The sequence below is a fragment of the Lithobates pipiens genome, unplaced genomic scaffold (genome assembly GCF_037356315.1).
Source record: "Lithobates pipiens isolate NorthernLeopardFrog02 unplaced genomic scaffold, aLitPip1_a1.2 Scaffold_8, whole genome shotgun sequence".
In the NCBI taxonomy this organism is placed as follows: domain Eukaryota; kingdom Metazoa; phylum Chordata; class Amphibia; order Anura; family Ranidae; genus Lithobates; species Lithobates pipiens.
Genome location: NW_027507903.1, coordinates 114,961,471 through 115,249,828, shown reverse-complemented (window position 1 = coordinate 115,249,828; position 288,358 = coordinate 114,961,471). Strand labels below are relative to the sequence as shown.

Sequence of the window (288,358 nt, the reverse complement as noted above, 5' to 3'; positions counted from 1 at the left end):
AATTTTGTTTTAGAGCCTCAAAAATTTACTAATGGGAACGGATCTGAGCCAGGCTCGATGGTGGCAGCTGTCAATACTCATAAATCCGTTCCGGTCAGTCTCCTCAGTAAGTCTCAGTAAGTAGAGGTAATCGATTCCTCCACCATCCTTATTCTCAGGTCAAGGGAAATGAACCTCAACACCACTGGACTCATGTTGGAGCCTGATATCTCTATCATTGTTGTTAAGATCCATCATAAATCCATCAAGGAAAGACTGGTCCCCTTCCTATATGAGGAGGACATCATCTATATACATTTTCCACAGAACCAACACCAGTCTAGGTCTACTATAGATGATGTCCTTCTCCCATTTAGCCATAATAAGGTTGGCCATGCTGGGCGCAAACAAGGACCCCATGACCACACCTCTATTCTACAGGTAATAGGAGCCCCCAAACCAGAAGAAATTATGGCTCATGGCATAATTAAACAATGCCAGAATAAACTCAAGCTGAACAGCAGTGAGATCAACTAAATTCAAAAATGCTCAACCGCTTCCCAACCATGCTGGTGTGAGATGATAGTGTATAAGGATAACACATCTGCAGTGGCGAAAATGTAGCCATCTTTCGACTCAACATTTTTTAGCAGGTTAATAACTTGGATGGAATTGCGCAGGAAGGAAGGTGTTTTAGCCACTAATGATTGCAGAAAATGATCAATGTACTTACCCACCCTGGAAGTAACCAAATCGATGCCACTAATAATCAGTCTCCCATGGGGGTGAACCGGATCCTTGTGCACTTTTGGAAGATCTTATATAACCGGTACCCTTGGAGCTACCGGAACCAAAAAGAGCTTCTCTTTTTTGGATAAAATCTTCCTCTGGAAACCATCTTCAAAAAGAGATACGAGTTCCTTTTTAAACTTTATGGAGGGGTTTTTGAGAGAGAGGGACTTAGGTGTCCCTATCTGAAAGAAGACAAATCATTTCTCCCTTGTAAGCCTCTACATCCCATATCACCCCCCCCCCCTTTGTCCGCTGGGTGTACCACTATTTTTACAGGATTTCAAGGTTTAAAGCCCTTTCCTAAACATAAAGCCATCTCTATTCCTCCTAAGTTGTAATTGCACAAGGTCTTTGGTAAACAAATCCTTGAATACAGAAACAGTTGGAGCCAAATGGCCAGGAGGATTAAAAACAGAGGCATTAGCCAAAAGAAGTGTTTTTAATCCCAGTGGGACCCTCTCTTCCCCAACAAAAAGGATTGGTAATTAAGTATCTTTTGATATGCATTTTACTGGCAAATTTCTGGATGTCAATAAAGCTCTCAAACTTGTTCAACGATCGAGGAGGAACAAACTTGAGACCATGGTTAAGAATGTATTTCTCTTCATCAGAAATCACTGCTGTGCTCAAATTAAACAAACCAGAATCCCTTAAACTTGCCTTCTTTTTTCAGCGGACCCACCTTCCCCCTCTGGAGCCTCTTTTGGGTCTATCACCCTTTTTATATTTTGTGGCCCCCTGGGGAAAAATGATTGCTGTTGGGATAGCCATAATTCTAACCTCCCCTACCAGGATTTCTGTGTCCTGGAGGGTATCATTGTTGTGGCCACTGCGTGTCTCCATTGTAATAACCAGGAGAATAGTCTCTACCTCATTCCCATTCCTGATGCCAGTCAGAGAGATGCTCGGTAATATATCTGTCACCTACACTCTGCTCATTGCCCAATCAAACCTATTGTCAGTTCTAATAGGAATCACATTGGGGTGGGATGGATGTCCAGTCCGTGTTCAATTTCCACCCTGATCTTGATGTCCCGCCTATATAATGCATCTCTATGTATGCCAAGCCACGCCCCTGATGACTTCGGCGTATGATGAAACGCATAGGGAGGAGCTTGTGACGCAACATGACAAGTGTATGCCGGGTCACGGCGGGCATCTTGCAGGTGGTTTAAGCTATTATTCAGCGCCTGTTTTTCACCTAGAGCATGTGAGTGCAATATAGTGTTTTTTTTATAAATAATATATTTTATAAAGCTTAATGCACTATGAGGCGCATTTACTTCTATTACATGGGCCAAACTATGTACATGGATTCAACGTTATGAAAATGGGGATCAAGTGTGGAAATTGTTATCCATCCTGCTTTGAGTCTGCTATATCTGCTGGTGTCTGGTCGTTTATGGCTGATTGAGGTTTTCCTCTTCTATGCAATGCTTATGTGACCCCTTTAACAGGGGTCCAAAGAGGAGGGTAAGAGGCAGCGTGTCTGGGTGCTAGTGGTGGTGATCCTCTCTTATACGCTATTCTGCTATACCCTATGGACTATACCATTATCATTTACTATTGATGATCAGAGGGGTTTATGGACATTTCTTAGCGCTGCACCTATTCTATATATTTTACATTATTGTTGTTTACCAATATTGTGCTGGCTGCTTGTCCTTTTATTATTTTTTTCAGTTTTAGTGTTATTTAGCGCAGCAGACACCTAATTCTACAGTGACTGAGTAATTGTCATTCAAAATGGGAGAGCACTAAAAGCTGAAAATTGGTCTCGTTAGGAAGGGGGTTTAAGTGCCCAGTGGGTAAGTGGTTAAACAGCGAGAGACAGAATAGAAAACAAAAACAGAAAAACGCATTTAAAAAAAGTTATAAATTGGTTTGACTGAAATACGTATTTGACCCCTTTGCAAAGCATGACTTAGTACTTGGTGGAAAAACCCTTTTTGGTAATCACAGAGGTCAGACATTTCTTGTAGTTGGCCACCAGGTTTGCACACATCTCATGAGGGATTTTGTCCCACTCCTCTTTGCAGATCGTCTTGAAGTCATTAAGGTTTCAAGACTGATGTTTAGTAACTCAAACCTTCCACACATTTTCTATGGGATTGAGGTCTGGAGACTGGCTAGGCCACTCCAGGACGTTAATATGCTTCTTCTTGAGCCACTCCTTTGTTGCCTTGGCCATGTGTATTGGGTCATTGTCATGCTGGAATACTCATCCACGACCCATTTTCTTTTTTTTTTTTTATTTATAACCGGAACAGGACCCAATCGGGTCTACAGAACACAAAAATACACACAGTACATGAGACAGAGAATAAACACCTTATGCAGAAAATACAGAGACCAACAGGTTACGTTGTGATGTCACCGGATACAACCGTAACAAGTGACAGGATTGGAGGGGCCAAGATATGGCAGATTCGGGTTATCGTCTACTCCCTTATGATCTTAGCTAATGCAGTTTGGTTCCGTTGGTTCAGGTGTCACTGATTGATCAGAGCCGGTTCAGGGCCCTCTGTCTCTTTCAAGGGCAATTGTGTGTAGTAATAATTAGGTGGGAGTTGTCGAAGTTACGAGTCCAGCTCCTTCGTTTTTTGTTCTTTACAGTAGAAGGGGATAAGTAGCTCCCCTTATAAGGAGAGGGGGGGGTAGCTATAAAGGGTGTCAAAGAGAAGGCAAGAGATAGGTACAGTAAGAGGGAGGGGGTGGGGGGGGCGGCAGGAGGCCGTTTGGAGGGAGGGTGGGTGCGTGAAAGATGTGGTTACGTCACTGTGGTGATTAGAGAGGACATAGCTGCAGGGAGTTTTTATCTTACCCCCTGTAGATAAGGGTAGCTATATTAATGATACTCAGGATGGGGTTACGGTTGGAGGGGGAACACATGAAGGGGGGAGTGCGACCCCCTCATATGATGCGGTTCCCTTCAGCATCTGGCCTTCGGCCGAGTAGATAAAGGTAATCCACATCTGCCAGGTTCCCGAGAACGTTTCCTGTCTATGTTGCGCGGTGAGGATTAAATCCTCCATCCATCTTATGTCTTCCACTCTAGCTATCCATGAGGCTATCGTCGGGGGCCGTGTGGACTTCCACTGTAGCGGTATACAGGCTTTAGCGGCGTCCAGTAGGTGTCTAATCAGAGATTTTTTGTATGTTTTTTCCGGGGTGTCAGAGGCGTGTAGTAAGAAAAACGCGGGGTCTTCCGGTATCCTACGTTCAGTAAATTTCTGGGTGACCTCCCGGACTACTGTCCCCACGACCCATTTTCAATGCCCTCGCTGAGTGAAGGAGGTTCTCACCCAAGATTTGATGGTACATGGCCCTGTTCATTGTACCTTTGATGAGGTAAAGTTTTCCTGCCCCCTTAGCAGCAAAACACCCCTAAAGCATAATGTTTCCACCTTCATGTTTGACGGTGGGGATGGTGTTATTGGGGTCATAGGCAGCATTCCCCCTCCTCCAAACACAATGAGTTGAATTGATGCCAAAGAGCTAAATGTTGGTCTCATCTGACCACAACACTTTCACCCAATTCTCCTCTGAATCATTCAGATGTTCATTAGCAAACTTCAGACGGGCCTGTACAAGTGCTTTCTTGAGCAGGGGGACCTTGTGGGTGCTACAGGATTTCAGTCCTTCGTGGCGTAGTGTGTTACCAATTGTTTTCTTGGTGACTATGGTCCCAGATGCCTTGAGGTCATTGACAAGATTCTCCCGTGTAGTTCTGGGCTGATTCCTCACCATTCTCATGATCATTTAAACTCCATGTGGTGAGATCTTGCATGGAGTCCCAGACCAAGAGAGATTGACAGTTATTTTGTGTTACTTCCATTTGTGAATAATCAGACCAACTGTTGTCACCCTCTCACATGGCTGCTTGACGATGGTCTTGTGGCCTATTCCATCCTTGTGTAGGTCTACAATCTTGTCCCTGACATCCTTGGACAGCTCTTTGGTCTTGGCCATGGTGGAGAGATTGGAATCTGATTGCCTCTGTGGACAGGTGTCCTTTATACAGGTAACAAGCTGAGATTAGGAGCACTTCCTTTAATAGAGTGCTCCTAATCTCAGCTCGTTACCTCTATAGAAGACACCTGGGAGCTAGAAATCTTGCTGATCAATAGGGGATCAAATACTTATTTTACTCATTAAAATGCAAATCAATTTATAACTTTTTTGAAATGCGTTTTTCTGGATATTTATGTTGTTATTCTGTCTCTCACTGTTAAAATAAACATACCATTAGGCTCGGTTCACACAGGGGGCGACGCGAGGCGACACGACTTGCCGTGCAGCGACCTGACAAGTCGCCCCCGTTCTGTACTACGGAACCGTTCTAAGAGGAGCGACTCGAGTCGCTCCGACTTAGAAAAAAGGTTCCTGTACTACTTTTGGGCGACCTCGGGCGACTTGCAATGACTTCTATACTGAAGTCATTTGCAAGTCGCCGCTGAGGTCGCGGCAGGTCGCGGCGCGGCAAGTCGTGTCGCCTCGCATCGCCCCCTGTGTGAACCGAGCCTTAACATTATAGTCTGATTATTTCTTTGTCAGTGCGCAAACGTACAAAATCAGCAGGGGATCAAATACTTTTTTCCCTCACTGTATTTTACAGATTTGCAAGAATGTCTCCTGGTCTTCTCTTAACACATTCTGTTTTACCAGGTGGCTGTTCAGGCCTCATCTGATGCCAGCTTACAATGTAAAATCCTTCAGGCAGCTCTTTGAACTACAGGTTGCCCTCAATTCAGTTTTTTTAAGTGCAACATACCCATTATATAATTTTCTTGTGTTTTTGGTCCTAATTGGAGCCCTATACAGTATATCAACATACCTCAGCTTTTCATTTGCAAGTGTAGATTACTTGATATTTTACAGAGTTAGTAAACTAAAACAGGGACAGAACTTGATCTGAGTGTAAAGACCAGTTTGTGCTATTTCTTGGATACTAAAAACAGAAACAAAAAAAGTCTTATCTGAGCACGCTTCCTTGTTGGATAGTAATTACTTAAAAGCCCTTATCACGTTTTATAGAATTCCAGCTTGATTAATTGAAGTGGTACTGACATGGAGCAGGCTTTTTAGTAATGCTGCTTGTGGTGTGAAGAAGAGTGTTATAGTTTAATCAGAGACTTTGGTTCAGTGTGGAAAAACAGCCATGGAACTATAATTTTACTAAACTGTGCTTTGGTGTGAGACCAGTAGAAATTTTTCTAAACGGCAAAAAAAACATCAAAAAAGCAATGCACATCCTTTCCATTAAGATAGTATAGTTTTATGAGGACATTGGATAATTTGCACTCAATCCGCTATTTTTATAGAAATATTTCTAAAACTATTATTATTTATAATCGGCCATTATTATATTATGATACTTTACAACCTCCATTCAGTGCTGTTACCTCATGCTTTGAAGGGCAAGGATATAGTGATTTTATATACAAATCTATTTATTTATTATGGCCAGGCCTAAGAAATTAAATAAAAAATAGTATTTTTTAACTTATCAGCAAAATTTATTTCTTGGGGTACAGTACGGGACAGGATTTGTAGTCATTACCATTGGGTTACATGCAAGCTACCTTCAGGTGATTGGACACTGACAAAGAGAGAAGGCTGCAGAGACATCTTACATAATGCCTCTCACTCTAAGGCCGCGTACACACGCGGGGACTGTTCGCCCAACTTTGTCCGTCAAACAGTTTCAGCGGACAGTCCGCTCAAAATTAGCATGGACGGACTTGCCCACACACGACGAACGAACAGTCCGCTGAAACCGTGCGCGATGACGTGAACGGCACGTACGACGGGACTAGAAAACGACGTCCTATACACTGCAATGCAAACTTCGGCGTGTAAATCCTTTCTGAGCATGCGCGGAACTTAGTTTGACGAACAAGCCTACACACGAGGGGACTGTTCGCTGAAACAAAGTTTCAGCGGACAGTTTTTCGGAATTTCCGAAAAACTTTGTTCAGCAGACTGTCCGCTGAAACTGTCCGCTGAAAGCCCACACACGAGCGGACTGTCCGCCGAAACACTGTTCAGTGGACAAAGTTGAGCGAACAGTCCCCGCGTGTGTACGCGGCCTTAGCCTTGGTTTTGTAGCAGACAATAGGAAGATCAAAAGAACAGAGGTAAGGGACTTGTGTTCTACAAGAAATAGGTTTTGCTCAAGTTAAAAATACTATTTTCTTAGCTGTACAGTACAGATCACAAGATCTGTAGTTCTTACCATTGAGATGTCCAAAAGCAGTCCAACTGAAGGGTGGGCAACACAGCAACAAATGGCAACAATCCCACATAACAAACGAGTGAAGAAAGTTTGACATATTCATATCAGCTTATAGCACCTTATACCCTCATCTGACATCAGAGGAGGCCTGAACATGCGCCTGGTAAAACTTTACAAGTGTGTGAACAGAAGGCCAGATGACAGCCTTGAAAAGCCCATGAAGCACTAACAAATCTGGTAGAGTATGTCTTAACAGGAAAGGGAGAAACCATATCCACCATTAACCCGAATAATATCTTGCAATGAGGAAGCAGTATTGTCACCACAGTGGAGAGAAATTTCCTTTGGCTGCTTCAGAGCAGGATATAAGGAATGAAAATGTATTGGTTGAGGTGGAAGGAGTCCACCTTCGGGATTAAGGATGCTTTAGGCCTCAAGACAACCTTGTGCAAACACTAAGAAGGGCTCCTTACAGGATAAGGCTGCCAAAAGAACCTCTGTGAGGTGGTGATAGCAACAAAAAATAGAAGCAAGTAAGGTCAGACAAAGAAATATCCCCAATGTTCAAAAGCTGCTTATGAAGAGATGAGAGAACCAGATTAAGGTTCCAAGGAGACACAGAAAGGCATACAGGGGGAGAGATGTGTTGCTAAAGGCCTTAACTAGGTCATGAGAGGCCAAGGGCCCCTGGAGGAGAAGGGTCAAGGCTGAGATTTGCCCTTTGATGGTACTTAAATGTTGGACACTGATCCAGGCCAGACTGGACAGAATCCTTCCCATGGAGTACCTTCTATTGTGAAAGTTAAACTCACAGAAGCAAAATAGGCCTTCCAGGTGCCGTAGTAGAAGCCAGATTCCTAACCTTTAAGAGGGTGGGGATGACTGAGTTCAATATTGTCTCTCAGGACCATGACTGTAACATGCTAAAGCTAGTGACCAAGAGGCAGGAAGGAACACTGGTCCTTAAAGTTATTGTAAGGGCAGAAGGTTTTTTATCTTAATGCATATATGCATTAAGATAAAAAGATTTCTGTGTGCATTAGCACCCCTCAGCCCCCCCCAATACTTACCTGAGGTCCATCTAAATCCATCTATGTTGTAGGAGTGTCTTGGCTGCCCGGGACTCCCCTCCTGATTGGCTGAAACAGACAATCAGGAGAGAAGGGACGGGCAGGGCAGAGGCTCCGTGTCTGAATGGCTCAGCTCGGGTACCACCATAGCAAACTGCTTGCTGTGGGGACACTCGACAGGAAGAAGGGAGCAGGAGAGCCAAAGAGCGACCCAAGAAGAAAAGGATCTGGGCTGCTCTGTGCAAAACCACTGCATGGGGCAGCTTAGTATACAATGTTTGTTATATTAACTTAAAAAATAATAAGACTTTACAATCACTTTAAGACGGAAGATCCAACCGAACCAGAAGGGCCTACACAAAGTGTGCCAGGAGTTTGAGTATATCTGAGTACTACAATCTCCTGAGCTAATTTGGTGCAGTGAGAATTACCAGATTGCCCTGCATCTCAATCCTACAAAAAGTTTTCTCTTTTCTTTTTCTTCCTTTCTTCTTAATTTTTTATGCTTCAATTTTTTACTTTTATTTATTTTTTGTATGTTTTCTGTTTTTTGGCTTTTCTTTGTTTTTTTGTTTTCATCGCTTATTTTTGTTACTTTTTTTTGTCTTTTTTTTCAACCTCCATCTTCATTCTAAATTCCTGTCCTCTTTTTATTTTGGAGCCTAATCAACTTGTCTCCATTTATTACCCTGTTTACCTCCAGCACTAGTTTTCACTTGAAATGTTACTGTGTTCTGTAATAACCTGCAGTGCTCAGATGTACCAAAAGGCTGCCCAGCGGCTGTCACTATTTAACATATGCTGGTATCAACTGGGTTTCTACGATAGTGGCAGCCAGCCAGCTCTGGAGTGGATGATGCAGGGACTTTAGTGTGCATGCACACATCATACAGCGCCATTGGAGCCTTGCACTCACACCTCCATGGGCGCCTAGCAACCTGCCTATAAAGTGCAGGACTGTGTTTACTCTCTTATAATGTGCAATCAGAAGCGCTCTTACATGTTTAGCTACACAATAACATGCTCTAAGTTTATCTATATTATATTATTAAGCTTTTGGGCAATCTTGATGTTTATAATGATGAGAATATCTGTAATGATCCTAAACAGTTATGTAATTTGTAAAACATGTTTATGGCGGACTCATGATGTCAATAGGACGTCAAGAAGATATAGCCCATTTTCTGATTGGTGAATGATTCTTTAAATATTATGTTTCATGCTGCACTTGTCCTATACCTGATTGCTGAATAAAGCTTTGGACTCATTCAGGAGATCATTGGTGTGCTGGTGATGTACTTTTTGCCAACTGTGGCAAAGAGCTTGAAATACCTACACCTGGACAGCCCATTCCCCCAATCCAGTAGGCGGTGATTGAGAAAGTCCACCTGCCGTACATTTATTATATTGCAACTTACCAATTCTTATGCCGCGTACACACGGGCGGACTGTATGGCCTACTTAGTCCGCCGAAACACATTTCAGCGGACAGTCCGCTCGTGTGTGGGCTTCAGCGGACTTTTTCAGCGTGCAGTCTGGCGTACTAAGTATTTCGGATTTTTGGAAATTCTGTCCGTCGTACTTTGGTTTCAGCGGACAATCCGCTCGTCAGTAGGCTAGTTCGACGGACTAAGAATGGCGCATGCTCAGAAAGGATTTACACGGCGGAAAGGTGCTTTGCTGTGTATTGGACTTCCTATTTCTAGTCCCGTCGTACGTGCTGTACACGTCATCGCGCAAGCTTTCGACGGACTGTTTGTGCATCCGTGTGTGGTCAAGTCCGTTCAGTCGAAAGTATGACGGACTATCCGTCGGATTGTATGACGGACTAAGTACGCCATACAATCCGCCCGTGTGTACGCGGCATTAGACGTTATCGCTGAATTTGTTTCCCTTTTTAGGCTTGCTTTCTTCTATTCTCAGCTGGTGACCCAGGCAGCAAGTCTGTTGTTTTTTTCAAGCACTCCAGCAGAATGTATCTATTTATATGAATGAGACAAATCACTTCATGCTGGCAGGGATAATTAAAATGATCAGCTTTTATTTATGTAAAACCTTTATTCCAAAAGGAAAAAATAAATCCTGAAACTGCTTATAAAGTGTGAGCTGGAGTTCAACTTCAATTTCATAATGCATCTAAATCTGCTAATACATGTAACACTACCCCCCTCCCCCACCTCCACCATATTGACAGTGCTGCTGTTTGTTGTGCCCCCTATGCTCATTCATTCAGAGTTATGTCTCACTAATACAGAAGGTGTGTTACTGACCCAAGTGGCAAATGGTCTGGAGTAAAATTGGTTATAATGCACAGCCCTGAAGAATGTAACCATTAGACCCAAGACCCTTCTGCAGGCATGAAATTAAGGCTTTCCCTGGGCCAGAAGAGCATGGCTTAATTAGGCAGGACTGACAAGCAGGGTATAGCAACAGCTGGGTACCTGTGGAGAGATAGGAGCTGTCAATTAGCCAGCTCAAAGAAGAAAGGGCTGAGCCTAGCCCTGACAGTACCCCCTCAATGACCCCTCCTCCTTGGAGGATCACCAGGCTTGAGGGCAAATCCTCTATGGAAATCACGGAGGAGGACAGGGGCATGTACGTCCAAGGATGAGACCCAAGAGCGTTCCTCAGGGCCATACCCCTTCCAATGCACCAAGTACTATATGTGCCCACAGAACCTACGAAAGTCAACAATTGACTGTACTTCATACTTCTCCTAGTTCTCAACCTGTACAGGGTGAGGACGTGGCACCAAGGAGGTAAAGCGGTTGCAGACCAAAGGTTTTAATAAGGAGACATGAAATACATTTGAAATACGCATTTTAGAAGGAAGGTCTAATGTGCAAGTCACTGGGTTAATCCTGCGAAAAATACGGAAAGGCCCAATAAACTGAGGTGCGAACTTCAGTGAGGGAACACAAAGTCAGAGGTTGCGAGATGACAGCCAGACCCTGTCCCTAACCTGGTAGGAAGGCTTGGGCAGGCGTTCGTGGTCAGCATGAAGTCTGTACCTATCATTAACATGTCGCAAAGTTTCCTGGACTTGTGCCCAAGTGGAATGAAGACCACGGAGATGCTCCTCTAATGCAACAATACTCTGCGGAAGAAATTAGTCAGGCAGCAAGGAAGACTGGAAACCATTGTTCGACATAAACGGGGACAATCGGGAAGCAGAATTCAAGGCACTATTGTGAGCAAACTTTGCCCACGGAAATAGGTCTGACCAGTTGTTATGATGGTCAGAAATATAGAAATGTAGGAATTACTCCAAAGACTGACTGGCTCAGTCTGCAGCCCCATTAGACTGTGGGTGATACGCAGAGGAAAAAGCAATCTGAGTTCCCAATTATGCACAAAAGGCTCGCCAGAACTGGGACACAAACTGACTACCCCTGTCTGAGACAATCACCTTGGGTAGCACACGTAAGCGAAAGATCTCCTGAGCATAAATGGAAGGCAGTTCATTAGAAGTAGGCAACTTCTTAAGTGGAATACAATGAGACATTTTTGAGAACTGGTCAACCACCATAACGATAATTGTGTTACCCTGGGAGTTGGATAACTCCACAATTAATTCCATAGACAGGTGGGTCCAGAGTCTCTCTCTATTGGGTATGGGTTGTATGAGGCCCACTGCAAGATGTCATGGAGTCTTACTCTGAGCACACACGGAACAGGCAGCTACGAAGGCGGTTACAGCAGCACGTAGACTAGGCTACCAGAATTGTTGGGAAGTGGCTCAAAAGAGTTGATTCTTCCCTGGGTGGCCAGCAGCCTTGGGAGAATGGTAAGTCTGGAGCACGGCAGTACGGAGACTCTCTGGGACAAATCAGTGGTTACAAGGTTTCTCAGGAGACATTCTTGTCTGAGGCCTGTTTAGCCTCAGACAAGAATTTGAGATTCTTATGGTCAGTAATAATGAGAACTGGCACAGGGGTACCTTTGATGAGATGTCTCTCATCTTTCAGGGCTAAAATGATCGCCAACAGCTCTCTGTCACCAATCTCGTAATTGTACTCCCAGGTGACAATTTAGCCACAAGGATGCAAAGCGCTCTCAGAGGTAGGACGTTGAGACAGAAGAGCGCCAACTCCATTCTCAGAAGCATCAACCTCAAGGGTAAAAGGTAATGTAGGATCAGGATGTACCAACACAGGAGCAGAAACACTCTGAGACTCTCAAAGGCCTTAACGGACTCTGGATACCAACTCTCTGGATTACCGTCCTTTCTGGTCATATCAGTCAGGGGCTTGACCAGAAATGAGAAGTTACGAATAAACTTCCAATAATAGTTGGCAAAGCCCAGGAAACGCTGCAGAGGACATAAACCCACGGGTCAGGGCCACTGTGGGACTGCAGAAAGTTTCTCTGGGTCCATCGAAAAACCAGCAGTGGAAATGACATGCCCAGGAATTTAAACTGTTCATGATGGAATTCGCACTTCTCCAATTTACAGTAGAGATTGTTCTCTCTTCGTTTCTGAAGCATCCAACAGGCATCTGTGTGGTGGCTCTCCAGGGACTTGGAAAATATAAGGATATCATTGAGATAAACCACCACACAACTGCAACAAATCTCGGAGGACATTGTTAATGAATTCCTGGAAAACTGCCAGGGCGTTACAAAGGCCAAAAGGCATTACGTGGTACTCATAATGGCCTGTTCTTTTATTAAATGCAGTTTTCCACTTGTCGCCCTCCTTAATCCTCACAAGATTATATTCCCCTCTCAAATCAAGCTTTGTGAAAACCGTTGCTCCCTTGAGGCGGTCAAATAACTCTGTAATCAACAGAATCGGATAGGCATTCTTAAACGTGAAATTATTGAGACCCTATAATCAATACAGGGTCTCAGTTCACCACTCTTCTTCAAAAACAAGAAACCAGCACCAGCTGGGGACAAGGACTCATGGATGAAACCTCAAGAAAGTGCGTCTGCAACATACTCCTCCATGGCCTTATCCTCCAAGGCAGACAAAGGGTAAACCCAGCCACGAGGGGGTATGGCACCAGGTTGAAGGTCAATTGCGCAATCATACGACTGATGTGGAGGCAAACTACTGGTTTGACTTTTGTCAAAGACATTGATAAAATCATGGTACTCCTTCGGCAGGGAGGAGAGTGAAGAGCTGCACAGGACCTTGGCTACCTTCTGGAAGCATGTCTTACTGCATTGTGGCAACCAGCAGAGAACCTCAGCGTGGAGACAATCAGAAGAGGGGTTGTGCCTCTGTAACCAAGGGTAACCAATAACCAATGGAAACTTAGGTGAGGAAATAACTTTTAATTTAATTATCTCATGATGAAGAGCCCCTACGGCCATGGACAACGGATTAGTCTCATGAGTCACATGGGCAGGCTGTAGGGGGTCTCCCATCAAGAGCCTCAATGGCAAGTGGAGTGTCACGCAGCTGCATGGAATCGAGTGCTTCGATACAAAGGCAGCATCAATGAACAGGCCTACAGCCTCAGAGTCGATTAGTGCCTGTATGTCGACGGACGACTCAGCCCAAGAAAGGGTGACCGAAACCAGGGGCTTATCCTTCTGGATAACTGGGAACAAAACAACGCCACCTAAGGTCTGTCCATGACAGGACCTCAAGGCTCAGGCGTTCTCTGGACAGGTAGGACAAGACTTCAAAAAGTGGCCTGCCTGGCCACAATAAAGGCACAATCTCTCCCTCCTCCTAAAGGTTCTCTCATCCACAGAGAAACACATGAAGCCCAAGTGTATGGGTTCATCTTCACTGACCGACTCAGCACCAGGAGCCATGGGAGGTGAGGGAGGCATGGGAGGCACAGGTGGGACTGCAAAGCTCGGAGGCAAACGTACAGTAGGCTTCTGCAAGCACTCCTTAAAAGAGTCTTTCTTGAGTCTGGAGTCAATGAGGATGGCAAATTTGATCGACTTCTTCTGCTCAGCGGGTATATCTTGGGCTGCTATCTCATTCTCAATGGAATCCGAGAGACCATGGGTCAAAGCAGTCCCGAGGGCCTCATTGTTCCAAGCAACCTCTGCTGCCAGAGTACGGAATTCAATGGCATAGTCAGCAACAGTTCTCGTACTCTGATGGACATGAGGCAATGGCAGCAGAAGTGGAGCATGTGGGTGTGTCAAATACCCTTTTAAAGGAGGCCACAAACTCAGGGTAACTCAAGACTGGATGGACTTGTGTCTTTTTTCAACCTGACTAACTATTTAACTAAGACAACAGGTTTTTGTGTCTCCCATAGAGGGTTTGCCTAGGCCAAAGCTCTCTCAGAAAGCTATAAGATATCACAAAACCTACTTTGCTTCTGTCTGTGGGAAATGCCTGGGGCAGCATCTCAAAGTATATCTCAACCTGGTTGAGAAACCCTCTGCATTGAACTGGATCGCCCCAAATCTCTGGGGAAGCGGAGTAGAACCAGACATACCTCTTAGGCCCCCCAGCACAAGAATTGGCTACTACGATCTCAAGAGTCAGTCGGGGGGGTGTGACAGCGTCATGACGTAGGGGGCGTGGCCTCGGAGCTCGATCCTCCGCATCCTCCCTGCTCTCCCTCGCCTCCCCTCCGCCTCCCGCCATACTGAGCGCGGCGCACTGCTTGGACGCACGAGCCCCACGGACCGGCCAGCTGACTCGGACGCCAGAGGGGGTACTGTATCGATGGAGAAGCTGAGCGGACCGGACAGCTGACTCAGGCGCCGGGGACATACCGGGATGAAGTGTGATATCGCCGCTCTCCGCCTGCCACACACCCGGTACATGCTGGCTGATTGATCCACATCCCCGCAGACCCTCGTTTTCCTGCTCGTACTTCCCAAGCAGCGCAGAGATTAAAGACAGGAGCCTCTGGAAGAACAATGCTGACGGCGGAACGCCGGGACAGACTCTGCATGACTGAACCAGGGAGGTGGTAAGCTTGACAGCCTGTGAGGGCTCAACTCAGCTATACAGCATATCTGCTTGTTGTTACCTGTGAGGGGAGTGTGGTGGCAGTGACAGGGGGAGGAAGACCTGGGACTGGAGAGTGTCCCAGGAAATGTAAGGACCCGACAGTAACCCCCCATAGGTATACCGGAAGAGGGGTACCTGTATCCTATACGGAAATTATATTGAAGAACTATTTAAGAGCCAAGGTATTACTGTATTGCTGAAGTTCCTGTATTGCTGAAGTTCCCACACTGCATATGTGTTTTTGAGCCTTCTTAAAGTAAACAGCGGAAAAAAAAAAAAAAGGAACTGTCCCATAGACTAATGTGGGAGAAATAACCAAAGTACCTACAGTGAACATCGTTTTATGCTTGCCCTGAGATGAAATAATAGAGGTTTGAAGGAGAACAATGGTGACTGGTATTGCCTGATGTGAATCTGCTTAATTGGTGGACTGGTAATATTGGAGACTATCTATGACGTGGTATCCTGAAAGTAAAATCTCCTACGGTGTTTAGTAAAAATTAGTTAAATGGACTTTTTTGCCGGAGCAGGTGGAAGGAAGAAGCTCATTTATGTACTTTATCCGGACTTCTGCTTGATATTATTCTGGGTTATACGGTGCCTTAGTAATTAATGTAGTGTGAAGCAAGGTGGGGACAGACTAAAGACGTAGATAGTGGGCTGGGATATGAAATAAATCCCTGGGGGATTTAGAGAAAACGTAGGGGGTAAGGGTGCTGGAGGGCCTATTAGTCAGCTGAATATACTAGTGCCGTTTTGTTGGCTGTGGGGAATTCCCCCCGCCTTTGTGCATCATGAAGGGGAAATCGAGTAAAACTAAATCGATTACCCCAGCTTCAAGCCCGGTAGGGATCCAAAGGTATATGGCGGCAAATTCCACTATAAGAGAAGAGGAGATTGGGAGCCCTAGGGTGGAGAAACCTGTGCGGGTGGGATCTAGCAGGCAGAGGGGGGGGGGAAGCAGAATAGAGAGGAGTATCCCCGCAAAGCTATCTGAGACCCAGAAGAACGGAGTGGCCACACAGGGGGATGGGGGAAGACAGGAGGAGGTGCAGGAGGGGGGGGCGAGATGTGGAGGAAGGAGGGATACCCCCGGGAGGTTATGGACGGCCTTCACCCTTAGAACAAACCTCACACCTAAAAGAGATGCTCGGGGAGATGTTTGCAAAAATGGAAACCTCCCTCCAGGTAGAAATTGCCACAATAAGGGTAGATATCGGGCAAGTATTGGGGAGAGTAGAGGAGATAGAAAATAGAGTAGAGACCCACGAGCAGAAAATAGAAGAAATACTAGAGCAGGTTACAGCACTACGGAAGGGAAATAGGGCATTAATGCACAAGTTAGAAGACCAGGAAAATCGCAGTAGGAAAAAGAACTTACGGATAAAAGGTCTTCCTGAGTCTCATAATAACTTAACACTTAAAGAAGTAGCTCAACAAATATTCAATCCACTGTTAGATAGGGAAATCTCAGAACCACTAAGAATAGATAGAATACATAGGATAACACGATCCTCAGGAATGAGGTCAGAATCCCCGCGAGATGTAATAGTGAGGTTTCACTATGTTGAGGAAAAGATTCAGGTGATGGGAAGGATTAGAACAAATCCAGGGCTGTCTTAAGGGGGCGCAGAACTGCAGATCTATTCGGACTTAGCAGTAGAGACCTTAAGGAGAAGGAGGCAGCTTAAACCGCTTACGGAAATGATGGTGGCAGCAAACATCCCATATCAATGGGGATTCCCGTCATGCTTAATTGGGAAGAAAGAGGGACGGTCTGCGGTCCTCCGTTTTCCGGAGGAGTTACAAGATTTCTGTGAGCGGTTAGGTATAAATCCCCCTCCGCAGTTAGAATGGGAAAAGGATGAGGATGTAGGGGAGACAGGGAAAACCTTAAAAAATAGGGGGACTCAGGAGCCTTGGACCGTGCAGAGAGAAAGAGGGATTACTAGCGGTGTGCGGGCCTAGCGGGGGACGGGGGGGCGGAATGGGGAGGCGAGTGAGGCGGGGTCTCCTATGGTTGTGGGTTTGAGCGAGCCCTAGGGATACTATGGAGGTGGGACGACCAGGCTTGGAGGTCACCCAGAACCATAGAAATAACGGGAAAAGGGTTGTCTTACCCAATCTTTTGAGACGTTCCGTTATAAGACAGGGGGGGGAGGGGGGATGTGGGGGGGGAGGGGATTGCTTTTTGGGGCTCTCACTCGATCCTTCCATAGAGTCAGTAGGAGTAGATTTAGCTGGGTACACTGGACGCGTCAGAAAGAGAGGAAATAAATCAATATTTGGAAACAAAACATGGAAGTAATGAATGTTGTTACTTACAATGTTAGGCGTCTAAATACAAAAAGGAAAAGATATAGGATTAATGATGAATTAAGATATATGGAAGCAAATATAGTATGCCTCCAGGAAACACATATAACACATATTTCAGGTATTAAGTTAAACACAGTGGACTTCCCAGTGTGGATATATGGGCATTCTCCTTCCCCTTATTCCAGAGGAGTGGCGATTGGCTTTGGTAAAGCAATGAGATTTGAATTAGAAAAGCGTCTAGTGGACCCAGAGGGGAGATATTTGTGTATAAAAGGGACTTTACTAAATATGAAATGTACAATTGTAAATGTATATGCTCCGAATAAGAATGCTGATAAATTTTTAAGGAAGGTGTTAAAAAAGATAGAAGATTTCAAGGAAGGGAATCTGATTTTAGCAGGAGACCTCAATTGGAATATGGACGCGAAGAAGGAGAACGCCGGGGAAGGAGGAAGTAGACCATCTAATGATAAACAGAGAAAGTTGCTAAAAGCTTTAGCGAGTTTTCAATTACAAGACGCTTGGCGGGCACTACATCCAAGGGACAAGGACTATACCTGCTTCTCCCCGGTACACGGCTCTTTTTCCAGAATCGATTACATTTTTTTTAGAGTACCAGCTTTTATCAGCATTGAGGAAAGCTGAAATAAAATCAATAACGGTCTCAGACCATGCGCCAGTAAAAATTCAGTTAGAGATGAGGGGAGTGCGTGAGCTGGGGACAAGTTGGAGGCTTAATGAACTACTGTTACAAGATAAGGAATCAATAAATAAGATTGAACAGGAAATGAATTTTTTTTTAGATTGAATGATACCCCTGGAGTCTCCATCCCAATGGGAGTCACATAAAGTTGTAATGAGAGGTATATTAATTGGGATTGGAGCTGGGAAGAAGAAAGAGAGGGAAAGAAGGAAGCGGCTATTATATGAGGAAATACAGAGAGGGGAACAGAGTAGGAGGATGGAGGGAAGCCCGGAGAGTCAGGAGTTGATAAGGATGAAGAGTGAGTTGGAAGAGTGTTTAGAGCAAGAGAGGAAGGCTGCTTATCATATGCTAGATAAGGAAAGATATCTTTGGGGAAATAAATCAGGAAAATGGTTGGCCAGGAAGGTGAAGGAAAAAAAAAAATAGAACTTTTATCCCAAAGGTGAGAGATAAAAAGGGAGAAGTACAAATTATCCCGGAAAAGATAGTGGACACGTTTCATGCATATTATAGTGCCCTCTATAATATTGGACACAGGAGGAAGGAGCGCCGACCCGAGAGGAAATAGGCGATTATCTGAGGGGGTTAGACTTACATAAACTTACGCAAGAGGAAATGGTTTCATTAGAATCCCCAATTTCGATTGAGGAAGTGGAAAGAGCAATTAAAAATACAGCAGTGGGAGGATGTCCTGGCCCTGATGGGTTTCCGACCTTATATTACAAGAAATTTCAAAAACAACTTGCGCCAAAATTGTGTGAGTACTTCAATGAGGTTGGGGAGGGGGGGGTAAGTTTATAAACGAAACAATGTTGGCACATATAGCACTAATCCTGAAGGAGGCAAAAGATCCTATGGCAGTTGAAAGCTATAGGCCAATATCTCTTTTGAATTCAGATATTAAACTGTTTTCAAAAATTATCGCGGAGCGATTGAGGCCCTATGTGCCGGATTGGATTCAGAAAGACCAGGTGGGCTTTGTTCAAGGGAGAGAAGGGAGAGATAATGTTTTGAAAACCATTATGTTAATGCAGGAAGCAATCAGACAGGGAGCCCCCACTGTACTCGTGTCGATTGATGCTGAAAAAGCATTCGACAGGGTCAGTTGGGGGTTCCTGTTTGAAGCACTAAGACATTATGGAATAGGTGAAAGGATGAGAAGATGGATAGAAGCTCTGTATGACCATCCCAAAGCCAGAATAAGAATTAATGGGTCCCTGTCCCGCCCCCTTGAGTTGTTCAATGGGACGCGTCAGGGTTGCCCCCTCTCCCCGCTTCTTTTTATAATGGTACTAGAACCCCTTTTGGCAGCCATTAGGAAAAATCAAGACATCCAGGGAATAAAGGTAATGGACAAGGAGTATAAGACGGCAGGTTTTGCTGACGACCTCTTACTTTACATGGCTAACCCGAGGATTTCTATCCCGGGAGTTATGAAAGAACTTCTGAAATTCGGGAAGGTCTCGAATTTTAAAGTGAACATGTCGAAGTCTGAGATATTAAACTTGAATCTGTCGACAGCTGAATAGAATGCGTTGCAGGTGAAGCTGCCGTTCAGATGGTGCCCGGAAGAATTAGGGTACCTTGGAATCAATTTGACAGCAAAAATGGGAGGTTTCTTTGAGGCTAACTATATCCCTCTCCTTAACAAAATTAAGCAGCAATTGAGCAAGATCCAATATAGAGCCCTTTCGTGGATGGGAAGAATAAACGTAATAAAGATGTTCATCTTACCGATATTTACGTACACTTGCCAAATGATTCCTATTTTATTACCCCCAGCGTATCTAAATAAACTTAAAACTATGATCAGAAGATTTATATGGAGGGGTAAGGTAGCGAGGGTAGCATTTCATATCCTGACTAGACGTAAAGAGAGAGGGGGGTTGGCTCTACCCGATTTTAAAAAGTATTATGAGGCTATTATGATATCACGTGTTACGGATTGGATCTATAATGAAAAAGGCAAGGACTGGGCAGAACTAGAAATTAATTTAAGCACAAAGAATGTAGGAGAATTAATATGGATACCAGCAAAATATAGAGAGTTAGCAGTAAATACAAGTACACTGACGAAAAACGCACTGCGGGGTTTGGGACACAATAAATAAGAGACACGGTTGGGTACATAATTCACCATTAATTGCGCTGTTGGATAATATGTTTTTTAGACCAGGGCATGAGGAGTATATATACTTTAGTAGGTGGGCTAGGAAAAACAGTATTAGATTACACGAGGTTATGGTAGGTGATAGATTATGCACATATGAAGAAATTATTGGGAAATGGGGACATAAGCCTTTAGATAAATGAAAAAAGGATAGCAAAAATATATAAAATTCTGATAGAAGAAGCAGAATATAAATATCCTGAGTATTTGGGGAAATGGGAAAGAGAAATAGGCTCTCTAAGTAGTGATGAACAGAGAAATAAGATATTGAGACGTACGTATTTGGTAGCGATAGACTCACAAACAAGGGAGATGTCTTATAAACTCCTGACTAGGTGGTATATAACCCCACAGCAAGGAAATAAGATCAGTAAGGAAAACCCCTTTAAGTGTTGGAGAGGATGTTCGGCGGTGGGATCCTTTGCTCACTTATGGTGGGAGTGTCCTAAAATACAAGCATATTGGGGGAAAATAATAGAAGCAAGCTTTAGTATAACAGGTGAAAGGATTAGGAGCGATCCATGGGTGTGTTTATTTCATAGTACAGAAGACAGAGAGGAAGAGTATGGACAGTCCTTGATCCCTTGTTTGTTGAACTCTGCTAAAGCCTTGATCCCACGGAGATGGAAAATTCAGGATCCCCCCACAATGAAGGAATGGGTAGAGCGACTGGAAAAGATAAGAAATATCAAAGCCACGATCTCTAAATCAGAAAATGCAGAGGAGAGTTACCTGAATAAGTGGAGGCATTGGTTACAATTTAGAAAATCTGACAATTATCGGAAGTTACTTGAATGTTAGTGAATCCCAATAATGGAAGGATCAAGTGAGAGAGGGAGGGAGGGAGAGGGGCAAATAAAAAAGGATTTTCATTGGAGATAATGTTAAATTGATGGAATTTTGTAAAAAAAATCGAGATTGTTGGATAAATTTGAAAAATAAAGAATTAAAAAAAAATAAAAATACCTCTTAGGCCCCTTTTGCACTGTCGGACCGTTCAGGTCCGCCTGTCAGTTTTGTCGGTGGATCTGAATGGGCACTCCATGTTAGTCTATGGAGCGAAGGATACTTAAATAAATAAATAAAGTCGCGCTACGGTCTGCTCACCCTGTGAGTGGCTAAAGTGAACTAATGAACTAAATAAAAGTGAATAGAGAAAAAAATTATTTAAATAAATAAGTGGGTTAGAGCTGCCTTTACTTAAACCTTCTCACCCTGAATTGGGGGGGGGGGGGGGGGTATTGGATTTAAAAGCTATGAATGGTAAGTTATGGCTCTAAACCCAAACTTTGTGTCTGGCGTATCTGTGGGAAAATATATAGTGTCACACTGATTAATGGTCTGTGTGCAAAACATTTGAAAATTGTGACTCAGTGTTGGAATGTTATTTGAATATTATAGAATTAATGAAATATTAATGTGTGTGAAATGTGTGCTAACACTGCTATATTAAATTCATATAATTTCATATGACAATGCCCAAAATTAATTAAAAAATTTGTACAAAATTATGTCAACATCATTGCACGTGGGAAAACTTTCAAAGACGCGTCCTAGGATCACTAAGAATGTCCCATGTAGTAATGTCTTGGATAGCAGTGACATAAAATAAAGTGACTGGTACAGAAAGTGCCCATCTTCAATATAGAGAAAACAATCTTCCCCGGTGCGCCACTCAGTGCTGTAGTAATGTGAATGCTTTTACCAGAACTTATACCCCTATGGGGTTGGGTGCGCTTTCACAGTATGAGCCACTGTGCTGCTATCTGGCCTCTGCTGCTGGTGCGCTGGGGGGATGTTCACTCTTCAGTTTATACTGTCTCCATTGGTATATGCATTAGAGGGAGAAACACATCCATGGTGTAGTACGTTCAAACCAATATTTTATTTAAATGTCAAAAAACTACTCACATTCGTAGGTTTAAAAGTTCGCTCTATATATAAACAACGTCCGCCGGCCGCTTCTGGCTATAGGAAAGGTGCACGCAACATAGCCACGCCCTAGGCGTTTCGTCAGAGTGACGTCTTCTGGAGGCTCTGGCTGATCGGATGAGATCTGATGAAAACGCACATGCTGTCAGTTTTTGTCCAATTGCTCCACAAGCCCCTCCCCACTCAGTGAGCAGAAAGGGACCTGTCATCCGCCAGCTCAGCGGAGATCAACAGAGAGATCTCCCGCTGAGCTGGCGGACACCATGGCAGCGGATCCCCCTGGTATGAATGAGACCTTATAGAGGTAATACTCAAGCAGGCACGTAGACTGGCGCAGCAGCAGGGGTGGAACGGCCTGCAACTCAGGTTGAACTGGAGCAGCCACAGTGGGAGATTCCAGGTGAGCCATGCAACTCAGGAGCGTTTGTAACGCCATGGTAAACTGATCCATGTGGTGATCTTGCTCATCCAAACTGGAAAAAATATTACCAACAAGTGGATTGACCGTATTTTCTGAATTCATGGCCTTCCCCTAATGTCAGAAACCATGAAATCAGACCGAGACAGAAATACAGTTAAATCACACTTGTTTAATAATAAAAGTAAATGGAACAAACGTAGTCAAAACATAGCCAGAGCTCAGGAACTAGAACGGATAGTCAGACAAGCCAAACATCAGGGAGCCGGAGATGAGTGTGGTAAAACAGCAAGCAGGATCTGGAGCCAGAAGGGATGTCAGCCAAGCAAGTCTTTTAATGGGAATGTAGGAGAGCGATCTCTGTGATGTTGAAGGCGAAGGCAGCAATCCTCAGGATTGGACGGCTTAAGTAGGCAGGATTGACGAGCAGGATATATCAACAGTTTGGTACCTGTGGATAGATAGGAGCTGGCAATTAGCCAACAACTGAGCAGTTCAGAGAAGGAAGGGCTGAGCCCCCTTTCACACTGTGCTGCCCATAGTGGCGGGGGTAAAATGCTGCTATTTTTAGCGGCGTTTTATTGTCGGATTTGCGGTGTATTTCGGCCGCTAGTGGGTGCACTTTTAACCCTGCAATGGCCGAGAAAGGGTTAAAAACCGCCCACAGTGCACCGCAATAGCGCGTTTTGCCGGCGGTATAGCTGCGCTGCCACATTGATTTCAATGGGGAGCAGCGGTGGAGGAGCGCTAAACACACCACTCCGAAGAAGCTGCTGGCAGGACTTTTCCTGACGTCCTGCCAGCGCACCGCTCCAGTGTGAAAGCCCTCGGGCTTTCACACTGGAGCAGCTGTGTGAGGGTAGATTGCAGGTGCTATTTTTAACGCTATAGTGCCTGCAAAACGCCCTCAGTGTGAAAGGGGTCTGAGCTATTAAATTCATCTGACCATTTTCCCTTGTGCTCTGTAATGCTTGTAAAATATATTGTTCCCATGACCTCCACTGCTGTGAAGAGGGAGGGGAAGGCCTTGGTGCCAAACACCTGTAGTCTGCTGTGAACCCAGGTAGTGCAGGGAAACCACTGTGCCAGTTGAGGAGAAGCATGAACTGTAGTTGGTTGTAAGGCCACTTTCACACTGAGGCACTTCTAAACTGCCAGTAAAAACACTGAGCGCTTTTGAAGAGCTTTTCAGGCGCTTTTGAAGAGCTTTCCATTAATTTCAATGCAGAGGGGAGTTTTTCACAGCCCTGCCAGCACACTGCCCCAGTGTGAAAGCGTTCATTGATTTTATTGGAAATACGTTTTTGTGAGATTTTTAGGTGCTGTTTTTAGCGTGAAAGTGCCTGAAAAGCACCTCAGTGTGAAAGTGGTCTTAGATACAACCAGAATAGGCAGAAGGCAGGGCACGCAGTCACAGCAAAGCAATTCAAAATGAGGCAGCACCGGCTTCAGGGACAGGTCTGTGCCACTGGGAGTCCATGGCACTGAACCTGTAAAGCATCCTGTGGCTAATTCCATGCATTGCATTGCATTCTAAGGGGGATACCTAAAGCAGGATCTAATCTGACAGCAACATTACTGGCCCCACTTCTTCAATCCTCCAGGGCCTGGGCACAGTCTCCCAAGGCTCTGCCAAGGGGTCAACGGATCCAAAGGCTGCAGTAGAAGCGGTAATGGCTATGGTGCAGCAGGAACCTTGATAGGAGATTTATCTTGGTAGAAGAATCATCTGCAGAGAGAGAAAAAGAACCTCCAGACCTCAGTACAGAAAACAGGTCCATCATGTAAGGATACTATCATCAAACAAAAGCAGCCCATAGATGACTCCTTCCACCATGAGTGGAAGGAAAGAAAATTTCTTGATTCCCCCATCAACAGCAAGGAGTCTTCCCAGCTGGCAGAACACAATTACTTCTAGCCACTACAGCCGCCAGCAGTAATCGAATGTAAAAAATCTGACAGGCTGGTTGTACCCAAGTCTATTTATGGATCGGCTAGAGCAGTCGTTCTCAACCCTGTCCTCAAGTACCCCCAACAGGCCATGATTTGGGATTTTCTCTTAGATAAAATAGCTGTCCAAAATACCAAGCCACTGACCTTGATTTAAAGCACCTGTGCAAGATAAAGGAAAACCTGCAAACATGGCCTGTTGGGGGGTACTTGAGGACAGGGTTGAGAACCACTGGATTAGAGTACAGTCAGCATGCCCATACATGGATCGAGTCTCGGACAGTCCCTGCTGAACCTGTCCCCTGTAGTATGGAGCGTCCATCTTCTTCCAGGTGTCGCTACTTCGGCCACTCACAGCACCGGAGCAGCAATGACGTCACTCCCGTACATGCACACGGGAGCCGCCACTAACGGCATATCGCCGTTAGCAGCTGCATGCTGCTAACGGCGATAGTGCGCCTGCCTTTTAGTAAATATCTCCTAAACCGTATAGGTTTAGGAGATGTTTTCTTAGACCTACAGGTAAGCCTTAATCTAGGCTTACCTGTAGGTCAAAGTGGTTTGTAAGGGTTTACTCTAGGTCTCCTCCACCTACAAAATAAAAAATCCATGAAAACTTATCAAAAACATATTGAAAATGCATGATTATGCAGCAGCCCTAGTGTGAAACTAAGCTTAAAGCTTACGGCAATCATATTTTGTTTCAGTTATGATTTTTCAGGTAACAATATGTACAGTGCAAGGGCCTACTAAAACAATTCAATGAAATGATGTCTGTCCAGGCAGAGCCTCAATATACTCAAATTTGTGGCATGTTTTTTTTTTTTGCTCTGACAGATGACATTAGAAATAACAAATTGTCTGAATATCTTTTATACATATTTATATAGATTAAATTGTATTTTTGTACATTTTGGGCTAGCAAATATTAGGAAAAGTTTTGATAATGTTTTTTGGCTCAGTAGTTTTATCAGAAGAAATGCTGTTCTTACAGGAATTCTTAAATCAACTCCCTGAACCCTCCACAGTAACATGTACAAGGCCATTTAGAATGGCTGCCTTTGTGCTGAACATAGATCTGAACCCAAATTGGATGATATTCAGTTTGCTAAAGTGATTCTTTACCCTGTTTGAGAAAAATAAAAGTCAGCAGCTACAAATACTGTACTTTTAATAAAAGGACATTTCCTGACAGACTCCATGGCAGCCTGCGTAAGGGTTAATCCCGCCTCTCATACCTCATAGGACCCCACTCCCATAAATCTTTGCTCCTAATCAGAGACCGTCTTCCTTTTTTGTCCTCCTCCTTAAGGACCAAAGGGGTAGTTCTTACCTGAAGGAGTCGTAAATCCGGTTCTGGTTCCTGTTCGCAGTTTGCACACATGATGAAATTTTTCTGGTGTCTGGAGTCCAGTATCCCAGCTACTAGCAGGGAGGACATGGGGATGTATGCCATGAAGAGCTTACTATCCAGCCACTTGCTGGCAAGCGGCAATATGGCCATTCGTCCTAGCTACTAGCGGGAGGCCTTTCCCTTTACATGATCCCCAAGATCGTGCCTATGGATGGGAGGCAGGTCGGGTGGTCGCTGCGCTGGAATGGTATCGTATGGCAGCCTGTGTATGTGTATGTTTGTATTTTCTCTGTGTCCTGTGCCGATCGTTTTGGTGGGGGATGGCGGCTGGAGCGCATATGCATTCTAGTTCGCCGCTCTGTTCTTGTATTGCGCAATTGCAGGCCTCGGTGGAGTTTGAGGCTTGGTTTGCTCTTGCGCAGTACAGTCGATGTAGCGGGGACTGCACATGCGCGAGAGCGCCGTGGAGACAACGCTATCGGCGTCATGACATCATCCGGCGGCAGTTTTAAAAACCTGTCAGATTCAGACAGGTTTTCTGCTGCTCTTTTATCAACAAAAAAAAAGGGAAATTTCCCTGCTTGCTCTGTGGAATTAGGGGGTAAGAGTTTTTATGCTCAATCCTGGCTGAATTTACTCTTTATTGTCTAACTGATTTTTGAACACTAAATGGTATTGTGTCATTCATTAATTTATATTTTGCTATTGACTTAGTTGCAGCTTGTCTGAATCTATTTCTATGGATGTCTCTTCGCCCCCTTGTGGACAGCCCTTGCGCCGCAGGTAGGATGGAATTTTATTGTTCCTTTCTGCCTGTTTGTTGGGTTGGTTTGGGGGTAGTAAGGGTTATCTATTTTAGCCCTTCAGTACCAGATCTTCATTCATCAGCACGCGAAGATAATACTCAGTCTGGGTCACGTCGTGGCCATTCAAGATCAAATTCGGGACGTCATCAGTCCTCTTCCAGACACCGCTTTGAAAAATCAAGGTCCGGGTCTCGGCACTATTCCCACCACCATTCTGGTCGCTCGGAAGGAAAATCCTATTGGGGTTGCAGAGCTAAAATTCCGGAAGACAAATCGCTATGTGATTTTTTTTTTCTCGAGCCGCAAAAGAAAGAGATACTAAAGACCAGCAAGTAGAGGCTTTGGTCAGAAAGGTGGTTCAAGAATCTCTGAGTAGATCAGATTCCATGCATGCGGCCGTTCCTCCCTATGTGCCAACTTCAGTCGTTGAGATGGAAGACCTTGAGGTGCCGGGTCCCTCCCGTGACAGTTGTTCCTTCAGTGGTTCCTCTGACGGTGAGGCTGAAGTGGATGATGCTATTGCAGGGTTTGATTTCTCCCTGGTTCCTCATCTGGTCAGAGCAGTCAAAAACGCACTAAGATGGGAAGAGCCGGTGGAAGCACCCGCTAAACAGAGGAAGTACTTTAAGCATCTTAAAATAGAAATCAAATTTTCCCTTTTTGAGGGAACTAGGTGAAATCATCTCAGATGAATGGAGTAAAGTCGAGAGGAAGAATTCTTTGATCTCCAAAGTGGCAAGAATGTACCCATTTAAGGGTGAGGAGGTGAAGCATTTGGAGTCTGCTCCTCTTATTGATGCAGCTTTGATGAGACTGGTAAGACATGTCACGCTCCCTCTGGAAGACACCGTCTCTTTTAAGGATGGTCTTGAAAGGAAAATCAATATAGATTTGAAGCGTATCTATATTATGGCTGGGATGGCCTGTAAACCAGCATTGGCATTGGCAGCATTATCTAAAGCTATGGAGTGCTGGACTGATGATATGGGTGCGATTTTGAGAAGCATTTCCGAGGATGCATTTAAGAATTCTTCAATATATGAGATGAAGATGGCATCAGCGTTTCTGGGTGAGGCATCTCTAGACATTATTCGCCTAGTAGCATGTGTCATGCTGTCTTCTGTTACAGCTAAACGGGCCTTATGGTTACGCCCTTGGGTGGCGGATCCGGCCGCTAAACAGGCCTGGTGCAAAAATCCCTTTGAGGGTGCCTCCCTCTTTGGGAATAAGCTGGATTCAGCCATCACACGTGCTACCGTGGGGAAGTCTGGGTTCTTACCCCAGAATCGCCAGCTTTTAGGTCAGAAGAGGGCCCAAGCAAGACAAAATCTGGAACGTGCTAGGGATGCACGCCGTTACAGGCCAGGTCGTGAGTTTAGGAAGAACTGGAGGAGAAATCAGCCTTCTGGTCAGAAGTCTTCGAAAACAACTTCTTCCGGGAATCGAGAAGCTGTTAAGTCTTTTTGATATAGAAACTATGCGCAATGGTGAGCTGCGCTGAATAAATGAAAAAGTTTGTCTATATCTGAAAAACTTGAAAAAGCCAAAGGACAAATAGCCTGACTATATAGTGAATATATTATACCCCCCATCCACAAGGGTTCATATGAATAGAAATATGAATAATCAGTGACTGAAAATGATAAATTAAGTGCATGAATAAATAAAGTACAGTGCATAATTAAATTCATTAATTAAATAAATAAATTGATTATATAAATAAATAATTTGAATCTGATTCAAATGTGAAAAAAACAAAAGAAACTAAAACACTAGTGGCAAATAATGTGAGCTGACCTCACCAGGTGTACCCCATCAAAAATTCAGGAATAGATGAGTAAAAAATATTGGATAAAAATAAAAAAAAGTAATAATGAATTACCTTAAAATTTACACATATACAAAGATGGTTTCAACAAAATTAAATTTCATTCAGTATGTAAACAAAAAGGAAATAATAGTCCAAACAAGTCCCATAAATAGTAACAAGCCAAGATAGTGAGAAGTCGTCCAAGGTGAGATGAAAAACTAACACCCACGTAACTTTGTGTGGAAAGGAATCCAATACAGCACCTCCACCAATGAGTAATTAGAGCCGCTTACCAGAGCGTAAGATCTCAGTGTTAAATGAGATCAAAGAATCATGTATATGAATAGTCTGAATGAACCGTCACAGGGAACCACACCGAACTCTCCTCAGCAATAATTACAAGCGATTAAACGATAGTGCCCCAATCTGTCTCCATGTGTTCATCTTTAGAGGTGATCTCTTTTTTGATCTCACTTAACACTGAGATCTTACGCTCTGGTAAGCGGCTCTAATTACTCATTGGTGGAGGTGCTGTATCGGATTCCTTTCCACACGAAGTTACGTGGGTGTTCGCTTTTCATCTCACCTTGGACGACTTATCACTATTTTGGCTTGTTACTATTTATGGGACTTGTTTGGACTATTTCCTTTTTGTTTACATACTGAATTAAATTTTATTTTGTTGAAACCATCTTTGTATATGTGTAAATTTTAAGGTAATTCAATATTCCTTTTTTTAATTTTTATGCAATATTTTTTACTCATCTATTCCTGAATTTTTGATGGGGTACACCTGGTGAGGTCAGCTCACATTATTTGCCACTAGTGTTTTCGTTTCTTTAGTTTTTTTCACATTTGAATCAGATTCAAATTATTTATTTATATAAATAATCAATTTATTTAATTAATGAATTTAATTATGCACTGTACTTAATTTATTTATTTATTCATGCACTTAATTTATTTATAATTTTCAGTCACTGATTATTCATATATTCATATTTCTGTTCATATGAACCCTTGTGGATGGGGGTATAATATATTCACTATATAGTCAGGCTATTTGTCCTTTGGCTTTTTCAAGTTTTTCAGACATAGAAAAACTTTTTCATTTATTTAGCGCAGCTCACCATTGCACGTAGTTTTTAGTATCGGAGTGTAACGATTTGAGCTGCTGCTTATAGGGCGGTGTATTTGAATAGCGCAGTTTACTTTCTTTACCTTTTTGATATAGAGCCTGTCCAGGCGGAGCAGGTGGGGGCCCGTCTACTCCATTTCTGCCATGTCTAGGCAGCCTCGATACAGGACTTTTGGGTCATCAAAACAGTTTCCCAAGGGCATGCTTGGGCTTTCAGCAGTCCACCCATACATCGCTTTGTTCCCACGAGTCTTCCTCAGTTAGAAGAAAAGAAAGAAGTTCTTCTAGCTTACACGGATTCCTTTATCCCTCAAGGTGAGGTCATTTTGGTCCCAACAGGGGAACAATTTCAAGGGATTTATTCCCCTTTTTTTATGGTCCTCAAAAAGAGCGGATCTTGGAGACCAGTCATCGACGTGACTTACCTAAATTCCTTTATAAAAAAGGAAAAATTCAAGATGGAAACTTTACTGACTATACGACAGACAATACAACCAGGCGATTGGTTAGTCTCGATAGATCTGAAAGATGCATACTTTCACATCTCAATCGCGAAGGACTTCCAAAAATATCTCAGATTCTCAGTGAACCAAAGACATCTCCAGTTTATATGTCTCCCGTTCGGGCTTTACAACATCGCCGCGGGTGTTTTCAAAGCTCTTACTGGTGGTGGTAGCCTTGATTAGAGTCAAGGGTATCAGGTTACATCACTATCTGGACGACCTACCCTGTCACAGGACAGGGAGCAGTTGCTGTCACACTGAGATCAAGTCATCTCTACCCTGATAGGGTTCGGTTGGCTATTAAACAGGGAGAAGAGTCACCTGGAGCCAACACAGTCTCTAGTGTTTCTCGGGGCACAATTTGACACGGCGAAGAGATCTGTGGAGCTCTGGAAAAGATCTCAGTAGTCTGGGACAGAATTCATCTGGCAATCTCAGGGCTTCTCAGTGCCTCAGGATAATAGGCATCATGGTGGCCACAGCCCCTATGGTGAAGTTGGCGCAATGGAGGATGCAACCTTTTCAGAAAGGTTCCCTGCACCAGTGGAATCTGGAGTTGCAAGATCACCTGATTCAAAGAACTCCTTCTATGCGGGAAAGTATCCCCTGGTGGTTGCAGCGGAAGAATCTTCTCAACTGCCATTCGATAGCTCCAGTGTCTTGGATAACGGTAACGACAGATGCCAGCAACAGGGGCTGGGCCGCTCTCTGTCGGTCGGAGGTAGCCCAGGGCAGGTGGTATTTTCCACCTCACTGGGTGGTTTGGAATGTATTGGAGCTTCGAGCTGCCTTCCAGGCCCTTTCGGGCTTTCCTCCATCTGACATCAGGGGCCTCAGTCCTTATGAGGTTGGACAATACGACAGCGGTATCATATATCAAAAGACAGGGGGGCACTCGCAGTCTCTCCCTTCTGAAGGAGGTGAGTCCAATCATGTCCTGCGCCCAGGCGAACTTGACGGATCTGACAGCAGTGTATCTTCCTGGAGTTCAAAATGTTCAGGCGGATTTCCTTTCAAGAACCGCCTTAGACAATGAGTGGTCTCTCCACACAGAAGTTTTCAACTGGATCCTGTCGTTGGGAATGACTCCGGAGGTGGATTTGTTCGCATCCCCCTGCAATGCCAAAATGAAGAGGTATTATACGAGGGGTCGTTGTCCTCAAGCCATCAGAGTAGACGCTCTCATGGATCAGTGGAGATTCCACAAGGCGTATGCCTTTCCTCTAGTCCTGGTCATTCTTCAGTTTCTTTCAAGGCTCAGACAGGAAGTAGCCAAAATAGTGGCAATTATCCCATATTGGCCCAACAGGCCATGGTTTCCTCTCCTGTTACAACTGAGTTACCGGGACCCAGTTCCAGGCCGGATCTTCTTCTACAAGGAACATCCCTTCATCCATGCCCATCTCATCTCCATCTGATGGTTGAGAGGAAGAGGCTGAAGGCATTAGGATGCCCAAGTTCAGCATTGGCTACCTTGTTAAATGCCAGAAGACAGGGTACGAATAAGGTTTACCAGAGAATCTGGTCTAAATTTATGGACTATGTCTCATCTTCTGGTGGTTCTTGTAACAACCCAAAAATTAAGGATGTTTTAGGTTTTCTCCAATCGGGTTTGGATCTGCCATTGTCTGTAAGTTCTCTACGGGTCCAAGTGTCCACAATCTCTGCCTTTACTGGTATCTCTTGGGCAAGACATCCTCTTACCAGGCAATTCTTTAGAGGAGCATCAAGACTTAGGCCTCAGAGAAAGCCAAAGTTCTCCAAATGGGATCTTCCCCTTGTTTTGGATTTCCTCTTAGAAGAATAATTTCAACAAATGGATCAGCTGTCTATGAAGGACATTTCTCTTAAAACAGCATTTTTAGTGGCTATAGCATCAGCTAAGAGAGTTTCGGAGATCAGTGCCTTGGGTTCTAAGGAGCCCTTCCTTACCTTCTTCCCGGATCGAGTGGTTCTGATCCCAATGTTAGGATCAAATCCTAAAGTGACATCGGTTTTCCACGAGAATCAAGAGATTGTTCTTCCAACCTTTCAGTCAGTTGATTCTTCAATTACCCATCCTCTGGATGTTGGGGAAGTTTTGAAGTGCTATCTGGAAGCTACAGCATCTTTCAGGAAGTCAGATCAATTGTTTGTCTATTTTTACGGGAAAAACAGAGGATTGCGTGCTTCCTCTAGAACCATTGCGGGCTGGATCGTACAGACCATCCAAAGGGCGTATAAGGCTAAGGGGCTGGCTCCGCTGGAGGCCGTGACTGCTCATTCCACCAGAGGTGTATCGACGTCGTGGGCAGCTTCCCGACACGTGTCAGCAGAAGTAATCTGCAAGGCAGCTTCATGGTCATTGATAAATAATTTCATGAAGCACGGTTTAAATGTTCTATCTGTTTGAACGGTGCTAATTAAACCTTCCTTTTTATTGAACAAGCAATTTGTGCCCACCCGGGTGTGTATGGCTAGTTATTTCCCATACGTAGGCTGCCATGGACTCTGTCAGGAAAACTGAAAATTTATATCAAATACTTACCATAATTTTCCTTTCCTGATGGACTCCATGGCAGCAGGAGTTCCCTCCCATTTGCTGGAGTAGGCTAAGTTACGGAACACAGTCTCTGATTAGGAGCAAAGATTTATGGGAGTGGGGTCCTATGAGGTATGAGAGGCTGGATTAACCCATACGTAGGCTGCCATGGAGTCCATCAGGAAAGGAACATTACGGTAAGTATTTGATATAAATTTTCAGTTTTACCTGTCCAGCGTTGTGCTCACCTGAACCGTTCTTCTCCAGTCTTTGGGTCCCCAAAATGTTTATGCTGTTGACAGTAAACAAACTGGGTCCCCAGTGAGGTTTTCGCCAAGTAAATAGATAGTCAATATGTCAAACCTTAAAATTGCATGTGTCTGTGAAATGGCAACAAACTTCAGTACCCTGTATGTTCCATAAGCTATGCTTTAAAAGCCCCTGCAGGTCATCGGTTTAGAGCTCTGGCGCTCAAATTATTGCTCTCGCTCTGGTGTGTGTGGTGATGTGTATCACAATAAACATTTTAGTGCTTTTATGTTCATGGGGGAGCCTCAAAAATGGTGTTTGGGGTGGGGGGGCTGATATAGGATTCTAACTGCTCAAGTCCTGGGGCCTCTTTGTTGTTTGTTTTTTAAGACACACCAAATATTTTCAATTGGTGAAAGGTGTGGACTGCAGGCAGGCCAGTTAAGCATCGGGACTCTTCTACTACAAAGCCATATCGTTGTCATAGATGCAATTTAGTGCTGTCCAACTGAAATATGCCAGCCCTTTTCTGAAAATGACGTTTTCTGGATGGGAGCATATGTTGCTCTAAAACCTAAATATATCTTTGAACATTGAAGGTGCCTTTCCAGATGTGCAAGCTGCCCATTACAGTTGATTGATAGTAAATGGCTTCAGCCAAACACTAACCATGAGTGAAAGAAAAGTTTTTGTTATATATCATTCATATTCTCTGAAAAATGGTCAAGAAATCATAAATTCTGCCAGGGTATATAAACTTATGAGCACAACTGTATATATACGCACATACAGTGCAGTCAGTGTAGAATATGTACAGTGCAGTGTCGTATATATCTATCTATATATACACACACACACACACACACACAGTGCAGTCAGTGTACAGTATATAATACAGGGTATTGAATTGGTTAAGGGGAACCCTATGACAGAATTACCAGGCCATACCAGGCCCTTTAAGTCTGGCATAGATTTTAAGGGGAACTGCACGCCATATTTAAAAAGAAAAAATTGGTGTGGAGTCCCCCCAAAATCCGTACCAGACCCTTATCCGAGCAAGCAACCTGGCAGGCCAGGAGAGGGGGGGTCGATTGAGTGCCCACCCCCCTCCTGAACCATACCAGGCCGCTTCCACCCAACATGGGGAGGTGGCTTTGGAGTCTCCCCCAAAGAAACTTGTTCCCATGTTGATGGGGACAAGGGCCTCGTCCTTACAACCCGTGGCCCAGTGGTTGTGGGGGGTCTGTGGGTGGGGGCCTTATCAGAATCTGGATGCCTCCTTTTACGTTCGACTCTAACATCAGGTTCATCCCTACTACCCATTCCATACACATAATGCACCCTCATACCATCAGAGATGAAGACTTTTGAACCATTACATTTAAACAATGATAAGCTTTAAGGTCCCTCTCCTTTCGTTTGGAAGATGTTGCGCCATGGTTGCCAAAAAGAATGCAAAATATTGATTATCTGAACACAGAACAGTTTTCTACTTTGCAACAGATCTTTGATGAGCTTTGGCCCAGAGAATTCAGCAGCATTTCTAAATTTTATGTTTAGATATGTCTTCTTCTTTCCATGATAGAACTTTAACTTTTTATTTTACTTTTCTTTTTCATTTATGAATGGCACAGCGAACTGTGTTCCCAGATGGAGATTTTTGGAAGTACTCCTGAGCCCATGCAGTGTTGTCCATCATTGAATATACCTGTTTTTAATGCAATGACATCACGGAAATCGAATGCTGCATTTGCCTTGCCCCTTGCGCATAGAGATTTTGCCAGATTCTCTGCATCCTTTAATAATATGTAATGCATGTTAGCTTTATGGTCTTTGCAATTTAACAATGAGAACATTATTCTGAAATTGTTCGACAATTTTTAGATGCAGCTTTTCACAGAGGGGTAAATCTCTCCCCATTAAGGGAGATGGAACAGCGCCTAAACAATGGTTTAAAAATTGCTGTGTTAAATGTTTGCAGTTCTGTTATCCTGTTGGGATAATCCCCAACCACAAAAATTATATCTACAGTGAAACACTATTATTTGTTATCCCCTATAAAGTGTTATATTGTAAAACATATGTGAATAAATACTTAAAAAATCCTCACATCTCATAAACCTTAAAACTGTTCTAAGTGTTAAATGTGCAAAATTATGTTAAATCACTCCAAAACCACTATATAATAACAAAGAGAGAAAAATTGGAAGGCGGACTTTTAAGGCTGCCACTGTAATCGGGAAGTACTCAAGGGTATAGATAAAATATCAAAATGTATTAAAGCGTTTGGTAACACCCCCCAAAAAAAATGGATCCTGTTCCCTTAAAGCATATTATACAGCACAGTACTTGTGCTGTGTAATTTGGCCCCCTGTAACACCTGGCTGATCCTGCCAGTTTCTACCCTCCCCTCTGTATGCTGACCACAATATATCATGGCTGCTGAGCCCTGATGCCATGGTCAGCATACATGCCTCTGGCATCCACAGCTCTTTTGTGTCTCCTTCTGTCATCCTCCCCTTCCCCTCCCTGCCTGTCAGCTCTCACTAGCACTGCTCTGATCCTCTCCCTTCTGGTTTAAAACTATCTGACCTTTATATCATCCCCTGTCAGATTAAAAGCTGTATCCTAGTGCCTGTGCTTTATAAAAAAAAAAAAAGATTTCTACCTGTTCTACAAGCATCTTCCAGCGATCACACGGCTCCAGGCTTTCTCCTCCTTTCAGACATCAGCAGGGGAATCTCGGCCCAGCCCACTGGAGCTATCAGACAGGGAGAGCAGAGAACCTGGAGTCACGTGATCGCTGGGAGATGCTGGTAGAACAGGTAGAAATCGTGTGTTTTTTTGTGCTGCAAAAACAGGTAGAAATTCCCTTTTTAAAAATAAAGCACAGACACTAGGATACAGCTTTTTATCTGACAGAGGGTATATAAAGATTAGATAGTAGCTTAACAACCACTTAAAATCTCATCATAAAAACATGTTACAAGGATAAGTGCATGGATATGCTGTAGTCAGGGCCATCTTTAATATTGATTGGACCCTGGGCAAATATTTTCTTGCTTTCTAGAGGTTACTACACATCCTTACCACTCACTGATTGGTTGCTAGAGGTTACTGCACTAACAGGCATTGTTATAAACCAGGATTTCAGGCGTGCACTACATACAGACTGCAGGGTTTTAGAGTGCCCTACATAGAATACAGGGTTGAAGAGTGCACTATGTACAGAGTGCATGGTTGAGGAGTAAGCTACATAGAGTGTTGGGTTGAGCTATGTACAGAGTGCATAGATGAGGGGTGCACTACATACAAAGTGCACGATTGAGGGGTGAGCTACATATAGAGTGTCGGGTTGAGCTACATACAGAGCACAGGGTTGAGGGGTGAACTACGTACAGAGTGCAGGGTTGAGTGGGGAACTACGTACAGAGTGCAGGATTGAGGGGTGAGCTATGTGCAGAGTTGAGGGGTAAGCTACGAACAGAGTGCAGGGTTGAGTGGGGAACTACGTACAGAGTGTAGGGTTGAGGGGTGCACTACATACAGAGCGCAGGGTTGAGGGTAGAACTACATACAGAGCACAGGGTTTAGGGGAAAGCTACGTACAGAGCGCAGGGTTGAGGGGTAAGCTACGTACAGAGCGCAGGGTTGAGCTACTTACAGAGCGCAGGGTTGAGGGGTGAGCTACTTACAGAGCACAGGGTTGAGGGGTGAGCTACATACAGAGCTCAGGGTTGAGGGGTGAGCTACATACAGAGTGCAGGGTTGAGGGTGAACCACGTACAGAGTGCAGGGTTGAGTGGGGAGCTATGTACAGAGTGTAGGGTTGAGTGGGGAGCTATGTACAGAGTGCAGGCTACAGAGTGCAGGGTTGTGGTGTGAGCTATGTACAGAGTGCAGGGTCGAGGAGTGAGCTACGTACAGAGTGCAGGGTTGAGGAGTGAGCCAGGTACAGAGTGCAGGTTTGAGGAGTGGGCTACGACAGAATGCAGGGTTGAGCTACGTACAGAGTGCAGGCTTGCACTACGTAAGGAATGCAGGGTTGAGGGATCTGCTATGTAAGGAATGCAGGGTTGAAGGGTGAGCTTTGTATGGAGTGCAGGGTTGAGGGGAGAGCTCTAGAAACCCTCAGAGTGCAGCTACAGAAGAGCAGCTAAACTTACAGAATGTCTGTGCAGGCTGTTGGCTTCATGAGGAGATTGTGCCTGTGTATATTCCCCGCCCCCTCCCTCCTCTGCTCTCATATAGGGATGTGTAGAGCAGAGAGGAATCTGTACAGCTGCAGCTAGAAGAGCGCTGCCGCTTGTAGCAGCACTTCTGTATTTACAACTGACAGGAGTGAGAAGCTAACAAGTGGCAGAACTCTGGCGGGCAGCAGTGTGGGCTTAATTGGCAGCTGCTTTGGACCCCCACAAAAATGACTGGGCCCTGGGCAGTTGCCCTATTTTCCCTGCGTTAAAGAGGGCCCTGGTCGTAGTATGTACATTCTCTCATACAAGACAAATATGGCTGGACAGGGAAACGTGTACGTGTGGCCTCTGGAATAGTAAATATGCTATCATAACAGGAATCTTCTATCTGAAGGCAAGCCGACGAGAAGACAATGCCAGAACCACCACTCATTGGTGCTGGCATTGTGATCCTGTTGGCTGGCCTTCAGATAGAAGATTTCTGTCATTACAGCATATTCACTATTCCAAAGGCCACCCGTACAGGTTTCCCTGTCCAGCCATATTTGTGTTAAATGGGAGAATGTACATACTAGGGCATATCCATGCACTTATCCTTGTGACATTTTTTATGTTGATATTTAAAGTTGAGTTCCACCCAAAAAAAATGTCATTAACCACCTCAATACAGTGCAGTTACACCCCCTTCCTGACCAGACCAATTTTCAGCTTTCAGCGCTCTCACAGTTTGAATGACAATTACTCAGTCATCCAACACTGTATCCATATGAAACTTGCGTCCTTTTTTCCACACAAATAGAGCTTTCTTTTAGTGGTATTTAATCACTAGTGGTTTTTTTATTTTTTGTGCTATAAATAAAATAAAACGTAAATTTTGTGAAAAAAATGCCTTTTTCTTTGTTTCTGTCATAAATTTTTGCTAATTAGTAATTTTTCTTCATAAATTTTGGCAAAATTTATACTGCTACATATCTTTGGTAAAAATAACCCACATTAGTATATATTATTTGGTCTTTGTGAAAGTTATAGAGTCTATAAACTATGGTGCCAATCACTGAAAATTGATCACATCTGATCAGGCCTTCAGTACATCAGGTGTATCTTATTTCTTGAGACACTAACAAGTCAGGAAAGTACAAATACCCCCCAAATGACCCATTTTTACAAAGTAGACATTCCAAGGTAGTAAGTAAGTAGCATGGTGAGTTTTTTTAAGTTGTCATTTTTTCCCACAATTCTTTGCAAAATGAAGATTTTTTTATTATTTTTTTTTACAAAATTGTCACATTATCAGGTTATTTCTTACACACAGCATATGCATACAACAAATTACACCCCAAAATACATTCTGCTACTCTTCCCGAGTACGGCGATACCACATGTGTGAGACTTTTACGCAGCCGGGCCACATACAGAGCACCAACATTGATGTAGTACCTTCAGACGTTCTACGAGCAAAAATGACGCATCTCATTTCTCAACCACCTATTACATTTTTGAAGGCCCTGGAGTACCAGGACAATGGAATTTCCCATAAAATTCCCCTATTTTGGAAAGCAAACACCCCAACGTATAATCTGTGAGGCATAATGGGTCTTTTGAATGGTTAATTTTTTTCCAGAAGTTTTTGGAATATGTGGAAAAAATTAAAACGCATTTTTTTTTACACAAAATTGTCAATTTATAAGATATTTCTAACACATAGCATGTATATAGCAAAAATTACACCCCAAAATACATTCTGCTACTCTTCCCGAGTATGGCAATACCACATGTGTAGGACTTTTACACAGCCTGGCCACATAAAGAGGCCGAACATTGAAGTAGTACGTTCAGGCGTTCTAGGAGCATAAATGACACATCTCATTTCATTCCTACCCATCAGACTTTTGAAGGTCCTGGACCACCAGGACAGTGCAATTACCCACAAAATGACCCCATTTTGGAAAGCAAACACCCCAACGTATATTCTATGAGACATGGGCTGCAAATAGGTACTCGGGTACTCTGATGGGCTGGAGATTGGTACTCGGGTACTCTGATGGCCTGGTGACAGGTATTTGGGTACTCTGATGGCCTGGTGACAGGTACTCGGGTACTCTGATGGCCTGGTGACAGGTACTCTGATGGCTTGGTGAGTGGTATTTGGGTACTCTGAAGGGCGGTGACAGGTACTCATATGGACTGTGACAGGTACTCGGGTACTGAGATGAACTGTGACAGGTACTCAGATGAACTTTGACAGGTACTCGGGTACTCAGATGGACTGGGACAGGTGCTCGGGTACTCAGATGGACTGGAACAGGTTCTCGGGTACTCAGATGGACTGGAACAGGTTCTCGGGTACTCAGATGGGCTGTGACAGGTACTCGGGTACTCAGATGGGCTGTGACAGGTACTCGGATGAACCGTGACAGGTACTCAGATGGACCGCGACAGGTACTCGGTAACCCTGATGGACTGCGACAGGTACTCGGGTACCCTGATGGACCGTGACAGGTACTCGGGTATTCTGATGGGCCGTGACAGGTACTCGGATGAACCTTGACAGGTATTCAGGTACTCTGATGGACTGTGACAGGTACCCTGATGGACCGTGACAGGTACTCGGGTATTCTGATGGGCCGTGACAGGTACTCGGGTACTCTGATGGGCCGTGACAGGTACTCGGGTACTCTGATGTGCCGTGACAGGTACTCGGGTACTCCGGTGCCACAGTTGCCACTTTTCAGGGGGGAAGGGTGTGCAGATACCTGTCTAAGACAGGTATTTGCACCCACTTCCGAGCATAGACTCCCACGGGAGTCTATGCTTCTTCCTGTTCAGCCATGCTGTCTGCTGGGACACACACGGGTCCCAGAGACAGCTTGGACCATTCCCATTGCGCTGCATGACTAACGCATTTGCAGTAGGGAACCGGGAAGCAAAGCCGCAATGCTTCACTTCCTGATTCCCTCACCGAGAATGGCGGCGGCAGCAGCCGAGCACTCGATCGGCCTCGGCTGCCGACATCGCTGGACCCTGGGACAAGTGAGTGTTCATTTATTAAAAGTCAGCAGCTGTAGTATTTATAGCTGCTGGCTTTTAATAATTTTTTTTCGGGTGGACTCCCGCTTTAACATCATTAAATGTACGACAATAAATATGTTGAACAATGCACTACCTGACTCAAGCTGGGCTCCTCCACATGTTGCTGCCTGGAAGGCCCAGGTTGGACATCGGAAGTATCAGCTGGGGGAGGAAGGAAGCCTTGAAGGAAGACTGTAGAATGCTGGCCTGGGTTCCCTCTGGTCTGACAGAAAATGCAGCCTGTCATAGTACAACATCCTGCCATGGGGACCATCGTGTGATCAATGAATATGGCAAGAAAATGTGAGTCCTTGAAGGAATCCATATTCTTTGCAAGACACAACACAGACAAACCCTAATGTCAGGCTAAACTCTTCTAATCTTGTCCCAATATAAGCTTCAATCTAGAAGCAGTATAGGCCAGCGATGTACCAAGTTAAAAATGTACCTTCGTTCGAACAATCGGCGCTTCTGCTACTCCTTCCTCCGCTTGCAGATCGTACGTACCACGCACACGTGTTACGTTTTATTTACAGTGCGCATGCGCAAAACTCCGCCCGCCCCGATGCTCTTTCTGGTCTATTCCCCGCCCCTTCTCTTTCTGCGCAGTGGGGAGAGCACATGGCGGAGACACAGCAGGTGTGTGCTAATTATTCCAGCAACGAGGAGGACAAGGAAAGCCGGAGCCAGAAATGTCCCGATCCCGGAGGAGATTTAAGGCCTCAAATATGTCTTTTGTAGAGATGTTGGACATATTGAAGAGGAATGACTATGATGGGATGTATGGACCTTACCTAAACCCAAATATCAGAAAGGCCAAGATCATGACTAAAGTTGTGAAGAGTCTGCAGAAGAATTTTGGGGTACATTGATTCGGTTTTTGAAAGCTGCGGTTAACTACATTTGTTCATGCCTATTTCTAGTCAAAGGAAGTTTGTTGTCTAGAGGGGTTTGTAACTAGAAGGAAATGCAAACTTGATTCAGTGTAAAAGAGAGGACACTCAGTAGCTGTTTACACATCTGGACTCAGGAGCACTAGTGTGGGACACCAGCACACCCTTTTTATTAGGGTGTCCCACACACGTGGATACTATAGGGGTGTCTCCATCTATCAAACTTGCACAAAACAGGTAAGTATTCTAGCTTTAGAAAGTCTCTAAAATAATGTTTTCAGCTTTGAACTCTGCCAAAAAATACAATTGTATGACACTTCCAAGCAATGTTTTATATTTCTATTTCTGCCCTCAAATATCTGTGTGCTAAAAGTATTATTTTTTACATTCTCATAGGGGAGAGAAGACTCAGGACGTCTGAGGACACCAGGGACCAAACACCTCACAAAGAAGGGGAAATCCAAAAACCAGAAGCAGAGGAGGAAGGAGAGGCTGTTGAAATTGGCACAGGTGTCTGAGACCACAGCTTCAGGTAATGGATGTATGCCTGCATTTTTATAATACATGGTGTGTTTTTTGGTTTATTTTTAGGTGATGTGGATGTTGTGGAAGAAGAATCACATTCTACCAGTGAAAGTGCCCAGATCCTCATCAGGGAGATAATGGGGTGCAATCACGATTTAGAAAATCTCAAGAAAAACATCAATGATGTTCAACAAAAAATGAAAAACATCATTGATGTTTTAGGGAGAATCTGAAACACCCATTTTGACAAAAGCCAAATTTGGAAGATGCGCACAGTGTGTCAACATGTGCTATCTCCCATCATGGGGGATCAATGTACGCGTTTTGTGGGTGCAACCCCTTCCTTGCTACTAAAGTGGCTGAGATGAAGGGGTTGTACCCCCCAAAACACGTACATTGATCCCCCATGATGGGAGATAGCACATGTTGACATGGGATCAGAAGGAAAATGCCCAGTTTGAATCACAATTTGTGTTCATCTTCCAAATTTGGCTTTTACAGGGGTGACACCCCATGTGATGAAGGCAATATCAATACAGTTTGGACATACTCATGTCTGATATTGTCTTCACTTTTCAAAGTTGAACTTTGTAAGTTCCTCATTTCTGTATGTTATGCTTTGATACATGCCTGTTTCCTCAAAAACGGCAAGTTATATTAATGTTACCAAAAATAATGTTATATACACCAAATATGTTTGTTTGTTGTAAAACCCTTTTATAAATGCACATTTGAATGTGCTTTGAGTAAAAAGTTTAATTATCAACAATGCGTGGCTTCCTTTTTCAATGCGCAAAAGCAGTATTTGTAGTAAAGTTGTTGTTTTCTGTGACAATGGGTGTTATTTACTAAAGGCAACTCCACTTTGCACTCCAAGTGCAATTTCAGGTGCACATGGACGCCGCTTCGGAGCTAGGCCGAAGCCATGGCCTTTCTTAAGGCTGAGACCGCAGAGCGCGGCATGTGCCGATCCGAGCAGGTGACCCGTTCGGATCACGGTTCGGTGATGATCCGTTGCACCCCCTACTACCTATGCTCCTTTCCAGCCATGTACAAAATTCCCTAGCTTAGTAGATCTCCAGCCCAGCCTTAATAGTATAGAAGTCTTTCCTTCCATGTCACTGGAAAGAGATAACCAATGCCAGTCTTTCAGGCTGGGGAGGACTGTTCTAGACCTTCACGTTTCAGGGAACATGGTTCTCGGAATCCACTCTCCCCATTTATATCCTAGAAGATGGCTCTGCAAAACTGGACCCCCTCTTCTGCAAGGACACCCAGTCAGACATAGTCTCTCCTGGATGTCCACATTACCTCAGCTGTCACCACCTGGACCAAGGGAAATGGGTTCTTTACCCTGCCATCTTCAATCCCATATGTCAGGCCGCGTACACACGGGCGGATTGTCTGCCCAACTAAGTTCGTCAGACAACCCGACAGACAGTCCGTCCAACATTTGAATGAACGGACTTGACCACACACGATGAACAGACAGTCCGCTGAAAGCTTGCGCAATGACGTGTACAGCACGTACGACGGGACTAGAAAAACGACGTCCAATACACTGCAATGCAACCTTCGGCCGTGTAAATCCTTTCTGAGCATGCGCCATACTTAGTCCGTCCAACTTGCCTACACACGAGCGGACTGTCCGCTGAAACCAAGTTTGGACGGACAAAACCAAGTTTGGACGGACAAAATTACAGAAATTCCGAAAGACTTAGCCCGCCAGACTGTCCGCTGAAAAAGTCAGCTGAAGCCCACACACGAGCGGATTGTAACTAAGTTGGACAGACAATCCGCCCGTGTGTACGCGGCCTCAGAGATGGGGGACTCCAGAAAGGGATATCCTGATCTCCAGACTCAAGTTACCTCTGTTTGTGACCAAGGAGTTACAAGTCATCTGATGCATGTGCTAAACTATGCCTTCTACCTCTCCTGCTCCACAAAATAGAGCAAAGGAAGAAACTGGGGATTGTTACTTTTAAAATGGAGGCTCAGATGTTAGGCTGCCTGCTAGCTCTATTTGTTACATATAACATTTTCTATTCCCTTAGCTCTTTATTACAAGTACAAAATAGCCACTTACCATCAATCCACTGCTTAGGGGTCACTAAAAGTGATACATTGTAACATCTGATGTCCTTGTGATATCTCTCAACCCTCAGAATCCCCCTTGGTGGGGTCACTCTCCCAGGGGCCAATGAGGCCAGATTTACATGAGTTCTCCTTACTGCAATGCTAAATTATGTTCGATGATTTGAACAGCTGGATTGTACAAGTGCAAATTTACACCTTATTGAAAGAGCTTATTGATCTTCTTATGCATATGTAAGAAACAGGAGGTCATGAGGAAGCGGTAATCCCATGAAACGCGTCAACCTTACTTCTTGCCTGTTTCAAGCACACCACCATAGTCCACATCCATTTGGTGGATGACAATTGAGGATAGTAATGTACAAATATATTCAGGAAACATATTTTACTATAAATGTTTTTTTTTGGATAAGATAGATATTTCCATATTTTTTTTTAACACGAGTTATGGAATTTGTGCTTACTAGAGGGGTATCTAAAATGCTATTACAGCTGTACTATTTATTGACTTTTGCATGAGACCTTCTACTAGCACGTATCTAGCAAAAAACCTTACCCACCCACACATTTTGCTATACTTTTAAAAACGATATACCATTATAAATCCTTCTTTGCCTGGTGTGAGTACAGGTACTTCAATCCCAGAGACTAACCTGTACCTTGCATTCTGGCCTTTCCACAATCAAAATTTGACCTTGGCTTTAAGTAATCTGAAAGGAAGACCCCTTTCACACTGGGGCATTCTTTTTCAAAAGCATCTGGTCTTGCTGTCCTTTGTCAAAACCATTATTCAAGGTTCATCTCAGATTTGGTCTGGTAAAAGAGATAAGAACCAGCTCAGCATATGTACTATACCAGTTGCCTAATAAAACCAGATATGGAAGCTATATATCCATTTGTCATAGGGACGTTTTAAAAACCTTGCACCATCGCCGAATGATGGCTACAGAGCGCTACTTCATTGCCAGGAGGCCCCTTTGCATGCTCCCTCGCAGGCACGCATGAGGGTAAATTTGTGATGCCTGTGTCCCTTGGACAAAGCCAATCACAGATTGCAGTAAATAGCCAATCACAGCTGCCATTCACCATGTGATCGGCGTGTCCAATGAGAGATGATCTCAAATGTAAACATTTGAGATCACCTCTCATTGAAAGCTCTCTCACCTCACACGGAGGCTGTGTGTGAGGAGATAGAGGATCTGTGCTGTAGCGTGTTATTTATTCTATATACACCATCATATACAGTGCCAAAACCAGTGCCCATCAGGGTCACAGTGCCATCGTGCCACAGTGTCACCGTATCATCAGTGCACATCTGTGTCATCAGTGTTGCCTCATCAGTGCACATCTGTGCCACCCCATCAGTGCAGGATCATCACCACTAATGTCTAAAAAATCCTTTTCCGCTGAGGAGGCGATCCAAATTCTTAGTGCGGCCGACGAGAGCAAAGGGGAGCGCTCTACTTCAGATTCCTCTTCAAATTCAGATTCTTTTTTTTTTTTTTTTTTTCTTTTTCTTTTTTTTTTATATTTCTTTATTTTTGATATTTTCCAAAATATACAAACAACTATAATTCATATAAAACCCATTTCATAAAGTAAAAAAAATACATCATCATTTCTTATAAAGGTTGTCTTACTTTTCCCTCCCCTCCCCCCCCCCTGCCCACCCCTCTCTCACTCGGTCCTACTCCATGGGATTCCTTTTAACTAACATTCCACCATCTTCGAATAGTTTTCAGTTTTACCAAATAGTAGCCAAAGACGCCATTTGTTCTGGTACCTTTCCTCCATATTATCCAATTTGTACATTGACTCTTCAATAATTCGTATCCTTTCTAATCTTTCTACCCACTCCCTCATCGAGGGAGGCTCAGACCTTTTCCATTTTAGCGGTATCAATGATTTAGCAGCATTTAATAAACAGGGGATTAAAGAATACCCATACTCCCTCTCTCCTTTTTCTATATCATGGAATAGGCATACCCATGGATCCCTCCTAATCCTTTCCCCTGTTACTTCACAGATAGTTTCTATTACTTTATCCCAAAATGTCTGTATCTTAGGACAAAGCCACCATATATGGGCAAATGACCCCGTCCCCAAACAGCCTCTCCAGCATAACCGGGGGGTCGCGCTACATATTTTATTTCCTTGTTGTGGAGTTATGTACCATCTTGTCAAAAGTTTATATGACATCTCTCGTGTTTGTGAGTCTATGGCAACCGAATAAGTTCGTCTAATTATCCTATTTCTATGATAATCATTACTTAAAGGCCCAATTTCCCTTTCCCACTTTTCAAGATAGGGGGGGTAGTTTTGCTCTATTCTTTCTATTAAAATTTTATAAAGTTTTGAAATCCTTTTTTCAAGGCACTGACGATTCGCTAATAACTTCTCCAATGGTCTAAATTGTTCCTTACACCGTAATGGCTGTGGTAGAGACTGAGTAAAATAATATAATTTATAATATCTCCATTTGTCTAATGGTTTGTGACCTCATTTCCCTATAATTTCCTCATATGTGCACATCCTATTACCTTCCATCACCTCCAATAACTTAATGTTATCTTTCTTAACCCATCTACTATAATATAAATATTCCTCATGACCTGGGATAAAAAATGTAGTGTCCAATAGTGGCATTAATGGTGAGTTGTGATCCCAGTTATGTCTCTTATTTATTGTGTCCCATATCTGAAGTGAATTTTTTGTCAATGTGTTTGTGTTAGGGCCTAATTCCCTATATTTTGCAGGTATCCATACTATTTCCCCTAATTCCCTTCTACTTAACTTAATTTCTAGTTCAACCCAATCCTTCCCCTTTTTATTGTGTATCCAATCCGGTATTCGTGAGATTACTATAGCCTCATAATACTTTTGGAGATCCGGCATTGCCAGCCCTCCCCTCTCTTTACTTCTTATCAGGGTATTCCGTGCCACCCTCGCCACTTTTTTTTCCATATAAATCTATTAATCAAAACTTTGAGTTTATTTAAATAAACCTGTGGTAACACTATTGGGATCATTTGGCATGTATAGGTGAAAATTGGTAAAATAAACATTTTAACTACGTTTATTCTACCTGTCCATGATAGAGCTTTATGTTGACACCTTTCCAAATGTTGTTTAATTTTATTTAGTATGGGTATATAGTTGGCATCAAACAGATCCCTCATCTCCGATGTCAACCTTATTCCCAAATAGGCCAATTCCCTCTCGCACCATCTAAAGGGGAATTTAGATTGAAGGATGCTCTGCTCTGTTATTGGGGTTTGATAATTCTTCCATTATTACTGGTATGGAAGATCCAGGGTTGGAAATATAGAGCAAGAGGTCGTCCGCAAATGCTGCGACCTTAAACTCCCTCTCGGCGGCCCATATCCCATGAATGTTTTGGTTCATCCTAATGGCCATCAGCAGGGGTTCAAACGACAATATAAATAATAATGGGGATAACGGGCAGCCCTGTCTTGTCCCGTTAAACAACTCAAGGGGGCAAGACAGGGCCCCATTTATTCTTATTTTAGCTTTAGGATGGGTGTACAGGGCTTCTATCCAGCCCCTCATCCGCTCCCCCAATCCATACCTTACCAGCACTTCAAACAGGAATCCCCACCCCACTCTGTCAAATGCCTTTTCCGCATCTATTGACATGAGTACCGTGGGGGCACCGCATCTTACAGCTTCTTGGCATAACATGATAGTCTTTAGTGTGTTATCCCGCCCTTCTCTCCCTTCAATAAATCCAACCTGATCCTGCAGTATCCACTCTGGCACATGTGGTCTCAATCTTTCAGCCATAATTTTTGCAAACAATTTAATATCTGAATTTAGCAAGGAAATTGGCCTATAGCTTTCTACTGCAGTTGGATCCTTGCCCTCTTTCAAGATCAGGACCACATGTGTCAAGAGTGTCTCCTCACGAAATTTTTCGCCCTCCCCCACTGCATTAAAATAATCACATAATTTTGGGACTAGCTGTTTTTGGAATTGCTTGTAATATGAGATCGGGAAACCATCGGGTCCCGGGCAACCTCCCTTAGCTGTATTTTTAATCGCCATCTCCACCTCCCCCCTTGTTATTGGTGCTTCTAGTACTTCCATCTCTAATTGCTTGCCCCTGGGGATATCTATCCGATTTAAATAATCCTTTATTTCCTCCCCTACTCGATTCTCTACCTTATCCTGTTGCCCGATATTATAGAGGCCCCGGTAATATGTAAAAAATGTATTCACAATATCGTCTGGCATATTTTGTAAATCCCCCGCAGCATTTCTTACTTTTGGGATGAAAGTTCTATTTTTCTTTTCCTTCACCCTCCTAGCCAACCATTTACCTGATTTATTCCCCCATTGGTACCTTTCTCTTCCCAGAATATGGTAGGCCATTCTCCTATCCTGCTCCAAATACTCTTCCAACTCTCGTTTTTTTATTATCAAATCCTGGGTGTCCCGCAGCCCCCATGGTCTCCTCGTCTGTTCTAATCTCTGAATTTCCTCATATAGTAGGGTTTTCTTCCTCACCCTCTCTCTCTTTTTCCCTGCACCAATCCCCATTAATACCCCTCTTATAACTGCCTTGTGTGCTTCCCATAATACAGGGCTGGAGGTTTCCGGTATGTCATTCAAACTAAAAAATTGTGCAATCTCCTGCTCAATCCTTTCTACTGTATCTTTATCCTGTAATAGAGATTCATTCAGTCTCCAATTCATCCTCGGTCCGTGGTCCCCCCCAATCTCCAGCTGGATCCACACAGGTGCATGATCTGAGACTGTTCTTGTCTTTATTTCCGCCTTCTTAAGTGACCTTAAAAATGAGTGTTCCAGAAAAATATAATCTATTCGGGAGAAAGAACCATGGACCGAGGAGAAACATGTATAATCCCTATCTTTTGGATGCAGTGTTCTCCAAGTATCGTATAGTTGATATGAAGTTAATGCCCTTAGCAACATTCTCTGTTTATGTTCCGATATCCTAGGGCCCGCCCCTGTGGTATCTATTTTAGGGTTCATACTCCAATTGAAATCTCCTGCCAGGATTAATTTCCCTTCTTTAAAGTCTTCAATTTTATTCAATACTTTCTTCAGGAATCTCCCCGTATTCTTGTTTGGGGCATAGATATTAACAATTGTACATTTAAAATTGAACAGCCTACCTTTTAGGCACAGGTAACGACCCTCCGGATCCACCAGTCGCTCAACTAAGTTAAATGTAGTTGTTCTACTAAACCCTATCGCAACCCCTCTCGAGTAGGGGGATGGGGAGTCCCCATAGAACCACACCGGAAAATTGGCCGAATTCAATCTAATCCCAGAAGTACATGTTATATGCGTCTCTTGAAGACATACTATATTTGCATCCAAGTATTGCAATTCGTCATTTATCCTATATCTTTTCCTTTTTGAATTTAAACCCCTTACATTATAAGTGGTAACATTAAGAACCACCATACCTCTCAAACCGGGGTAATTCCCCCTCTTTCTTTTTTTTTTCCCTTTTTTTTTTCCTTTCCTTTTCCTTCCCTTAAGCGTCTGGTGGGTCCGATGTTACCTGTCCCCCCCAACCCCATGGGAGGACCGAGTGAGAGCCCCAAAAACCAACCAAAAACCGCCCCCCTCCCTCTCCCTCCCTCCCCCCCTCCCCCCTCGTCCTATAACGGCACGTCTAGTAAGACTGGGTAGGACATCCCCCTTCCCGTTAAACCTATGGCATTGGTGGGCCGATATTTGTGTTCGCCTCACCCCCATAGTGTCCCTGGGGCTCATACCCTTATCTGCCCGAGGCTCCCCTCGCCCTCCCCCCCTCCCCCCGTCTCCCCTCCCCTCACACTCCTCCGCTCTCAGCGTGGCCTATTAATCCAACTCACTTCAAATAATCTACTTTCGACTCCAACTGTTCGGTCGACCATGCCCTTTCCTCCCCTGGGTGCTGTTCCCCTCCCCCCCTAATACATCTTTACCCCCCTATTCTATCTGCGGGGCGGGGTATATGCCTAACTGCTCACAAAATTCTGGGAGGTCTTCAGGGTAGCGCAGAACTGCAGATCGTCCATCTTTCTTCCCTATGAGGCATGCTGGAAATCCCCATTGGTATGGGATGTCCGCCGCTCTCAGTAATTCAGTGAGTGGTTTTAAGCATCTCCTCCTTCCCAATGTCTCACCCGCTAAATCAGGGTAAATCTGCAGTTCCGTGCCCTCGTGGACCACCCCAGGCTAGATTCTCCCTCTTCTCATTACCTGCATTTTTTCTGCTACATTATGGAATCTCACTATGACGTCTCGAGGTGCTTCTGTTCTAATCCCCCGGGGTCGAGTCATTCTATGTATTCTATCAATTTTCAATGGGGCTGTGACTTCCTTATCCAATAAGGGATTAAAAATCTGTTGAGCTATCTCTCCCAGGACGGACCCACCATATGTCTCGGGGAGACCTTTTATCCGTATGTTCTTCCTCCTACTTCTATTTTCTTGGTCCTCCAGCTTATATCTAATTGTTCTATTTGATCTCCGGAGGGCTGTTATCTGCTCTAGGATTTCATCCATCTTACGCTCTTGAATCTCGACTCTGTTTTCTATCTCCTCAACTCTCCCCAATACCAAACCTATATCGCTTCTTATTGTTGCGATATCTGCCCTTAGAGAGATCTCCATCTCAGAGAGCATCTCCCTAATTTGTGGGGGTTGGGGGGTTTCTTTATGGCTATCCGAAACCATTTCTTCTGCCTCTCTGTTAACCATCTCCCCCTCTCCCCGGGGGTTATTCTGGTCTACTTCTACATTCTGTGGGTTTACTCCGCTTTTTTTTTTAAGCTCACTTGACTTTATGGCCGGATTTTTTACCCCCCTTCCCTCTTCCCCCTTCTGTCTACTTGGGCCCGAGCGGGTAGGTTTTTCTGTTCTGGGGCTATCGGTCCCTTCGTCCTCTCTTATACTAGAATTTGCAGCCAGATATTTTTGAATCCCGACCGGACTTGTAACCGGGGTGACTGTCTTGTTGACTTTACTTATCTTTCCCCTCATTTTGGCAGGACTAACAACCCTCCTCCCTTTATATAACACTCACCAGGTGTTCCTTTTTACTATCAACCCCCTCTCTTTTCCTTCCTTCCCCCTCTTCCCCCCTATCTCCACCCTAATCTAATGTACCTCCCTCCGAACCACCGAAGATCTCCCAGAGGCCTAGAACCACCCACAATGAGGTACAATTAAATCAGGGGTAATAACAGCAACGACTAGCTTACTCTCAAAAAAAAAAATAAAAAGAAAAAAAAAAAGGGGGATGGGACCTAGTTCAGCTGCTTTCCACGCCGCAGATAAATCCTCTGTCAGAGTCCATACCGTCTAACTCAACGGTATACCTATAGTGTAATAGGCTAAGCAGCGAAAAGTTATTGATATTAATATTATTACAGCTGTTATACTGAGTTCGTCTTACATTGATGACAAATTTTCCCACCCTACAATCAAAAAGGCAAAAAAACAATATCAACTATATCCAGTCCTTTAACTGTTGAATGGAGGCAATCAAAACAGTCACACAGCCAGAAAAGGTTTTAGATGAGTTTTCCCTGCAAAAGAAACTCTTGCGTCAGATATCAAAACATCGAGATGCATCCAGCCTCAATTGTTCACAACAGCGCAAACTTCATCCTTTGGTTATATACATACTCGTTCAGTTATAATTTTGTGTTCAAACAAAAGAGGGTTTGGCAGATAAAGCGAGTTCCAGCAGCAAGCAGATTATTATTCTTCCTCTTATTCTAGCTTCCCCTTCTCCTCTCCACGTACACTTATAATCTAGCAGCGGCAGGTTTGGGGTATGCAAAGAAACACTGTCCTTCGAGGGTAGACCTTCAAAGACATTCAATAGCAGCCTTCTTATGCCATTAAAGGGAGGGGGGGGGGGTACTCACAGGTGAGCCCAATCTATAACCAGGGGGAAAGGACCCTTCCTATCAGGTATACTGTCTTTAACCACTTCCAGCTTTGGGCTGCCCCCCTCCCCTTCTGACCACTTGTCTTACCGCTGTCCTGTCATCATATACCGACCGCCAGACACCGACAAGCACAAACACCACTCCTTGAGTACACCGCTCCTCTCCTGACACCAGGTTTCGGATACAGCTGTTTGCTAGTCAGGGGGTCTTCATCACTGAGGGGTAGGCATCCGCCAGATCTTCTGCCGATTCGCCGAGCAAAGGGTGGCTGTCAGCGTTTGCACAGTCCGCGCATATGCCAGGATCACGGGAGCCACCGCAGCTTGGTTCGAGTCAGCGCGGCGTTGCTGGAGCTCTCCGTGGGCTAACAGAGTTGCGCACAGCCCAGCATCGAGAGCGTGACGAGGGGGAGACAGAGTGAGGATCTCGGGAGATCCGGCGTGCGGCCGCTCCTACGTCATGGCGCTCCGCCCCTCCGCAGGAAACCGTCCGCCCCTCCGCCCCATTTACCTAATCTAACCTCTCAAATTCAGATTCTGATGTAAATTATGAGCCAGTCCTAAGCAGTGGAACACTGACAGACTCAGAGGAGAAAGATATTCTGCCTGCCAAACAAAGGCATTCTGGTAAGGAGGCAGTGGCATCCACCAGCACTGCAGTGCCATCCACCTGCCACGCAGTACCTTGGCAAGAAAGGCCAAGTACTAGTGGGGTGTCACCTCAGCCCCAAAGGGTTAGGACCCATGCCAGCCTTACCTATTCCCTTCAGAACCCCTTGGGGCTTCCTAACGCCAGAGAAGCGAACATTCCCCCTTTCGCTGCCCAGTCAGGAGTCCAGGTGGACACAGAGAATTTTTATCCAATCGATTTCTTTCATTTAATTTTTACAGAGGACCTGCTAGCATCAACTGTGGCCCAGTGGGACCTGTATGCACAACAATTTTTTTTTTTTCGAGTAACCCAATGTCCTATTATTTCTGTCCCTAGTGGAGAGACCTAACAGTGCAGAGTTTAAGATTTTTTTTGGGCCTCACTTTCTGTATGGGACTCAAACAAAATGTATTACGTTCATATTGGTCAACCCACCCCATCCACCACATGCCAAAATTTTCCACGGTAATGCCCAGAACCATATATGTTATGATAATGAGGTTCCTACATTATGACAATACCCAGTGCCCTCCCCAAATTAACCGTTATGACAAGCTTTATAAATTCGGCCACTTCTAAATAATTTTTCTGAACATTTCCCCCGGACCAACACATATACATGGATTAGTCACTTGTCAAGTTTAGCGGCAGGCTGGGAATCAAGCAATTGATCCCCAGCAAAGGTCTACTATGGGGTGAAAGTGTATAAATGATGTGACCGAGCCACAGGGTAAACATATGCCTTCATAGTGTACAAAGGGAAGGACACCCAGCTTCATCCTCCTAATTGCCCAGACTACTTAGGATCAAGCGGGAAGTTGTTTGAGACCTCATATACCCACTACTGGAGAAAGGCTATAGCCTCGTACACATGGTACGATTGTTGGCCAACCGGACGTCTGACTTTCGTAAAAAGGGCATGTGCCAGGATCTTGTCTTCCATACTAATGTTAAACAACTGTCATGCCACAAACACAAACATAGTGACGTACTACAAGGAATTTCAGCTCTTGAGTGCCACCCTTTGTGCCCCTCCTGCTAATTTTGTGTTTGGTAAGCATGGATTCCGAGCATGCATGCTTGTACTTTCGACTTGTGTGACCGATTTGTGTACTCACAATGCGAAAATCATCCAACATTTGTTGGCCGAAAGTTGGACAATTGTCAAAAGGAGCCTAAGTACATGGTAAGATTTTAGGATAAAAGTCTGTCAACAGACAATCCCCTGCCAACAATCGTACTTGTATGTAGATAACTTCTACACAAAGCTGCCCCTGTTCCGCAACCTTCACCGGAGCATGTGGCACTGTGAGAAAGAACAGGAAGGTCTTTCCTCAAAGACTCGTTGATATAAAGTTAAGAAGAGGGGAGACGGCGAGTTTGCGAAACAAAGAAATTCTGGCAGTGAAGCGGAGGGACAGAGGGGGTATCTACATGCTGTCTTCGATCCACAATAACACCTACGTGGAAATCCCCAGAAGGAATGGCCCTATCCAAAAGCCAACACGTGTCCACGAATACAAATTGTTCATGGGGGAGTTGACTTTAACGACCAAATGCTCAAACCTTACTTTGCCCCAAGACGAACATACCATTGGTATACAAAAGTAAAACATTTTTTTTAATTTGGCCGTATACAACTCCGTTATAATCCACTGCAACTCCACCGAAAGCCCTCAACCTTTCCTTGGCTACCAGGAGGAAATGATCACTTCCCTTATATTCCCAAACAGCCCACCAGAAACACATTGTATCCAATGTTATTATGAGGCTCGCCGACTGCCTTTTTCCAGATAAAATCCCTTCCAGACCAAAGACATCAGAAAAAATGTAAGGTGTGTACCAGTGGAAGAGTTAGAAGAGACACCTTATTGTCCCCAGCGTCCTTCCCAACCAGGCTTCTGCATAGGTGACTGTTTCTACCGTTACCATACTTCAGTAAATTATTAGTGAAGTATGGTAAAGGTAATCCTCAGTTCCTGCTATTTACCTTCACACCCCTTATGCCACTACTACGGAACTGACCCTGGCCTGTTATTCCACCACGCTTCTGCCTACCGCTTCTGTACATACCTCTGTCTGAACTGGAACTGACCTTGGGCCGTTTGACCATGTTTTTTTCCTGCCTCTTGGACTTATCTTGTACCCTGCTACTGGAGTAGTGGGATTAATAACACAGGGGTCTCACATATGTGAGGGGCTCCAGAATTGTTTTTCTGGATGAAGAAAAATATTTTTTTGTTTTCTCATTCCCAGATTAGGGTCTGGAGACCGGAGGCTTCAAAGAGATTTGGGTGGGTGAAGCCTTTACCCATTCTGTCCTGAACGAGGCTCTACTTCTGCCTGTCGCATGAACTGACCACACCTCTGCCCGCTACTTGTACTATGGACCATGTTCCTGTGTACTACCAGGACCAATATTTTGGCACTGCTGACAATATCTCTGCCTGCACTGACCCTGGGCTGCATATGGACGGTATCCCTGCCTGCTGACTGTAATGACTATGGACAGTATTCCTGTCTGTTGCCTGTACTGACTATGGACAGTATTCCTGCCCGTTGCCTGGACAATTGCATTTGCTGTTACTGACCCCTGTTGCCTGGTCCAGTGCTATCCTCCTGTTGACAACTGCAGTACTAAAACCAAAGGTAATCTTTTGTTTACCCTTTGCTCAGCAGAATGTATTTTGGGGTGTAATTCTTAGTATGTGCATGCTATGTGTCCCTGATGGTGTTCCTTGCATGTTGGGTCTCTCAATGTGGCCAGGCTGTGTAAAAGTCTCACACATGGTATCGCCACGTTGGGGTGTTTCCTTTCCAAAATGGGGTAATTTTGTGGGCATTTCCATTGTCCTGGTGCTCCAGGGCCTTCAAAAGTGCAGTAGGTGGTTGAGAAATGAGATGTGTAATTTATGCTCCTAGAATGCCTGAAGGTGCTGCTTTAATGTTTGGCCTCTGTATAGTGTGAACCCAGCCTTATAGTCTCACACATGTGGTATCGCCAAACTCATGAGTAGCAGAATGTACACTACCGTTCAAAAGTTTGGGGTCACCCAAACAATTTTGTGTTTTCCATGAAAAGTCACACTTATTCACCACCATACGTTGTGAAATGAATAGAAAATAGAGTCAAGACATTGACAAGGTTAAAAATAATGATTTGTATTTGAAATAACATTGTTTTTACATCAAACTTTGCTTTCGTCAAAGAATCCTCCTTTTGCAGCAATTACAGCATTGCACACCTTTGGCATTCTAGCTGTTAATTTATTGAGGTAAGCTGGAGAAATTGCACCCCACGCTTCTAGAAGCAGCTCCCACAAGTGTGATTGGTTGGATGGGCACTTCTGGCGTACCATACGGTCAAGCTGCTCCCACAACAGCTCAATGGGGTTCAGATCTGGTGACTGTGCTGGCCACTCCATTACCGATAGAATACCAGCTGCCTGCTTCTGCTGTAAATAGTTCTTGCACAATTTGGAGGTGTTTAGGGTCATTGTCCTGTTGTAGAATGAAATTGGCTCCAATCAAGCGCTGTCCACTGGGTATGGCATGGCGTTGCAAAATGGAGTGATAGCCTTCCTTATTCATTTATTTAATGAAGATGCCAGTTGGGGACCTGTGAGGCGTCTGTTTTTTCAAACTAGAGACTCTAATGTGCTTATCTTCTTGCTTAGTTGTGCAACGCGGCCTCCCACTTCTTTTTCTACTCTGGTTAGAGCCTGTTTGTGCTGTCCTCTGAAGGGAGTAGTACACACCGTTGTAGGAAATCTTCAATTTCTTTGCAATTTCTCGCATGGAATAGCCTTCATTTCTAAGAACAAGAATAGACTGTCGAGTTTCAGATGAAAGTTCTATTTTTCTGGCCATTTTGAGCGTTTAATTGACCCCACAAATGTGATGCTCCAGAAACTCAATCTGCTCACAGGAAGGTCAGTTTTGTAGCTTCTGGAAGGAGCTAGACTGTTTTTAGATGTGTGAACATGATTGCACAAGGGTTTGCTAATCATCAATTAGCCTTCTGAGCCAATGAGCAAACACATTGTACCATTAGAACACTGGAGTGGTAGTTGCTGGAAATGGGCCTCTATACACCTATGTAGATATTGCACCAAAAACTAGACATTTGCAGTTAGAATAGTCATTTACCACATTAGCAATGTATAGAGTATATTTGTTTAACCACCTTCAGACCGGACCATTTTGCTGGTAAATGACCAGAGGTCTTTTTACAATTTGGCACTGCGCTGCTTTAACTGGTAATTGCGCGGTCATGCAATGTTGTACCCAAACAAAATTTGCGTCCTTTTCTTCCCACAAATAGAGCTTTCTTTTGATGGTATTTGATTGCCTCTGCGATTTTTATTTTTTGCGATATAAACGTAAAAAGACCGCAAATTTTGAAAAAAAATGATATTTTCTACTTTTTGTTATTAGAAAAATCCAATAAACTCAATTTTAGTCATACATTTAGGCCAACATGTATTCAGCCACATGTCTTTGGTAAAAAAAAAGTCAATAATTGTATATTTATTGGTTTGCGCAAAAGTTGTCACATCTACAAACTAAGGTACGTTTTCTGGAATTTACGCAGCTTTTAGTTTACGACTGCCTATCTCATTTCTTGAGGTGCTAAAATGGCAGGGCAGTACAAAACCCCCCCAAATGACCCCATTTTGGAAAGTAGACACCCTAAGGAAATTGATAAGTGGCATGTTGAGCCCATTGAATATTTTATTTTTTTGCCTCAAGCGATTGAATAATGACAAAAAATAATTTTTTTTTTTTTTTTACACAAAGTTGTCACTAAATGATATATTGCTCACACATGCTATGGGCATATGTGAAATGACACCCCAAAATAAATTCTGCTGCTTCTCCTGAGTACGGGGATACCACATATGTGGGACTTTTTGGGAGCCTAGCCGCGTACGGGGCCCCGAAAACCAAGCACCGCCTTCAGGCTTTCTAAGGGCGTAAATTTTTGATTTCACTTCTCACTACCTATTACAGTTTTGAAGGCCATAAAATGCCAAGATGGCACAAAACCCCCACAAATTACCCCATTTTAGAAAGTAGACACCCCAAGCTATTTGCTGAGAGGCATTTTGAGTCCATGGAATATTTTATATTTTGCCACAAGTTGCGGGAAAATTACAAACTTTAATTTTTTTTTATTTTTTTTTCACAAAGTTGTCACTAAATGATATATTGCTCACACATGCTATGGGCATATGTGAAATGACACCCCAAAATAAATTCTGCTGCTTCTCCTGAGTACGGGGATACAACATATGTGGGAATTTTTGGGAGCCTAGCCGCGTACGGGGCCCCGAAAACCAATAACCGCCTTCAGGTTTTCTAAGGGCGTAAATATTTGACTTCACTCCTCACTACCTATTACAGTTTTGAAGGCCATAAAATGCCAAGATGGCACAAAACCCCCACAAATGACCCCATTTTAGAAAGTAGACACCCCAAGCTATTTGCTGAGAGGCATGTTGAGTCCATGGAATATTTTATATTTTGCCACAAGTTGCGGGAAAATTACAAACTTTTTTTTTTTTTTCACAAAGTTGTCACTAAATGATATATTGCTCACGCATGCCATGGGCATATGTGAAATGACACCCCAAAATAAATTCTGCTGCTTCTCCTGAGTATGGGGATACCACATATGTGGGACTTTTTGGGAGCCTAGCCGCGTACGGGGCCCCGAAAACCAAGCACTGCCTTCAGGATTTCTAAGGGCGTTACAGTTTTGAAGGCCATAAAATGCCAAGATGGCACAAACCCCCCCCAAATGACCCCATTTTGGAAAGTAGACACCCCTAAATTTAGGGGTACACTAGTGAGACTAGGTAATAAATGGCGGGTGCCCTGAAACTATAAAAAAAATAACTAACCAACCAGCGTCACCTGTAACAGTTATATGGTGATCACTGGTGAAAGGGTTAACTAGGGGGCAATCAGGGGGCTTTATGCGGTAGTATATGGGGGTCCCTGGCGCTATAAAAAGCTGCGGCGAACCTAAATACCTACCTGCCTAACTAGCGTCACCTGTGACACTAATACAGTGATCAGAAAAACGATCGCTTATTAGGCTGGGTTCACACTGGAGCGATGTGGGAACGTCACGAATGCGCGGCGGGTTCCCGCATCACATGCCTCCCGGCGGCAGTTCACACTGCCCTATGCGAACTGCTGGGAGTGTCAGTGAAATGTTAATGACACCCCCAGATCAGTTCGCATATCGCAGCGCGATCTGCAAACTCGGATCGCATGGTGTGAACACCCATGCGATCCGATTCTGCTGCGGACCAAAAAAAGGGTCCCGTGCGAGTTTGCGGCGGGTGCGACACGAATTCAGCCATACTATCTGTATGGCTGAACTCGAATCGCACAGAGATCGGATGTGATTTGCACTGCAGTGCGGTGCGAATCACATCCGTTCTCATAAACCGCTGCAATGTGAACCCAGCCTTAGTGACACTGGCGACGGGGGGTGATCACGGGGTTAAACCTTTATTGGGGGGGTTAGGGGGGTACCTTAGAACTAAAGGGGGCTAACCCTAACTGCCCTAACAGTTATTACAGTCACAAACGACACCCGCCGGGTGATCAGGGGGTTAAACCTTTATTAGGTAATAAATGGCGGGTGCCCTGAAACTATAAAAAAATAACTAACCAACCAGCGTCACCTGTAACAGTTATATGGTGATCACTGGTGAAAGGGTTAACTAGGGGGAAATCAGGGGGCTTTATGCGGTAGTATATGGGGGTCCCTGGCGCTATAAAAAGCTGCGGCGAACCTAAATACCTACCTGCCTAACTAGCGTCACCTGTGACACTAATACAGCGATCAGAAAAATGATCGCTTATTAGGCTGGGTTCACACTGGAGCGATGCGGGAACGCCACGAATCCGTGGCGGGTTCCCGCATCGCATGCCTCCCGGCGGCAGTTCACACTGCCCTATGCGAACTGCTGGGAGTGTCAGTGAAATGTTAATGACACCCCCAGATCAGTTCGCATATCGCAGTGCGATCTGCAAACTCGGATCGCATGGTGTGAACACCCATGCGATCCGATTCTGCTGCGGGCCAAAAAAAGGGTCCCGTGCGAATTTGCGGCGGGTGCGGCGGGTGCGACACGAATTCAGCCATACTATCTGTATGGCTGAACTCGAATCGCACAGAGATCGGATGTGATTTGCACTGCAGTGCGGTGCGAATCACATTCGTTCTCATAAACCGCTGCAATGTGAACTCAGCCTTAGTGACACTGGCGACGGGGGTGATCACGGGGTTAAACCTTTATTGGGGGGGTTAGGGGGGCACATTAGAACTAAAGGAGGCTAACCCTAACTGCCCTAACAGTTATTACAGTCACAAATGACACCAATGCAAAAAAAAAAAAAAAAAAAGCAATTGGTGTCACTGTGACTGGGGGGGCAGGGGTAATTGGGGGGTGATCGGGGGGTAAAGGGGGGGTGTGAGTGTGCCTGGCATGTTCTACTGTGTAGTGTAGTGCTTGTGCAACTCACCGATGCTCTCTCCTCGGTGCCGGAACGAAAAATACCGACACGGAGGAGAGAATACATCACTTCCTCTCCTGTGTTTACATTACAGGAGAGGAAGTGATGTCACCGGACATTTTCATTCGTCGGGAGTGATCGCGAGGGGGTGGCCATGAATGAATGGCCGTCCCCTCGTCCGGGATCGCTCCCGAACGAATACCGACCGCCGCAGGCACCGGGCGGGGGCCCGATCGGGCCCCCGACCCGCGGGCAGGCAAGGACGTACATGTAAGCCCTTATACCTGCCCGTGCCATTCTGTCGACGTACATCGTCGTGCGCCGGTCGGCAAGTGGTTAAAGTTAGGACTAGTTTAAAGTTAGCTTCATTGAAAAGTACAGTGCTTTTCCTTCAAAAATAAGGACATTTCAATGTGACCCCAAACTTTTGAACGGTAGTGTAGTTTGGGGTGTCATTTTTGCTATGTACATGCTATGTGTTGGAAATATAGATGGACAACTTTGTGTAAAAAAAAAAAAAGCGTTTTTATTTTTTTCCCACATTTTCCAAAAACTTCTGGAAAAAATTGACATGTTCAAAAGACTCATTATGCCTCATAGATTATACATTGGGGTTGCTTTCCAAAATGGGGTACTTTTATGGGCATTTCCATTGTCCTGTTGCTCCAGGGCCTTCAAAAGTACAACAGGTGGTTGAGAAATGAGATGTATAATTTATGTTCCTAGAATTCCTGAAGGTGCTACTTCAATGTTTGCCCTCTCTATGTGGCCAGGCTGTGTAAAAGTCTCAGGCCGCGTACACACGGGCGGACTGTTCGTCCAACTTTGTCCGCTGAACAGTGTTTCAGCGGACAGTCCGCTCGTGTGTGGGCGTTCAGCGGACAGTTTCAGCGGACAGTTTGACGAACAAGGTTTTTCGGAAATTCCGAAAAACTGTCCGCTGAAACTTTGTTTGAGCGAACAGTCCGCCCGTGTGTAGGCTTGTTCGACAAACTAAGTTCCGCGCATGCTCAGAAAGGCTTAACACGCCGAAAGTTATAATGCAGTGTATAGGACGTCGTATTTTTCGTCCCGTCGTACGTGCCTTTCACGTCATCGCGCACGGTTTCAGCAAACTGTTCGTACGTCGTGTGTGGCCATGTCCGTCCATGCTAATTTTGAGCGGACTGTTTGCCAAAACTGTCTGACGGACAAAGTTGGGCGAACAGTCTGCGCGTGTATACGCGGCCTAACACATATAGTATCGCCATACTCAGGAGTGTGAGCACTGAAAGCTCAAAATCAGCAAGACAAGAGTGTCACTGGTGTCCTGCCTGTTCACCCAGGCTCTCTAGGTCTTATTGAATTTCCCCAGTCACTCTCTGGCCTTATGTGTCAGTTTATACAAGGGATAGGGTTGAAGTGTATGAATGTGCTCCATGCCAAAAACATATATTAAAAAAAAAAAAGTGAAAAATTTGTGAAAAAAACAAATATAAAAAAATTGTTTTGTGATTCTAGTAGAGGAAGTACCTATCCTGTAAAGCTGCTCCCCTGATTGCACAAAGTGAACAATGAATATTTGGATAAATTAACGGGCGCTTATTGTGAGTAATATACAACAGTAATATAATATAATAATATAATAATAATAATATGCAACTTACTATAGTCACACATTTAGAACATACGTGACATTAGTGTTTTGACACACTGTAAAAATAAAAGTAAACGTGCAAAATAGAAAAGTCCCAGTAGATAGTAAACCAAACCATGTGAACACTGTAATCTTCTAGAGAAACTTCTTTATATTCAGTGAGAAAATCCTTCACCAGAAGAGGGAATCGTTAACCCACAGTGCCAAAACAATTTGCTCTGCTTACCAGATGTATTAGACTTTAAAAGGAAAGTCATGAAGGCCTGTGCAGGATTGTGCCTGCTCACATTGGAGACTGCGTCTTAGTAGAAAAACCTCTATCCCGGATGATCAAGCAAGGGACATAGAAGAGACAATATACACTTCCATAGGGTGATATTGTTTATTAAAATGATTTAAAAATATAAGCAATAAGCCAAATGGCCTCTTACACTTGATGGTGCCCACCCGGCACTGCGGCTGCACATTTGATTATTGGACCATATGGTATGGGAGCCGTAGACCACCTCCGTAGCCGGCGTGCATTCCACCTCAGCATCAGAGATAACCAGACAACTGGAAGTGGGACCAGGAGAACACATGGCCAAGGTTACGCTCCAACGTACGTTTTGTATAAACGTCTTTAGGGATGCATACCTTGGTCACTAGGAGACGATCTTTTGTAGTCAATGGAAGGGGCGGGTTAATAGATGTAAACTCTGCGCCGCCACAGTGATCATAGTGTTCATCTCTAAGGTAACCCTAATCGCTAAGCAACAATCCTTAGTGTTGAACAGAAGGGGCGGGTTACTAGACGTAGGCTATGTGTCACCGAAGTAAACATAGCGTCAGTCTCTAAGGCAACCCAAATTACATATGCAAATCAATAATACACTCACTAATGTCCTTTCACCTGTGTATTTACCACTGCGCTTCCAGCAAAAGAACCCTTCCCCACTAAGCAGCCACTTAAAATAATGTGTAATTTCTGTGTATTTGTTCCTATTATAAATAATTGAAACATGTGGCACTAAACCAAGTGACTGTTACACCACTAAATATTATACTACAAAGTGCATCAGATATAGCTCAAAAAAATTGTATACATAAATAAAAAATAATAGTAAATAAACATTAAATAAAAATAGTGAATAGGTGATAGTTCACACTATACATTTAAACACTCCTCAGGGAGTATTGCAGAGCATATGCAGTGTTCATACAATGTTGCAAAAGTCTGTGAGTCTCCAAAACATATTTCACTTTAACAAGCAATATTGATCAGTGTTTTTTTCTTTCTCAAACCGCCTTTCCTTCACCACACCACTGTGAAATGTGATTCATCTCCCCCTTATGTGAATTAACTCACTGACTAAATCAGCCTCACACTCAACGTGTTTAGCAGGAAAGCACTTTCCAAACCCTTTTTGCAGGGATGTGGATGACAGGCATACGATCCTTCACTTCAGCGGGAGAAAAGCTGACCCAATTGACACTTTCATAGACAGTGCTCTCATGAAATAGAAAAAAGGAAATGCTCCCATAGCGTGATACCATAAAAAAACGTTTAATCACACATAAGAAGATCCTCTTAAGTTACACTCACATTTAAAAACTTGTAACCACGCCAAATAAGTCAAGCCACAGCACACTTTAACACAGCTAAATGCTAAAGCATTGGTGATTTTTAGTGGACCCAGATTGTATGCCTGTCATCCACATCCCTGCAAAAAGGGTTTGGAAAGCGCTTATCTGCTAAACACGCTGAGTGTGAGGCTGATTTAGTCGGTGAGTAAATTCACATAAGGGGGAGAGGAATCACATTTAACAGCGGTGTGGTGAAGGAAAGGCGATTTGAGAGAGAAAAAAACACTGATCAATATTGCATGTTAAAGTGAAATATGTTTTGGAGACTTACGGACTTTTGCAACATTGTATGAACACTGCATATGCTCTGCAATACTCCTTGAGGAGTGTTTAAAGAGGAAGTAAACCCTTCCAAACAACTTGGACCTATAGGTAAGCCTAGATTAAGGCTTACCTGTAGGTCCAAGCAATATCTCCTAAACCTATATGGTTTAGGAGATATTTGCCCGAAAATGGGCACCGCTGTCTACGGCGCATGCGCCGTAGACAGTGGCGCGCAGGCGCACTAAATGCGGCAAATCCAAGAATGGATTTGCCAAATTTGTCGACTCCCGTGCGCATGCGCGGGAGTGACGTCATCGCGGCTTCGCCGTATGACAGCGGCGGAGCTGCGAGGCGCGACTCCCGTGCGCATGCGCGGGAGTGACGTCATCGCGGTTGCGCCGCTGTGATTCGTTGGAGCTGCGAGACGCCACAAGCAACATGGATGCGGCGGACTACAGGGGACAGCGGCGACTTCGCTGGCTCCTGTGTCAGGTAAGTGACACATAATGAGCTACTATGCGATGCATAGTAGTCCATTATGCTTTACCTTTGCAGGGAAAAAAAGAGGAAGTAAACCCATCAGGGTTTACTTCCTCTTTAAATGTATAGTGTGAACTATCACTTATTCACTGGGTTATTTATTTTTATTTAATGTTTATTTACTATTAATAATTTTTTTATTTTTTATTTATGTATACAATTTTTTTTGAGCTATATCTGATGCACTTTGTAGTATAATATTTAGTGGTGGTTTAGCGCCACGTGTTTCAATTATTTATAATAGGAACAAATACACAGAAACCCAAATAACATATTAGTAAAGGGTAAACGGCAGATCCAAATTTTACATTTTAAAAAACGTATTTTTAAAATGCCTTTTCCTATAATACCAAAACTCTTGAGAGTAGAGTGGATACCGAAACTGTATAGATTCAATAGTGAACGCAACACCAGAAGCGTGCTGTGTCAGATAGTAGCCGCAGTACCGGTTTACATATTATTATACATAATAGCTGCGTGCACTAATTGTGCATAGCCTCATTCCCTCATATTTAGTAAAAAATATATTTCTTGATCATACATCATGGGACACAGGAGCTCATTACATAGTGGGTTATATAGTCACCTCTGGTGATTGGACACTGGTTAACCCCAATTAAGGAGAATTCCTCCCTTATATAACCCCTCCCATATGGGAGGCACCTCAGTTTTTTCGCCAGTGTCTATAGTGGTTGGTCACGTAAAACATGTGCTATGAAGAAAGCTATGTGCAGGTCCCTGCGGGGGCCTAAGGGCTACAACACACCGGATCCATATCTCGGGCCGATATTTGACTCCCAAGATGGTATGGTACCCGGGCTGTAAGTCCTCTCCTGTTGGAAGACTGGGCTCTGGGAAAACCAGACTTGGTGTACTGTTTACACAGAGCGCACGAAAGTTTCTGGCAGAGTCTTTTACAAGGTCCAGGTAGGAGGCTCTTCTGAGAAAGAGCCCCAGATAAACCTGAAGGTTGGCTAACACTGCCAGCCGTGATGGGTGAAGGCTGGAATTTGTCTGTTTAAGCAATTCCTGCGGTGAGGACAGGTAAGGGAAGTTAATCCTATATATAATTATATGATGGATTTCTTCATTTTGAGTAGTTGTATGTCTTACCTGGTTTCCACCACTAGAGGGAGTAAGAGCAGCCTGATGCATACTTACATGCCTTTCAGTACACACGCTCAGTGAAGCCTGGTTCTCCAGAGGTCTCACGTCTCCACTGCAGTCCCTGCCACAACAAGGTAATACAGGGGTCCCTCGTAGTCTGGGAGTCCCACGCAGCTCTAATGAGACTCCTTTTCCCCCCCTGGATTCCGGCGGTCCTCGTGCATGCGCGCCGCGCGCGCTCCCAGGCTAATGGAAGAGGGGGGAGTGTGGTTGTGAGCCGTGCACGTTGGTGTGCACGGCGCTGTACTGCGCAGGCGCCAGTTTTAAAAGCCCAGAGCGTCAGGGGACTGTAAGTGAGAGACACAGGAGCTGTGGGCAGTAAGCATCCCAGGGGATTGGATCCAGGCAAACCTTAGACACCTACTCAGCATCAGGTTGTACAGTTTAAGCATATATATTTATTGTGAGACTTTTAGCACAACAGTGATTGCACTTTGTACTAGTACCTCTGCTTTGTAGCTTAGGACTATGTCTCCTCGTAAGAGGGTCTCAGGGGGAGGTAACAAAGGCACTGGTAAATCACCGCCTAGGTCCAGGGGTTCTAAAAATGCCTGTAAGTTACCATCCCCCCCTGCAAGACTGGAGCCAGCCTCACAGGACGAGTCAGTGCCCCTGTCAGGTTTTGCAGCCTCTCCTAATGTCTCAGCCCCGGTATATGTCACTGAGGACTCCCTTATGGCTAGATTGGAGGATTTTGAAGGGAGAATAATGAATTTTATTTCTGCTTCCCTGAAAGATAGCAGGAAAAGGGCTAGATCCCCTCCCTCTGCTGAGATTCCTCTCTCAGATGATTCTTCTGACAATGAGGAGAGATCCCTATCTTGGGACAGGGATCTTGAGCAGTCGGAGGAATCAGAGGAAGAGGAGAGTCCCCTCCTCCCAGGTGCTCAGAAAACAGGTGCAGTATTATACTGAATTGGTGCGTACCACATTCAGAATGCCTGCTGCTGAAGTCGCTACGTCCTCTGTTTCTTCCCTAGGAGTCAGGAAAATCCAACAGACTGCTTTTTCCTTCCCAATTCATCCCTTAATGGATAAATTGATGTATGAGGATTGGGGACATCCCGATAAACTGTTTGCTCCTCCTAAAAGGTTTTCTATGCTTTATCCTCTGGAGGAAAGTTTCACCAAGAAATGGGGGGTCCCATCTGTCGATGCGGCTGTTTCTTGTGTGAATAAAAACCTGACCTGTCCGTTGGATAATGCTCAGATATTTAAAGATCTAACTGATAAGAGGTTGGAAACATTATTAAAAGCCTCCTTTTCCATGACTGGCGCTGTAGTGCAACCTACAGTCGCAGCCGTGGGGTTGTGTCAGTTCCTCAAGGAACAGGTTAAGCGGATGCTTGGCCTCCTTCCCAGTGAGGAAGTGGAGAATTATGCAGAAATAACTCAAATTCTGTGTTTCATGATTGATGCGATTTTGGATTCTGTCCAACAAGCATCTCGTTTATCTCTGCTGTTGGTACACATGCGAAAGGGCCCTATGGCTAAAAAATTGGGCAGCTGAGCTATCATGCAAGAAGCATTTGATTGGGTTCCCGTTTAAAGGGGAACGTCTGTTTAGAGAAGAATTAAGACAAATTCGTCCCAAAAATTTCAGGGGGTAAACCTACTCTCCTTCCTGTCAAAAAGAGCAAACGTCCGTCATTTAGGCATTCTCTCTCTCCCGGAGCATCAAGCTCTAAGCAGTGGCGATGGCCTTCTCAACCCTCCTCTACAGGAAAGGCTCAGGGCCGGGCCCAAGGGCAGAAAAAGACTTGGGGGCGGAAGCCTGCCAAGCAGAGCCCGAAAGCTTCCTTATGAAGGGGCGCCCCCGCTCGGCTGAGTGGGGAGAAGGCTTCGGCAGTTTGCGGAAGCCTGGCGGGAAGAGATCCGGGACAAGTGGGTGATCTCTTCGGTGTCTCTGGGCTACAAGCTAGAGTTTCAGGAGATTCCACCTTCTCGCTTTCTAAGGTCAAGGATCCCCAGGGATCCAGTAAAGCAAAAACCGCTATTTCTGGCCTTGGATCACTTGCTATCCCAAGGGGTGATAGTAGAAGTGGACCCAAAAGAACGGGGTTCAGGGTTTTACTCGAATCTCTTCACCGTTCTGAAGCCAAATGGAAGTGTCAGACCTATCCTGGATCTGAACCGGTTTTTACGCATCCGGTCCTTCCGAATGCAGTTAATTCGCACTGTGGTCTCCTCCCTGCAAGGGGGAGAGTTTATGGCATCGATAGACATCAAGGATGCATATCTCCATGTGCCAATTTTCCCCGCACACCAAAGGTATCTAAGGTTCACGGTAGAGCGGCGCCATTTTCAATTTGTGGCCTTGCCGTTCGGGCTCGCTACGACCCCTCGAGTCTTCACAAAGATTCTAGACCCTCTCTTGGCAAACCTAAGAGCTCACGGTATAGCCGTCATGGCTTATCTAGACGACTTGCTTCTCATGGAAAAAACAGTAGTGTCCCTGAACCATAGTGTTTCCAGAACACCTGGAACGTCTAGGTTGGATTATAAACCTAGAAAAGTCGTCCCTACAGCCTGCTACCAGGTTGGAATACCTGGGTATGTTTATCGACACCGCTCAGGGCAAGGTGTTTCTTCCAAGGCCAAAAGCCTTGGCCATCGGAGATCTGGTGCGCCTCATTCTGGGCAGGAGATCTTCCCCCATTCGGTTATGCATGAGACTGTTAGGGAAAATGGTCGCCTCCTTCGAGGCCGTTCCATTTGCCCAGTTCCACTCAAGGCCTCTGCAAAGATGCATCCCTGCGGCCTGGAACAGGAACCCCCAATCCTTGGATCTTCCTATGCGTCTATCCCCAGGGACACGCAGGAGTCTCGTCTGGTGGTTACAAACCGAGAATTTGCTGAAAGGCAAAACCTTTCTTCCTCTTCCATGGAAGGTTATTACGACAGATGCCAGCCTGACAGGCTGGGGAGCAGTGTTGGAGGAGACATGCTCGCAGGGGGAATGGTCTGCGATCGAGAGGCTATTGCCCATAAATGTCTTGGAGATCCAGGCAGTTTATATGGCTCTCATAAGGTGGTCTTCCAGACTACAGGGTCTCCCTGTTCGGGTTCAGTCCGACAATGCCACAGCAGTGGCCTATATCAATCACCAGGGCGGTACCAGGAGTCTGGTAGCGCAAAAAGAGGTGAATCGCATACTTGTCTGGGCAAAAAAGCATGTTCCATGCCTTTCTGCAGTCTTCATTCCAGGAGTGGAAAATTGGCAGGCGGATTTTCTGAGCCGCCAGCAGTTGTGTCCAGGAGAATGGGCTCTGCACCCTGACGTGTTTTTGGACATATGTCGCAGGTGGGGTACTCCAGGCGTAGATCTCTTTGCGTCCAGGTACAACAGAACACTGGACAAATTTGTGTCAAGAACAAGAGATACACTTGCTCAGGGGTCAGATGCTCTGACAGTTCCCTGGGATCAGTACAATCTGATTTATGCTTTTCCCCCGTGCCCGCTTCTGTCGCGGTTCCTGGGAAGAGTCAAGAGGGAAACGAAGTCGGTCCTTTTGGTAGCCCCCGCTTGGCCCAGGCGACCGTGGTATGCAGAGATCATGAAGTTGGCCGTAGGCAGGCCATGGATCCTCCCTCTCCGGCCAGATCTGCTCTCACAGGGTCCAATCTACCATCCTGCTTTACAAAGTCTGAATTTGACGGTTTGGCTGCTGAGACCCACATTCTGAGAGACCGTGGGTTTTCGGGGCCAGTCCTTTCTACTCTGGTTAATGCCAGAAAGCCGACCTCCAGGCTTATTTACTACAAAATCTGGAAGGCATATGTTTCCTGGTGTGAACTCAGGGAATGGCATCCTAGAAAGTATGTCATTAGCAGGATCTTGGCCTTTCTCCAGTCAGGCCTAGAAATGAATTTGGCCGTAAGCACTATCAAGGTACAGATTTCGGCCTTGTCAGTATTTTTTCAGTCTCTCAAGGTGGATCAGACAGATTATTTCTCAGGCCTATTTTGTTAGAGGGAAAATCCCTCCTTTTCAAGTGAAAGCGCACTCTACTAGGGCTGTAAGTGCTTCTTGGGCAGTGCATCACCAGGCCTCCCTGGCTCAGATCTGTAAGGCTGCAACTTGGTCATCAGTCCACACATTCACCAGATTCTATTAGGTGGATGTCAGAGGGCAAGAGGATATCGCATTTGGGCGCAGTGTGCTGCAGGCTGCAGTTTAGGTCCTCCGGCCCATGGCGGTCTATAATTAAGATCTGTGTCTCCCTCCCCTCAATCTGAGCATTGCTTTGGGACATCCCACTATGTAATGAGTTCCTGTGTCCCGTGATGTATGATCAAGAAAATTGGATTTTTATATACAGCTTACCTGTAAAATCCTTTTCTTGAGAGTACATCACGGGACACAGTGCTCCTGCCCCTCTTGGGTTTTACGTGGTTTCCTATTGCTTTGCTACAAAACTGAGGTGCCTCCCATATGGGAGGGGTTATATAGGGGAGGAATTCTCCTTAATTGGGGTTAACCAGTGTCCAATCACCAGAGGTGACTATATAACCCACTATGTAATGAGCTCCTGTGTCCCGTGATGTACTCTCAAGAAAAGGATTTTACAGGTAAGCTGTATATAAAAATCCTATTATTAGAAATACACAATGCTAATACATCGTCAGCCAGACAATGTTGCAAATAAGCTAAAAAACAACATTAATGGATTAAACGCATGACCATAATAATTCCTCCGAAATAGGTTGCTCCTCAGATCTATTATGGTTTTTACAATCTACAATGTATGGACACCCTTAATTAATTTGACTATCAATTAATCCTATAAAATGTAGACTATAATTGCCTCACAACACTACAATGTCTCATAATGGTAGGCAATAAATAAATTCTAACTATAATTCTTAAAAAAATAAAAAATGTGGTAAAATGTGATTGCCTCACAACACTACAATGTCTCACAACTGCAGGCAATAAATCATTCTAGCTATAATTCTTAAAAATAAAAATAAGATAAAATAAAAAATATATATAGAGCGGTCGGGGGGGTTTAGTGAGTTAATCATTGGTTAGAAAACAGTTTAAATCAAAGTTCAATATTCAACCCATAAGGTTGCATGGTTTGCAATTTATATAGCCAGTGGGTTTCATTTTGGGATACAGATCTCTTCATATGAGTTACCCTCCAATGTTTCGATACTTTATCAATGCCATAACATTTTAGAAGCGTTGGATCACTATCGTGATAGGTTTTGAAGTGTCTAGACACACTATGGTTAGGATAACCTTTTTTGATGTTGGCAACATGTTCATTTATTCTAATTTTTAATTGTCGTGCGGATCTACCCATATATTGTAATGAACATGGGCACTCCAAAACATATGTCACATGATCTGAGTGACACATAATCAGAAGTTTGATTCTGAATTCTTCTCCTGTCACAAAGGATTTGAAATGCGATAACTTTCTTTGCACCCGATTTTCTAGTGGTTCTGCAGGCTTTACATCTAGTGCAATAATGGAACCCAGATCCATCCAAAAACTTTGGTAATTTTCCGGTCGGGTCTGGTACATTCCGTGATATAAGATTTTAGGCCCATAGCCCTTCTATAGATAAACCTAGGTCTATCCAGAAGTATGGATTGTAAGTCCCTATGTTTCAGCAGGATAGGCCAGTGTTTTTTAAAAATAGATTCTACTTGTCTATACTGGCGACGAAAACCTGATATAAATGCCACCTCATCCCTAAACCCCCTTTTGGGTTTAGTGGTCAGAAGTGACCGTCTATCCATTGTTGACACCTGTTCAACCACTTTTGTAAGTGTATCCAATGAATAGCCCTTCTCCAAAAATCTATCCATCAGTACCTGTGCCTGTGAGATAGTCATCATCACTTTGGCACTTGTGTCGTATCCTCATGTACTGTCCTTTAGGCACAGCCCCTATCCGTTGTGGATGATGACAGCTATGGGTAGCTACAAACGCATTCCTATCTGTTTCTTTGAAATAGTTTTTTTTTATAATGGTATTTTGGAATTTGGAGATTGTCAGATCCAAGTAATTGACAGTGGCTAGGCTGCATTCAGCCGAGAACTTGAGACCGTATCTGTTATTATTAATTTTTCTCAAGAAGGCCATAAAGCTTGTATGGGATCCCTCCCAAAGCAATATAACGTCATCAATATACCTCTTATAAAACAAAAGCTCTTCGGTTTTATTTGTAAAAATGGTTTCTGACTCCCATTTATTTAATGTTATATTTGCTACACTTGGGGCGTAGCATGCCCCCATAGCTACCCCACCTATTTGATTATAAAAATGATTGAGCGCCCAAAAATAGTTGTTACCCATGGCTATGGTAATCCCTTAATCAAATAGTTTGGGATTTAGTCATTTTGGACTCTGACAGAGTCCACCTGACCGCCTCTAATGCATCCTTCTGCCGTATATTTGTGTATAAAGACTCTATGTCAATTGTGACCAATATGGTAGTTTCCATCACCATATTTTGGAGGAATACAATTCCCTACTATCTTTTAGGTAGGATTGGCTCTGTGGTACCAGAGGCTGGAGGAATCCGTTGACTACAAAAGATCGTCGCCTAGTGACCAAGGTACGCATCCCTGAAGACGTTTATACAAAATGTACGTTGGAGCGTAACCTTGGTCACGTGTTCTCCTGGTCCTACTTCCGGTTATCTGGTTATCTCTGACGCTCGGGTGGAACGCACGCCGGCGGTCTACAGCTCCCATGCCCTATGGTCCAATAATCAAATGTGCAGCCACAGTGCCGGGTGGGCACCATCAAATGTAAGAGGCCATTTGGCTTATTGCTTATATTTTTAAATCATTTTAATAAACAATATCCCGCTAGGAGGTGTATATTGTCTCTTCTATGTCCCTTGCTTGACCATCCAGGATAGAGGTTTTTCTACCAAGACGCAGTCTCCAATGTGAGCAGGCACAATCCTGAACAGGCCTTCATGACTTTCTTTTTAATTAAAGAAGTCTAATACATCTGGTAAGCAGAGCAATTGTTTTGGCATTGTGGGGTGACGATTCCCTCTTCTGGTGAAGGATCTTCTCACTGAATATAAAGAAGTTTCTCTAGAAGATTACAGTGTTCACATTATTTGGTTTACTATCTACTGGGACTTTTCTATTTTGCACATTTACTTTTATTTTTACAGTGTGTCAAAACACTAATGTCACAAGTTTCTCCAGATTACAGTGTTCACATGTTCTAGGTACTTCCTCTACTAGAATCACAAAATTTTTTATATTTGTTTTTTTCTCTAGGGTTTGTTTCACAAATGTTTCACTTTTTTATTTTTATTTGTTTTTGGCGCGGAGCACATTTATACACTTTACACTAAGGTTTCAAAATTAATTGTTTGAAATGTATTCTCCTACGCAGCCATGGATGTGTTTGACTTGATGAAAGATAGGCACATCAATATTAAAGATATTTTTCAACCTACCCCTAGTCCCAATGTAGATCTAGATAATGGGTTTAAACAATTACAGTATGATATGGAGAAGCAGATTCGACTATGGTGGGACATCATTTGAGATGTATATAGGGAAAAACCTCACACCGAGAAGGTTGAGATGGGTTGTAAGTCCAAATGATGGCGTTGAGGACCTGGAGCTACTCGATGAGTGGTACCAGTTCAATGCCTGTGAACAAAAACATATGCAGATAAGACGGCGCCAAACCAAAAGTTATTTTAGAATCTAAAATACTTGAATTGAAGGGAAGAATGGAGCCTTTTGTGGCCACTAAGGAGTATACAGATAGAGCTAAGAATTTGCAGACCCATCTATTCAAATATGATGGGGAGATAAAGGACAACAAATGTAAAAAATATCAGAGACAAAGATTTTGAAGAAAACAAAATCTACAAATGGCAAGAAAATATTCAGACATCTATAATACAGGAGTCCATAGCAGACAGGGAAGTTGAAATACACAATGCTGTAGAACAGCTAGCCACTAAACCCGAAGTTCATTATAGTACTCCCAAGAAAAACACCAAACCAACACAAAAAAATTATTCTACGCCTAATCAACAACCCTATGAAGTACATATCCAAAATAGGTTTGCACCTCTGGACAACAGACCACCAGAGTACAACTATTATTATTATTATACAGGTTTTATATAGCGCCAACAGTTTGCTCAGCGCTTTACAACATGAGGGCAGACATTACAGTTACATTACAATTTGGTACAAGAGGAATTGGAGGGCCCTGCTTGTTAGAGCTTACAATCTAAAAAGGAAGGGGCAATTGATACAAAAGGTAATAGCTGTGGGGGGATGAGTTGATGGAGGAAGTAAAACAGTGTTAGTTAGAAGCAGGATAGGCTTCTTTGAAGAGAAGGGTTTTCAGGGATCGTCTAAAGATGAATAGATTAGGGGACAGTCGGACAGATTGGGGTAAGGAGTTCCAAAGGATGGGAGAAGCTCTGGAGAAATCCTGGAGGCGAGCATGGGAGGAGGTGACAAGGGAGCTAGAGAGCAGGAGGTCTTGGGATGACCGAAGAGAGCGGCTTGGTTGGTATTATGAAGATGAAACAGAGGGAACTTTAGGGGTAGGCCAGCCTACTACCAACATCCCCAACGGGGCAGGGGGGGTGGAGAGGATGGAAAGAGCCCTACAAAATCCCTTGCAATCCTCCACAATTCCAAAAAGAAAGAGTAGAAAAAGAGAGAGAAGAGGTAGAGGCAGAAAGAAAAAGGAGGGATGGGGGAGGATGACGTGGAATTGAGATATGGATTGAAATATTATAAGATATAGCTGTTAAAGAAGTTGTAGATATATAACGGAATGTAATGTGAAATCTATGGAAAGAAAAGATGAAAAAATAAAGAATTTATAAAAAAAAGAAAGAAAAAGGAAAAGACAGTTGATGTCAGGAATTTTTAATTTAACAGAAATCACTTTTCTGAAAGTGAATTGGAAGTTTTGTCACAGGGTTTGAAATTTGCACCAAACAAAAATATTGACAGGTTTGAATTATTTGTGGATATTGAGAAATATATAAGAAAACTAAGTATCAAAAAACATTTTGCAGGTCAAAGTACAACTACGGCTAGAGCTATCATTGCGGACCAATTTATCCATAGTGGGTTAAAAAACAATTCCGTTTTCAATCCCAAAAAGGGAACTCATCATCACATAGAGGTATTTAGAAATATGGTACAGGATGAGGTCAGACAATTAGGAAAAAAAAATACCAAAATAATCAAACTATTTGGGAAAGTATTATATCATTGGAAAAAAACAAACATATAGTGGTTAGGCCTGCAGACAGGGGGGGGGGGGGGGTGGTACTAACAAAAGATTATTATAATAAAGCAAATAAAAAGAATATTAAATACCATCACCTATAAGAAATTGAGCATAGATCCAACACCACAGATAAAAATTGAACTAGGAGAATGGATAAAAAAAGGCATAGCCAAGAAAATACTTGAACAAAAAGAAGCAGATTATCTTCAAATATATGCACCAAAAATTCCGGTACTGTACATAGTACCAAAAATACACAAGACTAGAGAACCCTCCTGGCTGTCCTATAGTGAGTGGGATTGGCTCTCTGTACTCCAGGCTGGGGGAGTATTTGGATAAATTCCTCCAGCCTCTGGTAACAATCTATACCTAAAAGATAGTAGGGAATTAATTGTATTCCTCCAAAATATTATGGTGATGGAAACAACCATCATGGTCACAATTGACATAGAGTCCTTATACACTAATATACGGCAGAAGGATGCATTAGAGGCGGTCAGGTGGACTCTGTCAAGAGTCCAAAATGACTAAATTCCAAACAAACTATTTGGATTGAGGGATTATCCATAGCCATGGGTAACTACTATTTTTGGGCGCTCAATGATTATTATAATCAAATAGGTGGGGTAGCTATGGGGGAATGCTATGCCCCAAGTGTAGCAAATATAACATTAAATAAATGGGAGTCAGAAACCATTTTTACAAATAAAACCAAAGAGCTTTTGTTTTATAAGAGGTATATTGATGACACTATATTGCTTTGGGAGGGATCCCATACAAGCTTTACGGCCTTCTTAAGAAAAATTAATAACAGATACGGTCTCAAGTTGTCAGCCGTATGCAGCCTGACCACTGTCAATTACTTGGATATGACACTCACCAAATTCCAAAATACCATTATAACAAAAACCTATTTCAAATAAACAGATATGAATAAGTTTGTACCCACCCATAGCTGTCATCATCCACAATGGATAGGGGTTGTGCCCAAAGGACAGTACATGAGGATACGACGCAACTACCAAAGTGATGATGACTATCTCACAGGCACAGGTCCTGATGGATACATTTTTGGAGGGCTATTCATTGGATAGACTTACAAAAGTGGTTGAACAGGTGTCAACAATGGATAGACAGTCATTTCTGACCACTAAACCCAAAATGGGGTTTAGGGAGGAGGTGGCATTTCTATCAGGTTTTCATCGCCAGTATAGACAAGTAGTGCTTTTGGATGGATCTGGGTTCAATTCACAAGGGCTGCCCCGAGGTCTTTGCCTGTTATCGTGCAGATTCGTACTACACGACAGGATGTGTGGTTACCTTGGTAACTTTCGTAAACATGGAGAGGTTGTCCGTCACGTCGTGCTCACAGTAAGCGTACTATAGGAACCCCTTATTGTCTATTTATATATTGGGTGTCGCGTAGTTTCCGTGTCCGCTGATGAAGTCCCGCCCATAGGGACGTAACGTATGGACGGAGATCACGTGACGTCACCCGCGGTCATTGTTCATTTTAACGATCGTATGAAGCTTCGTTATTGTAAGTGTGTTTTTTATGTATATTCATCTTAAAATGTTTTTTCTATGGAGAGCACTATGGCCTGTCTTTCTATCCACATGGTCTGAGGAAATGTGAATACTGCTATATACCGATCCAGTGTGGGTATTCCATGAATGTGTCAGTTCATTTGACTCTGAATGGGAGAAAGCTGTGTTTTCGTTTGTGAACCGGTCGGATATTGTCTGAGAGGAGTACAGCGATTGGACGAGTTGATAAGCATTCGTTGATATTTAAGTGCATACGACCGTCTACATTTAAAGGGTCCATACAATGAGGTTAGCAGCCAATTTTACCATTGGTGGTGGTCCCCCCCTTGGCACTAAGTCACTTTATGCATGAACTGACTGTATACCACTGAAGATTCCCCACGTGGACTTTTTGACACAAAAGCTCTCTTTCGACTTTTAATTAATTTTAATATGTTAGTAATCATTTTATTTTAGTTATAGCGCTGTACCATCTGTTTGATATATTGTATTTTGGGATTTGGTAATTGATCCTTGGTGTTCAGCAGCTTTTTGTAAAGGGGTTGTACTGCGCTGATTTTTTGTGTTTGTGTTGCGTTCACTATTGAATCTATACAGTTTCGGTATCCCCTCTACTCAAGAGTTTTGGTAATATAGGAAAAAGCATTTAAAAAAGTTTTTTAACATTTGGGTCTGCCGTTTACCCTTTACTAATATGTTATTTGGGTTGCCTTAGAGATGGACGCTATGTTTACTTCGGTGACGCATAGCCTACGTCTAGTAACCCGCCCCTTCCATTCAACACTAAGGATTGTTGCTTAGTGATTAGGGTTACCTTAGAGACGAACGCTATGATCACTGCGGCGATGCAGAATTTACGTTCATTAACCCGCCCCTTCTGTTGACTACAAAAGATTGTCGCCTAGTGACCAAGGTACGCATCCCTGAAGACGTTTATACCGATGGACGTTTAGACCATCGGCGCGTAACCTTGGTCACATGTTCTCCTGGTCCCAGTTCCAGTTGGTTATCTCTGACGCTCGGGTGGAATGCACACCGGCTATGGAGGTGGTCTATGACTCCCATGCCCTGCGGTCCAATAATCAAATATGCACCATCAAATGTAAGAGGCCATTTGGCTTATTGCTTATATTTTTTAATCATTTTAATAAACGATATCACGCTATGGAAGTGTAAATTTTCTCTTCTATGTCCCTTGCTTTACCATCCGGGATAGAGGGTTTTTCTACTAAGACGCAGTCTCCAATGTGAGCAGGCACAATCCTGCACATGCCTTCATGACTTTCTTTTTAATTAAAAAAGTCTAATACATCTGGTAAGCAGAGAAATTGTTTTGGCACTGTTGGGTGACGATTCCCTCTTCTGGTGAAGGATCTTCTCACTGAATATAAAGAAGTTTCTCTAGATTACAGTGTTCACATTATTTGGTTTACTATCTACTGGGACTTTTCTATTTTGCACGTTTACTTTTATTTTTACAGTGTGTCAAAACACTGTCACGTATGTTCTAAATGTGTGAATATAGTAAGTTGCATAAATTCAGCTGTCACTTACCCACAGGGGTTTATTATATTACTGTTGTATATTACTCACAATAAGAGCCCTCTAACCAAAAGGGATAGGTTTGGGTTAATCATTTTTTGACATGCCACTATTTTCCATAGAAAGATCCACAACGTTAGCAGTTCTCTTCTAGGGACCCATTCCTCATAAAGGGAGGTGGTCTTATGCCGCATACCATCTTTTCTTCTAAAAATAGTATCAATCTTCCACCTCAATGAAGACAGTCTCATCTTATTTTGTGTTCTGCTCCAAAGCACCCTAAAGGTAATTGCTCTTTACTGCCTGGACAGTCTGAGCCATCCGAGTCTAGTTTGCAGTAACAGCCTCTATTAGGAAGACTTATTCGCTATTTGTCCTACCCCAAAAGGGCACCCCACTTCCATGTCAACAATTACTAGATGGACAAGAACTCATTGCCAGAACTTACACTTTAAAAACGGACAAAGTGCTTTTGCACCGTTATTCTACCAGGTTGGTTTGGCGTTTCCTAGGCATTCTGGCACTAGGCCCTTGTTGCTCAGCTTCGTAAGACTGCCACCTAGTCCTCTGTTCATACCTTTTAAATGTTTTACTGACATTCAGTCTTCTGCCGATGCAGCTTTTGGCCATAAGGTTAGAACAGACAGAGTGCTACAGCACTCTGAAGTTGGTTCAGTTGACCCTGCTGATACAGTTCTCTTTGCCTAGTTGCTAGCCACCTTTCATATTCATTTGTGGGGAGGGCGCAGGGTCTATGAATACTCAAGCCTATGTCCTATACTGTACTCCATGATATGGAAGTTACAGGCAATCCAAAATTCCTCTTTGTGGGCCTGTTGGCTGTTCAGTTTTGCTATATTGTTGCCCACCTCTCAATTTATTACTTGGGTGCATCCCATGGTCTATAAATACAAAGTCATGCACCATATGCTTAAAATAGGCATTTTGTCACTCCTGTAAATAACTAATTCTGGAATACAATACAGGGCACAGACTCCTCCTCCTTATGCCTTGATCACTTTTTGTTGCTTGCAGATCAGAAAAAAAAAAAAAAACTGCCATTTCACAGGGGGTACAGGGTTGTTGGTGTGCTTTAGAGGCAGCCCTAGCAAGTTTTTTGCTAGTGTTCAATCACCTGAAGGTAGCCTGCATATAACCCATGATCCAGGACTACAAGCCTTGTGCCCTGTGTACTGTACTCCCAGATGAAGAATTTACAGGTACCACAAAATTACTCCCCCCCCCCCCCCCCCTTTACATTGCACAGACCTATTTTTTTCATGTTTAAACACTTCTGAATGACCCACTATAAATTAACAGAGAACTGAGCAACTTACATACTTTATGCCCTAAGTGTGGCAACATTGAAGACATTTCAGAGAATGGAAAATATCCAGTAAAACAATTTAAAAACACAAATGCTCATTTGTTAAAGTTAAGACTTGTAGGTTATCCATTGTATTTAGCTTTCCAGTGTCTTATATAAATTAAGATTATAAGATTAAATCAAGCTAGTCCTTTGATTCTGTGTATGTTTAAATATAGGATGAGTCACGCATGTTTCGAGTTCAATTCAAAGGGCAATGCAAGGAGAAAGCCCTAGAAAATTGTGACAGCTGCTTTCAGAAGCTCCAGTATTACTTGGGAGACCAGGTATGAAGATAGTGCTAGAGGAGAGAATATATTGTCATTTTAAACACTACTGTAGACTTCACAAGACATAGTTGCCAGTTGTGTTCTATAAATTTTGTTTCAGGATGAGGCTATCAGAAAATCAATCCAAAGTTTTCCTTACCAAATGATGGGAGTAACTCAGGTTGCACAGGTAAATACAGATTCAATAACTGAACAACATCTTGTGCATACATAGAGGCTGATTTAACAAAAAAAATAAAAAAAATAAGAATTTTCACACAAACAGATGAAAAACAAATTCTTGCGTGTCCTATCCAGACATGACTGGATAACTAAATTGTATACGGTGTGCAGATTGTAAATTAGCCTAAGAATTACTACACAGCAAGAAATAAAATTTTGTAAAGCAGAACAATGCCTCCTACTTCATCAAAGCGGTGTATAAAAGCACCCTCATTGACACTTTTGGTGTTGCACTTGCTATGATTTCCCCCATGGGTAGGTCTCTTCTGCATTGAAAATGTTGCCTTTTCATAAATATTCATTTATTTAACGTGGTTAACGCAAACCTGTGATTTACTGCCAAACCCTCTATTAGAGCTTGGCATACCACACCGTATAAGTCTTTTATTAAAACGAGGCATGCAAATACAGTTTTAGAGCAATCTTCCGGACGGTCACGTGACTTGCAGCCGCTGTACTCCTCCGATCCAGGTCTACTGCAGGAGGGGTGATCACCCTCTGAAGTCAGCCGGGGAGGTCACATGGCCACTCAGCACCACCTGCAGTAGGCCTGGAGACCGGCCGAGAGTCACGTGACCAGCCATTCACACCATTTCATTTGACAAAGACAGCATTATCTAATTTTGTCAAAGTCTAAGACACATTGTATTCTTTGAAGAAAAAGAAACTTTGTAATCCTTAACCAATGCAAAGTTTTACACATTAGGTCAGGAATAGCTACCAGGTAGCAACCTCACAAACCAGTAAAAGAGAAGAGGCAGCATAATAAAATTCCCTAAACAAACCCTTTGTATAGTTGCGCATACAAGGATGATCCAGCTCCAGTCCAAAGAGAAGAATAAATCCGTTTTATTTTGTAAAATCATTTATAGCACTACCTCAGTGCAAGCACGAGGCTAAATGACAAGGACTATAATGCATACATGGAAGTTCCTGGTTCCACAAAGCCTTTGTAGCACAATGGGGTTGATTTATCAAAGGCAAATCTATTTTGCACTAGTGCATTCGCTGTAGATATGAGGGGTGCATGCAAGCAAAATAAAAAAACAGGGTTTTTAAAACAGCTTACCTGTAAAATCCTTTTCTTTGATGTACATCAGGGGAAACAGAGCCATAGTAGTTACCATGTGGGTTATAGGGGCACTGATAGGTGATGGACACTGGCACACTCTAACGCAAGAAGTGTACTCACTATATGACCCCTCCCATTACTGGGAGTCCTCAGTTTTGTAGCCAAGCAATACAAGTGTATACCAAGAAGGGAGGGACCTCTGTTTCCCCTGATGTACATCAAAGAAAAGGATTTCACAGGTAAGCCGTTTTAAAAATCCTGTTTTCTTTTCATACATCAGGGGACACAGAGCCATAGTAGTTACTATGTGGGATGTCCCATAGCAATGGCAACTGAAGGGAGGGAGACAACAAAAAAAATGAGGCCAGAGGACTCATACTGCGGCCTGCAGAACACTGCGCCCAAAGGCAATATCCTCATGACCTTTAACATTGATTTGATAAAATCTAGTAAACGTATTAACTGAAGACCAAGTTGCAGCCTTACAGATCTGAGCCATAGAGGCCTGATGATGTACCGCCCAAGAGGCACTAATCGCCCTGGTTGAGTGTGCTTTAACATGAAAAGGAGGAATTTTCTTCTTTAACACATAAGCTTGAACAATCACTTGATGAATCCATTTTGAAATAGTAGGATAGTTGGATGCTGCTTGTCCCCTTTTTGGACCTTCTGGCAGCACAAATAAAACATCTGTTTTGTGAACCTGAGCGGTTGCCTTTAAATAGACTCTGATCGCTCTTACTACATCAAGGGAATGTAGTGCCTTTTCTTCCCTAGATTGAGGCTCTGGGAAGAAAGAAGGAAGAATAATATCTTGGTTTAAATTCAGGATGAGGACTTAAAACTACCTTATCCTTATGCATGATCAAATATGGCTCTTTACAAGACAGATCCGCTAGTTCCGATACTCTTCTAGCAGAAGAATCGTCACCCAGAAAGATTATCTTTCTTGTCAAAAGAACCAAGGGAATTTCTCGTAAAGGCTCAAAAGGCTAATTCTGGAAAGCCGGTAAGACCAAATTTAAATCCCAAGGATTTAGAGGTGCCTTGATAGGGGAATTAATCCGTGTTACCCCCTGAACAAAGCTACGCACCAGAGAGTGGGAAGTAAGAGGCCGTTGAAAAAATACTGACAAGGCCGAGATCTGGCCCTTGATAGTACTCAAGGCCAGCTTTATTTCTAATCCGATTTGCAGGAAATCAAGGATTATACCTATGACATACTTCCTGGGGTGCCAACCCCTGGATCCACACCAAGAAACATATGCTTTCCAGACTCTATAGTAAATGATTCTGGAGGCTGGCTTCCTGGCATTAATCAAGGTAGATACTACCGAAGGAGACAACCCACGATCCTTTAGAATGTGGGTCTCAATAGCCAAACCGTTAAATTTAGCATCTGTAAGGTAGGGTGGAATACCAGACCTTGTGCAAGAAGGTCTGGCCATAATGGCAGAGTCTAAGGGCCGGTTCACACTGCGGGCGATGCGAGGCGACACGACTCGCCTTGCCGCTATCTTACAAGTCGCCCCCGTTCTGTACAATGGAACCGTTCTGAGAGGAGCGACTCGAGTCGCTCCGACTCAGAAAAAAGGTTCCTGTACTACTTTCGGGTGACCTCGGGGCGACTTGCATTGACTTCTATACAGAAGTCATCTGCAAGTTGCTGCTGAGGTCGCGGCGAGGCAAGTCGGTGTCGCCTCGCATCGCCTGCAGTGTGAATCGGCCCTGAGAGACTCCTACTGCCATCTTTATGATCGCGACAAACCAAGATCTCCTGGGCCACCAGAATTGCCTCCTTTCGTTCCTGCTTGATCCTGCGGAGATGCGGAAGTAGCAGAACTGGAGGAAACCCATAGATCAGGGAAAACTGATCCCATGGGAAGACTAATGCGTCTGTTCTGCATACTAGCAGATCCCTCGTTCGACACAAAGTTTCCGACTTTGTTGTTGAATCTGGACGCGAACAGGTCCATGTCCGGAATACCCCATCTCTGACATATCGCTAGGAAGATGTCGGGGTGAAGAGACCATTCCCCCGGAAATAATTGTTGGTGACTCAAGTAGTCCGCCTGCCAATTCTTTATTCCTGGAATGAATATTGCTAACAGGCACGGAATGTTGTGTTCTGCCCAAGCTAGAACATGATTCACCTCTTTTTGGGCTGCACGACTTCTCGTGCCCCCCTGGTGATTGATGTAAGCCACAGTCATGGCATTGTCAGACTGAATACTGACAGGACAATCCCGTAGTCTGACCGTCCAAGACTCTAGGGCCAGACATACTGCCCGAATCTCCAAAATGTTAATAGGCAAGGTCCTCTCTAACTTGGACCATCTCCCCTGGACAGAATCTTCTTCCAGGATTGCTCCCCAGCCTAGAAGGCTGGCATCTGTTGTCACCACTTTCCAGGATACTGGTAGAAAAGATTTTCCCTTTAGGAGGTTGCTGGATATCAACCACCAATTTAGGCTCTGGCGTACGTCGGGAGCCAAGCATATTAGAAAATCCAAGGCCTGAATCTTTTTGTTCCAGACCGACAGGATGGTGCCTTGAAGCAGTCTTGAGTGAAACTCCGCGTAAGGGACGGCCGCAAAGGAGGCCATCATTTTCCCCAACAATCTCATGCAGCGCCGAATGGAAGGATTTTTCTTTGCTTTGATAAGTTGAATTATTCCTATAATGGAACCGATTCTTGTCTGGGGTAAGAATACCTTCTTCTGTATGGTATTCTGTGACCAGCCCCAAGTACTGTAATCTCCTTGATGGTTTTAGGGAGGGTTTTTCTAGGTTGAGTATCCAACCTAGAGATTCCAGGTAGTTTACAGTTGTGATCAGACTCTGGTTTAAACCTGAGACTGAATGATCTATTAAAAGTAGATAGTCTAAATAGGCTAGGACCGTTATGCCTTGAGCCCTTAATCTGGCTAAAGGAGGTGCCAGAATCTTTGAGAACACCCACGGTGCTGTGGCTAGACCGAATGGGAGGGCCACAAAACTGAAAATTCAGATTTTAATTTTGAAGCGCAGAAATTTCTGGTGAGTGGCAAATATTGGCACATGGAGATATGCATCTTTGATATCGATTGAAGCCAAAAACTCCCCTCATTGGAAACAACCAATCGGATTGACTCTATGCGAAAGTATCGGGTGTTTAAGTGCCGATTTAGATCTTTGAGATCTAGAATGGGTCTTGCCTCTCCATTTGATTTTGGAACCGTGAAAAGGTTTGAATAAAAACCTGTGCCCTGTTCCTCTAAGGGAACCTCTCACCAACTGGGATAGTAGATGATCCAGAGCTAGAAAAAGACCCCTCCATAAGGAGGCTTTAGCATTCTGCTTTGTGGGCTTTCTGCCCCAAGATCTCTTCTGACCCTAGTGCTGCCCTTGGGGTCTTCCCCTTGAACCTGACGGGTGAGGCCATCGAGACTGCCTAGAGGCTGATGCCCCTGGCACAGGTGAGGCAGAACGCTTAAAGGAGAAATGTTTGAACAACTTCTTTACTGGTAAAAAGAGAACTTTTCCCATTAGAGATCCTTTGGATGTATTTATCCAGATCGTCTCCAAATAGCCGTTCACCATGAAAGGGGAAACTGGCTAAGAGCTTTTTACACGGTGCTTTGGCTGACCAATTTTTCAGCCACAGAACTCTGCGAGAATGCACTAGTCCAAGCATAAGTCATGAGGCTTGAATGACAGAATCTTTCATAGCATTCAGGCAGAATTTTAAGTATCTCCACAAACTGTTCCTTAATGGACTGAGATACACCAATTGCCACAAAAACCGGCTGCGCTACTGAACTTGCTAAAGACATATTGCTTTTAGAAAGAAGTTCCAACTTTTTATCTGTTGGATCCTTTAACATTAGCGCATTATCCACCGGACATGTGAGACTCTTGTTCACTGAGGCAATTGCAGCATTAATTGCTGGAACCCCCCATTTCCTATAGAAATTCTCTTCCATAGGATAAAACGTGTAAAGAATTTCTTAGGAGGAAAATATTGCTTATCCAGATGATCCCATTCAGAATACATAAGCTTTTTTTTAGCCATGAATGAATAAGAAAAGCATCCCTAGATGGGGGAGGTTTTAATGATCCCAAATTAGAGGTGGGTTCATCAAGAGCCTGCGCTGCAGCACAGGCAGCAAAAAGGTTGAACAAACCAATTTAGTAAGACAGTGCACAAGCAACCTGTCTTGTGATGCTACTCCTTCTATATTAGGATCCTCGGAAGAGCATATATAAGCATCTTTCAAATCCTTGGGAAGATCTACCTGATCCCCTGCACCTCAATAAGAGGGTCCTGAGCACTAGATGGGGATCTGCTACGTTTGGCCCCACTATGGAGAGATATCATAGCATCAATCTTCTTTTCCAAATTACAAATGGTAGAAGAAAAAACCTCTTGTGTGATATATACAGGAACTGAAGTGTCTAGTGCAGCTGCAACAAGTCATCCCTGACGGCTCAATCTGACCGGCCGTATCACTCTCCGGGGAGGACATTCTTTTGGAAATGGATTGTTTGTTGTGAAACCATTGACCCTTTAGAACCCTTAGAGTCCCTGGTCCCTTTACCACTCATAGCCTGAAGCACAAAAGCAGAGGCACTACCAGCAAAAGAATGTACACCGCTAGGTTTTAGTCCAGCGCTATAAAGCTGCTATTAATACCTAGCCTGGTAAAGTAATAATGTATCAAAGGGAATGCCTGTGTGTCACCAAACCTGAAGCAAACCAACCTCCTGCTCATGTGTTCCTCCGCAGCCAGCAGCAGCTACACACACAGTGCTATAAAAATTTACTCAACGTGTGGCCGGTGTCTGACACCATTAGCCCCACTCCAGCTCTAAATACGCACCCCCCTCTTTCAAAAGAAATTGTATTCCCGCACAAGCGGAGTACTTCAGGCGCCTTGCAAACAGCTCATATGGTGGCGGGGGGGGGGGTAAAAACTACCCACGCATGATTTGTCTTTTTTCTTTTTAAGAAATGCTTTTGGCATATAAGTCCCCCGAAGGGGAAAATTCCAACATTGGGGGCGCAGGAGGAGAACCAGTCCCCCTTTCTTACCGAAGGATCTCCTTGTGGCCGGAGGAGAGGAGAAATGAAGGCTTCTGACACAGCGCTGTTTCCAGCATCAGGCGGTGAGTGCTCAATACAGCCCCCAGTGGTGACACATAGGCATGACAACATTATAACTCAAAAGGAGGAATTCATAAGAAAATCTCCACTTACCTTTCCTCGCTGCAGGGTTATCTGAGATAAACCCAATCTTCACCCTTCACAGTGGGCTCTGAAACCTTCAGGAACAGGGGAACCTAGAGGTTACCTACAATCCTGGACCTGCAACAGCATCCTGCCAGTAAAACTTTATGATCAAAAAGTACTGGATCCCAGAGTCCATCTCTCTAAAAAGAGAAGCATTCGCAAGCAAAACCTTGTTCCTTCGGACACGAGGCCCAGGTACCATTCCTTTAGCCCATGAAAGGACACTCTGAACGGATCTGGTCAGCATGGCTAGCCCCAGCAAGGATTGCTTCCAGTGGAGAACAGCACATCTTTACTCGTGACCAACACTTTAGACACTGGCAAAAAAACTGAGGACTCCCAGTAGTGGGAGAGGTTATATAGGGAGTACACTTCTTGCCTTAGGGCGTGCCAGTGTCCATCACCTATTAGTGGTTCTATAACCCACATAGTAACTACTATGGCTCTGTGTCCCCTGATGTATGAAAAGAAACAGTATTTTTGCTTGTACATGATTGGATGAGAAAATCAGCAGAGCTTCCCATCATTTCAGATCTAAACCGACTGTACTTCCAAGTTCACTTGTAGTGCAAAGTGGATTTGCCTTCAGTAAATCAACCCCAGTGTTTATTTCAGCTCCCGGTGTGATAAAGAGGCTGGGAATGGCAGGGAGCTGTGAATGTGCCAGGGAGAAAGGGAAGCACTGATCCAAGGTAAGTGTTGTAGCAGAAGCTGGAACGCAACCAACTTGATGGCAGTCCTGAGCACACGGTGGGACTGGGTGAGATGTCAGCACCAAGCCGTAGATAGGAAGTGATGTTAAGGATGGTGCTCGGCAATGAGAACGGAGGCTGGAGAGGACTAGGAATCCATCTCTCACATAGGATAACGAGTTCCAAAGCAAATAGCTTCTTTGTCAAAGATTCTTTTTAAAAATTAAAATGGTTTTAACCTTCTCTTTGGACTTGAGTTGGATCATCCCTATATGCCCAACTATACAACTCCAAGGGTTTGTCTACAGAACTTTTGTGCATTGCCTTTTTTTCTCCAAATGAGTCTTCCAACACATTCTAGTGGATTGCTAGCAGAACAAAGTGTGTGTAATTGCACTTGCTGAAGTTTTAGCTCCCAGCATCTGTGTTTCTTATACTGTTAACCTTACAAACCTTCTACTCCAGGGGTCTCAAACTGGGGGCCCTCCAGCTGTTGCGAAACTAAGTACCATGAGGCATTGAAAGGCTTACAGTTACAAGCATGACTCCCACATGCAGAGGCATGAAGGGACTTGTAGTTTCGTAACAGCTGGAGGGACACCAGTTTGAGGCCCCTGATCTACCCTCTTTAACTTAACTTAAAGATAAAAAAAAAAAAACTGTCCATTAGTAGCACATCTAATGAAGCAACACACTCTTCCAAATGCAGCCATGTTCTGCTCTTATTTGGATAATTTGTTAAGTCAGTTACTCTTACTTAAAATAACCAAACACTTGATTGTATTATGGATGTTTTTAGCTTTTCTCATAAAGCCCTGGATGGAAAATATATTTACTTCAGTACTACCAAAATGGTTACAGAAAGTAAATGATATCCCTTAGAATGGATATAATACAGATTTGTTTCAGATGATAGATTTAAAAATGCATATCTAACAATTATACAGTTGTGCTTACGAGTTTACATGCCCTGGCAGAATTTATGATTTCTTGGCCAATTTTCAGATAACATGGGGGGGGGGGGGGGGCACACAAACTTTTTTCATTCATGGTAAGTGTTTGGCTGAAGCCATTTATTATCATCAACTGTGTTTACTCTTTAAATCATAATGGCAACAGAAACCACCCAAATGACCCTGATCAAAAGTTTACCCTGGTGATTTTGGTCTGATAACATGCACACAAGTTGAATGGCTATTAAAAAGGTAACCACCAGGGGCTTGGCCGGACCTCACAGGAAGATGGACGCATAACAGGTTAGCTCCCGCTGTGTTAACTGCCGCTTTGCTGCTGAGAGACCTTTCTTTGCTTACCCGGTCCAGCTGACATGGGGACAGCATCGCGGACATCCTCCACCTCTCGTTCCCACTCACCAAGAAGTAATCAAAGCGGCACAAACAGCAATTTTCCTGACCCTTTCTGGACACAGGGCTCTAACATGGCAGCTTCCCACCAAATTTCCTCACAGAACTCCCAGTTACCTCAGCAGAGAATACCTGGAATGCAGCCAGATTATCACCCTGCTGACTCAGATATTTCAGTGGCCTCTTCTTCTGCCCTAGCTGCTACACACCCAAGTCCTTTAGACCTCAGAACAGTAGCAGCAGATATAAAGGATACACTGTCAGCTGCCATTGCAAACCTGCGTCTAGACATCTGTGCTATTGCTGACAGGGTTCTTGTGGTAGAAAACACAGCTGCCCAGCATCATACAATTCTGCGCAGAATGTCCCATAAAATAGATGCCCACACACTACAGCTTAGACACATACAAAGACACACAGAAGATTTGGATAATAGAGGGAGAAGACAATCTGCGTGTCAGAGGTTTACCAGAGGCTGTGGATTCTGATCATTTACTGTCTGCCATTACTACTATATTCAATGACCTGCTAGACAGACCAGTGCACACAAATATAGCAATGGAAAGAATTCACAGGGCCCTCAAACCTAAAGGCAGAGAGAATGATCTCCCCGGGATGTGGTGTGCTGTTTGGTTGATTATAAACTTAAAGAAGACATTCTTCACAAAGCGAGAAACAGGATTCACACTATGTATGTGGGAGCGGAGATTCATATATACCAAGACCTTTCTGGCATTACTCTGAAGAACCGAAGAGACCTAAAACCCCTATTAGACACACTGCGTGCCAAAAATATTTCGTACAGGTGGAAATTCCCCTTTGGGCTCTCAGCTACATTTCAAAGTCGCATGGCTCTGCTGAGAGTGCCCGAGGACCTACCATCCTTTTGCAACACCATGGGAATTCCTCTAGCAGAAGTCCCAAATTGGTACGCTGAATTCCGACAATCTACGACTAAAAAAGATCAACAACACGAAGAGCCTATGGAGGCACAGGAGACCCGACACCGTCGTCGCAGATCTCCATCAGATGACAGGTCTTCAATGTCCACCAGAAGACAGCACAACGGTACAAGCTCACCTGAATCACTGCGACCTAGAAGGGCCAGAAGGGACCACGGGTCACAGCGCAACCGTGTTTACCAACGCTAACAATCAAGCTTGGAGAGTATACTGGTTTAATCCATGGTTATTTATAATCTCCTAGTTCAATGGGTTTATTGCATAGTACAAGATGCCTTTTCTAGCCTCTTCACCGACTTTACTCATCTGCTTTGGTTAAACTGATTAGAGATTGTCAACATCATATAAATTCTGGGGTTAAGTTACTGTTATAGATTGGATATGATAAATTCTCTTACACAATTCAAATCTCATGTTCCCACTAGAAGAGTACATAGGAAAGTACTACTGCACAGTTTTTAAATATCCTCATCCTCATTTATAGTGCTTTGATATTAGTTACTGCTCAGTCTGTTTTGTTCAATTTCCAGCTGTTGATTAGTCCCATTCCAATGCAGAACTCCCCTCCCCCCTCATCACACCTGTAGGACTACGGTTATTAGGATTTGTTTTCGGTTATCCTGCTCTGAGGAGACCAATGAACTAGTATCATCCTCTGTATGATACCTAGAAACAGTCAAGCTAGGCAATGTTTAAATGAGATGTAAGGCATAAAGGTGGTCCAACAAGGCCCAAGGAAAATCGGAAGCACTATTCATTTTTTTTTTTTTTTTTGCATTTTTTAAGCCATCATAGGTAAAATTGGCCTTTAATTTTAATTTCAATTTTAGTGTTATAGTATACCACTTTAGTGGAATCATCATAATGGTTATGTCTCGTTCTTATGGATGAAATACTAGAAAGCTTTATTGAATTACACTACGGTCAAGACATTAAGTGAGACTCGCATTTTATAATTGTTAGTTTTGCATTATTACTTGTGCTGTTGTCCTAGTTAGTGCTTAGGTATGGTTATTTTACTTCCAGCACTTGATAAGCCCATCCCAGGATTCTACCTTAAACTATCCCCACCTATCCTCACACCCAATGGAATGTGGCAGTGAGAGATGGGTTTATACATAGGTATAGTACCAATACAATTATACACTACACAAGTAGTTGGGAGATACTAGTTTGGTTCAAGAAAGCCCAAAATACTCCGACTGCACTACAATTATTTTATTACATTATTTTTATTTTATTTATTTTCCTGTTCCGTACTTGTCTTCTTAGGTTAAGATAATCTTTAATATTAAGGTTAAAGTACACCAAAGACACCTTATTAATGGTATATTGGTAAGGACATTCTGGTGTGGCAAATATTTCTAATTTTACACTGTCTATTCCATACACCCACTAATATTTCCTGTTAGTTGTTCTATATATAATAGGATTCAGAGCTGGGGTTTGTAGTTCTTTCCAAAGAAGTATAAGTTTATATAGGCGTGATACTGCTATGCTTTATAAATTTACAATTTATTTATTTATTTTTTTATGTGAGAACATCTCAGTATTTTTATTTGCAGATTCCACAAAACAAGTCTCTACTCGAATTCACCATGTCCTGATTTGCGTCACTCATGTAGTTGCTTGGGTCTATTATCATAATTAGATATTTCGTACTTCCACACCCATGCCAAATACATGACCGGTATCAACACAAATTTTCCTTAGTTTCTCATATTTACACCTTTATAGGCATTTGGCATTGATAACAGCGGATTACCATGTCACTCATTCTCCTGTTCTCCGTGAGGTTTTATCCAACCCCCACACAGTAGCTTGGACCAGAGTTGGCCTGTGTTATGTAGGCTTTCTCTGGCCTTGCTCTGTACTTCTCCGATTAATTTTACACAGGTCTTGGGTAGATCCCATAACCTGCTCGGTTATTGCTTCAGACCTTTCCCCACATTACACCATCTTAGCCTTATCACATAACCTGGTCTATTCCCCTTTCCCCTATTGCCAAAGTTAATCCAAAAAGAAAGCTACTAATCAAAACATACAATGTCTCTTGCAGGAAGGCACTGCCCTCCTCCCCAGGTCAAGCTATATTCTTTAAACATAAGGGGTCTTAACACTCCAGAAAAAAGATCTCAGTTGTTTATGTTACTAAGAAAAGCTAAAGCGGACATTGTATACCTCCAAGAAACACATTTTAGATCAGATAATATCCACAAACTTTTCAATCCAGAGTATCCAACAGTATTTCATGCCACTAATCCAGACTCCAAATCAAAGGGAGTATCTATTCTGATATCTAAAAAATGCCCATTGCAGATCCAAGATACTTTGATTGATACTAATGCAAGATATATTTTTCTAAAAGGCAAATTGCATAACAAACTCGTTATTTTGGCTAATTTGTACGCCCCTAACAAACAACACGTTCCTTATTTCCGCGAAGCCTTACAAAACCTTAGTACATTTTGCGCAGGCATGCTCATCGTCGGGAGTGATTTCAATTTGGCCTTGAACCCCTCACTTGATACGTCCTCAGGTGCCTCCTCTATCACACATAGGGCTCTTCGGGCAATAAAAACACAGCTATCTAACCTGGAGTTACACAATACTTGGCGCACATTAAACCCAAACTGTAAAGATTTCACTTTCTATTCCCCTCCGCATCGTAGATACACAAGAATAGACTACTTCTTCTTATCACAACCGGATTTGGATCTACTTCATCAAGCTACAATTGACCCAATGGTAATTTCAGATCATCACCCTATTTCTGTCACAATCACATTTTTTACATCCAACACTAGACAATCAATGAATAGCTCTATTTTAACGGATCCAGTAAATGTAAAGCGTATAAATGATCGCTTGTTGCAGTATTTTCAGGAGAATGATTCCTCCGAAATTACCCCGGTTACCCTTTGGGCGGCACATAAGTGTGTCATACGGGGAGAACTAATTTCCATAAACGCTCAATGTCAAAAAGCTAGACAAGCTCTGATATCCAAATTATCGGATAAAATTCATTCCCTGGAAAGACAGCATAAACAATCATTGGCTGATCAAACTTTTCAAGAGTTATTAAAAACTAGGGAAGAACTTCTAGAAGAACTAGGGAAATCCATACGTCGCAAATATGCCCTATCACAAAAAACCTTCTATGAGTTTGGGAATAAATCCAGCAAATTTCTAGCTAAAGCCCTGCCATCTAAAAAAGCAAATACTACCATTCATTACATAACGGATCCCAAAGGGAATAAAATAGAATCATCCAGTGGAATTGCAAATCAATTTAAACAATTTTTTTCTAAACTTCGCAGACAGGCTCAAACAAGGACAGGATAAGATTAATACAAGATTTCCTTACACAATATGGTCCACACCCTATCACTGAAGAGGAAGCAGATGATTTAGATAAACCTCTTACCAGGGAAGAAACGCTGGAAGCCCTCAAAATTATGAAGCCAAACAAAAGCCCTGGCCCAGATGGCCTTCCAGTTAGTTACTATAAAACATTCACTGAAGTTCTCATACCAAGGTTCTTAGAGACCTTTAATTCCCTAGATACCCTCTCAGATAAAAATAAAGATCTTTTAGAAGCCCATATAGTTATGATACCAAAACCAAATAAAGATTCATCTATAGTTTCTAACTACAGGCCTATTTCTTTAATAAATGTCGATGTGAAACTTTATGCAAAAACTTTAGCAAATCGTATACTTCCTCTACTGTCCTCTTTGATTTCTCTGGACCAAGTGGGATTTGTCCCAGGCAGAGAAGCTAGGGACAATACCTTGAAGGCACTCAATGTTCATCATTGGCTGACATCTTCCAACACTCCTGCGTTTTTCCTTTTCCTCGATGCGGAGAAATCGTTCGACAGAGTGGCCTGGGACTATATGATGGAAGTCTTACGCAAAATAGGTTTCAAGGAACGCATGATGAACTATATCTTAACCTTATATTCGTCCCCAACAGCAAAAATCAGAGTTAATGGTCTTCTGTCGGACGCTTTCTCTGTGTCGAATGGAACTAGACATGGTTGTCCCTTATCCCCCCTTATATTTATACTAACCATGGAACCTATTCTAAGCAAAATTAGAGCCAACAGAGATATTAAAGAAGTTGAAATAGCAAATACTCATTACAAATTAGCGGCTTACGCCGATGATATTCTTCTTTTTCTTACTGATCCCATCATAACAATTCCGAACTTATTGAAGGATTTTGACCTTTTCAAAAAAATCTCCAACCTCTAAATAAATTTATCCAAATCGAAAGCACTCAACATTTCTCTGTCAGATTCCATTGTATCGCAATGTCAGTCCAATTTCCCGTTTGGCTGGGATGCATCAGCCATAACCTACCTAGGGAGACAATTACCATCAAAACTACGTGATCTTTACAATAAAAATTTCGCCCCCATTTTAAAAACCATACAGAAGAACCTTCAAGACTGGAACAAAGGCAATTTTTCCTGGTTTGGTAGGGCAGCGATTATAAAAATGAATGTACTCCCTAGACTCTTATATTTACTCCAAACAATTCCTATAAAACTACCGCCAGCTTTCTTCTCCACATACAAAAGATTATGTTTAAAATTTATCTGGGCAGAGAAACCATCACGGGTCAAATGGGGTAAGCTAGTGTCCCCAAAATTAAAGGGGGAATAGGTCTTCCGGATATTCAAAAGTATTACTGGGCTTGTCATCTGACTAGAATATTAGATTGGCATTTACATCACAAGACAAAGGCCTGGATAGGTATCGAAGAAGCTGTCCTCCATTTACCAATGTCTTATTTACCATGGATCAATCCACAAAAATTAACACATGAGTTCAGATCACATCCTCTAATAGCTCCCACGTTACAAATCTTCCATTCGGTTCGCAAGAAGCTACACATTGCCTCAGTTCCGGGCCCACTAACCCCAATTGACCAGAATCCAGACTTCCCTCCTGGTATTTCGCCTAAATCCGATGCTGACATATCTGCAGTGGAACCCATGAGAGCTAAATCCTTCTATCACAATGGTCAGATATTATCTTTTCAAGAAATTTTAGCTCGTTTCCCTGGAATGAAGATTCCTTTCTTTAAATACCTTCCAATAAGACATTTTTTGCAAAGCTCTAACTCCCAATCTCTGTGGTATAGAGACCATACGCCGTTCGAAAACTTATGCTCCAAAACAGACCCTCAAAGACACCTCATTTCATTTAACTATTCTTTAATGTTCTCAGATGCTTCTTTCTCAAATGACACCACATGTAAGAAATGGGTTAGAGAACTGTCCTTGGATTTAACACACGAGGACTGGCAAAACATATATACACACATACATTCCCTAAATGTTACCGCTCAAGAAAATGGATACAAAGTATACTCTAGATGGTATAGGACGCCTGACCGAATTCACAAATTCCATTCTACTATCCCTCCCACATGTTGGAGATGTAATCTAGCGCACGGTTCTCTTCTCCACATATGGTGGGATTGTCCTTTAATCCAACCATATTGGAAGGAAGTCCATAAGCTCATCACTAAAATCACAACCTATACCCCAGACTACACGCCAGCTCAATACCTCCTGCATCATACATCTATTCCGCAATCGACTTATAAAAGATCCCCCACATTACATCTTATAAATGCAGCAAAGCTTTGCGTCCCCGTTCATTGGCGTTCTTCCTCTCCCCCCACTATTTCTGAATGGCTCCGCAGAATAGAGAAAATAGCTGAAATGGAGGGCTTGATCTCTCAAGCGAAAGATACCCATATTAAATTTCATAAAATGTGGTCATGTTGGTCACATTTTAAGTGCTCGACTACATATAACACCCTAATATCTGTCCCTGTTTAGCTTGACCTGGGGACCCCAACTTAATATAATAGAATAAATTACATTTCACTGCTTTTATATAGCAGCTTGTACTCAATTCTGGATACTAATCCCTTATAAGGTAGACAACCATGTTGGTTGTAGCTCAGATTAAAGCCATACAGACCACTACCTTATATATAGTCTGATGTTAGGACTCAAATTATTTTCACGCACAGTTTGATCCCATTAGGGGTGCGTGAGATAATATGGAATTTACAGATTCATTGTTACTCTAGTTTGTTACACCTTTTTTTGGTTTCTTATGAGATGTAGGTATGCGACTAATATGACTCCATATATACGCATAGATATTTACAAGTGTGGTTTTTTTTTTGTTTAATTTTTATTTTATTGATCTATGCATTTCTATCTTATGCCAAATATCAATTCATATTGTTGCTTTATTTTCAAATTCTGTATTTCATAATTACGATGATATTCAGAGTTATGTTTTACTATGTGTATGTAACATGCAATTTTTGTTTTATCAATAATAATCAATAAAAACATTGAAACAAAAAAAGGTAACCATCCTCACCTGTGATCTGTTTGCTTGTAATTCGTGTGTGTGTGTGTATATATAAAAGGTCAACGAGTTTCTGAACTGCTGACAGACTCTTTTATCCAGTGCTGCACTGACGTTTCTGGATTCTGAATCATGGGGAAAGCAAAAGAATTGTCAAAGGATTTGCAGGAAAAGGTAGTTGAACTGTATAAAACAGGAAAGGGATATAAAAAGATATCCAAGAAATTGAGACTGCCAATCCGCAGTGTTCAAACTCTAAACAAGAAGTGGAAAATGAGAGGTTCTGTTGAAACCAAAACACGGTCAGGTAGACCAGCTAAAATGTCAGCCTCAACTGCCAGGAAAATGGTTTGGGATGTAAAGAAAAACCCACAAATAACTTCAGGTGAAATACTTGACTCTGGGGACATGTGTGGCTGTTTCAAGATACACAAGGAGGCACTTGAAGAAAGATGGGCTGCATGGTCAAGTTGCCAGAAGAAAGCCATAACTATGCAAATGCCACAAAGTATCCTGCTTACACTATGCCAAACAGCACAGAGACCAGCCTCAAACCTTCTGGCACAAAGTGATTTGGAGTGATGAGACCAAAATTTAGCTTTTTGGCCACAACCAGAAATGCTACATTTGGAGAGGAGTCAAGAAGGCCTATGATGAAAGGTACACCATTCCTACTGTGAAACACAGAGGTGAATCGCTGATGTTTTGGGGATATGAGAGCTACAAAGGCACAGGAAATTTGGTCAAAATTGATGGCAAGATGAATGCAGTATGTTATGAAAAAATACTGGAGGAACATTTGCATTTATCAGCCAGGAAGCTGTGCATGGGACGTACTTGCACATTCCAACATGACAATGATCTAAACGCAAGACCAAGTGGACTTGTCATTGGCTACAGCAGAATAAAGTGAAGGTTCTAGAGTGACCATCACAGTCTCCTGACCTCAATATCATTGAGCCACTCTGGGGAGATCTCAAACATGCAGTTCATGCAAGACAGCCCAAGAATTGTAAGGAACTGGAGGCTTTTTGCCAAGAGGAATGGGCAGTTTTACCATCTGAGAAGATACCGTATATACTCGAGTATAAGCCGAGATTTTCAGCCTCTTTTTTGAGGCTGAAAGTGCCCCCCTCGGCTTATACTCGAGTCATCGCTGTCTGCCCGCTCGATCAGCGTGTCGAGCAGACAGACAGCGGCCATTCTATTCAAAAGCCGCGCCTCCGGCTCCGCCTTCGCCTGTGATAGGCGGAACACTGAATTTCCCAGCAGCCTGTGTTCCGCCTATCACGGACATCGTATCATCCTCGTACTACGGACGAGGATGATACGACGTCTGTGATAGGCGGAACACAGGCTGCTGGGAAATTCAGTGTTCCGCCTATCACAGGCGAAGGCGGCGGCGCAGCTTTTGAACTTTACAATGGCCGCCGACGAAGAGGGCACGGGACGGCACGGCACGGGACGGGACGGGGGCAAGGCAAGGCACGACACGGGACGGATGCAAGGAGGCAAGGCACGGCACGGGACGGAGGCAAGGCACGGGACGGAGGCTCGGGACAAAGGTAGGCTGGACACACACACACACACACACACACACACACACACACATGGATGGAGACACACACAGGGATGGATGGATGGATGGATGGAGACACACACACACAGGGATGGATGGATGGATGGATGGAGACACACACACACAGGGATGGATGGATGGATGGATGGAGACACACACACACAGGGATGGATGGATGGATGGACACACACACACACAGGGATGGATGGACAGACACACAGGGATGGACGGACACACAGGGATGGACGGACACACAGGGATGGACGGACACACAGGGATGGACGGACACACACACAGGGATGGACAGGCATGTCTCACCCTCGGCTTATACACGAGTCAATAAGTTTGCCAGTTTTTTTGGGGGTAAATTGGGGGCCTCGGCTTATATTCGGGTCGGCCTATACTCGAGTATATACGGTAGTCTAATCCACATTTTCCACTTTAAGCTGTCATTGATGTTAAAGGGGGCAATACACAGTATTAAGAACTGGGGTATGTAAACTTTTTATCAGGGTCATTTGGGTAGTTTCTGTTGTCATTAGGATTTAAAAAGAGTAAACACTGTTGATTAATAATAAATGGCTTCAGACAAACACTAACCATGAGTGAAAGAAAAGTTTGTGTGTTATTCATATTCTCTGAAAAATTGCCAAAAAAAATCAAATTCCGCCAGGGTATGTAAACTTAGGAGCACAACTGTACATTTGAAATTATATGAAGATATTTTTTAAGGTTTTTTTTTGATCCGACTTCAAATGTGAAATATATGACTGATGTGGCCAGGAACGGTCTAAACCCTTGTTCACACTGCAGTGCTTTGTTATGCGATTTGACAGACCAAATCATATCTTATTGCCAGCAATGGCACTGTTCAAATGGGTGCGACACCGACTTTGCGGTGTGGCATCAATTTGAAAGTAGTTCCTGCACTACTTTTGGCGATTTAGTGTTCAACGTGCATAGAAATCAGTGCATAAAGCCGTGCAGATGTCTTCAAATTCACACTGACATACAGCTTTGAATGTGTTTGATGTCAGAAGAAGTTGCACGATTTCAAAGCCACATTCAATGTGAACAGGGGCTGAATCAAATATTTCTTTCTCAAGTCATCTTCCAGGATGGCAGGCCTGAGAGATGAAAGGCTCCTCCCTACAGGAAACACAATCAATCAACAGCTGTTTTAAGTCCCCACCCTTCCCCTTGATCCTCAGTTTTTGATTGTGTTTCTCCCTATACAGCGAAACGGTTTGTTTTTTTCCAAATGACCCAAAGCCTGGGGCTGGTGGTATCCCCCTGGGAGCCGGACCACAAGCTTGGGAAGCCTCTGAGTCTGGTAGGATATTCTTATCTTTCCTGGGGGGGTTCTTTTCCTCAGGGGAGGCAGCAGAATTTGGAAGAGCCCCCCTGAGAGCTGAAGGACCCAGTGGTGTACCCAGATCTTCAGGGGCCATTATCCTGTCTCCCCTCCTTACCTGTCCAGGTGGCTGTTCAGGCGGGGGTGCTGGCCATCTGTCCTTTCCAGGGGGATCGTGTCCCCGACTCCTGGGCCCATGGTAGCTCGTGTGGGCTGCTGGAGAGGGCGCAGTGACAAGCACCTGCGTCATTTTCAAACTTCGGGAAAATGGCAGCGGCGTTCTTACCCAGGAGGGAAGGCTGAGAGTCAGCAGGAGCAGGCGCCCACATCCTCCTTTCGCCAGAGCGAGGAGGCACAAGTTCACCACAGTGAATGTCTGCCTAAACCACCTCAGATGGGAATGAGGAACGGAAGCCATTGCCCCCCCCCCCCCTGACTGGTACAGTGCAGGACACAGCCTAACCTTGCACCTCCCTATGGGGACAGCAGTTGGGGGGGGCACTTTGGCGGCTATCCTCCTTGCGTGTGGACCATAAGAATGGAAAATCAAGCCCGTTGGCTGTGCCAAAAGGGGAAGACGACAACGGTAAGTACTTTCCTATGTCTTGGGAATTTAACTGCAAAATCCCCAATTCCAGCAAGAGGGTTTATGGGCATTTGAGATAATCTCCCCTGGGGTCTGGATTCAGATAGCCCAGAAGCTTCTGCTAAAAACACCAGCCGCAGATCCCTCTTACATCAGAGACGCTGTATGGCGGACAGGTGGTGCAGAGGAACGAGTGTGCCTAAACCACCTCAGATGGGAAAGAGGTAGGTAAGGCATTTCTCCCCCTTCCCTGTGTATATACTGACTGGTGCAGTGCAGAACCTGGGGTCGGGATACAATTAGCCCAGACGCTACTGATAAACCCCCCAACCACAGCTCCCTCTTACAGCAGAGACACTGTGGTTATCGCAACAATAGGTTGCCAGCCCCTCCCTACATGCCCAGTTGTGGTACATTAGTAGGGATGAATATAGCGTACAGAGGGGACCTGGTAGTTACAAAAAGTTACTTACAGGCCAGGTATACCACTGAACAAGTTATTAATTGGGCAGTGATTGGTGGATTCAGAAGCTCCCCTGGTCAGCAGGTGCACTGGGTTACCGGCCCTATTAGCCCAGCTGCTAGGAATCTGAAGTTGCTTCAAGATGCTTAAAAGTTGACCTAACATTCAACGATGGGCAGGGACCAAGCTTCTGTGTGGCACAGTAGGGGTTCCCTTGTGACAGATCCTCCTTTTGGAGGTTGCTTGCTATAGGTAACTTTCATAAGCTCCAACCTCCCACTCCACCTTTACACTGTGGTTATATTATAGTGTAAGAGGTAAGAAAAACCTTTTTTGTTGGTTTGGGCTACAATCCACTCAGTGGCAGATCTAAAGGTGATTTACCATAGATCGCTTCCTACATCCTTTTAATTGAGGATTTTCTGTGCAAACCTTTGCAAGAGCTACATGATTGCTTGTTTGAAGCCTGCAAGTAGCTATTTACCCCCAGGCTAAATTGGTAACCACCTCTTCTAGAGGCTGTCTTAAATTGGTCTCTAGGGCTGGGTTCATTGAGACTTTAGTTGCTGATCAGCCCCACCTGGGTATGAGCTGGTTAGCATTTGCTCAGTCTATGCAGGCAAGGTAGGACAACTATATGCCTGCTTCAGGTTTATTATGTGCATGGTTTCCGAGGTACTTGACCTTCCAACCCAGCTGCAGCTAATAGAGTATATCTTAACTTTTGCTATGGCCACCGGGATGAGTATGTCACAGTGAGAAGTAAGTCATGTTCATGGTTTGTCATGACTTAGAGGGGATTGTTGTGATATGGCTGAACCAGAGTGACTCCATCTTTGTAGGTTCATATGGGATTATGCTTAGACTCTGTATCTGCAGACATAGACAGTTATTCTGTGGACATGCACATAGGGAAATATAGCTTGCATAGGTGGTTTCTTTCTGTACTGTCTAAATAAAGAAATTGTGTCACAATATGTCTGGGCCACATATCCCATGACTGTGATTCAGAAGCAGATGACATGAGTAATGATGATGTGTAATGTACGCCTCTGTATTAACCACTCCCATGTTCTATACAATGATTGGCTGATAAGGGTGCATATAAAATGCAGCCCCTCCCAGAATAAATTAGACAACTGCTGAACTGTAACATTGGTTGGGCTGTTTTATTTGTTGTCTCCTAACACTGCAGTGTTAGTTAAAGTGTTTCGTGAGTATTGTAATTGCGTTAGTTATACCTCTAGCTGGTCTTTGTCAGGTATATAGAAATACCATTTTAATCACAACACTACTATAGTAAGGTGACCAAGCATTTTAGGATTTGTTCCTTCACTGGTGGTGAAGGTTTAGTATCTACAGCCCAGGCTATGCCTATGAAATAAATTGGCTGTTAGTTATTTCATAAAGGGATACACCATGACTCCTTGGCTGCACACCAGTAGACCTCAGTAGTGAAGGTTTGTCCTTGCTGGGATGTTTTTGGGGCATAGCAGAAATACAAATTGAACCTGGGCTAGGGGTAGTACATATACTGCCTTTGGTAATCGGTGCAGCACCGCAAAGTGGCGTTGTGCCGATTCAGACAGTGCTATTAATGGCAATGGCTGCCGAGTTTAAGCATGCGATTTGACATGTTGAGTCGCATGACAAATCATTTCAATATGAAGGTGCTATCTCTATTCAGAGTGTTTTATTGTTGCACATCAGACATATACAAGATTGAGGTCTCTCTGTGGGGTTTTGTGTCCTGTATTACTGCCTTATCAGAAAGGCAGCAGTGAAAATTGATGGTTCGGATTTGTTGGGCTACATAGAAGAAATACAAATTGAACCCCTTTCAGGGGTAGTACATATACTGCCTTTGGTAATCCATACAGCACCACAAAGTGGTGTCATGATGATTTTAGCCATGCGATTTGACATGTTGAGTCACAAGGCCAAATCACTTCAATATGGATGTGCTATCTCTATTCAGAATTATTATATTGTTGCACATCAGACATATACAAGATTCAAGGTTGTCTGTCCTTTTTATGTCTTGCATATACTGCCTTATTGGCTGCATATCAGAAAGGACACAGCAGTGAAGGTTGCTTGTCTTTTTCTGATTTTGTTTTTGCTGCTCAGCTGAGAGACACATTGAGGATGGTGGCATCTCTGCACAGTATTGGTATATTGCTCCACATCAGACATACACAAAGATTGAATGTTTGTGTCCTGTATGTCCTATATTTACTGCCTTATCGTTTGTATATCAGGCACAGCAGTGAGCGGTGTTTCTCATTGATCTACCTTTCTGCATCTTAGGGATACACAGCAGGGGGTTGTTGGCTGCACTCCTCCAGGGAGTCACAGCATTGGGGCCCTCACTTGTTCGACCTAAAAATTGCTATTTTTTCCCTGCGACCTGTGTAATCTTGAGGTCTGTGGATCCAGGAATCGGTAACTGCTGGAGTCGCACAGACACGGATGATACCCATTGGAAGCCATAGTGTATGACTTCTCATGCGTCTTGCAGTCCCAAGTCGCAGGTTGGGTTGCACGGGTGTGGGAGCCCTAAGCTTATCTGTCCCTTCTGGTTGAGGTTTTGCTACACAGCAGGAATACTCATCATGGCGTTATTGTCTTATTTTGCAGAAGAGCAGAAAGATTGCAGCTGTAAAGGCTGTCTGTTTTTTCCCTCAGTGTCTGTTTTTTATGTTGGACAGCAGAAATACTCAAGATTGAAGCTTGTTGGTGCTGTCTGTTTCATATTGCCTTGTCTTACTGTTCTTCAGAAAAACTGAAAATTGTATACTCACCTTCCGTAATTTTCCTTTCCTGACGCATCTTCATGGCAGCACACACATTGGGGTTGTGACTCCGCCCCCACAACCTGACAGGTTTGGATTAGCTATAAATTTGAAGGGGAGACCCCCCCGCTGCATTCTCTGTATATATCATCACAAAGAGACAGGGAGGGAATGTGTGCTACCATGAAGATGCGTCAGGAAAGGAAAATTACGGAAGGTGAGTATACAATTTTCCGTTTTCCTGACGCCTTCATGGCAGCACACACTGGGAAATAACTCGCCAGTCGGGTGGGTGCAAGTAAAAATAAACTTTAATTCCTTATAATGCAGAAGAATTTGCTCTAATGATGGCTCTGCCGAAGTCAGTCATGAACAAGTGAGCTGAGTCCACCTTGTAATGGGAAATAAAGGTATGCCTGGAGGACCAAGACGCTGCTCTGCATATTGTCTCTGGAGAAACTCTGCAATACGCTGCCCAGGAGGTAGCCACTGCCCTTGTTGAATGAGCCCTGATGCCTTCAGGAATCACCAGGCGCTGGGAGTAATATGCTTTTTTTTTAACGATTCTGACTAGCCAGGATGTGATAGTACGTGAGGAAGCTGCTTGCCCGTGTTTGGATCCATGAGGGATGACTAAGAGAATCTGTCGTCCTAAACGAGGTGGTAACAGGTAATCAATGATGGTTCTATCTAGAGGGTGCGGATCTCCCTGATTGTTAGAGAAGGATGGAAGAATGATGTCATGGTTGTAGTGGAATGAAGTGGCCACTTCGGGTATAAACTGCTCCGACTGTCTTAGAACCACTCTGTCGGGAAAGAGAACTAAATGAGGTTTCCGAGATCATCAATGCTTGGATTTCTCATACCCTTTTTGCTGATGTAATTGCAATGAGGAAAGTTAGCTTCAAAGTCAAGTCCCATAGAGAGATTGTCTCAAATGGATTAAACGGAGGGGAAGATAGAGCATGGAGAACTTCTGATTAGGGATGAGCCGAACACCCCCCCCGGTTCGGTTTGCACCACAAATTTAGAACGGACCGAAAATTTGTGCAAACTTTAGAACCCCATTGAAGTCTATGGGACTCGAACGTTCGAAATAAAAAGTGCTAATTTTAATGGCTAATATGCAAGATACTGTCCTAAAAAGGGTTTGGGGACCTGGCTCCTGCCCCAGGGGACATGGGTCAATGCCTATAATGTTTTTAAAAATTGCCGTTTTGGGGGGAGCACTAATTTTAATGACTATTAAAGTGAAAAAAAAGTGAAATATTCCTTTAAATATCATGCCTGGGGGTGTCTATAGTATGCCTGTGAAGTGCCACGTGTTTCCCGTGTTTAGAACAGTCCCTGCACAAAATGACATTTAACGGAAAAAAAGTAATTTAAAACTGCTTGCGGTTTTAATGTAATATCTGGTTCCGGCAATATGGATGAAAATCATTGAGAAAAATGGCATGGGTTGGTGTTGCCACAACATTGTAAGCCTTCAAAAGTGACTCTTGGTGGGCGCTGGAGCGCCCTGCTGTGAATGATTATATCAAGAATTGTAATTACATGCCATTGTTGAACAGTGGTAGAAAAATTGGGCCTTTGGTGGTTGTGGTGCTGGTGCCACAACACTATAAGTCCTCACAGTTACTCTCGGTGGGCATAGGAACGGGCCCTGCTGTGAAATATTATATCAAGAATTGTAATTACATGCCCCTGTTAAACAGGGGCTGAAAAATTGGGCCTTAGGCACTGGTGCTACGACACTGCAACCTCTCCCATATACTCTAGTTGTAGTGCAGGAATGAGCCCAGCTGCAAAGCATTGCATCAAAAATTCTAATTAAACGCCCCTGGTTAAACAGGGGCTGAAAAATTGGGCCTTAGGCACTGGTGCCACGACACTGCAACCTCTCCTATATACTCTAGTTGTGGTGCAGGAATGAGCCCTGCTGCAAAGCATTGCTTCAAAAATTGTAATTAAATGCCCCAGTTAACCACTTCAATACAGGGCACTTTCGCCCCCTTCCTTCCCAGCCCAATTTTCAGCTTTCATCGCTCTAGCGCTTTCAGTGACAATTGCGCGGTCATGCTACACTATACCCAAATTAAATTTTTATCATTTTGTTCGCACAAATAGAGCTTTATTTTGGTGGTATTTATTCACGACTCCGTTTTTTATTTTTTGCGATATAAGCGCAAAAAAAGCGGAAATTTGGAAAAAAAAACAATATTTTCTTTTTTCTATTTTAAAAGAAATCCAATAAAATCTAATTTTGTCATAAATTTAAGCCAAAATGTATTCTGCTACATGTTTTTGGTAAAAAAAAAATACTGTTAAGTGTATAATTTGTTTGTGTGATCACAGACATATGTATGCAAATGATCATGTACATATGTGTGCAGGTGATCACGTACATATGTGTGCAGATAATCATTGGGACATGTGATTTTAGTGGGACATATGTGGGGGACATATTTTTATTATTAGGGACATGTGTTTTTATTATTTGGGGACGTGTGTTTTGGGGACATGTGTGGGGACTGTGTTTATACTATGTGGTGTGTTGTGTGTTTACACTAGACTGGTGATCAGTGAGTAAAAAGCTGTAAAAAACAGCTCATACTGATCATCAGCCGGCTGCAGCGATCTGTTCTCCTCTCCTCAGCGATGACTTCTGTGTGAGGAGAGGAGGAGCCAATTGCCTAGCAACCGGCTTTGTTTACATCACATGACGGCCGTGATTGGACACGGCCGTTGTGTGATCAGGAGGGCCAATCACAGAGCCCTCCTGCCGATCTGAGATGCGCTGTGTCCGGGTGACACGAGCACATCGGGATCGCACCGCTGCGCGGGACATGTGTGGGGACTGTGTTTATACTATGTGGTGTGTTGTGCGTTTACACTAGACTGGTGATCAGTGAGTAAAAAGCTGTAAAAAACAGCTCATACTCACTGATCATCAGCCGGCTGCAGCGATCTGCTCTCCTCTCCTCAGCGATGACTTCTGTGTGAGGAGAGGAGGAGCCGATTGCCTAGCAACCGGCTGTTTACATCACATGACGGGCGTGATTGGACACGGCCGTCGTGTGATCAGGAGGGGCAATCACAGAGCCCTCCTGCCGATCTGAGATGCGCTGTGTCCGGGTGACACGAGCACATCGGGATCGCACCGCTGCGTGGGCACACGCGCGATCCCGCTCCTTCTGAAGGACGTTCCTGAACATCCTATCAGAAGTAGACGGCTCCCACCCGGCCGCATATGTGCATTGGCCGGGTGGGAAGTGGTTAAACAGGGGCTGAAAAATTGGGCCTTAGGCACTGGTAGTGGTGCCACGACACTGCAACCTCTCCCATATATTCTAGTTGTGGTGCAGGAATGAGCCCTGCTGCAAAGCATTGCATCACAAATTTCAATTAAACAGGGGCTTAAAAATTGGGCTGGTGGCATCACCCAGAACCAAAAATGTTCTTCCAAGATATCAGCGGAGGAGGAAGAGGATAGACAATCAACATAACAGGACCGTCACTCAGCATAGGCAATCTTGAAGGGATGTGATATTTAAAAAAAAAATTATTCGGTTACATCAGCTTCAGGTGCTTGGTAGCTGTGGGTGATCCAAGACTGATTCATCTTTATGAAGATCAGTCAATCAACTGAGTCGATGGACAGGCGCACCCTGTGATCGGTAACAAAGTCACCAGCAGCACTGAAGGTGCGTTCCGAAAGAACGCTGGATGCAGGACAGGCCAGTAGCTCAATTGCATACTGTGCAAGCTCTGGCCAGTGATCCATCCTCAAGACCAAGTAAGCCAGAGGATTTTTGTTGGGAAAGGTGTCCAAGTCTGACCTTGCCCCTAGGTATTCCTGCACCATGTAAATCAGACGCTGGCGATGGTTGCTGGAACCGATCATACCTTGGGGCTGCGGACTAAAAAATTGTCTGAACGCATCGGTCAGACGGCCACCTTCTCCACCGCTTCTTCTGACCGATGCCTCAGCAACACGTTGTCCAGGACCAGGAGTTTGTAACCTCCCAGTCTCTGGGAACGCGTTGCACAGACCTTTCTGCAAGGCCGCCCGGAGATGTCTCATCCTCTGCTCCCTCTGCGACAGAAAGATAAGGTCAGCAACCTTACCCTTGTACCATGGATCAAGGAGAGTGGCCAGCCATTAATGGTCCCTCTCCTTTATCCGAAGAATACGAGAATCCTTCTGCAGGCTTTGCAGCGTAGGTTAGCTGAGGCATTCAGTCCGGAGTCCTCTGGGTCACTAAGGACAACATGATCCGCAGCTACCTCCTCCCAGCCACGTACAAGACAACGGGCTTCTTGGGACTGTAAATCATCCCTACAAGACTGCTGCTGCTGCTGAGTGCCAGCCTCCACCTCCATGCTGACACAATCATCCTCCTCCTCCTCTTCCTGTGTGATCGGTGGGACAGCAGGAACACTGTCTGGATAAAGGGGGCCTTGAGAGGCAAGGAAGTCCTCCTCTTCCTGCCTCTGTTCTGCCTCAAGTGCCCTGTCCATTATTCCACGCAGCGTATGCTCCAACAGGTGGACAAGAGGTACAGTGTCACTGATGCATGCACTGTCACTGCTCACCATCCTTGTGGCCTCCTCAAACGGTGACAGGACAGTGCATGCATCCCTGATCATGCCCCACTGGCGTGGTGAGAACAAACCGAGCTCCCCTGACCCTGTCCTGGTGCCGTAGTCACACAGGTACTCATTGATGGCCCTCTGCTGCGTGTGCAGCCGCTGCAGCATGGCCAACGTTGAGTTCCACCTGGTGGGCATGTCACATATAAGGCGGTTCTTGGGCAGGTTCAACTCCTTTTGGAACTCAGCCAGCCGAGCACAGGCATTAAATGATCAGCGGAAATGTACACAGACTTTCCTGTAAGCCCAGGTACCTGCCCAAGAACCGCTGCCCCACGAGGTTAAGGACGCGAGCCACACAGGTCACATGGGTCAGTTGTCCCTGTCGGAGGGCGGAGAGGAGGTTGGTGCCATTATCGCAAACCACCATTCCTGGCTTAAGCTGGCGTGGCGTCAACCACCTTGGCCTGCCCCTGCAGAGCTGGCAAAATATCTGCCCCATTGTGGCTCCTGTCCCCCAAACAAACCAGCGCAAGCATGGCATGGCGTACTTGCATAGCCCCTTGAATGCCTACGGAGCACCGCTGGTTCTGAGGATAGAGCACTGGAAGAGGCCATGGAGGAAGAAGAGGAGGGGGTGGAGGAGAGAGGTGTGTAACAACCAGTAGTAGCATTTTGGAGGCATGGTGGCGGAACAACCTCCAACACTACTGCACCTTGTCCTGCATCCTTCCCAGCTGCCAGAAGAGTGACCCAATGGGCCGTGAAAGACAGGTAACATCCTTGTCAATGGCTGCTGGACCACGAGTCAGCAGTAATATGCACCTTACCGCTGACCGCCCTGTCCAGCGAGGCAAGGACATTGTTTCCACATGTCGGTAGAGAGCCGGAATCGCCTTCAAAAGTGGCGTCTGGGGACCTGCCACTGAGGAACCGCACATTGTACAAACTCATGGAAGGGGGCCGAGTCTACCAACTGAAAAGGCAGCAGTTGAAGTGCTAGCAATTTAGCCAAGCTAGCATTCAACCGCTGGGCATGTGGATGGCTGGGAGTGAACTTCTTTCGACGGTCCAGCAGCTGGGGCAGGGAAATTTGCCTGCTATAATCGGACGTGGGTGTACTGCTAGCAGAGTGCCTGCAAGCACTTGGCTGTGACACACCTAATTCTACACCTTCATTCCTCTCAGAGCAGGTTTCAGAGAGGACTGAAGGTCTAGTGGGGTTGGAGATCTCAGCTGATGAGGAGCAAGGAGAGGTCCGCTTTGTTCTTTGGTGTGGGTCTTTGAGGTATGCTTGCCAACGAGCTGCATGGCAGGTCAACATATGTCTGGTCAAGCATTTGGTGCCCAAGCGGCTGATGTTTTGGCCACGCAAGATACGCTTGAGACATATGTTGCAAATAGCAGGGGTGCGTTCTGATGCACTCGTCTCTAAAAAAGGCCCACACCAAAGAACTTTTGGAATAACGCGCAAAGGCAGCGTCCTGCACAGGCGGAGCTCTGCGGTGTGATTCAGTCGGTGTGCTGCCCCTAAGCTGGCCCCCGGAGGGTATCCTGCCTCGTTGGACATGTGCCTCCTCCTCCTACCAGGCACCCACGTGGAGTCAGTGCCCTCATCATCCCCTCCCTCTTCATCGCTGGAGCAAACCTGGCAGTATGCTGCAGCTTGTGGAACATGACTGCCAGATTGCTGTCCTTCTTGAGCATCCCCTCTCTCTGCGCTAATGCTACTGCCTTCCTCTAGCTAAGTATCATCATCAGAGCCTACAAAACACTGGGCATCCTCCTGGAGCATGTACCCAACATTGTGCTCAAAGAGTTCAGGGGACTCCTCAGGAGGACGTGGTGGGTCTAGGGAAGGAGTCACTGATGATGACATTGGACGAGGGAAGACGATGCGTTGGCAGCTGCTTTGCTAGTACCCTGAGCCTGGGTGAGAGGATGAAGAGGGCTTGGTCATCCACTCTACTAAGTCTTCGGCATGATGCGACTCAACACGTCCAGCTGCCGAAAATAAGGACAAGCGTGTCCCATGGCCACGTGTTGATGATGACGATGCACCACGTCCACGACCAGCACTGTTGTCTCTAGACACAGAGCCTGCTTGCCCTCTTTATCGTCTCGTGCCTGTCTGCCTCTCCTTGTTGGCCTTCCAGACATGGTAATGGCCTGAAGGGAGAAGGGAAAACCAGCAAATGGGTAGTGTATATTGTGCTGGAGGCACACAACACCCACTAACTCCTGCAGATGCCTTTATTATAGAACAGGAATTAAAGGGTAGATACCGGTGTATACTATGCTGTGCTGGAGGCACACAACACCAACTAACTCCTGCAGATGGCTCAATTAGAGAAGAGCTATATAGGTGGATAATGGTGTATACTGCGGTCAGGGCACGCAAACACCCACAATCTCCTACAACTGACTGAAAGCTCTATTACAGAAGAGCAATATAGCTAGCTATATAGGTGGATAAAATGGTGTATACTGCGGTCAGGGCACGCAGACAACACCCACAAACTCCTGCAGATTGCTAAAAGCTCAATTACAGAAGAGCAAGAACGCTAAATCGGCCAATAACGAACGGTGTATACTGTGTTGAAGGTACACAGAGAACACCCACTAACTCCTACAGACGCCAACACACTACACAAGCCCGCCGTGCTGGCGGCCTTATATAGTGTGGGGCGTGTACTACACAGCCTGAGCTATGATTCATGGCTCTCCTCGCTGCCGGCGCCGTGATTGGCCAAGCATGCGGGAGTCACAGTGCATGCTTGGCCAATCATGAGCCAGCAATGCACTGCGATGGCACAGTGCATTGTGGGCCGTGAGCGGCACACGAATTTGGTGCGAACGGCCCATAACGTTTGGTATTCGCCAAACGTGTGAACAGCCGATTTTCGAGTCGAACGTATGTTCGACTCGAACATCAAGCTCATCCCTACTACTGATAAATCCCACGATGGAAAGACTGGTTTCCTGGGAGGTTTGATCTTCAGATAGACCCTCAAGAACTGGATTACTAAAGGATGGAATGCCCACTTCGTATCCGTTTTGGCTGACAGGGCAGACACTTGAACTTTGAGGGTACTTAGACTCAGGCCCTTGTTGACCCCTGATTGGAGAAATTCCAGAATATGAGCAGGCTACGGAGAAATGCTATTACATCTCTTCTGTTGAGCCATGGAGCAGAATCTTTCCCAAACTCTAGAATAAATGGTATTAGTCGTAACTTTCCTGGCTTGCATCAGAGTTGATATAACCTCTTGAGAGCAACCCTGGGCTCTCAGCCTAGCCCTCTCAATCTCCAGGCCGTCAGGTGCAACTTCACCGGTGCTGGATGCAGGAACTGACCTTGGGACAAAAGACCCGGAGTTACCCGAAGAGGAATAGGAGGTTGTAGAAGTGTCGTGAACCACGGCCCCCTCGACCATAGTGGAATTGCGATTACCGTCGCTGAGGATCTCCGGAGTCTGGACAGAAACCTTGCAATTAACGGGGTTGGAGGAAAAATATATCCCAGCCTGAAGTTCCATTTGTGACTCAGACAATCCCCCCCCCCCCCCGCCGATGGGAACGACCCCCTTGATAGGAACCCGAGGCATTTGGTATTTGCTGGAGTAAAAGAAAAATAAAACCGCGCTGAAACCCTCAAAAAAAAGGAGGAAACAATTCCTCTTTCTTATTTTATCGTGCAAGAGGAAAAAGAACTACCAAGCAAGAAAAAATTGTTTCCTCAAAAGAATATCCCCAAAAAAATTAATCTTAGACATAAATACACATAGTCCAAAAATTACAAATGAATGTTTCACAAAATATAAGGCTGCTGCTCCACAGTGGGATACACACACATAAGTATAAATAGAAAAATGAACAAAAGAGCTGCGCCAAATAATATAAATCAAAAAAACTATTTAAAAAGAAAAGTCCATGAAGACTGTATGTTATCCAAAAAAAGGAAAACGATCGCACCACAGTGATTCCACACTTCCTTATCGCTATAGTGTCCCACCACCGACAAAACAGTGCGCTTACCAGATGGTAAAAGCACAAGGAGCGTTTAAAGCATCAAGCCACCGGCAGCTCCTCGCTTCCACAAACACTTTTATCCTTGATCCCTCAGGAACGAACGATCCATACACTGTAGCCGCTCCACAATCTCATAAGTAACCCAGGTACACGTTCGTAATATAAGAAGAAAAGAAGCCTCCCATAGTGTAAAAAACTTCAATGCTTTTTTTTAATTAGTAGAAATACACTTACATAAAAACGAACGTTTTTCGCATGTAAAATCAAACCGGCTGGAAAAAAAACGAGAGCCTGTCCTCCTCTCGTAACACGTGGTGACATCACAGCGTGCCCTCCCATACGCGTTTCGTCATACGTGACGTTTTCAATGGGGAATGGGCCCGCCGTAACGCACCACCATTAAATAGAGCCAAACCTCGTTCTGAGACTTAGAGGTCTGGCAAATAAAACCATCTTAGTTGTGGGCAAGACGTCTAAATCTCCCAACAGAATGTAAGGGCAAAAAATAAAAAGAACATGATAATCCGGATGTCACTCCCCAAAAATAACATACAGTCTTCATGGACTTTTCATTTTAAATTGTTTTTTTGATTTATATTATTTGGCGCAGCCCTTTTGTTCATTTTTCTATTTGCTGGAGTGGCTGCTAGGTCTATCTCTGCAATCCCCCAGACTTCCGTCAGAAGAGAGAAGGTTTGAGGGTTCAGGGACCACTCGTTGGATAAAGTTTCTCGACTTAGGTAGTCGGCTAATATGTTTTGCGTTGCTGGAACATACACCGCTTTTAAACTCGAAAGATTAATCTGGGTTCACTCTAAAATGGGCCGAACCTCCTCCATCAAAGTGACACTCCTGGTACCTCCTTGCTTCTGAATATAGGACACTGCCACTTTGTTGTCCATGCGGATAACCACATTCTTGCCTCTCAGGAGTGGTGCAAAAGCTCTCAAGGCGTGGACAGCTGCTCTGAGCTCGAGAATGTTTGAGACTAGGCCTAACGCCTGAAAATGCCACTGCCCCTGAAAATGGGCTCCCCAACCCATCTGGCAGGCATCTGAAGTGACTATTTCTGGATCGGAGGGACTATTGGTCTGTATCTCCCGAGATTGCTGCGGTGTGTCCACCACCATATCGACTGCTTCACCGATCTGGAGATAAAGATGGTCTGATGCATCGATACTCCATCCCACTGCCTGAGAAATGAGTTCTGGAGAGTTCTCATGTGCCACTGCGACCACTGTACGATAGGTATGGTTGCTGACATAGACCCCAGCACACTCAGGCAGGTTCTGGCTGGCATCTGCATTTTCCGTATTAGAGGCTTGACCTTCTCCTGCGGAAGCTGTATCCTGTTCAACCTGGTGTCTAGATCTGCCCCCAGAAAGACCATTTTCTGTGTAGGTTGTAAACTGCTCTTCCTCCAGTTGATTATAAACCCGAACTTCTGAAGTGTTGCAAGGAGAATCTCCCGGTGGAGAATCAGAGTTACCTGATCCTCTGCTAACAGCAGGATGTCTACCAGGTAATGGTGGACTCGTAATCCTTTCTCCCTGAGAAAAGCCACTAGTGGCAACAGAACTTTGGTAAATGTCCTGGGAGCTGATGAGATGCCCAACGGAAGACACCGGAACTGGAAATGATGCTGTTTTATGGTGAATCGCAGAAACTTTTGAAAAACCGAGTGAACTGGCACATGAAGATAAGTGTCCAACAAATCTAAGGAAAGCACCCAGTCGTCTAGATTTATTGCTAGGAGAATGGACTGTAAACTTTCCATTTTGAAGGATTCCACTTTGACGCATCTGTTGAGTCTCTTGAGGTCCAGCGCGGGTCGCAAGTCGCCCGTCTTCTTTTTTACCAAAAACAGGAGGGGAATAGAACCCCTTCCTCCTTGTGTGATGGGACCTCTAGAATTGCTCCCTTCTGTTTCAGCTCTGTTATGTATTTTACTAATAGATTCCTTTTAGATAGCGAAGACGGAAGTCTGGTTGTCCGGAAGTAATTTGGTGAAAATCTGTTCTTGAATTTCCATCTGTGACCGAATCCGATTGTGGATAATGTCCATAAGTCCTTTATGTGGTTTGCCCACATTTTGAAGAAGCTTTTTAGCCTGGCGCCCACCTGAGCCGGGTGGGCGGCAATTTTTCAAAATGACTTTTGCTGATCCCCAGCCGGGGTAGCCTTGGACTTCTGTAACCTGAGAAAGGAAGGTTTTACGTTCTTCCAGTCCCTTCTAAATCCCCTACCCGGACGGTAGGATCTGGATTCCCGGTATTTGTCTGGCAGATTACGTTTAAAAGCTGGACCTTTCTGTGCTCTGGGTCTTCTATCGGAAGGAATCAGACCCGATTTCCCTCCTGTCACCTTGGAGATGGGTGAATCTAATTTGGCACCGAACAGGTTCGAACCATCATACGGAATCCTGCACCAATTTGTTTTGGAAGCCGCGTCTGCTATCCATGGTTTTAGCCATAGAGCCCTTCTTGCCGTTACTGAAGCCAGCATTGACCTGGCAGAAGATCTTATATCTACCGAGGCGTCTGCCACGAAATCTCCTGCTAGTCTGATTTCCTGCAGAGAAGATATTATTTTCCCCATCTTGACGCCATCCTGAAGGTCCTTCTCTACTCTGGATGTCAATCCCGAGATGGCTCTGGCCACTGCGGTAATCGCTGGCCTACAGGCTCCCCCAGCGGAGTAGGAGTAGGCTTTTTTCAATTCTAAATCCATATTTTGATCAAGAACATCCCGGAAAGAGACTGCCTCCTCGATCGGTAATGTCACGTGACGGGCGAGACGCATTAAAAGAGTCGACGATGGGAGCATTTAAGGATTTCACTTTTGTTTCTTTTAAGGGATACATTTTTGCCAATCTATTGGAAAGACTAGCCCTTTTAACCCGATCTCTCCCACTAGTCCTTGATGAGATCTTCAAGTTCCTCAATGAAAGGAAATGTCTCCGGATCCCTTTTTAAATTTGGAAAATACTTCCGCACCTTTGGGGGATTTGTTGCGTCCTCCTGCCAGCCAATTGCCTCTTTGACAGATTTTGCAAAGGGTTCCACTAGAGAAAAGTCAAATCCGGCTGACATTTCCTGACCTGGGAACTGCTCTATCCAAAGCTGGTGTTACTGACTCCAGTAATGATTCTCGCACAGACTCCCTAATGAGGTCCGTAGCCATTCTTGCATCCGTTTCCTTCTCTCTAGTGGCCTCATTGAAACAGGAACGACATGCAAGCTTATCTGGCAAAGCCGGAGCACCGCATACCCAGCAAGCGTTCGCTGCAGGGCGGGCATGGCGGCTTTGATGGTGCGAGGAAGGAGACCTCCTGCGTCCTGACCGGCTATGGTGTGAGTGGCTATGCCTTCGGTGACGTGAAGGGGATCTTGAGCGGCTTCTGCGAGATTTTCTACTCGAGGTATGGGTAGATCTTCTCCCATGTCTAGAACTTGCGGTTCTTGATTCAGCTGGGCTGCCGAAAGAGAAAAGGCAGCACTAAGCATCTGCCACTCTTTTTTCATCTCCCCTTCAATACCTCCCTACCGGCATAACCTCTTACCTAACTTGCTGATGGTGGTCTGCGTGGGCAGTGGACTCCATGAGGAAAAAAAATACAGGACAGTCTAGAAATGTAAAAAGGAATGAATAAGTAGGAAGCGATTGCTATGCCTCCTACTAAAAATTCTAAAATGTAATTGCCAGCAATACACCATATATATGGACATATAAATATATATTATTATTTTATAATTATTTTAATTATATTTTAAATTATTAAACATTAATAATAAAAAAAGAAAAGCAGCAGAATATAAAAAAAGAAACCCCACAGGGACTTACCTTGGGTGGAATACTCAAATCAGGGATGCAGAGCAGTCATCTCCAGCTGTAGCTCTTGAATTTACACAGAGACACTGTGTTTTTTTTTAAATGGCGCCATATCGCCGCTGAACGACGCTCCGCGCATGCGCGGAAGTGTCTTGAGTATCCCCGCGCCATCTTGGAAGAGGGAAACTCGACTAGAAGCATAGGGGAGAAAATCGTAGCTCTGCACATGCGCAGAGCGGCGGAACGAACGGCGGTCATGAGGGATAACAGGTACCAGCAATCCCTGCTCCCTCCGCTGGTAGAGGAGAGAAAAAAGGTACTATTTTGACACAAGGCAAATTTAACTGCATAAACATGAGGAAAGTAAAGTGGGGAACCAAGGAAGGGAAGTCCACTGCAAAATAAAAGCTTCTTTAAAGCTTGATACATGCCAATTAGATGCCCCTTGAGACCACCAGAGCGGGGGCTCCCTCCATAGAAGCTCCTTTAGAGACTGTACAGGAGGGACTTCCAAACAGGAGAGGCTTGAACCTGCTGGGGCGAAGGCGGTAAGAGGCTTATTCATCTGTAACAGGAGAAAACGCATCCGTCCAACCTGTCAGGTGAGGATAAAGAGAATGCAGCGGGGGGTCTCCCCTTCAAATTTATAGCTAATCCAATCCTGTCAGGTTGTGGGGGCGGAGTCACAACCCCAGTGTGTGCTGCCATGAAGGCGTCAGGAAAACACAATGCTGCATGTTGCTTGTGTCCTCAGTGTTGGCTCTATCTGAACTACACTACAGAACTGCATAACAAAGTATTGTCTTGTGTTCAATATTATTTTACCCTGTGGCATAGCAGAAATGCACAATACGGGAGTTGGCGTTCCTATTGATCTTATAACTGTATTTGGTGGTTTGTCAGAAATCCAAACATAGAAGTTTTGGCCTTTCTGTCTTTTATATTTATAGCCTTGTTTTGCTGTACATCAGTAAAACACAACAGTAAAGGGGGTTCCTGTCCTTTCTGTATTTATATATCAGTTATGACCTAGCTAGCTGCAGTTCAGAAAAACGCAGCATTTAGGGTTTGCTTGTGTCTTAATGTTTTTACATCTTGGCAGCACATCAGAAAACCAGATTCTGAGGACTGTTTGTCTACATTGAGGTTCAGATTTGGGTCTCTTCCCATATTTGATATGTCGGTTTAGCTAGCCACACTCAGGTACACAACATTGTTGTCTATGCTTGTGTCCTTTCTGTCCAAATCTATTGTGCCGTGCCCACAAGCTATGATCCTTTTTATTTGTGATATTAATAATACATGTATCACCTTTTGTATTTCAGCCTTCTTTTTCATGGAGTCTTTGCTGACGTAAAAAGGAACAAAAACAGGTCTCTGATTTATCTTTTTAGTGGTTCTAAGTAGCACGTACAGGCACAATAGGCCATGGTTGTTAGATAGGCAACATTGCTAACCTACAAGTTTAACATGTTTTCTGATTCCATCTTTAAGAGCCCATTCCACCTAGATACTGCATCCGAAACGGAAAAAGGCAGGGAGTGGAGGTAAAGCTCACTACAGAGCCAAGGTTCGCCAAGAGGGTCTTGCAGTGGCCCCACCCTAAGGTAGGCCTGAGGTACTGGTTTATCCTCCCAGGTGTGCCGTCCTGGAAGATGACTTGAGAAAGGTACCAGTTACTTACGGGTAGCTGTCTTTCTGGGAAATCTTCCAGGATGGCAGGCCTACTTCCCGCCTGTTTGAGGGAAAATTGTAGAACACTAGAAGGTGAGTGCCTATGAGGAATGATTTCTCTTGTGAACCGGGTTCAGGAGTTACTTCTCTACAAACTGAGGATCAAGGGGAAGGGTGGGGACTTAAAACAGCTGTCGATTGATTGTGTTTCCTGTAGGGAGGAGCCTCTCATCTCTCAGGACTGCCGTCTTGGAAGATTTCCCAGAAAGACAACTACCGGTAAGTAACTGGTACCTTTTAACTAATCTGCTAAACTAAATATGGACGCATAGCATACAGTATGTCACAATTTAAGCTGTTTGTAGTCTCTCCTGAAAGGAAACATGATCTGTGGCGCTCACCAGAACCTCCCCTTCAGTACAGCGGATCTTGGCCAGTTTATTAAGCTGTGCCTGCTCGACCAGCATTTCCCAGCATTTGTTGAGGCTGTTGAAAAAGAACTACACAAACTCACAGAGAACTAACCAGAACAAAATAAAGCACACAGGTACAAAACGTTTGTTTTAGTCACTTTATCGAGTGTTATTTTGCCACACACATTACACTTCAATTGCACAATCCATGGGTTCATGCAACTAGAACATTCCCCAACCCCTTTTGCCCAGTAGAAGATATTACAGCTCGGATATACTGACACATTTACATCTAGTTGCATAGAATAGAACCATGCTATAAAGAACAATGTAAAATTTTTAAATAACCCAAATTAACACAAACCCCCTTCAAAACAAAAGAAAATATATATATATATATATATATTATAACTTATAAAAATTCTGCCTGCTAAAATTTACATTTTGGACATAACAGTGCAAAAGGATTTAATAATATACATGTTTGAACCAATGTTCACTTATAAAGCATCCCACCTATATATATGTATATATTTGTCTATTTTCTAAAGTACTGGACATATCATTTATATGCACCAAAAAGCCAACTGGTTTACCTCATTACACTGGAGCAGTTCTGCACATGGTCACATATTCCACTAAGCTCAAATATATCACTTTCTGTAGCAGCCGCACAGCAGAGAATTAAGCCCTTTTCTACAGCATTCTGTCCAGTCATAACATTTTGTGCTGGGTATTTCAAGAAATAAAGTATTGTACTCCAGTACAAGAAAAAGTTTATAGACAAGTGTAATAAAAAATGTTGCTTCACACAATTTCCAAGTGGCGGGCTTGCATCAGACTCTTAAGCTTCGTACACACGATCCGATTGTTGGCAGGGGATTGTCTGTTGTCCTAAAATCCGACTGTTAGTACGCTCCTTCAGACAATTGTTGTCCAACTTTCAGATAACAAATGTTGGATGGCAGGCTAGTAAATTTTCAGCGGACTATGGTCTGTTGACAGATTTTCGTATCGTCTGCACACAAGTCCGTCACACAAAAGTTGAAAGTACAAACATGCATGCTCGGAATCAATGCTCACCAAACATGAAATTAGCATAAGGTGCACAAAGGGTGGTGCTTAAGAGCTGAAATTCCTCATGGTACGTCACTACTTTCGTGTTTGTTGCCCGACAATTGTGTACCGTTAGTATGCAAGATAAGTTCCTGGCACACTCCCTTTGGACAAAAGTCTGACGATCTGTTGGCCAACAATCCGATCATGTGTACCAGACTTTAAAATACCTGTAGCAGTGGAATCATGCTTCTGTGACAGACAGAATCCCCATTTAGATGATTACAAAAAAAATTAAAAATCTGGGCCATGAAGAGAGGGCGTCAATTGACCACCTACTTTCTCAACTAGGTGTTCCAAAAAGGCTTTTTGATTGGTCACATAGCAGCTATAGTACACATTAAGCCTCATTACAGTAGGGGTTTGGTAAACCCTGTTCAGCAGAGCTGAGACCATACAGAAATACAGATAAAAAAAACAAAAAAAAAACACCATGCATGCATTACCTGCTCACACTCCAGCTATCCCCTCTTGAAGGCTTATATTTTCTCTCTTTATATATACACACACACACAAATATATATATATATATATATATATATATATCTCATAAGTGAACTTAGAAAAAAGCCACAGCACACAAAGCTGCATATGCACTCTATTGTTGAAGCTCCTTATAATACCCCATCAGTTTTATTCGCCTTGAAGGCTATATAAGGCATGCTTTTAAGAAAATTGTTTTGTACCCTCAGTCCCATAAAGTAATTTTTTAAATAAAAACACACAGACACAAAATAGGAATATTGAAGAAATCTGAACTTTGATTTCAGCAATGCCAGCTCTTCAGAGGGAGAATGAGTAGTGTGGTCTGTCCAAATCCATGAATGTCTAAATGATAAAAGAGGGGGAAAAAAACATTGAACGCATGGTTGACATATTAGTTACAGAAAAACATTCAGCACAGATTATCAGGGTATTACTCAATTAGTAAAGACATTTAAAAGGGTGCTCTCCTGCTGATGACAATTCCAAATACCTGGCTACCTAAACTCCATTCTGGATTTGGAGTCGTCTTTGATGCTTAAGATTTCCAGGTAGCATGAGTTGTGCACAACACAAGTAAATTGATTGTTACAAAGCTACCCACTGCAATTACAAATAAGGCCAAACTGAGATGTTCTAAAAGCTCAAAACAGAAGCGGTTTCAGGTTGACGGCTATCATCTGAAGAGGTTTTCAGCCTTGACTGCAGCCAAATGTATATGGTTTGCATAGAGTGAGAAAGGGTTGGAGCTTTTGTCAGGTGTTTATTGCAGTCTGTTACTCTTCAGAAGAGGCATGTTTGGAACATTCTTAGATAAGTGGTGAAGGGTAAGAAACTTTGACAATCTTACTTACTTTTGTGTCCTGTTTTTGTAACACCCTCCCCTCACCTTCCATAGTAACACAAGTAATTGAAACTCTCTCCAATAGAGTTGCAGATATAAATAAAATACAAGAGTTAAGCTGGCCACAGACCGAGCGATTTTCTTTCCTGCAACCCGCCTCACAGTACCTGTTGAAGTTCTTTCTTTTAAAGATTCTGCAAACAGAGTTTGAGATGCTCTTAAAGGCTCTCTTTACTTTGGCAGGCGCAGCCCTGCAACCAACTCTCGCTGCAATTTCAGTATGTCAGACTGCAGCTAACAGGATTAGGGCAATGCATAACCAGCATGACCCTATTTTTTTTTTTTTTTTTTAGGATTGTACTTTAACAGACCAGTTACAGCAACTACCTTCCACTCTACTTTGGGTGGATGTCCTAGCACATATCATGAGACATGTTCTGCTCTAAAATCCACCAAAAACTAACCAAAGACAGATTTGCAGAACGCCCAGAACCATCTTGTCCCAGAGAGTAGTAGTTCCCATAATCAGCACAAGACGAAATCAAACTATTTTATTCAAACCTGTTCATGGTTCCAAAGCCTAACAAAAAGGTAGCCATCTTGTTCTGCACCTCAAGGGTTAGCTCCCCTTTACCAAGGGGCATCTGTAGATAAAAACAAACTGTGCCACTATAACTAAAGTTGAATAATGTCCTTGCTGTAAGGTATATGCCATTTATGTACTTCATGAAGCCTGACTGAAATATTCCCAGGATGTTGCCAAGTGAGGCCTTGTCATTGAGAGCTCACCCCTGTGATAGTGGTGAGCAGTAAACATTGAGCTCAGAGCTACCTGATCAGGGGAGAGAAACAGCATGGGTGTTTGAATCAGAGAAAAAGCTCACGCCTGTGAAGGGGAAGGTGAGACTTAACTATTGGGACTCACTTAGCTACGTCCCGGGAGTATTTCAGTCAGGCTTCAGGAGGTATGCAAATTACCTACACCCATAGCAAGGGCATTTTTCAACTTTAGTCAGCTGCACAGTTTATTTATAAACACTCCTTACCTGCATAGACTGTTTTTGTACTAAACAAAATCTTTAAAATAAAACAAAACTTTTTGATTGCACATGGAATCAACAGGTTCAGTAATTGCTTCTCTTGAGACATGGCATCCATAGGCATCCAATATGCCCATCTGCATTTTATTTACCTCCTCGGCACTTTCTGCGCCTCAAATTGGCAAACAATCACTTCCACAGTTTGTTGCAATGCCCGTTGGCATATACTTTTTTCCCCAGACTATTCACAAAGGTCCTGACACCTCTTGCTGCCCTTGTCAGAACTCAGGGCATCTAGGTCACAGGCTTTCTAGAAATCCTTTTCCCGAATGACTTTCCTTTTGGCTGTCAACAAATTCCCAGGACAATTCAAATGCTCCAGGATTTTGGTTGGGTGATAAAAAAACTTTTTTTTTTTTTTTATCTGCTCTTTGTCCTTCTCTTTGCCTGAAATACTTGGGTCTGCCCCTGCAAACTTCCCAAGCAAAAGATTTTCCTTTTCTTTAGAAAAGCAAATTCTCTTAGAGCCCACACTTGAGAACTGAGATCAGAGATATCCCGCAAGATTCTCAATGAGGATCTAGGCCTCATGTTAGCCTTCTTCGAGGCTGTACCATTTGCCCAATTTCATTCAAGAGCTCTCCACGATACATTTTGTCGACCTGGAAAAAACACTCTTCTCTTGACTGCTCCTGCACAGGCAAGCAAGGAGCTCCCTTTCTTGGTGGTTCCCAGGCCCACGCCAACAATTGGGAATTCTTTTCTTCAGTAGAAAGCAATGACAACAGATAGCAGTCTTTCAGGGTGCAAAGAAGTGTTCCAGTCCCTTAAGGACCAGGGAACATGTGGAAGCCAAGCTCTCAATTAAAATCCTGTACAGTCAGACAGGTGACACATGTAGTTGATTAAACATCTTCCTCGCTGCCTTCAGCCTCCTCACTAGACAAAGAATCAGCATGGACTCTCTTGTACAGTGAGGAGGCGGCTAAAATAAAAAGCATTAACGCTAAACCATGGTGGAGCAAAGATTGGTGAATTGTCAGAAGAATGGTTTGCTAAAAAAGTACATCATTTCCAATCCTTCCTTCACACCAAGCATTTGACAGGTGGTGAGTAGGCGGTGTTTCACCCCTTCACCTCCTGTTTGAACCTCCCAAATGCTGGACTACTGTACTACTACAAACATGTGCGATATATGGGGCATGGCTCCATTCACTTGAATGGGTCACGTTTAGCAGGTTCTAGTGCTCACGGAGCGTGACTGGATACAGTTCCTGACATGACCATGAAGCAAAGCATCACAGAATGTGTAACACCCCCAGGCTGCCTTTCCTGCTAAAAGGGGAGCAGTTGAGAGGTGGTAATAGTGCAGCTCAATCATGGATGTTTTAGCACCCCCCAACCCAAAGTGTAAATGAGGGATCAACCTTCAACTCCTGCCTGAAGGGTGAAGTGAAGTGTTGGGTTGGAACATGCATTATATTTGCTCTAGTCCTGAAAAGTTCCATCTCCACCTCCAGTAGTGCCTTTTGGGATACAAACATTGGTTCAGAATCTCTTCTAAAAAAAAAAAAAAAAAGTAAAGCCTACCAATGTTTTAAAAGGAGGCTTCTCCCCACATCTTGTCAGTTGTAGAGTACCTCCAGCCGGGCTGGAACACAAAACCATAACACAGTTAATAACAGCGTAAGGGCGGGACGTTACTGTCCTGAAGGACTCCCGGAAAACACGTTACTGGTAAGTCCAACTTGAATTTTCCCTAAGAGTCTTTCAGGACAGCACCTGAGAGGATAAACGAGACTTACCAATTAGAGAGGGGCAACAGCCTGAAGGACCTTTCTGACAAATGCTTGATCTCCAGCTGACAGGAGATCCAGTCTGTAATGACACACAAACGTCAAATAACCTGACCATGTTGCCGCCCTGCAAAATTGATCTGGGGTGGCACCAGCCTTTTTTGCCCATGTGGTGCAGGAGCTCTAGTAGAGTGTGCTCGGATTCCCTGCAGGGGAGAATATTCCATTGAGGAGTAGGCCTCAGAAATTGCTGATCTAAGCCATCTGTTAATTGAGCCCTTAGATCAGGGGTAGGCAACCCCAGCCCTCCAGCTGTTTTGAAACTACCCATGAGACATTGCAAGACCCCAACAATCACAGGCAAGACTCCTAGAAGCAGAGGCATGGTGGTATTTGTAGTTTCAGCACAGCTGGAGGGCCAAGTTTGCCTACTCCTGCCTTAGATGCTTGGTGACCTTTCTTGTTGCCCAAAAAAAGAAGACAACCTCCTTTGTTACCTCCTCTAGGTAACGCAAGAGAACTCTTCTCACATCTAAATTGTGAAACAGTCCCTCCTTATCCCCTGCAGGGTTAGAACAAAAAATTGGCAAGATAATCTCCCAAGAACAGTTTCGAACAGATGCTACTTTAGGCAAAAAACTCTGATCCATTTTAAAGCGGAGCTCCACCTGAATTATAAAAAATATCTCCCTAATATTATTTCTGGCTCTGATATACAATGAGGGCCTGTACCTTTCACATTCTTCAGTTACTGCCCATTTCTGGGTTTGGGTTGCTGCGGATATGGGCGGTGTTGCTGCGGATATGGGTGGGGTTGCAGCGGCTAGGTCGACATTTCCTCTGTGCCGCACTGTCTCCTGGGATCCTTTTTTGTTGTTCCCAGGAGTCTGTGCGGCGGCCAGGCGCGAGTTATCGTGCTCTCTCCTCTTGTCAACTTCTCTTCTGTTATAATTTCCTTACTGCGCATGCGCGAGATCGGAGCTAGAATGGCCTTTGCATGCTGGGAGATTGACGTGATAGAAGCCAGGAAGAGAATGCCTGTGGGCTTCACATGCCCACAGGCAATATTGAATCGTTTTTTTTTTTTTTATAAAGCTTTCTTTTATTCACAAAAAGCAATCGGTGAAGATAAAAAAAAACGGAACATCTGAGTAAGATCTTTAAGCGCTTATTCATTTATAAATGTAGTAAAAAAAAAAAAACCTCTGAGGCAGTGGAACCCCGCTTTAAGAATAATGTTATCTGTAAATATGGACAGGAAAGGCTCCTTAATGGATAGAGCGTATTCACTGATTCTTCTTGCGGATGTAACCGCAACCAGGAACACAGTTTTGAAGGTTAGATTTCAAAGAAAATGGTTCAAAACGGGTCTTTTGTGAAAGCTTACAGAGCCACAGATGGATCCCAATTTGGAAAGTGCTTTGTATGGGCTGGCCTGGATCGAACTAGAGCCCTAAAAAATCTTGCAGCCAAGGGTTCCAAAGAAATGGGTCTCCCCAAAAACCCTCATCTGTGCCATTCTGTAAGAATTCTAGTACTGACGCAATCTCTTCCAAGGCTCATTATGTGGAACAGCACCAAGAATTGTAGACCTTCCACACATTTGCATAAATAGCACTAGTTACTTTCTTTCTACTTGAAAAGCAGAGTAGCCGCTAGTGTTTTTGGAAACCCCTTACTCCTTAATAGTTGCTCCTCAGATACCAGGCAGCGAAGGGTAAATCTGGCTACGTCCTGGTAATTCACAGGGCCTTGAAGCAGTAAAGAGGAAGATGCCAGAATGGTTTGATTGCCATCTAAAGAATGGATTAGAACCAGGGTCTCTCTGGCCAGAATGGAGGAATCAGAATTACCAAAGTTTTTTTCTCTCTGCATCTTCAATACCAGCAGGATTAGCTGAAGGGGGGCTACCCCAGGTAGCCAGGGATGCGCCGAAGCATCTGTCCCCAGAGCACTGTCATCTCGGTGAAGAGAAAAGAATTGAGAGAGCGGTGCATTCTTTCTTGATGCAAACAGGTCCACCTGTGGTTGTCCCCAATTCCTGGCAATCAGAGCAAAAATCTCTAGATTCAAAGTCCACTCTGCCTCCAGAATTTGCTGCCTTCTCAAGAAATCTGCCATAATGTGCCATTGGGATGAACCGCTGATGAGGAAAGCAACTGATTTTCTTCCCATTCCAGGGTTTTTGTTGGCAGTAACTGAAGGGCCTTGCTTCTTGGGCCCCCTTTTATTAAAGTAGGCCACCGTAGGGGTGTTGTCTGACAAAATCTGTACATGGTACCCCTGGAGGGCTTGTAAGAAGGCAGCCAACAATATGGCGACTGTCCTCAACTCCCTCCAATTTGAGGACCTGCCCGCTTCTGCTCAGGACCAAACTCCTTGCGCCAGATTCTGATCCCAGTGGGCTCCCCATCCCCACACTCTGGCATCTACTGTCACTCTTCTTTCGAAGAAAAAGGACCATAGCAGTCCTTTTGACAAGGCAGACTCCTCCTCGACCAAAGAGTCCTCTTTAACCTGATGGGTATGCTAACTAATGTGTTTAGGGATTCTGGACTGTGATCCCATACTGTCAGGAGAAAACTTTGAAGTGGTCTGAAATTAAGCCTTGCCCATTGAATGGCGAGCATAGTTGAGGTTAGAGTTACTTAGGCCCACATAACCTGATTGTCATCACTTGATTTGTCTTGTAGCATAGCTGCTACATCCTGGACTTTCCTCTTTTCTTCCAGAAGGAATATTCTTTGCTCCACTGAGTTTATCTGGTAACCTAAAAACTATACCCGCTGAGCTGGATTGAAATTAGATTTATGAAGATTCACAATCCAACCAAATGTTTCCAAATGACTGCAGACCCGGCCCAAACCTTCTTGCAACTTCTCCCTGGTAGGGGCAAAAAGAGATCCTCTAGATATGGCAATCCCCTGAAGACGAAGTGGGGCAAGAGCTTCCGCCATTACGATTGTGAAAATCCACGCAGCCGTTTTAAAGCCCTCCCATTTGGTCTTTCAATTGCAGATGTAGAATATCCTCCCCCATTTTCATTGCCAACCTCAAACATTTGAAACTGGGGAGCTATATATATATATATATATATATATATATATATATATATAGGAATATGAAGATAGATGTCTATCAACGCCATGAAGCATCCCTGTGTTAATAGATTCCTGACTATAAAGATAGTCCTTTGCATATCACGGACCTGTTTAGTGGTTTTAAGTTGAGTACGAGATGAAAACTTCCGAATGGCTTCCTCACCAGAAAGACATGGGAATAGAATATCCTTTGCATATCACGGACCTGTTTAGTGGTTTTAAGTTGAGTACGAGATGAAAACTTCCGAATGGCTTCTTCACCAGAAAGACATGGGAATAGAATCCAGGATGATGCACTTCTGGTGACACCTGGATCACAACCCCGTCACATCAGATCCATCCTTTACAGCCAGGGCTTTTGCTGTGACCTTTGGAAGGTTTGTGACCAAGAATCTTTCTGGAGGAAAAACCAAAAAGTATCTTATATCCCGTATCCCTGGGACAGCATGGTTAAAAAACATTGATTTCTTGTCATGCTTGCCCACAGGGGAAGGAATCCCTGAAGTCTTCCTCCCACCGGCAATGAAGTGTCATTGCTTCTTGTTGGATGACGCAGGAGGATGGAAAATGAGCCCACCTTTGCCTTTAGCCTTCTGCGTTGACCAATTAATTTTCCCTAGGGGGTTTCTGTCTTGCTCCTGAGCCCTTTGAGATTGAAAAAGACATTGAGCAAGTTGCTTTTTCTTTTTAACAGGAGATCTTTTCTTGTCAGCTGTCCTATCTAAGTGACAAAATATATAAATACAGCGCTCACAAAGACCCATAAATAGGTGACAAAAAACATATAGTCCATATAAACGAAAAAGAGTTTCACAACTAAATACAGTCCATATAAAACTAAAATGGTGGTTCACAACTAATGTGCAAAATTGCAGGGAATGCTTCACATCTGGTGTGCAAAAAGTGCAGAAAAAAAAATGTTGCAGAAATTTTTTTTCAGGCGTACCAAGACAACCCCACATGTGTCCCCACTCACCAAATCACAATGACACCCAGATTTTCAGTCTGGGAGCCAATACAGGCTTACAACGATATCCAGAAAATGACACATGATGGCAGGGTCACTGATGAGATGATAGACGATCCTTCAACATAAATACTCAGCCATACAAAACAGGTACCCAGAAAGGAAGAAAAAAGGGGGACCAATAGTGAAGTATGCGAAGAAAGCCAATTTATTGCGCTTAAAGGGTATACTTACAAAAGTAAGATGTGAAGCATTCCCTGCTATTTTGCACATTAGTTGTAAAGCACCTTTTTAGTTTTATATGGACTGTATTTAGTTGTGAAACACTTTTTTAGTTTATATGGACTATATGTTTTTTGTCACCTATTATGGGTCTTTGTGAGCCCTGTATTTATATATTTTGTCACCATGGTCAAGTGTTTAGCAAAAAAGGTAATTATGGTGCAGGAAGCATGGTCCCTCCCTCGGGACAGAACCCGAGAGCCCCTGGCTCCCTACCAGGTGTTCCCCTGCTGGAGGAAACAAATACTGTCAAGATGTGGGTGAAGCCTCCTTCTTAAAACATTGGTGTTTGTTACCTGCTGGGAGGAGCTACTCTCTTGGATGCAGTCCTGAAAGGCGTTTAGGAAAAATGGTTGGTTGAGAACCTCTATTCTAAAAATAAAAAATAAAATGGCACCTTATAACTGCAAGTTGTGGAGATGGTTGTAACCTAAGGTTTCTATCTGGTGTTATTACGTTGTTCCCGTTAAACAGTACAATATTTTGGCTCCAAACTTCAGCGGATACGGTCCCGCTTCATCGGGTTGCTCCAGCTCCCAATCCACTAACAGTTTCAGGGTGGCCTGTAGTATTATATTACTCATAATTCTCCAGAATTTAGATGGAGGGCATTCTGATTATTCTCAAACCACCCAACTGGCCCAGGCGGATGTGGTACTTTGACCTTAAACTACTGGCAGGCACTCCATGGACTTTTTGAGATCTTCTGGCCCAAATACCAGAGACTGCTTCCCAGAAACTGGTTTTAACAGCATGGTGGTTGAAGACCAGGTCTGGAGAGACAGGGGTCTCTCTAAATCAGTAATTCCCATGCAAGTAAAAGCTAGAATTAAAAGTCTCTCTCCTATGGGGTTTATGATCTCACATGGGAAGCTTATTTCACCTGGAGCGAAGAACAAGTATTTCACCCTAGAAAACATTTAATGGGAAGAATCCCGACCTCTCTCTAAAAATGAGGATTAGGTCCCGAGTACCATCCAAGTACAAATACCTCATCCTTGTGACCTTATTTCAAAGAACATTAGCCTATTTGCCAGTTAAGACTTTTGTACAGGGAGTCTCTTGTTCCTCCTGTACAACCTCATGTAACTACTTGGGTTTTGAATTTGGTTCTAATGGCTCTTCAAAAATCACCCTTTGACCATATCAGAGCTATTCTCCTGCCCATCCTCACAAGGTTACATTCCTTATTGTGATTACCTCTTACACAAAGTGATGCCAGGATATAGACCCTACTACCCTCCTAGTCAGTCCTTCGCCTATTTTTCTCCCATCTCCGTGTTCACTGCCTGAATGTAGATTGTGCTGTATGAGTTTACCTCTCAACCACTGCTTTCAGTTTACATATATTAATTGTAATCTTAAAAAAACATTTTACATAAACAACTTTTTTGAAACCAAATTCTTTATTCCATTTAATTAAATCAATTTAAGAAGCCAAGACACCTTGAGAATCAACCTTTACTTCAGCAAAGCATATTACCCCTTTCCTGACCAGAGCACTTTCTGAGATTTGGCACTGTGTCGTAACTGACAATTGCACGGTCGTGTGATGTGGCTCCTAAACAAACTTTAAATTTTTTTCCCCACAAAAAGAGCTTTCTTTTGGTGGTATTTGATCACCCCTGCGGTTTTTATTTTTTTGCGCTATAAACAAAAAAAATAGCAAAACGCATTATTTTTTACATTTTGCTATAATAAATATCCCCCAAAAATAAATAAAAAAACTATTTTTTTCCCCACAGTTTAGAACGATACATATTCTTCTACATAAGCATGTGACTGGTTTGCACATTTTTATAAGTAATGGCGGCGATCTGCAATTTTTATTGTGACTGCGACATTATGGAGGACACGTCGGACATTTTAGGGACCATTGCCATTTATACAGCAATCAGTGCTATACTAATGCATTGATTCCTGTGTAAATTACACTGGCAGTGAAGGGGTCAACCACTAGTGAGCAGGGTAAGGGTTAAGTGTGTCCTGTTTCTAACTGTGGAGGGGCATGGCTACATGTGACAGGTCACTGATCTCTGCTCTCAATCAAAGGGAGCAGAGATCAGTGACACTGTCACTAGGCAGAACGGGGAGATGCTTGTTTACATTAGCATCTCAACGTTCATCCTCTCCGTGAGACGATCGCGAGTATCCCCGCAGTGATAGAGTCCTTGGGACCCACGACCTGACCTACGGAGGTCCCAGCCGGCGCACACGTGATGGCACAGTGGCAAATTTAAAGGGACGTACCTGTACGCCCATTTGCCTGTCCGTGCCATTCTGTCAACGTACATCGCCGGGAACCGGTTAAAAACAGACACATCCTTTTTATTACGGTACCTGCAAATCTCCATATTGTTGGTTCAAAATTTGCTAATGTAAAGAGATTATTGACAAGTAATAGCCTCTTCTAGACAGAAACCATCCTAATTGTGTAGTCAGTTATCCAGACAAAATGGCAACTGCATGACATTAAATCATATACAATTCCATGTGTTGTGAACCTTTCACTATAGGTTACATGATTAAGTATAAACAATATGATACTTACAGAATTTGTTTAGCTAGTGTTTCTTTGCCTCAAATTTTTATCTTTGTGGTTATTTGTAGAGTTACTCTTCCTGAAAGATATGAGAAAAGATAAATCAGAATCCACAAATCGCATTATTTAGGAGCAGCAAAACAACAACATTTTGCTAGAAGAAACCAAGTGAGCTGGTGAGGGATTTGACATTGGCAGCAAAAGACATTTAGACTAGGAAACTACAGAAAAACTGACTAATTTTTTGTTGCAATTTAAGCTGTTTTATGTTTTTCCATTAAGAAAACAAATTTTATAATAAAACATGCAACACAGCGTCCACTGGTGACTGGGAGGAATATAGGTTTTCCAAGGAAAGCACAGCAGAAGTAGCGTGCTTTCAGACCGTTTCTCTTAATGAACTCCATATCATTCAACTTCTGTCTGTGTACAAAGTTGAGGTTAAACAGTTGAGGCCTGAAACTTTTTTTTTTTTGTAAAATGACAAACTAGCCAGATGAAAATGCAAAAATATTATATTGTTTCTGTTACTGAACATATATGTAAACCCAACATTTCATATTCCTGATGCACCATATATTTGTATGAAAAGTATCTTTCGCTTTGTATTGAAATCCCCTCCTCCTAGTCCCTTTGCTTTCCTATTAAAAACAAACCACACTAAGCAGGGGAACACACCTTGTTCAGTTCTTTACACTGGTATGGAAACTCAGCCTGCTCTCCTGCAACGATCACACTTGCCCTAGCACCCCCACAGCCTGCCATCATACCCTTCTCCATGTTCACTTCTGCACATATTGCCAGTGCACAGGAGGTGCTTGGAAAAGGGAGATGGAGCCGAAGATTTAGGCCCCTTTCACACTGACGTCCCGTTCAGGCCCGCCTGTCAGTTTTTCAGGCGGACCTGAACGGGTGCTCCATAGAGCTCTAATGAGCGTCGGATGTCAGCGGTGACATGTCCGCTGACATCCGACCCGCTCCGAAAAAGTGTAACGGAGGAAAAAGCTATTTTTCCATCCGTCTGCGGATCGGATCGGGTGACGACGGCACTGCGGTCCGTCGTCATCCGATCTCCCATAGGGGAGAGCGGCGCTGTGACAGGTCCGTCCCTGCACAGTGTGCGGAGACAGACCTGTCATCTCCCTGCTCAGCGGGGATCGACGGAGTGATCCCCGCTGAGCAAACGGACATCCACGGGGCGGATCAGAACTGATCCGCCCCGTGTGAAAGGACCCTTAAAAAGGTTTTTAGCTTTTTTTTTTTTATTCTATTTTCCAATACGCAACTCTCAGTGGGGTAATAAAATTGTACCAATTAATGGCCTACTATAATATCGAATTATGAGATTTATGTAGGCAAATTAGTTACCTAATTTAATGACATTGCAAAATGAAGTCTGGGCAACTAGGCTTTAATGACCTCTGCTCCCAAAAGTGTTAGCGCGTGTGTGTGTGTGTGTGTGTGTGTGTGTGTATTACCATGCAAAACTTAAAGCGGGAGTTCTGCCGTTTTTTGTTTTTAAAAGTCAGCAGCTACAAATACTGCAGCTGCTGACTTTTAAAATAGGGACACTTACCCGCCCAGCGCACCTGCAATGTCGGCACCCGAAGCCGATCTCTTGATCGGCTCTTGGGTGCTGCCGCCGCCGCCATCTTCGGTAAGGGAGTCAGGAAGTTAAGCCTTGTGGCTTTACTTCCCGGTTCCCTACTGCGCATGCGCGAGTCGCGCTGCGCAATAAGGATGGTCCCTGCTGTCTCTGGGATCCGTGCGTTTCCCAGCAGACCGCGGGGGCCCTGCAGGAAGTGGCGTAAATACCCACAGAATCTGCGGCTATCTATGCCCGGAAGTGGGTGCAAATACCTGTATTATACAGGTATCTGCACCCCCTCCCCCCCTGAAAGGTGCCAATTGTGGCACCGGAGGGGGGGAGGGTTCCAATGAGCGGAAGTTCCACTTTAGGGTGGAGCTCCGCTTTAAATACTTGGAATTCTAAAACATATACCGTATTTATCGGCGTATAACATGCACTTTTTTCCCCTTAAAATTAGGGGAAAATCGCGGGTGCGTGTTATACGCCGATCCTCCGTGATTTCTGATCAATTTTTGGGCTCTGGGCGACTTTCAGCCGCCGAGTACGGCCGAAGGAGGCCAAGAGTCACCGAGTACGGCCAAGAGCCGCCGAGAACTACCGGGCGCCGCCGAGATACACAGGACATCTCGGTGGTGCCATTTTTAAAAATAAAAGCCGACATCACTGAGGGGACAACGATGCACGAGGCTGCAATGACAGACAGGCTGCATAACAAGGCTGCAATGACGGACAGGCTGCATGACAAGGTTGCAAATGACACTGACAAGGCTTCAGATGGACCCTGAGAAGGCTGCATTGATGGGCATTTAAATGTAAGTTTTTTTTTTTCCTTAAATTTCCCTCCTAAAAGTTTTTTTTCCTTAAAATTCCCTTCTAAACTTTGGGTGTGTGTTATACGCCGGCGCGTGTTATACACCGATAAATACGGTAGCTTTTATACTAGATTAAAAAGTGTGTGTACAGGGTCCTACATACAAGAGCATTCATAGACAAAATTTGGGAGCAATGTGCACACACAAAATATATACATATGTGTATATAATAAAAAAATATATAATATGTATATATATTTATTTATTATACAAAATGCAAACGGAACAGAAGGAAAATCAAAATCAAATCAATATTTAGTGCGACTACCCTTTGGTGTCAAACCAGCATTCATTTATATACTTTGTACACTTGCACAATGTCAGGGATTTGGTAAGATTAGGGGCAGGTGTATGATTAATCTATTATACTACGCAGGTGTTAATGATCATTAATTTCATATGTAGGTTGAAATAGTCAATAAAGGAGACGTTCACCTTTCATAACATGTTATACCCATATTCAGGGTGTAACATGTTATGAAAGGAAAGGAATGGCCCCTGTTCCTCCGCTTTGACAGCTCCACCTGCCTGGCCACGTCACTCATTCACAGTCCTCTGTGAATGGAAACTACAAGTCCTTGTAGTTCTCAAATTACTACAGCACTGTTGGTAGATACACTGACAGGTCTGCAAAAGATCTGCATGGCACTAACAACATACTGATCGCTGGTGCGATGCTTTACAGGTTCCTGCAACAAAAATATTAAATGCACTTTTTTTTTACCTGCCAAAAAAAAGTGCATTTATTATTTTGTGTCAAAAAGGTGAACTTATCCTTGGGTAAGGAACAGCCAAGCTCTGCTATTAAAGAGGAAGTAAACCCTGATGAGTTTACTTCCTCTTTCATTCCCTGCAAAGGCAAAGCATAATGGACTACTATGCATCGCATAGTAGTCCATTATGTGTCACTTACCTGACACAGGAGCCAGTAGTCCGGCGCATCCATCTTCTCGGTCTTCTCGGTGGGTCTCGCTGCTCCGCCGCTGTCATTCGGCGAAGCCACGGTGACGTCACTCCCGCGCATGTCACGGGAGCCGCCACTCGCGGCATATCGCCGTAAGGGTTTACAACCACTTTAAGGTGAGGTTGTGGATGAAAGTTTCTTGTCGTAGGTCATAAACCATGTCCAGCAGTTCTATCAGCACAGAACTGGTGAAAACCAGCAGGACCCAGGTACACCTGTCTACTGTCTAGAGAAGTCTACCCAAAAGTGGTCTTTATGAAATTTTGGCCAAAAAGCCATACCTCAGATGTGGAAGCTAAGGGACTCAACTATGCATGAAAACACAGGGACTGGGTAGCAGAAAAATACTCTGGACTGAGGAGTCAAAATCTGAAATATATGGCTGTAGCAGGAGGTAGTTTACCAAAAGGCAGGAGACCAGTACAATAATGAGTGTTTGCAGGCAACAGAAGACCGGGCCACCGCTAGTAAAAGAGCTATAAGAAGATAGCAGTGGCCCGGCAAGAAGAACCGAAGAGGGGGACAAGACCCCCGAAGTCGGAAGAAGACCCAGGACGGCGGCGACGAAGAAGAAAGCTGGGCTCCTCCGCTAGTAAAAGAGCTAGCAGAAGATAGCGGAGGAGTCCAGCGAGAAGACCCCCCCAAGACGGAAGACCACCGGAGCTGTGCAATAAATTATTTTAAAAACATGTGTTGTGTTTTTTTTTCTTTACACATTTTTTCCCCAGGTGAATGGGTAGGGGTACATGGTACCCCAATACTCATTCACATAGGGTTGGGGGCTGGTATCTGGGGGCCCCCTTATTAAAGGGGGCTCCCGGATTCCGATAAGCCCCCTGCCCGCCAACCCCGACAACCAATGGCCAGGGTTGTTGGGAAGAGGCCCTTGTCCTCATCAACATGGGGACAAGGTGCTTTGGGGTGGGTGGGGGGGGGGCCCCCTTTCCCAAAGCACCCCCCCATGTTGAGGGCACGCAGCCTGGTACGGCTCAGGAGGGGGGCACTCGCACGTCCCAACCCCCTTTCCTGACTGGCTGGGCTGCGTGCTCGGATAAGGGTCCGATATGGACTTGGGGGGGGGGGGGGGGCACACAGTTTTTTCAGCGTAGGGCTTCCCCTTTAAGTCCATATCAGGTGGCAGGGCCAGCGAGGTGTCAATCTCAGCAGCGACACTGACTTCCTTCGCTAGTCCCGTCTACCTGAAGCCACGTTCAAAATGAACAGACTTTCCTCCGTGAAGTCCATTCATTTCAAAAGTCCGGCGGACTAGCGCACAGATGGTCGGATTGTCCGACGGACTGCCGAGTCCAGTGGACAATTTTGAGTCAAAACTTCTAAGTCCGCCGGACTTTTGGAAAGAAAAAGTCCACCGGAGCCCACACACGGGCAGATTGTCTCTGGTCTGCCAGATAGTCTGATCGTGTGTATGCGGCATTAGAGATCGTCAGGTTCAATGGTGTCTTCAATGCTGAGAAGTAAAGGCAGATATTTATCCATCATGCCATACGATCAGGGAGGCATGTGATTGGCCCCAAATGTATTATGCAGCAGGACACAGACCTCAAATATACAGTCAACGTCATTAAGACCTATCTTCAGGGTAAAGAGGAGTCCTAGAAGTTATAGTTTGGCCCCCACAAAGCCCTGATAAAACTTTAAGTCTGTGTGTGGTAACATGAAGAGACAGAAGGATTTGAGGCAGCCTACATCCACAGAAAATCTGCAGTTAGTTCTCCAAGATGTTTGGAACAACCTGCCTGCTGAGTTCCTTCAAAAACTGTGTGCAAGTGTACCTAGAAGAATTGATGCTGGTTGGAAGCTAAAGGGTAGTCAAACCAAATATTCATTTGATTTAGATTTCTCTTCTGTTCATTTACTTTCCATTTTCTTAATTGATGAAAATAAACGTAATGCTTCTATTTCTGAATGCATTCCTAATTACATTTTTCCCAACACCTGCCCAAAATGTTTGCAGAGGACTGACTGTATATATATATTTTTTTATTTTTTATTTATTTATTTATTTATTTCATTCAATAGTACTGTAGGGTAAGGCTTGAAACAAAAATGTGCAAACATGCTTTAGGCATGAAGGATGATGAGTGTACTGAAGGGAGAGAACATCTTAGAGGTCTACTTACATTGGTCCAGCTGGTTCATCATCTGAAGCACCCAAACGATCATAAAGGGAAATAAGAAGGGAAAAAAATTAAAGTCGAAGAACAGTTAACATCAGACCTACACAGTACTCATAACTATAGTGACTGCAGCTCACTGTTTGGATGCATCAGTCACTTGAGGCAACTTGCTTGTTACTAAATGGTTGGTTATGTTCTTTAAGATGAAGCATAAGTTTGATATCAGCCATGAAGGACTGCAACTGTAGTGGACAGATTGTTGAGATTTCATTGAAACCATCTTGTCCCCTAGTTCCAGTGGTTCACTTAGAGGACTAATGACATGACAAACCCAACATTTCAGTTGTAAAATCCTGCTGGTTGTTTTCTTATAGTGGGGTAATGGGTAGGTTAGTGATGAGAGCAGAAGATGTCTTCCTTCACCAAAACGCTACACTGTACATTATCTAGATTCTAAACTATTACCAGAAGTTTGATTTCTTCCTAACACAATCATGGACTGAGCAAATACAAAAAGCATGAACATCCTCTTCCCCTGCCAGACTTCAGCTACAAGGTCACATAGAGCTTTACTATGTGCAGTGGCCAAATTGACTGCATCCATATCTTTCTAGAATACAGAAAACATTCATTTGTTTTTATTTCCTTAAAGAGGTAATGCCTACAACAGGTGTGACAAATTGAGGGATTTTCACTGAAGTCTTGAAGAAAAATTTGCAGCAGGATTCCACAAGGAGACTAGTGCACATGAAGCAAAAAGATGGAGAAAAGTTACAGTCTTTGAAACGTGTGTTGGCACCTGCATGAGCACAATCGGGGAGTAATATGATCATATGATCCCCATTACTTCCTCTCTACCTGCTGGCAGCGCATGAACAAAGTCAACAGGTAGCCATAAAATAATATCTCTGGGGAAAATAAATACAAAAAAAGAGAAAAAAAACAAAGCAAGAGAAGAAATAAAAGGAAAAACAAACTGTGCACAAACAGTCAACAAGCCTTTGTCCACAGACATCTGGTAAACTCGCAAAATGCATTTTGAAATGGGACAGATAAGTCAGACTGGGGAGGGCTACAGCGTGCTAGATTAATGTACAGGAGCGTTACATTTACACAGAGGGCCTGAGAGACACAGCAACCGATTCCCTAGACAGACACACGCACGCACAAATGCAAAACCAAACCATTCACTGGCAGAGAAAAATGTTTCCCAGTAGGATTGAAAAGGGTAAAAAGTTGACATATACAGGTGTAACTCATAAAATTAGAAATCAAAAACTTAATTTCAGCAATTCCATTCAAAAAGTGAAACTCATTTTATATGAATGTGTCACACATGGAGCAATATATTTCAATAATTTTTCTTTAAAATTTTCATGATTATGGCTTATAGCTAATGAAAACCCAAAATTCAGTATCTCTGCAAATTAGATTACATAAGACTGATAAGAAAAAGGATTTTTATTACAGAAATGTTGGCTCACTGAAAAGCATATTCATGTATAGTATAGTATGCACACAAAACTTAGTCGGGCTAATTTTGCATGAATTACTGCATCAATGCGTGGCATGGAGGCGATCAGCCTGTGGCACTGCTGAGGTGTCACGGAAGCCCAGGTTGCTTTGATAGCAGCTTTTAGCTAGTCTGCATTGTTGAGTCCGGTGTCTGATTTTCCTCTTGACAATACCCCGAAGATTCTCTATGGGGTTTAGGTCAGGAGAGTTTGCTGGCTAATCAAGCTCAGTGATACCATGATTATTAGACCAGGTATTGGTACTTTAAGCAGTGTGGGCAGAAGCCATCTACTGCTGGAAAATAAAATCTGCATCTCCATAAAGCTGGTCAGCAGAAGGAAGCATTAAGTGCTCTAGAATCTATTTCCTGGTAGAGGGCTGCTCTGACTTTGGACTTGATAAAACACACTGGACTAACACCAGCAGATGACATGGGTCCCCAAATCAACACCAACTGTGGAAACTTCACACTGGACCTCATGAAACTTGGATTCTGTGCCTCTCCACTCTTCCTCCAGACTCTGGGACCTTGATTTCCAAATAAAATGCAAAATTTTCCACCGTCTGTGATGATTTGGGGAGCCATATCATCTGCCGATGCTTCTCTCTGCTGACCAGCCTTATGGAGATGTGGATTTCATTTTCCAGCAGGACTTGGCACCTGCCCACAGTACCAATACCTGGTTTAATGATCATGGTATCACTGTGCTTGATTGGCCAGCAAACTTGCCTGACCTAAACCCCATAGATAATCTGTAGGGTATTGTCAGGAGGAAGCTGAGCAACACCAGACCCAACAATGCAGACAAGTTGAAACCACTATCAAAGCAACCTGGGCTTCCATAACACCTCAGCAGTGCCACAGGCTGATCGTCTCCATGTCACAGTAATTCAGGCAAAAGGAGCCCCAGCAAAGAACTGCGTGCATCCTATACTGTACAAAGACATACTTTTTCAGTAAGCCAACATTTCTGTATTAATAATTTTTTATTGATCTTACGTAATTTTCTAATTTTCGGAGATACATAATTTTGGATTCTTACTAGCTGTAACCCATAATCATCAAAATGAAAAGAAAGAAATGCTTGAAATATATCACTCTGTGTGTAACGCATCTATATAAAATATACGAGTTTCACCTTTTAAATTGAATTACTGAAATAAATAAACTTTTTGATGATATTCCAATTTTAGGAGATGTACCTGTATATGCCACAGTAGCTTGTCAGTGGTACTGTATCATTTACCAATGTATATAAGTGAGTCTTGTGTGTTAGCACCTCATCTAATACTATATAAAGTCAAAAGCATTCTCTAGCTCCATCTAGTGCCCACACACTGACTCAGCTCCAGTTTACAGGAATGTTGGGGGGAGGAAAAAAAAAAAAAAACAGTAAAAACTTAAACAGTTGTGAAAAGGCTCCATACCATACACAATGGCTCTCTAAAATATATACAGTGGGCAAAACATTAAACTACTAGACTTTATTTTTATTTTTTTATTTCAACAGGCCCACATTCAGTGCATTTTTAGAAAAAGGAGATAAAGCTACAGGCTGCTTAATGCAGGCATTTAAACCTCAAGAGAAGGCCCTATGGGCAAGGGTTTTATCTACATACCCCTCAGGGGTGTACAGTGTGGCTGAAAATATGCTTCCAGTTATCCTATGTTTTGAATACAATTGTCCTTTTAGATAGCTGTTGATATGAACTGCAAAGGGTGCTTAATATGCATCATCTGACTGCCTAACTACATGGCTCTGCCCAATCTATAAAGGATACACTGAACTGAAAATCAGAAACATTGTTGGTCAACTTGGCAAAGAACAGGAAACAAGCCATTTATATTTCTATCAGATCTGAGAAGGAGTTTCTCAATAGCTCCCTCTGCAGTTGTGCTTTTAGAAATGTCGTCATGGGGTAACAAAAGTATTAAAAATTATTAACTACAGAGAAGAATCTTATTTTTTTAGAGAGTTTTTCCTTTATTTCCACTTGGTGATCCAGCTAGTAAGTCTGTTTTCAAACAGAACAAACCATCCTGCAGATGTAGCAGTTGGAGTGTTGAGACAAACCATTTAACACTGACAGGGGTGCTCACAATGGCCAGCTTTTATTTACGCAAGACCTTCATTTAAAAAAAAATTAACTAACTTTGTTAGTCAATTCCATCAAATCCTCCCTTCCCCCAGATTAAGAATGTTATGGTCCAAAAGGGAATTCCGTTGCTCTGTCATCCAGAGTGAAGGCACTAATACAGGAGGGTGTGTTACTTGCTGGATCACCAGGTGAAAACAGAGGGAAAAGTCCCAAAAAAAGAAAACAAATGTAGCCACCACATCTAAGGATTGGTAACCTGCAATATGTTACATTTCTGGATTTGGGTTAAATACCGATTTAAACAGGCAATCCTAGGAAGGTGAAAATATCTGTCAAAAGTTGTACAGCTGGGTTCTGTGGTTTCTGCACTAGTTTTTTTTACTGACCCAGTACCATAACAGGCCAAGAACTCACTTCAGGCTGGGACACAGGTAGGGGCAGGCTGTGAGTAAGGGATATTACAAAAAAAAACCTGCTTTTTTTGTTTTTATTAAAACATAGCGAAGGATAAACAAACAAGAAAACCAAAAGAAACTGAAAATTAGTTGTGAAAGTGGATGAGGGAAACTCCAAGTGTTAACATCATGGGCTTGAGCAATCCCAACAACGGAAGCGAGATTAAACAAACTGGAAAAGCATGCAAAACTCGCACTTACCACCATAATATTTAAGGTTTGATGCAATTGAAGGGGGGGAAAAAAAAAGTCACAGTAACCGACAAGAATCATTAGAGAAGCTGCCTCCCTGGATTCCCCCTCCCAACCAACAAAGTAAAGAAAACTTAAGAAAAAAACACTTTGGGAGTAAAGAAATGGAGTGAGTGATCCAATCTGTGTTGCTGAGAAAGGAGGCAAGCAAAATGTGAAGCGGATACAAAGCAATGGTGAAAGGAAGAGCAAGTTTATTCAGGCAGTGCCCAGGTAAACCAGCAGGATACACTGAACTGCCAATAAAAGGGAACCCTTTTCAAATGGCAGACAAAGCTGCAGTGCATCATGCTGGAAACTATGCTTAAAGGGAGAATCCTAGCACACACACCCATGCACACACACCATATATTTCCGTGTGAAAAATTGAAGAGTTCAGGCCTCTGGTTAATGATCAACACAATTACTAGTCCAGAGGGGAAAACAGAATGAAACTATACAGCTTCAAATTCCACCCAAACAGTTCACACTAGTTCTGAGCGATACCTCTCCCAATAGGTCTGTTGCTGTACAGAAATGGGAAAAGTATGCTCAGTCTAGGGCTAGGCCAATACAGCCAGCTTATTAGTTTGTACAATTGCCAAGATGGAAATGAAGGCAGTTTGGTTAAAAGTGAAATGTTGAACTCTTTGACTCAATAAGTCAGTTCCCTTTGAATACACCGTCTTACCGAGCAGGCCAGTGACCAACACCCACCAGAAATGTTGAAATAAGCAGAACTTCAACATTTTTCCTGCAGCTGCCTACTTTGCCACAGAGATGCATAGCTTACTGCATCCATATAACTGGTTCGCTGAAGGTGGAAGCAATGGCAAACTTTTAAAAATAAAGAATCTGTAGCTAAGCAGAATCTGAAGCTAGTTAACTAAAACCTATGCAAAAAATGCATGGGTATATAAACAGATTATGTGAAGGGAAAGCTGAGCCAGAGAGAACACACCTCAAGTTCATGCTCGAGTATGAAAAGCACTGCTGAATTTCTAGACAAAGGGTGGGGGGAGGGAGCAAACTAATCTCATAAAAGCAATGCTAAGATTTACATATTGCCAAACCCTGCCTTTAAGCTTTAACTAGAAAAACAAGACAAAAAAACCTTATGGTATGTAGGTAAAAAGCTTTGTGAAAAGCTTTAGCAAACTTTGATATTGGCAGAGGGAATACTGTGCTACCCCTTCAAGTTGCCATATGACCATGCAGTCATTTCAACAGTGTGTTTCATGCCCACAGCAAGCTGGCACCAGGGCTCAGATATAATACAAACCTCAGGACAAAGAAAATGTGACATTAGGGTGTTCCTGCAGAGAAGCGTTACTTAAAAGCATATAGTACACAAACTTACCAGATATACCACGTAAAGGGAAGAAATGTGTGAGTGACATTGTTAATCACAACAGACACATTCTTTTGCAATGATATACTGTTAATATGTTTCAAATAGGCCAAGTGCTAAACCTAAACAGAGGTATGCTACTAATAAGCAGGAGTGTTGCCCATACACAGCAGTTCTGGATTTTTAAACCAGTTCTACAAGGGATTCATTTGACTGCTTTAGGTCCCTTTCACACGGGCGCCTCCATGGAGCAGAATCCGCTTGCTCGGGGGGATCTCGCCGCTGATCTGGCGGATGACAGGTCTGTGTCCGCTCCAGTATGCAGAGCAGACGCAGTCCCATTCTACTTTATGGGGCAATTGGATGTAAACAAACCGCCTGTCCATTTCTATTCGATCCGATACATCAGCCACATGGGGAACAAGACCGCCATCGAATTGGATGGCGGTGGGTGTCAGGGGACATGTGTCTGCTGACATCCGCTGCTACATAGAGACTGGAGGGTCAGATCCACCGCCATTGAATCGGATGGCAGTGGGTGTCAGTGGACATGTGTCTGCTGACATCCGCTGCTACATAGAGACTGGAGGGTCAGATCAGGTTCCCCTGAAAAACTGACAGGCGGATCTGATCAGACAGCCCGCATGAAAGGGGCCTTAGGCAACACCTAGACTTTTCTTCTTCCAGGTACATATATCTGTAAAGGTAACACTTTTATTGTAGCACATGCTGTCAAGGAAGCATAGTTGGGGACTGCTTATGATGTTGGTATCCGTGGATGTATGCACAAGTCTTGATGGCAACAAATAACATTTAGACTTCTAAAGCCTACCATACCTTTCTTTTTGAAAGATAAATGCAGTGTTTATAAGACAATGCAAAGAAAAATTCAGGTTACACTAAAGAGCAATACTTGAACTGGCATTAAAGTTATTGATTACACTACACACCTACTGCACTACAATTGTAGAAGTCTTCTTATGTTTGGTTAATATGTAACAGTGTAATCTAGTTAAGCTGCGCAGCAACACATCAAATACATTATGGCAGAGATGACCAGGATATTTCCTTTTAACTTTAAGTGAAAAAAAAAAAAAAATCGGATCTTCTTTCTGCTACTCAATATAATAAAAAGGTGCCAGAGTTATATACAACTTAAAGGAGTCTGTTATTAATAGGGCAGCTATTTAAATTTATCCAACACTGTTCTTTAACCACTTAAGGACCAGCTGTCGTAATTGTACTGCGGCAGGTTGGCTCTCCTTGGCGAATCACCACACCTGTACGTTGGCCGCTTTAAGACCACTAGGGGAGCGCGCGCAATGCCGGAGGCGATGTGTTTGGCTGGTGGCCACGATGTCATGAGAGACACAGAACGGGGAACTGTTAAAGCAGAGTTGCAGCCAAAAGTGGAACTTCAGCTCATTGTACTCCTTCCCCCCTCCGGTGCCACACATCCGAGAGCCTCAGCCGTGGATATTTGCGTCACCGCTCGGGCTCCCTTCTCCTTCCCTGGCCGGTGAACCAGTAGAAGAGAGGAGCAGAGCTTTGCACAGTAGGGTTCCCCGCGTGAAGCCGTAAAGCTACACTGCCGGGTTCCCTTACTCGCAATGGAGGCGGCAGCACCCGACAGCTGATTGAAACATCAGCTGTGATGCCAACATCGCTGGACTCCAGGACATTTAAGTGTCCTATTATTAAAAGTCAGCTGCTGCAGTATGTGCAGCTGCTGGCTTTTAATTTTTTCAGCGGTGGGCAGACCACCGTTTTAAGGTAAACAGACAGATCTCCGTCTCATCCTCCAGTCACTACACTCCCCCCCAGTTAGAAACACCTGCCTATGAAACACTCAAGACCTCATGTAAACTGCTGCTGGTAAACGGACGCTTAGCAGTAGTTAGGCATTTTTTTCAGCTGCCCCTGAACTCTCCCCTGTGTTATCTTATCAGTAGATGTACACAGGGTAATTTATAGTAGTTCTAGGCAGTTGAGAAGATTTTTTTTAACGCAAAAAAATGGGTTCAGATGCATTTGAAATGCCAAGCCTGTAATAGCTTGCAAACGCTGCTAAACGCGGTAACTCGCGTTTAACAGTGTTTCGTTTATAGATGTTTTTTATTTTAACAAAAAAAAAAAAAAGAAACCACTTCTAGATACAAACGGCTAAATGGCCGTTTTTAGACGCCAGTTTCTAGCTGTCAAGTTAAACCATTCAGGAGAGGTTGAACAACACCCCGTGTACATGAAGCCTTACCCCTTGATCGCCCCCTGGTGTGAACACCTTCCCTGCCAGTGACATATATACAGTAACCAGTGGCTATTTTTAACTCTGATCGCAGTATACATATGACTGGTCCCAAAAAAGTGTCCGATCTGTCTGCCGCAATGTCACAGTCCCGCAAAAAAAAAAAAAAATCACAACGCCAATCGCCACCATTTTTTGGGGATAATTATTATAGCAAAAAATAACAAATATTGTTTTATTTTCTAAATTGTTGGTCCTTTTGTTTATAGCGTAAAAAAAAAAAAAACGCAGAGATTTTACCAAAAGAAAGTTCTATTTGTGTGAAAAAAGGACAAATTTTATTTGGGTACAACGTCGCACGGCCGCGCAATTGTCAGTTAAAGTGACGCAATACCATATCGCAAAAAATTTCCTAGTCATTAAGGGGGCAAATCCTTCTGGTCCTTAACTGGTAAATTTGATCAGGATTTAAACAATGCATAATAATGCATCATTTTTTTACTGTGAGAGAAAGAAAAATTACTACATTTTGTAATTCAGTCTTCAAAAGTTTAAATTTGGTAACTTTTGGCTGGTGGCATATGTACTAGCCAAAGCAATTGCATACGGGAACCAGAAGAGGACAATACAATAATTTCAAGATAAATCTTAAAATGATAAAGTTAAAATAAATATTTTTATTAGGCTGTTTTTTGATATGCGAGTAAAAGTGATGATGCAGCCTTGGACTGGATGAGAACACGAGTGACTGATGTTATTGTAAAGGGCAGCTTATTGAAGTGATCATATCATCCTTAACACAGCATCCTTTTCTTTTAGGCTTCATAAGTCTCTGCATGGAAGACACAAGTCATAATGGGGTCATCTACAGGCACTTGGCATGGGTCAGGGAAAGCTGCACTCCCTGCAGTTAAACAAGTGTTAAGTATACACTGAAAATAAATTAATCCTCATCTTAATAGGACTCCAATACCTCACAATTCATTAAGGCCTGTGGGAAATGCCACTACAATGCAACAAGTGTCTATGATATATGGTATAATAATTAAAACACACACACTGTGTAGACATCTTCAAGCATCATGTAGCCAAACATAATTTTGACTGAGTCTCTACTAAAAGATCAGATTGGTGCAAGTCAACTTTATTTGCAGGTGCCTTTCCTTTTTTCTCTCTCTGGTATTCTGATATGCTTTTATTTGTCCAAAACACCTTTCCTATAATGTAGTAAAAGATTGGATATATATTACAATTACATTATGCCATTCTTACCATCTGGAACCTCGTCTGGTCTTTTGCGCTTCTCATACACAACAATGATAACCGCCAAGATGACAATTTCTGCTACAATGCCAAGGAAGGGCCACAACGGAGCCAGGTGACTGCGCACTCTCAAGATGATGCGGCTTGTTGTATTACCAACCGAATTTGAAGCATTGCATATGTACACACCAGGGTCCTCGTTGATTTCCAGCTTTACGATTTTCAGCTCAGTAATGTTTTCTTTGCTAGTGATAGTTATACGTCCACTCTCATTATTTAGAGGCTGCAAAATATGAAAACATTTTTATCAGTTACAAGATGTAGTGGGAAGCTACGATCAAAGTCCACACAAACAATCTCTGAACTTTGGGCTGAGGCCAGCAGACAAACTTCAGCCTGCTACCTACAGTCAGGTCCATAAATATTGGGACATTGACCCAAATCTAATGATTTTGACGCTAACACCACCACAATGGAATTGAAATGAAACAAACAAGATGTGCTTTAACTGCAGACTTTCAGCTTTAATTTGAGGGCATTTACATCCAAATCAGGTGAACGGTGTAGAAATTACAACAGTTTGTATATGTGCCTCCCACTTTTTAAAGGGACCAAAAGTAATGGGACAATTGGCTGCTCAGCTGTTCCATGGCCAGGTGTGTGTTATCCCCTCATTATCCCATTTACAAGGAGCAGATAAAGGGTCCAGGGTTCAATTTAAGTGTGCTATTTGCATTTGGAATCTGTTGCTGTCAACTCTTAATATGAGATCCAAAGAGCTGTCACTAACAGTGAAGCAAGCCATCATTAGGCTGTAAAAACAAAACAAACCGATCAGAGAGATAGCAAAAACATTAGGTGTGGCCAAATAAACAGTTTGGAACATCCTTAAAAAGAAAGAATGCAACGGTGAGCTCAGCAACACCAAAAGACCCAGAAGACCACGGAAAACAACTTTGGTGGATGACCGAAGAATTCTTTCCCTGGTGAAGATACACCCGTCAAAGTCAACAATCAAGAGAAGACTTCACCAGAGTGAATACAGAGGGTTCACCACCAGATGCAAACCATTGGTGAGCCTCAAAAACAGGAAGGCCAGATTAGAGTTTGCCAAACAACATCTAAAAAAGCCTTCACAGTTCTGGAACAACATACTGGACAGATGAGACCAATGGACCATGGACAGATGGGGCCAAGATCAACTTGTACCAGAGTGATGGGAAGAGAAGAGTATGGAGAAGGAAAGGAACTGCTCACGATCCAAAGCATAACACCTCATCAGTGAAGCATGGTGGTGGTAGTGTCATAGCGTGGGCATGTATGGCTGCCAATGGAACTGGTTCTCTTGTATTTACTGATGATATGACTGCTGACAAAAGCAGCAGGATGAATTCTGAAGTGTTTCGGGAAATATTATCTGCTCATATTCAGCAAAATGCTTCAGAACTCATTGGTCGGCTCTTCACGGTGCAGATGGACAATGACCCAAAGCATACTGCGAAAGCAAGCAAAGTTTTTTAAGGCAAAGAAGTGGAATGGTATGCAATGGCCAAGTCAATCACCTGACCTGAATCATATTGAGCATGCATTTCATTTGCTGAAGACAAAACTGAAGGGAAAATGCCCTAAGAACAAGCAGGAACTGAAGACAGTTGCAGTAGAGGCCTGGCAGAGCATCACCAGGGATGAAACTCAGATTCTGGTGATGTCTGTGCATTCCAAACTTCAGGCTGTAATTGTCTTCAAAGGATTTGCAACCAAGTATTAAAAAGTGAAAGTTGGATGGATGATTGTTAGTCTGACCCATTACTTTTCGTCCCTTAAAAAGTGGGAGGCACATATACAAACTGTTGTAATTCCTACATCGTTCACCTAATTTGGATGTAAATACCCTTAAATTAAAGCTGAAAGTCTGCAGTTAAAGCACATCTTGTTTGTTTCATTTCAAATCCATTGTGGTGGTGTATAGAGCCAAAAAGATTAGACGTGTTGATGTCCCAATATTTATGGACCTGACTATATCTCACCAAGGCTCCAGAACAGCACCTTTCCACTATAAATTCCTCACCCAGGTGTTATTCCTCCCCTCTTGTCCTTGGATTGTACACAGTGGGGGTTATTTACGAAAGGCAAATCCACTTTGCACCACAAGTGCACCTGGAAGTTCAGTCGCTGTAAATCTGAGGGGTAGATCTGAAATAAGGGGAAGCTCTGCTGATTTTATCATCAAAACATGTGCAAACTAAAATGATGTTTATTTTCCTTGTATGTCCCCCTTGGATGTCCAGCAACTGCACGTTCAAGTGCACTTATAGTGCAAAGTGGATTTGCCTTTAGTAAATAACCTCCAGTGTCTAATGCACATGAGCATTACCAATGCAAATAAAAGAATGGTAGCAAAGGTTCTCTTTTTTTTTTTTTTAGCAAACATGTTATACAATTTCCTGCTCCGTGCAATGGTTTTGCATAGAGTAGCCCAGATCCTCCTCTTAGGTCCCCGCCTGCCCTCCTGGCCCCTAACCCTTGTCAAATGCCCCCATAGCAAGCCGTTTGTTATGGGGCCACTTGTGCGTGCTCGCTGCCAAACCAGATCTGTGTTCAAGACAAACACAGAGCAGGGCTGGACTTTGCCCCCCGCTGTCTCCTCACCGGCTGTGATTGACAGCAGCAAGAGCCAATGGTTTCTGCTGCGGAGTCTGAAATGATGATGAGAGAGAGGGCCTCAAGCTCTTGTGCACATTACTGGGTAAAGATCGGGCTCAGGTATGTATTTAGGGGGGTGGAAGCTGCAGCATCCCAGTATTGTTTTTAGAGCCGATGGTCGGCTTTCTGGTAAAAGGAATCCTAGCGGCTAATTAGCCACTGGATTGCTTTTACAAGCAGCGGGAGGGGATGTTCCTTCCACCCCGGCTTTACTGGGCTTGCATGCAACCTCCCGCGCAACCAGCTGGCACTTCCGCCAACGGATCATAAAGGTAATCGGAGACTGGAACAGCTCGGATCGTCCCCGATATAGGAAACCAGATGTGATGAGTAGGAATGAGCCGCAAACCCCTGGCTCGGTTCGCAGCAGCACATGCGAACAGGCAAAAAATTTGTTCGAACGCGTGAACACCGTTAAAGTCTATGGGACACGAATATGAAAAATCAAAAGTGCTAATTTTAAAGGTTATTATGCAGGTTATTGTCATAAAAAGTGTTTGGGGACCCGAGTCCTGCCCCAGGGGACATAAAAGGCCATTTTTAAAACTTTTGCGTTGATATATTAGGGACCAGCGATTTTAAGAATGCTTAAAGGGAAACAATAAAAGTGACATATTCCTAAAAATGTCATACTTGGAGGGTGTCTATAGTATGCCTGTAAAGTGGCGCATGTTTCCCATGTTTAGAGTTTAGAACAATCGGAGAGCAAAATTACATTTCTAAAGGAAAAAAAAAGTAATTTAAACGTACTCGTGGCTATAATGAATTGTCAGTCCCGGCAATACACATAAAAGTCATTGAAAAAAACGGCATGGGATTCCCCCACAGTCAATAACCAGACCCTTCGGATCTGGCATGAATATTAAGGGCAACCCCGAACCAAAAAAAAAAAAAATTTATGTGTGTGGGTCCGCCCAAATTCCATACCAGGCCCCTCAGGTCTGGTATGAATATTAAGGGGAACCCTGCGCCAAAAAAATAAAATAAATTAAGAATCCGAGCACGCAACCTGGCAGGCCTCCTGAACGGTACCAGGGCGGATGCTCTCAACATGGGGAGGGTGCTTTGGGGTACCCCCCCAAAACACCATGCCTCATCCCCTCACCCGGTGGTTGTGGGGGTCTGCAGGCAGGGGGCTGGACCCCCAGATATCAGCCCCCCCGTGTGAAATGGTACAAATGTACCCCTACCATTTCACAAAAAAGTGAAAAAATTTTAAAAATGACGACACGGCTTATTAAATAGAAATAAATAAAACTGTCCCACAAAGTCGTCTTCTTCTCTTGTTCCGCCGACAGACCGAAAAAGAAAAAAAATGCAACCGACCTGCCTCCATGGGAGGCACCCGCCATAATGACTCTCAGGTGACAGCTCTTTTTTAACTGAGGGTGGGGCCACACGGTGACGTTGCTGGGAGATCCCGCCCCCCCTCTGACAGACAGGGACATCCCTATGGTTTTCCCGTAGTGTCAGAGGGGGGTGGGGCCACCTGGTTACGTAACATCGGGCACATCCCTAGTGATGAGCATACATCACTTTGGGTTTCCCCAGATTTAAACCACACCATTTTTAAATAGGGGAAAGCATTTAATCACAATTATGTGATCAAATGCTTTTAAGGGCAGAAGAGACATCTGGAGTCTAAAATACCCCAGATCTTTCCATCAAGCGTACCTGTCACCGCCTATCGCAGGAGATAATTATATATTATAGAAAACAATTTTAAGCGACAGTGTAAAAATAAAATAAATGCTTGCACGCAAAAGGCAAATGCAAGCGTCGGTCCAGAACACGATTGTCCCACATGTGAGGTATCATCAGGAATGTCAGATCATGGGCAGCAATTCTAGCAGAAGACCTCCTATGTAAATCTAAAGTGGTAACCTGTAAAGGGTTTTAAAAGGTCGCCTATGGATAGAAAAAAAGTTAAGCCGTTTGTTGATGTTGCACAGACGTACGTAATTTTAAAGCGTAACATGTTTGGTATCCAATTACTCAGCATAACATCTTTTTATTTTACCTAACAAATGGGCATTATATTGCATACTAAAATTCTAAAAGTGTATTTTTTCCCCGAAAAAATACATTTGAAAAACTGCTGCGCAAATACTGTATGACAAATTTAAAACACCACCACCATTTTATTCTCTAGGGCCTCTGATTAAATAAAAATGTTTGGTGGATTCCAAGTAATCTTCTAGCAGAAAATACTGATTTGTACATGTAAAGAACATGTCAGCAAGTTACCAAAATACTTTGTTCAGACTTTAATCTGGCAACCTTAGAATTGGTTAAACCATCTAAACTTTAATTTTGGACATTTGAAAGGAGATCTGACAAACACTGAATAACCAAACTTCTAGTCAATTTGCACATGAAAAAACAAAGTTTGGCAATGCTTGGTATAAAAAAAAAAAGATAGTTCACTCCAATAACAGATCAGCCTGGCAGATTACAATGAGACTGTTTTATCACCAATGGTGTTTAACCACTTAAGGACTGCCTCCTGCACATATACGTCGGCACAATAGCACAAGCACATACCGGTACGTTGCTCTTTAAGTGCCGCCGACCCGATCCTGAGCTCTGTGACCCTGGCAACAGGACCAGCAGACCCGATCACCGCTGGTGTCCTGCGATCGGGTCACAGAGCTGAAGAACGAGGAGAGGTCTGTGTAAACAATCCTCTCCCCGTGCTTCCTACTTTGGCTGTCATGATCGTCTGTTCCCTCTATTTTTGTTTATAGCGCAAAAAATAAACGCAGAGGTGATCAAATACCACCAAAAGAAAGCTCTATTAGTGGGGGAAAAAAGGACGGCAACTTTGTTTGGGAGCCACGTCGCATAACCGCGCAATTGTCAGTTAAAGCAACACAGTGCCGAATCGCAAAAAGGGGCTTGGTCCTTTGGCTGCAAATTGGTCCAGGGCTTAAATGGTTAACAGAAAAAATAGGATTTTTATACTCGCCGTAAAATCCTTTTCTCTGAAGTTCATTGGCGGACACAGCATCTTCATCTTGACCTTAGGGTTATATCACCCCTTTAGGAGAGGACTAGGCAGAAAGTGTTAAAAACCACAAAACTGCAAAGTACCGCCCAGGGGGGCGGTCCTACCGGCTATAACCCCCTCACACTGCATCCAGCAGCTCAGTTCGTCAAAAGCAGTACAAACAGAAGGGGTGGGTGCTGTGTCCGTCAATGAACTTCAGAGAAAAGGATTTTACGGCAACTACAAAAATCCTATTTTCTCTTTCGTTCATTGATGGACACAGCATCTTCATCTTGACCTTAGGGACATCCCCAAGCAGGGTCAAAAAAAACCGAGGGGTGGGAACAGCAAGAAAATAACTACACCCATAACAACCAGAGCACCTCAACGGAGGAGTTGCAACCTTAAACAGCCACCTGCAAAACCTTGCAGCCGAAGCAAGCATCCGAAGATGCGCTCACATCAACCTTGTAAAATTTAGTGAAGGTGTGGAACGGACAACCAGGTCGCCGCCTTACACACCTGAGAAACAGATGCTTGATGTCGGAAAGCCCAGGAGGCACCAATTGCCCTGGTATAATGTGCCGTGGCAGGAAAGGGAGGCGCCCGCCTCCTTATGGCATAAGCCTGAACCACAATCTATCTGATCCACCGAGAAATTGTGGCAGACGAGACCGTCAGGTCCTTCTTCGGATCAGCCACCAATACAAATAGCGAGTCCGACCTCCAAAAAAGAACCGTAGCAGTCAGATACACCTGCAGAGCCCAGGCCACATCCAAAGAATGCAAAGCAACCTCTTTAGGGTGTGACAGTCGAGGATATAAGGATGGAAGCACAATGCCCTCATTTAGATGAAAAGCCGAAACAACCTTTGGAAGAAACGAAGGCTGTGGGCGCAGCACCGCCTTATCTTTGTGGAGGACCAAGCAGTCAGACTTGCATGACAAGGCCGCAAACTCAGAAACCCTCCTGGCAAATGTAATAGCCACTAACTAGAAAGACTACTTTCTGAGAGCATCAATAATGTTTTCAAACAGCGGTTTCTAAAGCACCAAGAGCACCAGATTCAAATCCCATGGAGGCAGCGGTGGTCAAACCGGAGGGGCCACATGTCGAACACCCGGAACAAACATACTCACCAGTGAATGAGTCTCCAAGGGTTGCTGGAAAAAAAAAAAAAAAAGACAGCCAATCTTGCTGATATCTTCCCCTTAATGATGCTTAAGGCAAGAGTCTGATCCACTCCTTGCTGCAAAAACAGCAGGATCTTGGAAACGGAGGACGCCACCCCATCTCTTCACACATGATAAATCTTCAGAGAAGATGACTTCTGTGCCCTCAGCATAGTGGAGATTACCGAATCCGACAGACCTCTGTCTCTTAGCACCTGGCTTTCAACAGCCATTCCATCAAAGCCAGTAACGGTAAAGCAGAATGAAGTATTGTACCTTGCAACAGAAGGTCCTCCCACATCGGCAGCCGCCAAGGAACATCCGCCATCATTTGTACTATGTCGGCGTACCACGGACGTCGAGGCCAATCTGTGGCAAGCAGAATCACTGGAATCCCCTCGGCCTCCACTCTGCGAAGCAGACGTGGTAGAAGTTCGAGTGGTGGGGGGGGGGGGGCATAAATCAACAGATGTCCACCCAGGGATCCTTTTGCCTGGCCACAAACCTCTGTAGCTTCCGACTGAGTCGAGAAACCGGGAGATCCAAATCTGGCATGCCCCACCTTGGGGAAAAAAGCAAAAATGCATCCGGATGTAGCAACTACTCCCCTTGGTCCAGCATCTGACGACTTAGATAGTCCGCTTTCCAGTTTTCTACACCCAGAATATACATGACCGACAGAGCCGGCACGCGCCGCTCTGCCCTCCGCAGGACCTGAGCGACCTCCAGTGCTGCAGCCAAGTTCCTTGTTCCTCCTTGATGGTTGACATACGCCACCGCTGTGGCGTTCTCCAATCCTGACCGAACGCCCCTGCAGCCTCTGTGACCATGTGGAGAGGCACCACCTGATTGCCCTAAGTTCCAGCACATTGATCGGCAGGCGGGAATCTTCCATGGTCCAGCAACCCTGGGCCGACTGTATGCCCCAAACTCCCCCCCCCCCCCAACAGGTCTGGCTGGCGTCTGTTGTGTTAGCCGTCCAATAAAGAGGAAGGAATGATTTCCCGAACCGAAGGGCCGGCCACCTCAGCCACCAGAGCAGGGAATCCCTAACTAGCTGGCTCAACCGAATTTGACAATCCAGGGACAATGAAGATTTGTCCCATTTGGACAAGATCTCCTATTGCAAGACTCGTGTGGGGAATTGAGCATATGGTACCGCCTCGAAAGTGGCCACCATGAGACCCAGGACTCGCATGCAAAAATCGCAGCGACGATCACCTGTGGGACAGCAATAACTTCACTGCAGCTTGAAGAATCTGCAGTTTATCCGAAAGGAGAAAGACTCTCGACTCTGAGGAGTCCAGAAGACAACCCAGGTACTCCAGGCGTTGAGTTGGCACAAACACAGACTTCTGTAGGTTCAGTACCCAACCAAACTCCCGAAGAGTTTGCAAGGTGATTGCCATAATTCTGGCAGAAGCTGCCCTCAGGAGGTCATCCAGGTAACCCACGATTGCGATCCTTCGCTGCCTTAGCAAAGCCAAAATTGGGGCTAGCACCTTGGTGAACACCCTCTGTGCCAACGCCAGGGAAAGGGGAGAGCTACAAATTGGTAATGCTTGTCCCCGACCGCAAATCACAGAAACCTCTGATGCTTGATGCATATAGGGACATGGAAGTATATGTCCTTGATGTCCAGAGATGTCCATTTCTTCAGGAAACTCTCCTCAAAGGGATAACGCACCACCATGCGTTTCGAGACTGAAAAGACCCAATGTGGTTTTCCCTACTCATTGTAAATAAACTTATCACAATAAGTTGGGTAAGGAAACTTAACTGGGCCAGCTTGTGGGACCCGAAAATAATAGACACCTCTGTAGATGCCCCCGCCATATCCTCCATCTTTAGGTTATCCCGCACCGCTGTGATAAGTGCTCCTACAATCGCTTTTTCCTGCACTGACCCGGAGTCATTCTCACGGTCCGAAAGGTCCTGGTCCGCATCCTCTGACATGTCAGAGCAGGGGCTGCCTGCCATAGGGCCCTCCCCCCCCCCCCCCCCCCCAGTCTGAATCAGAGCTTTCCCCAGAAGACTGTGGGGGGAGGCGGCGTTTGCGCACACACGCCGCTTCCATCCTGGCATCAATGGCCTCCAGAACCGCTGACAGAGTGCCCATAGGCACCGCAGGTGCAGGGGAACCGGTTGCCATAACAGGGATAACTGGGGAAGAAGCGCCAGCTTCTGACGCCATGCTGATCCACACTCGCCTGTCACCACATAGGGACCTAAGGCAAGTCACACAAAAGGTCTACCCTCCTAGCTGCCACAGACTGAGGTGCCCCCCCCCCCCCGCAGGACTCACCACCCTGACCCAGGTACTGCGCTGCTGCTGTCTGCTCTCTCCCCTGTGTCAGCCATGAGGTGTTCTGTGTAAAAAAGCGTGCTGTTCTAGAAGGAAACAAGCACCCAGCGCTAGAGGCAAAACAAGCCGGGACTACTAGAAAATGACCGCCGGACTTCCAGAAAATAGCTCGAAGGAAAAAAACTGTGGCTACAGAAAATGGCCGCTGCCTCAGGAAAATGGCCAGAACATGTGTCGGCCTCCTCACATGGCATACACACGAAAACACCCCACCGTGGCCCAGAAACAGGGAAGAGGACAAGCGGACCCCCAACACCCAGCGCAGCCCCCTGCCAGGATCCGGAGGGCCCCCCCCCGGCCAGGTATGTGCATCCGCACCCCCATGTCCCCGTTCACACAGCGGTCCATAGCATGGGAAGTAGGGAAGTGACAGGAAGAGAAGAAAGGGAGAGTGGGACCCCTAGTCGACCTCCCAGGGAATGCCCAGATGCTCCATCCTGCCAAAACAGGTGGAACCATACTTACCCCTCCTGCAGGGACTGCTGGATGCATTCCAAAGACAGACCCATCACCCGAGCAGTACGGGGTAGCTGTCGGCCACGGCACACTGCGACAAAGACAGCAGTAGCCCAGTCATATGTGTGCCCCGGAGCATATAGCTCACCGGCCGCCCCTGGATCAGACGGGGCATGTCGTGGCCGACCCAGCGTGTAGCTAAGGCCTGCTCACGCTCGATGGCCAGGCTGGGGAGACTACCAGGATCTATTATCCAGCCTGTCACCCAGTCCAGCTGTTGATTGTAGATCACATGAATCAAAAATGCAGAAAAAAAGAAACAATTCCCAGGACCAATGGTCCCACCGGGAGCCAGGTCCTTCGACACTAGGCAGAAAAAAACTGAGATGCTGGATGCAGTGTGAGGGGCTATAGCTAGTAGGAGCGTCCCCTGGATGGTACTGTGCAGTTTTGCTGTTTTTAACACTTTCTGCCTAGTCCTCTCCTAATAGGGTGATATAACCCTAAGGTCAAGATGAAGATGCTGTGTCCGTCAATGAACAAAAAAGGAATACAATCAAATGTGCATGAGTCTCTTTTATTTTTGGATTTTTCATACATTTACATTACAAACAATGCAGAAGGAGGTACAGCTGAGACATGTTTTGCTATACAAGTTTATTCCCGTTGTGTGTATTGGAACAAAACAAAAAAGGGGAGGGAAAAAAGTAAATTGGACATAATGTCACACAAAACTCCAAAAATGGGCTGGTCAAAATTCTTGACACCCTTAACTTAATATTTGGTTGCACGCCCTTTGGAAAAAATAACTGAAATCAGTTGCTTCCTATATGAATCAATAAGCTTTATACTCTCACCTGTAATTTTGGACCACTCTTCCTTTGCAAACTGCTCCAGGTCTCTTATTGGAAGGGTGCCTTTTCCCAACAACATTTTTAAGATCTCTACAAAGGTGTTCAATGGGATTTAGATATGGACTCATTGCTGGCAACTTTAGAACTCTCCAGCGGTTTGTTGTCATCCATTTCTGGGTGCTTTTTGATGTATGTTTGGAGTCATTGTCCTGCTGGAAGACCCAAAATCTCGGACGCAAACCCAGCTTTCTGACACCGGGTTCTACAGTGCTACCCAAAATCCTTTGGTAATCCTCGGATTTCATGATGCCTTGCACACATTCAAGGCACCCAGTGCCAGAGGCAGCAAAACAACCCCAAAACATCATTGAACCTCCACCATATTTCACTGTAGGTACTGTGTTCTTTGTATGCCTCATTCTGTTTTCGGTAAACAGTAGAATGATGTGCTTTACCAAAAAACTCTATCTTGGTGTCATCTGTCAACAAGACTTTTTCCCAGAAGGATTTTGGCTTACTCAAGTACATTTTGGCAAACTGTAGTCTTGCTTTATTTTATGTCTCTGTGTCCTCCTGGGTCGCCTGCCATAGCGTTTAATTCCATTTAAATGTCGACGGATAGTTGGCGCTGACACAGATGCTCCCTGAACCTGCAGGACAGCTTGAATTTCTTTGAAACTTGTTTGGGGCCGCTTATCCACCATCCAGACTATCCTGCATTGCAACCTTTCATCAATTTTTCTCTTCCGTCAACGCCCAGAGAGATTAGCTACATCGCCATGGGTTGCAAACTTCTTGATAATGTTGCGCACTGTGGACAAAGGCATATCTAGATCTCTGGAGATGAACTTGCAACCTTGATTGTTGATATTTTTCCACAATTTTGGTTCCCAAGTCCTCAAACAGTTCTCTTCTCCTCTTTCCGTTGTCCATGCTTAGTGTGGCACAGACACACAATGCAAAGACTAAGTGAACTTCTTTCTTTTTTATCTGCTTTCAGGTGTGGTTTTTATATTGCCCATGCCTGTTACTTGCCCCAGGTGAGTATAAAGGAGCATCACATGCTTGAAACAATCTTATTTATCTACAATTTTGAAAGGGTGCCAAGAATTTTTACCAGCCCATTTTTGGAATTTTGTGTGACATTATGTCCAATTAGCTTTTTTTCCTCCCTTTTTTTGTTTTGTTCCAATACACACAAAGGGACTAAACATGTGTATAGCAAAACATGTTACTGCAATACTTTTCTGTGAGAAATACTTGATTTTCTGGAAACATTTCTGGGGTGCCAACAATGTTGGCCTTGACTGTAGAAGACAGTTTTTTTTGTCTGGCTTTTTTTTCCTTTTTTTTTAACCTTGTGATTCTGCTAGTAACACTTCCTTCCCTAGGGTAACAATGCTCAGTGTATTTTGTCTATGAAGACGCAATGTCACCCTAGGAGGGGAAGTAGGTTTACACAGTTACAGTAGGTAGAACATCTTGACCTGTCTTCTGCACCATAACCTAGGGGGTGGTGTTCTGTATTGCACAGAGGGAGTAGGAACAATCCCAACTAATAAGAGTTCAGCAGAAAAAAAGCTTTCTGGCAGGAGCAACAGTTTATTTTTTGCACTTATCAAATCGATACACTAAGTATTATATTTAACAGGCCGCAAAGAGAGCAAAGTCATTTTACCGATCAGTTCATATATATGCAAATTGGTTCCATTTTGGGCTGCATTCAATTCGCATAACTTGTGAACCATGTTATCCGGGGTGAATGAAAAGAGGGCCCTGTCTGTTTTTCAGTCCAGTTCAGGTGTGATTTCAGCATCAAATTCGCACCTGAACTGCTGAATGGAAACCACACAGGACTGCACTAAAACCGGACCTGCATATATTATGAACCCAGCCTAAGAGTTTACAATTTACATGTAGAATGCCATCCAGAGATACAAGGAAACCGATTGCGTGTTTACCATGGCAGCCAATCATTTTTAAGGTTTATATACACTTTACATTTAAAAATGGCACCCTAAAAGGACAGGCAGGATTATAATTTGGCTCAGATCTCCATATTTAGGGACTTATTGGGCTCTGGTTCACTTCCTCATTACACAGATTGTTTTATACAAGCGCTTGAAACACTTTTTTAAATGTAAGTGTATTACCTTTTAATAATGTCATATGGAATTACACTATATGGTCTTCTCTATCCTTTCCTACATATCGGTTGTATCCTGACATTTTACTTATCTGAGCGGAGACTGACCTTTCTCCAAAAGTTTTGGGAAATGCTTTCAAAAGTTTTGGGACACATCTGCAGGGATAATTTTTTTTGGCTGTCTGCTGACATTCGAAGCTCTATTTACTCATAGAATGTATGTTCTGTTGGGTCTGAGCTATCTGGTAAGCTCATATCTTCACTGGTGGTGGTCTTGTCACATTGATGATTGCAAGATACTTTGTTTTCTCGGTCATCTGAAGAGAGTGTGCAAACTTCTGACCAATCACTTGGGACTTTTGGCACGATCTTTAACCACTTGCCGACCGCCGCACGCCGATGTACGTCGGCAGAATGGCACGGGCAGGCATAAGGGCTTACATGTACGTCCTTGCCTGCCCGCCGGTCGGGGGCCCGATCGGGCCCCCGCCCGGTGCCTGCGGCGGTCGGTATTCGTTCGGGAGCGATCCCGGACGAGGGGACGGCCATTCATTCATGGCCACCCCCTCTCGATCGCTCCCGGCGAATGAAAATGTCCGGTGACATCACTTCCTCTCCTGTAATGTAAACACAGGAGAGGAAGTGATGTATTCTCTCCTCCGTGTCGGTAGTTTTCGTTCCGGCACCGAGGAGAGAGGTTCGGTGAGTTGCACCAACACACCCCACATACAGTAGAACATGCCAGGCACACTCACACCCCCCCTTTACCCCCGATCACCCCCCAATTACCCCTGCCCCCCCAGTCACAGTGACACCAATTGCTTTTCTTTTTTTTTTTTGCATTGGTGTCATTTGTGACTGTAGTAACTGTTAGGGCAGTTAGGGTTAGCCCCCTTTAGTTCTAATGTGCCCCCCTAACCCCCCCCAATAAAGGTTTAACCCCGTGATCACCCCCCGTCGCCAGTGTCACTAAGGCTGGGTTCACATTGCAGCGGTTTATGAGAACGAATGTGATTCGCACCGCACTGCAGTGCAAATCACATCTGATCTCTGTGCGATTCGAGTTCAGCCATACAGATAGTATGGCTGAATTCGTGTCGCACCCGCCGCAAATTCGCACGGGACCCTTTTTTTGGCCCGCAGCAGAATCGGATCGCATGGGTGTTCACACCATGCGATCCGAGTTTGCAGATCGCACTGCGATATGCGAACTGATCTGGGGGTGTCATTAACATTTCACTGACACTCCCAGCAGTTCGCATAGGGCAGTGTGAACTGCCGCCGGGAGGCATGCGATGCTGGAACCCGCCGCGGATTCATGGCGTTCCCGCATCGCTCCAGTGTGAACCCAGCCTAATAAGCGATAGTTTTTCTGATCGCTGTATTAGTGTCACAGGTGACGCTTGTTAGGCAGGTAGGTATTTAGGTTCGCCGCAGCTTTTTATAGCGCCAGGGACCCCCATATACTACCGCATAAAGCCCCCTGATTGCCCCCTAGTTAACCCTTTCACCAGTGATCACCATATAACTGTTACAGGTGACGCTGGTTGGTTAGTTATTTTTTTATAGTTTCAGGGCACCCGCCATTTATTACCTAATAAAGGTTTAACCCCCTGATCAACCGGCGGGTGTCATTTGTGACTGTAATAACTGTTAGGGCAGTTAGGGTTAGCCCCCTTTAGTTCTAAGGTACCCCCCTAACCCCCCCAATAAAGGTTTAACCCCGTGATCACCCCCCGTCGCCAGTGTCACTAAGGCTGGGTTCACATTGCAGCGGTTTATGAGAACGGATGTGATTCGCACCGCACTGCAGTGCAAATCACATCCGATCTCTGTGCGATTCGAGTTCAGCCATACAGATAGTATGGCTGAATTCGTGTCGCACCCGCCGCAAACTCGCACGGGACCCTTTTTTTGGTCCGCAGCAGAGTCGGATCGCATGGGTGTTCACACCATGCGATCCGAGTTTGCAGATCGCACTGCGATATGCGAACTGATCTGGGGGTGTCATTAACATTTCACTGACACTCCCAGCAGTTCGCATAGGGCAGTGTGAACTGCCGCCGGGAGGCATGCGATGCGGGAACCCGCCGCGCATTCGTGGCGTTCCCACATCGCTCCAGTGTGAACCCAGCCTAATAAGCGATCGTTTTTCTGATCACTGTATTAGTGTCACAGGTGACGCTTGTTAGGCAGGTAGGTATTTAGGTTCGCCGCAGCTTTTTATAGCGCCAGGGACCCCCATATACTACCGCATAAAGCCCCCTGATTGCCCCCTAGTTAACCCTTTCACCAGTGATCACCATATAACTGTTATGCCCCGTACACACGAGCGGACTTTTCGACATCCAAACTCCGACGGACTGAGTCCGGCGGACTATCCGATCGTGTGTGGGCTGCAACGGACTTTAGCGAAGCTAAAGTCTGACGGACTTTAGAAATGAAGCATGCTTTAAATTTTCCCGACGGAACTCCGCCGGACCCGGTCCCCTTTGAAAAATCCGCTCGTGTGTGTGCTACTCCGACGGACTAAAACCGACGCTAGGGCAGCTATTGGCTACTGTCTATGAACTTCCTACGTCGATTCCAGTCGTACGTCATCACGTTCGACTCCGTCGGAGTTTGGTGTGATGGTGTGTGGTCAAGTCCGTTCGGTCGAAAAGTCCGCCAGAACTCCGTCGGAACTCCAGCGGAACTCCTTTGGAGGTCTGTCAGACTTAATTCCTCTCGTGTGTACGGGGCATTACAGGTGACGCTGGTTGGTTAGTTATTTTTTTTATAGTTTCAGGGCACCCGCCATTTATTACCTAGTCTCACTAGTGTACCCCTAAATTTAGGGGTGTCTACTTTCCAAAATGGGGTCATTTGGGGGGGGGTTTGTGCCATCTTGGCATTTTATGGCCTTCAAAACTGTAACGCCCTTAGAAAGCCTGAAGGCGGTGCTTGGTTTTCGGGGCCCCGTATGCGGCTAGGCTCCCAAAAAGTCCCACATATGTGGTATCCCCGTACTCAGGAGAAGCAGCAGAATTTATTTTGGGGTGTCATTTCACATATGCCCATGGCATGCGTGAGCAATATATCATTTAGTGACAACTTTGTGAAAAAAAAAAAAAAAAAAAAAAAAGTTTGTAATTTTCCCGCAACTTGTGGCAAAATATAAAATATTCCATGGACTCAACATGCCTCTCAGCAAATAGCTTGGGGTGTCTACTTTCTAAAATGGGGTCATTTGTGGGGGTTTTGTGCCATCTTTGCATTTTATGGCCTTCAAAACTGTAATAGGTAGTGAGGAGTGAAGTCAAATATTTACGCCCTTAGAAAACCTGAAGGCGGTTCTTGGCTTTCGGGGCCCCGTACGCGGCTAGGCTCCCAAAAAGTCCCACATATGTGGTATCCCCGTACTCAGGAGAAGCAGCAGAATTTATTTTGGGGTGTCATTTCACATATGCCCATAGCATGTGTGAGCAATATATCATTTAGTGACAACTTTGTGTAAAAAAAAAAAAAAAAATTTTTTTTTTGTCATTATTCAATCGCTTGAGGCAAAAAAATAAAATATTCAATGGGCTCAACATGCCACTTATCAATTTCCTTAGGGTGTCTACTTTCCAAAATTGGGTCATTTGGGGGGGTTTTGTACTGCCCTGCCATTTTAGCACCTCAAGAAATGAGATAGGCAGTCGTAAACTAAAAGCTGCGTAAATTCCAGAAAACGTACCTTAGTTTGTAGATGTGACAACTTTTGCGCAAACCAATAAATATACAATTATTGACTTTTTTTTTACCAAAGACATGTGGCTGAATACATTTTGGCCTAAATGTATGACTAAAATTGAGTTTATTGGATTTTTCTAATAACAAAAAGTAGAAAATATCATTTTTTTTCAAAATTTGCGGTCTTTTTACGTTTATATCGCAAAAAATAAAAATCGCAGAGGCAATCAAATACCATCAAAAGAAAGCTCTATTTGTGGGAAGAAAAGGACGCAAATTTTGTTTGGGTACAACATTGCATGACCGCGCAATTACCAGTTAAAGCAGCGCAGTGCCAAATTGTAAAAAGACCTCTGGTCATTTACCAGCAAAATGGTCCGGTCTGAAGGTGGTTAAATGGACTTTTTTCACTTAAATAAGCTTTTTTGCTATATAACTTTTTTTGTATTTCATTGCTTTAATGTTGAAATCTGTTTTTGGACAGTTTATTTTATGTTTATTTAAATTTATGTTCATATATGTATGAGCCTAGTGTCATTATACCAGTCACTTCTTTATTGTTTATTATTTTTCTCTGACACCTCTTTATTATAAGATTGGTTGTCAGTACCTGTCACTACTTAGTGTGTCATAAGATTGGTTACTAGTAATTGTCACTATTTAGTTTGTAATAATGATGAAAAGGAACAGAAAAACTGAAAGAAGGTGACCTGAAGGTGCGCTGAGGTCAGTATGCCTGAAAGGGGCAAAAATGTACAACAGGCAGCGAGATGAAAATGCTAAGTTTATTTAACTAGAAACAATCAAGCAGTCAAATGAAGAAACGATTGGGACATCTCCGACACTGGCTCCGGGACGTACCTGGCGTAGCATGAAGACCTCCACCTGCACAACCTGTTAATGATGTGCACGGGGACTCCCTGGTGTGAAGCCGCAGAGGCTGCCCCGATCCTAAAAGAGTGACTCGAGTAGGACTTGGGGTTGAGCCCTAAATTCCCCAAAAGAGTGCGGCAGTATTTGATAAAAAGTGCCGAGGTGAGCGGGGCTCCGTTAAAGGGCAAAAGAGGACTATCCCTGGGTTGCCCCACCAGCTGGACCAACAAAAGATCAAAAATCATGACCGGGCACCAACCAGAGTTGATCCTAAAAAACCTGATATCTGTACCGGTCCCAGTTTGTTGCATCTTACATGCCTCTAAAGTGTAATAAAAAATGGTCAGGATACCTGACTAATTGACTAATGGACAAAGTACGAGACCCAGCCCCGGTACGAGCAAACTTCCCTGGCCTAAGAAAACTGTAGAAAGACAAATTGCCGCCTTCAGTACCAGACTAGGTAGTAGCCCAAAAGGAGACCTAGACAAGATGACTGACAAGGCACGGAAAATATCCCCGGAGATAGGAAGCCTATTATTGGGGCTCGGAGAGCTACTCTTCTGAATACCCCTAAGAACCACCTTGACAGAATGAGCTGCAAACACCGAAGGACTACCGGGATATTGTAAAGAGAAAAAATGCTGCATGCCCGCCAAGTAACCCTTAATTGTACAGTGAGATAACCTGAGCTGGGAATGACAGTATTCCACAAAAGCTAAAATTTATTGAACGTCCAAACAATACGACCTGGGGTACAAGGTGCGAAACGTCTGAAATGCCTTCCAAGCTGTGTGGTAAGCCCCCATCTGGTGTTGACGGACAGTGACCTGTCGATCAACCCCAATGCGCCTGCCCAATGTATATCTAATCCATCCTCAGGAGCGAGAACTGGGGTAGGGGGTCGCCGAGACGTCTGCGTCCGGAACATGGCGGAAAAAAGATGAAAAATCAAAAACGGGACAGAGCGTCCGCTGCTGAATTTTGCACGCCACTAATGAAACTGCATTGTATGTGAAACCTAAATTTAAGCGACAACCAGGTGAGTCTGCGTAAAAAATACATTATGAGCAAGGAACTAGACCTGCCTTTATTGACGACTTCAGAAATTGCCTGATTGTCCATAAAACATGTAACCGTATAACCTGTCCATAAATGCCCCCACACCTGGGCTACAGCCACTATGGGGTAACCTTTGAATAATGCAGATGTCTGAAAGAACCTGGGAATCATACCACATTCCTCTGGCCATGCCCCTGCCAGCCAATGTGTATTGAAAATGGCCGCATAGCCTTTAGAGGCGGTGGCATCGGTAATCACTTGTAAGGAAGACATTGAACCTGCTGGGATGAACATAGAAATGCCGTTCCAGTGATGGATGAACTCATCCCACATGTGTAAATCTGACAACGGTGCAGAATCTAAAATGATCCTAGAATCTGAGTCAGGGGCCGCTGGCAGCAAAGCCAGCAACCGGGAAATGAAGGACCTGCCCTGAGGAATGATCCTCATGGCAAAGTTCAACATGCCCTGTAACAACTGCAAATCTTTCCTGGAAGTGGCTTGGGAAATTAAAAACCCATGGATCCGTTCTTTAATTCTGACCAACTTATCCTCTGGCAGGCTGGCCTGCATGGCCTGAGAATCCAGTACGACACCCAGAAAGGTCAGGGTGGTAGCAGGGCCCTCCATCTTCTTGTCTGCCAAGGGAACGTTGAGTGCAGAAAAAAACAGCTACCAACTTCTGAAGATCCAAAGGTACTCGGCCCGCACTCTCAATCAGGAGGTAGTCATCTAGGTAATGAATAACCTCCTGACAATGCTCCCTCTGCCTGAGAATCCAATTGAGCGCCTCTGCGAACACATTAAAAAAGTAAGGACTACTCTTAGACCCGAAGGTAAGCTTGGTGGCGAAATAGTACATTCCCCTCCACTTCACTCCATGCCACTGCCAAAGCGCAGGCTGAATAGGAAGGAGCTTGAAAGCATCGGAAATATCCACTTTAGACAGCCAAGCATTCCTTCCTGCACAAATGATGCGTTGGATAGCTAAATCCACCGATGCATATTTTTGCGAAAATTCCTCCGAAGCAACCAGGGAATTCAAACTAGGCACTAACTGAACAATGAAGCATGGACAAGTCATAGATTAACCTTAATTTATTAGAGAATTTCCCTCTGACCAACATCAGAGGGTTGACCCTCCACTGGAGGTGTGGAAAAAGGCCCGATGAGGAAACCCTTGTCCAGCTCCGATTGAAGCAGCCAATCCACCGCCTCCATGTCTGTTCCTGCGGACAATAAATTCTTGCACTCAAAGGTGCCCTGTGGTAAAGTGATGAGCCCCGTATGAAACCCGTGCGTAAAAACCTCCACCAAGAATTGCTGTAAAGTGGGAGATGGATGACACTCCAAACAGGCCTGCAAAACCAAGACATTGATCCGGCTTAGTCAGGAAAACTTCCCCTGTTTGAGAGAACAAGATGACTTGGGATGTGCCCTAAAGCAGCTGGCACAGACATGTAGGAGACAACACTGGCTGTAATTACATGAACCCTGGTTGAAATTGTTGCAGACTTGTGATTTACCCAAAAACTGAATAGGGCGGCCAAGTTTGCAAATGAAGTGGAAAGTCCCGGAGTTGGTAATAAACTAGAGGGACCCCTGGAGTTGCCTGGCACTGACGGGGGACCCATAAGAGGGCCCCAGTAAATAGTATGCGCTGAGGACTGGCAAGTGGCGCAGACAGGGGACCTCAACCCGGCAAAATGACGACAAAAGAGTTCGGTGTCCACCTTGATCTAGTCAGTCGTGACCTGGTGCTGAGCGAACACTGCCGCCGCTTTAGCCAAAAAGGACCGATGGTAATCATAAAAGGCCGACCCATCATACTTTTGCCCCAACTCCACCACCGCGTATATATACAGGTCAAGCTCCTCCCTTCTCTGAGGACTTACCAAGCAAACAACATCCCTGAAGATGCCGAACGCTAGAACGAAATCAGGGTTGGAAAGTTTTCAACTGAGCCTGTGGTCCCTGGTATTGAATACCATGGACACGTCGCCACAAGCGTATGACTTGTCCGCGATGTCATGGGCCGGGATCAAGAGGGAGGCTAAGTTAATGTCCTTACCATCCAAAATATCTTTTTGAATGTTAGCCGGGATGAAATGGGCTGGAGTGACTGACAATGAACTAGCACTATTACCTGCTGCTGATGGAATGACCAGAGGTAACCCCTGGACCGCTGATATGTCAAGAATCACAGGTGCCACTGGTGCTGGGCACAGAGGACACTCCAAGACCTCCCCCCTGGCTTGTAACTCCTGAAAAGATGTTGCCAACACACTAAGGGAGGAGTGAATCAATGTGAGCGATGCACCCACAGAACGCAAGGTAACTTGTTCGGGGGGGTAGTGCCTGAAGCACTGGGGAATAAAAGTCTGAAAAGTTCCACTTTGCGAGCTGAAGCCAGGTAAGCGACACCTTTACGGCGAAGTTCGGCTATCAACCTGGGGAGCGTCCAAGACCTGATGGAGGGTGTGCTGTCATGTTCTGAATCCCCAGCCTGGGAAGGAGGGATGATCTCAGAATCCTCAATGTCTGCTGCCTGAGACATGATCTAATTGACACAAGTGACAGTGAGTTAGGAAACCATACCTCCAAGCCTATAACCGAGACCATTGTGATACTAAAAAGATGAGTGAGTGATGAAACCGTAAAATGATGACCCGGCCCCAACCAACCATCCCTCCCCATCACAAATGTACCAACACTCCCGTGCGTAGACTGTGATATAGAGAGAAAACTGGAAATGTGTTTGAAATGAAATGGATAGAGCCGAGCCACCTGTGGTTTGAACAGGTAATTAAAAACGTACACTCAGGCCCTATGAACCTGAAAACGTGTCAGGTAAGATAACAAGAAGGTGAAATGACAAAGTATGAAATGAATAAAAAGACTTGCCACTAAGTAATCCTGGACCGAACCTGTATGCATACAAATATTACAGGTACCTCAGTAGTGAAGCAATGTCGTGAAACCCAACCCGGTGATATCCCACCTAGCCCTACCATAGAGGACCTAACCCAAGGTAACACCACAACCTACCTGAATAAGCCGAGACTGTGAAACTAAAGAAGAAAACGACCCTGGGGTTCTGCAACCATGCCGTAAGCTTAAAGCGGTAGTAAACCCGCTAATGTTTTTTTTTTTACCACCTGCAAATCAAAAGGCATAATGAGCTAGTATGCACCGCATACTAGCTCATTATGAAATACTTACCTTAGAACGAGGCCCCGACATCTGGCCCGATCCACGCCGAGGGAGCTGACATGCTCCCTCTGCGTTTCTTCCGGGTATCGCGGCTCCGGCGCTATGAGTCACTCCCGTGCATGCGCGCGGGAGATTTCATTCCGGCCGGTCGGCCACTGCCGGATTTTCAGCCGAGAATCCCCTTGTGCGCATGCGCCGCTGCAGTCAGCAGCGCACACCGAGGGGAATATCTCCTAAACCATACAGGTTTAGGAGATTTTTTTTTTACCTACAGGTAAGCCTTATTATAGGCTTTCCTGTAGGTAAAAGTAAAAAAAAAAAAAAAAAGAAAAAAAAAAAAAAAAGTATACAACCACTTTAACAGTACGTATAACTGACTAAAGGACAAGGGAAATGAGACATGCCAAATAACCATGCGAACCATAGATGGAACAAAAGAAACAGAGTTCTGAAATGAGCAATATATTACTGATCCCACAAAAAAAAAAGTGTAAAATGCACCGAAAGGTAACCCTGAAAGAAAATGAGAGGCCTTGATGACTTATGAGCCTGAAAAGACCCAACAATCGTAGCAGTATGAGGGGTTTTTTTTTCCCTCCCCTTCCCCCTCCCAAATCCCTGAAAGCAACCCCCTATCCGTCTTGGCCGAACGCACAACCCCCCCCCCCCCTCCTTACCCTGACAGAACCGCCCCTAAACCCTGCCCCGTACCCTTGTGCGTGCACCCTGTCTGGACTCTAAGACCGGACCGAGCCTTCCCAGTGACATAACCAACCCAGATCTGACAGTACAGGCACTTACTACGCTTTTGACAAAATAAGTACAACTTGTATTAGCTGATCACACCCACACACTTCCAACCAGCTCCTGTAGGAAAAAGGGGGGGGGGGGGGGGGGCATAAGCATAATATGACATTGGCAGCATAAACTGAAAAAATGAAAACCCAAACCTCTCCACCGTGAAATGTAGTAAGGCGCCAGAGCCCGGGGACATGAAATGAACATGATACCGAACTAACAAGCCTGACCCCACTGACCAACTGGCCTGGATCGACCGTAAATTAACCTGAAACCAGAATAAAATATTGTCTGCAACATACCGGCTGCTTCCCCTGCATGGACATTCCAGCAAGAAATATACCTATGTTAGCCAGTGATGCCCCTATAGAATGCACCGCTGCTATGAGATCAGTGCCACCCCCCCCCCCCCAAACAAATAATTAAGGCAGCGTCATCTGCCGGCTGTGACCACCCCCCCCCCCCCACACACAAACGATTAAAATGAACCCCACATTGTGACAATCCCCCCCCCCCATCAGAATGCAACCATACCTCTAACCTGAAATGACACCCTCTGCCAACCTGTGACTAGCCCCCCCGCCCCCCCGGAATAAATGCCCCCCATGAAAAAGCCAACCCCCCACCAACTACCTGACCCTGCACGACAGCAGGGAGAATAGGAGCCCACCACCGCCGAACACCTCCACGAGTGGCACCGGAAATGCCGCCGGCCGTTGCACCGGAAATGACACATGCGATCGTAGCCCAGCCTCCTAACACCGTGATATGCCCACGACCTTTTGAATATCCAACCGGGCAGGGAGGAACCGAGGCCGTCTTATAACGGCGAGGCTCCTCCCACAAATACAGGCTGGCCTGCATCCCGCCTTCCTACGTGTCATAAGATTGGCTATCAGCACATGTCACTATTTAGTGTGTCCTTTTCACACATTATAGCACTTAGATTTGTTTAGCTATGTTATTGTTTTAGCCATTTTAAGCACTACATTTTATATATCCATTTACTTTTGAAACAAACTTATCCAGTTGTTGTGTTAGCTGCTGTTTTTCTATTTAGTTTTGGGAAGCTCAGGGTTCCCTTGATTTTACTCATTACACAGAGGAAGCAAGACTTCAGCATACATCACAACTTTGGAACCTATGTAAAGGAGACACCCTGGGTGGATAAGACATGCAGTCTGTGCAGCACACAATGGAGAAAGTAGCGGTGGCTACATTGCACTGACTTTTTGGCTTGGCTTAACAGGGCATGGTTAAGTCTGAGCCTACCATTAGTGTGCGCAGTCCCTGTACCCATACAATAATTACTCACAGACACAAAACAGAGATTGCAGACAGAACCAACACGAGTCTACCATAAAGAGGAGCTCCAGTCTCCTAAGTGAAAATTAAAAGTCAGCAGCTACAAAAAAAATAAAAAATGTACAGCCACTCACCTGTCCCACGATTCAGCGGTGTGCTCACCCCAGCTGTCTCCCTGCTCCCCAAGACACTGGGCCACCTTGCGAGGAGAGGCCCGGGCTATGGGGACCTACTCTATTCTGATCTTCTACTTTCTTTTTTGTTTCCCACTTTTTCTATTTTTCCCCCCCCCCCATTTCTCGCTTCCTTGTTTTTGGTTTGGTTATCATATTGATAAATGTTTTGGTAGGATGCTAAGGGGGGATGGTACAACTTCCCCAATTGTATTACATTCTCAGGATCGGGACCCCCCTGGGTTGAGGAATCCGAAACTATTTTAGATGCTAACGTTATATTTCACTATGTTCTGGGAATGTGTATGACAACAATTTGCTGTAATGTCACTTGATAATTATTCTTATTTGTTGAATTTTTGGGCACCTAGTGGTTGATACCTACGGGCTTATAGCCTTAGAAAAATGGTCATGCCAACAAGTAGACCTGGATTGCTATGCCGGAAACTTCTTGTAGCAGCTCTTCTGTACAGCCGGTCAGGGCCTCTGATCACTTTGGTTAATGCATCCTCTTTTGATGATAACCTGATAATGTTCAAATATAATTTTTTTGTATTGTTCTTAAAATTGTTATAAAAATTATTGAAAAGAAAATTTAGAATAGAGAATATGACAGTATTTTATTTTAAACAGTTAAGGGCCGGTTCACACTAGTGTGATGCCAGACATCGCATGTAATTCGCACCGCATTGCTGTGCAGTTCACATGCAATGCAAATTCAGCCAAACTCTATGGCGGTATTCGCAACGCAAACGGACCAAAACTTGTGCAGGACCCTTTTTTGTCCACACCAGAATCGGATCACATAGGTGTTCACACCTATGCGATCGGATTATGCAAACCGTGCTGCATTTTGCAAACTGATTGCGGGGTGTCGTTAACATTGACTCCGCAATCAGTTTGCATGAACAGGTTTGCAGTTTAGATGCGGTTCAGATTTGAAGTGCATCTAGTGTGAACCGAGCCTCATATATAGAAACATATATTTTATCTAGAATCTGGTCGATTGTTCCAAAAAGTGCAAACAAGTCCACACACAGCATTCTTTTCAATTGGGTCTTCACATGACAACACGCCAAAATATCAACTTCCAATGACATTTTTGATTTTGGAGGGTTTGTTGTACTTACATTTGGCACGTCATTAATCAACTTGAACCAAAACCAGTCAGGGTGTGGATAACCTACACATTTACAATATAAAAGAGCTTCTTCACCTTCATTTTTGTTCTCGCTTTTTTTATGCCCAGTGATTTCTGGAGCAGCTGAAACAAGAAAACACAGCAGCTAAAACAGATATCCTTTATTCATTCCAGCATGTGTTTACCTACATACAAGACTAACCAGGAAACAAACCTTCACTTCTTTGCAAGACCAAACTGAACATTTAAGGCCCTGCAATAATATAGCTGGGCTAAAATGAAAGCACTAAATGGGGGGGGGGGGGATTTGTATAGGATTAGGCTTATGAAAATGTACTTGCCTTATTTTGCTGGCCAGCTTTAGTGCTGAACAACAGATGATTTTTCAAATATTTTTGTTACTAAACTCTTATATTAAAATAACAAACATGTTATACTTACCTGCTCTGTGCAGTGGTAATGCTCAGAGCTGCACAACCCTCCTCTTCTGGGGTCCCTGGAGGTGATCTTGGCTGCTCCTCTGCTTGATTACCACAGCCAGCCGCTCTCCATGTGGAGAGGTACTCCCAACGCTCCCGAGTTGTGCATCTTTGGAGCTGCGCTCCATAGAATTACATAGTGGGACTTAGGCCTGCCCCCAACTTCCTCCGATTGACTGCAGCAAGAACCAATTGCTTCTGCTGCTACTTGAGTGCTGTGTAAAGAGGAAAAGAGGGGAGAAAAGATGCACACAGGGCTCATCTCTTTTTCCCTCCACACAGGGAAGAGGGGCACAGGGAGACTGAAAACATTTATTACAAGCAATGCATTACGGTAACAAATATTTTTAGGTTTAAACATTACTCTGCATAATTTTTGGGGGAAGGGGGGTAAAATGTTAACTGCCACAACATTCTGACAATGCTATTTGCCTGGATTTTTTCTGGTTTCCAAGCTTCCTTACTGACCCCTTAAGAGTATGTGGAGCAGGTATTCTGTGTGCTCCAAACAAGCTTTCAGGTTAGCGAGAGACTAAAGAAGTATTGATGCTAGAGATGGCCAACATTTGCAGAAGGTTCGGTTGTGGCTAATGCTTTCTTTTTTTTGGCAGATACTCACCAATTAGTCTAAAATCTATTTTCCCTTGCAGGAACAATTTAGCAGTGTACAACTTTCTCAGAATAGTCTTAAGAAGACCGCTTACTAGCTGATTTTTGGCTACCTTTACAAATTATTCAAGTGCTGCTAGACGAGATGAGTGAACCACAATAAGGAAAGAACTGATTTCCATTTATTCCAGTTCTTGATTCTCCAGAACATGTACCTACTGATTAAAGCAATTCATGAATCCTGATTGCTTGGATTCACAAACCATGCAACTGAAAACTGTTCAGATCTATTATGAACAAACATAGTGAAGTGCAGGTGATGAGCACAGGACTGACCACATTATTATTACACCTATGTTGAAAATAAACTTATGACCAATTTTAGAGATTGTTCCTTTTTACAAAGAACAATTAACTCTTTTAAAAAAAATAAAAATAAATAATATTTGTCTTTTGAAAGACTACCTTTTACTTCAATGGTTGCATTGACTGATGGAGAACCGTTGGAAAAAGTAAATACACACAAATATTCTCCTGAATCCTCAGCTTTAGGTTTAAGGATCCTATAATCAAAAACAAGCAGAGTACGATTAGTGGTAATAAAAACATGGTTTAAATCACAACATGCTTTTAGAAAATGAATGCAATTCATATGTAATAGTGGATATAGTCATGAAAACATAAGGAAGCTACAAGGAAAGGTGCTTATATTTATAAGAACTATGCTGTGAATAGCTCCCAAGTCCACTCTTAATTATAACTTGCCAGGCTGCCAATAGAATATATAACCCCAGTCAGGGCTGGTGAAAAGATTTTTGACACCCTAGGCAAAACCTCATTTTGCAGCCCCCCCCAGCGCTCCCATCAATGCCGCCTCACCAGCGCCCATCAATTCCGCCTCACCAGCGCTCAACAATGCCGCCTCACCAGCGCCCATCAAAGTTGCCTCACCAGTGCCCATCAAATACAGAATCAGGGGGACATTTGGCAGATCAGTCAACAGTCAATATAATGCATATACACTCACATTTTAAAATTACATTTCATTGTCATCACATTCACATAGATCTCATTCACTCAGAGAGAAAGCAACAGTTTTTTACTTACCACACGGTCACACTAGTAACACCTGTTCCTCGCTGGCACCAACTCTACTGTATTTGCCAGCCTGTGTACCTGCGTCGTGTGGTGCCTCTTCTCTTCCAGCCAGCCCAGGCTGCACGCACCTGGCCCCAAGCCCAGAGAGCGGCCGTCAAGCGCCACGCTGACACCGTCATTCTGTATCCCATGATGATGCATGCTGCATCCATCCTCCATCCATACTTTGTTCCAGGAGAGTGTGTGGGGGGGGGCAGGGGTGCTGTGCTGCTGAACTGACATGTGACACACAGTGACACTGACACTGTAGAGCGGAGAGGGGGTTGGGGGCGGCTGCTGTAGTGTGTCATGTCACAGACGGACTGACAGAGAGCGGACAGTTGAGGGGGGGCGCGGCTGCTGCCTGACACTGAGAGCGCCCTGGGGGTTGCTGAACAGTGACTGGTCTGGACAAAGCGTTACTGGCTCACTGCGTGAGGTGATAGCAGAAAAGAGAGGAGGATTACCGTCAAAGGATTATTGGGGCAGTGCTGCTTGACATGGCACTGGCATGGTAGTTGTGCAGCCAGGAATAAAAAAACCAGCGGCCGGAGCGACCTAGGCAGCAGTGCGCCCTAGTGGTAGCACCGGCCCTGACCCCAGTGCTTCTAAATTTGTACAAATATAGATCAGCGCTAGCTTAGGACTACAAAAAATAATAAATATCAGTGGATAAAGTGTTCCAACAAATTAATCAACTTACACACATGAATATAGTGAAATTGTGAAAATCAAAAGTCCAGGGAGTCTGTGTTATACAGTCCTTATATTAATTACCAACTGCATCCACCACATGCCAATGCTCATCATAAAAAGGCTCACCGGAAAGTAAAAGGAAAACAGCACCTGGAAGCGCATCAAAAACTCATTAAAAAAAATGCATGTAGGAACGCATCTGGAGTGTTTTTGTGGTGTGAACCGGCCCTAAGAAAAAGGAGTCAATTCTCTCTGATGAGAATTACCTTATCCATTTTATGTAGGTAACCTGGAGTGATGTACTCTAGTGTTCTCTCTGGTGAGCCACAGTAATATCACAGGATCTGGGGTTATACATTTTATAAACTGAGTGATATTTATATTTAATACTGAAGTCTTAAACCACTACATTATGGGAATTTTTTCATTTTAATTCTGATCTAAAATGCCTCAGGAAGGAGAAGAGTGGTAGAGCAAGGAGCAAAAGTGCTTTCACACTGGGGCGATGCGCTGGCAGGATGTAAAAAAATGTCCTGCAAGCAGCATCTTTGGGGCGATGAAGGAGCGGTGTATACACTGCTTCTCCACCGCTCCTGTCCATTGAAATGAATGGGCATCGCTACCAAAGTGCCTAGACATCGGTGCTACATGGGCGCATTTAACCCTTTATTCGGCCACTAGCTGGGGTTAAAAGCGCCCCGCTAGCGACCAAATAGTAGCGCTAAAAATGACGGTAAAGCGCCGCTAAAACGAACAACGTTCTACCACCCCAGTGTGAAAGCAATTTAATGGTTTGAGAGAGATGCTGCACTATGGACACGTTTTTTTGTTTTTTATAAATGTTGCCCGAGTCAAGGATTAAAGAAGGCGGTAAAGGCATGAAGTGGGAGTTTATGGTGTGAGACAGAAGAATGACCTAACATCTGGGGCGACTACCCCTTTTAAAGGATAAGTTCACTTTTTCAGGCAAAATTTCACTTTTCACAACAGAAGTCTTTTCTAATGTTCTTTTGTGCCCAAGCCATCCCTATGTTCTTCTCTCTCACTTATCTAGTCTATGAAATCTTTGAATTTTTACCCTTGTTCAAAAAAAAAAATCTACCATCAACTATGTAGTGCACGGGCCTGCCTGATAAAAATGTAATGGATTGTTCAGGTGGGTTCTCCTATTACACAGTTTCTGTAAATCTAAATTTTCACAGAAACTGTACAATCAAGACTGCATAGTGTACGGAAAGCTTTATACAAGTATATGGGATGGAGACATTAAACCGCCAATGCTCTTGTAATCCAGGTCCATCTCAGGGAAAGGGAGGGTGTAAACACACCAACTTCAATATTCTGCCCCATTCACATAGCATAGTGGGAGCACTCATTTTTTGACATTTCCCGCAACATACATCTGGCAGCCCATTAATTTCAATGGGTTGCTCTAAGACAGCCTTTCTCAACCTTTTCAACACAGAGGAACTCTTGAAATAGTTCTCTGGTCTCGGGAATCCCTTCTAAAAATTAGAAATCTACAACTCATGGTACATTAGTGTGATGGTCAGTAGAAAGAATGGTCCTTACACTTGTGGTCATTGGGAAGAATTACCTCCTTACAGATAGCTAAAAAGATCAATGGCGTGAGTGGGAACTTATCTTAGAGGCAAAAATTGCCCAATGCTGAAGGAACTCCTAGCAACCTCTGGAGGAACCCTAGGGTTCCACGGAACCCTGGTTGAGAATCACTGCTCTAAGAGAAATTATGACAAAAGCAGTACAGTAGGTCATGGGCCATTTTGGCGCATTGGGGTTTGCACATTTTGTTTAACATGCTTTTGTCCTGTGTTTATGTACTTGACAAATGGCATTTTTCCTTCAATGTTTTGGGTGCCTTTAACAATTTAATGGCAATGAAAGCACAACTAGTTCATTTTAGGTGTATAAAAGGTGGCTAAACACTATACAATCAAATTGTACAATCTCCTTTAGATTTACCAAAGCTATAGAAATAGGACACACACACACAATCACTCTGTATCCAATCAGGCCGGTCCTTGCACTACATAGTTGATGGTAGATCTAAAGGAGATTATACAATTAGATTGTATAATGTATACAAACTTCTAGGGACGCGCCTACGGTTTCCAATACTACAGGTCTGCTCATTGGCTGTTGTGATCACTCAGCTCCAGCACTCTATGCCAAAAGGAACTATACAAGAAGGTAACATATAAAACAAAAATCAGTAGTGGGCTGTGGATTCAGGTAAAGCAGTGCTTATTGATAATGAGTGCATGCGAGTACAGATGTGGGCGGGAGCAATCTCTTGGGAGGGAAAGAGCAGGTGCGGGGTGTGTGTTAAAGTAGAAGTTCACCTTTTGCAACATGGTACACCCATATTCAGGGTGTAATAGGTTACAAATCCACCAGCTTCCTGATGTAATAGGCCATCATCTTCCCCAGCTCTCTGTCATTCTCTGCAAAGAACGTCTGGACATCCGGCCACACAACTGACTTACAGAGTTCTGTGAATAGAAAATGACAAGGTCCGGCAGCCTTTATGGCTGTCAGCTTGTAGTTCTCAATGAACTGAACTATCATGGTGCTGCTAAGAGCTGTGGTAGTTCCTTGATGCTTCCTGTTAGTAGCTTCTTCGTCATATGATGTATGGCCAAACAGCTTACACACAGAGTCTGCAAGAGCCCTGCATTGCCGATTGTGGGTGCAATGCTTTCCAGGCTCTCAAAAATAATAAAATGCACATTGTTTTACCTGCAAAAACATGTTCATTTATTATTATTAAATTTTTTTAAAGGTGAACTCATCCCTTGATGAGGTCAGCTACTGAACTACTTTCTTCTGTTCACTAACAGTTTTCCCATTCCAATTAACAGGACGGGTAGCAGGAGGTAATGGAGTTTATGCCTGTCCTAGAAGATGAAGAAAAATTCTCTTTTGGTATTATTGGTACATAAGGAAGCTGGAATTTAGAAGAGAAAAAAAAAGTGAACTTTGACCTTACGGGGAAGAGCTCAAAGTCCTACTTTGTCAAAGGAGGTCAATGCTTTCTGGGGACCAAATATGCTGCAGAAATCTCTCGCCGCCAAGTCTGGCTGCATCCATTTTAACTGTGGGCAGCTGAAGCTGCTGTCTGTTCATTTCCTAGATTTACAGAGAGACACCCCTCTAGCTCTACAGCTTTCATTGGCCCTCTTATGACTAACAACCCCCAACCAGGCAAACTCTCATGGGAGTGAGAGAGAGCTGTGCATGCTGTCATAAGCCTAGGCTTTTTACCAGACAAGAAACAGGAAGTGGGCTGTATAAGGTATTTACTGGCAGAAAAAATAGGGTTTTTGTACTCACCGTGAAATCCTTTTATCTGAAGTTCATTGACGGACACAGCTCTAGTAATCTTGACCGTAGGGTTATCACACCACCTTCAGGAGAAGACTAGGCAGAACATGTGATACCTGTGAAAACAATAGAACTTTACAGTTCCGCCCAAGGGGCGGTCCCTCTGGTAATAACCCCTCAGCCTGCTTTCTGCAGCTCAGTATGTCAACAAGCAGTATAACGTAAATAGGAGAGTGCTGTGTCTGTCAATGAACTTCACACAAAAGGATTTTACGGAGAGTACAAAAATCCTATTTTCTCTTTTTCGTTCATTGACGGACACAGATCCAGTAATCTTGACGGTAGATGTCCCCAAGCAGTCCGCCTTACACACTGGAGCGACTGACACTTGATGTCGGAAAGCTCAAGAGGTTCCAATTGCCCTGGTGGAATGGGTCCGTGACAGGAAAGGGGGCCACCTGCCCCTTCAGGGCGAAGGCCTGGACCACAATCTGTCTGATCCACCTGGAAATGGTGGCAGACGAGACCGCCATCCCTTTTTTCGGACCAGCTACCGAAATGAACAGAGTCTGACTTCCGAAAGGGAGCCGTGGCAGACAAATATAATACCCTTAGAGCCCAGACCACGTCCAGGGAATGAAGGGCAACCTCTTTAGGGTGTGTCGGTTTAGGACACAGAGATGGTAACAAAAGGTCTTCATTGATGTGAAAAGCCAAAACCACCTTCGGCAGAAAATAAGGTTGCGAACGCAACACCACCTTATCCTTGTGGATAACCAGATAGGGCGACTTGCAAGACAAGGCAGCCAGTTCCGAAACCCTCCTGGCTGATGTAATGGCCACTAGGAAGACCACTTTCTGAGAAAGAGTCAACAAGAGAATTTCCCTGACGTTCTCAAACGGCGGTTTCTGAAGCGCTGACAGCACCACGTTCAGATCCCATGGGGGCCAAGGGTGGACGCACTGGAGGGACTACATGCCAGACCCCTTGTACAAAAGGGCTCACTAAAGAGTGAGACACCAGGGGTCGTTGGAAAAAAAACCCAGCCAAAACTGACATCTGTCCCTTAAATGGTGCTTAAAGCCAATTTCTGGTCTACTCCTCGCTGTAGGAACAGCAGGATCCTGGAAACAGAATAGGCGCGCGGACGCCACACACATGGAGATATAGGCCTTCCATGTATGATGGTATATCTTCCGAGAAGAAGATTTCCATGCCATCAACATTGTTGAAATCACGAGTCCGACAGCCCCCCAGTTCCTTAGCACCTGGCTTTCAAAAGCCATGCCGTTAAAACTAGCGATGGTAAAGCAGGATGGAGAATCGGACCTTTAGACAGAAGGTCTTCTCGCATCGGTAGCCACCAGGGGGGCATCCGCAACTAGGCATACTAGGTCGGTGTACCAGGGATGCCAAGGCCAATCTGGGGCAATCAGTATCACTGGAATCCCCTCGGCCTCCACTCTGCGAAGCAGACATGGTAAGTTTTAGCGGAGGAATGGCATAGATCAGACTGTACTGACCCCATGGAGCCACCAACGAGTCTGACGCATCCACCCAAGGATCTTGTCCTGGATACAAATCTCGGCACCTTCCAATTGAGTCGGGAGGCGAGGAGATCCATGTCTGGTGTGTCCCACCACAGGCAGATCAGCATGAACACCTCTGGATGCAACACCCATTCTCCCGGGTCCAGCATCTGGCGACTTAGATAGTCCGCCTGCCAGCTTTCTACTCCCGGGATGTAAATGACCGACAAGCCCGGTACATGTCGCTCTGCCCACTGAAGGATGTGAGCGACCTCCCGTGCTGCAGCCAAGCTTCTTGTTCCTCCTTGATGGTTGAGATATGCCACGCCATAGCGTTGTCTGACTCTGTCCTGATCGGACACCCTCTTAGTCTCATCGACCATGTGGAGAGGCAAAGCCTGATCGCTCGGAGCTCAAGCACATTGATCGGCAACTTGGATTCCTCCATCGACCAAAGGCCCTGGGTCGACTGTACTCTCAAGTACTCCACCCCAGCCGGTCAGACTGGCGTCCGTTGTGATCACTGTCCAATGCAGAGGTAGGAACGACTTCCCGGACCGAAGTCCCGGGGATCTCAGCCACCAGAGCAAGGAGTCCCTGACTGACTGGCTCACCCGAATCCGTAGATCCAGGGACAAACTGAGATTTGTCCCATTTTGGTCATATCTTCTTCTGTAAGACTCTGGTGTGAAACTGGGTGTACGGTACCGCCTCGAAGGAGGCCACCGTGAGGCCCAGGACTCGTATGCAGAAGCACAGCGACGACCACCTGAGGTTCAGCAAAAGCTTCCCCTCAGCTCTGAATGTCTTCAGGGAGAAATACTCTCGCTTCCATGGAGTCCAGCAGTAAGCCTAGGTACTCGAGGCGCTGAGTCGGTATAAGCACCGACTTTTTGAGGTTCAACAGCCACCCAAATTCCTGCAGGGTTTGCATGGTGATCGCTACATCCTCCTTTAATTCTGAGGCAGAAGCTGCTCTCAGGAGGAGATTGTCTAGGTAATCCACGATTGCGATCTCGCGTTGTCGCAACAATGCCAAAATTGGAGCTAATACCTTGGTGAAGACTCGGGGTGCTGATGCCAAGCTAAAATGGAGAGCCGCAAACTGGTAGTGGGCTTTCCCTACTGCAAAATCACAGAAACCTCTGATGCCTGAGGCATATGGGTATGTGCAGGTACGCATCCTGGATGTCCAAAGACGCCAGGGAGTTCCCTTGATGGAGTGCAGCGACAACTGAGTGAACTGATTCCATTCTGAACCTCTGTACTTTTACAAAGCAATTGAGGGCTTTCAGGTCCAAGATCGTAGTCCCCAAAAAGGAAGGGGTACGTCCAAACAGATTGGAGTAGAACCCCTGAAACCTTTCCGATTCCGGAACAGGCACTATCACCCCGTGGTTTAGCAGGTCCCTTACTGCCCCCAACAGGGCCTCCCGGCGAGCCGGGAGTAAGTGTATGCTGGAGGGGAAGAATCTGTTTGGTGGCCAAGAGAGGAACTATCTTGTAGCCAGATGAAATCAGTTCGCAGACCCATTGGTCGGACAGCCGAAAAGGCCCACTGGGCTGCAAACTCCCGAAGGCGACCCCCCACCCAAGTGACGGGCGGGGCAAACCTTCACACAGTAGCACCTTTGTCCGCAGGCTTGCGGGTCCAGGGATGCTTTTGTCCCTCAGAGGTCATCCTGTCGGACTGGGAGCGTTTACCCGGAGTCCTGGACGGACTAAAAAGCCTCTTGAGTGGAAAATGAGGGCCCTTGCCTGCGGCGTGGCACCTTAGTCTTCCTGGCCTGTGGGAGCAAGGTACTGTTCCCACCTGTGACATTCTTAATGTCATCCAACGAGGCTCCACTTTAATTGAATGAATAAATAAAGTCGCGCTATGGAAAAACCAAATCTCCTAAGTGATAGAAATATGTGAAATAAATTAAAAAAAATAAAAATATACTGGGTTAGAGCTGCCTGTGCCTGAAGCCCTCACTTCCTTATTGGGGAGGAGAGGGAAATGGAAATGTGAAATAAAAAGGTTATGGCGCTAAACCCTATTAGTGATGAGGTGAGTTGACTTATCAAATCCTAGTGTTTGATTTTTTATATAAAAAGAGAAAGAAAAAGAAAAGAGCTGTTGGTGATACCGTGAAAAAAATATATATGTCCTAAAGCAATTTTATCCAAAACAAATTGTGTGTGATTAATGTGGAGTCAGCATTCATGTTCCATTATAATAAAAACAAAAAATGAGTATTAAATTATCATATACGTATCAGCCTGCTAAAAACATGTAAACCTTCATTAAATGTGCAAATTAGTGGAAATAATGTTAATATTCAACAGTATGTTAGTGTAAAACAGATTGTGCAAACATGTGCAAAGAAATGTACAAAAAAGCAACTAAAGGTCAGAACAACCAAGGATCAGAAATAATTTAACCATAAAATCGCATGAAGTCGCTAAATGTGCGAATAGACAATATTTTCAACCAATAATCGCATGAAGACGCATCTGTGTCCAATATAAGTCCAAACTTAATATTTGGCTTGGTAGTGCTGCCTCTTCAGACTATTTTTGTAATTGTTACAAAAAGTCAATGGGGGGTGTTTGATTTATTCGTGCAAATAGTGCGGGCTTTCAATTAGAGAACTTCATCCCCGGTGCGCCACTCTGTGCTATAGTATGTGAATGCTCTCACCAGAGTTAATGCCCCTGTGGGGCTGGATGGACCTTCACAATGTAAGCCACTGTGTCGCTCTCTGGCTGCTGCTGGTGCACTGGGTGAAGCTTCGTTGTTCCGTCCGTATGGTATCCAACGTTAATTATATAAGGGAAGACATATCCATAGTGTAATACGTTCTTAACCAAATCGTTCGTTTATTAATATTAAAATCTACTCACATATTACATTAAAAGCATGTGCATATAGGAAAAACTCCGCCGTTCGTCTCAAACGAGTGCACACAACGTGGCCACGCCCTACGCGTTTCGTCACTACGACGTCCTCTGGAGCGGCCATATTGGTGCACCTTATTGCTTAAATAGGGTGCAGTGCTCCACTACGCCTGCGCTAAAATAACAGCGCCATTTTGGGTGTGGGATGCCCTTACTCTACTGGGGATGAATGCCATTACTCCCCCTAGTGTCCTTAGGGAAGACTGATATACTTAGCCTTGGAGCACTGCAGCCTACCCATAAACCATACTCAGTTTAGATGACATTCTTTAGTATTTCCCATTTAACCGGACGTTTATAATTAAGAGAATAAAAATAAAAATAAAATTAAATGACACTAAAAATACATTGAATAAATGTATGTATAGGAATACATACATAAAATTCACGTATATAAAATTCATACATATAAAATTCTTACATAAAAATTCATGCATAAGAAGGGGGGTATACATTAATACTGAAAAAACGCATAAATATGTAAAGATTATAAAAATTATAAAAATTATTTAAGAGGTTTTTTAATATTATTTGATTATTTAAGGGGTTTTTTATTTTAAAAAAGGTTTTTTATGCATACTAATGTGTGAATGTAAATGGAGAATTTATTCCAAAGGAAAGTTTTCCAAGAGGAAAGTTTTTTTGGGAAGGAATTAAATAAAATAAAATTCTTAAGAAATAGATATATATGAAGGTGCTAAGAAGGTCTGTTTAACATCGTCCTATAGGTGATTGTAGTGTTTGTGACTGTATGTTTGATTCCTACAGGGGAACTTTTAGATGATTTTGATCAGTCTTGTTGTAATTCCGACACGTCCAATGTATTTTGAATGAATAACATTCGACCTGAACCCGAAGGTGTGGGCCATGTGATGTTAATATTGGGGTAGATAGGTTACTTATATATGTGGTTAGATCTTATCGGGATCCTGTAGTGTTATGTATGTGTATGGGTAACATTCGACTACGGAATGTTCGTCCAGCATTATCTAATGCTGAGGCAAACAGTTAACTGTTAAAAGTTAAGAAGCAATTGACTATTAAAAGTTGGTTAAGAAGCAATTGAGGTCTAATTCTATGTTCATTCCCCTTGGCTGGAGGGTGTCTAAATTAAAAATCCATTTCGTTTCGTTCCTGGATATTTTGATCGTTTTGTCTTCCCCTCTCCAGTGGCCTCTTATTTTGTCTATTCCGTAGAAAATCATTTGTCCAGGGTCCCGATTGTGGAAATCCCTAAAGTGTTTGGAGACACTGTGTTTCTGGAAGCCTTTTTTGATATTTGCAATATTGCAAATATCAAAAAAGGCTTCCAGAAACACAGTGTCTCCAAACACTTTAGGGATTTCCACAATCGGGACCCTGGACAAATGATTTTCTACGGAATAGACAAAATAAGAGGCCACTGGAGAGGGGAAGACAAAACGATCAAAATATCCAGGAACGAAACGAAATGGATTTTTAATTTAGACACCCTCCAGCCAAGGGGAATGAACATAGAATTAGACCTCAATTGCTTCTTAACCAACTTTTAATAGTCAATTGCTTCTTAACTTTTAACAGTTAACTGTTTGCCTCAGCATTAGATAATGCTGGACGAACATTCCGTAGTCGAATGTTACCCATACACATACATAACACTACAGGATCCCGATAAGATCTAACCACATATATAAGTAACCTATCTACCCCAATATTAACATCACATGGCCCACACCTTCGGGTTCAGGTCGAATGTTATTCATTCAAAATACATTGGACGTGTCGGAATTACAACAAGACTGATCAAAATCATCTAAAAGTTCCCCTGTAGGAATCAAACATACAGTCACAAACACTACAATCACCTATAGGACGATGTTAAACAGACCTTCTTAGCACCTTCATATATATCTATTTCTTAAGAATTTTATTTTATTTAATTCCTTCCCAAAAAAACTTTCCTCTTGGAAAACTTTCCTTTGGAATAAATTCTCCATTTACATTCACACATTAGTATGCATAAAAAACCTTTTTTAAAATAAAAAACCCCTTAAATAATCAAATAATATTAAAAAACCTCTTAAATAATTTTTATAATTTTTATAATCTTTACATATTTATGCGTTTTTTCAGTATTAATGTATACCCCCCTTCTTATGCATGAATTTTTATGTAAGAATTTTATATGTATGAATTTTATATACGTGAATTTTATGTATGTATTCCTATACATACATTTATTCAATGTATTTTTAGTGTCATTTAATTTTATTTTTATTTTTATTCTCTTAATTATAAACGTCCGGTTAAATGGGAAATACTAAAGAATGTCATCTAAACTGAGTATGGTTTATGGGTAGGCTGCAGTGCTCCAAGGCTAAGTATATCAGTCTTCCCTAAGGACACTAGGGGGAGTAATGGCATTCATCCCCAGTAGAGTAAGGGCATCCCACACCCAAAATGGCGCTGTTATTTTAGCGCAGGCGTAGTGGAGCACTGCACCCTATTTAAGCAATAAGGTGCACCAATATGGCCGCTCCAGAGGACGTCGTAGTGACGAAACGCGTAGGGCGTGGCCACGTTGTGTGCACTCGTTTGAGACGAACGGCGGAGTTTTTCCTATATGCACATGCTTTTAATGTAATATGTGAGTAGATTTTAATATTAATAAACGAACGATTTGGTTAAGAACGTATTACACTATGGATATGTCTTCCCTTATATAATTAACGTTGGATACCATACGGACGGAACAACGAAGCTTCACCCAGTGCACCAGCAGCAGCCAGAGAGCGACACAGTGGCTTACATTGTGAAGGTCCATCCAGCCCCACAGGGGCATTAACTCTGGTGAGAGCATTCACATACTATAGCACAGAGTGGCGCACCGGGGATGAAGTTCTCTAATTGAAAGCCCGCACTATTTGCACGAATAAATCAAACACCCCCCATTGACTTTTTGTAACAATTACAAAAATAGTCTGAAGAGGCAGCACTACCAAGCCAAATATTAAGTTTGGACTTATATTGGACACAGATGCGTCTTCATGCGATTATTGGTTGAAAATATTGTCTATTCGCACATTTAGCGACTTCATGCGATTTTATGGTTAAATTATTTCTGATCCTTGGTTGTTCTGACCTTTAGTTGCTTTTTTGTACATTTCTTTGCACATGTTTGCACAATCTGTTTTACACTAACATACTGTTGAATATTAACATTATTTCCACTAATTTGCACATTTAATGAAGGTTTACATGTTTTTAGCAGGCTGATACGTATATGATAATTTAATACTCATTTTTTGTTTTTATTATAATGGAACATGGAGGCTCCACTTTAGCCAAATCAGGCACCGCAGCACCACTGCTGACACTGAAGTCCTGGAGAGCAACGGAAGCATATCCAAGGCCACGTCACAAACGTACTTAAGGCCGTGCACTAACTGGTCTGCTAGTTCCATGCAGACGGGGGTAGCCTGCTGCTTCTGCAATTCGCAGTGCAAAAGCTTTGCCCATTCAGTAAGTGTCTGCGACACTAGTGCTGTGGCCAGTACTGGTCGTATTGCTGGGCACTTTTTACCACCTTTGCGCCCGCACACCATCTCCACCCTGGCAATGAACGTTTCAAGGACTGCCGACAAAGCGTCCAAAGGCACTGCACTGTTTGCAGACGAGCCGGTTGCAATTGCAGGGAGTTCTGGGGGAGAAAGACCAGTTTCTGAAGCCATGCTGACCCACCCTGTCTGCCACCCTTGGGGACTTAAGACAGCTGCACAATACACCCTCCTAGCTGCTGCAGACGGAGGGCACCCACTGCAGGACTCACCGCCCTGACCGAGTGCTGCGCCATTCAGTTACAGGTGTCTGCATCCACTGCCATTTCCCAGGTGTCCCGAGCAAAAAAGCGCCGTTCTGAGCAGCAGGGACCAGCGCTGAGGACAAAAACCGCGCTGGGCTACAACAAAATGGCCACCCTGTATAAGGGACAATCACAAGGAAAATGGACGAACTTCAGAAAAATGGCCCCCTGCCATGCTTTCCACTGAGGCACACAGAAAATGGCAGACAAACAACTGTACACAGTGAATGAACAGGGATAATAACAACAGTGCTATGGCGATCAGCACATGCAGACCTCCAGACACCCAGCGGAGAGACCACAGACATCCAGGGACACAGACACCAAGCGCAGCCCCCAATCTATGGTCAGAGTTCCCCAGAGGACCCCTGGCTCAGGTACACACACCGCTCAGCAGCGCGTCATGCAGCATCCCCCACAGGGGGGGGGGGGGGGGAATAGGGACAGGGAGAGAAGAGAGGTACCCCCTAATCGACCTCCCAGGGAATGCCCAGCTGATCAATCCCCCCGAGGCAGGAAGAGCTGTACTTGCCATCCGGAGTGGCTGCTGGCCACGGCACACTGTGACAAGGACATCAGTAGTCCTCTCATATGTGTGCCCCGGAGCGTCACGCTCACCAGCCGCCCCTGGAGCCTGAGGGGCATGTCGTGGCCAACCCAGTGCGTAGCTAGGGTCTGCACACGCTCAATGGCCAGGCTGGGGAGACTACAAGGATCTAGATTATCCAGCATGACACCCAGCCAGCTGTTGATAGCAAATCATAGGATCTTAAAATCTTGAGCAAAAGGCAAAAATGCAGAAAAAAATCCCAAGCCCGATGGTCCTGCAGAGAGCCTAGGTCCTTCTTCAGTAGGCAGAAAAAAACTGAGCTGCAGGAAGCAGGCTGAGGGGTTATTACCAGAGGGACAGCCCTTGGGCGGAACTGTAAAGTTCTGTTTTCACATGTATTACATGTTTTGCCTAGTCCTCTCCTGAAGGTGGCGTAATAACCCTACGGTCAAGATTACTGGAGTTGTGTCCGTCAATAAAGAAAGAGAAAAAAAAAAGAAAGTTTTACTATCCAAAGTTAAAACAACGGCAGATGATTTAAGTGATGGAAAGTTGAAAAATGACTGATGGTTCACTTTAAGATAAGCAATGGGCACATGGTGGTTAAGACGACACAGACTTTTGATTTTCACATGTTCACTACATTCATGTGTATATTTTGATTGATTTATTGGAATACTTAAACCAGGGCTCGACAAAACCCGGGCGCCAGGTCGCATTGGCGACTAGAATTAGCGACCTGGCGCCTGGGGCAGCACAGCTGGGGGTATCCTGTCTCCGTGGACCCCCCCGGCGTGACTGCGTCGGGCCGCGCCGCCGGCGGCCGGTAATTGAGCCCCCGGTTTTGAGGCCTTCTGTGATCCTATTCCTTCTGGAATCTGGCGCCCTCTTGTGGTGGCCGTTGGAATTACAACCAGCAATGCTAATGGAGATATCTCCTTCCATTTACTTAGAACACCTAAACACATTATGTATATATATATATATATATATATATATATATATATATATATATATACACATACACACACATACATATATATATATATACACACACATATATATATATACACACACACATACATATTATATATATATATATATATACACTTTTTTTTTTTTTTATTCTAACACCCTAGAGTAAAATGGTGGTCGTTGCAATAATGTCTGTCACACCATATTTGCACAACGGACTTACAAGCGCACTTTTTTTGGAGAAAAAAAATTATTTAATAAAAAAAAAATAAGACAACAGTAAAGTCAGCCCAATTTTTTTTTATATTGTGAAAGATAATGTTACGCAGAGTAAATTGATACCCAACATGTCATGCTTCAAAATTGCGCCCGCTCATGGAATGGCGACAAACTTTTACCCTTTAAAATCTCCATAGTCGACGTTTAAAAAATTCTACAGGTTGCACGTTTTGAGTTACAGAGAAGGTCTGGGGCTAGAATTATTCCTCTTACTCTACCGATGGCAGCGATACCTCACATGTGTGGTTTTAACACCGCTTTCATATATGCGTTCGCTTCTGCACGCAAGCTTGGCGGGACAGGGCGCATTTAAAAAAAAAAATGTTTTTCTTTATTTTAACTTTTATTTTTACTTTTTTCACTGTTCTTTTAAAAAAAAATGTGTGTCACTTTTATTCCTATTACAAGGAATGTAAAAATCCCTTGTAATAGAAAAAAGCATGACAGGTCCTCTTATATATAAGATCTGGGGTCAGAGAGACCTCGCATCTCATATTTACACTAAAATGCAATTTAAAAAAAAATCGTCATTTGAAAAAAATAAAACAAATAAAATGTCCCTCTAAGAGCTATACGCAATGACTTGGAGACAGGTGGGGGCGCTATCTTCCCCTCACTCGTCTCCATGTCAGGCCAGGGACAGGTCCAGATCGCCGCCACGGACCTGGCTCCTAACTTTTTTAGCTGGCTCCTAGATTCCAAGCAAATTTGTCAACCCCTGACTTAAACATTTAAATATTTATTGTTTGTAATCCTAAGCTTCCACTGATATATTTGTACAAATTAAGCCATATAATACACACAATGCAGTAGCAAAAAAAAATATTGTTTGCAACCTCAAAACCGAAGCAATCAGAATTACAAAACATTTCAATTGGCCATTATAAAATCTAGCAAAAAAAGTCATACGTGTTCAATGTTAGTCAAGCCAAAGCATTGTCTGTTTTGGATACAGCGATTTGTCATTTGTTACATCATATAATTCCAGACTTTAGAAATGACCTGCATCAAATGGTCAACTGCATCAAAAATCAGTGCATGTATTTGTAGTCCATCCCTCTCAAGAGTGGTTTCAATCTAGAAAGCTTTGGCTATTCCTTCCAAAATGTTTGGGCACTCACATTGGTGTTGGCAGATTTGTCTCAGCATATACATCAGGACCTTGCCCATGCACATGTCAACATGTCTATACCCTGGAAATCACACTCACCTGTGTTCCATGGTGGAGGAATCTTTTTTCCGAGAGTCTGTTATCTCCACTCCATTCTTGGTCCAGTAAGTGACATTAACAGACCCAAGGCTTCCGTTTTGGGTGAGGTTACACTGTAACACAATGGATCCAGGCTTTATCAAAACATCTTCACTGGCATTGATTGATGGCCCTGAAAGAGTAATGTGTCACTAGTGATAATACTTTTAGTCACAAAACAAAGGCAATTTGTTTTGGATAGTATATAGCCTCCATTCATATCATGAATATGGCCGATTTCTTAAGAGCACATTTGATATAACACGCAGGGACAATGACAAACAAATAATGAAAGCACAAATGTCAAAAGACAACATAGAACTATATACAGTCAAGACTCAAAGCTCATACGTTCATTTTAATATTTTAATGCTGAATTTCAATCCTGTAGATCTGAAGGCTTTCCCATGAAACAAGTGAAGGTTTAAATATTATAAGCCTTCATATGGCAAAGCAACTACATATCAGAATTGCTGCAGACAGGACCTGCTTCACTATTTTCATAATTTAGAAAAGTGCCATGAACCAAAATTTATTATGCAGTAAAAGATCCCAGAAACCCAACATGTAGTTATTGGTATTGAAAAAAAAAAAAAAGTTTATTGAAGACGTAGGAACGAATTTGCAAATAAACGAATCTAGCTTTTGTAAAATTGTGAATAGCAACTGAAAAAATCACCTGGATTCTCACAATTTAAAGCGATTCGATCATTATAGAAAAACTAAAAACTGCTGATAGAGGTACCTACACTTACCTGCAGCAGCTTTAAGTACCCCCACTTTGCCCAAAAACCTGAACCATTCTAACAGGCAAAGCTTTTGGCATTTTCAGATTATGCTTCAGGTCTCTTGAACAGCCAGACTAGCCAGTAAAGAAGCCAATTATAGTTATGGGCCCATGGGAGGAAAAGAGAGCGAGTGGTTCAGTGAGTGAGCGACACTTCAAATCTGTCCGTAATTATTGGTGATGGTATCTACATATTAAAGCTAAAAAGCTTAACCTTTATATTTTGCCTCTCTCGATAGGGACACCGGACAGAAGAGGAGCACCAGCGGGGGACCAGAGAATAGGAGGTTTGTTTACACTCTGTGCAATTCCATTTTTAAGTACGTTTGGGATTATTATTTTTATTTACATTTTTTTCCTTTATAAATCATATAAATAAAACCTATTTTTATTACATACCTTATTTTTGACCCAGTAGCATCTGCTGGGTCTAGGCTTCTCTATGCATATATGTATTTCTCTATGCAATGCAGGCAGATTATGGCTGAGGTGGGGTTGATCAACCAGGTGCTGTATGCCTGTCATCACAGCACGCATCAGAGCATGTATGAATCTCAGTATTCCTGATGCAAGCTGCGGGGCTGACCCATAGAAGTAGTTATACAGCTAAGGGGGGTGCGGGTTGTACTCCCTGTATATTCCTTATTTTTGGAGCCTACACGATTCAGAAACATTTCGTTTATACTACCACATAATATACAGCTCTTGGACAGTGGCAAAATTAATAACCCAGCCAGGCATAACCCCTTCCATGCCATGTGTGCCTCAGGGGTAGGATTTTTTCCCCCACAAACACCATGCAAACGAGTTTATGGTAAGGACAAATTCCAATTTTCAGTCTTTTTCATTGAAGGGCGGCACAGGTCAAAGACTTTGGGCATCCTTTCAGATTCCAGGGAGAGATAAGTGAACATAGGTCAAGAATGGGAAGCAAGCAGTGTCTGGAAACCAGACTGCAAAAGCCAAGATTGGACCCTAGATGGTAATCGGGGTCAATTTTGAGACCAGACCTAATTGTAAAAAAAGGCAGGCTATGCTGTACAGAATATTTTCTGTAGTAAGTTTATTTTTTGTACCAAGTGAAGTAAAAGTCTTCCACATGTTGTAGTAGATTTTTGGGGAAGGAGAATTCTTTCTACCTTCATAGGAGTCACTGATTCAAGGAGGCCACTTATCCCTCAAGACCTGGGCGTCAACAGTCATGGCATTAAAATCCTGCAACTGTGAAGCGGGGAGGTGAACTGGTCATTGGGATAAGAGATCCTCACAATCTGGAAAGGCCCACCAAATGTCTGATCAGGTCAGAGTACCACACTTGCCTGGTCCAGTCCAAAGCTATGAAGATTATCGAAATGCCTTCTATTCTGAATCTACAGAGCAGGTGAAAGTAATTTAAGGAGAGGATAAGCCTAGATCAGGCTGTACTAATCACAGAGCGCTATACTGCTTCCTTCAGAGAATCTCTGAACCCCTAGACAAACTTGTCCAGTTTGTTGTTGGACCAGGAGGTCCACATTTGGCATCCCCCCAGTTGTGACAAGTCCTGAACACCTCTAGGTGTTGTGTCTGTCTACAGAGGCCGTAAAATCCCCCTGATGGGAGGTTATAACAGTTTGGTGGATTCCATGCAGAAGTTTGGGGTCAGAATAAAGATAGAAAGGAAGGTTGCCCCTTGTGGTTTGGTAAATGAAAAGGTTGGAATAAAATCCCTGAAACCTTTTAGTATAAGGCACTGGAGCAATAACCCACGGATTCAGAAGACCTGAAAGGGCTGGTTTACGTTCTGTTAACTTGCAGTGACACAGGAAGGCTGAAAGGCAATAAATGGAGAGGTGGCTAACAGCAGCCCATAGAAACAACCTCACCTACAAAAGGCATCCGAGACACTGTCTTTCCAGATGTTCACAAAACCTGACAGATGTCTCCCCCTACTACAAAAAGTGGTAGTGGTCTTTCAGTCTGTAGAGGATTTGTCAGTAGGTTTGGAGGTCTAGGGTTTGCAGTTGAACTGGGCTTCTAAATTGGGTTTGGTCTTAGGAGGTTGAAGCCTGGAAGTTACAAAAGCAGTTCTACTTGGCCTTAGAGGGAGGTAGGTCTTCCCAGCTTTTTTTTTGCCCCTTTAATTGGTTGAACTTGATGGCCTAGTGTCTTTTTTCAACCTAATTACATAACTATAAGGGCTAGGCCTCTTTTAGTGGAGTAGATGAGTACACTTACCCCCCAGTGACATCCCTGATTACATGAGTTCAATGCAGTTTCAAGAAGATACCTGACCTTCGGAAGATGTGCACAAAAGAAGGTTTTTACAAACCAAAATTTCAACCAAAGTTTTCCTGCATGTGCATGGATAAGAGACTCATTCTGGTGATAAAACAGGACACACCCACTAACTCATCTACACAGTAGTGTAGGGTAGCCAACATGAGATCTGAGTGGATCAGTGGGAAGGAAACTGGATCCTTTTTTTTTTTTTTACAAGTTTAATCTATTCACTTAATGTTTGACCGACTAACATTATTAGCCGTGGCAGGTTGCAATAAATGGTCTGACAGAGAAAACAAGGTTTTCAAAATTATTTTTCATTCTTTCATTCAAAAGAATGTTTTACCTACAGAATCCTTAAACACTGGCATATTCTTTACAAGAATAGTCTGTTTTTTATTAAGACATGACACTCACTGCTGGATTAACAGGGAAAATGGCCCACTTATTAAAAGGACTTCTGAAAACAATAATGGAATTAAAAATGTTTGGGAGATGTGAATAATTTATCAGATTTCCAGTCTCTGTACATGATGTCTTTGCATGGGGTGTGCACCAGGAAATGTTTTTGAAGTCTTAAGGCCTGTAACAGATCCCAGACAAGTAACAGCGCTATTGGAAGTTACAAACTAGGAGCTATGGCAGATGCCGATGACTCCTCAGGGATAACATAAGGCAAAGATTTGAGACTCTGTCAGATAGAACATCTGCAGCTGCAGAATCAGAGGCTGCTTAAGCTGGAGGCAAATCAGATCAGCAGGCTAAGGGGAAAGGCCATACTCAACAGCGCTAGAGAAGACTCAGATTAGTGTAGGGACTCAAGCAGGGGAAATGAGCCAGGCTGTCAGTTTCAGGACCTAGAGAGGAAACACTGCAGGCTGAACTAGAACTGTAAAAGCGTTTTGATCGTTTGGAAACCAAATGGGAAGGGAGGGGGGGTCTACTAAAAGTTGTTCCCGATGCGCAGCCCACATAGCCACACAGACTTGACGGGAAAAAAATAAATGAAAATAAAGTTGTTAATCTTTCAGTAGAGAAAAGAAATCCATTCTCCTAGGTCATTAGCAAAAAAATGAGGCAAAATGTGAAGGGTTGGTCAGCGTCCAAATCCTAGTGGCAGAAGTATAACCCAAATATTTCTGAATCTCTCAAAAGGAGAAAATTCCATGTGGTACGTTTTTTATTTGCATACAATTGCAAGTTTATGTGAAAGCCGCACTATGTTTGCATGCAAACTGCCCTAGGTAACGCCTACATATGATGCTGATATTTCATGATTGAAAGAACTGAAAGCCAATAAAAGGAGAAGACCAAGAACTGAAAGCTGGGGTACAAAAATCTATATGGCGCTAGATGCCCCCACATACCAGAAAATGGGATGGGCTCTGACTTGCTGCAGTTTCTAAACCACACGGAGAAGCTTGTCATGTGCAGTGAAGCTAGAGGAAGCTATTTCAGTACAGGAAATGAGCTGGTACAAACATGCAAGAATAAAGGTTAAGCTGGAGTTTTGGCTTTAACTGCATATAGTGAAAAAGTATTCATATCCCATTGAAATTTTCCACATTTTGTCATGTTACAACCAAAAAAGTTAAAATCCCAATAAAATTAATTTATGTAATAGACCAAACACAAACTGGCACATTTATTTCAGGTACTTCTATATCATTGTCAATTTATACAGCTCTTTACATATACATTCACATCAGTCCCTACCCTCAAGGAGCTTACACGCTAAGGTTCCTCACATTCATACAAACACATACTAGGGACAATATAGACAGGATCCAATTAACCTACCAGCATGTCTTTGGAGTGTGGGAGGAAACCCACGCAAGCACAGGGAGAACATGCAAACTCCAGGCAGGTAGTGTCATGGTTGGGACCCGTGATCATTTTTACTGCTAGGCAAAAGTGCTAACCACTATACCACTGTGCCACCCGTAATTGTGAAGTAGAAGGAAAGTGATAAATGTTTTTCTTTTTTTACAAATATCTAAAAAGTTTAGGGTGCATTTGTATTCAGCACCCCTGAGTAAATACTTTGTAGAACCACCTTTCGCTGAAAGTCTTTTTTGGGGATGTCTCTACCAGCTTTGCACATTCAGGAGAGTGACATTTGTACATATGCTTTGCCAAATAGCTTGAGCTCTGTAAGATTGGATGGAGAGCGTCAAAAAGCAATTTTCAAGTCTTGCCACAGATTCTCCATTGGATTTAGGTCTGGACTTTGACTGGGCTTTTCTAACACATGAATATGCTTTGATCTAAACCATTCCATTGCAGCTCTGGCTATACGTTTAGGGTTGTTGACCTGCTGGAAGATGAATCTCCGACCCAGTCTCAAGTTTTTTGCAGACTCTAACAGGTTTTCTTCTAAGATTGCCCTGTATTTGGCTCTATCCATCTTCCCATCAACTCTGACCAGCTTCCCTGTCCCTGCTGTATGAAAGCATCCTCACAACATGCTGCTCTCACCACCATGTTTCACAATGGGAATGGTGTGTTCAGGGTGATGTGCAGTGTTAGTTTTCTGCCACACATAGCATTTTGCATTTATATTTTAGTTAGGGGTATCAGAGTAAAGAGGGCTGAATACAAATGCATGCCACAATTTTCAGATTTTTGTATTTGTGTTGGTCTATCACACAAAATCCCAATAAAATACATTTACATTTTTGGTTGCAACATGACAAAATGTGGAAAATTTCAAGTGGTATCAATACTTTCAAAGGCACTGTAGATACATATTCAATAAAAAAAAATGTATGATTACTTGCTTTATTAACATTATTACCTTGCACAAAACAAGATACTTGATGTATTTATATTTACTTTAACGTTAAATTCTAATTAAAGCTTTTTTTCCAAGAGGTTATGTAGTCAGGCAATTTTTTCCCCAATGTGTGCATTCACTACTGTAAAAGCAGCCATGCGTAGGCATAGCCAATAGAGAGCTGGACCGCTGCTTTCACAATGAACATAGTCTGTGTACCTAGAGCTACGACACTTGCCCAACACAATACTTCAATCAGTGCTCATACTCTCTATTTAGCGTTGCTGACCAGCAAACAGATGACAAGTGTGACTATTGGTCACCCAGGCCCCTATACTCTGTGTGAAAGCAGTGGTCCAGCTTTCCAATGTGCTGTTTACAGGGGGCGGAGCTGCTGAAAAATGTTGCCACTCACTAACCTTGCAGATGCTATGCGTATAGTGCTCTGAGCACGGCGGGTAATCCCTCTTTAGCGGGTTCAGCTCTTTTGCTTTATGGCTCATTAATCCCTGTATCCCCTCTGGCTGTGTTTCAACACCTGTCTCTCTGCACTGTGAGCTGGATACAGTCTTATTTGATGCAAGTCGGGGGTAGGCAACCTTGGTCCTCCAGCTTTTTTGAAACTACAAGTCCCATGATACATTGCAAGACCCTGACAATCACAGGCATGGCTCCTAGAGGCAGAGGCATGATGGGATTTGTAGTTTCACCACAGCTGGAGGGCTAAGGTTCCCTACATCAGATGTAAGTAATGCTATGTTTTCCAAATAAACGCTTTACAAGTTTACGAATTCCTGTGCCCTTTGCGATTGTTTTTTTTTTTTTTTTTACATTAACTGACTGGATAATTCCCCTGATCTTTGCAGAGGAGCTGCAAGATTGTTCTCTTCCCTTGATCTGTGTACCTGCACTAGAGACTATTCATAGGCACTTCTCACCTTATAGACATAAAATATCTTGTGGGCATATAGTTCGAGAACAAAGAGAGGGAATAGATATGGCGCTATACCGGTAAGTACGGACTCTCAGTATACTGGCAAATAAAATGCGGACTTAAATGTGTTATGTTGTGTTAGTGAACCTCATATGAGTGGGGGCACATATAATTTTCAGCGTGCTGGTTGATTTAGCATAAAAACATGTATTGTATATATTTCTCAGCGTGCTGGTTAATAAAAGCCAGAGCCACAAAATATCACAAAAATCGCAAAGTCACAAAATAATCATAAAATAAAGGTCATAATATCACAGGACCTAGTGACCCTATTATGAAATGCTTATCACTGTATCAAGGCAGTATATGGTTATTAATAAAGTGCATGTGCAAATAAATGCTTATGTGCCTTAAAAAAGGAAGGTAAAGCTGAGAGTAAAACTAGATGTGATAACTGGTGCAAAAACCGTGTGTGTTATACTGGTATGCAAAAATAAAATACATGAATAAAAGTAAAAAGTGAATAATCTAATATTTAGTCCAATGTGATGCTATATAATAGGCATAGACATACCATAAAAATGCAATAAAAAATGATATAATGTAAAAATAAAATTAAAAAATAGGAATATAAAAATGTGTAAAAAGATGCAGGTGAATTGTGAACAATAAACGTGATAAAACAAGTCTCTAGTGAGTGACGGAATATTCCGCAGGTGAAAAAAGGAGGGGGGTGATGGTTTCCAGCGGTGTTCTTCGCATTCGGTGGCTATTAGTGTATTATATTATTATGCTCTCACCGGAAAAAGGACCCCATCCGGGGTGGATCAACCTTCACAATATTAGCTATTGTGCCGCTCTCTGGCTTCCTTCAGCTGTGAAAGTTAGGGATCCCTCGTTCCTCCGTGAGTGCGGTGTGCCACGTTTATATAAGGTAGAGAAGAGGCACATCCATAGTGTGATACTGTTTTAAAACTTTGTATTTATTGCAGCAAATAGGTTAAAACTACTTACAAACAGGCTGATTAAAATTGCGGTAGTGCATACAACTTTAAAATTCCCGCTCTGTAATCTCCTTCTGAGCTCGAGGTGTACGCTGCTTGGCCACGCCCTGCGCGTTTCGTCACACGGACGTCATCTGGAGTCATCCGCTCCAGATGACGTCCGTGTGACGAAACGCGTAGGGCGTGGCCAAGCAGCGTACACCTCGAGCTCAGAAGGAGATTACAGAGCGGGAATTTTAAAGTTGTATGCACTACCGCAATTTTAATCAGCCTGTTTGTAAGTAGTTTTAACCTATTTGCTGCAATAAATACAAAGTTTTAAAACAGTATCACACTATGGATGTGCCTCTTCTCTACCTTATATAAACGTGGCACACCGCACTCACGGAGGAACGAGGGATCCCTAACTTTCACAGCTGAAGGAAGCCAGAGAGCGGCACAATAGCTAATATTGTGAAGGTTGATCCACCCCGGATGGGGTCCTTTTTCCGGTGAGAGCATAATAATATAATACACTAATAGCCACCGAATGCGAAGAACACCGCTGGAAACCATCACCCCCCTCCTTTTTTCACCTGCGGAATATTCCGTCACTCACTAGAGACTTGTTTTATCACGTTTATTGTTCACAATTCACCTGCATCTTTTTACACATTTTTATATTCCTATTTTTTAATTTTATTTTTACATTATATCATTTTTTATTGCATTTTTATGGTATGTCTATGCCTATTATATAGCATCACATTGGACTAAATATTAGATTATTCACTTTTTACTTTTATTCATGTATTTTATTTTTGCATACCAGTATAACACACACGGTTTTTGCACCAGTTATCACATCTAGTTTTACTCTCAGCTTTACCTTCCTTTTTTAAGGCACATAAGCATTTATTTGCACATGCACTTTATTAATAACCATATACTGCCTTGATACAGTGATAAGCATTTCATAATAGGGTCACTAGGTCCTGTGATATTATGACCTTTATTTTATGATTATTTTGTGACTTTGCGATTTTTGTGATATTTTGTGGCTCTGGCTTTTATTAACCAGCACGCTGAGAAATATATACAATACATGTTTTTATGCTAAATCAACCAGCACGCTGAAAATTATATGTGCCCCCACTCATATGAGGTTCACTAACACAACATAACACATTTAAGTCCGCATTTTATTTGCCAGTATACTGAGAGTCCGTACTTACCGGTATAGCGCCATATCTATTCCCTCTCTTTGTTTTCGTATCTTTCCACCCATTTGGGTGGAAATTAATAGAGGCTGCTCTTACCTTTACTTTGTACTCAGTTTTTCATCTTTAATTCTAAGATTCCATAGCGCAACCTACACCCCATTTAATATATAGTTCGAGAGCTGAATGAGCATTTGTGTGCATTTATTTGTACATGAATCCATCTGGTTGTCTACGGAATTTGAAGCTTCTGAATATTTTTTATAGTTTGTGTTAAATCAATTTTAAATAGTGTGTGCATATTTCTGTAGGGTATTTGAAACAATGTTCTAAACTAAGGCAGAAATTCTTAAAAAACACTTCTTAAAACAAGTTTGGGGGGGGGGGGGGTGCTTACCTCAATGCTGCAGCAGTCTGCCGCCAGCTCGAACACCAAGAACTTTGATTGCTCGGGAGTCCTGTGCATCTTCTGGTCCATTTCAGGTCCAAACTCAGGCAAAAATTCAGACTAAAATCGGACCTGAAACAGTAAACAAGGATGCACCAGACCCCTGCTGTGAGCCCCTCCATGTGGCAGTGTGAACCCAGCCTAAAGAGTAACTTCGCTTTTGAGAGCAAAAAGCTTGGTTACAATAGACTGATCACATGCAGATTTTGAACGAGAGGGTTTATTAATCAGCTAATGCAGCTAATAGAAGTGATTAACTCTTGGAGAGGATCTTAACCAAAAATAAAAATAAAAAATAAACTTATTTTGCAGAGAATGCCTAAAATTTGATATTTATCTTGGTGTAGACTTCTAAAATCAGTGAGCCAATCACACAAGCAGGCAATGACATCTTTGGATGTGTTCTGTACATCAAGCAGCTATTTTTTAGAAAAAAAATTACAGAAAACTGCAGTATTGCAGACTGAAAAAGGAAAGGTAATTTTTTACCAACATTAAAATTAAAACACGGCTTGTCTAACAATTGTATATACTATATTGTGTTCGTGAAAGTTGAATTACCCTTTAAAGTGGTTGTAAACCCTTACAAACCACTTTGACCTACAGGTAAGCCTAGATTAAGGCTTACCTGTAGGTCCAAGCAATATCTCCTAAACCTATATGGTTTAGGAGATATTTGCCCGAAAACGGGCACCGCTGTCTACGGCGCATGCACCGTAGACAGCGGCGCGCAGGCGCACTGAGCGCGGCATTCTTATTGACGGAGCTGCTGTGCGTGTCGGCTTCTGTGCGCATGCGGGGAAGTGACGTCATCGCGGCTTCGCCGAATAACAGCGGCGGAGCTGCGAGACCCCACCAACAAGATGGATGCGGCGGACTACAGGGGACAGCGGCGACTTCGCTTGCTCCTGTGTCAGGTAAGTGACACATAATGGGCTACTATGCGATGCATAGTAGTCCATTATGCTTTGCCTTTGCAGGGAATGAAAGAGGAAGTAAACTCAGCAGGGTTTACTTCCTCTTTAAACACATGCTGCATTCACTCCTCCACTGTATCTATTGAGGAATAATGTAGCTACCCTTGCACATCAGCATTGGAAATTACTGAAGAGGGTAGTGTCAAATGGACCAGTAAATTTAATGGGTGCTCAACCTGTGGCCCCCCAGCTATTGCAGAACCACCAATCCAGTGAGGCATTGCGAGGCTGAACGTTAGAAGCATGATGCCCATAGGCAGAGGCATGACGGGACTTGTAGTTCCACAACAGCTGGAGGGCCACAGGTTGAGCAACCATGATTTAAATGGACTTCACAATTAAAAGCCCAATTCCAGTTAACACTCTATAAGCAGTTGGAGCAAAAAAAAATTTCCCATCTGGAACAAAGGTTTTACATAAATGAATAGAAGTTGACCATTTTCAGCGCCCATCAGTGGTAAACGGTTTGTCTGATGTTATCATGTCTGCAGCACCATGGCAACTTCAAATCAAACAGAGGCCCAGATGGCAGCCTTCTTGGCTGTAAAGGATATGAGGGTTTAGTTCCACTTTAATGCTAGGGATAGACTATCATATGTTAGGCCATACTGTTACTTTTAGCCAAACCACTATTGAAAATTTTAGATGCCAGATTATTATTTTTTTTTAAATAAGAGTTAATATATCTGTGCATATTCCTGAATTGTAAACCAACTAAAGTATTTGTTCATATTAAGAAATGTCATAGAAAACTGCATATCCAAAATAATCATTGTGTTGGCTTTACTGTGTGTAAATTGGTAGTGCTCCAGAATGTAGAGAGATGACAGCATACAGAATAAATCAGCCTTACAAGGGAATACTTAAAGATCCTGGTATGTGTACACAAGGCGTGTAGCCAGAAGGCTTTGCTTAGCCGATCAGCTTTGGGCACAAGCCTGAGCCTCAGTTCTAACCACGCAAGAAGTGCTGGTGGTTGTCTGGCATACAGTGCTTCAGGATATAAACACAGAACAAGCTGCCAAATCACAGAACAAAGCTGCTTAATATTCTGGCCACTTGTTCCTGCAGCGTACTCCAGAGTTCAGCAGTCACCTTTCTGCAGAGCTCAAGATGAGAAGGGAATACAATCTGTTGCATTATAGTGGGGGGGCAGGCCCTTGAAACAATTTACACACAGGGAGATTTGCCCTGTAAAATACAAGGCAGCAAAGCCAATCGTATTTCTTCATTTGCCTTTTAAAACCATTTCAGCTGCTGCAGATTTCACACGCAAAAGGACAATAAGCTCAGAATCCCACCACTCAAAAACACTGAAAGCAACAATAAGACATATCTTCCAAGAATAGCTTTTAAATGAAATGGTGATAAACTGGTACGGTTCCAAAATGCAGACCAATAGTAAATTAACAGATATGGATTACATTGCCAGAGAAAAGAAAAAAAAAAAAAAAAGAAGAGATAGACAGTCCCCAAAGTACAGTTATCACTTTCAGAACTCATTGACCTCTAGACTGCAGATACACAGAACCACAGCCGACAAGATTTGAAATAATAGCCAAGAAAGAAGACTAGAATTAAAAACGCAACAGAACAAGGCAAGTTAAATGCTGTAAATACTCCTGATTCACAAAAACACGAGACACAGAAAACAAATGTACTGCTACTGGAACGTGGAAAATTTGAGGAGCTGTACTTCAGGCTAAAAGAAAGATGAGGTATATCTAGGATGTAAAGACAATGCACAAAAAAAAAAAAAAAATCTACAAAAAGCATACTAAAAGAAGAATGGAACCTACAAAAGACAGATACACAAAAATTGGAGAATGTTTGCCATGGCATCGAGGTTCGACTTCTCCGATTCCTAAAACAAGAAAGTAGTGGTTGAAGGAAGCATCTAGGGCTACGTATGGTGGAAGAACCGAAGGGTCAAAAAAGACGAGACAACAAGATGGTTTATCAAGGATCTCAGGTGGTGGGTTGGTGAGGAAAAACGGGGCACACAGATTTACTAGATATCTCATCTAGCTACTAAAAATCCACTACGATACGGGAGAAGGGTGGACTCACTCTGCAAGACGCTTACGGTGGCCTGGGCTCGGATCCAAGTTATGGATGGGTTTTGTCTCAAGTCATTCCGTCGGGCGTCGTTGCTTGCCCGGCACTCATAAGTGCCAGAATCTTCCAGTGTCAGACGTGTTATTCTCAGCACACTCACCCCATTTGTGCCATAGGCTGTATTTATAAAGACCCGGCGCTTCCGTGCACCGTCCCATAGCTGTTTGAAAGACTCAACCCGGTTGACTTCAGCATACCACCATTGGATCTCCGGTGTGGGGATCCCCGCCACATCACAGTAAAGTTCAAAGGCATCCCCTGTTAGTTTAGTTTCTGACATAGGCGACTTGACAAACCCAGCTATGGTTAGAGGGGTTAGCGGAGAGGCAGTGATAGACCAGTGGGAAGAAAAGGACAAGGTGCAGAAAGAAAAAGAAAAGCAAATAAGAATGCAGATAACAGAAAAGATTAAAAAGAAGAAAGACAATTTTGTCTAAGCTATTTACAACTTTTCAGCACGGATGGTCTTCAGAAAAAAAATTAATGAAAAGGGAAACACTTTCATTGCATCAAATTATCCTTCACACCCATCATACTTATGTTTACACTGTTAACAAAAACCATGATCTATAAAGACTATATGTATATCTACATTTTCTTACCATTACAGCAATAGTCAAAGCTTTGGACTGTTTTTTCCATTTAAAAAAAATAGTAATTAACTGGCAAAAATAAAAACTCTTGTAAGGTTACCATAATTAGTGTACATAAACGGTTTCTTTTAGCAGCACTTTCAAATTAGCCTTATGTAATAATTACCTTGTGATCCTGCCATTTACATGGATCCCCCACCACCACCACACACCACAAATGTATTTTCAGGACTAGGAAGTGTCATTGTCTATCCAAAAGTGCTGGTTTCCTCAGGTAATTCCTTTACTGCATATGCACTGGAATTCTCAGATGGAGCTCCAGCAAGTATTTTAATAGTTTTCATTAAAAATAGCCCTCATAGTGTTACAAAGCAATATTAAAAAGGTATCTTTTGGGACGTGCTATATAGGTTGACTTTTCATTTAAATTCATGACCCATAAAACCAAAAGACAGATACGTCACCCAATTCAGTGAGTGTTTCACACACTATGCAATCACTTTCTTGATCGTATGTGAAATGATCACTGTATTGGGTGGGATGTCTGTTTTTTCTCTGGTTTCAAGGCTCATAGATTTAGGTGTTGATTTAATAGACAACCAGTGCGAGACTTTGACTATTTCTCTAATGTTAAATGTTGATGGTGCTCTGAGGAAAATGGAAGGACTAGCAAATCAGACTTCACACGTGATTTATCCTACAGTCACATTAAAGAAACATGTAACTTGCATAGGCAGTAAACCTTCCACACTGAAATTGTGGCATGTCAACTACAACTAAAGTTTCTATGGCAACTCTAGTCCACTGCAGTCAGGGAATGCTATTTCTAAGTGCTGTCTTTCTCAGACTGTTGGGATAAATTACTCAGTCCTGCATGATGGAAAATTATACTGCAAAGAAAGTTTACTGTGATAAAACACTATGAAAGCATGTACTACTCAATTGTTGTGTATGACACATGAATCTGTCTCATCACTTCAGAAAATCTCAGTATATGGCCATCAAAAAAAAAAATAAAAAACCTGAGGGGGAAAAAAAAAGGGTGCCTCATCCAATGATTTAGGACTCATCTGTGTAGGAACATGTAGGGATTACACACGCTGCCCATGAATTTTCTTCCAATAAAATTCTCCAATGATGGATAGCAAAATCTGGTACTACATTACATTATCTTAGAAGGGAAAATCCAAGGGCAGCAATGTGTTTTTAATAGGGTACAGGCTCTGGTGAGGCTATAATACAGATCACAGCTTTAGTCTAGTGGTACCCTGACCTGGACTAAGCCTGTAGGATGGGATCTCAAACATTTCAGGAGACTGTTGTGGCTCTACACTAGTTTCAGATCAGATAATGAAGCCAGAATCAGGATGACAGTCCCTGGGCCTGCACATGTCAAATCCATATTTATGTCCTCACAGGTTGTCCTCATTATACAATAATTAAAACATAACTCCACTTTTGTTGAGAAAAAAAAATCCCCTCTGGGTGATCTATGCACATTGCAGGGATTCTAACAAACTTTGTTGCAGATTCCTACCTTTTGTTGTTCTGAAGAAATAGCTGTGTCCATATGCAAAATAAATATAATGAGACTGATTTTATCATTCTCAATCAGCTGTTGCAATTGCAGGGTTCTAATGATGTAAGAGGGAAGGGTCTGCATCCCTTTAGATGGGATTTCTCTTTGGGAGTATTTCACTAAAAATGTCATTTTTGTTGCAGGGGGGCCCCAAATCAGGACTTCTGGGAAAATCAGTAAGCCAAACAAGCCGGGAATTACATTTCTGGGGGGTGTTATGTAGATCGGTGTACAGAAAAAAATCAGGAAGCCATATTGCATTTTACAGAAAATTACAGAGCTGCAGATTTAAAAGGGAAAAGGTAATTTTTGAGAACATTAAATTACAATATGGCTGGTGTCAGAATTGTATGTTCTTTTTATTTTTATTCAACTTTGTCCCACAACCTACCCTGTATTGTTAAGTAAAAAGACATGGTGCGAGTTTGAAGGTCCCTCATTGTACCACCTGGAAGGTACCCAAGCTGATGAAGAGTGTCTATTTTGCCACAAATCCTTAGGCATCCTTAGGCATACAGCCAATGTAACAGCAATGAATGCTTTAAGTGGGATGTTTAGTTTGGCATCTGTCAAAAGTGACTATAAAAATCATTTCCGGTATCCTTCAAAATGTGATTGCAACGAAAAAGATAATGGATCAAATATTGCAAATTAACTTGAACATATGGTTGTGAAAGAAAAATGTATATTACAATATATATGGACAGAACTTAGGCTGAGAATATTTCTCTGTGCACTCGGATTAATGTCCCATTGCAAAAACAAAAAACCTATTGAGCATTAACAAATGCAGACTATCAGAAATAGAAGTGTATTTGCCATACGCATGGATATTCAAATAAGTAGCTGTATTAATGTACAATGTCAGATGAGCGTCCTAAAACTAATGTAACATGGGAAGCATCTAATACATACACAATAATAAAATGACAAGTTGCATAAATCTAACCTACAGTTATGTATTCTTTTCCTGTGCTCTTTTTACAGTACTGAATAGTAACACATCTACAGCAGCCTGTGCTATTTCTCTCTCTAGCACTGATACCTATACTAAAGCCAACCCCCCCATGACTTCCCATCCGCCCTGCATTGCAGCATCCTCTGCAGCTGCCTGCTACCACCTTCTGTAGATTAGATGCGCATGCAGGCACAACCCCACTGATGCCTTGATTGCTGAGCTGTAATCTGCTAATGAAGGGCTGGCATAGAAAGAGTGATCATGCACAACACTTATTTAGCAAAGAACAGCCCCGACACACACACACACACAAACAACAATTATGTTGAAACTGCACAACACAGACACATAAGCAAACATTTTACAAAAAGAGTAAAGTGCCAAGTGCAATTTTGAAAAGAAACTGCAAATTAGGTGTGCCACCTCTTATGCTGCCAATAGCAACCAGATATGTTTAACCAGCTAAGCCCCCCACTGGCTTTGTAACCTTGTTCCCAGGCTAGAGCATGTAAAAAATAAAAAAAAGTCTGCAAAAAAACAAAAAAAAAACAAACATAGTAATAGCCAACATTCCAACACACACTACCTGTTTACTTCATGTTGCCATGATATTTTTAGAATGTATCTGTGGGCTGCTTAAAAGATTATTAGCTTGTCAAAACCCAATGTTTCCATAGCAACCATCTTAAGTATTGCTTAAGGTGTCCTATTTTTCCTTTTTTTTTTTTTTTTTTATTACTGCAAACCAAAGAATCTTTTTTTTTCTTCAAAGGAATGTAACACTTATGGCTATGGCCTTGTCTGACAGTATTTACACAGTTATTTGTACACAGAGAAAGACGCTACCTTCCCACATTCGGGGGGGGGGGGGGTTCTCCCATGACGCCATACTGCAGCGCTTCTATTCAGGCCAACCATTTCCCTAAAGCACTGCTACATGTGCCGTTTGGGGGCCTGAAGAGAAAATCTGTGATTATTCACAGTGGGTGGACAGCAGACATCTCTCACAAATTTGCGGGAAAGAATACATTTAATGTGCAGTCAGAACTTAAAGCGATATTAAACCCAAAACCAAAAACGTAAAGATATTGGAAGCTATTTCTTGGATGTAGTGGCTGCATTCGTTTTTTGTTGTAACATCTCCTGTATTAGAGTGCCTATACACTGGATGAAGGAGCAACAGAGACCTTTGGACAGCAGCATTGTCAGTCTGGGGAAAGGGTCAAATGTACTAGCGGATTTAGATACCAACAGACTTACTGGCTAGATCACCAGACGAAAATAGAAAGCCTAAAAAGAACACGTGCAGCCACATCATCTAAGAATTTGTAAATGGCAATATAATAAATGCATTTGGCTTAATATACACAGGACGTTTTAAAACCTTTGCTGAATGATATAACTTGACGGATAATAACAGACCATAAAAAAACATCCGCTTTGCTGCGTTTGCGTTTAGAAGTTTTTTTTTCTCCTAAATAGTAAAAATGTATCTCCATTGAAAACGTCTAAACAAAAAACATGGCTAAACGTGAGTTACTGCATATACAAACTGTTGCAGGCATTTGCCGTTTCAAATGCCTCTGAACCCATTTTTTTTTAGTTTAAAAAAATGCTTCTAAACCCAACTGCCTAGAAACTACCCTGTGTACAGTGCCTTGCGAAAGTAAGTATAAGCAACACAGCTCATCACCCTCAACACACTGTCAAACATGGTGGTGGCAGCATCATGGTTTGGGCCTGCTTTTCTTCAGCAGGGACAGGGAAGATGGTTAAAATTGAGGGGAAGATGGATGCAGCCAAATACAGGACCATTCTGGATGAAAACCTGTTGGAGTCTGCAAAAGACCTGAAACTGGGACGGAGATTTATCTTCCAACAAGACAATGATCCCAAACATACAGCAAAATCTACAAAGGAATGGTTCACAAATAAACGTATCCAGGTGTTAGAATGGCCAAGTCAAAGTCCAGACCTGAATCCAATCGAGAATCTGTGGAAAGAGCTGAAAACTGCTGTTCACAAACGCTCTCCATCCAACCTCACTGAGCTCGAGCTGTTTTGCAAGGAAGAATGGGCAAGAATTTCAGTCTCTTGATGTGCAAAACTGATAGGAGACATACCCCAAGCGACTTGCAGCTGTAATCGCAGCAAAAGGTGGCTCTACAAAGTATTAATGCAAGGGGGCCGAATAATTTTGCACGCACCACTTTTCAGTTTTTTATTTGCTAAAAAAGTTTAAAATAGCCAATAGATTTCGTTCCACTTCACAATTCCCACTTGTTGGTGATTCTTCACAAAAAATTAAAATTTTATATCTTTATGTTTGAAGCCTGAAATGTGGCAAAAGGTTGAAAAGTTCAAGGGGGGCGAATACTTTCGCAAGGCACTGTACATGTACTGATAACAGGAGAGTTCAGGGGCAAAAAAAAAACAAAAAAAAAAAAAACACCCAACTGCTCCTAAACGTCCGTTTACCAGCAGCAGTGTGCATGAGGTCTTTGAGTTTATTTTAATGATGTATGACATTCCCCATATGTCCCATTTGGAAATGTTAACACCCACTTGTAATAAAATGTAAAATCCATTGTAAATTAATTTTTTTAACAATAAATATTTAAACTCCTTTCACACTAAGTGCCCGTTCACACAGGGGCGACGCGACTTGCAGCGCATCTCACAGACGCGACCTGCACACGACTTCAGCGGCGACTTGCAAAATGACTTCTGTATAGAAGTCAATGCAAGTCGCCTGAAGTCGCCCCGAAAATACTACAGGAACCTTTTTCTAAGTCGGAGCGACTTGAGTCGCTCCTATTAGAACGGTTCCATAGTACAGAACGGAGCGCGACTTGTCAGGCGGCTAAGTCGCCTGACAAGTCGCGGTAGTGTGAACGGGCACTGAGGTGCTTTTCAAGCATTTTAGCACATAAAATAGTGGCTGTAAAGCACCTCTCATGCTTCCCAAGTGTAAAAAGCCCAAGTGCTTTCACACTGGGGCATTGCGCTTGCGGGACAAGAAAAAAAGTTCTGCAAGCAGCATCTTTGGGGCAGTTTGGGGAGGAGTGTATACACTCCTCCCAAAATGCTCTGCCTACTGACATGAATGGGCAGCGCTGATGAAGCGCCTGCAAAGCAGTTCAGCAGCACTGCAACGTGGATGCTTTTGACCCTTTCTTTGGCCGCTAGCAGGGAGTAAAATCACCCCGCTAGCAGCCGAAAAGTGCTGCTAAAACAACGGTAAAGCACTGCTAAAACTAGCTGCGCTTTACCGCTACCCCAGTGTGAAAGTAGCCTTACTGTAACCTCAGTCTGCTGTCCTTTTGATTTAACAAGTTTTAAGACATTTGAGGGCTCGTTCACACCAAGTTTGGTGACTGGTACAGCACTTACTTCTCTCGACTGTGTTGTGTATGAATGCACACAGTCCAGCTAAGGAGCAGGCCCACGAGTGTCCCTACAGCAGCTGGTTTGCTAAGGGGGCATCCAGAGACTAGGAGGAGCCAAGAGCATCGGGGACTCCAGGAGAGGAGGTAAGGGGCCACTCGATGCAATTCTATTGCACAGAGCAGGCAAAAGAAAAAAATAGGCTTTACAAACACTTTAAAGTGTTCGAAAGTGTTTAAAAGTGACCTGCTTCTTCACATTGTGTACTAAGCTGCACATTAAATGAACTCTGATGCATGCACAAGAGTGACGCGATTCCGGCCTGGCCAATGAAAACGTCAGCACCAAGAAGAGAAAATGAAGGGGGGCAGTGGCTGCCAGGAAGCTCTGGACACTGCAGTGGTGGAGCGAAGGGAAGTATAGTTACACTTTAATAGCCTATTCACACCAATGTGCTACTGTTACGTACAATATATTTGTCCGTGCACTGCAGTGTCATTCATTTTGAATGGTACACCAACATCCCCACAGAGAAACACAAAGCATGCTACAGCTCTGTGTGTTGTGATGTGCTGCAGGTCAATTGTGGTACTTAAAGAGCATTAGTCAAATGTGTCAAAATTAAAAAAAAGTCAGCTGCAACAAAAACTAGCTGCTGACTTAATAAACAAACAGACACTTGTCATGGTTTTCAGCAACATCCTCAACCAGAACGATTCTTCACTGGTACCGGCATATTAACTGTGGGCAGTAAGCTGTGATTGCTTGTGGCATTCACCGCTGGCTGCATACTGTGCATGCATGAGTCGCACTGCCCTTTATGAATGGTCTGGCAGGCTTCCGAATTCCGTGACATGCCACAGAAGGTTGTGGGAGAGGGAGGGGTAGGTGATCCAAGCGGAAGTGGGAGCATAAACCTGTTGTAAACAAGTATCCCCTGCCCCCCCCCCCCCCCCTTAAAAATTAAGGATTTGTCTCAAAGTATTTCCTGGGATGAAACCTTATTTCCTCGCACCAAGCAAAATATGGCCAAACAAGCTACAAGTTGTATGGGCTTGGGGGCCCACAACAAAATGAAGGAAGCGTTGAAGAGCTGGATAAATAGGGACATGCATGTAGGATGTTCAGAGAAGTTAGAAAGTCTCTCTGATGGAGGGAGGCCATGACAGACCTGGTGGATTTCATGCAAAATTTTTGGGGCTGAATAAAGACTAAATCTGTCCATAGACGAGTCCAGCAGGAACTGGCTGAGATTCAAACAATTTATGGGCATGGTGAAGGTACCAAAGTTGATCGATTAATCAAGCAATTAATTAATTAATCAAGCAGCCTGTCAGATTTTAAATGCAATTGTTAGTGGCTGTTATATCAGTGTTCTCCCAGCAATGGCCGGCTTCCCCCACCAGGAAAACACAATGGCTTAGCGGAAGGGATTCCCCCATTAACACTGACTGTGCTGAACGAGGAATAGAGCAAAAAAATCACTCCATGGCCAGCTTAAGAGCAAAACGCATTTGAGATTTACCCCACTCCTCCGCTGCTTACATTTTTTAATGTTTTTACCCATTTAGATACAATTTTTCTAAATAAAAAAGGTAGCTTTTCAGTCAACAGTCATCCAGACTTTTCTTTCATATATGCATTGGCTGCGAGCTTGGCTGGCACCTGTTTGTTTCTGAGGTGGATTTTTGGCTAGCTGACCCTGAGCGAGGAATTGGGAATAAACTGCGCTTAGGTGCAAACAAACACAAATAATGTAAAATAAAGGACCCTGAGCGAGGTCCATCTTAAAGATATTTAGGACCTTGATATTCATGATGGAGCAGATGCTCACTTTTAGTTTGGGAACTGTAAAAACATTGGAGTACAACTCCTGCAACCTTTGTCACAGAACTTGGTCCAGAAGGTCCGAGAGTGCTGCATGAAGATTTGTCAGTCAGTACAGATAAACATGCTGGTTGGAAAATATTAACCACTTGCCGCATGCCATATAGAAAAAGGACATCAGCAAAGTGGTTGTGTTATCCTGACCAGACATCCTATGACGTGGTCAGGATAACAAGCCACTGTGCACCCCGGGGGGTACTCATTGCGGCGATCATTGTTGTGGTATGCCCATCTGACAGACCGCAACTCTGATTTAGGCAAAGAGTCTCTAACAGACTCTACCACGTAATCAGCTGTGTCAAATCACAGCTGATCACAATGTAAACAGGAAGAGACATTTATCTGCTTTTCCTCACTCACCTCTGACAGAGTAGAGGAGAGCATATCGGCTGCTTATCTGACAGGGGAGGTCTGCGCTGATTGTTTATCAGCACAGCCTCCCCCCCCCCCCACAGATGCCATCCCTGATGGGAATGTGTGCCCACCAGCAACACCTGCCAGTGCCTCCTAATCAGTGATGTCAATCAGTGCCATCAGTGTCACCCATAAGTACCCAGTACCGCCTATCAGTGCCCCCTCATCAGTGCCAAGCAGTGGAGAAAACTTACCTATTTACAGAATTTTATAACATGAAAAAAAAAGTTTTTTTCCTAAATTTGGTCTTTTTTTATTTGTTTAGCAAAAAATAAAAACTGCAGAGGTGATCAAATACCACCAAAAGAAAGCTCTATATGTGAGAAGAAAACTCATATGGACAATGAAGCATGCAATGTATACTATGCAGAGAAATATATTAAATGGTTAAGGGAGTACACACACACACACACACACACCCTCTCTAACCCTCAATTAAAGGTAGGTGTCACCATAACGCAAAGAAACAGCAAAGAATACACCAACTTGGGCTACCAAAAAAAAAATTTATTAGAAAAAGTACTGCAAAAAAAAAAAATGAAAAAAAAACATAAAAGGCTTCCGACTGGATAAAATACCGTATTTATCGGTGTATAACACGCACTTTTTTCCTCTTAAAATCTGGGGAAAATCATGGGCGAGTGTTATACACCGATCCCCCGCTGATTGTCAGCTTCTCTGCTGTTCTTTCGGCTATTTTCGGCCACACTCGGCAGCTTTTGCAAACCCGACAACCACGGAGAACGGGCGAAAATAGCTGAAAATAGCCGAGAGCTACTGAGCACCGCCGAGCTACACAGGACATCCACTCTCTCAGCGGCACCAATTTTAAATGGCAAGCCTGCAAAAGACACTGACAAGGCTGCAATGCAAGGCTGCAAATGACTGACAAGGCTGCATTAATGGGAATTTAAAAGTACTTTTTTTCCTTAAACTTCCCTCCTAAAAGTTTTTTTCTTTAAAATTCCCTCCTAAACTTGGGGTGCGTGTTATACGTCGGCATGTTATACGCCAAAATACAGTATACAAAAAGTGGTCTCTGAAAATACTGAGCACTGTACAATAAATGTATAGTAAACAATGGTAAACATTTGTAATCCTATACCGTAATGAGGGAAGGCCAAGCACTGAGGGGTGAACTTCTCCTTTAATGCAAAGAATGCAATAAGAAAAAAACAAAAACAAACACCTTTACAACAACTTTAAGGCTACTTTTGCACTGAGGTGCCAGCAAAGCGCCTCTCCAGTCACTTGGACTTTCACACTGGAGCGATGTGCTTGCGCAACGTTAAAAAAAAAAAGTCCTGCAAGCGGAATCGAAGCACTTTAGGAGCAGCGGATACACCTATCCTAAAGCGCCCCTGCCCATTGAAATCAATGGGCAGCGCCAGAGAAGCGCCTGCATGCGCTTTTAACCCTTTATAAGGCTGCTAGCAGAGGGTTAAAAGCACCCCACTAGTGACTGAAAAGCGTCTCAAACTACAGTAAAGCACCGCTAAAACTAGCGGCACTTTACCGCAGACGCCCCCACGCCTCAGTGTGAAAGTGCCATTAAGCTGTCAACTGGATTTTTGCACCAGGTGTAGTAATTAGATTTGAGCTACAAAAGCAGAAAATATATTATATGAGAAATGGGCATTTTAAAAAATTGTGCCCATAGGTATTTGAAAATATATCACGAGTACATAAAAAATTTCCGTGCGACACATGTTACATCATGCTTGATACACGTATATGTGTTTATGCATATGGTCATATAGTTGCCCTTATTTTTTTTTTAAATGATATTTTGCATACAGAAATAAAAAGTGTTTTTATCTTCAAATAAATGTATATGTACTCATGTGATATTTTTTCAAATACCTATGGGAACCACCTTTTAAAAAGACCATTTCCCACATATTTTTTCTACTTTTTACTATACAATCGGGCTGGTGCTCCCTATGGTTTGAGCCCTTTAGATCAAGAGGCCCTCACTCTTTATCCTACCTAACTTAATTGAGCTATTTTTATTTACAAAATAAACTAAGAAACAATATTCACGTTTTTGCTTCAAACCCAAAACCTGACCATCTGAGATTTGAAATGCTGAGGTTTGGTGCGTCTACGGGACTATACTGCTAAATATAAGTCCAGGTCAGATGGCTTAAACGACTTGATTCTCTTACCACAGCTCAGTCAAAGCCGTGCTCTTTCTAAGCGCTCAAAAAGTTAATAAAAGATCATGGATTTCTGGCAGCCAGCTGGACGATGGATAATACCCCGTGTGTTTCACTTTCCAACCTCTGAATCCTTGCCAAGTGAACACAGAAGCTGGCAACTTGATTGTCCTTGAGATAAGAGATGGGGGTTGGGGTTCTTTTCTAATATGTGCTTATGAAAATTAATCTGAAAATCCAAGGCAACATTTGTTATATTTTTACCTGCTCTACATAAACAGTGCAGTGAATATTCAACGCTTGATGCTAATTGCATATGAAATGCAAACTTCTTAAATCTTGTAAAACAGGATGTGTGTGCATTGCACAAGGTTACATGCTATAAATATATAGATGGCAAACAAATGGAAAAAATCCACTCATTTTAAACAGTGTTAAAGGAGACATGCTATTCTTTTCCCATTTACATATTCACGTGAAAGATGAATTAAACAGTTATCAATATGTGTCATGAATTATAAACACTGTAGTTAATTGTATAAAATGATCTATGTATACTGAGCAGCAATTTTGGTCCCTTGAATTTTCTGTTTCGTGTAAATACTCTCTGTAGTAACAATGTAATCTTGGCTGCCTTGAAGGGGAGTAGCAGTTTTTTAATTCCAGGCAAGAAAGAGGTACTTTCATAATTGTAATATGGCAATGCTTACATGTGCGCTGTTAATTTAAAGTAAAAATAAATAAAATAAAATAAAATAAAACACTAGGGACATCTGATCAGTGTGATAAGTCCCTGGTGCTGCTGTCTGTACATTGAGTAGACACCACTACTTGAGTGTTCACTTGCTTCCGGTTCCAGCCCTGAGTTGCTGTTCTCCTGCACTGTAACATAGGTCAGCTGCTCAGCACAAGCGTCATTTAGAGAATGTGTTGTATTTTCTGAATAAATGCAAAAGTATTCTCTGATTGGCACACATCAATTTCCAGCTACCAGGGGGATCGGCCAGGTATGGCATATACAAAGTTACATGGCTTCAAGCTGAACTCATGTTACTCTATATAAAATGCCTATGCAGGGAATTATTCTTTAAATGGCGTATTGATCAACAATGACCTTGCTCCTCAGCCTTGATTCCAAACACCTCCAGAGAAGCCATCCTTCAGGGTAATAGATCAGAGTTTGCTTCCTCCATTAGCCAAGCTCATTTCCTGCCCTAGAGACCAAGCATTTTTCCTTGCTTGTCATTTCCTTGGGCTCTGGTCCCAAGTGGAGCCTAATGTCCTGTACATACAATCCGAAAATCGGACAACAGATCGTCCATTTTTGCATGCTAGTTGTATATCGAACCTGAAGAGTTTACTAAAATTACGAAAATTCATGTATGACAGAATAAGAAATATATATATATCAGTAGTGATGTCATGTGTTGTGTATTTTTATTGTATTTTCAGATGACAACTGCACTGATTAAAACGAAAATCATATGATCTGGTATCGTATGAGATAAATTTCCGTGCATGTCTGACAAAATAATAAATCGGATGAACTGTCTTGATCGGCTCTCGAAAGCTCTGTACCAACGATCCCATTATATTTTTCGTCTGATTTTCAGATTGTGTATACGGGCCATTAGAGAGAACCCAGCCCTTAAGTGTTTCCCACAAATAAAGCTTTCTTTTGGTGGCATTTGATCACCTCTGCGGTTTTTATTTTTTGCTAAACAAATAAAAAAATACAGAAAATGTTGAAAAAAATATGTTTTTTTTGTTTCAGTTTCAAAACTTTGTAAATAAGTAAGTTTTCTCCTTCACTGATGGGGTTACACTGATGGGCAATGATAAGGCGGCACTGATGGGCACCGATGAGGTGGCACCAATGAAGTGGCACTGATAAGGTGGCATTGATGGACACATATGTGGCACTGATGGGCGACACGGATGGGCACTGATAGGTGGCACAAATTGGCACTGATAGCTGGCACGGATGGGCATGGATAGGCGGCACAGATGGCATAGGTAGGCGGCACAGATGGGCATGGATGGGCACTGATAGGTGGCATGGATGGGCACTGATAGGCGGCACAGATGGGAACTGATTGGCATCCATTAGTACAGTATATTATAATACAATGCCCCCTATCAGTGCCAAACAATAATGCATGCCAATCAGGGATGCCCATTGTGGGCACTGATTGGCATCCATTATGGGCACCAATTGGCATCCATTGTGGCACTAACTGGAACCCTCGGTGGTCTAGGGTGGCATACCTTGTCCTGGGCATCTCTGGTGGTCTGGTGGCGTCCCTGGCGGTCCAGTGTGGGCATCCTCGGGAGGGGGCTGCGCTGATAATCGATCAGCACAGACCCCCCCCCTGTCAGAGGAGCAGCCGATCGGCTATCCTCTACTCGCGTCTGACAGACGCGAGTGAGGAAAAGCCGATCACCGGCTCTTCCTATTTACACTGTGATCAGCCATGATTGGACATGGCTGATTACGTGGTAAAGAGTCTCCGTCTGAGACTCTTTACCAAGATCGTAGTTGCAGGGTGTCAGACTGACACCCCGCAAGAACGATCGCCACGATGCGCGCCCCCGGGGGCGCGCAGCGGCTCAAAATCCTGATCCCGTCATATAACGTCCGGTCAGGATTTTGAAACCACTTTGCTGCCGTCATTTTGTTATAGGGCGGGCGGCAAGTGGTTAAACAAACAAACATGTTATACTTACCAGCACTGGAGCCAAGTCACAGCTCCGTGTGTCCATTCAGACACAGGGCCCCACCCCCTCTCTCCCCCCAATTGGATGACTGAATGACAGCCGCAGGAGCCAATGGCGCCACTGCTGTCTCTCAGCCAATCAAGAGGAGTGTCCTGGACAGCTTAGACATTCGTGGCAATTGCTGTAGAGAGAGGGGCTTAGGTAAGTAATAACGGGGGGGCTGGGGAGGCCACTGGTCCTGCCCTCCTCCCCGTTAACCGACCACGATTTACCATGGCTGCTGAGCCCTGACACTGTGGTCAGTTTACGTGCTTTCATCATCTGCAGCTCTCCTCTGTCGTCCTCTCTGCCTAACTCTCTTTGCGCTTGTAACAATGCCCATCCGTTCCCTTCTGTTGCAGAAATTACTTTTACATTTTCATACAATTCCCAGTGTTATTGATAGATGCCCCAGTGTGTGTGCGCCCCTTATAAATAAACTGCCATTCTATACCTTATTTCAGATTGCCACTCACATGACTGGCCGCCTCTCTCCTCCTACACTCCCGACTGGCATCTGGAGGGGATTTTCTATCCCTGCCACTGTAGCTGTCAGATTGAAGGAGAGGTGCAGCAGTCATGTGAGAACCAAGCAGCACTCTGAAATAAGGTATAGAACGGCATTTTATTTATAAAGCACACACACTGGGGCACCTATAAGCAAACAGAGAAAAGGTATCATTATTTCTATTTTCAAACCACGAATATATATATATATATATATATATATATATATATATATATATATATATATAGTCATTTGACCTATGTCAGCCTTTTTTTTTACCACTATTTCCAGAATTCAGTTCCTCTAACTAAGGCTGCGTACACACGGGCGGACTTTCTGACGTTCTTGGTCTGCTGAAACGTGTTTCAGCGGACAGTCCGCTCGTGTGTGGGCTTCAGCGGACTTTTTCAGCGGACAGCCTGGCGGACTAAGTCTTTCGGAATTTCCGTAATATTGTCCGTCCAACTTTGGTTTCAGCGGACAGTCCGCTCGTGAGTAGGCAAGTTGGACGGACTAAGTATGGCGCATGCTCAGAAAGGATTTACACGGCCGAAGGTTGCATTGCAGTGTATTGGACGCCGTATTTCTAGTCCCGTCGTACGTGCTGTACACGTCATTGCGCAAGCTTTCAGCGGACTGTCTGTTCATCGTGTGTGGTCAAGTCCGTTCATTCAAAAGTAGGACGGACTGTCTGTCGGATTGTCTGACGGACTTAGTTGGCCAGACAGTCCGCCCGTCTGTACGCGGCCTAAAGCTAAGCAGCAACGATGCAGCTCACATCGATGTATAGGGGCAGTTTTCCCTGCCAAACATTTGTTTTTTCTTCATTCCAGTCTCAAAGTTTACATACAGCAGATCAGGGTTGCACCAATACCAGTAATGGTATTGATACTAAGCATTTGCATGAGTACTTGTATTTGTGAAAATGCTCTGATACCTTTGCGATTTGCCTACACAAAATAAATGGGCTCAAATCGCATTACGAATGTGGTGTGATTCCTATTCCTATTCATTTTGTATGGGCTCAAATTGCAAATTGGTACTTTGTATTGGCAAGTACTTGTGTACAAGTATAGATACTCGCCGGTAAAAACAGTATCATTGCAACCCTACAGAAAACCCAAATTCATCAGTTAATGCTGAACTTAGATAAAAGCATTTATGAAAACTCCAACCTCTTAGCTAAGATTAAGCTGAAGTTTAAAATGAAATTCACTATATGTAAAATTGTCTCTTTAAAATAAGCCCTTCATAATGCAACACGGCCAGCTTCTATTGCCTTCACTTCTGCTCTGGGAGTGAATACTGCCAAGTAATAAGCAAAGTGCAGCCTGTGACACATTAGCAATCGTTTCACTTGCAACAGGATCACGAAAACTGTTCACCTCATATACTTGTTTTTCCTTCTAAAACGCTGCCGATTCTCGCTAGTTGGCAAGGAACAGCGTTGGAGTAAAGCTTTACAAGGTCCAGCAAGTGAGCAGCGACAGACAGTATAGAGCAGTGATGGCAAACCTTGGCACCCCAGATGTTTTGGAACTACATTTCCCATGATGCTCATGCACTTTGCAGTGTAGTTGAGCATCATGGGAAATGTAGTTCCAAAACATCTGGGGTGCCAATGTTCGCCATCACTGGTATAGAGAATCAGGCAAGTCGTTCCTTTGCTTTCCAAGCGATCCTGTTGCCAACTTGTTGCAGCAATTGACATCATCACTACTGTTACATGGGCCTAAGGGTCTGTACATAACCGTGCCAGAGGTTGCCAGACTTACAGACCTACATATGTTGGTACGAGGGAGATCTAAAGAGAAGAAATGTATCTGGTAAAATAGCTAGTTTTACATTACCTTACATTTACCCTTCTACAGTTTAAAAAAGGAAAGCAGTTTTTGCACACGGTTAAAGCGGGAGTAATTTATTTTATTTTCGTTTTTTACTACACCTGAGCTAGTATGCGCTGAATACCAGCTCATTATGAAATACTTACCTTAGAAGGAGGCGCCGGCATCTCACTCGGACCACGCCAAGGGAGCTGACATGTTCCCTCAGCGTGTCTTCCGGGTATCGCGGCTCTGGCGCTGTGAGTGGCCGGAGCCGCAAAGTCGTCACTCTCGTGCATGAATGAATGAATGAATGAAATACTTATATAGCGCACAATGCGAACTGAATCGCCTCTAGGAGCTGTGGCGAGCTTTGATCATCTGCTAAAAGAGGAAGGTCTTGAGTTTTTTCCTAAAAGCCAGGTGATTTTCTTCCAGGCGGATGTTGATTGGTAGAGCATTCCATAGCCGAGGCCCTTGGACAGCGAATCTCCGATCACCCTTGGATTTATACCGGGCTTTGGGCACGAGGAGGAGGTTTTTGTTGGCTGATCGAAGACTGCGGTTTGGTGTGTAATGATTTATTTTCTCCATTGGGTATTGCGGAGCTTCTCTATGCACGCATTTGTGGGTGAGGCAAAGGGTCTTGAACGTGATCCGATTTTTTACGGTTAGCCAATGTAAGCTCCTCAGTGAAGGAGAAATGGATTCCCAGGGTTTTTTTTCCTGTTATCAGCCTTGCCGCCGTGTTTTGGATCAGTTGTAATCGCGCAAGTTGATATTGTGGTAATCCTATGTAAAGCGAGTTTGCGTAGTCCAGTCGTGAATTAATGATTGTTCCAACTACCACTGCTTTGTCATTCTTTGGGATAAAAGGGATGAGTCTGCGAAGCATGCGCAGCAGATGGTGAGATCGACTGACTACAGATCCCATTTGCGCATCCATTGACATTTGTGCGTCTAAAATAACCCAGAGACTCTTCGCTTTGGTCTTTGGGGAGATAGTCTGCCCAAAGACGGTTGGTGGAGACCAGGAGGTTTTGGTTGCAGGCTTATGATTTGGGTGTAAGATAAGAAGCTCTGTCTTTGATTGGTTCAGCTGGAGGGAGTTGGTGGTCATCCAGTCCTCTATTGATTTGAGGCAGTTTTCAAGTTGTTGTTGGTGATCTTTTTTTCCATTGATCCGGAAATAAAGTTGCGTGTCGTCAGCGTAAGAGTGGAAGCAGAGATCTGAGCATCTGATGATTTGAAGGAGTGGGCGAATGTAAATGTTGAAGAGAACGGGTGACAACGGAGAGCCTTGAGGGACTCCGCAGGTGACTGCCTGAGTTTCGGAGAGGAATTTTCCTAGTTTCACTGTCTGTGACCGATTTCCTAGGAAGGACGCGAACCAATGGAGATCTATGTCTTGGACTCCGGCTACTTCTGTGAGGCGGACGAGTAGAGTATTGTGATCTACTGTATCAAACGCTGCACTTAGGTCTAGCAGTACGAGGAGACACGGCTCTCCATCATCTGCTGCTTCGAGGGCGTCATCCCAAATCTTGAGGAGAGCTGTTTCTGTTCCATGACCCGGGCGGAAGCATGTGCACAGGAGTTTTCTTCCCGGCAGGGTGTGGCGTCTGCTGGACTTTCAGCCGAGAATCCCCGGCGCACATGCAGTCAGCGGCGCATTGCGAGGGGAATATCTCCTTAACCGTACAGGTTTAGGAGATATTCTTTTTACCTACATTACAAATTAACTATACAACCGTTTTAATCATTTCAACCCTGAAGATTTCATGAAAACTCCAAAATTATATATTTTCTAAAAGCAGACACCCTAGACAATAAAATAATGATAGTTCCAATTTCTTTACATATTAGCGCAAAGGTAAAAAAATAAACAAAAAATGTATTTTATGGCACACATTACACAATAAATTATCCAATGATTAGGTTGAGCCGAAAAGATACCCAACATGTTAAACCTTAAAATTGTACACGCCCATGAAATGGTGACAAACTTTAGTACCCTATATTTTCCATAGACAAAGCTTTAAAAGCCTTTATAGGTCATCAGTTTAGCATTACAGGAGGAGCTCCCATGCTAGAATTTTTCCCTCTGATGTGCGTGGCGATATGTAACGTGTTCGCAATTGATGTTTTCATGAGCAGGAACCAGCATACACGTGTGCTCAAAATGTTAGCACCATGGGGAGAAAAAGTCTGATTTTATTTGGCAATAGGTTCTCTTTAACCACTTGCCGGCCAGCCGCCGTCGTTGCGGGAACGAGAGCCAGAACGGGGCTCTGTCAACGTAAACAGAGATCCCCATTCTGACAGAAAGATCTGCTGTTGCTAGTGATTAGGAACAGCGATCTCTCTCCTCCTCCAGTCATCCCAGCCCCCAGTTAGATACACTACCTAGTGTTAACCCCTTCCCTGTCAGTGGCATTTTATACAGTAATCAGTGGCCATTTTTGGCTCTGATCTCTGTATAAATGTCAATGGTCCCAAAAAAGTATCTGATCTGTCTGCCGCAGTCCCCCTAAAAGTCACAGATCACCGCCATTACTAGTTAAAAATGTAATAAAAATGTCATAAACATATCCCCTATTTTTTAGACGCTATAACTTTTGTCCCCTAGTCGGTCCCATCCCCCCTACAGTTAGAACACACCTAGGGAACACATTTAACCCCTTGGTAAAAAAAAAGTCAAAAGTGTCCGATCTGTCCGCAATGTCGGAGTCCTGAGGAAAAAAAAAAAAAAAAAAAACACAAATCTATCCTCCATTTTGTAGACGCTATAACTTTTGCACAAACCAATCAACATACACTTATTGCGATTTTTTTTTATACCAAAAATATGTCGAATACACATCGGCTTAACCACTTGACCACTGGGCACTTAATAACCAGACCAATTTTCAGCTTTCGGTGCTCTCACATTTTGAATGACAATTACTCAGTCATGTACCCATATGGAATTTTTTCCTTTTTTCACACAAATAGAGCTTTCTTTTGGTGGTATTTAATCGCCGCTGGGTTTTATATTTTTTGTGCTATAAAAGAAAAAAAAGAAAATTATGTAAAAAAAAATGAATTTTTCTTCGTTTCGGTTATAAAATTTAGCAGATTAGTAATTTTTCTTCATACATTTTGGCCAAAATTTATACTACTACATATATACTATACATATCTTTGGTAAAAATAAGTACAAATTGGTGGATATTATTTGGTCTTTGTGAAAATTATAGAGTCCACAAGCTATGGTGCCAATATCTGAAAATTGATCACACCTGAAGTACTGACGGCCTAACAAATTTTTCTTGAGACCCTAACATGCCAGAAAAGTACAAATACCCCACAAATGACCCCTTTTTGGAAAGAAGACATTCCAATGAATTTAGTAAGAGGCATGATGAGTTTTTTGAAGTTGTCATTTTTTTCCTACAGTTCTTTTCAAAATCAAATTAATGATTTTTTTTTCACAAAACTGTCATATTATCAGGTTATTTCTCACACACAGCATATGCATACCACAAATTACACCCCAAAACACATTCTGCTATTACTCCCGAGTATGGCGATACCACGTGTAGGACTTTTACACAGCCTGGCCACATACAGAGGCCCAACATGCAGGGAGCACCATCAGGCATTCTGGAGCACCCAGGCCAATTCTGACATTTCTCTCCTACATGTAAAAATCATCATTTATTTGCTAGAAAATTACATAGAACCCCTAACATTGTTTTTTTAGCAAAGACCCTAGAGAATACAATGGTGGTCATTGCAACTTTTTATCACGCACGGTATTTGCGCAGCAATTTTTCTAACGCGTTTTTTTTGGAAAAAAATAACAGTTTTGTGCTTAAAAAAAAAAAACAGTAAAGTTAGGCCAATGTTTTTGCATAATGTGAAAGATGAAGTTACGCTGAGTAAATAGATACCTAAAATGTCACTCTTCAAAATTGCACACGCTCGTGGAAAGGCGCCAAACGTCGCTAATTAAAAATCCCCATAGGTGACGCTTTACATTTTTTTTTTTTTACTGGTTACATGTTTTGTGTTACAGAGGAGGTCTAGGGCCAAAATGATTGCTCTCGCTCTAACGTTCGCAGCAATACCTCACACGTGTGGTTAGAACTCCGTTTTCATATGTGGGCGGGACTTACGTATGTGTTCGCTTCTGCACGCGAGCACATGGGAACAGGGGTGCTGGAAATTATTATTATTTTTTTTATTGTTCATTTTACTTTATTTTAGTTTGACATTTTTATTCCTATTACAAGGAATGTAAACATCCCTTGTAATAGGAATATGGCATGACAGGTCCTCTTTACAGTGAGATATGGGGTCAATAAGACCCCGCATCTCACCTCTAGGCTGGGAAGCCTGAAATAAATAAAAAAATGGCAGAGTATTGGCAGCTATTGCAGAGTATTGGCAGGGTATTGGCAGAGTATTGGGTATTGCAGACTATTGCAGGGTATTGGCAGGGAATTGAGAGGTTAATTTTCCGCGAGCAGCGATGTGGGCACTGCAGATGAAGCCCACAGTGCTGCTGACACTGATCTCTTCCCCCTCTGCTGTACCGATCGGTACACAGAGGGGAGGGAGGAACCGGCATCATAACATGACGCCGGTTTGTTTACAAGTGATCGCTCCGTCAAATGGTCGCCGCGACGAGTGGCCGTTTACCGTGATGCGCCGGGTCTCACGGGTGGCTGAACTGGGAGATGCCGTTGTAAACAGTATCTCCCCGTTCTGCCTAGCAACAAGTGATGCTGATCTCTGCTCCATGTGATTGGAGCAAAGATCAGTGTTCACCAAATGAAAGCCCAGCCCTCCACAGTTAGTAGCACGCCCCTAGGAACACTTAACCCCTACACTGCCACCCCTGGTTAACCCCTTCACTGCCAGTGTCATTTACACAGGAATCACTGCTGTATAAATGACAATGGTCCCAAAAATGTGTCAAAAATGTCCGATGTGTCCGCCATAATGTCGTAGTCACAATAAAAAAATCGCTGATCGCCGCCATTACTAGTAAAAATAATTATTAATAAAAATGCTATAAAACGATCCCCTATTTTGTAAACGCTATAACTTTTGCGCAAACCAATCAATAATCGCTTATTGCGATTTTTTTTACCAAAAATATATAGAAGAATACGTATCGGCCTAAACTGAGGGAAAAAAAAATTTTATATATATTTTTGGGGGATATTTATTATAACAAATAGTAAAAAATAATGGGTTTTGTTCAAAATTGTTGCTCTATTTTTGTTTATAGCGCAAAAAATAAAAACCGCAGGGGTAATCCAATACCACCAAAAGAAAGCTCTATTTGTGGGGGAAAAAAGGACGTCAATTTTGTTTGGGAGCCACGTCGCATGACTGCGCAATTGCCAGTTAAAGCGACGCAGTGCCGAATTGCAAAAAGTGGTCTGGTCTTTGGCCAGCAAAATGGTCCGGGGCTGAAGTGGTTAAACAACTGCCCTGTAGCCGTCATTCAGCTATGGGCCGGTTGTTAAGTGGTTAAACTGAGGAAAACTTAAAAAAACAACAACAATACAATATATTGTGTTTTTTTCAAAATAGTCACATTTTTGTTTATAGAGCAAAAAAAAAAAAACAAAAAAAAACACAGAGGTGATCAAATACCACCAAAAGAAAGCTCTTTTTATGGGGGGGGGGGGGGGGATTACACATATTTTGTTTGGATACAATGTTGCACGACTGCACAATTGTCAGTTAAAGTGATGCAGTGCCGTATGGCCTGGTCAGGAAGGGAGCAAATCCTTCCGGGGCTGAAGTGGTTAAAACAGAACTAAAGGCATTTTTTTTTTGTTTGGATAGAGTGGAGAGGGATAAGAAGACCTATTGAGTTATTGCTCTATGATCTCTCTATTTGACCCAATTTACCAAGAATGAAAACAAAAGAACAGGAATAGATAGAGGGGGAATCTTCCAATTGCAACACTAGTCCTGTAGACACAGTGGACAAACCTAAGAGCAAGAACAGAGCACGATTCAAGCAGGACTATAATAACCTTCACTCCTGAGCGGCTGTTTCCTGGAGCTCCCCGCCAGCCTCTCACATATTTGTGTGCGGGAGTTCATCTCGTAGACGCCAAAACTGGTTCTAGAAAACGCAGCTCCACTACTTTTTCTAGAGGAAAAATGTAGCCATGTGCAAATTTACCTCTAGCTTTCTCATACTGACAAACTCATTTGGCTGTGAACAGCTATGAAAGTAATACACATGCTGTCATTGCTGACCACCTCTTACACCCCTTTCACACCAGGGCGTTTTGCAGGTGCTATAGCATTAGAAATAGCGCCTGCAATCCGCCCTAAAGAAGCTGCACCATTGTGTGTAGTGTGAAAGCCCCGAGGGCTTTCACACTACAGCGGTGCGCTGGCAGGACGTCAGAAAAAAGTCCTGCCAGCAGCTTCTTTGGAGCGGTGTGTTTACCGCTCCTCCACCACTGCTCCCCATTGAAATCAATGGGGCAGCGCTGTAATACCGCCGGCAAAACGCCGCTGTTGCGGCATATTGCCTGCGGTTTTAACCCTTTTGCGGCCGTTAGCAGGGGTAAAAGCGCCCCGCTATCGGCCGAAATGCGCCGCAAATCCTAAAAATAGCGGCGTTTTACCGCCGACACAATGGGCGGTGTGGTGTGAAAGGGGTCTTGGAGCTGCACGATTCTGGATAAAATGAGAATCAATTTTTTTTTCTTAGAATAAAGATCACAATTCTTTCATGATTCTTAGAGTAACATCTTTCTCATTATACAAAAAAATTGTGCTAACTTGACTGTTTATTTTTTAATTTGTGGAAGTGTATTTTTTCCTAAACAAACTGAGTTTGAAAGACCGCTGTGCACATACAGTGTGATAAAATATTGCAATGACCGCCATTTTATTCTCTAGGGTCTCTGCTAATTATATATATAAAAATATGTTTGGGGGTTCTAAGTAATGTTCTAGCAAAAAAATACTGATTTTAACTTGTAAGCAATAAGTGTCAGAAAAAGGCTTAGTCTAAGTCAGTGGTCTCCAAACTGTTGCCCGGGGGGCCAGATGTGGCCCTTTGCTTGTCTTTATCTGTCCCTTGGGGCACTATTCCAAATGATGGGGCACCATTCCTCCTACTGACACCAACAATGGGGCACTAGTCTTCTAACTGATTTCAATGGGACACTATTTCTTCCATTAAAACCAAAGATGGGGTACCGATCCCGGGGTTTTTTTATTTTTATTTTTTTTAACACCCACTAGGCACAGCCCGGCCCCCCTAAAGGACAGTAAATTGCCCCTTTGCTTAGAAAGTTTGGAGACCCCTGATCTAAGTGGTTAAACTGACCTCATTTGCAGACCGAAGTTCATCAAACCAAAATGATACATTGTTTTTATTCTCTCTCAGTGCTGAGCAATGTTGCGCTAAACTTTGCCAAAGGCTTTTTTTTTTTTTTGGCAGCTGTGAGTGAGCAGAGAACGGCTCTGCACCATTGACATGAATCATGGAAATGTCAGATTAAGATCATGAGGGAGGTTGAATCGAGCGGGATTTTTTTTTTTTTTTTTTTTACAATTAATTGTGCAGCACTACCACCTTTGCAAAACATTTAGTCTTGCGGTCTATGGTTTCAACACAACACTTGCAATGAGACCCCGTTCACACATTTTGCAAGCATATTACAAGCATTTTACATGTGTATTCACCGATTCAAGTGCTTTTATTTTAGCCAATAGAAAGCACTAGGAGGAGAAGATCAGGGGTGCGCATCTGCCGTTTTGCCAGAAAACATGCAACCACTCGGAAATGGCTTGTAAATCACTCATTGTGAGCATTTCCAGGTCTTCCCGTTGAAGTCTATGGGGCCAATCTGAAAGATGCTCCTGTACTCATTTTGAGCAACAGGCGGTTTGCTACAGGTTCCAAAACACTCAGATGTGAACAAGGGCCATTAAAATGAATAGGAATTTGCTTGTTGAGCTTTATACAGCTACTGTACAAGCAAAAAAAAAATATATGAAATTGCTCAGGTGTGACCTGTAAGCAGCAAGTAAAAGGCAAAAGTGCTGATCCATGAACCAAATTTTGTGCTCAAAAAGTGTCAAAGCCAGGGAGCATGATATGGACACACAAGTATATATTCCAAAGGTTGTCAGAAATACAATCTTTTGATGAAACAAGTGCACAGGAATGGTTAACTTCTAAAATAATGGCCATGTGCAATAACTCCCACTGTATTATATGGCTGCAGAGTATAAGTAGAGTCACACCTGTTTTAGCTAAAATAAATTTAGCAAAATATGCAAATTTTTATAAGCCAACAAATATCACCCACTTTTCAAAAGGTAGATTCTGCAGACTGCAAGCAAGTGCTTCTATACTGGTGATGACGAGCATGAGCTCTCCTCAAAAATTCCTACCAGTGTTTCCCATGAACAGCGTAGAGCTGCATAGTTGCACCTTTTAGCTGGCACATAAAAACTCAAAGAAAAAGCAGATCCCTGGTGTTTCACTGTTTATTTTAAATGCATTTTAGGAAGAAAAAAAAAAGGTACAGGCATAAAAATAAATTATGGTTTAATATAATTTCCCTGATGTTCCTTTTAAGCCCTTTAATACAGTACTACAGTAGTTGTGTGTAAAGTCTCAGCTCCAGTCACACGCAAACCAAGAAATATTAAAAGGAGGAAGAGGAAAAAAATGTAGTTTACACAACACAAAATGACTGTTGGCATGGAAACTCTTCTGTTAAAAAAAATAAATCATACTGCCAAAGGACAATAAGCTTTATTTGCTGGCATGGCAGCAAAGGGGGGAATAATATATATACCGTATATACTCGAGTATAGGCCGACCCGAACATAAGCCGAGGCCCCCAATTTACCACAAAAAAACTGGGAAACTTATTGACTCGTGTATAAGCCGAGGGTGAGACATGCCTGTCCATCCCTGTGTGTCCGTCCATCCCTGTGTGTCCGTCCATCCCTGTGTGTCCGTCCCTGTGTGTCCGTCCATCCCTGTGTGTCCGTCCCTGTGTGTCCGTCCATCCCTGTGTGTCCGTCCATCCCTGTGTGTCCAGCCTACCTGTGTCCCGAGCCTGCGTCCCGAGCCTGTGTGCTTCTGCCATGCCAGGATCGCCGCTCTTCTCGTCTGACAGACGGCGTCGGCGCCCATTCCACTGTTCAAAAGCCGCTCCTCCGTCTGTGATAGGCGGAACACTCAATTTCCCAGCAGTCTGTGTTCCGCCTATCACGGACATCCTCTCATCCTCGTCCGTAGTATGAGGATGAGCGGATGTCCTGACTGCTGGGAAATTGAGTGTTCCGCCTATCACAGACAGGGAGGCGCGGCTTTTGAATAGTAGAATGGCCGCCGTCTGTCTGCTCGACACGCTGATCGGGCAGGCAGACGGCGATGACTCGAGTATAAGCCGAGGGGGGCACTTTCAGCCTCAAAAAAGAGGCTGAAAATCTCGGCTTATACTCGAGTATATACGGTAATCTCTTTAGGCTACTTTCACACTGGGGCAGGTTCCAGTGCCGCTAGATTTAGCTGCGCATTACCGTAGTTTAGGGGCCGAGGAAAGGGTTAAGGCACCTGTGTTACAGGCGCTTTGGCAGCACTGCCCTTTCATTCCAAACCGCCCTAAAGATGCTGCCTGAAGGACTTTTTCCCATCCCTCAAGCGCACTGGCCCAGTGTGAAAGCACTTAGGCTTTCACACAGGGGAGGCATGAGAGGCGCTTTACAGGCACTATTTTTAACGCTAAAATGCCTGAAAAGCGCCTCAGTGTGAAATAGGTCTAAATTTTAGGGATGCACCAAAATTTCGGCCGCCGAAACATATCGGCCGAAAATGCCCTTTTCGGCAATTTGCCGAAAGAGAAAAACGGCCGATAATGGAGCCGAAAATGGGACGTGGCCTGGGTAGGGGGCAGGGCTCTACCCCCCACCCCTGGTGCCGCCCATCATGAAAAGCTATATCATGCTATAGTGCAGGAGAGCTGCCTCCGCCACCTGTCTGATCACAGCGCGGGAACAACACAGCTTTCATTTCAATAGCTGTGTGTGGTCCCGGCCACGCGGTGTCACATACAGCCCCTCCCCCTTATCCGGGCACTTTGATAGACAGATCACCCGCAGGATTGGATGGATGATCTGTCTATCAAAGTGCCCGGACAGGGGGGAGGGGCTGTATGTGACGGCGTGCGGCCGGGAACACACAGCTATTGAACCAAAAGCTGTGATGTTCCCGGCGCTGTGATCAAACAGGCGATGGAGGTGGCTCTCCTCTCTTCCCTTCACAGGCTAGCTGCAATGGGGGACACTGGCTGCAATGGGGGACACTGGCTGGCTGCATCTGACGGGCACTGGTGAGGCTGCATTGTATCATGTGTGCAGTTTATGACCATCTCCCGTACCATGTCCCCAGTTTCTGACCATCTCATGTACCATGTCCCCAGTCTCTGGCCATCTCCTGTACCATGTCCCCAGTCTCTGACCATCTCCTGTATAAAAATATTTTTTACAAGCAGTCCCCGGGTTACAAACAAGATAGGGTCTGTAGTTTTTTTTTTTTTTTTTTTTATTCAACTCAAAGTGTAGCTTCAGCCAAAAAAACAAAAACAAAAAAAACATGTTTTTTGATAGCATTGGGAATGGTTAATACCCCTGTGATGTCTATGTTGCCATCCATGTCCCTGTTAAGAGGATTTCACCTCACTTTCTGTCCCCATGACAATTGGATTTTGAAAACTTTGGGTTGTCGTGGAAACAAGGATTGGTAATAAAGTTTCAGTGGAGACACCTTTTACCATAATTTCTACAAGAGTGAATTTCCCTTCCTTGGGAAGTAGAATTCTGCTCACTTCCTGTTGCCTTCATCCTTTTGTAAGTAGGATGTTTGTAACCCGGGACCACCTGTACAGTGAGGGTGAATATGGCCAGCTGGTTTACGGGGCTTTTTTTGCGGTTTAAATTGAATAGTAAATTTAGTGGGCCATCTACCATCTACACATACCCCTATGGGTTGTTTTGTATTCTTTGTGTTGGCAGCCTGTCTAAGTAACAGTGCGTGGGGAGGCTTATGTTATTAAAATCACTAACAGCATTTAAATTTTTTATATATATATATATATATATATATATAATCATTTTTATTTTCACTAGTTACGTCTTACAAAGCTGTCAGGTGGCCTTCTAAAAACCCATACTCAGAATATGGAAAGAAAAAAAAACATAACGAAGTCATCAACCAAAAGGCCAAGGAGTGCAATCCCCTTTGAAGATTTTATAACGGATATGAATAAAACATCCCAAATACCTTATCCTGTGAGTGGAGGTTACTGACATATGCTGAAGGAGCCCATGGAGTGACATGTAAATTAATCACAAAGGAGGATCTCTGGTATCATGTTTCGAAAAGATCACATAGAAGCTATATACGATGATATATGCGTAATTTTCCAATTATGATTTAGGCATATAAGCTGATGATCATTTTCCATAATATATAGGATGTGCATCTGCAAGACTTGGAACAAATATGTATAATAGTTATTAGTCCAGAATCCATGCTGCTAAGCATGTGTGTCCACATATCCTTCTTGTGTAAGGCAAATAGAGTGACGGTTTGAATATTTATGCTCGTTATATATTTTTATTTGTATAATCTTTATGTTCACAATTCTGACAAAACAGTCAAAATTACAATAATGATCAGATAGCTAAGAAGGGGAAAAGGCTTTGTGGTCATCAGAACATATGAACCATATCACTATTAATTTGTCTCTAGCCCTGCTACCAAACTTAAGCAGCATTAATGAACATACACCGCTGATTTGGGCAGAAAAAATAAAGCCAGATGGCAAACAGCGACAGGAAACATAAAACATTTAAATCAAACAAAAAGAAAAGAATGTGCTCTAATAAATTATGCTAGCAGTCATGTATCAAATATCGGGATATTAAGTCAAGTCTATAGGTTTTCTGACAGTTACACTCCTCCTACCGGGATGGTAGCCTTTGGTTGCGCGTTTGTATGGGCCTCTTCTACATAATGAATTCAAGTGGCCCAAATTCCATACCATTTATCATGCCTGTCCTTTCAGGTCACCATCCATTCCTCTGCAACCCTAATATTTTTCACAAGGTGGATCCAATCCAAGGGGCTTGGAACTTGTCTGCTTTTCCAGTAGATGGGGATCAGTCTCCTAGCCGCATTTAGGAGATGAGGCAGTACCGACTTTCGGTAGAGGGTGAGAGGAATGTTGGGGACATGCAGGAGGAAGCACACAGGAGAGTCAGGGAGGTCCATGTTCAATGAGGTTTATTTGGGTTCTAATGTCCTGCCAGTACAGTTGTAACTTAGGGCAATCCCACCAAATGTGCAAAAATGAACATCTAGGTCCACAATCCCTCCAGCAAGCATCTGAGGAGGTTGGGTATATTTTAGAAAGTTTGGTGGGGACCCTATATCATCTAGTCATTCCTTTAACCCATTCTCCTTCATTTTCGTGTCAACAGAACTTGAGTAAGGTGGTATAAATGGTCAAGTTGCAGCTCAGTAAACTCATGTTGCAGGTCTCTTTCCCATTCTCGAATGTATATTGGTTTCCCCTTGGGTCCTTGCCCCAGTAGCATCTCATATAGGACAGATATAGAGTGCGGGAGGGGATTGGCAGACATGCACAGCTTCTCAAATGGGGTGGAGGTGGTGGGGGAGCATATGGCTTGAGGTAGACCAGGCCCAAAATGTTGAAGCTGTCCATGTCTCCAGTCGCCTAAGGGAATCTACCATATTGAACTGCAAGTTCTACCTACCACACCTCGCCATCCAAGTACAGAAGAAAAACAGGTGTTCCCCTGGGGCAACCTCCTAGGGGTGCCAGTGGGGAGAACCAAGGGGGCAAGCTATCCTTACCTGTTTAGGGTATCCCATAGCTTCAAAGCATGAGCAGTCACTGGAGAAACAAATACTGACAGACCTCTATGTGCCAGGGGTAGCCACGAGGCATGGGATAAGTTGCGGCCAGCTAGAAATTTTTCTAAAGATACCCACACCTTAGGCCCCTTTCACACATGCGGACAGTATGTCCGTATTTCATCCATCCGTTTGCGGATGAAATACGGGCATACATTCATCCCTATGGGATAGCGGGTGTCTGCGGATGAGCATCCGCAGACACGCGCTATTGTCCGCCTCCGCAACTGTCCGATTCTGCAGACGGAGGAAAATCCTATTTTTCTGTCCGTCTGCAGAGCGGATCGGATGAACACGGACAGACGGTCCGTGCTCATCCGATCCCCATGAGAGCGGAGAGCTGACAGGGCGGTCCCTGCTCAGTGTGCGGAAACCGCCCTGTCCGCCGCCGGCTCAGCGGGGACAACGGAGCGATCCCCGCTGAGCGAGCGGATCATCACGGGGCAGATCATTACTGATCCGCCCCGTGTGAAAGAGACCTTAGAGGACACCCCATGGTGCCAGTCCAATATCCACTGCAGGGCGATCACCTCATATTTGTGGAAATCTGCGACGCCCAGTCTTCCCAGCCGCTTAGGTCTCTGTAAGGTGCGAAGAGCTAACCGAGGGCTTCACCCCTGCCAGATGCATTTTAGAAACCTACTATTAAAGTGGTTGTAAACCCTTACAACCAACTTTGACCTACAGGTAAGCCTAGATTAAGGCTTACCTGTAGGTCCAAGAAATATACCGTGTAGGTTTAGGAGATATTTGCTGAAAGACAGGCACCGCTGTCTACGGCACTGAGCGTGCCGCGGTCAATGGCGATATGCCGCAAATGGCGGCTCCCGTGCGCATGCGCGGGAGTGACATCACCGCAGCTTCGCCGAATGACAGCGGCGGAGTGGCGAGATTCGAGAAGATGGATGCGCTGGACTACAGGGGACAGCGGTGACTTCGCTGGCTCCTGTGTCAGGTAAGTGACACATAATGGGCTACTATGCGATGCATAGTAGTCAATTATGCTTTACCTTTGCAGGGAATGAAAGAGGAAGTAAACTCATCAGAGTTTACTTCCTCTTTAACCGCTTGAGATCCGCGTTATAGTCAAATGACGGCTACAGCGCGGACCTCCTTTGCCGGGACGACGTCTATTGACGTCGTCCCGTGCACGAGCGACCTGCGCGCCCCCTGAGGGGTGCGCGCGGCGAGCTCTGTGATCAGCGAGTCTATGAGACTTGCCTGATCACAGATCGGAGCAAGGGGTCGATTCCGACCCCTTACCACGTGATCAGCTGTCAGCCAATGACAACAGCAACGGTAATCGGCTATTTTTCCAAAGCCGATCACCGGCGGTCTTGAGAGGGACTTCAGTCCCGATCACGGCCAAGTCATTAGTGCCCACCTGCCCCCTGCCAGTGCCACCTAAATAAAGTAAGTGCCACCCATCAGTGCCCACAATCTGCCTCAACAGTGCTGCACCTCATATGCCACATATCCGTGCCACCTATCAGTGGTACCTATCTATGCCCATCCATGCCATCTTATCGGTGCCCATCTTTGCTGCCTTATCTGTGCCTATCAGTGCCCACGAGTGCAGCCTATCAGTGCCCACCAGTGCAGCCTATCAGTGCCGCCTCATCAGCGAGAGATCCTTTTTCAATAGGAAAGGTGTCCGATAGGACTCCGTTCACTTTAACTCGGGCTTCGGGGTGGCTATACATCAATGTTATCCAGGAGAGCATGTTAGGGCCAAGCCCTAGCCTGGTCAATACAGCTCGTATACCCAATCCACCCTGTCAAACGCCTTTTCAGTGTCCGTGGAAAGCAGGAGACAGGGCGTTTGTGCCCAGTGGATCAACTGGATAGCCTGATTAGAGTTGTCCCTAGCGTCCCTTCCGGTAATAAAACCCATTTGGTCTGGATGTATGATGGATGGCATAAACTATGGGTTTATGACGGTTCGCTAAAATTTTCGCTAATATTTTTATGTCGGTGTTAAGATAAGCTATATCGATCTGTAGCTGCTAGGGACAGTGTGGTCTTTCCCTTCCTTGGGGAGTACTGTGCTATGGGCTAGTAATCCCTCCTCAGGTATAGCGGTACCCAAAGTTAAGATGTTAACCGATTCGCAACTGCCTCTCGCAGCTATACTGCATCAGAAGGGCACGTATAGGCAGATTAACGTACCTGTATGCTGTCCTTCAAAAAGCGGCTTGCGGGCACGTGCCGCCACCAGGAGCTCCGTGACCCACGGACTCCATGTCCGCTGGCATACCCACGATCATCTCACGGTAAGGAAGAAAGGGGAGTTGCTAATGTAAACAAGCATCTCTCCATTCTGCCTAGTGACACTGTCACTGATAAGCTCTCCCTGTAATAGGGAGCGCTGATCAGTAACATGTCACACAGCTCCTCCCCCCCACAGTTAGAATCACTCCCTAGGACACACTTAACCCCTACAGCGCCACCTAGTGGTTAACCCCTTCCATTTTTTACAGTAATCAATACAATTTTTTTTTAGCATCGTGGTATTAATGCCAACGGTCCAAAAAAACTGTGTTAATTTGTCAGACGTGTCCACCAAAATGTCGCAGTCACTGAAAAAAAATTAAAAATAACACACCTCAATAAAAATGCCATAAAACCCTCCCCTATTTTGTAGAAGCTATAACTTTTTACCAAAAATATGTAGAACACATATCAGTCTAAACTGAGGAAAAAAAAGGGTTTTTTTTAAATATTTTTTGGGGATATAGCAAAAAGTAAAAAAAAGCGTTTAAAATTGTCGCTATTTTTTGTTTATAGCGCAAGGTGATCAAATACCACCAAAAGAAAGCTCTATTTGTGGGAAAGAAAGGACGTCAATTTTGTTTGGGAGCCAGGTCGCACAATTGTCAGTTAAAGCGACGCTGTGCTGAATCGCAAAAAGTGCTCTGGTCAGGAAGGGGATAAAATTCTTCCGGGGCTGAAGTAGTTAAAGTAGGTACACATTCGTATATCCGTCAGGACTTGGGCTTTTCCTTTTCGAGAGTTATTTTACCACTGTTTCCTGTTCCATCTGGGTAATAGGTGTCTCTTGGTGTTTTCTGGATTGGGATGTAAGTTGGGGGGCTTGGGCTTCTGCCAGATATTTCAGAATATGGCCCTGTTTCTTATCTGCTGCCGAGCCAGGTAGTGTAGCAGAGAGATGGTATAGCTGGGCATAGTAGTCCCTAAAGGCCGCTGCAATCTTAGAGGAGTGAACTACTGGGGAACCCATCAGAGAGTTGCTGAGAAACAATTGATTATACGGGTGGGTGGGAAGATGGACCGAGCCAGTGCAAAAGTGTGTCTCCTGTAATAAAAGAATGTGTGCCCCCAAGCGTCTGGTTTCAAGCCACAACTTACTGCGTTTATGAGGTGATCCCAAGCCACAGACATTATATAACACTTTCAGGGAAGCCATAAAAGGTACGTAGTTTGTGGTGTCGTCCCAAGTCCCCATCAGGAGGGAGAAGAGACCTGAAAGTGATTGCTCCATGAATCAGGGAGTGCTGAGAAAATAAAAAAATACAAACAAAATTCTAGAAAACAAAAACAACCATCAAGACATACAATACATTCAAGGGGGACTGTGCCATAAGGAAATCCAAAATATCCAACTCATTACTAGTCGGGAATCTCCACTCGGCCATCTGGCCAAAAAACGTGGAGGTCAGCGAGTAGCGTGGGGTCCCAAATATGGGACATAATTCCTAGGAGTTGACCTATGTGGGGGGATTGGCACAGCACCAAGTGCGAGCCCGCCAGAAAGAAAAACCCCCATTCAGCATTAAGATCACAGCAGCATAAAAGATGTGCAAACCCAAATTACCACAGCAGTAGTAAGAATCAAAATAGAACCCGGGGAACATCAATGGCAGGTAAGCCCCGGTGTTGCAGGAAATGCAGCAGCTCATCTTTGTTGCGCAAGATGACTTGATGGCCATCTTTGGTCACCAAATTAAAAAGAGAAACTCCATCTGTAGACTGGCTTTGGATCCTGAAGGGCATTAAGTAGTGGCTTGAGGGCACAGCGTTGTATTAAGGTGTCTGGAGAGATCCGGGAAAAAGGACAACATTGCGCCATCAAAGTCCACGTGGCGGACACCTCTGAGGTAAAACATTATGCGTTCCTTCAGGGATTATTTGTGTAGCTTGCAGATGATATCCCTCGGCTTGTCTGGGTCGTCTGAAGGTGGACGAAGTGCTCTATGAGCACAGTTTATTTCTATAGGATCATGTGCTTCATGGCCAAGAATCTGTTTGAAAAGGCCTTGCAGGGAAGGAACTATTTCCCTGAGGCCAGTAGCTTCTGGCATACTTCTAATGTGGATGTTAACTCTGCGACTTCTATTCTCAGTCATCCATCTGATCTATTAAAGAGTTAATCTGTCGGTTCGGTGTCTTACAGCATTCGTGAAGTGCTTGCAGGGCAGGTGTAACTGTTTCCCATTGTGATTCCAAATCCTCCACTCTGCCCCCAATGTGTGTTGCATCAGCCTGCAGTGCCTCAATGTCCTGCCTTAAAGGCCTTCTCAACCCTGTGGGAAAATAGCTCCAAACCAGCTTTAGCAGGGAGGTAGAGAATAAAGGCCCATAAATCCTTGTTCCCCATTTCATCACCTGCCGCTGAGGGAGGTATTGGGCTGGCTGAGCTGGAGGATGAGGGAACGAGGGGGATGGAAGCTGTGGAGAGGAGATAGGAGAGGCTGCACGTGTGGCCTGGTATTTACCGGTTGGCGCCATCTTGGAAGTCCCTGCTGCGGCGAGGCTCTGAAAAGTACTGGTCCAGGGATCCAGACTGGTTCCAAGAGGTCCGTTGAGGCTGAGGAGATGTCCGCCGTCTGGATGGCATGGTTTGGAGCTTCTGTGGGTGCGATATCTGAGGTGGGTTCATGAAGCTCCTCTAACAAGCTTTCTCACACGCTCATGCTGCGGCCACACCCCCTGCTTGTTAAACCCCGTAGCAACATAGAATAGTGTATCGCAGTCTTAACAGTTTATTGGGTCTATCATTTTTTAAGAGCACGATTTCTGGTTTGTGGTACACATTTATATATTGGGAGGCAAGATTTCACAAAATTACACATTTTGATGTATTCAATTGTAGGTTAAATTATTATTGGTCATAAGTGAGCAGAGGTGCTCATCAAATGACAATTTACATTGGTTTATTGAATATTTCTCCTATTAGAGGAGGTAATATATGTATAGTATACTGGTACCTATAGTATGAGATAGACACAGATTATCTGTACACTTTGCAGGAAATTTGGGCAACCAATGTCCTGGGGCCCATTTTAAGATGCTATGGTATTTGGAGGTTTTTATTACTAATAATAATATTTCAAGTATGACTAAGATAGGTTTCTAAAAAGGGATTGCACTCTTACTAGTAAGATTTGAGTGTGCTTGTGTGTATATACATGTTGTGGAAGAACAGATTAAACATATTTAAATAAGTGTTCATTGAGACTCAGTCTTTTTGCTAGCTTGCTAATAAACTAGGCTTGTGATTTAAAATTTTATTTGGACATTCTCTTGTGGATGCACCATTAGATTTGACTTCAGCAGCAATCAGGGACATTCCTCCCAGACCGTAGCTCCTAAAGCACAGGAGGCACTGTGACCTTGGAAGAAAAGACCTTGAAACCGGAGCAGCAGTAATGCATATGTATGAAATGCTTTTGGGAAATGGAAATAATAAAAGACTGGCACCTCATTAAATCTTACAACCCCAAAGAAAAACCAGTATGCTGCGAATGGGCCCATCAACTAGGAGAACCAGGTTGTATATGACACTCATCCAAAGAGATATTGGTTTTACTGCATCTGAAATTTGGCTAAATTGACTACACATACAGCACCTTGCAAAAGTATCTTCCCCAGGCATTTTTAGTGTTTTGTTGCCTTACAACCTGGAATGAACATAGGATTGTTTGAGGATTTGCATCATTTAATTTACAGAACATACCCACAACTTTGAAGATTTATTTTTATTGTGAAACAATAGGACAGAAAAAGTCAATGTGCATAACTATTCATCCCCCTAAAGTCGGTACTTTGTAGAGCCACCTTTTGCAGCTATCACAGCTATAAGTCTCTTTGGATAAGTCTCTATGAGCGTACCACATCTTACCACTGGGATTTTTGACCATTTCTCCTTGCAAAACTGCTCCAGCTCCTTCAAGTTGGATGGTTTGCGCTTCAACAGCAGTCTCACAACAGATTTTCTATTGGATTGAAGTCTGGGCCTTGACTAGGCCATTCCAACACATTTACATGTTTCTCCTTAAACCACTCAAGTGTTGCTTTAGCAGTGTGTTTGGGGTCATTGTCCTGCTAGAAGGTGAACCTCTGTTGAAGCCTCAAATCACACAGAGTGGTACAGGTTTTGCTCAAGCACCATCCATCTTTCCCTCAACTCTGACCAGTTCCCCAGGTCAGACTGCTAAAAAACATCCCCACAGCATGATGCTGCTGCCACCATGTTTCAGTGTGGGAGGGATGGTGTTCTTTGGGTGGCGATGGGTTTGCGCCAGACATAGCATTTTCTTTGATGGCCAAAATTATGCCATTTTGTTTTTTGCTGAAAGTAATGGCTTTCTTCTGGCCACTCTGCCATAAGACCCAACTCTATGGAGCATATGGCTTATTTTCATCCTATGTACAGATACTCGTCTCTGCTGTGGAACTCTGCAGCTCCTGGGTTAATCCTGCCTGATTAATGCCCTCCTTGCCCAGTCTGTGAGATTTGGTGTGCGGTTATCCCTTGGTAGGTTTGCTGTTGTGTAATATTCTTTCCATATGGTTATGATAGATTTGATGGTGTTCCTAAGGATCAAAGATTTGGATTTTTTTCTTTTATAACCTAACCCTGATGCCACATACACAGGACCGGATGTTCCGGCAGAAAATGTCCGAAGGTCGTCCTGGCGGACTTTCCACGGATGACGTACGACGGGACTAGAAAAGGAATTTCAATAGCCAGTAGCTGCCCTCGCATCATATTTGGTCTGTCGGACCAGCATACGGATGAACGGGTTTTCCCCGATACGAAAGGAGTCCATTAGACAGATTTGAAACATGTTCCATTTCTAGGTCCGTCTGAATTTTTTTCTGTGGGATCAGATTATCCCACACACGATCAGAATATCCGCCTGAATGATTCCGTTGGACCTATTCTGCCAGAGAGTCAGTTCGTGTGTACGCGGCATGACTTGTACTTAACAACATAGTCCCTTACTTGTTTGGAGCGTTCCTTGGTCTTCATGGCAGTGTTTGGTTAGTGGTGTCTGTTGCTTAGGTGTTGCAGCCTCTGGCCTTTCAAAAAGGTGTGTATATTTAATGACAGATCATGTGACACTTAGATTGCACACAGGTGGACATCATTTCACAAATTATGTGACTTCTAAAGGCAAGTGGTTGCACCAGAGCATTTTTATGGGCTTCATAACAAAGGGGGTAAATACATCCACACGTGCAAATTACCATTTTTTTATTCCTGAAAAATAGTTTCATCTATATATTTCTAATTTTACCAAATTAGACTATTGTGTTCTGATCCATCACATACAATTTTGATTAAAAAAAAAAACACATTGAACTAAAGGCTGTAATGTAACAAAAGGATAGAGGCAGGGGGGTGAATAATTTTGCAAGGCACTGTACTATGAAATGTATACTTTCATAAGAACAATGGACAAATACATACGGTCAGAAGAAATAAGCTTAAGGCTAGGTTCACACTATTGCGATGCGGGAACGCCGCGAATCCGCGGCGTTTTCCCGCATCGCTCACCTCCCGCCGGCAGTTCACACTGCCCTATGCGGACGGCTGGGGGTGTCAATGTTATGTTAATGACACCCCCAGATCCGTCGGCATATCGCAGTGCGATCTGCCGACTCGCACAGGAATCGGATCGCATGGTGTGAACCCCCATGCGATCCGATTCCGTTGCGGACCCAAAAAAGGGTCCCGTGCGAGTTTGCTGCGGGACAGCTGCGAGTTCAGCCATACTATCTGTATGGCTGAACTCGCAGTGCTACGGAGATCGGATGTGATTTGCTGTGCGAATCACATCCGGTTCTCCCCCCGCAGCGGTGTGAACCCAGCCTAATATGGATGCTGCCTATTTGGAGTGCAGATTTACACACTTGCCTTGTTGGGAAGTAAATAAAGTATTTAGCAATAATGTAAATTTTATTCACAGACTTAAAGGATCTCTCTCATCACATAAATAAGGTAATATCCAACTCACACTGTACAATAACTTTATACAAGTCAGTCTTCTGTAATAATTTCCATAGCAACATGGGTATAAAACAGCAATTTTTTTAGTGCCAAATGAAAAAAAAAAAAAAATCAATTTAAATGTGACCCTCATTAAATAAATATGGCCCTAGTGTATTTTACTACGGTAGCTGCAATTAATGGATGTGAAGATTCAGCAACATCAGGCATACAGTACCAAGAGATTAATTATGCTGCTATTAATATCCACTGCCCATTACACAGGACGCTGGTTGTTCCTACCATCTCTCTATTTGCATTTCAGTAGGGGACAACTGTATCCGTTCTTTTCTAGGAGTCTATGAAGAGCATCTTGGATGGGGGCAAGATGTGTTTAGCGTAAAACATGCAACAAAACAAACCTCAGTAAAATGTTTTTGGGAATTCCCTTCAGGTCTTTTTTCAAAGACAACAAAAATCAATCAAAAAGCATTTTAATTAACATGACTTGGTGTAAGCAAAGGCCTTTTGATGACTAAAGGATGTAGAGCACAAAACTACAGGCAAGAGTAAGCTCTCAATGGAAAAAACAGTGTCCTAGCTGCCTATCAGCTTAACATAGGCCTAATAAATAATTCCTGCCTTGCATCAGGTTTGTAAACACATTAATATTTTATCATGATTGCTTTTCATCTTCAAAAAAACCGCTCGGAAGCATGGCTTAAAGTACATACCTAGCCAACAAATGTGGAAAAGTATAAAAAAAATTATATATACATTTATCTACAACTGAAAACAAATTGAAGGAGCTGGGCGGAACATAGTCAGCCAACAGTATCTGCTTGCAAACATGATGCCCTGATGGGCATCATTCCACCAGGCTGTATAGCCAGCTAAGTGAATGCCTACATCCAAAAGAAATGATTCTACACTCCTTCAGTCAGGGACTGAGTTAAATATACAGTGTGTAAATTGCCAGTGCTATACAAGTATATAAATTATATATTAGTTGACCTTCCTTGTATGCCGTGCAGAGTTGTCCTTCACCTGATGAAGAACTGTGATGAAATTCAAAACTAATTTAATAGACAAGTTCTTGATTTAAGAGAAGTAGGACCAAAGCTTTGTTTGGCCATACTTCTCTTCTGGATCACATAACTGCACTTAATTTTACTCTCCTGCAATCAGAATCAGCCGACAACTGGCTAAACTGGTTGGCAGCTAACATCAGAGAGCCGCTCCAAGTTCTGGAAGAATCCCAACCATACTGTTGGGATCCATCCAGATAACTGGTTAGCAGCTGGCTCGGGGGGGGGGGGCAAAGCGGAGAGCAGACTGAGAACTGAATGATCGGAGGTCATGAGATCGCTCCGTTCCCAATTTCAGAACCAACGAAGAACAGCTGCAGCATGGATGCAAGTACATATTTTTTTGTTCAAGTTCAAACTCTTCATCTTACAAGGTGATACATACTCTTGTGGAATATGAATATACAATTGTTTTCTTTTTCATTATTGCTACTGAGAACAAAAATTTAAAAAAAACTTAAACCTGAAAGTATATTCTTTGTCCATGGAGGTAGAATATTACTGACCAGATTAAAAAGGCTGGGCTAATTAAATGCACAAAAGCAAATTATTTTGCTGGGACATCCCATCATTTTGACTGCTGCATGTATACAGTATAAGTCAATACACACCCTAGTTTGACACCTTGGCAGATACAATAAAGCAGTTTAAATGCAGTTTGCACGCACATAAATATATATATATATGTATATCCACCCCAGCCAGGTAATTTAAGTCTTGGCAGTTACTAGGCAGAACAAACGCCCTACTGAACATTGACACTCCAGAGCAGTAATAACTCAGCACATAACAGATGAGGACATCAGAGGTGAATTCATTGATTTGCAAACCTCCTCCCCTGCAGAAAATTTTTGGTTGACTGTGAAATGTTTGTACAGATATGTGCATTGTATGAAAAATATCAACGTCTGGATTAATATATGGGGGGGGGGGGGGGGTAAACCGCCTTTTGCCCAAATCTGTACACACACATTGAGACAAATCCAAAAACATTAACAACTCAGATTGGTAAATCAATAAAATCACCTCTAGAAGACAGAAAATAAAAACAGACAAGCCGGTCAGCTCAGATTGCCATCGAATAATGGGAGAGAAGGCCACAGAATAGTCATATACATGCAATTCAGCCATCAGTGACCCCAGGGTGGACACAGGGAGGTTACTGGGGGCTGAAATAGAAGAAAAACACTACATGCACATCTACAGAGAGGATACAGTGTTAGGCCCTGTTCACACATACTGCAGTGATCTGCATTTTACTGCACTGGAAAAACACAGGTCACCGCAAGGACACATAGAAAACAATTTATTTTTAATGCGTCCCGTTCACGCAACAAAACTGGTGCCATGCGCAGTGCAGTTAAAATGCTATATACACATTTTAGGGCCCATTCACATTAGACAGTCACCACACGGTAAAACTGTAGTGGGAGCAATGTACAATTTGTTGAATCACACAGCTCTTTTTTCAAACTTTATTAAAAGTACAAAAAAATATTTAATTATAAATATTTATACTGCTGCACAGTGACATGCGATTCTGTCCACTGCAAAAAATGCAGGATGACTGCATTTTATTGCCAATCACTGCAGCACAGCTCCAGGCTGCATTTTAGCATCAATAGGATACATAGAAAACGTTTTCTCCATGGGGTTGACTTACTAAAACTGGAGTGTGCAAAATCCAGGGGAAGCGCTGCATAGAAACCAATCGGCTTCCAGGTTTTTTGTCAAAGCTGAAAGTATATGTCCAGGAAAAAAACAAATCTAAACCTGCTCTGACACATTCTAAGCCTAATCTATCTAACCCTGTAAAGCAAAAAAAATATAATAATCGCTGTACTTAGCTATTCTGCATTTGATCCAGGGTTTCAGTGGCACAAGCTGTATGCAGGAGAGGACAATGGCTGTGAAATGCCTGGGAAGTGACGTTATCCATAGACTTACTATGGGGCTTCTGTTGTCTACCTTTCCTCCACCTACCTCTGCACTGAAAGCCGCCGCTGAAAGGTGATGCTGGGACCAGACCGGCTGCAATATAGGTATGTATAGCGATTTTTGCTTTACAGGGTTAGATAGATTAGGTTTAGCATTACTTAGGGTTTGCCTGAACTTCCACTTTAGTTGATAGGGTTGCACAGATACCATTATTGGTGCCAATACTAAGCATTTGCACGAATAGTCATGCAAATGCTCCGATACTTTTGTAGTGCGATTTGAGCATATACAAAATGAATGGGCTCCAATAACACTGCAAAGAACTGCATGTGATTGGAACAGGAATGTGGTGCGATCCATGTCCCAATTGCATGCGGTTTTCCCCACCGCTCCTGTGTAAACCCAGGCTTGTCATAGTGACCTGGGTTCACATGGGAGCAGTGGGGGAAACTGTATGCAATCTGGAGAGGAATCTCATGCAATTCTTTGTAATGCGATCTGAGCGCATTCATTTTGTATGGACTCAAATCGCACTGCAAAGGTATCGGAGCATTTGCATGAGTATTTGGGCAAATGCTTAGTATTGGTATCGGTGTAATCCTATCAATTAAAGTAGAGGTTCAGGCAAAACCTAAGTAATGCTAAACCTACTCTGGCACATTCTAAACCTAATTTATCTAACCCTGTAAGGCAAAAAACAAAAAACACACTATGCATACCTATTCCGCAGTCAGTCTGGTCGCAGCATCAGCTGTCAGCTTCAGTGTGGAGGCTGGTGTAGGAGAGGCAACCAACAGAAGCCCCATAGTAAGTCTTCCTGCTCAAATCGCATTCAATTCTTTGCAGTGTGATCTAAGCCTATTCATTTTGTATAGGCTCAAATTTTATCACAAAATATCAGTACTCGCCAATATAAAAACAGTATTGGTGGTGCTCTAAGGATTGAGCAAGCTGACGTTAGAAGCTGATTGGCTACCATGCTCAGCTGCCCCAGATTGTGCACTCTCTAGTATTAATAAAATCAACCCCCTTGTGTCTTAGGGGTGACTGGCGTTTTTACAGTACGGTAAAACTCCAGTCACCACGCTAGTGTGAAATGGGCTTTAAAGGCTACAAGTACGCATTTTAATGCATGCACATCCATGGGGGGGGGGGGGGGGGGGTATTTTGTCATTTACAAGGACCAGTAGCAATTAAACATGTGTCAATGCACATAAAAATGCACATCCATTTTTCAAGCATTTTCATGGAAGTTGATGTGTGAACAGGTCCTTAACCATATAGAGGGCTGGCTGCTAAGGGGACAGCCATGGGGGAAGGTGGGGGGAATACAAGGCGTACGGATAGAGAGCGCAGGTCTATAGATCATGGCTATAATCTGCTTTCTTGGAAACGGTGAGCGTTGCACACACAGGAGACGGTCACTTCTACACACAGCACTGTGCATGGTCTCCATCCTCCGCTATGGGTGCCCCCAGTCCAGGTGGCACAGTGCCAGGGGTCCATGCTGGGCACAGATGTCCCCCTGCAGGATGGAGCCATGTACATCCTAGGTATAGGAGGAGAACACACAGCCATCTGTCCTATGCCTGCCTCCATGGCACCCCCAAGGAGCAGCACCATCCTCTCCCTCTGCCTGCCCTGTGTATGACCAGCCCTGGTTACCACAACTGCCTCCCTCCTCCCCCCCCCCCCTCCATCATCTTCTCCTCCTCCTCCTCAGCCTTCTCTCATGCAGCTCCTAAGGTGCCCCTCACCCAGCCATGCACCCCTCCTCCCCCACCCTGCACCACACAGCGCGCTCCTTCTCCCTTACCGTTCTGGGTGCCGCTGGCCGGTCCCGGGACAAGGCCGCACAGCACAAGCAGCACCAGCAGGAGGGCGGCAGGCAGAGGGTGAAGGTTGCAGCGGTCCATGTGCGCACTGAGAGAGGTAGACACAGCCAGGCGGGTGTGCAATCTCTCGGGCCTGGGATCCGGTATCCGCCGCTTCCCCCCTCTAGCTCGCGCGCTCTCGCTCTCGCTCTCTCTCGGTTCTCCTCCCGCAGCGAGCAAGCTGAGTCTCGCGAGAAGCCGCCTGTCCGTGTGTGGGAGAGAGAAAGAGGAGGGGCCAGGCGCTGCGTCAGGCCACCAGAAGAAGGGAGCCCCGCCCAGTGCAGCTGTGTGCCCCGCCTATGGGCGGTGCGGAGATGGGGTGGGCGGGGCTGAAATCGTCGCTTACAATAAAACCAAGACTGAGTCACAAAACGCTGCGTACTGTAAAGATTGCGCAGATGCAGATTACTGCTAGTAAAATGACAATGTCTGCTTTGTTGTTTCTAAGCAACCCCCCCCCCCCCATCTGCTCCTTTATCTACAGGCATGTGGGCGGGGCTTATGTGTGGTGCAGAGGGAGCAGGTGACACAACTGGTCCTTAAAGGCATAAAGGCACTGGTCCTTTATCGGAGAAAAGCCTTTGCAGATAAGGGACAGCTGTAGAATAACTACTTCCCATCCAGGCCAATTCTGGCACTTCGCTCCTACATGTAAAAATCATTTTTTCTTTCTAAAAAAAATCACTCAGAACCCCCAAACATTATATATGTTTTTTTTTAACCAGTTGCCGACTGCCGCATGACAATGTACATCGGCAGAATGGCACGGGCAGGCATATTGGCGTACCTGTTCGTCCATGCCTGCCCGATCGCCCCCCCCCACCCCCCCCCCCCCCCCCAATTCCTGTGGTGGTCAGAATCCGTTCAGGAGTGATCGGTGAGGAGCGGGAGGCCATTCATTCATGGCCACCCCCTCGCGATCGCTCCTGGCGAATACAATGCTCCTGTAATGTAAATAGGAGCAGAGGAAGTGATGTAATCTCTCCTCATGTCGGTCTTTTTGGTTCCGGCAGCGATGAGAGAAGATCTATGTGAGTTGCACTAACACTACACGTTACAGTAGAACACGCAGGCACCCAATTCACCCCCCGATCACCCCCCTGCACCCCTTATCACAGTGACACCAATTTCAGTTTTTTTTATTGATTATTGCATTGGTGTCATTTGTGACTGCAATAACTGTTAGGGCAGTTAGGGTTAGACCCCTTTAAGTCTAGGGTACCCCCTAACCCCCCCAAATAAAGGTTTAACCCCTTGATCACCCCCGTCATCAGTGTCACTAAGCGATCGTTTTTCTGATCCCTGTATTAGTGGCACAGGTGACGCTAGTTAGGCAGGTAGGTATTTAGGTTCGCCATCAGCTTTTTATAGCGTTAGGGACCCCCATATACTACCTAATAAAGTTTTTAACCCACTTATTGCCGCCTAGTTAACCCTTTCACTAGTGATCACGTATAACTGTTACGGGTGACGCTGGTCAGTTAGTTTGTTTTTTATAGTGTCAGGGCGCCCGCCATTTATTACCTAATAAAGGTTTAACCCCCTGATCACCCGGCGGGTGATATAAGTTCGGTTTTTGGGGTCTGCGTCCCCCCAAGCAACGTCAGGTTAGTGCCAGTACTGCTAACACCCACGCACGCAGCATAACCTCCCTTAGTGTTATAGTATCTGAACGGATCGATATCTGATCTGATCAGATCTATACTAGCGTCCCCAGCAGTTTAGAGTTCCCAAAAACACAGTGTTAGCGGGATCAGCCCAGATGCCTGCTAGAACCTGTGTTTTGCCCCAAGTGCAGTATTGATCAATCACTATCACTTACAAAACACTAAACACACATAACTACAGTGTTCGTGAGTCAGGCCTGATCCCTGCGATCGCTAACAGTTTTTTTGGTAGTGTTTTGATACAGTCGCTAACAGCCTAGGATCTTTTTTACCTGTGAGTCTCACTAGTGTGCCACTAAATTTAGAGCCCAAAATGGCAAATCGAAGGTACACTAGTGAAGAGGCCTACACATTTCTGAGCATGACAGATAGTGAAGAGGAATTCACTCATCTGTCAAATTTAGGTTCAGAATACGATCCTGTAGACGACAGCGGCTCCATGACAGATAGTTCTGACGACAGAGTTGTGGTCCCTGCCAAGGTCAGGTATACCAGACGCTGATCTTCTTTTGTTGTTGAGGTGCAAGAACCGCAAGTCCCTCGTATGAAGCAGAGAAATACTAGTGCCGCTATTCCTTCTGGTGAACTGGCAAGCACTAGCAACCTAGTACACCATGGTCGTACATCCAGAACTGCAGTAACACTTGGTGACATGGCGAGTCCCATAAGTGCAGTTCAAGCTGGCAAGGTGGCAAGCACAAGTAGTGTCCCGCTACCACCAAGAAGACAAAGACAGGCCCGTTGTGCCCATAGTGCCCTTCCTGCTGAATTCGCCAATTCGAATTGGGAACCCACCACTTCTGCAGCACCCATACTTTCCCCATTCACTGGCCAACCCGGCATTCAGGTGGAAACAGTTGATTTTACGTCACTTGATTTTTAGTCTGTTTTTCACTGAAGATCTCTATAGATCTATTGTGGACCAAAGCAATTTGCACAGTGGTCAACACATTGCCGTTAATCCCCAGTCCTCCCTTGCCAAAGATTGGAGACCAATTACGGCCTCCGAATTTAAGATCTTTCTGGGCCTTTCCCTGGACATGGGCATAGTTAAAATGAGTATGTTGCGGTCATATTGGTCCACTGACCCAACGTACCATATGCCCGTGTCCTCTGCTTCCATGGCCAGGGCACGATACGAGCAGATCTTGCGGTTTATGCATTTCAATGACAATGAACTCTGTCGTCCTTGTGGAGACCCAGAATACGATCAGCTCTACAAAATTCGGCCCCCAGTAAACCACTTCAAACCACATTTTGCAGAATTGTTTACTCCCCATCAAGTTGTCTGCGCTGATGAGTCCTTGATTAAGTTTTCTTTGTTATTCAAACAGTACCTTCCCAGCAAGCGTGCCAGATATAGGGTCAAGATGTATAAGCTCTGTGACAGGGCCACAGGCTATACATGTCGTTTTATGGTTTACGACGGCAAAGATAGTCACGTAGAGCCAACAAACTGCCCTGACTACATAGGAAGCGCTGGCAAGATTGTGTGGGACTTGGTGTCACCCTTTTTCGAAAAGGGGTACCACTTGTACGTGGATAATTATTACACGAGCGTGCCACTGTTTAGTCACTTGTTTGATCAACAGATTGGAGCATGTGGCACCATGTGATCTAATCGCCGGGGCTTTCCCCAGTGGATTGTAGATGGCCCATCTTAGGCTGGGGGAGAGAGCCTGGGGGAGAGAGCCTGCTTGAAGTGTAATAACTTGTTCGCTATTAAGTGGAGGGATAATAAGAATGTTTTCCTTCTTACCTCCCTTCATGCAGACACAACGGTCCAAATTACTACAGCGACTGGTGTTGTGGAGAAACCCCTCTGTGTCCAAGAATATAACCAAAATATGGGAGGGGTTGAAGTCAACGACCAGTTGTTGGCACTGTACCTAGTTGCCCGTAAGGCCAGATGCTCGTACAGAAAAGTGTCTGTTTATTTATTTCAATTGGCTTTGCTGAATGCTCATGTGCTATACTGAGCTTCAGGATGAACTGGATCCTTCCTTAAATACCAGGAAGAGATTGTCAGAGCCCTTCTGTATCCATACGGTGCTCCACCTCACCATCCCCAACCAAATGCAGTAAGCCAGCTGCATGAGAGGCATTTTCCTTATGTCCTCCCGCGTATCCCTACTCAACGAGCCCCCCCAAAGAAAATGTGTCTGCAGAAAGCTAACATACACTAGTTGAGTATTAGCATAGGGTACAGCATTGCACAGACTAGGCACACTTTCACAGGGTCTTCCAAGATGGCATCACATTTTGAGAGACCCAAACCGCTGGAACCGGTTGAACCGGAAAAAGTGTTAAAAAAAAAACACAAAAAATTAAATATAAAAAACAAAAATAAGTGTTGTTTTATTGTTCTCTCTCTCTCTCTCTATTCTGTCTCTATTGTTCTGCTCTTTTTTACTGTATTCTATACTGCAATGTTTTATTGTTAACCATTTTTTGTTTTCAGGTACGCCATTCAGCTGCAGCTCGTATTTATTTATCTTGACAGCAATAGTGTTTGCTTCCACGTACATAAAGCCATGACTCCAGTGCTGTTGGAGGTGATTTCGCCACCACAGTTAAAAAAAAGAGCATAAATGCCGAAGCATGGGGGCAGCAGGGGTAGAGGAGCGATTTTCTCCTAGCTTTTGCGGGAGGATACCCCCATGCTTCGGCATATATATATTTTAGGCACAGGTTGCAGGGGTGGAGGATATATATATTTTAGGCACAGGTTGCAGGGGTGGAGGAGCGATTTGCTCCTACCTTTTGGAGTGGATGGCCCCATGCTTCGGCATATATAAATGGTGCATGTATGCCCATCATTAGAAGTGGGTGGATGAAGGGAGGTATTCTAATGGTGGGCATACCCACCAATCAATATAATTTTTTCATTCAGCCCACAGGCTGCATAAAAAAAAAAAAGATTACAATATATGCCCAACAAGGACCAGCAACGTACTGGTATGTTGCTGGACTTTGAGTGGTTATACCAGAATGATGCCTGCGGGTTTAGGTATCATCTTGGTATCATTCTTTTCAGCCAGCGGTCAGCTTTCATGTAAATGCAATCCTAGCAGCTAATTAGCCTCTAGACTGCTTTTACAAGCAGCGGGAGGGAATGTCCCCCCCCCCCCCACCATCTTCCATGGTTTTCTCTGGCTCTCCTGTCCCAACAGGGAACCTGAGAATGCAGCCGGTGGTACCGCCAGCTGACCATAGAGCTGATCAGAGACCAGAATGGCTCCAATCATTTCTATGGACTAAGAAACCGGAAGCTACGAGCATTTCATGACTTAGATTTCGCCAGATGTAAACAGCGCCATTGGGAAATTGGGAAAGTATTTTATCACACCAATCTTGGTGTGGTCAGATGCTTTGAGACCCCAATTTTTTCAAAAAAAGAGTACCTGTCACTACCTATTGCAGTCATAGGGGATATTTACATTCCTGAGATAACAATAAAAATGATAAAAAAAAAAATATATAAATGAAAGTAACAGTTTGAAAATAAAATAAAAAAGCAAAATAAATAATATATAAAAAAAAGCACCCCTGTCCCCTCCTGCTCTCGTGCACAGGCAAACACAAGTGTCGGTCTGGCGTCATATGTAAACAGCAATGGCACCATGCATGTGAGGTATCACCGCGAAGGTCAGATCGAGGGCAGTGATTTTAGCAGTAGTAGTCCTCCTCCATAAATCTAAAGTGGTAACCTGTAAAGGCGTTTAAGGCTTTTAAAAATGTATGTAGTTTGGCGCCGCTGCAGGTTTCTGCGCAATTTTAAAGCATGTCGTGTTTGGTATCCATGTACTCAGCCTAAGATCATCTTTTTTATTTCATCAAACATTTAGGCAATATAGTGTGTTTTAGTGCATTAAAATTAAAAAAGTATGTTTTTTCCAAAAAAAATGCGTTTGAAAAAATCACTGTGCAAATACTGTGTGAAAAAAAAATGCAACACCCACCATTTTTATCTGTAGGGCCTTTGCTTTAAAAAAATATATAATGTTTGGGGTTTCAAAGTAATTTTCTTGCAAAAAAAAATATTTTTTTATGTAAACAAAAAGTGTCAGAGAGGGCTTTGTCTTCAAGTGGTTAGAAGAGTGGGTGATGTGTGACATAAGCTTCTAAATGTTGTGCAGAAATGCCAGGACAGTTCAACCCCCCCCCCCCCATGACCCCATTTTGGAAAGTAGACACCCCAAGCTATTTGCTGAGAGGCATGTCGAGTCCATGTAATATTTTATATTTTGACACAAGTTGCGGGAAAAAGACACATTTTTTTTTGGTTGTTTTATTGCACAAAGTTGTCACTAAATGATAATGCCATGGGCATATGTGAAATTGCACCCCAAAATACATTCTGTTGCTTCTCCTGAGTACGGGGATACCATATATGTGAGACTTTTGGGAGCCTAGCTGCGTACGGGACCCCAAAAACCAAGCACCGCCTTCAGGATTTCGAAGGGTGTAAATTTTTGATTTCCCTCCTCACTGCCTATCACAGTTTCGGAGGCCATGGAATGCCCAGGTGGCACAAAGGGCCTGCCTCAATACTCAATAATTTTTTTTCCTATTATTATCTTGATAGGTAATAGCAGAATGTCAAAATGTGCTTCCATTTGTTCCTTTTTTTTGTATTATGACACTCCTTACCTGTCCGGTGGGCTGCCAGTAGTGTAAGTAAGGAGGGGCTGGCCAAAGTATCACACATTATTTATGCATTAAGCTCTCAATGAAGTGAAGAGGGTGAGGAATCTGATAAGGGGACCTTATACTTTTGGCTTTAAATACTAATTTCCAAAAATATTATACTGATCTTGGCCAAAAATGTTTGTATCTAATCTGCTTGCAATGTTGATGTACAAAATGACTCATTTTTTTTTCTTGTTTGACTCCACAGTTTCCTTCAACGCCACAGGAATGGCAGACTGTGGCCTCCCACTTTGCCAGCCGTTGAGACTTCCCAATTGTGGAGTTGCAATTGATGGGAAACACGTCCGCATCGTCCCTCCCCCCAACTCGGGGTCCTACTATTATAATTACAAGGGTTACAAGGGGTATAATAGTATTGTGATGTTGGCGGTGGTGTCAGTGACATATGACTTCCTGTATGTGGACGTGGGAAAAAATGGCGCGTGCACACGACCGGCTTTTCGAGGGACTAGGTCCGAAGGTATTCAGACGGACTTTCGGCGGAGTTCCGACGGACTTTCCGAATGAACGGACTTGGCCACACACAATCACACCAAAGTCCGACAGATTCGAACGTGATGACGTACGACTGGACTAGAATAAGGAATTTCATAGCCAGTAGCCAATAGCTGCCCTAGCGTTGGTTTTTGACCGTTGGACTATCATACACATGAATGAATTTCTCGGTCCAATGGAGTTCTGGTGAAAAAATTTAAAACATGTTATATTTCTAAAGTCTGCCAGATTTTTGGCAAGCAAAGGTCCGATGGAGCCCACACACGATCTAATTGTCCGACTGACAATGTGGAGTACTTTGTGGGTAAGGGGGCCATTGATATGCCAGACAATGTCTGAGAGGTATTTTTTTCATATTTTTTTCTTTAAAACTTCAATAATCTTTGTTTTCTTTTACTGCTTGGCTTTGTTTTAGGTGTCTCCTAGGTTTTATTTGGGCCTTTTTCTACAACAGTGCAAACCCAATTTCAGAGAGAGATGAGGTGACAGTCTCTTCTTCAGATAATCTTATTATGTTGTAAGTCTGCTACACACACACCTTGTTTTTTTGTTAATGTATGTAGTGCATTACTGACAAAAATATTGCTCATTTTCAGCACCATGGCAGAAATATGTGGGGTCATGAAAACGGCATGATTGGGGAAATTTAAACATCACTGTGGGTATTATTTACTAAAGGCAAATGCACTATGCACTTGGAGTGCACTGCAAAAGTGCACCTGAAACTGCGCTTGGAGTGCAAAGTGGATTTGCCTTTAGTAAATAACACCCATTGCCACAGAAAACAACAAATTTACTACAAATACTGCTTTTGCACATTGAAAAAGGAAGCCACACATTGTTGATAATTTAACTTTTTGCTCAAAGGACATTCACATGTGCATTTAGAAAAGGGTTTACAACAAACCAACATATTTGGTGCATATAAAACATTATTTTTGATAACATTTATCTAACTTGGCGTTTTTGTGTAAACAGGCATGTATCAAAGCATAACATACAGAACACAGGAACTTACAAATTTCAACTTTGAACAGTGAAGACAATATCAGACATGAGTATGTACAAACTGTGCTGATATTGCCTTCATCACATGGGGTGTCACCCCTGGAAAAGCCAAATTTGGAAGATGCACACAAATTGTGAATCAAAAAGTGGCCATTTTCCTCCTGATCCCATGCCTAATGTCAACATGTGCTATCTCCCATCATGGGGTATCAATGTACGTGTTTTGGGGGTGCAACCCCTTCATCTCAGCCACTTTAGTAACAAGGAAGGGGTTGCACCCCCAAAACGCGTACATTGATCCCCCATGATGGGAGATAGTACATGTTGACACACTGTGTGCATCTTCCAAATTTGGCTTTTCAAAAAATATAAAAGTGTTTTAGAAAAATTAAAATGGATGCTAGCTAGTTTTGGGTGTTTCAGACTCTCACTAAAACATCAATGATGGTCTTCATTTTTTGTTGAACATCATTGATGTTTTTCTGGATATTCTCTAAATCGCGATTGCACCCCATTATCTCCCCAATGAGTATCTGGGCACTTTCACTGGTAAAATGTGATTCTTCTTTCACAACATCCACATCACCTAAAAATAAACCAAAGAAAACACAGTGCATTATAAATATGCAGGCATACATTGATTAGCTTACCAGAAACTGTGGTCTCAGACACTCTTTTTCAATTTCAATTTCACCAATCTCTACAATCTCTCCCTCCTCCTCCTCCTCTGCTTCTGGTGTTGGTATTTCCCCTTGTAAGCAATATATCATTTAGTGACAACTTTTTGTAATTTTGTCATTATTCAATCACTTAGGACAAAAAAAATAAATATTTAATGGGCTCAACATGCCTCTTAGCAATTTCCTTAGGGTGTCTACTTTCCAAAATGGGGTCATTTGGGGGGGGGGGGGGGGGGTTGTACTGTCCTGCCATTTTAGCACCTCAAGAAATGAGGCAGTCATAAACTAAAAGCTGCGTAAATTCCAGAAAATGTACCCTAGTTTGCAGACGTGATAACTTTTGCGCAAACCAATAAATATACGCTTATTTACTTTTTTTTTTTTACCAAAGATATGTGGCTGAATACATTTTGGCCTAAATGTATGACTAAAATTGAGTTTATTGGATTTTTCTTATAACAAAAATTAGAAAATATCTTTTTTTTCAAAATTTTCGGTCTTTTTACGTTTATATCGCAAAAAATAAAAATCGTACAGGCAATCAAATACCTTTAAAGGAAAGGTCTATTTGTGGGGAAAAAAAGGACACAAATTTTGGTTGGGTACAACATTGTATAACCGCGCAATTACCAGTTAAAGCAACACAGTGCCAACTTGTAAAAAGTCCTCTGGTCTTTGACCAGCCAAATGGTACGGGGCTTATGTGGTTAACAGAGTCCATAGAGAATAAAATGGACCCTAGAGAATAAAATGGCAGTCATTGCAACTTTTTATATCACACTGTATTTGTGCAGCGATTTTTCGAACACAGTTTTTTATTTTTGGAAAAAAAAGTATGAATAAAAAAACAAAAAACAAAAAACAGTAATGTTAGACAAATTTTCTTGTGTAAAAACATCAAACTTTGGTACTTAAAAATCTCCATAGGCGACACTTTCATTTTTTTTTACAGGTTACATGATTAGATTTACAGAGGAGGTCTTGGTCTAGAATTGTTACTCTCACTCTAACACATGACGATACCTCACATGTGTTATTTGAACGCTGTTTAATTATTTGGGCACAACTTACATATGCGTTCGCTTCTGTGCGTGAGTTCACTGGGACAGGGGGCGCTTTACTTTTCTTTTTTTCATTCTATATTTTACTTTTTTATTTTAACACTTTCTCTTTAAAAAAAAAAAAGATCACTTTTATTCCTATTACAAGGAATGTAAACATCCCTTGTAATAGGAATAGTGCGTGCCAGGTCCTCTCCTTCAGGCTGGAAAGACTAAGCTCAAAAAAATAAGTAAACTGTCTCGGCCTTTCCAGCCAAGTCCCCGGCATTGTTTACATCTGCTGGCCCGGACGTGATGTCATAACGGCGAACACCATATATGACATAGTGCAAATCCTTTAAAGTGAACAAAAAATCCAATCAAAATATTATTCAATCCAAAAATGTCCTTATGCAAAAGTGCAAAATATATTACATTCATAAAGTGCAAAGTTCATAAATTGATCACTAAAGTGCTCCTGTGAAAACAGTTCATGCATGCTAGTGTCCCACACTGGATAGATCGATCCCGATGGTGCAGTGCGCAGACATTCACCATATTAGATGGGGGCTTACCAGACCACCAGCGATCTTATTTACTCAGGAAGATAATTCGGCACTTATTGGTGTAGCGGGTATTGCAGCCAAAGACTTATATTAACACAGATGGGCTGCATGTACATTAACACACATGACTGCATGTACACAGGCTTTCACTGACTGAGTAATGTAATGTGAGCTGACACACAGAGCTGTGCATTCAGCAGCCTCTCTTTTGCCCCTATTGGCCAGAAGAAGAAAAACAATTAAAGGCAGAGTTATAACAGCCAATGGGAGAGAATGTACTGAACTGCAGGGAGAGCTGCAATGGATTTTGGGACATGCAGTTCCCACACAAATGGCCACATAGACTGGTATACAGGGAGAGATACAAATCCCAGCAGGCTTTGCTGACAGGAAAGTAAAATAATCCATTTTGTGTCCTGAGATAAAGATCAGTCAATCGGGGAGTGAGAGAAACACAAACATGATCTGCTGTTACCCATGGAGGGGATCCATCCAGCCACAGTTCCAGAGGTTGATGTATTGATCCTGCCACAGCTCCAGAGGTTGGTGTGCTGATCCTGCCACAGTTCCAGGAGTTGGACGGTGACAGACATCCAGCCTAAAAGGGATCCCGGGTATATCTCTAGGTGTTCCTGAGGGCGTGGGCCGATCCGGTCAGGTCAGAGCCTGTCAGGGGCAAAATGGTGCAGCGTGCTGGACCTGAAGAGCGGGTACTACCAAATCCCCATGCATCCTGAGGATCAGAAGAAGACTGCCTTTATTACCCCGGTGGGGTTCTTTGAATTTGACAGCATGTCTCAAGGCCTGTCCGGTGCCCCAGCCACTTTCCAAAAACTCATGGAGAAGATGGTGGGTGACATGAACCTGATAGAGGTGTTGGTGTATCTAGACGACATCATTGTCTTTGGGAGGACCTTAGAGGAGCATGAAGAGCATCTGGAAAAGGTCCTCAAGAGACTCTGTGACGAGGGGTTGAAGCTGTCTTTGGAGAAGTACCAGTTTTATCAACCATCGGTCAACTACCTTGGTCACATTGCATATGCCGATGGAGTGGCCACTGACACTCAGAAGCTAGAAGCTGTCACCTTCTGGCTGAGGCCTACTAATGTAACCGAGCTCAGGTCATTTCTGGGATTCTGCTCCTATTACAGAAGATTCGTTGAGGGATTCACTAAAATAGCTCGCCTACTCAATGAGCTACTGAAAAGCGAAGAGGAAGACGATGACCCAGATTTAAAGAAGCCTGTCAGACCAGTTGAAGGGCCCAGAATACCTAGAGAGTCCATTTAGGAACAGTGGACTGCCCAATGTGAAGAGGCCTTTAGGCAGCTGAAATGGAGCCTAACAACTGCTCCAATTCCTGGCCTATGCAGATCCAAGCAAGCCATATGAACTACACGTTAATGTCAGTCGAGATGGTTTAGGCGGGGTGCTGTATCAAGAGCATGACGGCCACCTACGGCCTGTTGTCTATGGGAACCGGAGCTTGGCACCCACAAAGAATAACTACCCCACGCAAAAACTTCAGTTCCTGGTCTTGAAATGGGCAGTTGTGGAGAAGCTGAGAGATTACCTGTATGGAGCAGAGTTTGTGATCAAAACCGACAATAATCCTCTCACCTACATCCTCACTACTGCTAAGTTGGATGCCACAGGTCACAGTTGGTTGGCTGCCCTATGAGGGTTTACTTTCAGTCTGAAGTATCAACCGGGGTCGGGAACAAAGATGCAGATGCTCTGTCAAGAAGGCCCCATTGCTGCAGAGACTCTCCAGAATGGGCCCACCTGATACCTGAAGGGGTACGAGCCTTATGTCAAGGAGAAGAATACCAAGCAGGAGGCGAATCCAGGCAGGAAGACATTGGAGTGTCAGCCGCTGGTGTCCCTGGATTTTATTGCAACATCACCGAAGTCGGGGATGAAGGTCTGCCAAAGATTTCTAAGAAAGACTTGGGAAGGGACCAGTTGGAAGACCCTCTCTGTAGCTATGCATTAAAGAGGAAGTAAACTCTCCCGCTCTGTTGCTTCTTTTCATTTAGTCCATTATAATAAGTAATTATCAAACTATAGCCACTGTAATCCAGCCCAAATCGCAAATTACTTACTGTTTAAAGAAACTTTAAAAAACTTGTTTCCAGGGGTAAGGCAGCGCCATCTTAAGTATTGTTTTCTGAGTCCACAGTAGAGTGTATTTCTGCCCTTACATTGAGCACATCCTGTACTGTTAACCAAGCCTCCTTCTCAATCTAATGTTTTTTTGGCAACCCTGCTTCCCTGCTCATTGCTGACTTGTTTTATTTCATAGTATTTACTTGTGCCGATTATCTAGTGTTTGCCTATGTCAGACTTATCAGCTTCAGCTGATAAGACTGCAGTAATGCTGTCCGACGCCTTTTTTTCTACTCCATGTGATGTCACATGGTCACATGGAGAGTAGTAGGAAGCTCTGAGTGATTATGCAGTCTCGTGGGATTTCAGTGTTGTGCCGTAGGAAGTCCTGATAATAGATAGACGAGCACACAGAGTGTGCGGTAAATCATGGGAGATATGGGCATGCTCAGTGACGTCATTCTAAAGAACAAAAAGGATTACAAGAATACTATGTAAGGAGATATCTACAAGCAGTGTTCATTAGGGTTTTTTATGCTGATTTACATGGGACAAAGTTGTGGAGGAGAGTTTACAACCACTTTAAAGGCCTTGGAGAATCAATGCTCTGACTCGCACCTCACTGACCCCCCGAAGGAGGCCTGTCTACTGCACCGAGGGTGGGATAGTTTCCAGCTGCATCAAGGAGTAGTCTACCGAAGGGGTACTTCTGATGATCTTGAAGAAAGATGGCAGTTGTTCCTGCCAGAAAAACACAGGGAGACAGTATTATTGGCTCTGCACGACAGTCATGGCCACTTAGGATCTGAAAGAACTTTCCAGGGGGGGACCGATTCTACTGGCCCTGCATGTGGGCTGAAGTTGAGCGTTACTGCCACTCCTGCATCAGGTGTATTCAACGGAAGACGCTCCTTCACCGAGCTGCCCTAATGGGCCATCTTCAGAGTCAGGGACCCATGGAGCTGGTGAGTGGACAGAGAAATATCTTGGTAGCGCCTGACCACTTCACTCGGTATGCCCAGGCATTTCCCATAAAGGATCAGCAGGCATCCACGGTGGCCAAGATCTTTTGGTCGGAAAAAGCCCTGATGGTTTACGCGGTCACACCAAATTCCGACCATCAAGAACGCGGTGTCGTACAACACGTACGACGGGGCTAGAAAAAGGAAGTTCAATAGCCAGTAGCCAATAGCTGCGCTTGCGTCGTTTTTGGTCCGTCGGAATAGCATACAGGCGAACGGTTTTCCAGATAGGAATTGATTTCATCGAAAAGATTTAAAACATGTTCTATTTCTAGGTCCGTCAAAATTTTTGAAAAAAAAGTTATATGAAGCCCACACATGATCGGAATATCCGATGAAATTATTCTGTCGGACCTTTTCTGCCAGAAAGTCCGGTTGTGTGTATGTGGCATTACCAGACTCCTGAGTCTTTCCCCCAGGAGGTTCCACCATCAAGGAACGCAGGTGGGCCTGACCTCGACCTCGAGGGATAACTGTAGCAGTCACAGAGATAAGCGTGTAGCTTCTCACACAAGCCAGGTGATGGCAGGGGGACTCTTGATGCTTTCCCCAGCTGGGATAGTGAGTGGAGACATTCCTGTCTCAATCTCCTTGTAGTGTCTGCGGAGGTTGGGCTGGTGAGACTACCTTGAGCAAGGGTTCCCCACAGCGTCCACAAACGATCCAAGGCTGCAGATGCATGGTCAAGCCAGAACACTTCCCGCAGATCAGTCCCAAAGCTTCATAGCCTCCAGCCGTATACAGGGCAAGGCTGCCCTTAGGTGTATACCATTCTCTGGTGTCAGTCAAACTGCCTTTAGCTCTGCTCAGACCAGGGCCGATACCTGGAACACACATTTTCCAAGCTCCAAACTTCTTCTCCATCTTCTCCATCCAACAATCGGATACAAGTGGCAGCACTTCCTAATCCTCATCTGCAGAACAGTATCTCCTCCCCCTGCCAAGGGATTGGTGTATACACGTTCTGCAAACTTCAGTGCCCGTCTCTTTCTGCCCGCGGCATGCCAAAATTTTAATGGAGTAAATTCTAACCCCTGCAGCGATGGCAAAAATTGTCAAAAGACCAGGCTAACTCTCTCCCAAGAGCAATGAGACATGTTAGTTCTTCCCCACATTGTTGGAATGCACAATAACACAGTCTATATAGAGTAAATATGTTACTTACCACTTTCCCATGGAGCCAGATGACATCCCGATGTAGCTGGGGTGACCGCTGCAGGAATTACTTCTTCACCCCATGTTGTGTGCCAATTGTAGCAAGGTCCTGGGCTTCCAGAGGCCTAATGGTGACCTCAAGCGTTACGGAGAGCTGACATCCTTCCTTGTAGAGTGGGTTAACAGGCATGCTGGGTGTAATGCAAGATGAACTGATGGGCGCCAGTCACTTTTTCAATGCGAACAAGAGATTTATTGTCTGTTAACAAGAACTGTGGGAGAGCGGGTTAGGGCCAGGACACCCTTGACTAGATGTAATGATAATTGGCAGACTCTATAGGTAGACAGCTATACAGGGAAAGACCTCCAGCTATATGCCAGGTCTGTATAGGTAGGAGCGCTGTCTCCTATGGCAACTGAACTTGTAACAGTCACTAAAGGTATTTGCATATAACTCCTGGTAACACAGAATAGTTCTCTTATCTCACAGTATCCCACTGTAGATCTTTACTCACTGAGCTCCCAGTCTCTCACTACACTTCCAGAGCCAATCGTCACTGGATCTCCTGAGCTCTTCCACAGCTATCCCACTGTACACTCCTTAAGAGTCACCCCCCCCCCCCCTAACGTGCTGGGTCCCTGGCTTGGCACTCACTGAAGCTTTCCCACTTCTTCACCATCCCCGGCTGGTGAGAAGACTGCTCTGGTACTTGCTCAAGCATACTCACGTTGGTCTCCGGTAACAAGGTGGATGGTCCCTTAGTGGCGACTGCTTACTACCTTTTACCTCCAACCACAACTTATTCCCCCATCCAGCTGAACCTTCACAACTCAGGTGGCCTCCAATCCTGCAGTCCCAACCCTACGCTACTTCTCCTGCTCCTGGATAGACCTCAGGCAGCCTAGCAGCCAGGCATCCCCAGGCTTCAGGCTTAACAGCCCAGGGCGAGATAACACACATCCACCCAGCCAGCCATCCAGGTTGCACAGAACCTCAATCATCTGACTCTACCCAAATAAATAGGCTCTCCCAGCAGGCCAAAGGACGAAAGAAATCCCTGCCAATTGGCTGAGATGCCCATCTATTCCTAATCTGACCTTGTGAAGCCCTTGTCAATCTAATGTCATTAGCCACAGTGCCTCCTAGTGACAGAAGAGAAAAGGTGCCGCAATTCCAGAGTTAGAGCAATCAGTGGATCTACTAACATTTAACCAGGGCAATTACTACCTGGCGAACTAACTATGTTAGTGACCCTGCCTAAACACCAGGGTGCTACATCCATTTCTAGGAGGCACATTTTAGTTTATATCAAAGCTGCATAGATATCAATTTTATCAGTTCCAGCAAAAGATGTCTTGGTACTGGAGCTGTAGATTTGCATATCTGCATCTTTTATTCCCTCTTGGCATGTCTACTATAGCTGAAATTGTAGATGACACATATCTAGCTTTGTGGGAAGAATAAAAGGATCAAGAAATGCATGAGCCAACTGCACAAGTGTAGAAACACATCTCTATAGAATTCTTGAGAAAATAGGATTTTTTGTACTCACCGTAAAATCCTTTTCTCTGTAATTCACAGACCGTCACAGCTCCTCTCTTAGCCATTAGGTTGTTATGCCGTATTACTAGGAGATACTAGGCATTATTTGTAATACAACACTCAGAACTCTTATGCCGCGTACACACGATCAAACAATCCGGTGGAAAAATCCCCCCGTGTGTAGCCTCCGGCGGACTTTTTTTACCCAAAAGTACGGCAGACTTAGAAAGTAGTTTTGCACTCCAGTCTTTCCGTCGGACTCGCATTTCGGCGGACAAGCCGGCCGTGTGTGTGCCAGTCCGCTGTACTTTTGAAATGAACAGACTTTTCCCGCCCGGAGAAAAGTTCGCTCATTTTGAGCGCGTCTCCAGGTAGCCGGGGCCAGCGCAGGAGGCGTCGCTGGCCCTGTCACCTAGTATGGACTTAAAGGGGAATCCCTACGCCGAAAAATCGGAGCGGGGGTCCCCCCTAGGTCCACATCAGACCCTTGTCCGAGCACGCTACCCGGGTCCGGCCAGGAAAGGGGGTGGGGACAAGAGGAAGGGGGGGTGCCTTGGGGAGGGGGGGTGCCTTGGGGCAGGGGGGGCAGGGGGGGGCCCGGATACTGGCCCCCCACCCTATGTGAATGAGTATGGGGTACAATGTACCCCTGCCCATTCACCTGTGAAAAAAAGTAAAAAAAAAACACAACACACAAAGGTTAAAATAGTTTATTGCATAGCTCCGGGGGTCTTCGGTCCGTCTTCGGGGGTCTTCTCGCCGGACTCCTCTGCTATCTTCTGCTAGCTCTTTTACTAGCGGAGGAGCCCAGCTTTCTTCTTCGCCGCCGCCGCCCTCTTCTTCCGACTTCAGGGGTCTTGTCCCCCTCTTCAGGGGTCTTGTCCCCCTCTTCGGTTCTTCTTGCCGGGCCACCGCGCCTTCTTCTAGCTCCTTTACAGGCGGTGGCCCGGTCTTCTGTCCCATCCTCTGGGACTGTGACATCATAATAGGCGGGGACATCATCCGGTGATGTCCCTATATAAGTCGCCGCGCACCGTGTCCGTGCCATTGTGAGCATAGGATGAGACGAGGCAACATCTGAAGAGAAGAACAGAAGACGGCGACAGCGGCGACAGCGGCGACAGCGGCAGCAGAAGACCGGGCCACCGCCTGTAAAAGAGCTAGAAGAAGGTGCGGTGGCCCAGCAAGAAGAACCGAAGAGGGGGACAAGACCCCCGAAGAGGGGGACAAGACCCCCGAAGTCGGAAGAAGAGGGCGGCGGCGGCGAAGAAGAAAGACGGGCTCCTCCGCTAGTAAAAGAGCTAGCAGAAGATAGCGGAGGAGTCCGGCGAGAAGACCCCCGAAGACGGACAGAAGAGCCCTGGAGCTGTGCAATAAACTATTTTAACCCTTGTGTGTTGTGTTTTTTTTAAACTTTTTTTCACAGGTGAATGGGTAGGGGTACATTGTACCCCATACTCATTCACATAGGGTGGGGGGCTGGTATCCGGGGGCCCCCTTATTAAAGGGGGCTCCCGGATTCCGATAAGCCCCCCGCCCGCAGACCCCGACAACCAACGGCCAGGGTTGTCGGGAAGAGGCCCTTGTCCTCATCAACATGGGGAGAAGGTGCTTTGGGGTGGGGGGGCGCGCGGCTCCCCCTTCCTCAAGACACCCCCCCATGTAGAGGGAACGCGGCCTGGCACGGCTCAGGAGGGGAGGGGGCGTTTGTTCGTCCCCACCCCCTTTCCTGGCTGGCTGGGTAGCGTGCTCAGACAAGGGTCTGATGTGGACCTAGGGGGGGACCCCCACGTCGATTTTTCGGCGTAAGGATTCCCCTTTAAGTCCATACCAGGTGACGGGGCCAGCGACGCCTCCTTCACTGGCCCCGGCTACCTGGAGATGCGCTCAAAATAAGCAGACTTTCCTCCCCGTGTGTGGGCGAGTCCGTTCATTTCAAAAGTACAGCGGATAGTCCGGCGGACTTAGCACGCCGTATTAGTCCGCTGAAAAAGTGCCATGTGTGGACAAGTAGCCCGTTCGGAAAGTCTGGCGGGAAGTCGGCCGGATAGTCGGCTACGTGTGTACGCGGCATTAGTTCCGCCCATGGGGCGGTCCCTTGGGCAACAACCCCCCAGCCTGTCATGCAGTCATCAGTACAACAACAAGCAGTATAACGTAAAGAGAAAAAGGAGGGGTGGGTGCTGTGTTGGTCGGTGAATTACAGAGAAAGGGATTTTCAAAAAGTACTAAAAATTCTATTTTCTCTTATATTCAGCGACCGACACAGCTCCTCTCTTAGCCATTGTGACGTCCCCAAGCAGTGCCAAACGAGGGGTGGGAAAACAGCATAAAAACTTCATCCACCATGGCAAGTGGGAACTAGTGTAACTTTACTCACAAAAAACAACAGTGTGTGGAGAAATCCACCACAAAACCAGGGTACCCTCAACAGGAGTGACTACCCACAGCCGCACCAAAAATCTGCGGAATGTAATGCAACAGCACATTAACTTAATGGTACTGCATTTTTTATCGAAAAAACTGAAAAAAGAAAATATATTGCATATTCAATTACAACTATACGGCCGCCTGCAAAACTTTGCGGCCAGAACAGGCATCAGCCGATGCACTGACATCTACCTTGTAGAACTTGGTAAACGTGTGGACAGACGCTTGGTGTCGGAAGGCCCAAGATGTTCCGATTGCCCTTGTGGAGTGGGCTGTGACCGGAAAGGGGGGATCCTGCCCCTTCAAGGTGTAGGCTTGCACTACAATCTGTCTGATCCACCTGGAAATGGTGGCCGTCGAGACCGCCATTGCCTTTCTTTGGACCAGCCAGTGAAACAAACAATGAGTCTGACTCCCGAAAGGGAGCAGTGGCAGACAAATACATCTTAAGAGCCCAAACCACGTCCAGAGCATGAAGGGCCACCTCCTTAGGGTATTTTGGCTTAGGACACAGTGATGGTAATACAATGTCCTCATTGATATGAAAAGCCGAGACCACTTTCGGCAGAAAAGACGGTTGCGGACTCAACACCACCTTATCCTTGTGGATAACCAGATAAGGCGACTTGCAGGACAAAGCTGCCAGTTCCGAAACCCTCCTGGCCAATGTGATGGCCACTAGAAAGACCTTTGGGAAAGAGTCAACAGGGGAATCTCCCTGATATTTTCAAACGGCGGTTTTTGAAGCGCCAATAACACCAGGTTTAAATCCCACAGGGGTAACGGTGGACGCACCAGAGGGACTACATGTCGCACACCCTGAACAAAGGTACTCACTAATGAGTGAGACGCCAAGGGATGCTGAAAAAAAGACAGCCAAGGCTGAAATTTGCCCCTTAATGGTGCTTAACGCCAATTTTCTGGTCTACTCCTTGCTGAAGAAACAGCAGGATCCTGGATATGGAAAAGGAGCACGGATGCCATCCTTTCTTCTTACACATGGACATGTAGGCCTTCCAGGTATAATGATATATCTTCAAAGAAGAAGATTTCTGTGCCCTCAACATAGTTGGGATCACCGAGTCCGATAGACCCCGGTTTCCTCAACACCTGGCTCTCAATAGCCATGTCGTTAAAGCCAGCGATGGTAAAGCAGGAAGGAGATTCGGACCTTGAGACAGAAGGTCCTCTCGCAACGGTAGTGGCCATGGGGCGTCCGCCACCAGGCGCACTAGGTCTGTGTACCAAGGATGCTGAGGCCAATCTGGGGCAATCAGTATTACTTGGATCCCCTCGACTTCCACTCTGCGAAGCAGACGTGGTAACAGTTTTAGTGGAGGAAAGCCGTAGATCAGCTGGTACTGATCCCACAGAGCCACCAGCGCATCTGACGCGTCTGCCCACGGGTCTCTTGTCCTGGACACGAATCTCGGCACCTTCCGATTGAGACAGGAGGCCAGAAGATCCACGTCTGGTGTGCCCCACCTCAGGCACAGTAGCCTGAATACCACTGGATGCAATGCCCATTCTCCTGGGTCCAGCATCTGGCGACTCAGATAGTCCACCTGCCAGTTCTCCACTCCCGGGATGTAAATGGCCGACAGGGCCGGTACGTGTCCCTCTGCCCACCGAAGTATGTGATCAACCTTCCATGCGGTGGCTGAGCTTCTTGTTTCTCCTTGGTGATTGACATATGCCACAGCCGTGGCATTGTCTGACTGAATCCTGATCGGACGCCCCTGAAGTCTCATCGACCATGTGGAGAGGCACAGCCTGATCGTTCTTAGCTTGAGCAGATTGATTGGCAACTTGGATTCTTCTGGTGCCCAGAGGACCTGAGCCGACTGAACCCCCATCACTCCACCCCAGCCAGATAGGCTGGCATCCGTTGTGATCACTGTCCACTTCAGAGGTAGGAACGACTTCCCGGACTGAATCACCGGGGACCTCAGCCACCAGATCAATGAATCTCTGACTGACTGGCTCACCTGGATCTGTCGATCCAGGGACAACTGAGATTTGTCCCGTTTTGTCAAAATCTCCTTCTGCAGGACTCTGGTGTGGAACTGGGCATATGGTACTGCCTCAAAGGAGGCTACCATGAGCCCCAGTACTCGCATGCAGAAGCAGAGCGACGACCACTTGCGGTCCATCAGCAGTTCTACCGTGGATCTGAGAGTCTGCAGTTTGTCTGAAGGGAGAAACACTCTCGCTTCCCTGGAGTCCAGCAGCAAGCCCAAGTACTCCAGACGCTGGGTCGGTACAATCACCGACTTCTTTAGGTTCAACAGCCACCCAATTTTTTGCAGGGTCTGCATGGTGATCACCACATCCTCCTCTAATTCTGAGGCGGAAGATGCCCTCAGGAGCTAGGTATCCCACAACCGCAATCCCACGTTGCCAATACCTTGGTAAAGACTCGGGGGGGCTGATGCCAGACCACAAGGGAGAGCCACAAACTGGTAGTGGGCTTCCCCAACTGCAAATTGCAGAAACTTTTGACGCCGAAGGCATATGGGTATGTGCAGGTATGCATCCTGGATGTCTAAAGATGCCAGGGAGTCCCCTTGATGCGACTACTGAGCGAACTGATTCCACTATGAACCTCTGCACTTTCACAAAGTGATTAAGGGCTTTTAGGTCCAAGATTGGACATACCTCTTTCTTCTTGAGAACTACAAACTGATTTGAGTAGAATCCCTGGAAACGTTCCGATTCCGGAACCGATACAACCACCCCACGACTCAGTAGGTCCCTTACTGCCCCAAGAGGGCCTCCTGGCGAGCCAGGGATGCGGGTATGCTGGAGGGGAAGAATCAGTTTGGCGGCTAAGAGAGAAACTATCATGTAGCCGGAGGAAATCAGATCGCAGACCCATTGGTCAGATAGTCGAGATGACCACCGAGCTGAAAACTCCCAAAGACGACCCCCCACCCGAGGCATGGGTGGGGGCAAACCTTCATGCGGTAGCACTTTTGTTCGCAGGCTTGCGGTTCCAGGAACGTTTTTGTCCCTCCGTGGTTGTCCTGTTGGGCTGGGGACGTTTAGCAGAAGCTCCGGGCGGACGAAAAAGCTGCTTGTGAGCGGAAAAAGAGGGCCCTTGCCTCCGGCATGGCTCCTTAGCCTTCCTCAAATGCAGGATCCTCAAATGCAGGGATCCTCAAATGCTGGAGTCCCCTCTACCGGGATCGTGGTTACTTTATTTAACCTGGATACTGGGGGGGTCCATGACGGGAGGAGCCGACCACTTCTTGAGAAGGCTTTCCTCAAAAGGGTAACGCACCGCATTTTGAACTTGTCAAAATAAGTCAGATACGGGAACACATAGGTGAACGCGTTGGCTTGTGGGACCCAAAGGGGATGCTACATCAGCAGGGGGATCTGCTGGCTCCTGAATCTTCAGGGTATCATGCACAGCAGTGATAAGTGCTCCAACAAGCGCTTTGTCGCGCATGGACCCGGATGGAGACTCATCCTCACTGTCCGAACGGTCCTGGTCAGCGTCATCTCACAAGACAGAGCAGGGGCCACCACCCTCAGCATGACCCGAGTCTGCGTCAGAGCTCTCTCCAGATGACGGGGGGGCAGGGGCCACTTTTTTGCACCCTTTTGCCCACGCGCCGCCTCCATCTTGGCAACGAACGAATTGAGCACCGCCGTCAGGGTGTCCATAGGCACTGTGCAGTCCGCAGGCAACCCAGTTGCAATTGCCTGGATTTCGGGGGAAGACACACCAGTTTCTGAAGCCATGCTGACCCTACCCTGTCTGCCACCTGAAGGGGACTTACCACCCTGAGGAGTTCTGCGCTATTCAGCAGGTAGTGCCTGTAGTCCCTGTTGGCTCTCAGGTGCAGAGTAAATTGTACTGTGTCGGTGGAAGCAGCTGCAAATGGCACTAAAACCACTCTGAAGTGTGCTCAGATTTCAAGAAAATGGCCACCCAGCGCCCAGCACAAGGACATAAAACACAGGGAAAAAGGCTGTGAGGGCACAGGAGTACATGCTGCCGCTAGAGAACACTCAAAAACGTTTTCAGGCTACAAGAAAATGGCCGCCGGTGTCCTGAATAGGAAATCACCATTAAAATGGCCGCTGAAGCCCAGGAAAGCATGCTGCCTTGCCCACACCTACAATGGCCCCCGAAAGCAGCTCCATGAGGTACAGGGAGAAATCAATGGTGGTGAGCACAGCGCTGCGCAGGACATCAGCATGGCCTCACAGACACCTTCCAGGGACATGTAGAACAGGACCCAGAACACAGCTAGCCAGCGCAATACCTCCCCCCCCAGGTGAGAGCCCTCCGTAGAGCCCCTGCAAAGACACACACACACCGCTCAGCAGTCACATGCAGCATCCCCCACAGGGAGGGGGGAGGGAAGATAAGGACAGGGAGAGAAGAGAGGGAGGTGAGGGACCCCCGAATCGACCTCCCAGAGAATGCCCAGCTGCTCAGCCCCGCCGAGGCAGATAGAGCTGTACTTACCAATCCCGAAGAGCTGGGAGACATTCCATTACAGACCCACTCACAGTACAGGGTGTCTGCAAGCCCGGCATACTGTGACGCAGACATCAGTAGCCCAGTCATATGTATGCCCTGGAGCATAAAAGCTCACGACCACCTCTGGAGCTGAGGTTTCGTCATGGCCTGCCTAGCGCTTAGCTGCGGCCTGCACACGCTCGATGGCCGCACTGGGGAGACTACAAGGATAAGAGTACCCAGCCGGCCGTTGATAGTAGATCACAGGATCAATCTTGCGCAAAAAGTCACGCTTCTGCAGAAAAAAGCATGGACCGATGGGCCCACAGGGTTCCTAGGTCCTTCTCCTTCACTAGGCAAAATAAAACTGATGACTGCATGGCAGGCTGGGGGGTTGTTGCCCAAGGGACTGCCCCCTGGGTGGAACTAAGAGTTCTGAGTGTTGTATTACAACTAATGCCTAGTATCTCCTAGTAATAAGGCATAACAACCCAATGGCTAAGAGAGGAGCTGTGTCGGTCTGTGAATATAAGAGAAAACACATTTTCTGGATTGTATAGTGTAGTGATATATATATTATATTATAGTGGGTAGATAATTAGTAGTTATAATATTCTACAGAAACCCAATTCTTAGGCCGCGTACACACGCGGGGACTGTTCGCTCAACTTTGTCCGTCAAACAGTTTCAGCAAACAGTCCGCTCAAAATTTGCATGGACGGACTTGCCCACACACGACGAACGAACAGTTTGCTGAAACCGTGCGCGATGACGTGAACGGCACGTACGACGGGACGGAAAATACGACGTCCTATACACTGCATTACAACTTTCGGCGTGTAAATCCTTTCTGAGCATGCGCGGAACTTAGTTTGACGAACAAGCCTACACACGAGGGGACTGTTCGCTGAAACCAAGTTTCAGCGGACAGTTTTTCGGAATTTCCGAAAAACTTTGTTCAGCAGACTGTTCGCTGAAACTGTCCGCTGAAAGCCCACACACGGGCGGACTGTCCGCCGAAACACTGTTCAGCGGACAAAGTTGGGCGAACAGTCCCCGCGTGTGTACGCGGCCTTACAGAGAGATGCACTTTATTGACTTCCAACAAAGAACAAAGTCTTGCGACAGATGACAAAATCCAACAGAGTAAATATGACAACGCTAGTAAATATACTAGCCTTCAGAGTCCTATGTTTCCTAGACCTGTGCCTTCATAATCACACACACACAGTGAATAATAGACTGAACGCAAGGTTATATTCAGCTGCAGTCATAAATGGCCCTAATTTGCATTCTTGCATATTAACATTAACATAGCCCAGAGTCACTATCTGTCTATATATGGAGTAAATGTTGTTTGTCCACTTCCCCTTTGATCAGCAAGTCCCCTTTGATATGTGTAATTGAGTTGGTTACACAACTCAATCATTGTCAACTGAAATCTGGCTTGGTCAATCTTGTACTGTATGTGTGTATAATATTATATATATATATATATATATATATATACATATATATATATATATATATTGTACAGGACGCCGTGGCTGGGTCCTGGAAGGACGCTATATTTCCCCTCTGTTTGGGTTGTGGTCTTTTTAAATGAATAAAATTGATTAACCCACCTGTTAAGGGAGTGCCTTTAAAAAACAAGACAGGAAGTGGTAGGTGTGTGTGGAGGAGTGGAGAACACACGGTGGATGGTGGATGGTGGATGGTGGATGGTGGATGGTGGATGGTGTTTGGTGTTTGGTGTTTGGTGTTTGGTGTTTGGTGTTTGGTGTTTGGTGTTTGGTGTTTGTTTGGTGTTTGTTTTGGGTTGGGTTGGGTTGCAGCAACTGAAGTGGACAGCAGTGTCCTGTTTGGAAGGCTCCTGGCAGGGGAAGCTGCCTGCCATCAAGATCAAGCTCTGTTTCTGATAAAGACAGCTATTCTGGACTTTGCAAGTCGGTGAGACTACAAACCTTTTTCCTTTTGTTTTTTGGCTGCTGTAAGCTATTTAAGTTAATAAACCCTTTGTTGTATGAAAAGCCTGTGTCCTGCGATCTACCTGGTCCCCCGAACATTACAAGTGGTGCTCGAATGCGGGCAGGACAAAGTAACAGGCGTTTTCTTGCTATTTTTTTTTTTTTTTTTGCATTGGATCTGAACTGACATTTAAAGGGACAGTACAGTGAATTTATGTCCTGGGTTAAAGCTGCACAACTGTTGAAAGCTGAAACAATGGAGGAGCTAATTAAACAGCTGTCCTTAGCGAATATACAAGCGCAGACTCGCCATGAGGAAGCTAATCAGCGCTTAGCAACCCAGCTGGAGGTACAAAAAACGCACCACAACGAGTTGGTGGCCCAGCTAGCGACCCAACAAGAGGTTATGCAGGCTCAGATGGCGGCCTTAAAAGAAGCAGTGCTGCAGCTTTCTCAGGGCCGTGAACAAGTGGCCGTTGCCCCTGGCAACCAGGTGACCATAAGGGCAAGTAATTTTTTGCAGAAGTTGTCCCTGAGTGATGACGTAGAGGCGTTTCTGGCAACATTTGAGAGGACGGCAGAGAGAGAAGGGTGGCCCCAGGACCAGTGGGCCGGCTTAATTGCTCCTTTCCTCACCGGAGATTCTCAAAAAGCCTATTTTGACCTACCACCAGAAGATGCTAAAAATTATCAAAAACTAAAGGCAGAAATACTGGCTCGGTTGGGGGTAACTACGGCCGTTCGGGCCCAACGAGTGCACCAATGGAAGTATCGTTCAAACCGGCCACCGCGATCTCAAATGCATGACCTAGTGCAACTAGTAAAAAAATGGCTGCAGCCCGAAGTGTTGTCTGGCCCCCAAATTGTGGAGCGGGTCGTGCTGGACCGATACTTAAGGTCACTGCCAGATGACCTTCAACGGTGGGTCAGCCATGGAGACCCCAAAACCGCGAACTGCCTTGTTGAGATGGTGGAACGATATATGGTGGTGGAGGATCTGCTTGGCCCCACCAAGCGTCAAGGGCCCAGTCTGCCACGGCCCTTCCGACCAACTGCCGCCCTTCGAAAGGATGTCCCCAGGAGCCCTGGAACCAACACCCTGGAAGGCCAAGAGTCACACCCGTTACCCCCTCAGCGACCTGTTCCTGATCGGAGAGGAGGGGATGTACAATGTTGGCGATGTCATGCCTGGGGCCATACCCGGGCCCACTGCCCATTGCAGGAAGAACCCATGGAGTGCGGGGTTCTTCAGAGGGGGTCTTTTTATGCTCATAAAGCGTGTACAACACATCTTGACCTTGGAGAGGGGAAGTTTGAGTGTGAAGTCCAAGTGAACCACCACCCTGCACAGGCTTTGCTGGACTCTGGAAGCATGATAACCCTGGTTCACCCTAGAGTAATTGGGAAGATCGGTCCGGTAAGCAAAAGGTTGCGGGTTGTGTGCATTCATGGGGACACTAGAGAGTACCCTCTCATCTCGGTGTCCATCTCCACAGCATGTGGCACTGGTACTCAAGAGGTGGGGGTGGTAAAGAACTTGGTACATGACGTTATCATAGGACGTGACTGTCCGTTATTTACAAAACTTTGGAGACAAGGAGAACTGTCTGAAAGGTCCAGAGACTGGGAAGAAACTAGTCCCTCTGTTCCTGTTGTTGAGGGTAATAACCCTGAGATGCCACATATTCGTAATATGGACCCAGTTGATAAAAACGCCAAGACTTTGGTTAATAATGATGAAAATAGTGCTGATACTGTTAAGGATGTCAATATGTGGGGTTCTCAGACCTACCTGAACACTGAGGGGGGGGGAACCTTCCCCGCTTCAGGTAATGCTGGGGGAAGAGGATGAGGAAATGGCCTCTACCCCTGACTTGCCAGATTTGGGTGTTCCCCAGGGGACATTTGGTACTGCCCAGATGCAGGACCCCACTTTGGCCAGGGCATGGGAACAGGTTGTAGTTATAAATGGGGAGCCCCAAGAGCCAGGTGCTAATGAGCGGTGGCCACATTTTTCAATATGTAATGAATTGCTTTATCGGGTTACTAAAGTGAGAGAAAATGTGGTAGAACAATTATTGGTACCCCAACAGTATAGACGCAAGGTCCTGGAACTGGCCCATGATGATGTTTTAGGGGGACACCTGGGAGTTGAAAAGACGGAGGCACGGATCGCCGACCGGTTTTACTGGCCAGGCTTGAAAGCAGAGGTAAGAAGATACTGTACCTCTTGTCCCACCTGTCAGTTGACCGCTCCGGTGACCCATTTCCGGAGCCCGTTGGTCCCTCTGCCCATAATTGAGGTCCCATTCGAGAGGATAGCCATGGATATAGTGGGTCCCTTGGTAAAGTCGGCTCGAGGTCATTCTTACATACTGGTGATCCTCGACTATGCCACTCGATATCCTGAGGCGCTACCCCTGCGGAATACCTCCTCTAAGGCTATTGCACGGGAGTTATTCCAGTTGTTTACACGGGCAGGTTTTCCCAAGGAAATTCTCACAGACCAGGGCACCCCGTTTATGTCAAAGGTTATGGCTGATGTGTGCAAACTGTTCCGGATTAAACAGCTGCGCACATCGGTCTACCATCCCCAAACAGATGGATTGGTAGAACGTTTTAATAAGACCCTTAAGTCTATGCTCAAGAGAGTGGTACAAAGGGATGGGAAAGACTGGGACTGCCTGTTACCAGCCCTCCTGTTTGCTATCCGAGAAGTGCCCCAGGCCTCCACTGGATTTTCGCCTTTTGAATTGGTATATGGGCGGAGACCTCGTGGATTACTGGACTTTGTTAAAGAAGAATGGGAAAGTGAACCAATTCAGCATAAAAGTGTTCTTGAATATGTCTCTCAAATGCAGGAGAGGATCCGAACTGTAATGCCGCTAGTTAAGGAACATTTACAAAAAGCCCAGGAGGCTCAACGACGGGTCTATAATAGGGCAGCCAAAATTAGGAACTTCCAAGTGGGGGATCGAGTAGCAGTGTTGATTCCCACTGTGGAAAGTAAGTTCTTGGCCAGATGGCAAGGCCCTTTCGAGGTTGTAGAAAAAATGGGAGAGGTAAATTATAGAGTCCACCAGCCAGGCAAGAGGAAACCCTTTCAGATATATCATGTAAACTTGTTAAAGCCCTGGACAGACAGGGAACCAGTGACCTCCCTGGCTAGTACAAAACTTGAGCCTCGGGTTGGGGTGGAGAGTGTCCAAGTAGCAAATACCCTGTCTAAAACCCAAAGTCAGCAGGCAAAGGAGTTCTTGCAGAGAAATAAAGAAACATTTTCAGACTTGCCAGGGCTCACTAGTGTCATAGAGCATGATATTGTCACAGAACCAGGAGTCAAAGTTTTTGTCCGGCCCTACCGCATCCCAGAGGCTCAAAGGAAGGCCGTTTCAGAGGAAGTAAAAAAGATGTTAGACCTAGGGATTATTGAGGAATCGCAGAGTGAGTGGTCGAGCCCGATTGTGTTGGTACCGAAGCCCAACGGGACTCTGCGATTTTGCAATGATTTCCGGAAACGTAATGAAGTTTCCCGGTTTGATGCCTACCCCATGCCCCGGGTAGATGAGCTTATCGAGAGACTAGGTCCAGCCAGGTATATCACTACGTTAGACCTTACCAAGGGGTATTGGCAAATACCGTTGACTAAGGCCGCTAGAGAGAAAACAGCTTTTTCTACTCCAGAGGGGAGTTTTCAGTACAAAAGGATGCCTTTTGGATTGCAAACTGCTCCAGCCACGTTCCAGAGAGCAATGGATAGGATTTTATGACCTCACCGGAAGTATGCCTCAGTATACTTGGACGATATAGTCATTTTTAGCAAAGACTGGGAATCACATTTGCCCAAAGTGCAGGCAGTGCTGGACTCTCTTTGGAAGGAGGGGTTTACAATAAACCCTGAAAAATGTGCTTTGGGAATGGAGGAGGTGAAATACCTGGGTTATATCGTGGGTAGAGGGGTAGTGAAACCTCAGGTCAACAAGATAGAGGCTATACAGAATTGGCCCCGCCCCCCTCGCAAAAAAGCAGGTACGTGCATTCCTGGGCATAGTGGGATACTACAGGAGGTTTGTACCCAACTTTGCCACGTTGGCGGCTCCGTTGACCGATCTGACTAAGGGTCAGAAATCGGTCATGGTGGAGTGGAATGCAGACGCTGAGAAGGCTTTTTTGGAGCTCAAGGCAGCGCTGTGCCAACACCCTGTCCTTGTAGCACCCAATTTTTCAAAAGAATTTGTTGTCCAGACTGATGCTTCCGATGTAGGATTGGGAGCGGTGTTGTCACAGGTTATTCATGGCGAGGAACACCCGATAACTTCCTGCTGAGGAAGACTAACACCAGCGGAGAAAAACTATGCCATAATTGAACGAGAGTGTCTGGCGATTAAGTGGGCTCTGGAATCCCTCAGATATTACCTTTTGGGAAGGAAGTTTAGGTTGATTTCTGACCATGCCCCTTTAACATGGCTGAGACAGGGAAAAGGAACTAATGCCAGGGTTACCCGGTGGTTCCTGGCACTCCAGGAATTTAAATTTGTAGTGGAGCATAGGCCCGGGAGACTGCATCAAAATGCAGATGCCCTCTCCCGAGTCCATTGTTTGAGCTCCACTGTTGCCTCCACCTCCTTGGCGTTGGGGCACAGGGGGGGGGATATGTACAGGACGCCGTGGCTGGGTCCTGGAAGGACGCTATATTTCCCCTCTGTTTGGGTTGTGGTCTTTTTAAATGAATAAAATTGATTAACCCACCTGTTAAGGGAGTGCCTTTAAAAAACAAGACAGGAAGTGGTAGGTGTGTGTGGAGGAGTGGAGAACACACGGTGGATGGTGTTTGGTGTTTGTTTTGGGTTGGGTTGCAGCAACTGAAGTGGACAGCAGTGTCCTGTTTGGAAGGCTCCTGGCAGGGGAAGCTGCCTGCCATCAAGATCAAGCTCTGTTTCTGATAAAGACAGCTATTCTGGACATTGCAAGTCGGTGAGACTACAAACCTTTTTCCTTTTGTTTTTTGGCTGCTGTAAGCTATTTAAGTTAATAAACCCTTTGTTGTATGAAAAGCCTGTGTCCTGCGATCTACCTGGTCCCCCGAACATTACAATATATATATATATATATATATATATATATATATATATATATATATATATATATATATATATATATATATATATATATATATAAAATCCCACATAAATCTACCAACATATTACAACATATAGGTTCATTGAACAGAAAATATGTGAGAGTTGTGAAGCCACCCAATTCAGGATTTAGATATTATCACTACAAATTTCTTTGTTGGGCTTGTGTGATACTAACATGCGCTTCATCTTTGTGAACGCTTATGGCAGTTCATGTGATTGTCAGATCTTCCAATATTCATATATGGGCAAAATGATTTATAAGAACACCTTCAACATTCCAGCAGAAATACCTCTGCCTAGTGAAAGGGTTAATTCTGCCCGATTTTTTTGAACGACCAGTGGATTCCTTACAGAGCTCTTGGAGCACACAATGAAGAAGACACAAAATGGATTCAAAGTATGCTCAGGTTTAATGGTAGCTTGGCTTGAGTTTAAAAAAAAACCTCAAAACAAAAAGGCGTCACATAGCATAAAGGGGAGGAACAAGACTTCAATCATATAAATGTATATAATAGACATATCGTTTAAACTAGAAAGTAGCAACATATGTCACAGGATGTTGGTGGTCAGCCTGTCTGGGGACATAGTGTCACAATCAGTTAATTATGGAGCTTTGTTTGTGAAAGTACACCAGGGCACTTTGTTTCTCAAGCATTTAAAGTTACAGTGCATTAACTCTTTCTAACCCTTCAATCTCCTCTTAAATCACAATGTGATTTCACCATGGTTACCTAATAACTTTTGGGTGACTTCAGTATTCTGTTCACCATATTTGCAAAAGCACTGGATACGTTTGAACAAATTGATACAGCAAAAACAAACAGTAGGCACATTAAAATTAGCATTCCAGCTTTCCTAAACCATGAAAAAATGGAGTCAAAGAAATCACCAAAGCTTCCAAGCAGTGATCATCAACCCTGTCCTCAGGGCCCACTAACAGGCCAGGTTTGCAAAATAACTGAAATACATCACAGGTGATATCATTTGCTGCTCAGTGATTGCAGTATTCTAGATGGGGGGGGGGAGAAATAGACTTGGCGCTATACCATATACCACTATAAATCTATACGTGAGAACTCTGTTCTGTATAATTTCCAGCGTGCTGGTAATTAAATGCACATCATAAAATAAGTATCATAAAATAGGAAAAACTCAACCAGATATTATTATTAATATTGCTAAAGTGCAAGTGATAATCTTGTGCGTGAATGCTTGGTAATAGTCTGCGTGCTGGCAATTATATACAACTTATGAAGAAACATAAAAACATAAAAGTAAAAAATTATCTCGGACAATATGCTGCTAAAGTGCTAGTGCCTGTGAGTGTACCTGTGCCAATTGCTGTGAATTGAAAGTATGGAGATGAAATGTGGACTTCAAACCACAAACAAGTGTCTGGTGATTAAATTTTGTTCACATAGTTTTCTCTCCCCCCCCCCCCCATCTTTATTTTTCCACCTGTCTGAGTGGAAATAAATAGAGGCTGCTCTTACCCAATTTCTTCCGCATTTTTTCTCAACCTTTTTTTTCCTTTTTTCAATTTTTATATTGATTGGCCCATAGCGCGATCTAAAAACCCTCCCCTTAATATTGCAGTATTCTAGTCTGCATCTCCCCAAGGTAATACATAAAACCTGGCCTGTTAGTGCGCCCTGAGGACAGGGTTGATGACCACTGCTTTAAAGGGATTCCATCCATCTTTGGCAATGTCTCTGGCTTCAGCCCGGAGGAACGACACCTCCTGTCAGTGTTTGTTGATTATCTCATAATAATCAGGTACTTCAATACTTGTATTATGAATCCAGGTACAGCACATGTAGTCCTCCGTGACTTCACAGAGTCCTGTCAGGGCAGCACTCATGGATTCAATAGCTAAATCATGCAGTTCTAGTTCCTTACGAATAGCTCTTTGCTCATTACTTAACAGTTTGATATCGGCAGAGTTCTTTTCCACAACCTCATCTATAATATTGGAATACTTGTTTAGCTTTTCATTAATTCTATATCCCACCCTGTCCATGAGGGGAACCATGTCATGTTTCAAAAACGGTTCCCTTTTTCCTATGTGTTTAAGGGGATACCTGGGATGTGTACTAGCCTTCGAAAGGTGTTGATGTTTACCTTCTCCATCCCCTATGATCCCCAGTACTGGGACCAGTAAGGCCAGATAACACAATCATCGCTCTTTAACAGGAATCCAAGGATAGCACTTCTTGCCGCAACAGATATATACATTATTACACAGAGAAAATGGTTGTCTAATTATGGTATCCTGGACATTTTCAGAAAAGGTGGCCATGGTTAATTGGCCTAGGACAAAACCCACGGGGCTGTCGTATGCTGTAAAGAGGGAATTTAGAGAAGAATTAATTTCTGGGTCGTTGGTGTGAAGCGTGGAGGACAGATCTCTAGGCAAGGATATATTAAATAGTGACTTGTGGCATATTTTGTTTTGACCTTTATCTGACAAGTTTCCTGCCTTAAAACACCAATCTGGGAAATAACTCCTAACTATTATTGGGAAGGAAATTGTGTCATTTAAAATCACAGCCGATATATTGGTTATAGTCACAGGAGGGGTACCATTCAGAAATGGGGTTATATTCAAGGGGACAGCCATTAGGGGAATTCTAACCGTGTTGGAGTGCAATTTGCTACATAGCCAGCACGTCTCATATCCTGATTTCTGAGTGTAAGAGTACTTAAACTGAAGCAACATTTTATCAGTAAAAGAGTCTGGGCTCTGTGCATTAGTCTCTCTCTTGTTTCGGGTCATGGTCTCATTATTAGGGTGGCCACATATAATACCAATGGCACCCAAGTCATCAGGGTGGTAGATACAGTTAGTAATGATCCAAGTGGGCAAAAACACTATCATTGCCAGCATAAAGAGCAGGCACAAGGTCTTTCCAGCAGTCTGTGGAGAAAGTAGTGAGGTCATATTTTTCATAGTTCTTATCACCTGTTTAACTCGCTCTTCGAGGAAACTGGTGGCAGTGGGTGGGATGCAGTGTTCATCCAAGGTGGATTGTGTCTATTTTACTGATGCTTTTCTCCTTGCCCCCGACTCTGACAAAACTGCATGTGTACGCTGTGTTTATAAGGGGAAATTCTTGCAGGATCATCAGAAACTATTAGATAGGCACCTGAACGACCGCAACATACAGGGATATACAATGTAATACTCACATATAATCACACACATAGGTTGGACTTGATGGACTTGTGTCTTTTTTCAACCTCACCTACTATGTAACTATATAACCATAAGGATCTTTTGTGTCTGAAAACTTCTGGAAGGTGAGCAGGTGGTTCACACTGAGGTGGTGGTGACTGTCTGCATTTTTTTAATTTTTCCATCATTTTTTGACATTCCATCCTTTCATTTTTTGGTTTTTATATAACCACAGTTGTGGTAATTAGATATTATGGACAATTAATGAGACGTGGATATAATTTATCACTGTGAATCATTTTTTATAGATTCTAGAGCACCAGTAACCAATTAATTATGGCTTGCATTGCTTTCTTAAAGACAGCATGCAAAGGTATATATTACACGCAGGAAGATATGAAGCTGATGATAGATGGTATTATGGGCTACGATCAAGAGAGTAACTAGGACTGGAGAAATGTTAAGGGCAGCCAGTGCTTATAAACTTAACACAGAAGATGGCCATACTGAAATGTGGACACAATTAGAGGCAGAAATGAAGAAAGTTTTCAAGGAATAATCTTCCCTCCCCACAGCCATAGCTTGTGAACAAAGGCCGAAGGAAGAAATAGCAGAGTTCTACAAGAGGTTTAAGTGTGGAAGGAAGAAGCAGGTTTAGGAACAGAGGAAACAATGGGATCTTTGTTTATCCAGACCTTCATTTCTAGTTTGAGAAATGATGCAGGTTTGGTAGTGAAACAATTGATCTCAGACTGGCCCGGATTAACAGTGAAACAATTCACTGTGAAAAAAATTGGAAAGGGACACAGTAGGATGTTTTGATCTCAAAGGGGTCACTACAATGCATTATTAAGAGGGATTACAACACTGTAAGCCCTTGGATGCTAGACCCCGGGATGATCCAGGTGATATTAGAGAGTGAGGTAGTCAGGGGAGAGGCAGAGGCCAAGGAGCTTGGGGTAATTTTAACAACTGCTCTAGACCCCAAAGACGTACCCATTGTTTCAATTGTGGAGAGTAGGGGCATTGGAGGAGTCAATGTCCTCATCCCCACTCTCCCATTTATGGGGAACAATCACCATCAGCACAAACTGCCCCCCAAGGGCCTCCTACCATACAATCCACACCACAGGTCAGATATCCCCTAGCCTGGAACCTACAACATTACCAAACACTGAGAGGCCCACAAGGTGGTGTCCTAGCATTCCACTTCTTCTCACTCAATCACAATGAATCTCCCATTGTCCCTTTTGGAGGTTAATGGTAGGAGCAACAAAATCGACTATACCCGAGGAGATGTATAGTGGTGAGAGATTGGATGCTGAGCCTTCAATGGGAATTAATGGGATACCATCTAAAACTTACAAAACATTGCCACTCCCAATTACTGATTTTGTCACAGGGAGAGTGCTCTTGCATCACTCATTCAGAATAATACTCTCATGCCCAGTAAATCTTTTGGGAAAAGATTTAATAGGAATTATGGAAATTAAAATTGTCCTGACTTGAAGAGGGGGCGTAGCTATAGAGTCACCACTATTTTTCCAAGCTGAAGTTCCTTCCCCATTCCCACAGGATCATCCCCTGTGGGTTAAGGACAGTCTTGATGTGGGATACATCCCTTGCACACCCTGTAAGGCCCGGTTAAAGCAAGGAGCATCTCCGGTATATCATAAACAATACCTTCTCTCCAAAGAAAAAGAGTAAGGAATTAAACCCATTATAGAACAATTTCTAAAACAAGGAATTTTTTTGAGACCTATCATATCACCCTATAACCCCTCTATAAATCCAGTTAAAAAGAGTGATGGATCATCCGTCAGCCTGTCCAGGGACATAGTCTCACAATCAGTTATTTATTAAGCTCTTTGGTCTGCGGTTATGCTATGCGTGAACGTATAGCAGAAGGATACTTTGTTTCTTAAGCCAGTGTTTCTCAACTTCAGTCCTCAAGGTGCACCAACAGGTCATGTTTTCAGGATTTCCCTTCAGATGAAATGGCTGTGGTAATTACCAAGGCAGTGAAAACTGATCAAATCACCTGTGCAAAATAATGGAAATCCTGAAAACATGACCTGTTGGTGCGCCTTGAGGACTGGAGTTGAGTAACACTGTCTTCATTAACTCTTTCTAACCTTTCCCCTAGAATGTCTGGTCCTGATTTACCACTGGTGGTTGTAGTCGATAACTCAATACCCATAAGCAAAATTTTAATTACAGACTCAAGTTGGAGCATATATAGCATAAATATGGGTAGCTACCATCAGTGCCAGGACAAGGTCATCCAATACCCAGGGCAAAGAAGCCAAACTGCACCCCCCCTTCATTATGTGTAAGCATAGGGGATGCTACCCCCATCAGTCATCTGCTTGTCAAAATGCCTTGTATCAGAATGAGCTTGTTGGCATCCCCATCCATACAGTACACTGCTGCACCCAGAGCAGACACGCCTCTCACCCACCCCTTGTCCTGGCCATTTGATATCTTTAGCCACCATTGTGCTCTTGCTGGGTATCCAGTGTGTCTCTGTACCTTTAAGGATGAGTGGGCTCTTTCCAGGCAAACCAGGCCTGTAGTATACAGAGGAGCCTTGATGTAGGCACTGCGGCTTCCACATATATTTGCAAATGTGTGCAACTAAAACTACTTTCAACTTGAATTGTTAGACAGTTTCAGTTTTTAGTTTTTTGCAGGCCAGCTGGTTAGTTTACTGGGATATATTTAAAAAATATTTTCTACACATTAACTGCATTGCATCCAGTAATAAAAATGTCAAAACCGCAAAATTCATGTAGCAATGTAGATACAGGAACAAGGCTGCTCCAAAAAAAAAAATGGAGTGGCGCTATACTGCATGGAAAGACAAAGCCACTTGTCTCTCCTCGGTGAACAGAACCCAACAACTCATGAACCACCAGGTCAAGAGGAATGGGGGTTATGGGGGACATAACCTAATGCTGTGTACACATGAGCGTTTTTTCCATCGGAAGGTTTCTCCGATGGAATTCTGCTAAAAGCAGTCTTGCATACACACGATCACACCAAAGTCCGACCATCAAGAATGCGGGGACATACAGCACGTACGATGGGACTAGAAAAAGGAAGTTCAATAGGAAGTAGCCAATAGCTTCTGTCTCGTACTTGCTTCATAGCATGTATCGTTTTTTGGTACGTCAGAACAGCATACAGATGAGCGGTTTTCCCAATAGGAATTTGTTCCGTTGGAAAAATGTAGAACATGTTCTCTTTCTAGGTCTGTCAGAATTTTTGACATAAAAAAGTCCGATGGGGCATACACACGATCGGAATATACAATGAAAAGCTCCTGTTGGACTTTTTATTTCGGAAATTCTGTTCGTGTGTACATGGCATAAGGAACACCAAAACAACAAGGTGAATAAAAAGGAAGGGAAGCTAATAGAGTACAGCAGCCTCCTACACCTATTGGGGCCAACCATCCACTCATTGTTGGCTTCCTATAGAAGAATAAAAATGCATCCAGGTCACCTACTTTTGATAGATCTTGTCAAATCTTTCCTGACAAGTGTGTAACCATTCCTTCGCTTCCATAATATTATTGACTTGCTCAGTCTAGTCTTCATTTGAGTCTGAAATGGTCTGATCTTGGGACATTCCAAAAATATGTGGATGTGCAAGCATTGCTGACCACAACAAGCCAACAGTTTGGGGGCCTTATGGCACCACGTTAACATTTTATAGTTAGCCTTTTGGTTTGTTGCACAAATAGAAGAAGAGGTGTGAATCAGACTCAGGATTGCGTGTTGTTGAGATTCAGAGAATGAACAATTCATCTCCATCTCCCATTCTCTAAGAAACCTAAGACCTAAGATCAATAATGGTTCAATAGTTTATATGAGGTGGACAGCACAACAAAAGTTTTTACAGTGTGTATTTTTTTGAAAGAAGGCTAAATAAAAGCTTTAATAAAGTGTCAACATAGTTACTGACATTTAGAGGTTTTTGTAAGAGTTGTACAGGGAAAAAGTATTGGGAGTCACCCGCCATACACTGATTTCAAGTGTTTCATCCGCACCCATTTCTAAATGCATAAAATCAATCACAACACCATGAAATCTTAATTTACAATCAAGAATCTTTCTCGAGAGATTAGTGTTTTAAAAGGTGATACTTTTGTAGCACTATCCCCACAGGGGCTGCTGATTTTAACTGGTTCTCCCCCAAACAGCACAGAGGCTATCAGCCACCCAAGCAACAGTCCATTCACCCCAGCTCCAATAAACAGTCTAGGGGTTGAGGATTATGGCTGATAAAACTTGTAACAGGAAAGGGGCTGGGGCATGGGATACTCTAAAATGGTTAGCGATTGCCCGTAAGAGCACAATCTTCTTAAGGTGGCTGTAACCCTAAAAAAAAAAAAAAAAAGAATAATAAAAAAAGATCCTGTTCCTTAACCACTTCTCACCCGCCCTTTACCCAAAAGACGGCTACAGAGCGGATGCTATCTGCCACGAGGCCATCCCTGGACATCCTCCTGTTTACCTCCCTAATGTGCGCCACCGCAGGCGTGCATTGGGGAAGTTCTGTGTTGGCCGTGTCCCTCAGACACAGCCAATCACAGGTCGTGCTAAATGGCCAATCACAGTGGCCATTTAGCACTCGATCGGGTTATCCAATGAGAGGTGATCTCATATGTAAACATATGAGATCACCTCTCATCGCCGGCTCCCCTCCTCACACAGAGACAGCGTGTGAGGAGGGAGAGATGAACGGCTGCAGCTGCAGCGACTGACAGTGAGTGTACACACACACACACACACACACACACACACACACAGTAAAACACACACACAGTAAAACACACACAGTGAAACACACACACACATGCTCACCTGTCCCCAGTGCCATCTGTCCCTGTGACACCTATCAGTGCCATCTGTCCCCAGTGCAACCTGTCCCCAATGCCACCTATCAGTGCCATCTGTCCCCAGTGCCACCTATTAATGCCACCTGTCCCCAGTGCCACCTAACAGTGTCATCTGTTCCCAGTACCACCTGTCCCCAGTGCCACTAGCCACCTGTCCCTAGTGCCATGTGTCCTCAGTGCCACCCGTCCCCAGTGCCACCTGTCCCTAGTGCCATGTATCCCCAGTGCCACCTGTCAGTGTCACATGTCATCAGTGCCATGTATCCCCAGTGCCACCTGTCAGTGTCACGTGCCATCTGTCATCAGTGTCAGGTGTCATCAGTGCCAGGTATTAGTGCCATCTGTCATCAGTGCCACGTATTAGTGCCATCTGTCATCAGTGGCACATCAGTGTCACGTGTCATCAGTGCCACAGATTAGTTCAATCTGTCATCGGTGTCAAGTATCATTAGTGCCATCTGTCGTCAGTGTCACATCAGTGTCACGTGCCATCAGTGCCATGTATCAGTGCCATCTGCCATCAGTGCCATGTCAGTGTCACGTTTCATTGTCCTGGTGCTCCAGGGCCTTCAAAAGTGTAATAGGTAGTCAACAATTTAGATGTGTAATTTATGCTCCTAGAACACGTGATGGCGCTCCCTGCATGTTGGGCGTCTCTAAGTGGCCAGGCTGTGAAAAAGTCCAACACATGTGGTATCATAATACTCAGGAGGAGTAGCAGAATTTAATTTGGGGTGTCATTTGTGGTATACACATGCCATGTGAGAGAAATAACCTATTACAGTGACAATTTTGTGGGGAAAAAAATTAAAAACAAAAATTTTCATTTTGCAAAGAATTGTGGGAAAAAATGACAACACCAAAAACCTCACTATTCCTCTTACTAAATACCTTGGAATGTCTACCTTCAAAAAAAGGGGCCACTTGGGGGGTATTTGTACTTTCCTGGCTTGTTCGGGTCGCAAGAAATGAGATAGGCCACCAGTACATCAGATGTGATCAATTTTGTATGATTCACACCACAGTTTGTAGACTCTCTAACTTTCACAAAGACCAAATAATATCCACTAATTTGGGTTATTTTTACCAAAGATATGTAGCAGTATAAATTGTGGCCAAAATTTATGAAGAAAAATGAATAATTTGCATAATTTTATCACAGAAACAAAGAAAAATGTGTTTTTTTTTCAAAATTTTTGGTCTTTTTTCATTTATAGCGCAAAAAATAAAAAACCCTGAGGTGATCAGATACCACCAAAAGAAAGCTCTATTTGTGGGTGAAAAAAGGACAAAAAATGTATTTGGGTACAGTGCTGCATGACTGAGTAATTGTCATTCAAAGTGTGAGAGCACCGAAAGCTGAAAATTGGTCTGGGCAGGAGGGGTGTTTAAGTGCCCAGTAGGCAAGTGGTAAAAAACACCAAATGACCGATGAAAGCTTTTGGTCAGAAAATTTGATCGTGTGTATGCTCCATCGGACTTTTGCTGGCTGAAATTTCAGCCAGCAAAAGATTGAGAGCATGTTCTCAATTCTTTGGTCGGAAAAAGTTCAGATCGGAAATTCCGATAGTCTGTACAAATTCCAACATGCAAAATTTCTACGCATGCTCGGAAACAATTCAACGCATGCTCGGAAGCATTGAACTTAATTTTCTCAGCTCGTCGTAGTGTTGTACGTCACAGAGTTCTTTACGGTTGAAAGTTCAGAGAACCTTTGTGTGACCGTGTGTATGCAAGACAGCTTAAGCGGAATCCCATCAGAATTCCGTCAGAAAAACCATCAGAGCTTTTTCTGACCAAAATTACGATCGTGTATACATGGCATAAGAGCTTGGAAGGGACAATTTGAAGTCCACGGGGTTAATTTCTTTCTTAATCATGAAGCGGACGATGAACCTTGGACCCAGCTTCCGAAAAGGGTAAGACAGTTTAATGTTTGCTTTAGAGAGCCACGCTTTGTCCCCCACCTTCAGAACTGGATTCCCTTTCTTCCTTTTGTCATAATATTTCTTGCAGAACCTGAAAAATTTTCCTGGATGAAAGTTAATCAATTCTGTATGGCAGGTACTGCTGCTTCTGGAATAGTATTAGGCAGGAATCACGGATTGAATCCATAGTTCTCCCAGATTGGAGACTGGTTGGTGGTAGCATGTACAGAATTAATGTATGCAAATTCAGTACATGACAGCAAGGCTACCCAGTTATCTTGAGCAAAGGTAGAAAAGCAACATTGATATTACTCTAAAGTCAGATTTTTCCTCTCTGTCAGGCCATTACTTTGTGGATGATAGGCAGGAGACAAGCAGACTTCAATGTTCAAAGCTTTGCAGAGAGCCCTCTAAAACTTTGAGGTGAACTGCACCTCTCTGCCAGATAAAATGCTGTTTGGCAGGCCGTGCAACCTTACAATCTGTTTGATAAAAGGTGTGTGCAGTATTCATGGCAAAAAGTAGTACCCACCAGAGGCAAACGTGGGCCATCTTTGGCAGGCGATTTACCACCAACAAAATAGTATAGAATCCCTCTGAGGGGGGCAAATCGACTTTGAAGCCCATGAATAACATCTTCTATGGGTGGTCTGGGACAGGGAAGATGACTTAACAGACCCCATACTTGAGTATGGCTACATTTATTTCAAAGACAGGTGGTACAGGAACCCACATAATCCTTGCAGTCTTGCCTCAGATTAGACCACTGGTATGATTGTTGAATAAGTTCAAGCACCTTGTGGACCCTGAAGTGTCCGGTAAGCTGTTGGTCTCCAGGTTTTTATGATCTGCGAATATAATGATGGGCTGAGCTGCACCTTATAATAGGTATCTCCATTCTTCTAGTGCAACCTATATGGGCAACAGTTTCTGATCCCCCATATCATAGTTTTTAGGGCAGGCTCAGTTTTTTGAGAAGTAGTAATGCTTTACATCCTTGACGTTGACACAGAACAATTCCAGTGACAACTTTGGAGGCATCGACCTCCAGGACATAGGGCAAAGCTGGGTCTGGGTGTTGAATCATGGGAGCTGAGGTGAACAAGGCCTTTAACTTTTCAAAAACTGCTTGGGCTTCCTGGGACCACTGGAATTGGGTGTGCTGGTGGGTCATCTGAGTAATTTTGTCAATAATGCTTAAAAGGTCTTTAATTAATCTTCAACAGAAATTCACAAACCCCACAAAGCTTTTTTGCCTTTCTTATTGGTGGGGACTGGCCACTCCTGACCACTCTAGGATAGCAGAAACCTTCTGGGGATCCATAGCCACCCCATCTGTGGAAATGATTAGGCCCAAGAACTGTATGGATGTCTTTTTGAATTCTCACTTCTCTGTTTTTGCATAGAGTCTGTGTTCTCTCAGAGTGGCTATCACTTTTTAATGTGGGTTCTGTGCAGCTCCAAGGTGGCAGAAAAGATGAAAATATTATCCAAGTAAATGATCAGAAAGTTTCCAAAATGCTGGAAGGTAGACAGGGCATTACACAAGCCGAATGGCATAACAAGATATTTAAAGTGCCCAAAGCCAGTTCGAAAGGCTGTCTTCCATTCATCTTCCTCACAAATGCGCACAACATTGTAAGCTCTCCGTAAGTCCAACTTGGCAAAGACTTGAGTGGCATGAAATCTCTGGAAGAGCTCAGGAATGAGAGGGAGAGGGTAATGGTTTTTGATGGTGATCTTGTTTAGTTCTCCATAATCTACACAGGACCTGAGGGTTTGGTCTTTTTTTCTCCATAAAAGAAGATTCTGGCACCAGCTGGGGAAGAGGAAGGATGAACTGTCAGGGCTGGCCTTCTCTGAGCTGGTCGCTCAGCTGTCGACTAATTGTCATCTCCTATTTCTCCACAGTGACTCACCTGTTGATGCTATCCTGCTAATCAGTCCTGCCTACTTAAGCCATCCAGCCCAGATGATCTCTGCCTTCGCCTTGGTCAAATCTCTAGAGACACTCTCCTGTGTTCCTGTTAAAGACTTGCTTGGCCCTTCTGGCTCTAGATCCTGCTTGCTGTTCTACTATGCTCATCTCTGGCTCCCTGACATTTTGGCTTGTCTGACTATTCATTCCGGTTCCTGAATTCTAGCTATGTTTTGACTACGTTTACAATGTTTACCTTTTTTTTATTATTATTAAACAAGTGAGATTTAACTGTACTTATGTCTCAGTCTGATTCATGGTTTTTGACAGTAGGCGAAGGCCATGAATTCAGAAGATGCAGTCAATCCACTTGTTGCTAATATTTTTTCCAGATTGGATGAGCAGAATCACTGCATGGATCAGTTTGCCATGGCATTACAAATGCACGACTCACCTGGAATCTCCCACTGTGGCTGCTCTGGTACAACTTGTGTTGCAGGCTGTCCCTGCTGCTCCAGTCTCTGTGCAGGAACCCGCCTCAAGTATTACCTCTATAAGAGGTATGTCTGGTTCTGCTCCGCTTCCCCATTGATTTGGCGGCGGGAGATATAATTTGAGATGGTGCCCCAGAAGCAAAGTAGGTTTTGTGATATCTTTGCTTTCTGAGAGAGCCTTGGCCTGGGCAAACCCTCTATGGGAGATGCAAAAACCTGTTGTCTTGAGTTACCCTGAGTTTGTGGCCTCCTTTAAAAGGGTATTTGATGTTTCTGCATGCTCCGCTTCTGCTGCCAAGTTCCTTGTGTCCATCAAACAGAGTACAAGAACTGTTGTCGATTATGCCTTGCAGAAGCTTCCTGTATATTTGTCTCTGAGCTTTGCAGCCCCTCCCTTGCCTCCCTCACCTCCCATGCCTCCTGGTACCGAGTCGGTCTGTGAAGATGAACCCATGCACTTGGGCTTCTCGAGTCTCTCTGCAGATGAGAAAACCCTTAGGAGGAGGGAGAGATTGTGCCTGTATTGTGGCCAGGCATCCAGAGAACACCCCAACCTTGAGGTCCTATCATGGACAGTCTTTAGGTGGCATTGTTTCGTCCCCAGTTATCCAGAAGGATAAGCCACTGGTTTTGGTTACGCTTTCTTGGGCTGAGTCATCCATTGAGACAGAGGCTCTAATTGACTATGGACCTGCAGGCCTGTTCATTGATGCTGCCTTTCAATCGAAGCACCCAATTCCGCTGCAGCTGCATGACACTCCACTTGCCATTGAATCTCTTGATGGGAGAGCTCTACAGCCTGCCCATGTGACTCGAGACTGTTCCATTGTCCAAGGCCGTAGGGGCCCTTCACCATGGAATAATCCAATTCCAAGTTATTTCCTCAACTAAGTTTTTGCTGGTTATTGGTTATCCTTGGTTACAGAGGCACAACCCCTCTTTTGATTGGCTCCTTGCTGAGGTTCTCTCCTGGTTGCCACAATGCAGTAAGACATGCTTTCCGAAGGTAGCCAAGGTCCTGTGTACTTCCTCTCTCTCCTCCCTGCCAGAGGAGTACCGCGATTTTAGCGATGTCTTTGACAAATGTCAAGCCGGTAGTTTGCCTCCACACTGGTCATATGATTGCGCAATTGACCTTCAACCTGGTGCCATACCCCCTTTTGGCCGTGTTTACCCTTTGTCCGTCTTGGAGGATAAGGCCATGGAAGAGTATGTTGCAGACGCACTCTCGAGGTTTCATTCACAAATCCTTGTCTCCTGCTGGTGCTGGTTTCTTCTTTTTGAAGAAGAGTGGTGAACTGAGACCTTGTATTTATTATAGGGGTCTCAGTTGTTTCATAGTTAAGAATTTATGGGCTGACGCTTTGTCACAACAATTTTCCTCCATTTCCAAGATGGAGTCAGTTACGGTTCCTGTGATTCCTCCTGATCGCATTCAGTCTCACTGCTACGGTTCGCTTCAGTCTCACTTCTCCTTTGGGTGACAAAATTCTTGCTGCTCAGGTTCATGCTCTACCTGAGAAACCTTGTGAATGCTGCTTTGTCCCAGAGAGTCTCCATACTGCCATGCTCCAGACTTACCATTCTCCCAAGGCTGCTGGCCACACTGGGAAGAATCAACTCTTTTGGGCCATTTCCCAAAGATTCTGGTGGCCTAGTCTAAGTGCTGGTGTAACTGCCTTTGTAGCTGCCTGTTCCGTGCGTGGTCAGAGTAAGACTCTACGACACCTTCCAGTGGGCCCCCTACAACCCATACTTAATGGAGAGAGGCCATGGGCCCACCTGTCTATGGATTTCATTGTGGAGTTACCAAACTCCCAGGGCAACACAGTTATCCTTATGGTGGTTGACCGGTTCTCGAAAATGTCTCACTGTATTCCACTTAAGAAGTTGCCCACTTCTAAGGAACTGGCTTCCATTTTTGCTCGGGAGATCTTTTGCTTACATGGGCTACCCAAGGTGATTGTCTCAGACAGCGGTACTCAGTGTGTGTCCCGGATCTGGCGAGCCTTTTGTGCACAGTTAGGAATTCAGCTTGCTTTCTCCTCTGCGTATCACCCGCAGTCTAATGGTGCTGCAGAACGAGCCAATCAGTCCTTGGAGCAATTCCCATGTTGCTATATTTCTGACCATCATAACAACTGGTCAGACCTCTTACCGTGGGTGGAGTTTGCTGACTATAGCGTACTGAATTCTGCTTCCCAATTGTCCCCATTTATGGCAAACTATGGTTCCAACCTTCCATGTTGCCTGACTTATTTGTTCCGCAGAGTATTCCTGCGTTAAAGGGGCATCTCCGTGGTCTTCATTCCACTTGCGCACAAGTCCAGGAGGCTTTGCGACATGCTAATGATAGGTACAGACTCCATGCTGACCGCAGACGCCTGCCTGCGCCTTCCTACCAGGTTGGGGACAGGGTCTGGCTGTCATCTCACAACCTCTGACTTCATGTTCCCTCTCTGAAGTTCGCACCTCGGTTTATTGGGCCTTTGCGTATTCTTCTCAGGATTAACCCAGTGGCTTACGCATTAGACCTTCCTTCTAATATCTGTGTCTGGCAAATGCATTCATGTCTCCTTATTAAAACCTTTGGTCTGCAACCGCTTTACAACCTCGGTGCCTCATCCTTACCCTGTACAGGTTGAGAACCATGAGGAGTATGAAGTACAGTCCATTGTTGACTCCTGCAGGTTCTGTGGGCGCTTACAGTACATGGTGCATTGGAAAGGGTACAGTCCGGAGGAACGCTCTTGGGTCCCATCCTCGGATGTACATGCCCCTGTCCTCCTTCGTGATTTCCATAGACGCTTTCCTCTCAAGCTTGGTGGTCCTCCGAGGAGGCGGGGTCATTGAGGAGAGGGTAATGTCAAGGCTGTGCTCAGCCCTTCCTTCTCTGAGCTGGCCACTCAGCTGTCGGCTAATTGCCAGCTCCTATCTCTATCAACGGGTGAGTCACTGTGGATTCTGCTCGTCAGTCCTGCCTACTTAAGCTGTCCATCCCAGATGATCTCTGCCTTTGCCTTGATCAAATCTCTAGAGACACTCACCTTTGTTCCTGTTAAAGACTTGCTTGGCTGACATTCCTTCTGGCTCCAGATCCTGCTTGCTCTTCTACTACGCTCATCTCTGGCTCCCTGATGTTTTGGCCTGTCTGACTATCCATTCTGGTTCCTGAACTCTGGCTATGTTTTGACTACGTTTACTCTGTTTACTTTTTTTCAATTATTATTAAACAAGTAAGATTTAACTATACTTCTGTCTCAGTCTGATTCATGGTTTCTGACACGAACAAACCCCTTTTCGAGGTTCTCGTCAATGTATTGATGTGAAGCCTCAAGCTCAGTCGCTGAAAGCAGGAATAGTTGTCCAAAGGGAATCTCAACACCAAGCAACAGCTTGATTGGACAATCATAAGAATGATAAGGTGGTACAGTGTCTTCTTTCTTTTTATCAAAAATGTCTGGAAGCTGTGGTACAGTGCAGGTACATCTTGGCTGGTGTTGGAAATAGGCTGGATGGAGAGGCAGCTGGTAATTGACACAGATTCAGGTACAATGCAAGGCTGAAGACAGCAAGTTGACCTAAAGGAGATCTCCCCTTTGTTCCAGTCTATCTGTGGGTTGTGAACCCAAAATCCAGGGACATCCCAGAATCACAGGAAACATAGGTGAGCAAAGGACAACAAAACAAAGAAATTCTTGATGGCCACAGTCAGTTAAGGTAGATAGTGGTAAAGTTTATTGTGTAATAAGCTCGGATAAAGGAGTGATGCCATCAGCCAAATGAACTTTGAGCTTGGTTTGAAGGGGAATCTGAAAGTTCCTTGCTAAAGCAATGTCCATAAAAAAACAACTTCATCCCCCGGGAATCAACTATTGCTGGAAGTTTGACTTCTCTTTCCACCACCTGTAATCAGACATGGAGAACAAGGTGAGTTGAGGAAGGTCCAGGGATCTTCCTGGGTCTCACAGGGCAGTTGCAAAGGAAGTATCCAGCTCCCCTGCAGCATAGGCAAAGTTTGGTATGCTGGCAGCAAAGTCTTTCGTCTGAGGTCAGAGCAGAGTGAACCATGCAATTTGCATAGACTCTCCTTCAGAAGTGACTGGGGTAAAAGGCACAGTCATAGGTGCAGGAGCAGGTGGAACTTTAGTTAGCATCCATTAAAGCTGGAAGGATTGTGCACTTTCTGACTGTAGCTTCCGCAGGCGTCTGTCCAGTTGGATGGCTAGTTGAATGAGCCCTTCTAGTGTGGTGGGGGCCTCCACTCATGCTAGCTTGGACAGGCCCAGCCTGTACTGATATGTGAGAGGGACCTCGTTCCAACCTGTATCTGCAGATCATTTACGAACATCCACTGTATAGTCTTCTACAGGGCACTGTGCTTGTTGCAAAGTATGTAGTGTGGTTTCAGCAATGGCCACGCATTGCAGGCCATGGCATCAAATGTGTCCACCGAGCTGAGATTCATCGGGCAGTAGAGAGATGGCCAACCCCATTTTAACAGTCTCAAAAGAAAAAGTTCTCTGGTATTGCAAGCAGGCATTTTTGAACGCTCTGAATTTTCATTGGTCACCCGACAAGCGTTCTGGAGTGGGTATTCTTGGTTCAGGGGGTAGAACCACCACAGTAGGAGCAGAGGCCGAGCGTTCTTGGACATGCAGGCGACATGTTCTGTAGGTGACCCTTCAAGTACCCATCATGTGTATTCTTCACTGCTTGGGTCAGCGCTGCTGCTGTTGCGCAGCTGTGGGCCTCTGACATTGTGGTTGGATAATACTGTGACATACATGGTCAGAGGCCGAAGTGCTAAGAGGACTTTCCTTGCGGCTAAGTGCATGGGGGTCAATATCTATGCACTTTGTGGTAGATTTACCTCCCTCAAAAGAAATTACCACTATCTTGGACATTGTCAACCGTCTCACTCAGATGGCACATTTCAAATCAACCGGGTTAACTTTCGCTTAAAACTTCCCGACAGTATGAAGATTCACCCTGTTTTTCACATATCACTACTCCAACCGTTTCATGAAAATCCTTTTTCTGGAAGAATTCTTCCACCTTGTTGAGGTACAGGGTGAAAAAGAATTTGTGGTGGAGAAAATTCTTGATTTAAGGATCTTTAGGAACAAACTACAATACAGGCAGTCCCCTACTTACAAACATCTGACTTACAAATGACTCCTACTTACAAACGGAGGGAGACAACAGAAAGTGAGAGGAAATCTACCCCAGGAAGGCAAATTCACATGTAAGAGTTAATATGGGAAAAAGGTGTCTCCACTGATGCCTCATCTGCAGTCCATGTTTCCCTAACAGCCCAGAATTTTCAAAATCCAATTGTCATTGGGACAGAAAGTGAGGTGAAATTGTCTGAACAGGTGCTAAGA

General features: G+C 44.1%; 1 protein-coding gene across 2 annotated transcripts; it reads right to left on the bottom strand.

Moving 5' to 3' along the window:
* Positions 1-116,490: 116,490 nt before the first annotated feature.
* NPTN (neuroplastin) lies at positions 116,491-240,721 on the bottom strand. Of its 2 annotated transcripts, XM_077473779.1 has the most exons (9): positions 240,480-240,721; positions 198,298-198,645; positions 185,802-185,973; positions 169,761-169,858; positions 168,197-168,330; positions 143,252-143,525; positions 134,086-134,107; positions 128,527-128,596; positions 116,491-118,290 (listed from the first exon to the last, which is right to left on the bottom strand). In XM_077473779.1, the coding sequence occupies exons 1-8, from the start codon at positions 240,577-240,579 to the stop codon at positions 128,536-128,538; spliced, it is 1,209 nt and encodes a 402-aa protein (XP_077329905.1). In that variant the 5' UTR covers positions 240,580-240,721; the 3' UTR covers positions 116,491-118,290; positions 128,527-128,535. The 2 variants fall into 2 exon arrangements, with proteins under 2 accessions (XP_077329905.1, XP_077329906.1); XM_077473780.1 differs by lacking the exon at positions 198,298-198,645.
* Between the last annotated feature and the right edge of the window lie 47,637 nt (positions 240,722-288,358).

What these genes read in the sequence shown, in the direction of transcription:
- NPTN (XM_077473779.1), bottom strand. Translation starts at nt 240,579, where the DNA reads ATGGACCGCTGCAACCTTCACCCTCTGCCTGCCGCCCTCCTGCTGGTG. An exon ending in CACCGTAAGCGTCTTGCAGA is followed by an intron (nt 185,974 to 198,297) that starts GTGAGTCCACCC and finishes TTACTCTTTCAG; the next exon opens with GGCCATCAATCAATGCCAGT. An exon ending in TCCTCCACCATGGAACACAG is followed by an intron (nt 169,859 to 185,801) that starts GTGAGTGTGATT and finishes TTTTGATTATAG; the next exon opens with GATCCTTAAACCTAAAGCTG.